The 288,358-nt window shown below is 42.0% G+C and overlaps 2 protein-coding genes and 1 non-coding gene across 4 annotated transcripts; 2 read left to right on the top strand and 1 right to left on the bottom strand.

Moving 5' to 3' along the window:
- The first annotated feature begins 58,231 nt into the window (after positions 1-58,231).
- LOC126298207 (nose resistant to fluoxetine protein 6-like) lies at positions 58,232-225,655 on the top strand. Its single transcript, XM_049989511.1, has 15 exons — positions 58,232-58,434; positions 115,494-115,563; positions 140,491-140,654; positions 144,179-144,354; positions 149,812-149,927; positions 153,297-153,464; positions 153,679-153,772; positions 161,818-161,949; positions 162,548-162,713; positions 168,204-168,283; positions 180,539-180,634; positions 196,764-196,893; positions 199,143-199,317; positions 208,052-208,194; positions 224,646-225,655. The coding sequence occupies exons 1-15, from the start codon at positions 58,243-58,245 to the stop codon at positions 224,769-224,771; spliced, it is 2,028 nt and encodes a 675-aa protein (XP_049845468.1). The 5' UTR covers positions 58,232-58,242; the 3' UTR covers positions 224,772-225,655.
- Trnas-cga (transfer RNA serine (anticodon CGA)) lies at positions 120,725-120,799 on the top strand. The gene has a single exon. It is a non-coding gene; the product is annotated as a tRNA-Ser (tRNA).
- A 23,773-nt stretch (positions 225,656-249,428) lies between the features above and the next one.
- On the bottom strand, positions 249,429-253,277 carry LOC126298515 (sulfiredoxin-1). 2 transcript variants are annotated; one of them, XM_049989870.1, is made up of 3 exons: positions 252,988-253,277; positions 251,804-251,964; positions 249,429-251,719 (listed from the first exon to the last, which is right to left on the bottom strand). In XM_049989870.1, the coding sequence occupies exons 1-3, from the start codon at positions 253,106-253,108 to the stop codon at positions 251,510-251,512; spliced, it is 492 nt and encodes a 163-aa protein (XP_049845827.1). In that variant the 5' UTR covers positions 253,109-253,277; the 3' UTR covers positions 249,429-251,509. The 2 variants fall into 2 exon arrangements, with proteins under 2 accessions (XP_049845827.1, XP_049845826.1); XM_049989869.1 differs by lacking the exon at positions 252,988-253,277 and adding an exon at positions 252,073-252,965.
- Positions 253,278-288,358: the final 35,081 nt, after the last annotated feature.

The raw sequence follows: 288,358 nt of genomic DNA, 5'->3' as shown, positions 1-288,358 counted from the left end.
ATAACCAGACGAATAATCGAGGAATCTCCATGCTGTTGTAAATAGGAAGGCTGAAATGACAAAAACGGTAGCGAAATACAGGAAAAGCTGCAGAGGATCACTACTACTACTGGGGTTTGTTGCTGACCCAAATGTAAAATAGAAAATCTTGTGGGGGAGGCTAACAAAAGACTGCGTTTTATTGGTAGGACACATATAAAATGTAACAGATCTACTAAGGAGACTGCCAACACCCCAGGGAAGCGTCCTGGGACCTCTACTGTTCCTGATCTATATAAATGACCTGGGTGACAATCTGAGCAGTTCTCTTAGACTGTTCGCAGATGATGCTGTAATTTACCGTCTAGTAAGGTCATCCGAAGACCAGTATCAGTTGCAAAGCGATTTAGAAAAGATTGCTGTATGGTGTGGCAGGTGGCAGTTGACGCTAAATAACGAAAAGTGTGAGATGATCCATATGAGTTCGAAAAGAAATCCGTTGGAATTCGATTACTCGATAAATAGTACAATTCTCAAGACTGTCAATTCAACTAAGTACCTGGGTGTTAAAATTACGAACAACTTCAGTTGGAAGGACCACATAGCTAATATTGTCGGGAAGGCGAGCCAAAGGTTTCGTTTCATTGGCAGGACACTTAGAAGATGCAACAAGTCCACTGAAGAGACAACTTACACTACACTCGTTCGTCCTCTGTTAGAATATTGCTGCGCGGTGTGGGATCCTTACCAGGCGGGATTGACGGAGGACATCGAAAGGGTGCAAAAAAAGGGCAGCTCGTTTTTTATTATCACGTTATAGGGGAGAGAGTGTGGCAGATATGATACACGAGTTGGGATGGAAGTCATTACAGCATAGACGTTTTTCGTCGCGGCGAGACCTTTTTACGAAATTTCAGTCACCAACTTTCTCTTCCGAATGCGAAAATATTTTGTTGAGCCAAACCTACATAGGTAGGAATGATCATCAAAATAAAATAAGAGAAATCAGAGCTCATACAGAAAGGTTTAGGTGTTCGTTTTTCCCGCTCGCTGTTCGGGAGTGGAATAGTAGAGAGATAGTATGATTGTGGTTCGATGAACCCTCTGCCAAGCACTTAAATGTGAATTGCAGAGTAGTCATGTAGATGTAGATGTACACTACGCTTGTCCGCTCTCTTTTAGAATACTGCTGCGCAGTGTGGGATCCTTACCAGATAGGACTGACGGAGTACATCGAAAAATTTCAAAGAAGGGCAGCACGTTTTGGATTATCTCGAAATATGGGAGAGACTGTCACCTAAATGATACAGAATTTGGGCTGGACATCATTAAAACAAAGGCATTTTTCATTGCGATGGAATTTTCTCACGAAATTCCAATCACCAACATTCTCCTCCGAATGCGAAAATATTTTGTTGACCCCGGCCTATATAGGGAGAAACGATTACCACGATAAAATAATGGAAATCAGAGATCGTACGGAAAGATATAGGTGTTCATTCTTTAAGCGAGCTATACGAGATTGGAATAATAGAGAATTGTGAAGGTGGTTCGATGAACCCTCTGCCAGGCACTTGCCGAGTATTCATGTAGATGTCGATGTAACATAATGAATATAATTAGTGGGGAGCCGTATTACTGATCAATTACACGTCTGGTTATAAATCAAGTTCCCGTGACTATTCGCCTGGAGCGGCTCAGAGTGAAACGAGAACAGGAAAGTAATTGTAGAATTACAGAAAACAGACTGGGGTTTGTTGGAAGAATCCCAAGGAAATGTCATTCATTCGCAAAATCCGTAGCTTTTAAAAGCATTCATTCAGCTGATTCTTAGGTATTTCTCATCAGAGTGAGGCTTTTAGGAGATAGGATTAATAGAGAAGATCCAAAGAAGAATCACATCAAATGAATTCGCAATTACGAATAGCGACTACCATCAGTTGTAGAATGAAATGACGACAGTGAAAATTTGTGCCAGACATGCATGCATGTCGAAAGGAACTTTCCGTCGTAATCAGAAAAACACAGGCACTACATTATCGTACCTAAGAAGAACGGTACATTTCATTATGGATTTGTTCATCAAGGCTTATAGTGGGAAAACTCCGAAAGAGGATGTTCCAGGAAGAACCAGAAAACGTTCTTCTCACTCGCATTTCGTAAATTAAATACGAGAAGGGGGTAAACGATGGTACCGGAAGTGCACTTTGCTACACACACTAACGCGGCTTGTGGAGTAGAGAAGTAGTTGTGACTGGAAAATAGCTACTCAGGTAAAGTCCTGTCCGCCCTCGTAGCTGAATGGTCAGTGTCATACCAAACGGCCCGGGGTCGATTTCCGGCTGGGACGAAGATTTTTCTCCTCTCAGGGACTGGATGTTGTGTTACCTTTATCATCATCATTTCATCCCGATCGACATGCAAGTCGCGGAAGTGGCGTTGACTCCAAAGACTTGCACAAGGCGCACGGTCTATCCGACGGGAAGCCCTAGGCACACGACATTTCCATTTTCCAGTTAAAGTCATGGCATAATCTGGTTATGCCTTCTATGTTCAGTTGGTAAACTAGTATGGAAGGTCCAGTTTTACGAATTATAAGGTACTGGGAAGGATATCCTCGGGTATCTTTCCTCTGTAGTCTCTGACTGAGAAGAAGCATAATATAATTCAATCTCTTCCTAATACGGGTACTCGCTTAGCAGTAGATAATACACTACTGGCCATTAAAATTGCTACACGAAGAAGAAATGCAGATGAAAAGCGGGTATTCATTGCACAAATATATTATACTAGAACTGACATGTGACTATATTTTCACTCAATCTGGGTGCATAGATCCTGAGAAATCAGTACCCAGAACAACCACCTCTGGCAGTAATAACGGCCTTGATACGCCCATGCCCCTTCAACACGATACCACTGTTCATCAACAGTAGTGACTGGCGTATTGTGACGAGCCAGTTGCTCGGCCACCATCGACCAGATGTTTTCAATTGGTGAGAGATCTGGAGAGTGTGCTGGCCAGGGCAGCAGTCTAACATTTACTGTATCCAGAAAGGACTGTACAAGACCTGCAACATGCGGTCGTGCATTATCCTGCTGAAATGTAGGGTTTCGCAGGGATCGAATGAAGGGTAGAGCCACGGGTCGCAACACATCTGAAATGTAACGTCCACTGTTCAAAGTGTCGTCAAAGCGAACACGAGGTGACCGAGACTTGTAATCAATGGCACACCATACCATAACGCCGCGTGATACGCCAGTATGGCGATGACGAATACACGCTTCCAATGTGCGTCACCACAATGTCGCCAAACACGGATGCGACCATCATGATACTGTAAACAGAACCTGGATTCGTCCGAAAAAATGACGTTTTGCCATTCGTGCAAACAGATTCGTCGTTGAGTACACCATCGCAGGCGCTCCTGGTTGCGATGCAGCGTCAAGGGTAACCTTAACCACGGTCCCCGAGCTGATAGTCCATGCTGCTGCAAATGTTGTCGGCCTGTTCGTGCAGATGGTTGTTGTCTAGCAAACGTCCCCATCTTATGACTAAGGGATGGAGACGTGGCTGCAAGATCCGTTACAGCCATGCGGATAAGATGTCTGTCATCTCGACTGCTAGTGATGCGAGGCCGTTGGGATCCAGCACGGCGTTCCGTATTACCCTCCTGAACCCACCGATTCCATATTCTGCTAACAGTCATTGGACCTCAACCAACGCGAGCAGCTATGTCGCGGTACGATAAACCGCAATTGCGAAAGACTACAATCCGACCTTTATCAAAGTCGGAAACGTGATGGTACGCATTTCTCCTCCTTACACGAGACATCTCAGCAACGTTTCACCAGGCAACGCCGGTCAGCTGCTGTTTGTGTATGAGAAGTCGGTTAGAAACTTTCCTCATGTCAGCACGTTGTAGGTGTCGCCTCCGGCGCCAACCTTGTGTGAATGCTCTGAAAAGCTAATCATTTGCATATTACAGCATCTTCTTCCTGTCGGTTAAATTTCGCGTCTGTAGCACGTCATCTTCGTGGTTTAGAAATTTTAACGGCCGGTAGTGTAATAAATAATCTACAAGCAAACTGGAAACCTTACATTACATTTAGAGATCAGACTCTCCAATACTGCAACACTCCAAACTACCTATGTGTGATTCACGACAGGTGTTTGACATGCAAAATCCATCTCCGGAATATGACCAGTAAAAGAAAAACTCACAGCAATAAACGAGAGGCCGGGACATGTGTCCGCATAGATGAATGGTGTGAACCGTGGCAAATGATAGGTGAGATTTAACACACATCAGCTACCGATTGAAGTAACTCATGAGGCGACAAGGTAACTTGTGCTAACCGCTATCGTCCCAGATCTAGTGAAGCAGGGAGTCCTCTCACAGCAGCCGGCCGGAGTGGCCGAGCGGTTCTAGGCGCTACAGTCTGGAACCGCGCGACCGCTACGGTCGCAGGTTCAAATCCTGCCTCGGGCATGGATGTGTGTGATGTCCTTAGGTTAGTTAGGTTTAAGTAGTTCTAAGTTCTAGGGGACTGATGACCTCAGAAGCTAAGTCCCATAGTGCTCAGAGCCATTTGAACCTCACGTAGCTGTGGATTACTGTGCAACTGCAGATTGTTTGCATGTTGGATAACACCCATACTACGTTTACTGTGGTCATAACACATCAGCTTGAGTCTGAGACAACTTATTACTATGTAAATACGTAGAATTACGACCAGTCACTTTTTTGAATAGTTATTATGCCATGAACCGGTTTTCAAAAAAAGTGACTGGTTGCAGTTTTACGTATTTACATTCATTTAACAGTCACGGGTTCTAAAGTATCCGTAATGGACAAGCTTAAACTTATTACTAATACTTGGGAAGAGCCGGCCGTTGGTGGCCGAGCGGTTCTAGGCGCTACAGTCTGGAACCGCGCGACCGCTACGGTCGCAGGTTCGAATCCTGCTTTGGGCATAGATGTATGTGATGTCCTTAGGTTTGTTGGGTTTAAGTAGTTCTAAGTTCTAGGGGACTGATGACATAAGATGTTAAGTCCCATAGTGCTCATAGCCATTTGAACCATTTGAACTTGGGTAGATGAAACTTCGAGTGCAAAATAACCGAGGTTGAGCTGATACAATGCTATTTTATTAATATTAATCCAAAAGGAATGATCATAGAAAACACGGCTGATACTGGATTGAGTTTAAAATAAAAAGGGTAACACTTGGATCACAACCAGCGAGATATTGCTGGAAAATACATCAGTTCACTCGATGTGACTGGCATTACATAAACCTCCACATGAATGCACGAAAAGTTGACAGTTTGAATTGTATAAAAAAAATTAAAAACAAGTTAAACATAACAGGGGGGGGGGGGGGGGGGGGAAATCAGAGACAAACCGAAATAAATGAGAATCGACAGACCGATAGGCTTTTATGAAACATGATTAAAACCTCGCGACTTCATTTTGATTACGCAACAGTGTTAATGACCAGCTGAGAAACTACACGGTGAAAGAAGAAGGCGCGAGGTTGCGTGATTGCGTGAGAGGTGCCCCTGTCTCTCGCACATCTCGGATCATCAACAACGTTAAGTTTCCCTGCTCGCCCTAACAACGCTATTAGAATGTTCACCACTATTCTTACCATTGGCTGCAGACTTACAAAACACTCGCGTCATATTAGCTGGAGCAGTGCTGATGTACACCACACCTACACGATCTATCAGCATATTGTACAGCAGAATAATTTTATTGTGCATACCTTTTTTTTACACTTCTACCAGGTGAACTCGGAACAGGGCAGTCTAGCTCTTGGCCTGTGTGCCAATCAGAATGTCAGCAAGACGCACCACCGATGTAACGGACATCATGGCATGAAGCTAGCATTGCCACACAATCTCCGAGCGAGGAAAGCAGAAACGCCAACGTTCAGTGTTACGTAACAACATAGTGTGAAATATTACTTGCAACTTCAGCGCCAGAATACCTGCAGAATATAATGTTACATATCCTTTACTACATAAATAATTGTATATATACAGAAAGTACAAATGGCTCTGAGCACTATCGGACTTAACATCTGAGGTCATCAGTCCCCTAGAACTTGGAACTACTTAAACCTAACTAAACTAAGGACATCACACACATCCATGCCCGAGGCAGGATTTGAACCTGCGACCGTAGCGGTCACGCGGTTCCAGACTGTAGCGCCTAGAACCGCTCGGCCACTCAGGCCCGCTGCTATGTTACAGAAAGTAACTATTCTAATGTTGTCAAGGTTTATATAATTTCATAAGGGCAGAAACATTATGTTAGCACATAAATGTTAATTATCTTGTTATGGCTGTCGTTATCAACGGTGTTTCAGTAAAAGTCTCTGGAATACTGTTGCTTTTTGACATCATTAGTATTTATTCATGAATTCTTGATACTTTCTTCAACACCACTTGTGCAACATTTCAACACAACACAAAGAACTTGACCGTTACATCGACAACAACTGAAACTATTATGCCCCGAAAAATTTCTGTAAGTATTACATATATAGCTTCCAGATACTCCTAGAAAAGGATGTTGTTCAAATGAATTGTATTTTATTATTATTATTATTATTATTATTATTTGGAAATAATTATTTATATAGAGATTTATGCACCTAATAATTAATAATGAATGTTGCAGGTTCTGACAATATAAAAACTATCAACTTCCTGTCTTTGTATAATCATTGACTGAATTATTGACAGTAAAATCAGAAAAATTGAAACAGAAATTTTGTTTGCATGAAAGCTCAAGAATAATAATATTAGTTTCACTGTGAAGTGGTTTTTGATCCATTTAAGTTAACATTTATAACAATTGATTTTCGTGGTTCAAGACTGATGTTGCTAATGGATAGATAAGGAAAAATTATATTATCACAAAAATAATGTTTTGGTGATGAGATATATGGAAAATTGTCCTCTGATGTGGAATATATAATTTAAGTATAAAAAGGCTGAAATTTATGCGGAATTGAACATTTCAATTGGAATATGAAAGGTCTGAGGAGGCAGGATACATTAGATGCCTCAGATATGTGTAGAAAGTCCCGAGCTCGTCGACCCAAAATAATTATTGAACTAATAAGTGAGACAAGGACCGACCGATGGAGGAGAGCAAATGCGTTCATACAGCCAGAGCCACCAGCACACTGGCCGACTCATGAACATCTACTGTTAGCTCTGTCGATTCCTGGTAGAAGACCAGGGCCTAGTATTCACGAAAACCAACATCAACAGCACTGAGGTGGTAGCCAAATCTCTGGGAGGGCGATTCCTTCTCATCCCCACACAGCAGCCTGCACAGCACGCAGCCATGGCTCCCTAACCTAAAGTGTGAAATCTCGCTGACAAGATGTAAGCATTTGTTTGTGGCACAAACTTAATTCTGGTCTCCGACTGCCACTCTGAAGACACCCTATAACTCTGTAAACTCAAGGCAAGAAATAAATATTATTGTAGATACTACTGTGTCACTAGCGCCTCTGAGCATAAACCGGACCGCTCAGCCACACTCCACGCCCAGCTCCCTGCTCACAATGGGACCCCAGCTCTCTGCGTCGCAACATAGGTGCCCCAGGGAAGTGTGGTAGGTCCGATGTTGTTTTCTATCTACACAAATGATCTTTTGGATAGGGTGGATAGCAATGTGCGGCTGTTTGCTGATGATGATGTGGTGTACGGCAAGGTGTCGTCGTTGAATGACTGTAGGAGGATACAAGAGGACTTGGAAAGGATTTGTGATTGGTGTAAGGAATAGCAGCTAACTCTAAATATAGATAAATGTAAGTTAACGCAGATGAATAGGAAAAAGAATCCCATAATATTTGAACACTCCATTAGTAGTGTAGCGCTTGACACAGTCACGTCGATTAAATATTTGGGCGTAACATTGCAGAGCGATATGAAGTGGGACAAGCATGTAATGGCAGTTGTGGCGAAGGCGGATAGTCGTCTTCAGTTCATTGGTAGAATTTTGGGAAGATGTGGTTCATCTGTAAAGGAGACCACTTATAAAACACTAATACGACCTATTCTTGAGTACTGCTCGAGCGTTTGGGATCCCTATCAGGTCGGATTGAGGGAGGACGTGGAAGCAATTCAGAGGCGGGTTGCTAGATTTGTTACTGGTAGGTTTGATCATCATCCGAGTGTTACGGAAATGCTTCAGGAACTCGGGTGGGAGTCTCTAGAGGAAAGGAGGCGTTCTTTTCGTGAATCGCTACTGAGTAAATTTAGAGAACCAGCATTTGAGGCTGATTGCAGTACAATTTTACTGCCGCCAACTTACATTTCGCGGAAAGGCCACAAAGACAAGGTAAGAGAGATTAGGGTTCGTACAGAGGCATATAGGCAGTCATTTTTCCCTCGTTCTGTTTGGGAGTGGAACAGGGAGAGAAGATGCTAGTTGTGGTACGAGGTACCCTCCGCCACGCACCGTATGGTGGATTGCGGAGTATGTATGTAGATGTAGATGTAGATGTAGAATTGGCTGCATAAGTCCGCGTAGAATGCCGTGGCCGGTCATTCGACCAATACTGGAATACGCGTGCCCTGTATGGGGTTAGGCGGCCAGATCGATGGCAGATCGCCACCAAAAAGTCCAAAACAGCGCTAAGACGGGCTCTCCACATCCCCACGCAGTTCCCCACGCAGACGTACACGAAGCTGCAGACATCGAAACACTAACAACACGTTTGCGTACCTTGGCAGATGCCTTCTATGCCACGGCGCGGAATTCGCAGAATGAACTAATTAACACCCTTGGGCAATATGACCAAGAAACAGGGAAAGAGAAAAGACCCAAATCGCTACTCTTACAGCAGCGGAGTAGACAAAAAAAATAAACTCTCACGAAGAAAAGCCAATAACAAAAGGAACAGCGCATCAAACACCAACCAAACAAGACGGAAACGCCCATGAGCGACAATACCCTTCATAATCATAACCTCTTGAGAAAGAGGATACAAAAGAGAGAGGAGATCCATGTACTGACGGCAGGGCACACGTTGAGACAGCGGAAATGGTGGTGGGGGGGGGGGGGGAGGGGAGGGGGGCTATGGGCGGGAGTTTTAGGGGGAATTCCAAGCTGGAGGGGAAGTGTCGTTCTCAACTGAAGCCTACACTCAAACTTTTTGTAAATATTAAGAAGGCCCCTCCACACCCATACTCGCATGGTGACCATGCAAAAAGATCTACTACCATCTCTGCTTTTGTTAGTATCTAAAAAGAATTCCGCCGAAAATGCAGCGGTTTATTTTTGGCTTGCTTGTTAGCCATTTGTAACTTTCAGAGAATCGTCGTGAGTGCGAATTTTGGGTAAAATCTACACATTTCTCTGGTTGTCATGTCCAAATTTGCTTCTTTTGCCAAAACACAGCGGAGCTTACACTGTCTCGTCTCACTAACGTGTTGTGCGGACGCAAATGCGAGAGAATTCTGAAACAGTGGTTTATTTAGTGTATTGAGGGGAGACGGAGGGCAAGTGGACTTCAAAAATCCGATTTTTAGATTTCAGTGTATTCCAATTGCATGGTCTTTCCTTCGTGAAACAGTTTTTGTTTTATATAAATACGACAATTTTTTGGTGAGATATGATGGTTTTCATGACGCTCTGTGCAATCTGGCATTTAAATGCCTCGCCTCCCATTTTGCACCATGCGCAGATAATTCACAGCTTTTAATTACATGAAATGAAATTAAACCCATATTTAGAGACCTTTGTAAAGACACCTTGTTGAAGAAATGTTCTTGTGGGAAAATCCAAAATTTAAATGAGTGTGTGAATTCTGTCATTTGGAACTGGTTACCGAAAACTGTATTTGTTCAGCTTGGTGGTTATGATGTTATTTTATGCTTCAGTGATGGTGTAATTAGAAAACTGGGTGTTTTTGAAATTATTGGGCATAAAGTCTAGTGGAAATACTGCAAAATTCTTGGTGCAAATAGATAAAGAGAGAATCAGCAAAGCAGATATTGCTAATTTTAAATTCACGCAAGAAGCCAGACAGAAAAGGAGAGGGGCCAAGAGAAGAAAAGATCAGTAAGATTCAGATGATACTCAGTATTGTGCAGGAAAATATTAGTGATAAGTAATTCTCATCAATAACTATACTAGAATTGCAATATTAAACTTTAAATGGATTTTTCTCAAAACCCATTATTTGATAAACTAATGGGGTTATAAACATGAAATTTAGTCAATTTGTACTGAAGATGGTGATAAGTTATTACAAGTAAATTGAGAACTACCAAACAATCAGAAACTGTTTTATAATAATTAATGGAAACAGTTAAATTTTACTCGTGAAAGAATAAAAAATTTTGTCTTCAAAAACATAAATGTTAATTTTACTTGTAAATTGAGGCATGTATGTTATATACATGCCGTAAAAATTTCATTGTTTTATCACTTATAATTCTTTTGAAAAGTGTGCCTATTCAAAGGGTAAAGTAGCATTGGCAGAATAGGGCTAAAAATTGCCTTCCGTCTCCCCTTAAGTGAGGAACTGAGGAAGCAAAGCCAGTAGTTCATGAAAAAAAACCTTCGCGGTACAAAAAAGTATAATGTCACAAATGATATTCGAACACCCATAGCATTTCCCGTTGTACCAGCTATCGATGACCCTTAAAAATTACATTCTTTCACCGAAAAAGTCTGTAGTTACTGGAATAACAGGGTAGATCATCAAGTTTTACATAATAAAGATGATAAAATACTCTCCTCTTTGTGTGCTGTCATTTGCCAAAATCTTGTTTCGATAGCTCAAACTATTTATGAAATATGAGGATCGTTGTGGATATTTCACTCTGGCTTTATCACTGGCGGGGCGCGATCGCAAATGAGTGTGCTAAATCAGATCAGTTTGCTCGAAATTGGTGACAGATACCTCTACCCAAGTCTAAAGGAAAATTCAGTATGTTAGCTAAATTTCATATTCAGCAACATATTATGTAAAATGCACCAAACGCAATATCATAGCTACCTCTACTTTACATTGCACACTTTTCCGAATTTCGCGCAGTGTCTTACTTTCACGTAAATATCACAATAACTATAAGGAAATGATGGAAACATCATCCATGAACATGACATATAAAGCTACAAGTAAATCAAAAATGATTTTTTTACCAAATAGTTTCCGTAAAATCTTTAAGAAAGATTGCAGCGTGAGCGCCGCGATTCTGTCATCGCTGAGCGGCCGAAAGGTGGAAAACCCTTATCGGCCTTCCCTTCCGAACAAACGAATGAACTCGCCTAGTGCTTTGGACGAAAGGTGGTCTACTGAGCATACCTGCATTTTTGTGCTTCCTATCCAATCTATGGCTCACCTCGTAAGCAAACTCGCTGAGTTTTAGTGCCCATCTCATTAACCTACTTGACAGGTCTTTCAGCCCCAACAGCAATTTTTATGATGCATGGTCTGTGACAATTTTAAACTCCCATACATATAACTAACAATGAAAGTATGTTATTCCATATATCATGGTCAACTTTAACTTTTCTGTAGTGCAATAATTACATTCCGCTTTGTTCAGTTGCCTTGATGCATACACTACTGGATATTTCCACCCATCGATACTCTGGCTCAAATTACAACGAACTGCCCCAGTGTTGGTGTCACAGGACAGAATGAATTCCTTCTCAAACACAGGAAAGATCAGTTCTGGAACAGAAACTAAAGCAGCCTTCGATGCTTCAAATGCTATTCGACATTCTGCTGATCACTGGAATTTCACACCCTTCCTCAACAGTCGATTGAAACGTTCTGTGAGCGCAAAATTCTTTGCAAATTTGGAATAATACATGCATGCATTCATGAATGGCTGTAGTATTTTCGTGGTTTGTGGTGCCTTAAAATTCCAGATTGTCTCTGCTAGGTGAGGATCGGTTTGAACATTTTTCCCACTACCCATAAGCCCAAGATAATTTACCTGCATTTGTACATAATGGCACATGTCTATGCTAAGTGTCAGACGTGCTGATGTAACCTGCTGAACATGTCTTCCAAGCATTTCACATGCTCTGGCATATCCTTTGAGCATACGATGATATTGTCCAAAAATACCATGCAAGGGTTCAGCTTTAAACCATGTAAGACCCCATCTAATAACCTCTGTAACACGGCTGACACGTTTTTGATCCTAAATGGCATAGTTTTATACTGGTAATGTCACCATTGGTTCATTAAAGTGGTCTTCGATCTATCTTCTGAGACTACTAGTAGCTGGTGATATCAGCTCCTAGACCTAGTGTTGTAAAGTACTCGAACTGTCCTAGGTTGTCTAATGCTTGTGTAATGTTCGGGATGGGATATGCATCCATCACGGTTTTCACAGTCAGATAGCGGTAGTCGCAACAGAATCTGTGCTTCTCAGTACCCTCTGGCGACACGATTACAACATTTACACCCAATGGCTATCACTGTACTCTGTTGTACATTCTGCTAACTGCTGACCCATGAACTCTTCCATTATGGTACTATGCGACGGGGCTTTCTACAAATTGGTGTTATTATTGTAGGTGTATGGTGCTTGGTAATAAGTGTTGCTGGCAAAAGACGCATCATATTAAATAATTCTGTAAGCCACAGTAGCAAAGCTTCCATTGCCTGCCAATCACTGCCTCAAAGTGACACACTTTTTCACATAATGCTGTGGGATCTACAATTTGCTCGTGGCGCTGTTCATTACATTACCTACCAGTATCTTCTCCATCTAAAACCTCTAATTTGGCAATCATTAAGCCCTTCGATAGGCTAACCATGTCCATGCTGAAGTTATCCAAGCTTACAGGAACCAAAAATGGACCATCAATATTACTTCTGCACTTGTGCACACGAAAAAATGCATTTTATATAATTCTTCATTTTCGCTCAGCATTTCAAGCACATAGAATGTTTCACATAGTAAGTCAGTATCAATGGAAACCCATATTAAAGTATTCATACCTGCTGGTATTTTATCATGCAAACCAATCTCTAGTGTACACCATGAGGGGTATCCCTTTTGACATTTCCTCACTCGCATCTAAATCCCTCAATGGAAACAAAGTCCAGGAATTGCTAAATGCCCATCATGGATATATGGTAACACTTCCACAAACTCATAAAAAGTCCTGTTGTTGATAAGATGTGAGAAGATCTCTGACAGCTCGCAGCGCTTTTGCCAGCTTTCAACTGCAAACCAGAAACGGCTGCATGCACAATAGCCGCCTATAGAGTTATGATGAGACATAACCATAGAGACGTTTACAAAATCGTGTTACTTTATTGGTTAAGGTAGGCGTGCGGAGTAAACTGCACCCAGCCCAGTGCAGTTGTCAGGGATCAACTTACACCAATTCAGCTATAGTTCCTATCCTAAAACTGAGCAACATCGTATCTAACAACTTTACATTATTACCACTCACTCCACGCAATTTATAACGTGGGGACACCAGTCTCCTCCCGCCTACGAGGACGTTACTGGCAACTGGCGCTCAACACCTGTGTCCACCAGAAGTTTATGTTCCTGATCTCTCACAAAGCCTTGTCAGGCAAGCAGCACTCTGTCTATGCATCTGCACTACTGGCCATTTAAATTGCTAATCCAAGAAGGAAGTATTCATTGGACAAATATATTATACTAGGACTGACATGTGATTACATTTTCAAGCTATTTGGGTGCATAGATCCTGAGAAATCAGTACCCATAACAACCACCTCTGGCCGTAATAACTGTCTTGATACGCCTGGGCATTGAGTCAAACAGAGCTTGGATGACGAGCTCAGGTACAGCTGCCCATGCGGCTTCAACACGATGCCACAGTTCATCAACAGTAGTGACTGGCGTATTGTGACGAGACAGTTGCTCGGCCACCATTGACCAGATGTTTTCAGTTGGTGAGAGATCTGGAGAATGTGCTGGCCAGGGCAGCAGCCGAACATTTTCGGTATCCACAAAGGCCCGTACAGGACCTGCAACATGCGGTCGTGCATTATCCTGCTGAAATGTAGGGTTTCGCAGGGATCGAATGAAGGGTAGACCCACGGGTCGTAACACATCTGAAATGTAACGTCCACTGTTCAAAGTGTCGTCAATGCGAACAAGAGGTGACCGAGACGTGTCACCAATGGCACTCCATACCATCACGCGGGTGATACGCCAGTATGGGGATGACGAATACACGCTTCCAATGTGCGTTCACCGCTATGTCGCCAAACACGGATGCGACCATCATGATGCTGTAAACAGAACCTGGACTCATCCAAAAAAATGACGTTTTGCCATTCGTGCATCCAGGTTCGTCGTCGAGTACACCATTGCAGGCGCTCCTGTCTGTGATGAAGCGTCAAGGGTAACCGCAGCCATCGTCTCCGAGCTGATAGTCCATGCTGCTGCAAACGTCGTCAAACTGTTCGTGCAGATGGTTGTTGTCTTGCAGTAGCATCCATCTGTTGACTCAGGGGTCGTGATGTGGCTGCACGATCCGTTACAGCCATGCGGATAGGATGCCTGTCATCTCGACTGCTAGTGATACGAGGCCGTTGGGATCCAGCACGGCGTTCTGTATTACCCTCCTGAACCCACCGATTCTATATTCTGCTAACAGCCCTTGGATCTCGACCAACGATAGCAGCAGTATCGCGATACGATAAATCACAATCGCGATAGGCTACAATCCGACCTTTATCAAAGTCGGAAACGTGATGGTACGCATTTCTCCTCCTTACACGAGGCATCACAACAACGTTCCACCAGTCAACGCCGGTCAACTGCTGTTTGTGTATGAGAAATCGGTTGGAAACTTTCCTCATGTCAACACGTTGTACGTGTCACCACCGGCGCCAACCTTGTGTGAGTGCTCTGAAAAGCTAATCATGTGCATATCACAGCATCTTCTTCCTGTCGGTTAAATTTCGCGTCTGTAGCACGTCACCTTCGTGGTGTAGCAATTTTAATGGCCAGTAGTGTATTTGTGCAGTATTACCTCGTATTGGGAATATCTTCCGATTGTTGAAGGATTCCCGTTGGCTGCTTCTGTAGACATTGTTTTCCACAAACCTACCCTCGGTGTCCAACGTGGCCACATTTGTAGCATTCAGACTGAAGACACTGCTTTCGTACGTGACCTTTATGCCAACATCTATAACACCTTACTTCAGAAAAAGAATGTTGGTCCGTATGTTTTCATGGAGCAATGGGTATTGCTTCTAATTGTTTCACGACCTAAAGATATGTTGAAATGCCTGTAAAACTTTCCGAGTCCAATATGATGCGTTAGCTGTTTTATGGTCGTCGATCAGAGACTGGTACAACTTGTTTCGTACCACGCAGATACTTCCTCAGGTGTATTTCTGCGTAATAACTTTTGATACGAAACTTTATAACAGATGTACTACTGACTTCCTAAGTTCAGAATTCCTAACACTAAAAATTTAAAATCATGGCAGGTAAATTAACAACAACGGATATGAGTCGTTATCATAAAATTGCTTACAATGTCTAATCTGCCGTTTATCTACATGGTTTATTTTGTGTTCCAAGGTGCAATGAGAAGCACTAACTGACGCAACCACTAACGGTAGTGAACTTTAATAAAGGCAGTTGTCAACGTTAACTTACTTTCGGATAGCTGCAGCCGTCGCCGAAATAAAAATATAACCAAAGTAATAGTGTTGGATGTCCAACAAGTGCTATAAGTAGACCCAAATAAAAGAACCATTAAAACAATAATGTAGGACTCGCATGTGGTAACATGAAATTGCCTAGACTGTTCAGCATTTGAATTTTCAAATGACATCGGTGAATACACCTGTCTCTACCGCTCCCATTTTGAAAACAGCCTTATATACACAGAAATGTTCCTAAAATTAAGGTCTATGTGAGGCAAAAATTTTTCACCATCCTAAATAACACGAAAGAAACAGGAACTAAGGAAGGCAGCTGTCAGAAAGTGATGCTTTACATGTGTGTGCGGAATGAACATTCATTCAACCTAGTAATAAGGCGGTCAGAATTAGCTTCCTAGATTAAAGGACGACTTAGTCCCCGTAGCTAACACGAGGAGACCAGGTAAGGCTAGGCGCAAATTGAGACGCGTATAACACGTGTGACGTGACACAACACTACAGCGCGACACGCACGTGACGCACGAGTCGCGCGGGTGCAGCGCATATTGCGACGCGTACACCATGCTTCGCACGCGCCGACTGGCAACGCTCTGCGCTAACAGAACCGAAGCGCGCAACCTGTTATCTTCCTCAGAAGATTTTACAGAAACTATTCACTGAAAAGATTTGATTTTTGCCTTACTTGTAGCGTTATATGTCAGTTTCTTCACGAAGTGCCCATCATCTCGCTAATGACCATTCTTATTGTGATGTACACATTTTAGTAGGACACTACGCAACACTCAACAAGTTTGCAACGAAAATTAGGGGTCGTTATGATTTTGCGTTTGGGGCGTATTACACCATATGTTGCTGCGTATGAAATTTAGCTAACATGTTGAATTTTTGTTTAAACTTGGGAGGAGGGCTCTATCTGCCTCCGATCTCGAGAAAATGGACCCCACGTAGCGTGCCCACTTCCGATCTTACGCCCGCGGGAATGAAACACTCGCAACGTCTTTCATATCTCCTAAGCCGCTCGAGACATCGAAACGAAAGTTTGGCGAATGATAGCACACAAGGAGGAGAGTGTGGTTGTCAATTGACTGGAATGCCATCTTGCATGCAGAACACGATTGTATGGACATCTGTTGACACTTTCTATGACTATATTGAGAATTAGACATAGAGTGGGGAAGTAGCGGTTTGTTGGACACCAGTGTATACACCAGCTCTGCTGTAACCATTGCACGGAGTTTTACAGTGGTATGACAACCAACCAGGAGTCAACTGGAACGAATATCTACCGCCAAACTGTTGCCAAAACAAGGTGCACCACCCAGTGGCACATAATGTAGCAAAGCACAACATGTGAGATCTCAATGACTGCCTCACAACCCATGTCATCTGGATCCTCCCCATCACCACCAGTCTAGCGGTTCTAGGCGCTCAGTCCGCAACCGCGCGACTGCTTCGGTCGCAGGTTCGAATCCTGCCTCGGGCGTGGATGTGTGTGAAGTCCTTAGGTTAGTTAGGTTTAAGTAGTTCTAAGCTCTAGGGGACTGATGACCACAGATGCTAAGTCCCATAGTGCTCAGAGCCATTTGAACCATCACCACCAGCTTTTCTGAGCTGTCAGGTGGGAACTATGATACAGCACGTCCATTGTTCCTATAACCTTGTTGGCCTAAACCTAAGGTATTCTCTGCTCCCCGCCCCCACCCAGTAATTAGTATGTGTGTGTGTGTGTGTGTGTGTGTGTGTGTGTGTGTGTGTGTGTGTGTACACCATCCACTGTTACCTATCCACCTGCACCTCTAGCTAGCGTACAGTCGCTTCACACTCTTCCACGAGCCGCAAGACACTTCCCCCTCCCCCAATTCCTTCCCTACCTCCCACCCACCACTCTGCATCCCTCACCCCACTCCATCCCACACCCACACCTCACTCCAGTACACTCACCATGGGCCAGGAAAGAGCTGGCTGTCGACTGAGGACAATGTAGGGAGACAGGTGTGTGTGTGTGTGTGTGTGTGTGTGTGTGTGTGTGTGTGCACGCATGTTTTTCCTACAAGCTTGAAAAAGGAAGTGCATTCCGAAAGCTAGCCAATCTCTGTAACTTCTGTTTGTGTACATATCGATGACTTACGGCTTCTGCATTTCTGTGAGTCGTCTCCTCTATTCATAATTTCATTTTAGTAATATTGCTTCAATATGATAACAGACAGTCTGATGGTACAAATGATACGAAAGTACCACAGTTTGTTCAAAAATACGTAAATAAGCATTGTTGCCCAAAGAACTAGCCATTTCCAAATTTCAGTAAAATCCCATATTATAACAAAGTTATTTCATTCACAAACAACACTTTAAAGTAACTGATAAACCATCTCCTTGCACAAAACCTATTAGAACATTACAATTTTAAATGACTGTTACAATATTTGTCAACACCAATGGCCATAATTTTCTTTTTAAGTTTAAAATGTATAATTTTAATCGACTACGTAATATGTGCTGGGAACTATATAAAAGACTAATACACTATTCAACCCATAAACCATGGACCATGCTATTGGTGAGGAGGCTTGCGTGCCTTAGCGATACAGACTGCCGTACTGTAGGTGCAACCACAATGGCGGGGTATCTGTTGATAAGCCAGAGAAAGGTGTGGTTCGTGAATAGGAGCAGCAGAATTTTCAGTAGTTGCAGGGAGAACAGTCTGGACAATCGACTGATCTGTCCTTCAGTGTCATCCAAAACGGCCTTGCTGTGCTGGTATTGTGAACAGTCGAAAGCAAGGGGGAACTACAGCTGCAATTTTTCCTGAGGACTTACAGCTCCACGATATTGTTAAATTATGATGGCATCTTCTTGGGTACAATATTCCAGAGGCCGGACGATGGCGACATCGGCAGAAAGAAAACTGGCCTTCTACGGATCGGAGCATGGATTGTCAGATCGTTTAATCAGGCAGGTGGGTTAGAAAATTTGAATGGGAAATGGATAGTTTTAAGTTAGATATAGAGGCAATCAGTGAAGTTCGGTGGTACGAAGAATAGGACTTCTGGTAAGGTGAATATAGAGTTATAAATACAAAATCAAATACGTGTAGTGCAGCAGTAGCTTTAATAATGAATGGGAAAATAGTAATCCGAGAAAGTTACCAAGAACAGCATAGTGAAAACATTATCGTACCCAAGGCAGACACATAGCTCACACCCACCACAATAGTACAAGTTAATATGCCAACTAGCTTCGCAGATGAAGAGATTGAAGAAATGTATGATGAGATAAAAGAAACTATATGGATAGTTAAGGGAGATGAAAATTTAATAGCGATGGGGGACTGGAATTCAATGGTAGGAAAGGGTAGAGAAGGAAAAATAGTAAATGAATATGGACTGTGGGAAAGCAATGGAAGAGAAAGCTGCTTTCTGGAATTTTGTAGAGCGCATAATTTAATCGTCACTAACACTTGGTTCAAGAATCATGATAGAAGTTCGTACACGTAGAAAAGATACGGAGACATCGGAAGGTTTCACATTGGTTATATAATAGTAAGACAGATTTCGGAACCAGATTTTAAATCTTAAGACATTTCTAGGCGCATATGTAGAGTCTGGCAATAATTTTTTGGTTATGAACTGTAAATTAAAACTTGAAATTGTAAAAGGGTAGGAAATTAACGGGACTTGACCTGGATAAGTTGAAAGACTCGGAGATTGTCGAGAGTTTCAAAGAGAACATTAGGCAACGATTTTTGAGAAATCAGGAAAAGAATAAAAGAAAAGACGAATGCGCAGCCGTGAGAGACGAAATAGTGAAGACAGCACATGATCAAATAGGTAAAAAAACAAAGCCTACTAGGATCCCTGGTTAACACAGTAGATATTGAATTTAACTGATGAAAGAAGAAAATATATAATGTCAGTAAATGAAGCAGGCAAAAGGAAAAACAAACGTCTAAAAAAAACCTTATCCGTAAGATGGTCCATGACTGAAACCGGTATAAAGAAAATTAAAGAGGCCTTCGGAGAAAAGGCAAGCAGCTGTATGAATATCAACAATATGGACGGTCTATACAAGGGATATGTACTTGTGGGCAATATTACAGAAATAGAAGAGTTCGTAGCTGAAGATGGGATAGGATATGTGAAATTGGGAGAAGAATTTGACAGATCACCTAAGTCGAAACAAGGCCCCAGGAGTAGATAACATTGCGCCAGAACTACTGATAGCCATGAGAGAGGCAGCCATAACGAAACTATTCCATCTGGTGTGCAAGATGTATGATTCCGGGAAAATACTCTCAGATTTCAAGATGAATAAAATTCCAATTCCAAAGAAAGCACTTGCTGACAGGTTCGAATATTATCGAACTATCAGTTTAATAAGTTATACTTGTAAACTACTAAGGCAGATTTTTTTACAGAAGAATTGAAAAGCTGGTAGAAGCCGACCACGAGGAAGATCTGTTTTGATTCCGAGGAAACGTAGGAGCACGCGAGGCAATACTGACCCTACGACTTCTCTTGGAGAGATAGGTTAAGGGAAGGCAAACCTATGTTTAAAGCTTTTGTAGATTTAAAGGAGGCTTTCAACAATGTTGATTGGAAAATTCGCTTTGAAATTCTGAAGTTAGTTGGGGTAAAACACAGGGAGTGAAAGGCTATGTACAACTTGTCCAGGAACGAGACTGCAGTTTTTAGAGTCGAGAGGCATGAAACGGAAGCAGCGGATGAGAAAGGAATGAGACATGGTAGTAGCTTATAACCGAGGTTATTCATTCTGTACATTGAGCAATCAGTAAAGAAATCCAAAGAAAAACTTGGAGTAGGAATTAAAGTCCAGGGAGAAGAAATAAAAAGTTTGAGGTTCGGTGATAACATTGTACTTATGTCAGAAACATAGAGACATCAAAGGACATGGAGGAGCGGCTGAATGGAATAGGCAGTGTCTTGGAAGGGGGCTATAATACGAACATCGAAAAACCAAAACAAGAATAATGAAATACATCTGTATCTACATTCATACCCCGCAAGCCACCCAACGGTGTGTGGCGGAGGGCACTTTACGTGCCCTTTTCTGTTCCAGTCGCGTATGGTTCGCGGGAAGAACGACTGTCTGAAAGCTCGAATCTCTCTAATTTTACTTTCGTGATCTCCACGGGAGGTATAAGTAGGGGGAAGCAGTATATTCGATACCTCATCTAGAAACGCACCCTCTCGAAACCTGGCGAGCAAGCTACACCGCGATGCAGAGTCTGCCACTTGAGTTTGCTAAACATCTCCGTAACGCTATCACGGTTACCAAATAACCCGTAAGGAAACGCGCCGCTCTTCTTTGGATCTTCTCTATCTCCTCCGTCAACCCGATCTGGTACGGATCCCACACTGATGAGCAATACTCAAGTATAGGTCGAACGAGTGTTTTGTAAGCCACCTCCTTTGTTGATGAACTACATTTTCTAAGGGCTCTCCAAATGAATCTCAACCTGGTACCCGCCTTACCAACAATTAATTTTATATGATCATTCCATTTCAAATCGTTCCGCACGCATACTCCCAGATATTTAACAGAAGAAACTGCTACCAGTGTTTGTTCCGCTATCATATAATCATACAAATATAGTAGAATTAAATCAGGTAACGCTGAGGGAATTAGATTAGGAAACGAGACATTGTAAGTAGGCTGTTTAGGTTTTTTTATTGGTAACGCCGCCGCCACATAGCGCTCTGTATAAAAATCACTGGCTGTGCCGTGTGCAGTCTGTGGCTGGTTTGCATTGTTGTCTGCCATTGTAGTGTTGGGCAGCGGCAGCTGGATGCTAACAGCGCGTAGCGTTGGCAGTTGGAGGTGAGCCGCCAGCAGTGGTGGACGTGGGGAGAGAGATGGCGGAGTTTTGTAATTTGTAAGACTGGATGTCATGAACTATCACATATATTATGACTATTAAGGTAAATACATTGTCTGTTCTGTATTAAAATCTTTCATTTGCTAACTATACCTATCAGTAGTTAGTGCCTTCAGTAGTTTGAATCTTTTATTTAGCTGGCAGCAGTGGCGCTCGCTGTATTGCAGTAGCTTGAGTATCGAAGATTTTTGTGAGGTAAGTGATTTGTGAAACGTATAAGTTAATGTTAATCAGGGCCATTCTTTCGTAGGGATTTTTGGAAGTCAGATTGCGTTGCGCTAAAAATATTGTGTGTCAGCTTAAGCACAGTTGTGTATAAATAGTTCTAAGGGGACGTTTCAACATTTACAGTTGTAGACGAGTTTTGTTATTAGGGCAGCAAAATAACTGATGGCGACCAAATAAAGAGGATATGAAGTGTAGACTGGTAATGGCGAGAAAAGTGTTCCTGAAGAAAAGAAACTTGTTAACATCGAATATAAATTTAAATGTTAGTAGTCTTCTCTGAAAGTATTTGTATGGAGTGTAGCCATGTATGAAAGTGAAACATGGATGATAAACAGTTTAGACAAGAAGAGAATAGATGATTTTGTAATGTGGGGCTACAGAAGAATGCTGAAGACTATGTGGGTAGATCACGGAAGTAGCGAGGAGGTGCTCAGTATGATTGGGAAGAAAAGAAATTCGTGGCACAACCTAACTAGAAGTGATCGGTTGGTAGGAGACATTCTGAGACGTCAGGGGCTCGCCACTTTAGTACTGGAGGAAGTGTGCGGGGCGGGGGAAGGGGGGGGGGGGGTAAAAATCGTAGAGGGGCGCCGAGAGATGAAGACAGTAAATAGATTCAGAAGGACACAGGTTGCGGCAGTTATTCGCAGTTGAAGAGGCTTGCACATGATAGAGTAGCATGGAGAACCGCATCAAACCATTCTTCGTACTGCAGACTACAATAATAACAATAATAATAATATTCTATTTCTGAACTAATTGTGTACCAAGACTGCATACCAATAAAAATTTTAATTTACAATATAAACTGTTGTACATAAATGTAGAATTATTTTGATTAAAAATCTTGTTTCCGATTATGTGAATAACATTACACACATTTTTTCCTGTCCAATTTCAAATGCGAGAGAGAAAAAATGCATGCAACGCGTTAACTATATAAAATAAACTAGCAGATAATGGCATGGACCACCGCTATCCGTGTAATCGTCTTGCAAACCAGCTCCACCTCTCGACCACGTCACGTCCGAACCAGACGCATTCAACATTTCTTTCCCACTTCAAAGTACTCCGTTTCGAAACGTCTATCACTTACCTCGTTTTTACGCAAAAGTTTCAGGCCACGCTTTAGCATCTAAACGAGATTAAATATAAAGAAAACACAGGAATTCTGAGCTGTACGAAAATCTGATACTGTGTCTGAAGTGTCAATCTACACTATGGCTATTAGAAACCGTTTCATTCCAGCTTTCGTTTCCTCCTGCTGACTTCGGTGAATCAGTTTGATTAATTACTGTTACAGATGATACAACTTTTTGAGCGGTAAGTGAATCAGTGATTATATTACGTTTCTAAAAGGATATTCGGTGTATGTACTCAGGAATTCGTGTGTATGTGTGCCTGTGTGTGGATGTAGGGCGCTCAACAGCGAAGTTTTTACTTTCTTTCAGTTGTTCGAGGTGTAGCTGTGCTTTCGTCGCCATCGCTAATAAAGACGTAAATGTTGCAACGAAACAGTAAAAATAAACAGCCGAGATGTCATAAAACCGATCTGCTTTCACGGCTTACGCAACAGTTCAGGTTTATTGCAGAGTATCTCTTTGTGTCAATTGACATCTTAGTTTAAAAGGAATGTCTCAGAATGAGAGCGAATATCGTTGAATTACTAGTAAAAATATAGAGCAAGCACACTATTATTCTCTATAACGTTTACAAAAGCTAAAAAAATGTTCAATTTTTGAAAGAGTTAAAAACGGCTGTTATTCGCAATGCTCATTCGGGTGTGCAGGAATAGCTTATAAAACGTGGAAGTTAGATTGTTTGTTAATATCGACGTTATAATATACATGGCAGTTAACTTTGTTATCCTTAACAGTAGAACAAACATACTCTTGCACTGAGGTAGTTAGTGTACCTTTTTTGCTCTTTGTGCAAAAGTAGTTCCGTGTGTCAATATTTCCCTTATACCATACACACTTATCTTCTTCTCTACGCACCGTTGATACTAAGGCGATATAAGATAAGCTATATATCGTAAGCGACATACGATACGCGACACGCACGAACAGATACATGGAATCTAAAGGGAGACTATAGAAAAGGTTCACAGCGCCGCAATTGGGCAACATATCGTAAGTGACATATCTCCTCCTGTGCCGCTTGCCGGTCTCTGCAGCGATTAGTAGCGTACGATATTTCGAGCTGTTAACATGACGGGAAGAAGAGAAGACTATTCTGTACTACATATCATTAATTTAGTGAAAGCTCATCAGTGCATCTGGAATTATTCCATTGCCGCATACAGTAAGACAGATGTGACGAGTGGAGGGAAATTTCATCATAAGTAAAAGACACAGGTAAGTGCATTATTTATTCATTTATTACATAAAAGATATGTAACTAAATTTTAATATTATTAACTAATACTGTAAATATTTTGAAACCCTCACGCGAAATAAGTAATTCAATTATATTTCAAAGTTTAATTATAATTCAGTTTGACAGAATTGTCATTTACAAAAATGTTGCTTCATATTAAATTTTCATTGACGTGAAAAGAAGTTAAAATTTAAGAAGTTAAAATTACTTTAAATTAACAAATGTTGCTCTATAATGAAGTATATCCAACTGCTTTATTTTCAATTTTCGTATCTTTTTAAATTTTAATTTGAACCGTTGACAGGTGTATAAAGAATTTGTTGTACTAAATTATAACTATACTATATAACTAAATTTAAGGTTTTAAACCGTAAATCGTTGCATAGGTCCCACTGTGTTTTCATATCTATAAATTTTTGTATTTTTTATTTTAATTTGAACCGTTTACAGGTGTATTAAGAATTTGTTGTACTAAAGTCCAAGAAAACGTATTATTTGACTAAGCATTTAGCTTTTCTGCAACCGCATTTAAAAGGAGGAAATACGTCCAGCAATCTTCGCGTTGAAGATACAGCAGTAGAGGAGTCCAATATTACCCAAAGCGATGAAAGCGACACATTTGTTCAAGAGGATATGCCTGACGAAGCTGCTTCTGTGCAATTACTTGAAAAACCCACTCGTAAAAGCTCAAGTGAAACACACAAAAGCCGGCCGCTGTGGCCGTGCGGTTCTAGGCGCTGCAGTCCGGAACCGCGGTACTGCTACGGTCGCAGGTTCGAATCCTGCCTCGGGCATGGATGTGTGTGATGTCATTAGGTTAGTTCGGTTTACGCAGTTCTAAGTTTTAGGGGACTGATGACTTAAGATGTTACGCCCCATAGTGCTCAGAGCCATTTGAACCATTTTTGTGGATGATGCTGGAGTGGTCGTCCTACGATGTATGATGTGTGTTCCATTGGAGACAGTTTTGGTAATCGAGCAGGCCAACGTAACCTGTCGACATTCTGTAGGGCATGTTGGGTTACAACATCTGTGTGTGAACAAGCGTTATCCTGTTGGAAAGCACCACCTGGAATGCCGTTCATGAATGGCAGCACAAGTCGAATCACCAGACTCACGAACAAATTTGCACTCAGGGTGTATGGGACAACCACGAGAGTGCTCCTGCTGTTATACGAAATCGCACCCGAGACTGTAACTTGTGTCTAGCACACAGAAAGGTTAGCTGCAGGCTCTCAACTGGCCTCCTAACCAACATACAGCCACCACTGGCACCGAGGCAGAACTAGTTTTCATCAGAAGACACAATAGGCCTCCACTCCACTCTCCAAAGAGTTCTCAGTTGACACCAATGAAGCCGCAATTGCCGGTGGTTTGAGGTCAGTGGAATACGCGCTATAGGGAATCTGTCTCTGAGCTGTCCTTGAAGTAACTGATTTGTAGTAGTTCGAAGTGTCACTGTGGTGCGAACTTCTGCTCAAATTCACTGCAGCGGAGTGTGCGCTGGTGTGAAACTTCATGGCATATTAAAACTGTGTGCCCGACCGAGACTCGAACTCGGGACCTTTGCCTTTCGCGGGCAAGTGCTCTACCATCTGAGCCACCGAAGCACGGCTCACGCCCGGTCCTCACAGCTTTACTTCTGCCAGTATCTCGTCTCCTACCTTCCAAACTTTACAGAAGCTCTCCTGCGAAAGCAGGAGAGTTTCTGTAAAGTTTGGAAGGTTGGAGACGAGATACGTGCTGCTCAGATTGCTGCTGCAGACGCAGTACTATGCGCCACAGCCGTGCACCGATCACGATGGTCATCTCTCTCAGTAGTTAGTGCCACGTGGCTGTCCTAAACATGATCTGGTGACAATATCTTCCAGTGACCACCGTTGTCAGCAGTATTGTACAGTGGCTACATTCCTGTCAAGTCGTTCTGCAATACCGTTAAAGGAAAATCCCAACTTCACATTGTCCTATCTCACGACTGCGTTCAAACACAGTGAGCTGTTGGTAATGGCGTCTTCGTCATCGTAACGGCATGCTTGTATAACATCAACTCACTACGTCCAATCTCTACAGTAACTAGCGCTCACGACCGTTACAGCACGTATTTAATTCAAAGCTGCTTGTTATCCTCATACTGGTGCTACAAGTATCATCACTCTTCCGCAACTGGCGCGTCTGAATAAAATAGACGTCCTCTTTTAGATGTACGAGTAGATACACGCCTTCCAACTTTCGTTTATCTTGCACTACTCCTCCTTTGTGTTTTTTTTCCGTCAGTGTATGTAGAAAACGGATTCAAAATCACATGCAAGCTGAATGGTTTGACAGACCAGAAACCTATTCCGACGATCGCTATCGATCACGAACTAACCATTCGACTTTTTCAGCATTTATTCTTATGTCATGCAGCGCCATGAACAGAGAGGAACTCTGCAAGGGTAGGGAAACCCTCACAAGAGTTAAAATACTTAAAGCTGAAGTGGAATGCACGCTCAGAGCCAGATTACTGCCTAGGCAGGCCTTCATTTCTAAGTTTTGAAGCTGAATCTTAGGAAAACGTTTGAAAGTGGAAGCAGCAAGAAGGGACAGCTTGCGGCTGCTCTCACGAGGGAACGGACGCAAGTTGCGAGCGCGAATGCGTTTGATTTCGGATTTGTAGGAACATATCTGAGGTGTAGATTACGAAAATATACAAAATTACTGCTATCGACAGTTACACGGTAAGTTACGAACATTTAATATTTCTCTCGCAACGGCTCCTACCGAACATGACATCCTGACTTTGGTATTTTTAATCACAGCAAAAATTTCTGAGGAAGTAAATTCAGAATTTGCAGTGTATGTTGTGGTCGACACTGGCCTTATCATAGGTCACGTGACGAAGTTGCTGAAGGGATATCTAGGTTGTTTCCATCTCTGATCAGGTTCCCCCACTCCCGCCAACAAAAGTTGTAGATGCATTTATATTTTTACATATATCAATTTCCATCGCTTCCCATGAACCATGGATCTAGCCGACGTGGTATGGCTTTCATGCATCAACGATATAAATGACCTTACCATAGGTTCAACGTCATTGGAATGATATCTGTGCAGAGGTCAGACAAATACTGTATGTGATTCCTGAAGAGGGGCAGCAACCTTTTCAATAGTTGTAAGGGCAATAGCCTGGATGATTGACTGATTTGGCCTTCTAACATTAGCGAACACGGGCATGCTATGCTAATATAGTACTGCAAATTCTTCAAAGCAAGGGGAAACTCAGCCGATATATTTTCCGAGGATATGCTGCTCTACTGTTTGACTTAATGATGATGGCATCGTCCTGAGGAAAAAATTATGAGATAAAATAGTACCGAATTCGGATCTCTGGGAGGGCACTACTCAGGAGCATGTTATCATAAGGCGAAACAAAACTAGGGTTCTGCAGGTTGGAGAGTGCAATGTTAAATCCCTTAATCAGGTAGGTAAGTCAAAGCATTTAGAAAGTAAAATGGATAGATTGAAGACAGATGTAACGGGAATTAGTCTAGTGTGGTTGTGGGAAGAACAAGCCATTTTGACAGCTCTGTACACGGTTATCAACACAAAATCAGGTAGGGATAATATTAAAACAGGCCTAATAATGAATAAGAAAATTGGAATGTGGGTAAGCTACTATGAACAGGATATTGAACGAATTGGGTGAGTTGAAACATGAGGTTTCTGTGAGTTTCGCAGCGAGTGCTGAGCAATGATTGACAAACATGGGCAGGGAATACAACGAAGACGAATGAGTATCCTTGAAAGCTGAAATAATGAATGCTGCAGAAGATCAAATAGGCAAAACGTCAGGCATCTATAGAAAGCCTTTAATAACGAATTGGATATTGAATTTAATTGGCGAAAGGAGTAAATATAAAAGTGCACCAAATAAAGCAGACAGAAGAGAATACAGGCGTCCAAAAATGAGAATGAAAGAACGTGCAAACAAGTAAATCAGGAATGGCTAGACTAGGAATGCGAGGTTGTAGAAGCATACATGGCTAAGCGAAAAATAGATGCAGAGTATAGCAAAATTAAGGAGACCTTTGCATAAAAGAGAATCACCTGCAAGCCTGTGAAGGGTTTAGATGCCAAGCCCGTACTAAACATCGAAGGGAAGGCAGACAAACTGAAAGAATGCATACAGGGTCTTTATAACGGAAACAAACTTCAAGACAGTGTTATAGAAGGAGAAGAGAAAGTAGATGAAGATGAGATGGGTGTTATGATGCTACGAGAAAATTGGACATAGTTCTAAAAGACATAAGTCGAAACACACTAATCAGCAAGAACTTTATGAACACTTAACTAATAGCCGTACGCCCACCTTTGGCACGGTTAACAGCGGCGACGTGGCATGGAAGCAATGAGGCCTTGGTAGGTCGTTAGAGGGAGCTGGCACCACGTCTGAACACACATGTCTACATCTACGTGATTACTCTGCTATCCACAATAAAGTGCCTGGCAGAGGGTTCAATGAACCACCTTCAAGCTGTCTCTCTACCGTTCCACCCTCGAACGGCTCGCGAGAAAAACGAGCACTTAAATTTTTCTGTACGAGCCCTGATTTCTCTTACTTTATCATGATGATCATTTCTCCCTATGTGTGTGGGGGGGGGGGGAGGGGGGGGGAGGGGGGTGCCAACAGAATGCTTCCGCAATCGGAGGGGAAAACTGGTGATTGAAATTTCATAAGAAGATCACGTCGCAACGAAAGACGCCTTTGATTGCCACTCCAATTCACGTGTCATGTCTGTGACACTATGTCCCCTATTTGGCTATAATACAAAACGAGCTGCCCTTCTTTGAACTTTCTCGATGTCATCCGCAGTCCCACCTGATGCGGATCCCACACCGCACAGCAATATTCCAGCCGTAGTTGCCGATGGCGTGGTGTTAACATTGGCACACGTATGGGTCGTCGGCTGTGGAGGCCCATCGTGAGGAGTATTCGGTGCGCTGCATGTTTAGACACTCTAGTACTCTGCCTGGCATTAAAGTCTGATGTTAGTTCCGCCACTATTCGCCACCTGTCCTGTTTTACCAGTCTGCCCAGCCTATGACGTCCGACATATGTAATGAGGGGCGGCCGCACAACCCCACGACGTCTGGACGTGGTTTCAGCTTGATTTCGCCACGTGTTGAAGACACTCACCACAGCACTCCTCGAACACCCGAAAAGTCGTGTAGTTTCCGAAATTATCTTGCCCAGCCTCCGGGCCATCACAAACTGCCGCCGGTCAAACGCAGATAAATCGCAAGCTTTTCCCACTCTGCACACGGACAGCACACTCACTGCTACTACATGCTCCGTGCATGTGTCTGTCTAGCAGTTATTCCTCGCCAGGCAAGGCTGCTATCGTCTGGGCGGGTTTATATCGATAGTGGGTCAGACGGCATAATGCTCTGACTGATCAGTTGATGTTTCCTCAGGATTACTGAGCGCCTTGGGAGAACCAAAGCTGTTCCACTACGAGTTAGCCTCAAATTTCAAGAAAAATTAATAATTTTAATTCCAAATAAGGCAGGTGCTTAGAGGTAGGAATAATCGCGATCCATCCATTTAATGTATCATGGTTGTAAGTTACTGAAACAAATTGTTTATATGAATGCGTGGTGACTGTTCTTTCGGACATATAACTGGTTCGCCTAGAAGAAAAATGGATCGGCCTTCTTCAGTGCGGATGTACAAGTACGTACGACTTCCAGCGGGAATCTCAGAGTAGCGAGCGTGGAGGAAATGGACAACGACTGCGGATAGGTTGCTCTCGGTGGGTGTGTGGGTGGGCCGTGACGCGTGCCGAGATTGTCCTCGCAGTTGCGATAACTCTCTGTCACGGATGGCGCAGTGGTTAACTCACCTACCTAGTAGGCAGGAGATCCCGTGTTCGAATCCCCGTGTGGTACACATTTCCACTCGTCGCCGCTGATTCCGCGTAATGTCTCGGTGCAGCTGACATCAGTAATCACTCTCCTTTCCTTTCTCTCCCTCCACCTTCAGTTTACATATAACAAATTGTTTACAGAAAATTGGAAAAGTGAGAGATGCTGACTTCGGGGAAGATCAGTTTGGATTCATGAGAAATGTAGGAACATGCCAGGCAGTACTGAACCTACAACTTACTATAGAAGATAGGTTAAAGAAAGGTAAACCTACGTTTGTAGTATTTGTAGGCTTAGAAACAAATTCTGACAGTGTTCACTGGAATACACTTTGTGAAGTCCTGAAGGTACGAGGGTAAAAATATAGGAAGAAAACGTTATTTACAGCTTGTAGAGAAACGAGACTGTAGTTATAAGCGTCGACATGTAAGGGATGAAGCGGTTGACAAGGGTGTGAGACAGGATTGCATCCTATCCCCGATGTTATTCAACCTTTACAGTAACCAAGCGCTAAAGAAAATAAGGAGAGATTTATAAAGAGAACAAAGTTCGAGGGCAAGAAATAAGATTCTGAAGCGTGCCAGTGACATTGCATATCTCTCAGAGACGACAAAGGACTTAGAAGAGCAGCCGAACGGAAAAGATGCTGTCTTGAAAACAAATTACAAGATGAATGTAAACAAAAGTAAGAAAATGGATAATGAAACGTAGTCAAATCAAATCAGGTGATGCTGACATAATTTGATTAGTAAAAGGAACGTAAAGGTAGTCGATGAAGTTAACTATTTGAGTAGCAAAACAACTGATGATTGGCGAAGTAGACAGAATATAAAACCTTAATGTGAGGTACGTAAAGTGTTATTGATACATGGCGATGAATGCAAACAATGTAGTGCTTCTCCATGTTGGTTTTGCAGTGGCTTCACAATGACACGTAGTCGAAATTAGCTAATCGAACGATTAAATAAAAATGGCATTGCAGCCTACTACGGACCGTGTTTATCTTTATTATACATATGGAGAACGTGGATCCCCACAAATACAAAGTTTGAAGAATATAAAATGGGTTAAAAGAGTATTTGTTTAACATCGAATATGAATTAAATATTAGGACGTTTTCTCTGAAGCCGGCCGCCGTGGTCTAGCGGTTCTAGGCGCGCAGTCCGGAACCGCGCGACTGCTGCGGTCGCAGGTTCGAATCCTGCCTCGGGCATGGATGTGTGTGATGTCCTTAGGTTAGTTAGGTTTAAGTAGTTCTAGGTTCTAGGGGACTGATGAGCACAGTAGTTAAGTCCCATAGTGCTCAGAGCCATTTGAACCATCTTCTCTGAAGGTACTTTCATGAAATGTAGCCTCGTACGGAAGTGAACTTGAACGATTAACCAATTTAGATAAGAAGAGAACACACACCTTGGAATGTGGAGTTGCAGAAGCATACTGAAGAGTGGATCAAATGCTTGCGGGAGGTGTCCTCAAGTGGATGGACTTCCGGCATGAACGGTAATATGCGGACCATGTAAAGGAGCATATGCTCGGGCAGATTTACCAGCTGTCAACAAAAAAATGAGACAAACCTGGTGAATTCACATCTAGAACCAGCAAACCACACGAAGCTGAGTAAGGAAAGACAGAACGGGGAAGGTACCCCCCCCCCCCTCCCTGCTAAGAAAACAAATAATAGAAAGACTTCCCGAACGCAGACGGAATCGAGTGAAAGAAGCAGCAGTTCCCTCATTTAGACGCTCCTTCAGTTACAGTTTGCACTGATTTCGTAGTGCCAAGTGCCAAGTGAAATACTAATAATTGTAAGTTCAAATGTGTGTGAAATCTTATGGGGCTTAACTGCCAAGGTCATCAGTCCCTAGGCTTACACTTTACTTAACCTAAATTATCCTAAAGACAACCACACACACCCCTGCCCGAGGGAGGACTCGAACCTCCGCCGGGACCACCCGCGTAGTCCGTGACTGCAGCGCCCAAGACCGCTCGGCTAATCCTGAGCGGCATAATTGTAAGTGCAGACTTCTATTTTATATTGTTTAAATTATAACATTCTCGAAGTTAAGAAAGCTTGTTGCTATTAAAGTGCTTAAATTAATTGCGTGACACTTTTCAAAGAAGGAGCATAGACCGTTGGCTCAGTATTACAGATGGCGAAATCTATATCGTTTAAGATCGCGGTCTTATGGCATACAATACTGATTCCTCTTATTTGTTTGCTTGCAAAGGTTAAAAATAACAAACGAATACTACAGAATTTGTCTGAACCAATTCTACGAAAAAATGTGAAAACAGACTCATATTGCAGAAGAATACATCATCTTACCTCATCAAAAAGCGCTTTCCTACAAAGGTGCTTTGAAAATGTCAGAACTATTTATTTTGACTTCTGAACTGTTAAATTATCATTCCTTGTCACCAAACTTGGTACTCCATGACTTATATATAGTCACACAAAAATTTAAATTAATGGCTCGCGTCCACTGAAGAAGTTGTGGCAGCCATAGATTGGTATTTTAGAGGCCTTTTCTCGCCTTATGGATGAAATCTACTTAGTGGAAAAACGTTGTGTTATTGACCTAAGGTTGAAAATTATATGTGCTATATTTAAAAAAAATTATCCAAGCACTCATTTTTCGTTAGTCTATCACACCATCCTCAAAAGCAGCATAAGTTTCACAGCCTTTTTTCGTTGATGATGATGTCAAGTTGTATTGCGAGTGATATAGGGGAATGCGGCGAGGTAATAGCAAAAATCTGCCGACATTTAGACTGTTAATTTCCCCACTATTCTCAAGACACTGTACGTAGCGTAGCTAACTAGGTTGCTTGCGCTCTGCAATTAAAGAGGCGTTGGAATGCCGCAAAATGTTAAAAAATCACAGTTTGAGTTCTAAGTCTATAAAAAAATTATAATTTTCTGCTTAAAAGTTGCAGAATTTGTGTAGAAATTCTAATTAGAAACAGTATTATTTCATTCCTTAAAGCGTTTATTAATGGTCCTGTCGACAGTTGCAGTAATAAATACTGCAACTACTGACAGAACCACTAATAAACTCTTTAAGGAATATTTAAATAAAGTTACTGTTTCCAGAATGAGATTTTCACTCTGCAGCGGAGTGTACGCTGATATGAAACTTTCCTGGGAGATTAAAACTGTGTGCCGGACTGAGACTCCTTTCTTTCAAGAGTGCTAGTCCTGCAAGATTCGCAGGAGAGCTTCTGTAAAGTTTGGAAAGTAGGAGACCAGGTAGTGGCGGAAGTAAAGCTGTGTGGACGGGGCGTGAGTCGTGCTTGGGTAGCTCAGTTGGTAGAGCACTTGCCCGTGAAAGGCAAAGGTCCTGAGTTCTAGTCTCGGTCCGGCACACAGTTTTAATCTGCCGGGAAAGTTTCAAAGTTGCTGTTCCGTGTCAGCGAAATGTTGGAAGTAAAGAACTTTGATTTCAGTTTTCAAAATTGAATCTGTAGTCAGGAAAGTTACCTGATCAGTGATGTATTCTTATTAAGACCTTCCCAGTTCCGAAAACATTAGATAGAGAAGGCTGTGGATTTCACTCTTATGTTGTAGAAACTTCAATCTATCAGTTGGTACCATTATCATAGCAACCGGCCGTTTTAAGTCTAGAGTTTCGTTTGCACCTCATTTAAAGTTTGTTATAGGTCTTCTTGCTACTTTTGGTGGTGAGTGACATAGTTTGGTTGGCTGGTTGTTTCATTTGGGGGAGGGGACCACATAGTGAGGTCACCGAGATTAGGGAAGGAAGTCGGCCGTGCTCTTTCAAAGAAACCATACCGACATCTGCCTGAAGCGATTTAAGGAAATTACGGAAAACCTAAATCAGGATGACTGGTCGCAGGTTTTAACTGTCGTCCTCCAGAATGCGAGTCCAGTCACATAGTTTCTATGATAACTAGGACTGCATATTTATTCCTAGAGTGTGAATTTTGTGGGAGTCTGTTAACAGACACATTCTGTGTGAATCTGTTAGAATTTCTTATCGCTCTCAGTATCGATATGTTTTGATAATAATTGACAGAGTTCCTTACTCCATAAAAATTTCGTCCCAGTGTTTGTTTACAGAAGCAATTAATCATACGAACTTCATCTGAACTGCTACTAAATTTTCTGAAAATAGTGTAATATGTTCATAATTTGGTTCTGAAATATAATGCATATTTTTCCTGGATCTGTTATTGTTTTAATATTATGTCAATTTCTAATATTTTCCATTGTTTTTGCAAACACTGATTTACTCATTAACTTGTAGAAATCTTTTTCAAAATTTCTCATTTCTGTATTAAAATCGACATGTCTTTTCAACCAATCTGATTGTTCAAATGATAAGATTGTACGAGTTTTCTTTCATTTTAATTCAAGATTTAAATATTGTTTAAGACTTCTATATATAAAACATATTTTTCTTTGCTTTTTAAAATTGTTAATAATTTATTTCATCCTGCAGGTACTGAAGGTAAAATTATTTGCATCTAAATATGCAATAAAATTTGATTGTTTTGTAGGCTTAAAATTTTTCATATTTTCTTATTTGATTCAGCCTATCTTTTAATACTTTGAGGATTCCATCTCAAATTTCTTTCTCAAGAAATAAAACCATATCATAATCACGTAATCAATATAATCAAATTTTTGTCATTTTTACCATAGGATCCCAAGGAAATCCAGGAACTTTAACATAACAAGATAGATCAACTTTATAAGATTTAGTCCATGTATCTCTAAAATTTTCGAAAACATTTACTATTTTGTATCTTCATCTAAATTTTTAAAACTGATTTTTTTTCTAATCACTTTTTGCTCTTTCATAATCATCATCAGAAATATTATCTTTATTAAGTCTTGAATAAAAATATTCTTTTTCGGTAATTTAGTTTCTTGAAATTTTTCTGTAGAATCCATATATTTTCTACGGATAAATTCCTTTTATAATTATTAAATCTCATTTTTAACCTTCAAAATCTTTTGCTGTTTCTCTAAATTTTTCTTTTGTTAGATTAAAAGATGATTTATCATTACTTGAAGTCATAAATTTAAATGTATCTAAAAATCTTGAAGTTAATCTGTATTCAACATGTTAACTAACAGAAACATATTTTTGTTCATTATTTGGAACTTAATCAATATCTTTATTATCAATTGCTAATTCTTTAATAAACAAATGAACATCGTTATTTGTTAAATTATGAATATAAACTGCAATAAATTTAAGATTTTGGTAATTAAGATCCCAATTTTTATGTGCAACTCCTTGATATTTTCCTATTAAATGACAATGATCTCTTACTTTCTTTTCTCCAATTTCAAATTCTTTTTCACAAAAATGACAAGTTTCAGAATTTTTCAATTAATTACATCTTTAGCCAATTTATTGGAACATTTCGTTTATATATTCTAGCAATTTCTCTTGAATCTTCTTTTAACATTTCAATGAATTTTTGTGCTGCATTTTTGCCAGTATAAGTAACAGGATTTTTATAATCAGCATTAGAATATTTAATGTAACAACAAAATGAAATTGGTAAATGTTTTTGTTATTTGTTAATATAAGATTTTTCAGGATTTGGTTGACTGATTTGAATATCCTTTAATAAACATTCGAAATCTGGATAAATTTCAAAAGGAAACCTTATTGAATGATTGTAATTTTTAAATTCAATTTTTTGATTTTTCGAAAGGCATATCTATTTTAACTTCTTTATGTTCTTTACAATCATTTTCATGACTGTCTAATTTTTTGTGAATCAAAATATCTTAAACATCTAATTCTTCATAAGATGTTCACAATGAACCTTTCTTGAGAATGGTGTTTGTTTAGCTTACAAACTTTTTATTGGGACCAGATCTCAGCCTATGGTGATCTAGCTAATATAATAGTCATTTCATCTGCAGAATAGAGTCCTGTCAGTGCAGAACAGTGGCAATGCGCCACTGCAGGTTACACGACTGCATATATCTCTTCCCTAAGAGAACGCAAGGCTGACCGCTCTAGTAACTCTTGGGCAGAGGTACTACTCAAAGGGAGATTAAACTGCCGCGCATCCTTATTTTAAAAAAGGAATGGTTTATTGTTAATTCTGTGTAGAATACCGTTCCCTCCCCGATATAACATCAGAATTATCGAGAAAGCCCCATTTATTCCGTTCTTGTTACTATTGTTAAAATTTGTGAGGTAGTTGTCTCTGGTTGGGAGGTTGGTTGTTTTCTGTGGCTATTTCACACAGCATTGCTTGTCTGTTAGTACTGAAAACTCTACACAAACGCCCCTGCTCTCTGTGGCTAAGTGAAGACCGTCTGCCACTGCTTTGTCTGTGGTGAGAAGTAATGCCTGAAATCTAATATTCTCGGCACACTTTTGACACTGTGGATCTCGGAATATTGAATTCCCTAACGACATACGAAATGGAACGTCCCATGTGACTAGCTCTGCTTTCAGTGACTGTTATTTCTCGTCGTGTAGCCATAACCAAGTCGGAAACATATTCACACGAATCATCTGCTCTGCCAGTGCACTGCCATTTTATACCTTGTGTACACAATAGTACCGCCATCTGTATATGTTGTAAATAACGTGTATTTAAGTGGTGTTTATGAAATGAGTGGAGCCTTGAGCTATTTCCTGATGGTTAAAAGAGCCAGACGCAAATGGAAATGCTACCTGACATTAAAATCAAAGTAATAGATTGGGTCGCCACCAACTCTAGCCACACGACAAACAAGAGTTTCGACTGAGCTGGAAAATTAATTAATTTAGTCATAAGAAAAAAACTCCTAAAGGAACGTTCATTGTAATGTTACTCATTGAAAATAGGATGCAATTATCAATATGATCCATGGATTGTTCATGACTCATATATAATAATAAAGTGAAAAGTGTGTGAACACTGTATAAGAGTAGCTTCCAGCAACATTCCTGAAAACAAGATCTATTCTAAAGAATTTGATTTAAATAAAAAGGGAAACTAATTATTGGACCTGAGCGCATGGAAACGCTATGGATGGTCTAACACAGAAACTACAAGGTGAATTGTGTAGGTAAAGGAGACGTAACACCGGTACACTGGATAAAACTTGAAACAAAATTATTTATTTCTTAACACATTGATATAAGACATCTTACAACTGCTGTTGCCTGGTAACTACGTACGATTGCTTGTGAAACGCTACACGATTCACAACATAGTCTCTTAATTTAGAATCGCTGTCGTAATTAGAGGGGGACGAGAAAGGTTTAATATTCGCAATCAGTCAAAGAATAGCAAGGGGGGCCCCAACACCAACATCCAACGAAGCCAGGAGGTTTGTTCCGCTGTGTTGAGAAATTATTAAATAAGAGGGTAAATTTGAATATCACGGTTGCATTTAAATTTGAACCTCGGATTGGAAAAACCGCCTCAACTAGAGCCACACATACACGCTTACGTGCTTAACATGAAATCACAAAATACAAATTCAATTGAATAATCCGGACACGACATATTTAATATTCCAAAATCAGATCAATAAGTAAACTCTAGGACAGAGGCAGCGGGCCACCATGAAGTTAGGCTCACAGTTAACTCGTGTGGCCACGTGGTTCGCGGAGACACAATTTCTGCCTACCGTGGCCAAATTTTAGCAACAATAAACGACGCAGCCACGAACAATTAACATTTTACAGAGGACACATTTGAATAGACAAGGCGTAATGGCAGAGGACCAACAAACTATAATATTAACCCACGTGGATTGTTTCCAACGGACATATAGCAATGAAACAAAGGAAATTCACAAAGAGGCAAAAATTATCAAGATTCGGAAAAGATTTGCATGTATACACATGCAGTCGCAGATACACAAACATTCACACTGAACCTCGGGCGCATTTCCTACGTGAGATCGCTTCAACATATGCAACACCTTTGTGCTACGTTTTTCTTACGGACCAAAGTCTGCATTAGGAATCAAACTGAATGTCTGCAAAAGCCTTGCATTCCTTTCAGTGAGAGTGAATTGCAAAATGCACCCCTCTCGCTATGAGACAAAGCGCCACGCGGTTAAATCAACTCACCCTTCTTCCAAGAGACCTCAGCTGCAGACACTTTGAGAGCTGGAAGCAGACTGCCCAACTCACACTAAAACCACAGTCTAATATATACAGTCGCGACACTCACTGCTGTGAAAGTTGTTACCATTTGACAGTTCAAGTGAAACTAGCGCCCCTAGCGGCCAGAAAGCTCTCCTTCCTCTGATGGCAGATGCGACGTAAAAACAAAGTTTGTTTTTAATTCGTTTTGTACGCAAAAAGAAGGTTGCATACATGGAAGAATCCTGGAGATACTAAAAGGTATCAGATAGATTATATACTGCTAAGACAGAGATTTAGGAACCAGGTTTTAAATTGTAGGACGTTTCCAGGGGCAGATGTGGACTCTGACCACAATCTATTGGTTATGAACTGTAGGTTAAAACTGAAGAAAATGCAAAAAGGTGGGAATTTAAGGAGATGGGACCTGTATAAACTGACTAAACCAGAGGTTGTACAGAGTTTCAAGGAGAGCGTAAGGGAACAAGTGACAGGAATGGGGGAAAGAAATACAGTAGAAGATGAATGGGAAGCTCTGAGGGATGAAGTAGTGAAGGCAGCAGAGGATCAAGTAGGTAAAACGACGAGGGCTAGTAGAAATCCGTGGGTAACAGAAGAAATATTGAATTTAATTAATGAAAGGAGAAAATACAAAAATGCAGTACATGAAGCAGGCAAAAAGGAATACAAACGTCTCAAAAATGAGATCAACAGGAAGTGCAAAATGGCTAAGCAGGGATGGCTAGAGAACAAATAAGGATGTAGAGGCTTATCTCACTAAGGGTAAGATAGATAAAGCCTACAGGAAAATTAAAGAGACCTTTGGAGAAAAGAGAGCCACTTGTATGAATATCAAGAACTCAGATGGAAACCCAGTTCTAAGCAAAGAGGGGAAAGCATTGGTGGAAGGCGTATATAGAGGGTCTATAAAAGGGCGATGTTCTTGAGGACAATGTTATGGAAATGGAAGAGGATGTAGATGGTGATGAAACGAGAGATACGATACTGCGTGAAGAGTTTGACAGAGCACTGAAAGACCAAAGTCGAAACAAGGCCCCAGAAGTAGACAACATTCCATTAGAACTACTGACGGCCTGGCGAGAGCCAGTCCTGACAAAACTCTACCACCTGGTGAGCAAGATGTACGAGACAGGAGAAATACCCTCAGACTTCAAGAAGAATATAATAATTACAATCCCAAAGAAAGCAGGTGTTGACGGAAGTGAAAATAACCGAACTATCAGTTTAATGAGTCACAGCTGCAAAATACTAACGCAGATTATTTACAGACAAATGGAAAAACTGGTAGAAGACGACCTCGGGGAAGATCAGTTTGGATTTCTTAGAAATGTTAGAACACGTGAGGCAATACTGACCTTAACGACTTATCTTAGAAGGAAGATTAAGGAAAGGCAAACCTCCGTTTCTAGCATTTGTGGACTTAGAGAAAGCTTTTGACAATGTTGACTGGAATACTCTCTTTTAAATTCTAAAGGTGGCAGGGGTAAAATACAGGGAGCGAAAGGCTATTTACAATTTGTACAGAAACCAGATGGCAGTTATAACAGTCGAGGGACATGAAAGGGAAGCAGTGGTTGGGAAAGGAGTGAGATAGGGTTTTAGCCTCTCCCCGATGTTATTCAATCTGTATATTGGGCAACCAGTAAAGGAAACAAAATAAAAATTCAGAGTAGGTATTAAAGTCCATGGAGAAGAAATAAAAACGTTGAGGTTCGCTGATGACATTGTAATTCTGTCAGAGACAGCAAAGGACTTGGAAGAGCAGTTGAACAGAATGGACAGTGTCTTGAAAGGAGGATATAAGATGAAAATCAACAAAATCAAAACAAGGAAAATGGAATGTAGTCGAATTAAGTTTGGTGATGCTGAGGGAATTAGAATAGGAAATGAGACACTTAAAGTAGTAAAGGAGTTTTGCTATTTGGGGAGCAAAATAACTGATGATGGTCGAAGTAGAGAGGATATAAAATGTAGACTGGCAATGGTAGGAAAAGCGTTTCTGAATTAGAGAAATTTGTTAACATCGAGTATAGATTTAAGTGTGAGGAAGTCGTTTCTGAAAGTATTTGTATGGAGTGTAGACATGTATGGAAGTGAAACATGGACAATAAATAGTTTGGACAAGAAGAGAATATAAGCTTTTGAAATGTGGTGCCCCTGAAGAATGTGGCTAGATCACGTAACTAATGAGGAGGTATTGAATAGGATTGGGGAGAAGAGAAGTTTGTGGCACAACTTGACTAGAAGAAGGGATCGGTTGGTAGGACATGTCCCGAAGCATCAAGGGATCGAAAATTTAGCATTGGAGAGCAGTGTGGAGGGTAAAAATCGTGGAGGGAGACCAAGAGATGACTACACTAAGCAGATTCAGAAGGATGTAGGTTGCAGTAGGTACTGGGAGATGAAGGAGGTTGAACAGGATAGATTATCATGGAGAGTTGCATCAAACCAGTCTCAGGACTGAAGACCACAACAACAACAACAACAACGCAATTTACAAAATAGTTAGTATATTTTTGTGTCACAAGTGTTAGGAGAACAGCGAGAGACAAAAATGATCGTGAAATATAAATAAGCACAAACTATTGAATGAAGTGACATAAGCTGCAAGATATTCTTGAAGAAATAATTAAGAAGTAGCATACAGTCGCACGTATTGCACTAAAAGTAAGAGAAAACGCACTGTATATCCCACATATGAAGTATATAGATGCTCTTCCTTGTGTAAAAATGAAGCGACATATCACTTTTCATTACGTTTTGTTTTGCAGGAAGCCTGTTTCCAAAAATACAACTTCCATCTTATTCTTTGTGGTTTCAGGTTTTCTCAATAAAAAGCATGACTGTTTAAAACATTATTATATCCCATTGATACATTTACCGAAAATAAAATTAAATGAATAAGTCAGTCCTAACACTTTAGCAACCCAAATGAGCCAGCTTCATCACTTTTTTATTTCTTCTCTTGCTCCTACAGAGTAAGTCTTGATTCCTGAATTTAATTATGTAAATGAGCCCCACTTTCACAAACAGTCTTATTAACAGCAGCTTGGTTTCAGCACAACTCCCAGGTGGAAAATTGGGGATGTCCATCAACATGTTCACAAAGAAATAACCACAATTACTTATGTGAGCATATTCATCAAAAGTAGAAGTCATCTTAGTCTCACAATGAGTTGAAAATTCTTTGACATCTTCTGTACAAATAAATAGGCTTCCAAAGTTGCCTTCATAACTTTTAAAATGACAATAAACTTTGTCATTTGCGTCTAAGTCTTGGCTACCATCTACAAGTACTGTCCTACATTTATAAGTTATAAATTGTAAGCAGTTTCTTTAATACATATCCAGACACGTATTTCATGATGTTTGCCTCTCCGAGGTTGGTTTGGACTTCCACATTTGGTAGTCTGACCACTGAACTCGTGTCACGGATGTCCAACAGCGGTGAAACAAGTAATTTGGGCGCTGCTTTCATATCCACTATTGTCTGAACCCAGTTGATCCCCTCACAATTAGAGGTAGCTACACTGTGTGTGTTCATTAATTTTCTTAAAGCACAATTATTGAATGCAGCACAAAACTGTCGTGATGATGGGTTGCTACAAAAACCAGCTTTATGCATTATCACTGATACAACGTTTTCCAGTGGTTATTGATTAATTTTGCGTGTTAATAAATATAACTTGGTTCCGTCCAAAACATCATCAACAAACATGTTCAAAACGCTTATGTTACCCAGAAGTCCTTTAACACATTTAATCGTAGATGAAAAATCTTTCCCATCAACATCTACAAATTTCCATGACTGTATCCATGGCTTCATTGTCTTTAATATTTCCAAATGTCTTGAGGCTCCTGTAATGCAGTTCCTTAAGGATACGGGCCCTTTAACACTATATGCATTAAATATGTCAAAAATATGGTTTATCTTTTGGCAAAAATTTGCTGTAGCAGTAGCAGATGATGATACGGTGCGGCAAGTGACAAGTTTCTCAATGCCTGTTGCTACTGTATGACTCAACACACGAACTGCAGTGCTTACCTTCATTTTTGAAAATGCTGACAGTTGGACAGCTCTTTTAGTGAGCTTGGGGGCCAACTTGTACTTCCTTCCACAATCACTTGAGTACAACTGACTAATGTCCTTCCATGAAGCAGTGCCAATCCATCCTTCATCTGTTGTGTGGATAATGTTATACCTGAATAAATTATTACGTATGCTTTTTATCAAGTGTGGCGTGTCATAAAAAAGTATATCTTATTCCCTTCGTGTACTAAGCATGGATTAACTGGTGTGATACCCAGTCTGTGCCTCCACTCCACAAAATTCGAGCCTTGGACAGTCACACATGTTTTTACAACCAAACCAATCTCTGTGAGTTTTTTGACAACTTCAAAAAATATGCGCGTCAGATGGGTGGCTCCTAGTGGTCCTTTGGAGAAATAATATACTAATGGCTGTTTAAAATTTGAGAATATGCCGTTAATCATTATAACTATTGCAGTACTGGCAACCACAGATGTACGTATGAAACCCATGTCTTCAAATCCAATAACACGATCCCTAGAGCTGTCATATATCGAATTTTCCATTAGTGACATCTCATCCATAGACAAATTAACAATTAAATCAGTTCCTGGTAACTGCTGCACTTTCTGCTTTAAAAGATGAACTATGTTATTATTTATACCACAATTTAATTGTATATCTTTCACATACCTTTGTAAGGTAGGTACTGATGGAAGCCTAAAACAGTGTGATAAAAAACTGTATGCCTGAGTAATATAATACAACAAATTAGGTGCAAATAATTTAGTTTCATCTTTCCATATCGCATCACGTTTTCCATTCAGTGGTATACTGATTTGGCTTATCAATAAATCGAGAGCATTTTTTTCAAGTACTTGGGAACAGCACTTTTCAAAATGAGCTTGTCCTTTTGTACTTGTGTCCTGAGACGTGGTTGCAGTTTATTCTTATGATGGGCACTTTCCTTGTAACGTAGTAATTTTGTACGATGTCTAATGATTTGCAAATTTTTACATTTCACACGCCAACACGCGAATAATTTCACGTAATCTAAGCATTTCATCTTCAAAAGATGTCTGTGTAGCAGATTCCGTTGTTAGTGATTTTATATATGTCTCTAGTGTAGGAACACTTGTGGTAGCTGTTTCTTCTGTGTCAGGAGACAGTTTTATTGGTTTTGCAGTAACAATTTCACGTTTGTGTGGCAACTTTCTCTTGATCGTCACTAGTTGTGGCTTATTTGGCACGTCTAATAACGTAGGAACTGCATTCCATACCATTGTCTTCTTTCCCGTGCTCATGAACTGGTTTGACTCGAAATGTAACGCACAAAACGTCACGTTATTGTGCAAATAAAGGACACGTTTTTGCATCAGGTCTTATCTTCTACTATTTATTAACCATTTATTGCTCCTAAAAAAGAAAAACAAATTCAGTAATTCAATACAGTATAGAAAAAAATCGCAAATGAAGAGCGCTCTAATGTTATGTTTCATACCTCTCAGGGTCCTTCTATTATTACTGCAACTGATTGCGCTACATACGCTGCCGATCGTAAAAACCATGTTACTGAATACCGTATTCAGCAGCGTAGCTTCTCCACCGCTTGGGGCGGCGTATAACAAAAAGCAAGAGTGTCGCGACTGTATATATTAGACTGTGCTAAAACTTCTCCCATATGACCTCGGGGCCAGGAGAGCCCAGAGATGAAGCTTCCGCCACCAACCTAACACCGGTAACTTCCACTTAAGCGGAACAAACCTCTTTGCCTACCTGAAAACTACAAGGGTTGGCCGTTCTGTAAGACTGCCGCTGTGCAGCAGACTAAACCACCGTACAGCAAAATGAAATACACCCACATTCATTCACTCACGCATGCCAGAGAGTTTTAGAATAGGGGAACAAGGGATAAACATTTAATGGAATCATAGCCGTGAGTTCGGATACATATGAAAACACGAAAGACTTGTAATGGCGTTATATAAGCATTTGCAAATCTGGAAAGAACCAATATAGCAACCATATGAAGCTTGCAAATCGTAGAGAGGAATAGGCTATGGCTTGACTGAATCATAGCTCAGTCTTCTCTGGTACGAAGTTTGGCAACGAAAACACCCGAAGTGTTCTGTAGGATGCAAAGTGCACTGGAAATCAAATAAAATGATAATGAAAGGGAACTATAGGATCCTTTCAATGTCCATATCGCTATCCCATAACATTTGACATTTCAGTGTATACTGCTTTGGATTAAGTTGTTCCAGATGGCATTAACACATAACTAATTAAGATGATGTATCGTTGGTGGTACAAAGTTGAGATAGTAGTTGCCTGAATGTATGTCAAGAAGAAAGGAATGTTGTCAAATTTTAGCTATTGTTTGCGTTCCACTTTACTCAAAATGTGTGACGATGTCCATTAATTAAAAATCATTTGAGTCTAGCCTTTAAACACTTATTCAGTCATTTGTGTGTAAAATAAATATATTCTGCAGAAAATTGCCATATCAGCTACGTTTGTACAAATCTTACTCAAGTAGCAGCCAAATGTTATTTTATATATTCCACACATGTAGGGACAGTTTTTGACATCATTGGAGGTATCAGCGACCCCAAAAAATGATAAAATGTTCAAATGTGTGTGAAATCTTATGGGACTTAACTGCTAAGGTCATCAGTCCCTAAGCTTACACCCTACTTAACCTAAATTATCCTAAGGACAAACACACACACACACACACACACCCATGCCGAGAGAGGACTCGAACCTCCACTGGGACCAGCCGCACAGTCCATGACTGCAGCGTCTCAAACCGCTCGGCTAATCCCGCGCGGCATCAGCGATCCAATCATAATCTTTGAAAATTATGACAATCTAGATCGCAAGGCATGTTTATTCAAATATGACCAGTTTCGAGCATCAGATGATAAATTTATATTGGGCCAACAGGAAGAAACTTCAAAATAGGGTTTAGAGAACATATTAATGTTAGTGAATGCAATCCTTACCATTTAGTGCTCATTTGAGACAATGCATGTGTTTTGTTAATGACATCACCAGAAAAGTGAGCAGTCTTCAGAAGGAAGAAAAAGGTAGAATATTAAGTACTAATTGTCTAAGCACAGTATTTAATACATATGTGAGTACATGCCACAGACTTATCTAGATATTATCTGTTGTTTGTCCTCTGCATCAGATGCCACTGGCGATGGATTCTGCACCCAAATACCAGTCTGGAAATTAAATATTTTACATGCACCTCATGGCGATAACAAAATGTCCTAACAAATATTTACAAGCTGCTGAGCTCCAAAGTTGCAAGATTTTCATATTTAAAGACTGAGTTGGTGTCTCAGCTTTCGCTTTACTTCCTTCAGTTTCAATGTTTGTCTCAGACATGAGGACACTAGCTCCAGTATCAATAACAGACATCACATTTCATCAGAATTTCTTTGAGTTTTCTTAGAAATCCTAAAACTAAATTAAACTCCGTCCGAACAGGTCTCGGAAGTCCCAATGGTACTTACCGACTGCTATGACTCCTCAGCCTATTGGCGTCACTGGATGCAGGTATAGAGTGACATGTGGTCAGCACATCACTCTCCCAACCGTTCCAGTGACATTTTGCTACGGCAGTCGTTGAAGGCTTCACGCATTGCCCCTTACCAGCCAAGTGCGTATTATTCAGCATCTCCCTATCTCTTGCTCTATGATTTATTTTACACTTGTTTTCCTTAGAACTTTCTTTACAGCGACTGCGTACCATAAAGGGTCCCTCTCTTCAGGAACTTTTCTACTGGGTACATATCTATCAAATGCATGATCAATTGTATATCATAGAGTGTCCCTCTTATCATGAACTTACTGTAAATTTAAATATTTCGAGTTCGATATTGAGATATGACACTACTAGAAATTAAGCAAGCTGGAACTTATGCCACTTACTAATATTCTACTCCCGTACACTACTTAATCATTCTATTTATGTGTCAACTACTATAGTTATTACCAAACTCCTATAAATATGGGAATGAGATTTTCACTGTGCAGCGGTGTGTGCACTGATATGAAACTTCCTGGCAGATTAAAACTGTGTGCCGGACCGAGACTCGAACTCGGGACCTTTGCCTTTCGCGGGCAAGTGCTCTATCATGACGAGATACTGGCAGAAGTAAAGCTGTGAGGGCTGGGCATGAGTCGTGCTTCGGTGGCTCAGTTGGTAGAGCACTTGCCAGTGAAAGGCAAAGATCCCGAGTTCGAGTATCGGTCTGGCACACAGTTTTAATCTGCCAGGAAGTTTCCTATAAAAATGATCTTCCTCGATAAATTGTTATTCAGATGACAGTTTTCCATATGTTGATTATCTCTATCTATACTACTATGTAAAGACAAATCTTAGCTTAACGTTGTTACCAAAATATCTATACATTCTTGATCGATTGAGTTCAAAAAATTTTACTTGTTACTCTAATAAACGTTCAGATGATTATGTGGTACATTTTCTTTTAATAAATGCTGTATAAGCACATATATACTGTATGCAACAGAAACGTCGCTAGCAAAACCGATTTACTTCAAATTTTTACACGATACCATAACATACATTTGGATGTGCATATGCTACATCCTATTCAACGTTGGTAAGAAAAATCATCAAAGCTTCATAACCAATTTATTTAAGATTTATAAAAAATATTCTAATAAAAATTCACACACAAATAAACTACATTTTTATGTATGTGGTATATAAATATCTATATGTTGTATGAATGGGAAACATTGTTATGAAAAATCTTGAAAAGTTCTTTATTGATTCATTTCAAATTCTTACATTATACTTTAGTAAACATTCAGATGATCAGACACTACACATTTTTAAATAAATATTGTGTATAAAATACACATATTACATAAAAAGCAAATGTTGTTTGCAAAAATTTCGAATCAGTTTTCATCTATTTACTTACAATTTTCACACTGCACTCAAATCAAATTTGGATAGCGATAGACTATATCTTTTTAAATACATATAGTATTTAAATATGTACACAGGACACAGTAGGCAAACGTTGTTGACAAAATTGCAGAAAAGTTTTTGGTCGATTTAGTCAAATTTTTGGGCAATACTTTTGTAAACATTCAGACGGGCATAGGCTACAAATTTCTTTCGACAGCACAAGTTTTCTGTTAACACAAATTGCGAGAAAAAAAATGATGTGCTGTGCTGCGAAAAGGTGTGGTTTAATTTTCTCTCTCACAGTGAATTTTTAATACTAAATTAGGGCATTTAAATCATTAGGTGAATTGATTCTCCTATTTACATTCTTTGTTCTAATATATAATTTTAAACAAAATTTGCATACACAACACTGCGCTCTTTCGTTTTATTCCTCGCAGTCGGTTTTAACACAATATAGGGAAGTTTTATTTGTGGCTTGTCAGCTTATGATTAGAATTCTACTATGGAATATGAATCGTCCAAAACTATGTAATTACACCCATTTGGAGATTAAAACCATGCAATATACTGTCGTCGAAGCTACTATTCTCACAGGTTCAACAGCTGGAGGGGTCCCTCTCATATCCTGTAAAACAATGATCCCAATCGATTTACCCATTCATTTTAAGTGGTTTCAGTTTCCAATCAAGGTTCCCTTTGCAACACTAATAAACAAAGCTCAAAGTCAAAAAGAGGGGGAAAGAGGAGGTAGACAGAAAAGGAGGAGGAAATGAACATAGAGAGAAGGAAGGAGGAGATAGATTGAGAGTGGGCGAGAAGGAGAACGACAGAGAGAGTGAGGAGGAGTCGATGGACAGAGAAAAGGGAAGGAGCAGGAGATGGAGAAAGAAAGGGGTGGAGGAGATGGACAGAGAGAAGGGGGAAGTCAGAGATTAGGACGTACAGTACATCCAGTTCCCATACATATTAGCAATTTCGAACCAATGCGATTCTCGCTAGTAATAATATATTTAGATTTGCCAGGACGCATTTTAAAGAAGAATAAATGATAATTGAAATTGATACTACAGTATTAATGGAGATATTTGAATCAACCAAGCAGCAGATTTTATGATATTTACAGCTCTCATTACATTATAAAGCTAGTATTACACTTTCCCGGTGATCTATTTCAGCTTTCCGAAAACTAATTAACTTAGAAGTTATCTATAATTAAAGTTAGCACCCATCCAAAATTATTTTTGGAGTTTGAGCTAATATGCAGGTCAGGTTCAGGGATTTGACTTTAGAATGATGTTTCTATAATTTTATGAACCAGAATCACTCTTCATTATTCAGTTAAGCTCTTAATTTTTAAAAAAACTGACGAAATTAACATACTTTGATAACATGACAACTGTACTCATAAATAAGTATTCCACAGTGGAGGCGTGCAGTGTGTTAATCAAATAACACTGAACTTTTATAATTTTCCAGCTAACCGTCTTTTAACCAAATTATTACTTCAACCAATAGGCCATCTACATTGTTAAATTCTCACTCTAGAGTTTCACAAAATGTCATTAAGCCATTTTATGAATGCCACTTCCAACCCATGCGAGCTAATAGCTGACTAATATCTCCATGATACTTAGCTACCAGCATACATACGGCCAAATCGCCATGACACATGTAGCAGCTTATATTATCTTTTATTAATTTATTTGAGTCATCAATGAATAAACTTAATTCTGGTTGTATTTTTGTGCCAACACAATGGACGATGATTTGTGTGGCATCAGGAAATCTAGTGTGTTAATCGACTGTGTGAACTGTAACCAATCTTGTGACATTCTGTAGATAATTTTCCACTGTCATATTGATTAATAGGATTTTAAAAGTGCCTGCCTGTGAACAACGTCTTATGTGAAATCTGAAATTGGTAATCCTATTGTCATTAGTGACAGTAAATGCGAAAACAAGACAGAGCTTAATTAAACGCTGTGTTGTGTATGTTACTGAAGAATTTATCATAAAACAAGTTTAGAGCAATTCGATGACTTCCTCCAATTAGACACAGATTACAATCAAGTAATCACAAGTAGGTAAGTTTCATAGTGCCTCTCTGTCTAGTTTAGTGAAAATACAAATCCTTCTAATTGTTTTAGATGCCTTTTGTACTCTGATAATCATTGCATATCCTCAAAGAGTTCAGGTCTGTTTGTTGCTATTAGATACAACATATTTCCAGCATGAATGGGTTTCTGCAGAATCTAGTGGTTCTCAGAGAACAAATTTAGTAACTCTTCACAGACCACCACATACAAAACTGTAATTTTTCCAATTGATTATTCGATGATTTAAGCCTTCTCCATGATGACGGTGTGACCTTACACTTTTGTGAACTTAGGTTATCTTTAAAGTTTTCGGTTACAACTGGAGATGAGCCTGATAGTCGATAGAAAGATCTGATTATAAGTTTATGCTCATCCTTGATACTGAGTCTTATCTAAACAATTGCGCAAAAAGTTTCAGTTTCTTTCTCGGTGGAGTTGAGTTGCTTGTCTACTGTGACAAATACACAAGCCCCAGCAAATACAATTAGGAAACTTCTCAATAGCGCAGATTAACCAAATAGCCAACAAAACTCAAACCAAAAAAGACAATGTGAAGTATACAGAAATAACATCTTCCCCCTCTCAATCACGCCCACCCCATCTCCATAGCAACCTACACCACCAACTACCATCTCTCGGTACCCATGCTATCCCCATCTCTTGTCCCCTCCCCATCCAAACCAATTATATCTGCTACACTGACAACTAGCCCTCACTGCCATGGTCAATAAGTTCAACCGTGAAATTATAGTGCAAGTGATTATAATGGAAAGAAATTCCAGCCCTCACCTAGAAATTTGTACAGTAGACTATATCCGTAATGAACAAGGCCTTATATCCCTATTCCACCTTTTCTCAGTATCATCAGCCACCAGTGACCATCTCATCGATAACCAAATATTCATTTATCTCCAGTGCCACACAGAAGAACAGCTTAGATCCCAACCCAAAACCATCTTATGCCTTCGTTGCCTACAGGATAATATCCATGACAAAAGTAATGTAGAAAGTTCCACACTTATCCACACCATAAGTCCCAGCATCTTCACAAGAACGGCCTAAATATCAAATTCCCCTTAGGTATAATACTTCCTCTTTCACAGCCCAAAATGGCTGTTCTCATACGACTGATGGATGGCCTGTCCACCCTAGCAACTGCATGTGCTTCAATCCTACAACTGAAGATATAATCCTTTTCTCAGCCATAGTCTTCCAAACCATATACCCTTCTGAACGTCTCCACACTGTCCACCGAATAGTTCTACCTATCCGATCTGTTACCTACCTCAGCATCATAGCTACCTACTCCCACAAATAGGCTCATAACGTCTATCGTTTTCAACTGTTTATCAGGTCTATTTTCATCCATTCTAACGTCCTCTCCTATGCCCTGCCCTCCCGTCTCCCTTCCCCCAAGCTTTGAAAATGGCATAACGTAACATCCTAGCATCCAATAGTCACTCCCTAAAGACCAAAAAAACCTTACTCTCTAATACCCTCATTAAGCAACATATCCACAATGTGATCCTAAATGAAACCTTTCTTCAACCCCCACCACGCAATCGACGTGTCTCACTATAATCCTCGACAAATTGTCAATGTCTAAACAGTGACCCATGTTGTAGTAGCCATTTGCTACCTTTAACATATCCCCATTTGCCTAGTTCAATCACCTAGCTGAACATATAATCCTTACCATCTCTTTTAACACTTTAACAATCACATGTGCCACTAAATTAATTCAATCCATTCATCCCAACTCATACATCTTCATCAATGTAAACCAGTACTTCTCCACCTATATTATTGCTGCCTCTCTAAATGTTGGTATCTAGTTCCATGCTAAATTCAACTGGTTACCTCAGTTCATTACCTTCACACCGCACCACACTCGTCCACAAAGAAATTTCACTCCTGATGTAATATTATCCAGTAACCTCCCTGGCAGCATGCATGAAGTTGTCTAAGATTCAATAGCAAGCGATGACGACCTTTTTCTGCTGTCAATCCAAATCTAAACCAAGGAACTATACCTAAATGAATCTAAGATTAATACTATGCTGACTAGAACGAGTTCTTAGATTGCATCCTCATCCATATTAGTAATTACCATGCTCCCCCTACAGTCCAAAAGATATTGCCACCACTGCTTCTGCAAATTTTCACCCTGACAACCTAAGTAAAGCCAGTGTCCTCGTCTCTTACGTCCAAGAGATATTCACCAGTCCTGACAATCGTCGTTTTGACCACACCATGGTCTTATACATATCACTGCATGGACTTGCTAATAGGATTACCATGCCGATTCTGGAAAAAAAACTGACCTTTGAGTATTGGGTTGCCTGCACGTCAAGGACAATAATGGCATCAGTGGCCACTGATACCATCACCTTTATCAATGATATCATCATCATCAAAATGTGAAACAACATACTTCTCCCTCTCTGCTCCCATCTCCCACCCCTCCCTACGCCTTGCCCCTTCACCCTCCACCACTGTACAATATTTTCGCTGCTATTAAAATGAATCAGCCAATTACAGTGTAATACTTTAGTGGGCGCTAAAATGGAACATCCAAATACAAATTGTCCCAGTACAGTCATCTTTTCTGTACTCAATATCTGACTGCCCTGGACTTTTTTGCGTTATGTTCAAAAGGCTGTATCCAAAAAATTGCGCAAAAGATTTAACTTCCAGTATTTCCACATGTAAAAAAGGTCAGCGCGCACGCACACGCACGCACACACACACACACACACACACACACACACACACACACACACACACACACACAGAGCCAAAAAACAAACGAACTGACGAAACAGGACTTCTATTTTTGTAATTCACTAGGAGAACTTCTGCTATGTTTACATTTAACACAACATGATCAAAGACGGTGCTGTAACAAGACATAGACGAAACGAAGCCAAAGATGATGGTTCAAAAAGACAGGTATGAAAATTCGATATCTCGAATATACAATTATTCCACCGGAATAAATTTACTTATCATAATAAGTAACTATTTCGAGTAAAAAAGACATGGAAGTTGCTTGGCGTAGTAAACAGGTGTAACTACAAATCTCTAATCACTGTGGAGGTGAATGACCTTCAAGGGGTGGTGGTGCTGGGCTGATAGTGATCAGGAAGACCTGCAGTTCACCACCCTAGATGTTGTTGCAGTGGTGTTGTGGGTAGATATCAGATGGTTGCCTGAAGTCCCACAACAAAAGCAACCATGTTGAATACTCTTTCTATCCCCTGTCAAAATGCAACAGTCGTGGTGGAGTTACACAATGGCTAATCTCTCCAAGACATAGGTCAGGCTTAGTCGGCAAAGTGTTCTTAGATCAGCTGGCAGCCATTTTTCACAGCCAGCATGAAGTGTCGCTCAGGACAGTGGGCAGAAATAAGAGTGGCGCAGTGCACTCAGCGCTTCAGTGATAGTGCTGACTTAGGGCCAGAAGCAGGGCAGCGCATGTATACCAGCGTAAGCAGTTGTGCCGCCTGGGGCGAATTCACTGCTCGGTGCAGGACACATTGGGGTTGAGATATCAAACTGTGGACCCCAGTGCAGATCTGTGGATTAGCTATTTTTTAAACTACTTTGGAGTGTATGATGAAGTGAATGGAAGTCTGTGTCGGTAGAGGTCTAGTACTCAGGAGTGGAGACATGGTGAAACTTGTTGATAAAGTGTATGTGATGTTTAGGGTTTCTGGACGTGGTCTAGAAATTTGACAGGGGTGGGCACCTAATAATGACATAAACAATACATGTAGAGGATAATGTAGGTGGACGAAAAATATTAAGCAGAAAAAAGTTTTGTCAAAGACTTGTAGCAGGTAATTAACTCATGGAGGAACAGAAATTCATGAAACGTGAACAAAGGTAGGGATTACATATGTAATTTTTAGGTGTGGAAGTTTTTAGGTGTGAAAGAAGATATTCTACAGCAGCACTGTTGACTTTACTAGTTGTAATATGGCCAGCAACTTCCATGTATTATTAATCTCCATCTTCCAGCTGTTAGTAGTTCAAGTCTACAGAGGGCTCGTTTTTGCGTTTTTGGATGCATAGTAATTGGTGATTTGATGTCTGCTTGCAGTAGACTTTAATGTAGTGTTTTGTTGAACTGGATGGAGTGAGCTGGAACTCAGGAAGACAGTGTTGGGAGGTGGTACGTCCTATTCTCTACATCTATACATTTTTATGTATCTCTACCAAGCCCATCTTATGAGTACACTCCTCATATAGCAGTCACTTTCCCCCTTCCCTGTGTCATTCACAAGTGGTACAGGGGAAGAAAAAATGTGTGCGAGGCTCTGTATGATCTCCAGTTTCTCTAATTTTCCTGTCGTGGTCATTTTGCGTGACGCATGTGGAAGCAAGTTATTACGTTGTCCGACTCTTCTTGGATCGTGGGCTACGGAAATTTTAATTGAAAACCTCATGGTGATGCACAAAGCCTCTCTTGTAGCGTCTGTCACTGGAGTTTCTAGAGCATCTCCGTATTATTATCACAATACTTAACGAACCCGTGTCTGCCCCCCTACCTGAGCAAATCCGCCATGCAGCGGACCCGGGCTCGAATCCCGGCTGGGTCAGATATTTTATCCACTTGGGGACTACGTGTTGTGTTGCTCTCGCCATGATTTCATCATCATCGAGATGCAAGTCGCCCAATGTGGCTTCAACTGAAAAGATGTGCAACTCGGCAGCCGAACTTCCGCAGGTGGGGACTTCCGGTGATGAGTACGATACAATCATTCATCAACTACCCCATCACAAAACGCTTTGCTTTAAGTTTGATTTTATCAATTCCTTGGATTAATCCAACCTGTTGATGGTTCCTGACTGACAAGTAGCACTCAAGAACCGTTTGAACGACTGTTTTGAAAGCCGCTTCTTGCGTGCATGAATTACATTTCCTTAAGACTCTTCCAATGAATTTCAGCCTTGCACCTGCCGTTGCTAGATTTAGTTTTATGTGATTATTCCACTTTAAGTGGCTCGTACAATTACTCTGAAGTTTTACGGTTAGTATTGTTTCCAATGATTTATCCCCAATAATGGAATTTAACTGCAAGGGATGTTTCTGCTTGTTTATGCAAATATAGAAAAACTAAACTCCGTCCGAACAGACCTCGGAAGACCGAACGGCATCGACCGACCGCCGTGTCATCGTCAGCTGATAGGTGTCAATGGATATGGAGGTGCATATGTTCAGCACACTGCTCTCCTGGCCGTGGTCAGTTTTCGTTACCGGAGCCCCTACTTCTCAATCAAATAGCTCCTCAATTGGCCTCACAAGGGCTGTGTGCACCCCGCTTGCCAACAGCGCTTGGAAGACCCAGATGGTCACGCATCCAATTGCTAGCCAAAACCGACACCACTTAAGTCGATGATCTGACAGGAATTAGTGTTACCACACCATCAAGGCAGTATACAAATACAGGAGTTTAAGAACAAGAAAAGGAAGCAGCTGAGCAGGGAATGAGATAGGGTGTCAGCGTATCCGTAACATTATTCAGTCTATACATATAACAAGTACGGAAAAAAGGAGAAATTGGGAATTAAAGTTCACAGAGAAGAAATGAAATTTTTGAGGTTTGCCAGTGACATTGTAATTCTGTCAGAAGAGGTTCTAAAATGAACATCGATAAAAATAAATTTAGAGTAATATAATGTATTAAATCAGGCAGTGCTGAAAGAATTAGAGTAAAAAATGTGCCGCAGGAAGTAGATGTGATTTCATATTTTGGCAGAAAAATAATTAAATTCAGACCAAAGTAAGGAGGATATAAAACATACAATAGCAATAGCAAAATAAGAGCGTTTGTAAGAGAAGAATATAAATTAAAGTGTTTACAAGACTTTCTAAACGTATTCTTGGCCTTTTGTGAAGGTGAAACTTGGGAGATAAACAGTAGAGGCAAGAGTGGATTAGAATTTTCTGAAATTTGGTGTTACAGGGGAATTCTGAATATTAGATAGATAGAACGAGTAGGTGATAAGGGGAGACTCGCCAGTGAAGAAGAGTTTTATGACCCAACTTGACTAAAGGAAAATAAAGGTTTTTAGAACACATCCTTAGGCATGAAGGGAACAGTTAATTTTCGAACAGAGAGAAATGAGTGTGTCGAAGGATGGGAGGGTGGTAAAAATTTTAGTGGGAGACCAAGACTTCATGATGTTAAGCAGGTTCAAATTGCTGGTTGTTACAATATTTACACAACGAGAAAGGAACTTGCGCAGAATAAAGTAAAGTACAGAGCTGCATCAAACCAGTCTTTGGCCTGTGAACATTCTACTACTACTATTACTACTGTACAGGATGTCCCATTTATCTTGAACTTCCCAAGTAACTTTTTTTTCTGAAGCAAAATTTTAGTGTCTCCGAGACATCAAGATGGGTGCAGATGAGGTGGCATGAGTATCGCAGCTGAATGATGCAGATGCTGTCGTGGAGGGTGCATGCAAAGTGTCATATGGGCAGAACCACTGAGGCAGGAGCTAATTGGCCAGCGGCTTGTCTCGGCAGTTCATGCAGTGACATCTACACCCTTGGTCCTGGTTCTCAGCTCATGCGATGCACTGGGTTCCACATGTTGAGTTATTCAGTTGTTTGTGCTGGTCGCCTCATATTTTTCTCTGTTCTCATATCTATGCGGTATTCGGACACTCTGCTCCCCCTTGTACGTTGACTCCCAGGTTGAGTCTCTTCCCTCTTCAGGGATCTTTCTCCTCAGATTCATTGTTGACCTACCATCGCCAAGTATTGTGCCATTTCTGCTGATGGCGATCGTTTCGCAGCATTTTCATGACTGTGCAGATACAAAAGTGGCGAAGAGGATGGGATTACACATGTAACCCTTTTTCCTTTTATTATTAGTTTGTGGCCACAATGGACTTGGCATTTCTGCAGTGCTGGCAGGAGCAGTTGCGGCTCCAGAAACAACAATAATAACTGACTTGCTCAGACAGAATGTGGAATTGATCTGCAGTCACACTACCCCGGAGTCGAACCAGACGGCGCCTGCAGAGAAGTCTTCTCCTCCATCATCCCCAATGTCGTTCGCTGGCTTCAGCGAGTTTATGGAAAGGTATGAGAATTACCTGTGCTGGTTCTTGATGCACTGCCAGGTAAGGCATATCACTGATCCAGTGGATAAGGATGCCTTGTTATCTTCCAGCAGTACAGGATTCTATGAAATCGTACAGAATTTGAAGCCCCAACTCGAGCCTCTTTCACGAATAGCATTAACCGTCCCTGTGCTGACCGACTAAGGGCAACAGACATAGGACTCCATCTCACACTCTGATATCCAGCACCTGTACAACACAATGCATGCACGTTTGCATGCTTGCATTCAACATTCTGGCGATTACACTGGTTATTAATGTACCAGCATTTCACATTTGCAATGACGTATCTCGCATGTACATTAACCTGTATTCTGCAGTGTTAATCACTTAAATGTTTTATAAAGCCTGTACTACTACAAATGTTAATGTGTCCTGTCACTTCGGATTCCTGAGACGAGCTGTTGCCGACCGATCGATAATGCTTCCCTGTTAATTAATTATTTCACTGTCTACATCATTATTTCCCTATGCACAATTACCAAATTACCACTTTGAATGTCTGTTAATTCATTACACAGTGGTGCTGATAAGCTATGCTCGTCGTCACTATTATTTCTCAGTTTACTTTGGAGCCTAGTGTTATCTTTTGCACACGCCATTATTGTCACAATATTTCACACGATAACACAGAAAAGTACAATTTGAAGAGCAAAATAAGAAAACACATTAACATAGCACTGAAAATAATATCTAGTTAATCGCAAGTGCAGCTGCGAAATACTTGGTGCAAATCTACATGCATGCCACAACTGTTTTACTGTACAACAGTGAAAAACTACAACTACAAAGGAAATTCTCTCTATAATTACACACTAGCAATAAACAATAGCTACACTAATTACACAAACTACAAGAAAAAATCAGAAGATTCCAGTGAGGTATCCTGGCAGGGTCGCCATATGAAATGTACCCTTAGAAAAATTTATGAATTACTGTGCTGATAAACCTCTTACATTATTTGATTTTCAAACAGCTGAGCAGAACTGAACGTACTCAGACATTTCTCTCTTTACCTATTCTGATCAACACTAAACTGACACACAATATTTTTAGCGCAATGCAACCTGACTTTCAATAATCCCTACAAAAGAATGGCCCTGACTAACATTAACCTACACCTTTCCCAAATCACTTACCTCACAAAAATCTTCGTTACTCGAACTACTGCAATACAGCGAGTGCCACTACTGCCAGCTAAATAAAAGTGTCAAACTACTGCAGACACTAACTACTGATAGGCATAGTTAGCAAATGAAAGATTTTGATAGAGAACGAACAATGTATTTACCTTAATAGTGTTCAAAAGTCATAATATATATATATATATATATAGCAGTTCATGACATCCAGTCTTACAAATTTACTGTCTCTGATGGACACACGTCCAGACCATCCACTCTCAAAATTCCGCCATCTCTCTCCCCACATCCACCACTACTGGCGGCTCACCTCTAACTGCGCAACGCTACGCGCTGTTAACAGCCAACTACCCTACACTACAATGGCGAATATTACTCCAACAATGCAAACCAACCACAGCATTCACACAGCACAGTCAGTGATTTTCATATCGAGCGCTACATGGCGTTACCAACATAAAAACCTAAACAGCCTACTTAGAATGTGTATTTCCAAAATTTTATTATTCTACATTAATTATTTTTTGGCGTTGCGATTTTTTTCCTTCAGTGTATTGGACAGTTTTGAAATGAAGCTCTCGTAGGGGACCGTGCGCTGGGTACGAGTACTGGATTCCAGCGAGCCTTCGGATTTCGGTGGCGCTGATGATGGGAGTGCGGTGCATTTGGGCCTCTGACGAGGAGCGGCTGCCGGCTCGGGGAGTGGGGCAGGTCGCGATGACGCAAGGCGGCTGTGGCTACGGCGGGCAGGTGGTGACTTTCCCGGCAGTCGGCGCCGAGATGTCCGGCGCGTTACTGCTGTTGCTGCTGGCTGCGCCCGCGCTGGCCACGCCGCCGCCCTCACACCTAGAGTGGCTGCTGGACCTCTACAACCCGCTGCGCTGGCGCGCGCCGCCCGCAGACATTCAGGTGCGGCCTCCAAACTCTGTGCCGTCCTACACACCCAGACTTGGCCTCGGTTGCTAATAGTTGTTGCTGTTGCTAATAGCTGCAAGTCTACTGACAGAAGCATTAGAGTCTTCACATTTGCCTCTTTCTGGTCTGGAACCGCGCCACCGCTCCGGTCGCAGGTTAGAATCCTGCCTCGGGCTTGGATGTGTGTGATGTCCTTAGCTTAGTTAGGTTTAAGTAGACTAAGTTCTAGGGGACTGATGACATCAGATGTTAAGTCCCATAGTGCTCAGAGCCATTTGAACCACCCCTCTTTGTGACTCCTAACTCGAAAGTATGCAGGGCGGAAAAAAATACAGACTTTAAGACATATAATTTCTTCATTTGTGTGGCATTTGTCCATTGTTGCTTCACAATTCTTGAGGTATTTTTGTTCTGTCGTTGCAACTACAAAAAAGCGTGATATTTTTCGACCAGACACGTTTCGCTTTATTGAGGTAAAGCATCATCAGTGGTCTGTAATTAAGTTATTTACATTTTGATTTGCTTTAAGATCGAGAAACTGTTCGTTAACAATACATTAGTATATACTTACGGTGATTTTCACTTGCTTTCTCGCTTACATCCGGAAATGCCGCACATCAACGATGTAGTAGCAGACGGCATTTCCGGATGTAAGCGCGAAATCGAGCGAAAATTACCGTAAGTACAAAGCAACATATTGTTAACAAACTGTTTTTCGATCTTAAAGCAAATCAAAATGTAAATAGCTTAAGACCACTGATGATGCTTTACCTCAATAAAGCGAAACGCGTCTGGTGAACTGGAACGACAGAACAAAAATACCCTCAAGAATTTAAGACATTTTATGTAGCTCGTAAATATTTGAAGGAAATCACGTTTAAGAATCACGAAGGGCTGCTGATAAAATAAACTAATTCGCCTCCAGTTTCGATCAGCCGCGTGGGGTAGCCTCGCGGTCTATGGCGCCTTGTCACGGTCCGTGCGGGTCCCCCCGTCGGAGATTCGAGTACTCCCTCGGGCATGGGTGTGTGTGTTGTCCATAGCATAAGTTAGTTACAGTTAGAAAATAATGTTCAAATGTGTGTGAAATCTTATGGGACTTAACTGCTAAGGTCATCAGTCAATAAGCTTACACACCACTTAAGCTAAATTATCCTATGGACAAACATACACATCTATGCACGAGGGAGGACTCGAACCTCCGCCGGGACCAGCCGTACAGTCATGACTGCAGCGCCTCAGACCGCTCGGCTAATCCCGCGCGGCAGTTAAAGTTAGATTAAGTAGTGTGTAGGCTTAGGGACTGATGACCTAAGTAGTCTGGCTCCATAACACCTTACCTCAAATTTCCAATTTCCAGTTTCGATCATCCGATAAGCTAACACACAATCATGTACATGGTTCAAAAACCATGTAAAAATGGCTCTGAGCACTATGGGACTTAACATCTGTGGTCATCAGTCCCCTAGACATAGAACTACTTAAATCTAACTAACCTAAGGACATCACACACATCCATGCCCGAGGCAGGATTCGAACCTGCGACCGTAGCAGTCGCACGGTTCCGGACTGCGCGCCTAGAACCGCGAGACCACCGCGGCCGGCCATGTACATCAAGCTGCATGGTATCGTTCTTACTGTAGTGTCACATAATAAAAAAAAACACCTACCGCGTCTATGAAACTGCCGTCAATAGTAAAATGCATTAATATTGTACAATTATTTTAGTACAGCATTTTCCTATTGACTGCTGTTTCAGTGACTCAGCGTGAGGTTTTGTTTACTTTTTTGACTCCAAGTAAGAGCGACGCCATACAGGCTGCTGTAAATAATTTGATTTTACCTGATGAACGGTAGATCGAAACTGGTAGCGAATTAAAGCTTATCAGCTGCTCATTGTTATCCTTAAATATGACATCCGTCAGAGCTACGCCTTTTCGCTAGTTATTTACTGATTTATTATTAGTCTAAGTTTTTTTGACTGATACCAAAAATTTTAAGCTTACCATACGACCAACATTTTTTTACACCTAGAACGACCGCAAATCGATCCCCTACATGGAGCAGACTAATTTACTTTTCCTCAGTTTTTTACTTTTCCGTTTGCGCTTAATTCTTATTAATTATACAGAAAACCTGAAATGTTATGTAAAACAACAGTTTAATGTGAAGAAAACTCTATGGTGTCCTGCTTTCAAGATTCTATAAACTAATCTCCATTTCATTAGTTTACATTATTTAAGTAGGTCACTGATTTTATTTGAATAAACTACTCATTATAGCTTCAGTGCTTCTTATAAGAAACCAAAGTCTTTCGATATGTAACAACAGATTGTGGTAAAAAGGCTTAGAAAGTCCTTTCGTTAATAACTTTCGTTTTCATTGTGTTGTACACAGTTTATAGACAAATGTCAAATATCACGCCAATTAGCCACAGTTACACTTTTTGTTACGTTTGGGCATGATGTCGACTTCTCCATTAGCGGAAAGTGAAATGAAGCGTTTTAGAGACGGAGCAGAAGCTCGAATTAAACAAGCATGGAGAAACAAAACAGTTGGACCTTAAGAGGAGCATCCTGGCATTCGTCTCGAGTGAAGTGGGGAAACTACTGAATAAGTAAATCACATTGGTCGAAAAGAATATTATGGATTAACGTACCGTCGACAATGAAGTTAATAGAGGCGAAGTTGAAGCTTTGAGTAGGCCATACGTTTAAACGCTATCGGTCAGATCACTCCCCCGAAATACTCACATTCTTAGTAACTTAGCTATTCTGTAGTGTCTGCATTGATAGGCTATACATTAATATCACATCTCCTTACCTAAATAGCTTTAAAGTGACTTGAGTCACCAATGGGTTGCAATCTTCCTATGTTTTGACAGGTGTATCTCTGGCAATTACGCGAGTACAGCAGAAATAATTTCTAATGTGTACATGTTAAACAGCAAACGGTGTTAACAGGGAAGTGGGCGATGCAGCACTAAAACCGTGAGTTCATTGTCTCAGAGAAAATTCGATGCAGTTCACTTTCCTCTTATGCTGTAAGCTTGACATTCATGATCAAGTTGCAGAGAAGCACTGTGCTTCCCAAGAGGTGTCTGTAGCTTCTATGGTATTACACGGCGAACCTTCCTATGGAAGCCCTTTTACAAGACCTTAGCTCTTATTTCTTTTGCACACTTTTCACCTACACAGGAATTAACACAACGGCTACGTGTTTCTGCTGCTGCTATTGCTACTACTCCTACCACCACCACTGCTACTACTACTACTACTACTACTACTACTACTCTGATATAAATCAACTGATTAAACGTTGTACTTAAATGTGTGGTTTGGCTTAAAAGTAACCAAGGTGTTAAATTTCGCATCCTACCTTTAAAATTTTTCTGTGGGTCTAGGCGTGATTCATGTAATGAACAAAAGACTTATCACTAAATGTCTTCTACATGGATGAACGGTCGACTGTTATATATAAAGTTAAGTCACTGACACTTATTCACTGTTTACAACTTGATATAACATAACTTTGCGGTTAAAAAGAGAAAAGTATGTTTCGTTGTTTGTTTTGTGGCTCAAATGGCTCTGAGCACTATGGGACTTAACATCTATGGTCATCAGTCCCCTATAACTTAGAACTACTTAAACCTAACTAACCTAAGGACAACACACAACACCCAGCCATCACGAGGCAGAGAAAATCCCTGACCCCGCCGGTAATCGAACCCGGGAACTCGGGCGCGGGAAGCGAGAACGCTACCGCACGACCACGAGATGCAGGCGTTTGTTTTGTCTTTGCATTCCTAGGACCAAATAGGATATGAATCAATAAAAGGTAATTCCGGGAGGTTATAGTTGAATCGAATAGTTTTAATCCTACAATATTAGAACGAATGTTTAATTCTTGAAGTAAATACCTGAATACTGCCATGAGCCGTCGTCTCTATTGATTCGTTTATTTAATGGATTAATACAGGTACATTTATATTATGCAAATTAAGTAACTTCCGTGATAAAGGATGTTTCATATGGTACCATATAAAAGAGTTTCCTACCTTTCCATTTTCAGACTGAAGGTAGCAAGAGTAACTGCTTACACCTTATCACGATCTAGCAGGTTGTATTTTCAGTATCAAAACGTTCAAAGGGACCAAACTGCTGAGGCCATTGGTCCCTAGACTTAAACACTACTTTTTATGTTAGCAGAAGAGCCAACACCGTGTTACGAGTGGAGGCCGAAATGCACGCGTTTTAGCTCACGCAGGCTGGCGTGAGGGGGGAAGAACTATACTGACGTGAGGTCTGGAACATGACAAGGAATGAGAATTCAGAAAGCGGACGTAATTAGTTTGATACCTAACTTTAATCCATTAATGATGAATGTCGCTCTTGACGGTACATGATTCACAATATTATCTGTTCAGAATACATTCTCGAAGGTATTAATTATACTAACCGAATATGGCGCCTTGTTAGGTTGTAGAAAATGACGTAGCTGAAGGCTATGCTAAACTGACGTCTCTGCAAATAAGAGCGTATGTAGACAGTGAACCATCGCTAGCAAAGTCGGCTGTACAACTGGGGCGAGTGCTAGGGAGTCTCTCTAGACTAGACCTGCCGTGTGGCGGCGCTCGGTCTGCAATCACTCACAGTGGCGACAAGCGGGTCCGACGTATACTAACGGACCGCAGCCGATTTAAAGGCTACCACCTAGCAAGTGTGGTGTCTGGCGGTGACACCACACTCCTTAAACTTACTTATGCTAAGAATAACACACACACAGCTATCCCCGAGGCAGGACTCGAAACTCGGGCGGGAGGGGCCACGGAATCCGTGACATGGGGCCACGCAATCCGTGACATGGCGCCCCTAACCGCTCGGCCACTCCGCGCAGTTGTTCATTATCATAGCATCATAGATGTTTATGGGATTGCAAGTCTAAATTCCATGTTAAACACTTGAATCTGAAGTTTTATAAGTAGAAAGTTTCGCAATACAGTATCTTCCTTCCTCGCAAGAGTTCGTGATTCAGAATTCTATGAATTCCTCTGAATCTTCCTCCGAATCTAATCGATGGACATTTCTATAGCTCACATGTTTGAATAAAAATGCCTTTAGCCACAATTTTTCGTGTTTTATTAATACACGATGCATTTCCGGTCCTGTGGATCCATCTGCGGATGAAAATCGTCTAATACATAACCTACTTTTGCTCTTCAGTGAGGGGAAAGGTACTTCGCTGCTATGAGAAAGTTAGATGTTAGGTTTCGTATTTCATGAATCGAGTGTGGAACTAGAAGAGAAACAACGGAAAAAAAGAAAACACACAGGGAAAAGCTTACCGCAATCGAGTCACGAAATACGAAATCAAAAACCTACATTTCTAATAACAGGAATATGCATTTCACCTCACTCAAGAGCAAATACAAATGATATTCTAGACGATTTTCACCTGAAGGTGGACCAACAGGGTCAGAAATGCATCCTGTAATTTAATGAAACACGAAACAATTGTGACTGAAGGTGTTTTTGTTCAAACATCCTGTGTATCGAATACAATCACGTCCACAACTGCAAAATACAGATAAAATTAGATTTGAACAGCTGTTGTTTATGCTTAATGTTTCCTTTCAATTAAATATGATGGGAATCCCGTAATATTCCGGTACAGGTCGTTGATGCATTTTTTACGAAATCTCTATCCCACCAGTGAATAGAAGCTCGCCGTTTGCCTTACACGTATCTGAACCTGTTTGACAGCTCCATTGCATAGCCCAGTGCACTGCTACACCCAAGAATTTTCACAACACGACTGACTTCGATTTTCAGCCATTAATATACTGTCTGATAAAATAACGTGAAGCATCCGAAAGTGGTGCAGGAAACAAAATGAAACTTCACAGGGTGATTCACTTTTCTTGTCGGGCAGTGAATATAGTAATACTCTCCTGCTTTCATCTACAAAATTACATGTTTATGCTCGCTGTACAGAGAAGCGAGGTAATTAAGTGGTTAAGGCACTTTGTTCATGTTCGGAAAGCGCATGGTTCAACTTTCCATTCCGTCATCCGTATTTAGAGTTTTCTTCGTTTTCCTAAATCACTTTACGCTAATGGTGGAATGAGAAAGATATGGAGACTATATACTACACTGATTATGTGTGACAAGAAAAAAGTGTGTTCAGAACCTGGGTTCCAACCCGGATTTTGGAGTAATGCAGACAGTGCACTATAACAAAGTACGCTGTCCACGAAAGACAGGATCCTGTCCGAAGTACAGATTTAGCATCTCACACTTACTGAATAACGGAATGTTTGTGTTAACAAGACCCTGGACAAATTTCTTCGCCCTCCTCCTTTCCCTTTTCGGATGTCCTGCCGCGTACGCTAAATGCGAACCACATGTCCTCCACGCGTACGTACGACTGCAGATCAGGAAGTCACTCAGTCTGCTGTAAAAAGTTTTTATAGCGTATTGCATCTAATTTATAATGAGTGACGATGCGCTAACGTAACAGCTGGTGAAGTGGAGCCTGGGGTCTTTTCTCTCGCAGCGTCCCACTGAGCGGCAGGTCTGAAAAACCGGACAGCGGCCTCTGTTGCATAACTGGCGGTCACTTGCCTGCCGGTAGCGCAACCGTGAAGGAAAGGGTAGTAAACATCGCCACCGACTGAGGTGATGTAGGACGGATTCTTGATAAAACAAAAGTCCGCTATTCGCGTTCAGGTAGATCTGCCGGGCGTGGTGGTGAAGGCAAAGGGGAACGTGTAAATGGCGAATCACCATAGGTCAGCTTACCTGCGCAGGCTACCTGAGCGAATACACGTTGCTGTTCCATGCTACCGTAAGGTCTTGCCGCACAAGCAAACCGGTGCGTGTTCACGCCGTGGACTGTTCACTAAATAGCACTACAAACGTAAATAAATGGCCGTGTAGGGTCAGTAAATCGAAAACGCTGCACTAAGAAATCTACATTTATTAAGCGACTATCCCGGAAAACGGAACCCGATTGCAGTTACAGGTTGCCTATATTTTGGCTACAAGGAGCAACAAAAATTTGATTGTCAATACTTCGTGTAAATATTGACCAAATTTATACATTTAAAATGCTGTCATAGTGTACTCATTAAGAAGTATAATCTAATGTTAAAGGTTGAACACACAAATACAACTAATGAAGTTATGTGTGTATATGTCCTGAGGAAGCGTTACTCGAGACATGCAAATTAGCCAGATTACATTTATCCATTATTTAAGGAAGAGTATTGCCGACTTCCAATAAACTTTACGCGTAACTTCAAACCGTTACCAAACTTTTCTTCGCTGATACACCCTCCCTCCCCAATCCCCCCCCCCCCATGAAATGATGAAAAGAAAAAAGTTTATCGCTTACGACATTTTCACTGTTCATGCAGTAAAACTTTAGCATCAGGCTTGATCTATTAATTTATTGCTTCATTACTACTAATTCTCGTCGCAACACTTTTTGCAAGCAGTACCCGTATACGACCTTGAATGTACACTACTGGCCATTAAAATTACTACACCACGAAGATCACGTGCTACAGACGCAGAAATTTAACCGACAGGAAGAAGATGCTGTGGTATGCAACTGATTAGATTTTCAAAGCATTCACACAAGGTTGGCGCCGGTGGCGACACCTACAATGTGCTGACATGAGGAAAGTTTCCAACCGACTTCTCATACACAAACAGCACTTGACTGGTGTTGCCTGGTGAAACGTTGTTGTGATGCCTCGTGTAAGGAGAAGAAATGCGTACCATCACGTTTCCGACTTTGATAAAGGTCGGATTGTAGCATATCGCGATTGCGGTTTATCGTATAGCGACATTGCTGTTCGCGTTGGTCGAGATCCAATGGCTGTTAGCAGAATATGGAATCGGTGGGTTCAGGAGGGTAATACGGAACGCCGTGCTGGATCCCAACGGCCTCGTATCACTAGCAGTCGAGATGACAGGCATCTTATCTGCATGGCTGTAACGGATCGTGCAGGCACGTCTCGATCCCTGAGTCAACAGATGGGGACGTTTGCAAGGCAACAACCATCTGCACTAACAGTTAGACGACGTTTGCAGCAGCATGGACTATCAGCTCGGAGACCGTAGATGCGGTTACCCTTGACGCTACATCACAGACAGGAGCGGCTGCGATGGTGTTCTCAACGACGAACCTGGGTGCACGAATGGCAAAACGTAATTTTTTCGGATGAGTCCAGATTCTCTTTACAGCATTATGATGGTCGCATCCGTGTTTGGCGACATCGCGGTCAACGCACATTGGAAGCGTGCATTCGTCATCGCCATACTGGCGTATCGCCCGGCTTGATGGTATGGACTGCCTCGCTCACCTCCTGTTCGCACTGACGGCACTCTGAACAGTGGACGTTACATTTCAGATGTGTTACGACCCGTGGCTCTATCCTTCATTCGATCCCTGCGAAAGCCTACATGTCAGCAGGATAATGTTGCAGGTCCTGTACGGGCCTTTCTGACTACAGAAAATGTTCGACTGCTGCCCTGGCCAGCACATTCTCCAGATCTCTCACCAACTGAAAACGTCTGGTCAATGGTGGCCGAGCAAGTGGCTCATCACAATCCGCCAGTCACTACTCTTGATGAACTGTGGTATCGTGTTGAAGCTGCATGGGCAACTGTACCTGTACACACTATCCAAGCTCTATTTAACTCAATGCCGAGATGTATCAAGGCCGTTATTACGGCCAGAGGTGGTTGTTCTGGGTACTGATTTCTCATGATCTATGAACTCAAATTGTGTGAAAATGTAATCACATGTTAGTTCTAGTGTAATATATTTGTCCAATGAATACCCGTTTATCATCTGCATTTCTTCTTGGTGTAGCAATTTTAATGGCCACTAGTGTACATTTAAAATTACATCACTGAACGCACGTAATTCAGGAGATATGACGTCATTAACACTGAGATGCTTGGCAAACTTGTTTTGCTTAAGATGGAACGCAAATTACGAAGATTAAGTCGTCCAGCGTTTCATAATGAGAGCACCTAGTGACTTCAACAGCCGGCCGCTGTGGCCGAGCCGTTCTAGGCGCTTTGTCCAAAAGCGCGCTGCTGCTACGGCCGCAGGTTCGAATCCTGCCTCGGGCATGGATATGTGTGTTGTCCTTAGGTTAGTTAGGTTTAAGTAGTTCTAAGTCTAGGGGACTGATGACCTCAGATGTTAAGTCCCATAGTGCTTAGAGCCATTTGAACCATTTATTTGACTTCGACAAATTTCACACATAATTTCGAAAATTTGCTAAACTTTTTCTCACTTACATGCTTCACGTCAAATACACAACACAATAACTAATTTTTAAACTGACCAGACGTTAAAGCTGTTTCATAAATCAGCGTTCGATTCTTGGAAGAATCCGGGCTTTACTGATTTATTGCTAATCTGTTGCTATCAGCTTGCCAGTAGTACGACAGTCTAGAAAGTGATTACAACTGCGAGATGAATCAAGCGGCATATTCAGTGTTAATAGAAAAACTGAAAGAAATACAACGTGTTGCCAACAAACGCAGCAGTTTCTAAATAATCGATATGAGAAGCAGAGTAATGTTACGATCCAGTCTTCCAGCTGTAAGAAACTTTAAAGATGAGGTTCTTCAGTTTATTCTTGTATGACCAATAATTTATTCAAAATTAGCACCTAATTTCTCTCTCTCTCTCTCTCTCTCTCTCTCTCTCTCTCTCTCTCACACACACTCTCAGTCTCAGTCTCTCTCTCTCTCTCTCTCTCTCTCTCTCTCTCTAACAAAGACACACATACACACACCAGCCTGGACGCGTATGAAAATCTTGTATGAAATTATAATGAAATGAATACCCCTATCTGCTTACAGGCGTTGATATAAGTCAACGGGATCTCCTGCTTACATGGCACGCGCTCTATCCATCTTTTTTTTTTTTGTTTAATCTCATTTTGTTCGCTTTCGTTCGTTGCATCTGCTCGGGGCGAACGTCGTATGACACCGGTTCATGTTCGTCGTTGATCGGTTAACTCAGTTTTAAATATATAAAATCTTGTGTGCGGCGTGCTCTGCAATTTTTAAGCATTTCTTAAAAGATATCATGGTGTACACCATGAGCAGCATTTAAAATCATTTAACTGCGTTAGGACGTTCAAACTGCACGGTTGGCCGCGGCGCATGATAGGAATTAGTATGCGCATGTCGGTTTGGTTTAGCGACGAAGCCCACTTTCGTTTGGATGGGTTCGTAAATAAGCGAAATTGGAGCATCTGGGGGGCTGAGGATTCGCATTTCGCAATCGACAAGTGTCTTCACCCTCAACTGGTGACTGTGTGGTGTGCAATATCCAGTCACGAAATAATCAGTGCGATATCCCTTGTGGGCACAGTGACAACCGTATGGTTCGTGAAGGTTTTGGAAGACGATTTTATCCCCATTATCCAAAGTGACCCTGACTTCGACAAGATGTGGTTCATGGGAGACGGAGCTCGACCCCATCGAAGCAGGAGAGCGCTTGATGTCCTGGAGGAGTCTTTGGGAATCGTATTCTGGCTCTGGAGTACCCAAAAGCCACTGGCATGGGCCTGGATTAACCGGCGTATTCTCCGGATCTAAACACACGCGACTCCTTTTTGTGGGGCTATATTAAAGACAAGGTGTACAGCAATAACCCCAAAACCACTGCTGAGCTGCAAACAGCCATTCAGGAAGTCATCGACGGCATCGATGTTCCGACACTTCAGTGGGTCATTCAGAATTTCGCTGTTTGTCAGCACCACATCATCGCCAATGATGGCACGCATATCGAGCATGGCATAACCTAAATCCGAGTATCTGTAGGGACGTTTAAATGTTGAATAAAGTGTTTGCACGCCGTATTTTGTAACTAATTTCCTTTTTTTATTATGGTTCAATAATTGTCACCCTGTATGGTGGTTAAACGTCTCTTCGACCGCGACGTCATTAGAAACGGAACTAAAGTTTGAAGCGGTCGAGGACGAGAAAGGAAATACGTCGTATCCTTTTCAAACGGAACCATTCCGGCATTCGCCATAAGAGATTTAGGGAAACCGCACAATACCTAAATATGGATCACTGGACGATGAACGGAACCCGTCTAATTTCGAACGCGAGTCAGATTTCTTAGCCACTGCTTGAGCTCGCTAGGTTTGTGTGTGACAGATTAGTGAGTGTAATTTTAGTGAATTCTCCAACTTTTCAAATTTTATACCACCTCCTCGTTTAAAGAACACTGAAAACCAAATCAAATCTGTCTGATGCCAGATGAATGTGTGCAGGAAATTTTTGCTTATTAAGAGTAATAATTATTTACTATTTAGTATGTAGAATTGATTTTTTTCGCCTGTATTTCGTACATGTGCACAAGTGAGTCTAGAGGTATTGATGGTTAGCCGGCATTTCTCTTTCAGAAGTTGCTTTTTTTATATGGCAGCTGTCTGCCTCGGACGAGGCATCAAATTGATAATGGACGTAATTTTCTCTGATACGGTACCTCTAGATTTCTCTCCAGTTACTACTTCACGGCCAATGTTCACAAGCAACCATTTCACAAGAACATTACATTAATAGTGTCATTCGCAATTAGTTCAAGCCAGCACTTTTGAAATCCGAGATACTGATATATTTTCCGAAATTGTTGATTCCATCCATTTATTTCTTCGACACGTGTCATGTTCCAAGCTCCTTCTACGTGAGGATCTTCAATATTAGCCCTTCTACTCTCATTGAAAATGTTTCTGGGACCTAACTGAGGAATAATCCGTTTGTGCTCCTGAAATAATAAGGAAGAGAGGCAGGACTCGGCGTGATATCCTGTACTTAGCTCATATGTGCTCACAACATAACATTGAGGCAAACAGTCTATTTGGCTTTGCACACTAATACAGGGCATTGTTTGTATGAAGAAAGAATAATAGTATTTTCTAGAATCCGTCAGCAGGATACAAGGAAGTTCTACTCCAGAGAAGATACCAGTAATTATGATTTGCTCCTAGCAGCAGAAAATCTATTCGTGCAGATTTAGGTGGAATATAAAGCACCTCCGACCACGATTCCTTTGTTTTTGAGCATTTCGTCAAAGTTACCAGGACTCGGGGAAAGGATCATTAGTGGTTTTGCTTAGGAAAGCACGAGGAACTTCTCTTCATGTAAAATCCTAAAGGTAAAGGGCTAGTTGACATGAAGATTGGTTTGAACAGCAGAATAATAAAAGGCGGTGTCCTTATGGAGGTAGTGTCCCCTTGTATGTCACTGAGTTCCATGGTCAGTGTTGGGCTTTGGGAATACTTCCAGCCCTAGCTTCGCTTTCTTTCGAAGCCCGTAGTGGTGGTTAGCCGATGCCTTTTTTACGACCTGTTACTGAAGTATCAATTGACTATCCGCATTCTGTGGATAAAGATAAACTTGTGGGGTGCAATGTTTAGATAATAGTTAAGTGTCAAATAAAAGAAAGGAGAGGGTGAAACCAGGTACCGGCACGAAGGCTGCGTCCTTCGGTAACCACGCCGAACGAAGTGGTGCAGTAAATAAGGCGCTAGACTCGTATTAGAGAGAAGTAGTGTTCGAACCCGATTCCACCCATGCACATAACGGTTTTCTGTGATTTCTTTACAACACTTAAGGGAAGGTCGGCACGGTTCCTTCAAAAAGCCCACGGCCGATTTCCTGTCCCATCTTTGTGCAATCGAAACTCGATTCGTGCCTTCCGGCGTCACAGCTGGACGTTACACCTTAATCTTGTTTCCTTCCTTCCTTACTTCCTCCGAATAGCAGAATGGGCTGCAAAGCTTAGCGTCACATTTTGACGGATTGCAACGAAGTTCTACACATTTTCAAATGACACCGTCTTCACAAACTCCGTACTCCTTCACCAATATTTTACAAATAATATGGAGGGTATTTCGTCCTTTACGATTGTAATAAAAGCTATAATTGGACGAAACGTATTTCGGTTTATTTCAAAGCATCTTCAATGGTCACTGTAACAATTGTGGTTTTCTTTACAAATCTGTTTAACGATATCATGAAGAATTCTCATCTTTTAAATTACTTTTAATGCTCACTTTTTCTGGCTGATACTTTATTTCCTTCTATTCTTATACACACAATCGTTCTATATTTTACACACTGCACTTAACTGACACACAATATGTTTCCGTTTTCACGAAGCACACGAAGAATGTGGTTTTATAAAAAAAAATGAAAATATATTTTATGTCAGTGAAATGCAGTGTGCAAAGAAATGAACCACTGTCTGTAGAAGAATGCGCGGAAATGTTGCAGGAGTCAAAAAACGTGAGTAATAAACGTAATTTGAACTATGAGAACTGTCCATAATCTCGCTAAACTGTGTTGCTACAGTGGCCACTAATGATTTAAAATAAAGACTTCTTACAGTCACGAGTGATGAACTATCTCTTATATTACTTGCAAAGCTGCATCTGCGGAAGAAAGATCACGAAGATAAAAAGACAGAATGTACCAAAACTTTATTTATCAACATCTGGGAATGTAATGAGATCACCCATTACCAACAGCCAGAAGTAAAATTGTAGAATTACATACAGATAACTTGGGCAAACTAAATTCAGTACTTTACCACTGCGTCACCTCACTTGGTAAGTATTTCTTGACTGTAGTATACAGAAATATAACTCGATTTATCCACGTATTAATGGTGTACGTACATTCCACAATTCTTATAACGGTATAAAAAAACTAAAGTTAAATGAAGTCATATTGTATGTAAGAGCGCACGCCGCTAGGTTCATTTAAGATCTTGACATCCAAAAAATATTTGTTGACGAAAAATCATAACCCTCAGAAAATGAAGTTTCACTTTCTTTCACTTTGTGATATACTGTGCGAGATGTTTGGAACGTGAAGCCCAAATTACACAAAGTCCTAATGAACTAAGTCCTAACGCAGGACACTGGTGAACAATGTAATGCCTATTAACAGTACATCATGAATCCTTATCGCTCTTTTGTTCCAATGCTTGTTCTTCTTTCAGCTCAAATGTTCGCACTCTGTATCTCTGGACAGAGCGCGACCGCAATAGCGCAAGGCAACGGCCTCTGTTATGAAAGTTAGTTTAACCGGTATATCTAGCCTGAAATAAGTGTGGCGGGTCTACATTTAACGCAGAGCCCCTCGTTAGCGATCCTAACACAATTTAAGCGAGTATGAAAATTGCCAAGCAGCCTCATTTCTCGAGGAAACAAGTGCCTAAAACGAACGAGACGCCAATCGAATGCACTCACTGGATTTACGACTGTTGGTCTGATACATCGCCCAGTCTCACTGTGGGCCTTAGGCGTTTACAACATCCACAATGGAAAGTGATGGAATGGTTCCCAATATACACCTGACAAACGCTACAGCAAAAACAAAAACCAGATGAGACGGCGCAATACGTAAGACTGTGTGGGAATAGCGGGATTCGAATCCCCTTCCAGCCAGCCTTATTTAGTTTTTCGCGAGTTACTTCGAATCTCAGGAAAACACACAGTACAAAAGGTATTCTACCCGTAGCAGACGAACTTCAATACTTTCCTTCTTGTTATAAAATTAAATAGCTGTGCATCTACAGTAATGGTACCGAACAAGGCGACGCTGCATTCGCCAATCCAGAGGACGTCAGTCAAATCCCCGTTAGATCATCCAGAAGCTGGTTCTCCGTGGTTTTCATAAATTACTTAAGGCAAATGCCGGAATAATCCTTTTGCATAGTACACAGTCGATTTCCTTCTCCTTTCATCCCCCAATCGCAGTTTGTGCTCCATCTCTAATGACCTCGTCTTCGGCAGGATATTAAAACCTCCTCATTTTCTCTCCTGTTTCGTACAGGAATCCAGTCCGTGAACAGAAATGATGGTAATGATATTTTCAGGACGAGTAATGTCTGATAGGTGTACACGGAAGGTAAAAATAGCAAGGAAGAAGATTATGGTTAAGGTCCCATCGACGACGAGGTCATAAGAGACGGAGAACATCTACATCAGTACTTCACAGGCCACCTGACGGAGTGTGGTGGAGGGTACTTCTGGTACCACTACATGATTTCCTCCCCCCCCCCCCCCCTTTTCCTGTGCCACTCGCGAGCGGCGCGTATGAAGAATGATTGTCGATAAGCCTTTGTATTAACTCGAATTTCTCGACGTGAACATTTCGCGAGATGTATGTGGGAGGAAATAGTATTTTTGGAAATTTGTGGTAAGTTCCTTTGAGACCAAACTGCTGAGGTCATCGGTCCCTAGGCTTACACTCTACTTAATCTAACGTAAGCTAACTTACGCTAAGGACAACACACAAACCATACCCGATGGAGGACTCGAACCTCCGACGGGGGCAGCAGCGTGAACCGTGACAAGGCACCTGAGACCGCGCGACTATCCCGCGCGGCAGGAAGTAGTATGTTGTCTGAATCTTCTCGGAAAGTACTCTCTCGAAATTTCAATATCAAACATGATGCACAACGCCTCTCTTGAAACATCTGCGACTGTAGTTTGTTGAACATCCCTTTAACGCTCTCGCGATGACTAAACGATTCCGTGACGAAATGCGTGACTCCTCGTTCGATCTTCTCCATCTCGTCTATCCGTCCTACCTGGGAAGTGTTATAATGTCTTCCTTTGCACGCTGTGTGATTCTTCAGTTGATGCAGGAGCGAGGAGCAGATGCCGTTCAAGAACAGAGAATTCAGATATTAATTTGTACTACATCTAATACCAAATAGTAACAACAACCCATACCCTTGTTGCTGAAGTAGCAGCGTCAGTTGCTTAAAGTAGATATCAATGTAGAAATATATACAGATGCAAATGATTTATAAATCTGTCTCTCTTCAATACAACGACTATTCAGAAGACGTCGAACCACTATGAAAGTCTGTAAACGTTATCCTACTGGCAAACACACAAAATCGGCCAGTGCATGAATGTTCGAACTTAACTACAAAATGGTTAAAATGGCTATGAGCACTATGGGACTTAACTGCTGAGGTCATCAATCCCCTAGGACTTAGAACTACTTAAACCTAACTAACCTAAGGACATCACACACATCCATGCCCGAGGCAGGATTCGAACCTGCGACCGTAGCGGTCGCGCGGTTCCACACTGTAGCACCTAGAACTAGCCACTTCGGCCGGCGGACTTAACCACAGCCACCGCTGGAGCTCCGGAGAGAAGATGCTTGCATCTCATTGGGAACGGCGTAATCGAGCGTGGCGGCGCCCTAGTGCCTCGGTGGTAGTTGTAGGAAACGCGGAGGCGTAACTGGAGGCGAGTGTATTTGAAAGTCCTGCCTACCGAGCAGCCGATACCAAAGTAAGGTTGGTTCATTTGGGGGGACGGGACCAAACAGCGAGTCATAGGTTCCACCAGTTTAGGAAAGGACGGTGAATGAAGGCCCTTCCAAAGGACCATCCAGGCATTTGCCTGAAGTGATTTAAGGAAAACCTAAATCAGGATGGCCGGACGCGGGTTTGACTCGTCGTCCTCCCGAATGCGAGTCCAGTGTGCTAGCCATTGCGCCATCTCGCTCTGTGTGGAGTAGGGGCCCCAGATCGGTGAAAACTACTCAAGAATCGGTCGAACTAGTGCCTTGTACTAGTGCCTTTCGTAGTGCGAGTTCGAATTTGGGAAGAACGGGGAATAAAACGCACCGATTCAGAGGAACAATTCCGATATTTTCCTTACGAGACTTGGGTAAACAATAGGAAACCTAAATCTGTATGGCTGGACGGATATCTGAATCGCCGTATTTCCGAATGCGAAACAAATGTAACTGTTGTAGTGCTGCGCCACTGCAGTCGGTCATGACCAACGAAGAGGTGCTGAAGAGATGGTGAACGAAAGGAAAAAAAAAGAGAGAAATCGAATTATACAGGTCTTGAGAGAGCATGAAGAAATTTTGAAAAATAATTTTAGAACCATAGGTGGAGGGAAGAGAAGGTAAGGTGGTGGTGGTCTTAATGGGTATAAATACGACCTCAAGAATGAAGTGATAGATTACAAGAAGTGGAGACGACAAGAACCTTCTCTCAAAGTAGAAAACAGATGGCGATTTATCCAATACTAAGATGTGGGAGCTTTACTTATAAATTTAAAGACATGAGTTGGAAAATAACTCAGGCAAGTGTCTGTGCTTCACCTCTCGAACGGTATACGTACCAGTATCAAGCGGTATAATCTTCGTGTAAGCGGTGTAATTTTCCTCGCAACATCTAGAGAATATTTCTAATATGTTCGTAAGTATAATTTTGCAAGGTGATGTGGAGAGTATGGGTGAGGAGGAATCTAGTTTCTTGCACAGTGTGCAGTCGCTGTGAAGCGGCGAGCGGCCGGCTACACGCAGACACTGCCTGCTCTATTTAACACGGCTACAATTCTCGCTTTCACCCAAACCACTAATTTCACTTTGTGCAGAAATGATTATAAGAGGGAGAACGATGAATTCCGCGGTAACAAGAACTCTGCAAATGAACATTAAGCGTCTTAGTTAATAATTAACAGTGGTCGTACCGGCCTCTTGTAGGTATTGTGACTTATGGGTAAAACATTTCTATTCCTATACATCACATCATTTATTTTGTTTAACTTCAACATACTGCGACGCGTTTAGAGCATGTGTTCCTGAGTATATAGCCGATGATGGATGCATGAAGATTTTTACCATCAGATGTTATGTAGCACTTGTCACTTAACATTCCTTCGGCATACCAAACTTATTCTTTCTGCACTCCAGCCTCATTTAGACCTCATTTCTTGCTGGAACCACAATCTTATATTGTTGAATTATATTGGTACATCACAAAAATATTTACACTTAGCATCTTTCTCGGGGCTATTAGGAATTTCACTGCAGAATTCGGTTCCTTTGCTTTGTAGAAGCACACATTCACTAACAGTGTTACTGTAATGTGGCGGACGTGCAATTCAGTAGTGGAACAAGGCTTCAGTTCTGAATATGATCACAGTTCCTTCGTTATTTCGAGTGCTACTTTCACTTTAGACTATCCACGTCCACAGTTACTCTCCCCCCCCCCCCCCCCCCCCCAAAAAAATGGTAACAACCACAATAAAAAAAACGGAGAGTAATTCAAGCTGTTACGTGATCCTAGTATAAAATGTTTTAATGCAATAATATTAATTTGTTAAATCCCTGCTTAATACGCCGCCGAAGAATAAGATCACCATCACCAGTGGCTGAAGAGTTTAGAAACAGACATACGTAAAAGTGAAGGGAGTCGTGACCCCCGTGAACCTCTCCTTGAATCCATGCCTGATGCAGTTTGCTCGCGAAAGGCAAAGGTCCCGAGTTCGAGTCTCGGTCGGGCACACAGTTTTAATCTGCCAGGAAGTTTCAAGGTAATAATAGTTGAGCTGTCATTTGTATTTCTCTGGCACAACTTGCAATTATTGTTTTAATTTTTGGCATAAGGCTATTGAAGTATTCTGAGCTTACAAATTAAGTTATTTCAATAAGAACAATATTTCATTCATTGTATTACGAATGAATATTTCCATTTATCTTGTACGGAATTGTTATTTTGTCTTCAGTTTTCAAACTGTGGCCTCTGTCTTTCATATATTTTGCAACTGCTGGCCTGCTGAACGATACCTGAACAGAAGTATGCGAACGTCTCTATGTTATGCGTAATTGACGACTAGAAGTCACGAGGGGCTGACCCACCAGCATAAAGGTAGGCGGGGAGTATTATGTTGCCAATTGAGAGACAGTAACAGCAGAATCGGTCAGTCAGGAGAGGTCAGTGACTTCGAACGTGAAGTAGTGATAGGATGTCACCTAAGTAACAAATCCAACAGGGACATCTCCAACCTGCTAAAGCTGACCAAGTCTAATGTTGTCGATGTGACTGAAGTGGAAACGGAAAGAAACAATCACAGATAAACCAAGACCAAGCAAACCTCATGTTCTGACGAATAGGCTCCGTCGATCATTGCGGAGAGTGGTTCTAAGAAATCTCATTAAATCAGTGGCAGGAATTACTCATGAATTTCAAAGTACTACAAGCAATCCAGGTAGCACAATGACTGTGCGTAGGTAGGTAAATAATTGGGTACAATGGTCAAGCAGCTCCTCAAAGCCCACACATTTCTGTAGTCAGTGCTAACCAGTGCTTGAGTCGATGTAAATAGTTTGGACACTGACAGTCATTAATCACGCTATATCCTGTGACAATCCGATGGAAGTGTTTGGGTTTGCTGGATGCCTGGAAAACCTTACCTGCCATCATGTTTAATACCAACAGTGAACTACAGAAGAGAGGATGTTACTGTATATTTTCCGTAGGAGTTTAAGAAAAGGCTAAATGTGCAAGGATATGAACATAAGTTGCTGCGCTGTGTAATGAGTACAGTAGAGAGACAATTCCGAGATGAAAATCGATTGTATCAGCGTGATGGTGCACCCTGTTGAAGACGCATCTGTGAGGCAATGGTTTGTGAACAATAACATTCATGAAATGTACTGGCCTGCCCAGAGTTCCAATATGAACCCAGTGGAACACCTTTTGGATAAGTTAGAACGTCAGTTTCACTTCAGACCCCAGTGTCCAATATAACTACCTTCTCTGGGTCCATTCTTTATGGATAATGGGTTGCCATTCCTCCACAGAGATCCAGGCACTTCATTGAGAGGGTCCCCAGCAGGGCTCAAGCTGTCGTAAAGGAGAATGGTGGACACACCCCGTATTAATGTCCATTAAAAGGTGTTCAGATACTTTTGTCTCGTTCCAGCTCTTGATGGAGAATCGGCTGTCATTCCTCCACAGAGATTCAGACACTTCATTGAGAGGGTCCCCAGCGGGGCTCAAGTCGTTAAGAAAGGAAAATGGTGGACACACCCCATATTAGCTTCCACTAATAGATGTCCGAATACTTTTGATATTACAGTGTATTTCTCCAGTCTGTCCATGTGGCCGTTAAACCGAGTCTTGATGTGTATGGTAGTCTGGCCCATATAAAATTATAGATACCAGATGCGTCCAGATTTGTACCAGTGGAGGTCATATTGTGGACGAGCCTTCTACATAGGTTGTTAGAGGAGTGTAAAGCTGATTCTTATGTTTGTGTTTGTGAATAGCCTATCTAATGTATTAAATATTACACCAAGATATGGCTGTATTACACATTTAGGTGCTACAGCACTGGCAGAAGGGTTAAGTACCTTTTGTTCATTGTTTATTTCTTGTTGTGAGACTGTTTTAATCAAAGAATGGTCATGTTTCTTCTAACATGCTTTCCAGCTGGATCAATAGAGAGCTTATTCTAACTTCCTCTTTCAGATAGCACAGTGCACCATATGTGTGAAAAAATTTGAAAATTTTACTGAGGTCTGAATTTTATGACTTCGATTTATGGATCGGATAGTTAGGCGCCAGTTACTCAACACGGAGACTTTGGGAGAGGAAGGGGAAAGGAAGAACAGCCTAAAACTATGTTCACGCTTGCTAAACCGCAACATGCTTACACAGGGAGCAGTTCCCTTGTATGCAGCTGGAAAAGCAGGAGTGAGACACGAGCATACGATTTACTTCTGGGCCGTGAGGTTGTTTCGAAGTTTAGTAGTGCTAAAGTGACCATGAAAGAGGCTCAAGTGGGAAGTCTAGGCAACCGATAGACCTACTGCTGACTGGGGAGGGAAACAGTTCCTTCAACTATTTGCGAAGGTTCTCTTCTGAGACAAACAGAATAGCTTCGTGTCTGTGAAAACAATAAGTGCAGCAACACATTGAGACGAACCAAGACAAAGTTGGGAAGACATCTGCGTCATCATGATACCATTTGACGTCCACCTCCTGTAGACTATTGCGTGCATTACGATCTTCTGTTACGTGCACCCATGTTGCTTCTGAACATTTTTCAATGTCAGCTGTTATATGCCATTACGTTTTAGCGACGACCTTTTCTCGTCTGTTAAAGTCTTACTAAATAACTACCTTGCACCATCTACCGTTCATTTGCCGATCTACATGTTGAGCGCGATTTGTTTTTAATTTTCGGTCATGAGCACGTACTCTACTCCAGAATATCTCCTGACCGGCTTGTTTTATTTTCATGTCCCTCTTACTAACTTCCATCATTCATTTCTCCATTTGCAACCATATACCTAATATGTACATGTGGCGTATGTAATAGCAATTACACCACTATATGGATAATCACATCTTAGTGTCTGATACGCTCTTTTAAAACACGTTCATTGTATAATAAAAGTCTCTTTTGCATTCTAAAGAAAGCAAGTTTTGTGAAACGGGAGCAACTATAATGACACACTGGTTAGACTGACGCGTGTTCGGAACGTTCGGCGATTTATATTTCCGTTCGCTCATCTTACCCTACATTATCCGTGGTTTCCCTAAACTACTGCAGGCGAATTCTTGGCTATTTCCTTCAACAACATCACGGCTGATTTACTTCACCATCCGTAGCCAACTAATCTAGTGCCCCGTCTCTTATGACCCCTTTGTAGAAGGGACGTCAGACCATGACCTGTCTTTTTGTAAGGCTGACACGCACAGTGATTTATGATAGCACTAAATAACGTTACTCACTGTGAGGTCGTAAATGACGACGGCACAAGCCTTGGCAGTTAGTTTATGGCTCCGGCATGGATGTGTCCTGACTGCGGTACGGTACTAACCGCAGCACTCCATCTGCATTTCCCGTTAGGTGCGCATGTCCTACGGCGGTTCTTAAAGACTGCGTTCCGCTAACGTTCTTAATAATCATATATCCATGAGAGGTGACAACACTGCGCTCATTTCACTTCGAAAATACCGGTGTTGTCGTATTTAGATGTTAACCTAGTGTTTTCACTCACCACCATTTCACCCACCAAGAAAGTGAAAATGATCGCTGTAGCACGACAGTTGTCAAAGTTATACAAGGGCACGCATCCTACAGTATGATTCAGCTGTCACTACAGATGTCGTTTTATGCAACTCGCAATGCTGTATCTGGCCTCCAAAAGCCGTGGGAAGTTTTCACATTGGTGCAGCCATTACTTATAATATTTCATCTTTGCTTTTTCATCATTGTCCTGAATAATGTTATTTGCAGTTATCCTTATATGTCCTAGTATTTGTTCAGCTAAGCTGTTCACCTACAATCTTTCCGTGACCGTTTAAAGTATCTTAATTGGATGGTAATATTGAACAATCAATGACAAAAATGAAGTGTGAAGGAAATGTTCGTGACCATATTCTTTTGCGATTTTATTTTTGTTGATGTTACTGATTTAATTTTGCAATGTAAGTGTGTATCTTGATATTAAACTCATGACGAAAATTTATTATTTAACAATCTCAAATCCCTATTTTACATATGCACTGAATGTTTGACGTGCAAGTTTCTTTCACGACTCTGGTGAATCTGGTGAAGCCGGCCGCGGTGGCCGTGCGGTTCTAGGCGCTGCAGTCCGGAACCGCGGGACTGCTACGGTTGCAGGTTCGAATCCTGCCTCGGGCATGGATGTGTGTGATGTCCTTAGGTTAGTTAGGTTTAAGTAGTTCTAAGTTCTAGGGGACTGATGACCTAAGATGTTAAGTCCCATAGTGCTCAGAGCCATTTTGAATCTGGTGAATTATTCTTAGATGCTACGTAATTTGCATTCCAGTTGGTATGTCGATCCAAGGAAATGTATCCAAATGTGATAATATCAGTTTTAAATTAAATATTTGTCTTACTCCGCTTTTGTAACTACTAGACTCTCCTGGCCCTGTAAAACTGGACCGCCCCATCAGCCTGACTCTAAAATTCCGTATAACAACACTGCAGAAGACAGTAGTCGGTTTTAGTTCCCCTCTTTAGTACTACGATATTAGCAGCAGAAAGTACTAAAGTTCAATTTGAAGAAATGAGATTGGTACCGATATCTCTGTAAGCAACATACGTATTAAAAGATACTATCGCTTAGCGAGGACTTTTACACAATTTATTTGCGTGGAAACAGAATTACGAAATCTTAACATCGTAACCACCATGTATTGTGGTCAAATGTGTACAACAGACGCTCAGGAGAAAGTGAATTAGAAATGCATACTGTGTTGGAAACTAGGCGCTCTTCCACACATTGCGAATGGACCTCACTTTGCGTAACTGAATGCGTTGCCGCCGGCCGCGGTGGTCTCGCGGTTCTAGGCGCGCAGTCCGGAACCGTGCGACTGCTACGGTCGCAGGTTCGAATCCTGCCTCGGGCATGGATGTGTGTGATGTCCTTAGGTTAGTTAGGTTTAAGTAGTTCTAAGTTCTAGGGGACTAATGACCACAGCAGTTGAGTCCCATAGTGCTCAGAGCCATTTGAACCATTTTTGAATCCGTTGCCGGTTGGTTGGTTGGTTGGTTGGTTGGGGGGAGGGGGACAAACAGCGAAGTCATTGGTCCCATCGGATTAGGGAAGGATGGGAAAGGAAGTCGGTCGTGCCCTTTCAAAGGAACCATCCCGGCATTTGTCTGAAGTGATTTAGGAAATCACACAAAACCTAAATCAGGATGGTCGGATGCGGGTTTGAACCGTCGTCATCATGAATGCGAGTCCAATGTGCTAACCACTGCGCCACCTCACTCGGTGAATGGGTTGTCGTCAAACCTTGTGCCGCTCGTCGTCGTAACGTAAGACGTTAAGCGCAACATCAGCGATATTTGAATGTGGCTAGTTCGTGGACTTACGACGCATAAAATATTTCATTTCCAATGTCATGTTTCCTTCTTTTTTCCACGTGTCACCACGTCAGGGTCTGTAGTGAGTACCTTGTTCGGGGAAAATCGCCGCTTTGTGTGTTAAGTGCCTTGGACAACGTCGCCCACCGCCGATTGTAAGAGTGAGTAGAAGTACAATAGTGCATCAGATTATTGACCAGCTCAGTGAAGAACAACAATAAACTGAACAGCCAAGCCACCCAGAAATACCCCTGTTTGTGGGGAACAGATTCCAACAGCCCACACTTTTAACTTTGCTCATCGCACGTTACCGGGCATGGGGATAAGAACTGATGCAGGAAACAGCCAATTGAGTCCCAAAAAATGGGAAAGAGTCGCCTCGACTAACAAGTCGTGGTGCACGTTTGAACACGTCGATGACACAGTAGATTTATTTCGAAAACTGCTGTTTGCTAACAGGACATAATTACGCGAGTTGAGGAAAATTACATTGCACCACCCCATCGCTTCTTATGTGTTTCAGAATTACAGAATGAATCTTTCACTCTGCAGCGGAGTGTCAATTGTTATGAAACTTTCGGGCAAATTGAAACTTGTCCGCACAGTTTTTGCGAAATTTGAAAAGTAGAAGACAGATAGTGGAGGATATAAAGCCACGAGGGAGACGTGAGTCATACTTTGATAGCTCAGTCGCTAAGAACGTTGCCCGCGGAAGTTAAGATCCCAGGTTAGAGTAGCGGTGCGGCACACAGTTTTAATCTTCTGCATGAGACTTTTCTGAGTCAACGGCCTTGTCGAAGTGGTAACTCCGGTTCCCGTCAGATCACCGAAGTTAAGTGCTGTCGGGCTGGGCTAGCACTTGGAAGGGTGACCATCCGTTCAGCCGAGCGCTATTGGAGAGCGGGGTGAACTCAGCGCTTGTGAGGCAAACTGAAGAGCTACTTGATTGAGAAGTAGCGGCTCCGGTTTCGTAAGCTGACAAACGGCCGGGAGAGCGGTGGGATGACGACATGCCCCTCCATATTCGCATGCAGTGACGCCAGTGGGGTGAGGATGACACGGCGGCCGGTCGGTACTGTTGGGCCGTCCAAGGCCTGTTCGGCCGGAGTATGAGACTTGTTTGAGGAACATTTCATGGAAGTGCGGGTGCTTGCGTGGCCTCTACGTCTCCGAACTTCAATTCTACAGAGCACTTCTTTCATATCATCAGGCGAAATATATGCGACTTAGAGCCTGCTACAATCGATCTCCGGGAGCTGTGGACGGCATTTGCGCGGACATACATCAGAACGGATGCTCAACACATCCGGCATCTCACTGGGAACGTGCCACGACGCGTCAACACTTGATGGTGCGCTACAAGCTACTTTGTAGTAGCCTCTCATTCAACTCCATATGACAGTAAATTTTGCTGTATGATGTTTGACAAGCAGGCTGCCGTCGTGTGAATCTTGCTGGAACACAAAGTTTCACTTGAGCTGTTTATATACCGGACTATTGATTAAGAGAGACAAAAAAGAAAATAACTGAAATTTAGCTCTACGAAACCACACAACTGCGTCAGCCCATGTTTCTACCTTTTCGAAACGAAATTTCTGTTTATCAGGTCGACAACTTTGCTTCCGCAGGTTTTTTTTCTTTGGGGGTGGGGGGGACTTTATTGTGAAAAACTTACTACAAATTTACGATTCAAAGTGTTGGCCATCGTTGGCCACTGCTTTATCGCACTGGGCAGCATACGAACCACACGACGGAAGAACTGGTTGTTTTCTGAGGAGATCCATGAATCGATCCAGTTTTTCACTTTTTCATATGAGCGGTTCAAAAAAAAAAAGGCTCTGAGCAGTATGGGACTTAGCAGCTTAGGTCATCAGTCCCCTAGGACTTAGAACTACTTAAACCTAACTAACCTAAGGATATCACACACATCCATGCCCGAGGCAGAACATATGAGCTGAAGTACTAGTCAACCAGGCCGTGTCCCAATGATCGAAAAAGGTAGCAGTCAGAGGGAACAATGTCTGGAGCTAGGACTTCCATTTCAACGTTTTCGAGTATGTTTTGACAGGTCTAGAGACATGGTGTAGAGCATTGTCATGCTGCAAAATCACCTTTTCATGCCTATCGCTGTATTGCGGCCCTTTTCTCTTCTACATCTACATCGATACTCCGCAAGCCACGAACGGTGATTGGTGGATGGTACCTTTAGTCATTTCCCTTCCTGTTCCAAAGTAGAGAGAGTAAAAAATGGGTATCTATAACCCTCCGCATGAGTCCTAATTTCTCGTATCCTATCTTCGCTTCCCTTACGTATGTTGGCGGCAGTAGAATCGTTCGGTACTCAGTTCAAATGCCAGTTCTCTAAATTTTCGCCGGCCGCGGTGGTCTCGCGGTTAAGGCGCTCAGTCCGGAACCGCGTGACTGCTACGGTCGCAGGTTCGAATCCTGCCTCGGGCATGGATGTGTGTGATGTCCGTAGGTTAGTTAGGTTTAAGTAGTTCTAAGTTCTAGGGGACTGATGACCACAGATGTTAAGTCCCATAGTGCTCAGAGCCATTTTTCTAAATTTTCTCATTAGTGTACTTCGAAAAGATAGTCGCCTTCCCTGCAGGGATTCCCATTTGAGTTACCGATGCAACTGCGTAACATTTACGAGTTGTTCGAACCTACCGGTAACAAATCCAGCAACCCGCCTCTGGACTGCTTCAATGTATTCCTTCAATCCGGCCTTGTCCCGATGTCCCTATATGCAGTCTCCTTTACAGGTGAACCACTCTTTCCTAAAATTCTCCCAATAAACCAAAGTCGACCATTCGTCTTCCCTACCACAATTCTCACACGCTCGTGCGGTTCCATTTCACGTTGCAACGTAACAAGAAGATATTTAAGCGACTTGACTGTATACAGCAGGACACTAGTAATACTGTATCCGAACATTACAGGTTGTTCTTCCTACTCACCCGCATGTACTTACATTTTTCCTCGTTTAGAGCTATCTGCCATTCATCACACCAATTAGAATTTTTTTCTAAATTGTCCTGTATCTCTCAGTGCTCGGCTCAAACACATCAACTGCTCTTGACAACACTCTCCTGTGACTGTACCCTTCGGTTTCAGTAGATTCAAAAACCTTCTTTCTTGTACCGCCATGCCGGTCCTCGACGTCAGAACCACCGTTCTTGAAGCTTTGAAGCCATCCTCTGGATTTTCTGTCACTATCAGGTCTTACGTAGCATTTTATGAGCCTCAGCCGCCGATTTCTTCATGTTAAAGCAAACAATCAAAACTTCCCGCAAATCGGGAGAACTAGCCTCGTAAGTTGATATAGTCAATCGAGAATAACTCTATGATGTAATCACAAATCGAATAATATTTTCATGGCGTTACGTTTACAAATGCCTAAGATTACTGTATGGCACTTACGACCTACCGCCTGCACCGACACACGCCTTTACTGCCATCTATTGCGAAACGGCGGAAGCGAAGTTTTAGACCTAATATACACCGAAGAATCAAAGAAAGTGGTACACCTGCCTAATATCGTGTAAGGCCCCCACGAGCACGACAATGTGCCGCAAATGACATGTAATGGACTCGGCTAATGTCTGAACGAGTGCTGGAGGGTACTGACACCATGAATCCTGCAGGGCTGTCCATACGAGGGGGTGGAGATCTCTTCTGAAAATCATGTTGCAAGGCAGGCCAGATATGCTCAATAATGTTCATGTCCGGGGAGTTTGGTAGCCAGCAGAAGTGTTTAAACTCAGAAGAGTGTTCCTAGAGCCACTCTGTAGCAATTGTGGACGTTTCGTGTGTCGCATTGTGCAGCTGGAATTGCCCAAGTACCTCGGAATCCATAATGGACATGAATGGATGCAGGCGATCAGACAGGATGCTTACGTACGTCTCACCTAGCAGAGTCGTATAAGAGGTCCCATATCACTCCAGCTGCGCATATCCCACACCATTATAGAGCCTCCACCAGCTTGAACAGTCCCCTGCTGACATGCAGCGTTCATGGATTCATGAGGTTGCCTCCATACCCGTACACATCCATCCGCTCGATACAATCTGAAGCGAGACTAGTCCGACTAAGCAACATGTTTACAGTCATCTACAGTCCAATGTCGGTGTTGACAGGCACAAGTGAGTTGTAAAGCTTTGTGTCATCAAGTCATCAAGGGTACACGAGATGGACTTCGGCTCCAGAAGCCCATATCGATGAAGTTTTCAAAAATGGCTCTGAGCACTATGAGACGCGACATCTGAGGTCATCAGTCCCCTAGAACGTAGAACTATTTAAACCAACCTAAGGACATCACACACATCCATGCCCATGGCAGGATTAGAACCTGCGACCGGAAAGGTTGCGCGGGTCCAGACTGAAGCGCCTAGAACCGCTCTGTCGATAATGTTGATGGCCCAGCATTGAAATCTGCAGCAGTTTGCGGAAGGGTTGCACTTCTGTCACGTTGAATGATTCTTTTCAGTCATCGTTGGTCCCGTTCTTGCACAATCCTATTCCGGCCGCAGCGATGGCGGAGATTCGATATTTTACCGGATACCTGATATTCACGGTACACTCGTGAAATGATCGTACGGGATAATCCCCACTTCATCGCTACCTCGGAGATGCTGCGTCCCATCGATCGTGCGCCGACTCTAACACCACGTTCACACTCACTTAAATCTTGATATCCTGCTATTGTAGCAGCAGTAACCGATCTAACAACTGCGCCAGACAGTTGTCTTATACAGGCGTTACCGATCGCAGCGTCGTATTGTGCCTGTTTACGTATCTCTGTATTTGAATACGCATGCCTATACCAGTTTCTTTGGTGCTTGGTTGTATTAGCTGCTGCATCGCCATAACGAAAGATTCCAGGTTCTTTAGTATTACACGTTAATAAACTTGTGTCTTAACTTGAGAAACGGTTGTCGAGAAATAACGGACGTGCTGATGTACGAAATACATATCTAAGAATAAACGTGTACTCGTGCTTCAATAACGTGTTCCATTGGTAACGTCAGGAGGCGAATGCGGAAACTAAAAGTGTGTAAGGCAGCTTTATGAAGTCTCAGAAACTGAGAGAGCTAAGGAAAGTGAAACTTGACAGGACGGCAGCGAGTTTCGCACTCGACCATATCTCGGTCAGGCGTACTGGTGGCACGTTTGCCAGACTCACCTGCGCCGAATTACGTAAAGAGTTACCTCAGTACTATGCCGTTCTTCGACATTCCGGCTCCGCTATTAATAAGTGGTTCGCCTCGTTTCTACAACTTCCTCTGCTCTCTGCAAACGTTTTCCGCGAGAGCCGCGTGTAGAACCAGCTACAGATAGTGTACATTTCATTCGTTATATGACTCAGCTGTTTGCTGAAAGTCAAGTAGTATTTCACATCTGTTCTTGCTCTCGCAATATTGTCACGGCCTTTATCTAAGTGACTGAGGAGAGGAAACAGTTCTAAAGACTGACCCAACTAACTTACATTAGATTTCCGTGTGTGTGAAAAATGTGTGTGAAATCTTTTGGGATTTAACTGCTGAGGTCATCAGTTCCTAAGCTTACACACTACTTAACCTAAATTATCCTAAGGACAAACACACACACCCATGCCCGAGGGAGGATTCGAACCTCCGCCAGGACAAGCCGCACAGCCCGTGGCTGCAGCGCCCAGACCGCTCGGCTAATCCCGCGCGGCTAGATTTCCGTAATTCCCCTAAATCTTTCATAGTGAAACTACAGTGATTTCTATAATACATGATGTATCAGAATCGTCCGATTTGGCACGTCTATATTTCTGAAACTAATAAACATATACAATCAATTTATATTTTGATGAATGGGAAACTAATAAAGTGTTTTTTCATACCTTTTCATAGGTGTTCAATATGCTCCCCCTTGAGATGCACGGCATGTGTCAGTGCGTATTCAAATTGTTCCCAGACCACAGCGAGCAAGTCTTGAGTTTCAGATTCCACAGCTGCTGTTATGCGATGTCTCAGTTCATTCATTGCTATTGGTAACAGAGGCACACGAACAGTCTTTTATAAACCCCGAACCCCTACAAGAAATAATAACATACAGTCAGGTCCGGTGACCTTGGAGATCAGTAATGTATGGCTGAATCACGTGGTCCACTGCGACCGATCCATCATTCAGCAACTCTTTGATTTAAAAATTCTCGCACTTCCAGATACCAGTGTGGCGATGCCCCATCCTGTTGGTAGATGAAGCAGTTCGAATCAGTCTCCAATTACGGGCCAAAAAAAGTTCTCAAACATATCGAGATATGTGCTTCCTGTAACAGTGTCTTCGGCAAAGAAAAATGGGTCATACACCTTTTCCTGTGAAACTCCACAAAACCCATTAAATTTTGGAGAGTCCATCTCATGTTGTACGACTTCATATGGTTGTTCCGTACCCCATATTCTCACATTATGACGGTTCACCTTTCCACTTAAATGGAATGCTGCCTCGTCACTAAACACTAAGCGTGAAAGAAAACTGTCATCCTCCGCCATGCCAAGAACGAAATTACAGAACTCCACACGTTCTTGTTCGTCACCTTCACGAACAGCTTGCAGTAGCCGAATTTTGTATGGTTTCATGTGTAAACGTCGACGCAACGCACGTCAGATAGGCATCGGGGGCATGTTGAGCTGTCGAGCTGCACACCGAACGGATTTCTGCGGACTCCTTGTGAAACTATGGCGGATACGTTCGATGTCTGTGTCGGACACTCGTGGACGGCCCGGAGATTTGCCTTTACATAAACAATCTGTTTCTCGGAATTTTTCATGCCATTGTCTAATGCTCTGTGCTGTAGGAGGATCCATACCGTACCTAATACGAAAGTCACGCTGAACTGTTATTATTGCCCCACTGCGCAGAACGTAGAACACAAAACGCTTCTGTTGTCCCGACACCATTTTTACAAGAACTGAAGTGGGCGCTCACTGCTGCTACCTAGCGGGAACCATATAAAACTCGACAGTTTGCTCTTTCTAACAGCACGTTGTTCAAGCACATATCTCAAATAATGTAATAGTTACGATTTTTCTAAAAATCGGATGAATCTTTTTGAAGCGTCCTGTACTAATACGAAACTGCAGGAGATCCGTACCGTCAGAAACATCACAGTGGAATGCCGAGTACGCGTCATCATAATTATGACCTGGGGGATTTCTTTCTGCATCCTTGTCGGTATGAGTTGCTAATTCGTCGCTAGAGCCTTCGACTTCTACGTGGCGTAAAACCCCAACAAAAACAGCGGACTTTTGTTCTTAGGGTTGTCGTGTCCTGGCATAGGTGGGAGAGGGAGAAAAGGGGTTACTGGTCAGTCTGCGCCCCCAAGCGGTACAGAGTAGAAGGCAGGAGGACAATTCGCAGTGAAGGCGTTTTATTGTTTTCTTCTATATGAGCCAACACTGGTACAGGCATTTACTAGAAATGCAAATGGTGAGACTTGGTAGGGAACTCGTTGCGGAGACTCTTGGACAAACATGGTGTTGAAATAGTTGTTTATTTCAGACAGGACTAACTAATACACTGGAGGCTAGTTGTAGGGTTAGAAAAAGCATGAATAACACTGTTACAAAAGAAACCACTGCAGAAGTCCCAGGAGTGGATGCTAACCAGAGTAGCAAACACTAGCAGCATCTAAAGGCAACAACTTAGTTGCAAAACAAAACATACTGAATATGACACTGTTCACTGAGGCACTCCAAGTGAGACAGCAGACTTACGCGGAGCTGGACCGAGGCTGGAGTCGACGGACGCGTATTCGGCGCTCAGATCGTCTGACTGAGAACTCCGCCAAAATGCGGAATCTAGGGATTTTAAAGAGTCGTGTGGTGGCACTGTTTTTCTCACTTAAAGCCACCCAACCAGTACCGTGGGTCTCTTGCAGGTGCCTGCCAATCACGGTTTAGTTATCCTGCTCCTAACGCGGGGATGTTAATGCAGTTGCACTAAGTCCGTATTTGGTATCAACATTGTTCAGCTGAAAGCTAAACGTAACTGCTCTGTCAAATAAGGCTTACAACATTATTGTTATACGTCATTTAGCCCCGCCCCTCGGGCTTCCCGGAGTAGGGACTGCTAAGTTAACAGTTTTTGGCGTTTTCCCTCTCTTTCTAACACTTATGAGCCTACTGATGCAGTTCTCAGGGCTGGTAACAAGCTGGCTTTATACGCTAGTACATGCCTGTTGGTTACAAAGTTCTACGGTGGCAACCTACCACAGCGTCTAGACGACATATGAAGCTACATATTAATTCCTTGAAGAGTAACTAACGCCCTGGGACCGCGTCTGGGGGCGTCTGCATTTTCGCAAGGCTCTCCCCTTCCGTTTTACTTCATGTAACAATGTCTCTCCTAGTTTCGTCTGCGCCCAGCATCGTCTCTGCTTCCACTCCTTGGAGAGCCTGTCCTCCTTTCTCACAGCTTCAAGATAACACTACAGTAGCAAGGAATGATCAATAAATTACAGGCTTCCGTGACTCAGTCGGTAAAAACAGAACCGTCATAGGATCACTTCGTTGTCCGTCTGCCTCTATGTCCATCTGTTAAGCCTCCTCTGTTTTTTTTTTTCCAGTAACGGGTACACGTATCAAGTTGAAATTTATGTCACATACTAAAGTCTATGATCTATTGGTGGTGTAAGACATTTAAGCTTCTACCCTTGCAGTCACAAGATACCGCCATTTATGTCACATATTTTGATGCTTGCCACTTTCGATATCGATAACAGGCAGAGTCGTCGTAATCCTCGATTCCTGGGGTGGATGAACTATCCAGTATACATAATTAGTTTGTACCGAACCCTCGGTGAGTGAGTCACACTCGCACTTACCCCTGTTTTTCTTTTATGGTAACGGAGAGTGCAGAAAATACAACTGCTCCTTCTCTAATGGGCTCGTTGTCGACGGGCTGAAGACCATTCGCAGTTTCTGCGCTGAAAGAAGATTCCTGACGTTTGCTAACCAGTTTCTCGCGAGATGTAAACCGTCTTTCTTCCAGTGTATGCCAGTTAAGAGTGTTTCAACATTTCTGTTACATTCCGTCGCCATTCAGACAAGCCTGTAACCATTCTCTTCTGTTAATCATACCTGATACGTATCCTGTAAATTTGAGCAGGTATGAGCCATATAAGTGTTTTGATTACAGTCTCTTTTGTAGAGAAAATGTAGTTTCCCAGGATCCTGTTAATGAATTGAAGCCTGTCATTTGCTTTACCTACAATTGACCGTATGTGGTCGTTCCACTTTCATACTGTATTTCTACCCATTGTTTCTGACTAGTTGTCAGTAATTAACAATGTAATAAAGTAGTATCACTTATAAGGTGCACAAATTTGCGTTTCTCTGCATTAAGAGCTAGATTTCAGTCTTTACACTAGGCTAATATCTTCTCGAGATCTGGCTCGATACTGCTGCAATTTTGCACCACATTACATTTTCCCCCAGACAGTTACTTCAACTTCGAAAAGCCTGAGATTTCAAATAATAGTGTTGCTAAGTTATTAATGTGTAAGATGAATAGCAACGACCCTGTTTCACGACCTTCAGGAACACCTAACGTTATTTCAGTGCCAGTAGAAGACATTCCATGCAAGAACAGGTGCTGTATCCTGCCTGTCGGAAATTTCAAACAATTCGCAATACTGGTTAGATATCCCATAGAAACGTATTTTCTTTAAACGGCCTCCGTATAGTGTTGAATCGAAATCTTTTCGAATCTCTGGGATCACCAAACCAGATTGGTTCTCTCTATTCGTGGCACTGAGGATGGTGAGCGCACATCAGTGCTGATATCCACGAATAAGATTATTTTGTTTCAGGTTGTTCATAACCTCTGATATCTGAATATATACTAGTATTCTGTTTCAAGTAAATGCAAAGGCCTTGCCGCAGTGGATACACCGGTTCCCGTGAGATCACCGAAGTTAAGCCCTGTCGGGCGTGGCCGGCACTTGGATGGGTGACCATCCAGGCCGCTATGCGCTGTTGCCATTATTCGGGGCGCACTCAGCCTCGTGTAGCCAACTGAGGAGCTACTCGACCGAATAGTAGCGGCTCCGGTCAAAGCAAACCATCATAACGACGGGGAGAGCGGTGTGCTGACCACACGCCCCTCCTATCCGCAACCTCAATGAGGATGACACGGTCGGATGGTCCCGATAGACCGTTTGTGGCCTGAAGACGGAGTGCTTTTTGTTACAAGTAAAAGTGAGTGATATAGAACGGTAGTTCTGTGGATGAGGTACTCTTACTTTTTCACAGATGGGTGTCAACATTGCTCTTTGACAATAACTGGGAACTCATCTCTTCTCGAGGGATCTACAGCAAAATTTGCTCAAGACCCGATATAATTCACTCGCTAACTCTGTGTATAACTGGACAGGAACTGATAGATCTCTGATGCCTTACTCAGTTATAAGAGGCGATGAAAAGGTTTCCATTTTAGGGCGTGCTGCAGCGTGTGTGCAACGTAGTGCGACTACAATGCAGGTATATAAACACCGGCTTACAGGCAAGGTTAGTGCGGCATTAGTGTCGTTCCGAAGAGCGTGCAGTAAATGCGGAAAAGTGAAATACAGCGACGTTATTACCAAATGCGTCCAAACAGGAACAACGTGCTTTTATTCTTTCTTGGCTTCCGAAAGACAAACACAGGAAGAGATTTATCGGAGAATGAAGGATGTGCATAGGGCAGCCTGTCTGTCGAAAACTCTCGTCCCAAGAAATTGACGAGCCAGCAATCAGCTGGAAAGGTGATGCTCATCCTGTTGTTTCATTGCTGGGGCCCACTGCGTATTGATTTCAAGAAATTTCCTGTCTCTTCTCTGTGAAACAGTACTGCGCTACGCTCGAAAAATTACGGTGTGCAGTTACGGCGAAACTTACGGTAAAACTGCGAACAGGGATGCTGCTGCTTCATGACAACGCACATTCCCATATCGTAAATGTCATAACGCAGAGGTACGACAACTCAAATGGAGACACTCGTGCACCCACCTTGGACTCCTGATCTCACTCCATGCGATTATCGCGCCTTCGGTCTCTTAAAAAAGGCGTTGAAGTTGTGGGGTCCTGCCCACTAGTCTCGTATAGGGTACCTAAAGGATGCTGCGTTCACGGAATACTATACAACAATTCAAGCAAATCACATCAATATTTTTTATTACAAATAAGAAGACTGACAATACTGAACTTTCAATTTACAACGGTGTCGCAAGCGATGGACGACATGCAAACAGTCAAAATCCTTTAAAAGTCTCTTCAGGTTTGCTGCCGGATCCTAAAATCAACTCGACTCGATGTTTCGGCGATCGAACTGGTCACCATCTTCAGGAAAATACTGCTTTTTCTGATGAGTCCCGCTGAGAACTGACGCCAGGCTGCAAATCGACGTCCTATATAGGCCACCGTTCAGTACACGGCACATGCGCTGCCCATCACGGTTGCTACCCTCCAAGACAGGGAGGTGGCGCCGCCCTTAGTGGAACACTGCTGGCAACAATGTATCGCACTCAGGGCCGCACCGAAGAACGTTCAATTTTAAAATTTAACATTAAGAGTGTGTTCCGTCCACCTTCTAAGATTAGGGCACTACCAGGGGTGTACAAAATTCCGTGTCAATGTGGGAAATCTTACATTGGCCGTTCGATTCGCACAGTGCATGACAGGTGTGTGGAACGTCTGCATCTACATCTACATCTACATGACTACTCTGCAATTCACATTTAAGTGCTTGGTAGAGGGTTCATCGAACCACAATCATACTATCTCTCTACCATTCCACTCCCGAACATCGCGCGGGAAAAACGAACACCTAAACCTTTCTGTTCGAGCTCTGATTTCTCTTATTTTATTTTGATGATCATTCCTACTTATGTAGGTTGAACTCAACAAAATATTTTCACATTCGGATAGGAAAGTTGGTGACTAAAATTTCATAAACAGAGCTCGACGCGACGAAAAACGTCTTTGCTTTAATGACTTCCATCCCAACTCGTGTATCATATCTGCCACACTCTCTCCCCTATAACGCGATAATACAAAACGAGCTGCCCTTTTTTGCACCCTTTCGATGTCCTCCGTCAATCCCACCTGGTAAGGATCCTACAGCGCGCAGCAATATTCTAACAGAGGACGAACGAGTGTAGTGTAAGCTGTCTCTTTAGTGGACTTGTTGCATCTTCTAAGTGTCCTACAATATTGTCTATGCGGTCTCTCCAACTGAAGTTGTTCGTAATTTTTACACCCAGGTACTTAGTTGAATTGACAGCCTTGAGAATTGTACTATTTATAAAGTAATCGAATTCCAACGGATTTCTTTTGGAACTCGTGTGGATCACCTCACACTTTTCGTTATTTAGCGTCAACTGCCACCTGCCACACCATACAGCAATCTTTTGTAAATCGCTTTGCAACTGATACTGGTCTTCGGATGACCTTACTAGACGGTAAATTACAGCATCATCTGCGAACAACCTAAGAGAACTGCTCAGATTGTCACCCAGGTAATTTATATAGACCAGGAACAGCAGAGGTCCCAGGACATCGCCGTCATACGAGTCTACAACAGCAGGAAAAATCGACAGTAATGAGAACACTGCTTAAATGAGGGACACAGTATGTAATTTGATGAAACTGTGGTAGTTGCCAACATTTCCTGTTTTCGGAACAGTGTCTATAAAGAGGAGGATAATTTAATCAACAGAGACAATGGGTTTCCTCTTAGCACGATGTGGAATCCTGTATTGTAAGCCTACGTAATCACAGTCAAAATCCTTTACTGTAGACAGGGTCCACGTAAGCAGTTGATATGGATCACACGTCACTGCTGTCGTAGTGATCTCCTAATCCAGTCCGAATACTGCCTGGATGAGGCTGGCAGTTTCGACGCTTATATTCTCTTCGGCTAGAGGGCGCTCCTGTCGTTGCGCGGTCCTTGTCAGCGGGCTATTGGCTGGTGTCGTCTCACCACCTTCTTTGCTCTTGCGATCTTCGTCTTCGTGCCGGCGCTTATCGATACGCCGGATCGGAAGGGTCAACGATTCTTGTCGGACGAGAATATGCAGCAGGCAGTTTCGAATTTCTTCACGCAACAGGTCTCTGTGTTTTACCAAGTGGATATCTTCAACCTGGTGCATCGGTGGGATGGTTGTGTCAATGCTCGTTGCCATTTTGCGTGATTGGAATACCAATTCTGGACAGTGCGGCCTTCGAACTGAATCCTTTTGAACTGCAGTTCAGCATCACTAGTACTGATTACAGTGTTGCTCACCTTAGCTGTGATAGGGCTATTTAGTTTTTGAAAACATACCTTAATTTTCTTTTGTGAGGAACATTTCAGCCTTTTTTGCTATTTTTTTGTTTCGCTTTCTATTTCGTCCACACGTATCTCGACACTGATTTTTGCGCCACTAAAACCCTGTTTTCCGATTTCTACTAATAAGTGTATCCGACAATACACTGGAGAATAAATGAATATATAGTCTCTTCGTGAGATTATATTTTCTTTTTCCTGTTTTCTCTTATTATTTGTTCATTACTGTGCAATTCGTAAGAATTTATGCAGGAATCAGACACAGACATAAGTCTAACATTTAACAGCTTGCCAAAACCAGACAGCCGTCTTTCCACACACTAATCCGTAAGTCTAAGGAAACAAATCAAAAGAGCTTATCGATGCGACATTCACTAAAGGCCGCAAGTTCTGAGGTCCATTGTTCGCAGTGACCTCGTTAAGTCTGCGAGCTAGTCCTTTGCCTTTGGGCACATATATGCACCCCAAATACAATATCATCCCAACAGCAACAAGACTAAACTTCTTTAAAAAGGTACATCATTATATGAAAAAGTGATTGATTTTTGCTAGTCAGCTGATCATTGAGGAGGCTAACAACATCAAAAAAACGTACGCTTAGCGACTGTATTCTTGTCTCAAAGCCTTACCCTTGTTACTGTATCAGTCGAGAAGATGGAATGGAAGAAATTTTATAAGTATCTGTCTTGTTGGGTGGTCAAAACGGCGTTGACTTCGTTATATAATCTGAAATACAGAAACATGAAAGTTTCCTTAAATATTTTATTCAATAAAAAATGTAATTCCGAGAAATTTGTTCCTATTTGTGTCCATATCAATCTTAAAATCAAAAAGTGTCAATATCCAAGTGCAGCAATTATCAAATGTGCAAAAACAATTATAGCTGATGAAGGTAGGCGTTGCTATAAGGAAAACGACCGGTTAAATATTTTGGCTTTCAAGGCTTATCTTGGTGCCAGTAATCTGTTAAGCGCTTCTAGTTTTAACGATCAAATGATAATTTTAAATTTTACAATCTGTGAATGCGGTCAGCTAATCATTCAATTAAATGACCGTAAGATAAAAAATCTTAGTAGTATGTATCCTCACTCGAAATGTTCGTCCATAAAACCCTTCGATAATGTCTTCCCGTTTGCCAAAAGTATAGAAAATTTAACTGATGTTCAGTTTAATGTTCAGCAAACTGCTCTGTTAGAGAGAGGTCTTAAATGAAGGGCTTATTTGAATAGTAGTACAAGTCCATTTTTGTTCATTCTGAGATACAGAGTCCTACAGTTAAATGAGTGTTGAAAAATCTGCAGTTGAGATACCAGAAATATTCAGGTATGTATATTTATTTGCTATACTGTTAACGAGCCTTTTCCAAACCAGATACGTTAGAATTCTCATAAACTGCCACGTACGGCAAGTTTGTTTGCAGCAAAATGAATTCAGCTATAATTATTTGTTTGTAATAGCCTAAGGAAGTGCAGTATTTGCCGTGAAAAGGTCAAACAGAACGATCTTGGAAAACATTTTTGTGCAATCTGTATGGCAGTACTTGAGGACCAACACTGAATTTTTATGTACGCGTGCCGTAAACCATTTGGAAATCTATGTCCCGATGGGATTGAGGAAGATCGGCTCATGCGAGTCCTGTCTAAGAAACAGTGACTAAAACGGCCTCCTGGCGCGTAAAAAATTTAAAAGACAGACCGTACAGAAAGAGAATGATAACTGAACAGGAATGAGATTGTAAACAGTTGATATGTAATCAATGAATCTTGAAAGCTACCAAAGACAGTGCCTGCAACAGGAAGACGCGCCTTTCTTAACCTCCAGGTGTGGAAGTAACTTCAGAAGTGCCCCAGAAGAGCGTTATGTGACCGTTACGGTTCACCACAGACCTATAAATGATTTGGTGAATAACATAAAAGCTCCGTGAGACTATTCGCTGACGATGATGGTGTGTATAGGTAAGCACCTACGCCACAAAATTGTAGCTGTAAGCAGCGAGACGAACAGAGGGTCGAAGTTGGCGCTGGGACTGGCAGTTGATCCTCAACATAATTACTCTGTGTTTAAAAAAGTGTCACGGATTCCTTCATGAGGAGTATTGGTCACAACTAGAAGAAAAGCTCCTATAATGGTATGACCGGAAACTTACACATGTTGATGTTAGGAAGAACTCCGCTGGCAGCTGGAAAATTGTTGTTTATTAAAACAGAACCGATGTCGCGGCTTAAAGATGCATCATAGGTCTCTCTTTGTCGTTCGTGCGGACCGCTTTTGCCTTGCCCTGCACCGAGCTGCCCTGTTGTCACACTGATGCGGGCAAATTTTAAGGAATGGAGCACATCTTCTTTACCTTCCGGTCGCCATAATATTGGCGATATTCTCTGAGTAGTAAATTTGGACTAGGAGCGATGTTTATGCCTATGACTTTTTAAAGTCGATGTCCCTGATGATGCGACTTTAAGGCTCGAAACTGATTGTGTATTGGGTTGGGTTGTTTGGGGGGAAGAGACCAAACTGCGAGGTCATCGGTCTCATCGGATTAGGGAAGGACGGGGAAGGAAGCCAACCGTGCCCTTTCAAAGGAACCATCCCGGCATTTGCCTGGGGCGATTTAGGGAAATCACGGAAAACCTAAATCAGGATGGCCGGACGCGGGATTGAACCGTCGTCCTCCCGAATGCGAGTCCAGTGTGGTAACCACTGCGCCACCTCGCTCGGTGATTGTGTTTTAATAAACAACAATTTTAGCAGCTGTCAACAGAGATCGCTGGTAATTCATCTCGCAGAAATCTGTTATACACGGCACCTGTTAATTCTTTTGGCTAACTGTATGGCCATTTGAGTCTGTCATCGACGATTCCTGACCGTACTAAAGCGATGTGATACCTCGCCTCCACGAGTGTTCGAGGATTTGCATCTTCCCACACCGTCGTATTGTAGTAATTTCCTGTATTATCTCTTCCGAACAGTAAGACAGCCTACAACAAATAATACTACACAGCAATATTCACAAGTAAAACTCTGCATATTTCAACGGGTGTTCTTTTCCGAACATATAATTATAGGCTTTTCTTCTACTTTTGACCAACACTACCTCCTGCAGGAATATCTGACATTTTTTACACACAATGTATACACTTTACTGCTAAACTGAAATATTGGTAATAAATCGCAGAAAACAGTAACAAACATAAAATATAAAGGAGTATTCGCCCGGAACGACTTAAAACAGACTCGACAACATAAAACTTTTTGCAGGAAAATCAGATGCAAGGTTGAGATTCATTCGAAAGATCGTAAGGAAATATGACACATCCTGAAAGAAGTGGCTCTCAGAATCATTGTTTGACCAACACTTGAGTTTTGCCCGTCACTCTGGAAGCCTTACCAAGTACAATTCATAGAGGAAATTGAGAAGATATAGAAAAGAGCGGCGCGTTCCAGCACTGGTTCGCTTAGTAATCGCGGAGCGTTACAGAGATGTTCATAAAACTACAGTGTCAGGTGCTAAAAGAGAGGCGTTGTGCGTCGCGGAAAGCCGTACTGCTGAAATTCTAAGAGCGTACGTTGACAGAAATGTCAATCAACACATTTCTTCCACCCATACGCAGGGGACGGACAAAATTCTACATCTACGTCCATACTCCGCAAGCCACCTGACGGTGTGTGGCGGAGGGTACCATGAGTGCCCTATCGGTTCTCCCTTCTATTCCAGTCTCGTATTGTTCATGGAAAGAAGGACTGTTGGTATGCCTCTGTGTGGACTCTAATCTCTCTGATTTTATCCTCAAGTCTTCCACTGGAGTTTATCTATCATTTCCGTAACGCTTTTGCGATTACTAAATTATCCTGTAACGAAGCGCGCTGCTCTCCGTTGAATCTTCTCTATGTCTTCTATCAACCATATCTGGTACGGATCCCACATCGGTGAGCAGTGTTCAAGCAGTGGGCGAACAAGTGTACTATAACCTACTTCCCTTGTTTTCTGATTGCATTTCCTTAGGATTCTTCCAATGAGTCTCAGTCTGACATCTGCCTTATCGACGATCAACTTTATATGGTCATTCCATTTTAAATCACTCCTAATGCCTACTCCCAGATAATTTATGGAATTAACTGCTACCAGTTTCTGACCTGCTATATTGTAGCTAAATGATAAGGGATCTTTCTTTCTATGTATTCGCAGCGCATTACACTTTTCTACATTGAGATTCAATTGCCATTCGCTGCATCATGCGTCAATTCGTTGCAGATTCTCCTGCATTTCAGTACAATTTTCCATTGTTACAACCTCTCGATATGCTACAGCATCATCCGCAAAAAGCCTCAGTGAACTTCTAATGATATCCACAAGGTCATTTATGTATATTGTGAATAGCAACGGTCCTACGACACTCCCCTGCGGCACACCTGAAATCACTCTTACTTCGGAAGACTTCTCTCCATTGAGAATGACATGCTGCGTTCTGCTATTTAGGAACTTCAATCCAATCACACAATTGGTCTGATAGTCCACAAAATATGGGATAGTCCATAAATATGGGAAAACAAAAAGCACACAACACATTACCGTGCCTAATACGGCGTAGAAAACCCACTGCCATTCAAAATAGCTTCCAGTCGTCTTGGAATGGACATATACAGGTCCCGCATGGTTTTTAAGGGAATCTTATACCATTATTCCTGCAAAATAGTGACAAGTTTAGGTACTGATGATGGAAGCGGATAGTGATCACGCATCCTTACCTCCAAAATAAACCACAAAGGCTCAATGATATTGAGATCTGGTCACTGTGGTGGCCAGGGGAGATGCGGTAATTTATACTTGTGCTCACAAAACCAGTTCTGGACGATGCGAGCTGTCTGTACAGGGTCCTTGACGTCTTGCAACACAGCATCAGGATTAGGAAACAGACATTGGACCATAGGATGAATACGATCAGCCAAAATCGTCACATAACCCTTGGCAGCCCTGCACTTCCCAGTTTATGGAGCTCCCTTCATGTTGTTTTGCTGCTGACGGTGTTCGGGTGGACTACATTCAGTTCTGCACTGACTTTTGTAGCAGCCATCATCTTATTTTTCATCATAGTCCTCTTGAATGGAAACCGCGCGACCGCTACGGTCGCAGGTTCGAATCCTGCCGCGGGCATGGATGTGTGTGATGTCCTTAGGTTAGTTTGGTTTAAGTAGTTCTAAGTTCTAGGGAACTGATGACCTTAGATGTTATGTCCCATAGTGCTCAGAGTCTTTGAATCATTTTGAACCTCTTCAATGACAATCCATCATGATCACACACTTTCGTCCGCGTGTGTGTGGTATAAGTCTTGAAACACCAAACACTTCGGCTACTTTGGTTACGGCATCTCGCACCATACGTACACCAACGAATTGCCCACGTTGGAATTTACTTAGCTCCGACATAATGCATTTGCAACTACGCAGAATGATGTTCTGACCACTAGTGACACACACAACGCAGAGAGGACGACGTACAAGTGCGCTTCCTGGTCAGATACAACAGCGCAGCCTGCAGGATAGGCTGGCATCTGCACTTATGTTCAGAGATGTATTTCTCGCGGTGTTTCGTATTTTTGTCCAACTCCTGGTTCAAATGGTTCAAATGGCTGTGAGCACTATGGGACTTAACATCTGAGGTCATCAGTCCCCTAGAACTTAGAACTACTTACACCTAACCAACCTAAGGATATCACACGCATTCATGCCCTGGGCAGGATTCGAACTTGCGACCCTAGTGGTCGCGCGGTACTAGACCGAAGCGCCTAGAACCGCTCGGTCACGGAGGCCGGTTCCAAATCCTGTATATCTCGCAAAATAGCCACGATGGGAAAATCAGAACAATTCGAGCCCATGCGGAAGCTTACCAAGATCCGTTCTTACCACGCACCATTCATCAATTGAACACCAAAAGGATAGAGGGGCAGGGGTGTTAATTATAGAGGAAATACCCTCCTTCACAAACCGTAAGATGGCTGCTGGAGAAAAAATGTAGATGCAACTTCCCGCGAGACTTAAATGTATGTAGGGTGAGTCTCGAACCCGAAACCTTGCCTTTGGCGCGCAGTTCTCATACCGACTGTGTATCCAGGCATAACTCCTTTCTTTCAAGAATGCAAGTTCAGCTATATATTTTGACATCTCTTCACAACACTTGTCCCCGGATGAAGTCACATTCTTTATTACAGTTTGATTTTAATTTTTTCTCCTTACTCAGAGGATTTATTCGTGAAATATATTTTTCTTTGAAAATGTACATTTTCTATTAATATGACTCTGTAGTATTCATTCATTTATAAGTAAACAAAACTGGGCAGTTGAGTTTTTTTCGTTTCTGCCTGACGGGCAGTGTATGCTAGAAGTTTCTCTTATTTAAAAAGTGACAGCGAAGAAATCAATGTTAAAAGAGAAACAGAAGCCCGCTAATTTTCTCAGGACAACATACTGACGTAGCTTACAAAACATAATGAAGCTTTACTTGTGGGTCGAAATTTAAAGCCGGCCTCTGTTCTAGGCGCTTCAGTCCGGAACCACGCAGCTGCTACGGTGGCAGGTTCGAATCTTGCCTCGGGGATTGATGTGTGTGATGATGTCCTTAGGTTACTTAGGTTTAAGTAGTTCTAAGTCTAGGGGACTGATGACCTCAGATGTTAAGTCCCATAGTGCTTCGAGCCATTTGATTCGAAATTTAAAAGGAGGAATTACATACTCCTAAATACTATTTATCAGAGTGAAAGACAAAGGTTAAATGGCGGGGCTGGTGGAAGACGGGAGTTATGATGTCCAGATAAAGACACGCATCAAATAGAAAAGAGCACCAAAAACACGGAAATAACATTAAATCGACGAAAATTTATTTTATTTCATATGTATATCTGCTTCGGAAGCCGAATTTTTGTAGTAAAATTTGTGCGACTGGTGTACTTGATCTGTTTTGTAACCAGCAACTCTTGTCCCTTCGCAACGGAAAAATGTAACTTGAGAAAACTCTAATAATATTCGCTTGAAAGAAACAAACGAAGGAAAAAAACTGTAAGAAACTAGTGAGAGACAGAGTGGGTGGTTTCACTCTGGTACGGAGCGGCGTACGGATGACAGAAAAGAAAGTTGGAATCCGCTAACAAGGTCGTGTAAGGAAAAGCTGCCTTGCCGACGATGAGAAAGTAACAATGCGGTCTGTTACATGCTGGTACGTAAGCGCAGCTAAGTGCATGGAGTCAGTATTGACGCCATTAAAGAGGTGGAGCCAAAAGCAACAACATACAAGACAACTGGCGCTTGATAATTTTCATAATGTTCTCCAGACGCAAGGGAACACAATTTTTACTACCTGTTTATCGTCGGCAGTGTGACGTTTAGTGCTAACATTTTCTCTCATATTTTCCTCTCTTTCTATTTCTTTTTCGTTTCTCTCCTGTCTATTCTCCATCTCTTCTCTATCAAAACAATCAAAGATGAATCTGAAAGACGTATATTCCACAAAACAAGAAAAAAGACGTATAAGCACGCTCAGTCCACAGGCTGCTGTTAGTCTTATCGTCACAGAATAGGAACGTAGTCTGTTCACGATTCACATCGACTCACTTGTTTAAGCCACGACACTGGCCAATACTGATGTGACAAAAGTCGAGGGATAAATCCCAATATCCTGTTGGACCACTTTTTTCCCGGCGTAGTGCAGCAACTCGACTTGACATGGACTCAACAAGTGGCTGGAAGTCGCTTGCGTAAATACCGAACAATGCTGCCGCTGTAGCCATTAATAATTGCGAAAGTGTTGACGATGCAGGATTTTGTTCAGGGACTGAAATCTCGATTATTCCCCCTTAAATGTACGATAGGATTCATTTCGGGCGAATTTGGTGGCCAAATCATGCACTGTGAATCGTCCAGAATGTACTTCAAACCGGTCACGAACGACTGTGGCCTGATGACATGGTGTATTATCATCCACAAAAATTTCACCGAAGTTTGGGAACAGGAAGTCCATGGCTGCAAATGGTCCCCAAGTAGCCGCACATAACAATTTCCAGTCAATTACCGGTTCAGTCGGACCAGAGAGCCCCGTCCTTTCCACGTAAACGCAGCTAACACCATTGCGGAGCCACCACCAGGTTGCACAGTGCTTTGTTGACACTAGAGTCCATGGCTTCGTGAGGTTTGCCCCACATTCGAACCCTACTATCAGCTCTTACCACTGAAATCGGGGCTTATCTGACCAGGCCATGGCTTTAAGTCCTCCATGGTCCAACCGATATTTTCACGAGCCCAGGAGGTGCGCTCCAGGCGATGTCGTGCTGTTGGCAAAGGCACTCTAATCGGTCGTCTGTTGCCGAGCCCATTAATGCTAAATTTCGTTGCGCTGTCCTAAACGCGTACCTTCGTCGTACGTCCTACATGGGTATCTGCAGTTATTTCACTTAGCACTGACAACTCTACGGTATGCCGCTGCTCTCGCTGGTTAAGTGAAGGCCGTCGGCCACTGCGTTGTCCGTAGTGAGAGGTAATTCCTGTAATTTGATGTTCTCGAGACACTGATGACACTGTGGATTTCGGAATATTTAATTCCCTAACAACTTACGAAGTGGAATGTCCCAGGCGTCTAGCTCCAACTACCATACCGCGTTCAAAGTCTGCTAATTCCCATTTTGCGGTCGAAATCACATCGGAAACTTTTTCACATGAATCACCTGAGTACAAATAGCACCTTCGCTAATGCACTGTTCTTTTAGACCTCGTGTACACGATACTACCGCCATTAGTATAGGTGCATATCGCTATCGCACGACTTTTGTCGCCTCAGTGTACATCAGAAGATAGAATTAAATGGAATCTATTTCCTTTATATCATTTAATACATCCGAAAGAGAACGATGGGGTGGAGATCTCTTCTGAGCAGCACGTTGCAAGGCATCCCAGATACGCTCAATAATGTTCATGCCTGGGGAGTCTGGTGGTCAGCGGAAGTGTTTCAACTCAGAAGAGTGTTCCTGGAGCCACTCTGTATCAGTTCTGGACGTGTGGTATGACGCATTGTTCTGCTGGAATCGCCCAAGTCTGTCGGAATGCACAATGGACAAGAATGGAGGCAAGCGGTCAGAAACGATGCTTTCGTACGTGTCATTTGTCAGAGTCGTATCTAGACGTATAAGGGGTCCCATACCACTCCAACTGCACACGCCCCACACTATTACAGAGCCTCCACCAGCTTGAACAGTCCCCTACTGTCATGCAGGGTCCGTGAGTTCATGAGTTTGTCTCCATACCCGTACACGTCCATCCGCTCGATACAATTTGAAACGAGACTCGTCGGACCAGGCAACATGTTTCCAGTCATCAACAGTCCATTGTCGGTGCTGACAGGCCAAGAAAGGCGTAAACCTTTGTATCGTGCAATCATAAAGGGTATACGAGCGGGCCTTCGGCTCCGAAAGCTCATGTCGATGATGTTTCGTTGAATGACTCGCACGCTGACACATGTTGATGGCCCAGCATTGAAATCTGCATCAGTTTGGAGAAGGGTTGGACTTCTGTCACGTTGAACGATTCTCTTCAGTCGTCGTTGGTCCCGTTCTTGCAGGATCTTTTTCCGGCCGCAGCGCTGTCGGAGATTTGATGTTTTAGCAGATTCCTGAAATTCGCGGTACACTCGTGAAATGATCGTACGGAAAATCCCCACTTCATCGCTACCTCGGAGATGCTGTGTCCCATCGCTCGTGCGCCGACTATAACACCACGTTCACACTCACTTAAATCTTGATAACCTGCCATTTTAGCAGTAGTAACTGATGTAACTACTGCGGCATACACTTGCTGTCTCATATAGGCGTTGCCGACCGCAGCGCCGTACTCTGCCTCTTAACATATCTCTGTATTTGAACACGCATGCTTATACCAGTTTCTTTGGCGCTTCAGTATGTAACTGAAATGCTAATAAGAACAATTTCAAATCAATTTATCAACGACGTTTCAGTTCTATCATGTACTACACAATTCTTTCCTGTCTGCAGTATGTAGTGTTCAAAACGATACATGCAGATTCTCAACTTGTGTCGGGAAACAGATCTGTTATAATGCACCAATGAATACACTGCTTTACAGAAAATTCAAAGCAACCATAAGGGAGGAGGAAGCTAAATCAAACTTCAAGGGTTGAGAAGGTATGAGTTGTTATTTCAGTGATTGCAAAATCGAGTTCAATTTGCAAAGAACTTGAAAGTATGAGCCCGCTTATAAGTATGACGATGCACCCCCTCTGACCTGGATACGTCAAGTGATTCTGTTGGGAAGGGTTCATTAAGCTGCTGTATCCTCTTCTGAAGCAAGCTGACCCAAAATTGTTGTAACTGGTCCTACATATCCTTGATACTGCCACTTGCACATAGCTTACTCCAAGCTGGTCCCACACTTTTTAAAGGGGACAGGTCTGAGGCTCTTTTGGCCACCGTCTTATCTCAGCATCACGCAACAATTCATAGGGACACGTGTCATGTGTGGAAGAGCATTGTCCTGTTGTAAATGATACCACAATACTGTCATATCAGAGGTGACTCATCAGGATGCAACATGTCCGTGACGAACTGCTCTGGCGTCAGAGATCCCTAAATCACTACAACCTTAGACCTGAGGTCATACCTGATGGCTCCTCAAACTTTGATGTCAGGAGAAACATACACTACTGGCCATTAAAATTGCTACACCACGAAGATGACGTGCTACAGACGCGAAATTTAACCGACTGGAAGAAAATGCTGTGATATGCAAATGATTAGCTTTTCAGAGAATTCACACAAGGTTGGAGCCGTTGGCGACACCCACAACGTGCTGACATGAGGAAAGTTTCCAACCGGTTTCTCATACACAAACAGCAGTTGACCGGCGTTGCCTGGTGAAACGTTGTTGTGATGCCTCGTGTAAGGAGGAGAAATGCGTATCATCACGTTTCCGACTTTGATAAAGGTCGGATTGTAGCCTATTGCGATTGCGGTTTATCGTATCGCGACACTGCTGCTCGCGTTGGACGAGATCCAATGACTGTTAGCAAAATATGGAATCGGTGGGTTCATGAGGGTAATACGGAATGCCGTGCTGGATCCCAACGGCCACGTATCACTAGCAGTCGAGATGACAGGCATCTTATTCGCATGGCTGTAACGGATCGTGCAGCCACCTCTCGATCCTTGAGTCAACAGATGGGGACGTTTGCAAGACAACAACCGTCTGCACGAACAGTTCGACAACGTTTGCAGCAGCATGGACTATCAGCTCGGAGACCATGGCTACGGTTACCCTTGACGTTGCATTACAGACAGGAGCGCCTGCGGTGGTGTACTCAACGACGAACCTGGGTGCACGAACGGCAAAACGTCATTTTTTCGGATGAATCCAGGTTCTGTTTACAGCATCATGATAGTCGCATCCGTGTTTGGCGACATCGCAGTGAACGCACATTGGAAGCGTGTATCCGTCATCGCCATACTGGCGTATCACCCTGCGTGATGGTATGGGGTGCCATTGTTTACACGTCTCGGTCACCTCTTCGTATTGACGGCACTTTGAACAGTGGACGTTACATTTTAGATGTGTTTCGACGCGTGGCTCTAGGCTTCATTCGATTCCTGCGAAACCCTACATTTCAGCACGACCGCATCTTGCAGGTCCTGTACGGGCCTTTCTGGATACAGAAATGTTCGACAGCTGCCCTGGCCAGCACATTCTCCAGATCTCTCACCAATTGAAAACGTCTGGTCAATTGTAGTTGAGCAACTGGCTCGTCACAATACGCCAGTTAGTACTCTTGATGAAGTGTGGTATCGTGTTCAAGCTGCATGCCGGCCTCTGGTAGCCGAGCGGTTCTAGGCGCCTCAGTCTGGAATCGCGCGACCGCTCCGGTCGCAGGTTCGAATCCTGTCTCTGGCATGGATGTGTGTAATGTCCTTAGGTTAGTTTGGTTTAAGTAGTTCTAAGTTTTAGGGGACTGATGACCTCAGATGTTAAGTCCCATAGTGCTGAGAGCCATTTGAACCATTTTTGAAGCTGCATGGTCAGCTGTACCTGTACACGCCATCCAAGCTCTGTTTGACTCAATGCCCATGCGTAACAAGGCCGTTGGTGGTTGTTCTGAGTACTGATATCTCAGGATCTATGCGCCCAGTGTAATCACATGTCAGTTCTAGTATAATATATTTGTCCAATGAATACCCGTTTCTTATCTGTATTTCTTCTTGGTGTAGAAATTTTAATAGCCAGTAGTGTAGATGTGTCTCTCCAGAATGGTTTATCTACCCATGTCGCCACGATACTCACCAGTGATGGTCATCCGTAATTTTGTAGAATCGCGATTCATGACTGAACACAATGCGAACCGTGCGACTGCTGCGGTCGCAGGTTCGAATCCTACCTCGGGCATGGATGTGTGTGATGTCCTTAGGTTAGTTAGGTTTAATTAGTTCTAAGTTCTAGGGGACTGATGACCACAGCAGTTGAATCCCATAGTGCTCAGAGCCATTTGAACCATTTTGAACACAATGCGACTCCATCAGCTGTCAGTACTTCCCGGTTCTGGCACACTCTAAGCGCAACCATCTATGCTGTAGCGTTAACAGCAGCCTACATATGTAGCAGTAATTTCCTAGTCTGGCTGCTGTTAATCTCTCCCCAATTGTGCACAACAACAAAGAAAGTTGCAAAGGGTCCATTATTGTTTTCGGATGGCAGGTGCAAATGTGAAGGAATTCTGATGTGCTTAGTGCACAGTACATATATTCTCCCTTGTGATGGTCAAACGTGGTCAGTCGGAACCTTGACGATGATTACGCCTGCCCTCACTTTACTTTGCAGCCCAACATCGGGTCACTGTCATATCTGAATACCTAGCAAATCTTAATATTCAGTTACTTGAACAGGTGGCCAAGTGGAGACTCACAAGGAGGCGTCTTTCAAACTCTGTCAGGTGCTAATAACATTATCCCTTACAAGTATATGGCATCTCCGTGTTTTTCACAGTAATCGCTCAACATGTGATACAGTCACACTCGGTAAGGACAGGCCTCCTTGGGATTGATATAGTGTAGTCTAAGCAATCTGCTGCTTTTCCTGCTGACCTGGCGTCTTCTGATGGTGATTTTGGTCCTGACAGGATGCATTGGTATCAGTAGTGGGTGCCTTCCAAGGGCTGATCATCAGATGCTGTACGTACAGCTCATGCCCTCATGAAATCCTGCCATAACGAGGTCACCCAAAGATGAACCTGATGTCTCACGTGTGAGAAGCCGACGTTGTCAAACTGCCGCCCCTTTTAATAGAAGAAACAAGCAGCCTGACGGGTACAGTGGAATGCCGCTGTCCACATGAAGCAGGCAGTTGGAGTGGTCTCGTGGGAGGGTGAAGGGCAAGATACAAGGCCCGACTTTGCACTGGATGGAGACGCTGAGTACTGGTCGGAGCAGCGTTGCCCCACACAACAGCAGCATACTGCACCACCAGATAGATCTTCACCAGGCATGTGATAACACCACAGTACGAAAGAACTCTTGATGCATGGAGGCGCCCCAATGCCTTGTGGGGTTGCTAGGTGAAACGGTGATCCAGGGTAACCCTCAGTTACTTGCCCATCTTGCACCATGAGTTGGGGCCTCCTATGATGATGAGAGATGGCGAGACAGGATGCACCACTCGTCAGACGAATACGAGCGCCTTACTCTTGGTCACTTTGAATTGGAGCCACCAGTTTGCCGACTAAGCACCAAGAGCCTGGCAGGCGAACTGCACGTGGCGGCAAAACATCCCTGCATTGATCCTCTGGGAAAACTGTGCGGTAACGTGCAAGTAGATAGCCAGCTAGACGCGCACCACCCTGGGTATGTCAGCATGTACAAGGGGTACAGCAGGGGGCCAAGCAACAGTCACTGTGGCAAACCTGCACATAGCAATCGCACTATAGACACCCCACCATCCGTACGAACATGGAATATTCTCCCAGTGAAGTAGAAGGAGAACGGGTGACCGTGTGATGTCGAGACCCCGGGCACAAATAGTCAGTACATGAGACAATCATGCCACACAGCCGAATACCCTGGACGCGTGCAAGTGCACTCCCCTAAGGTACTCATGACACTCCAGGACTCTCATGGCCTTTTTTTACCAGCCACAGCAACTAATGGGACGTTGAATGGCCCTTCTAGAAACCGAACTGCTCATGTGGGATGCGGCCCTGAACAGTGACGTGATGTAGAAGCCACCCAGTTTGCCTAACGGCTTTTCTTCCATCCTACAAGCCTGTCCGGTCTTTTTCTTCCTTCGTGTGTTTTTTCATCGCCTTCCAAACAACACATGCTCTGACTTCCGAGCCTCACTGATTTCGGTCGAAACTGCCTGTGGTAGCAGTTCTGTGTGTTAGAGTTGTGTGAATGTGGGTGTGCTTCTTTGCCAAAGAAGGCTTTAGTCGAAAGCTGTAATGTATAATAGTCTCTCCATTGTGCCTGTCGGCAACTTAACTGGTCACCTTTACGGTGAGTAACAATTTATCTTTCTCCTAATAATGATGATATTCCAACCTTGAGTCTCCAGAGTTTAACGTCTCGTCGGCAGCGAAGTCATTAGAGGCGGAGCACAAGCTCGAATTACGAAAGGATGAGGAAGGAAATCGACCGTACCATTCTCAAAGGAGCCATCCCGGCATTTGCTTGGAGCGATTTAGGGAAATCATGGTAAAACTGAATGTGGATGACTGGATGGTGATTTGAGCCGTCTATCTTCTGAACGCGAGTCCAATATGCTAACCACTGTGCCAACTCGTTCGGTCAAGGCAGCAGTAACAAAAGTCAACCTAACATGAAGTATACTACACACTTGGATATACAAACGATTAGCACTTACTTTTGTGGCTTATTGACCTGGTACAAACCATAACGTTGTGCTGTATGTTTTAAATTCTGCTACTGACAGTATCTCCATATTTCAATGGTTGGTTGTAGCATGGACGTATATGGTAGCTTTGTCTTTATGGGACTCTGATTGGTCAGAACCAAGGAACAGAGACTCCTCTGAAGCTTGACGATGAGTGATCGTGAAGTTCGTGGGCAGAACAGAAGTGTGTTCATTTCTCGGGGTAGTTATTATAGATCCAGTGATATCAAACTTTAATTGCATTCCCATCAATGAGTTGGGTTTCTTTCAGGCATATCCAGGAGTGGTTGTAAGCCAGGTGTCACTGTCACCGTTCGTAGCCTGAGTACAAGTGTGCTTACTGCTCATGTTGCTTAATTTTAATGCTTTATTGTTTAACAGTAAATACACTTCAGTAAGTTTGCGGCTTGCGTTCCAATCAGAATGTTGCATGGAGCAGTCATTTATCCGAAGATATTACATCATGCATTCATTTGGAAGTGTGTAGCAGAAGGAAATGACGTGTAGCAGTAGACCTGAAAAGCATTGCTGGATTGATACATCTCATCTATCATTCATAACAGATTTAAATTCATCACAATCTGAGGTCTATCCCTATCAATTAATAAATATTTAACGCTTGTAATAAGTAACGTCAGTGACTGGGATCATTAAGCCTTCTCCTTTTATATTAAGACCATTTCTCTTCTGGTGGCAGTTTTGCATGTGAAATGTTCTGTAGTTTAGTTGAGTCCACATAATGAGCCAGGGTTGGCAGAGAGTCCCAGGGTAGTGACCCATTGTCCTGTACCCAACTCCCCCCCCCCCCCTCCCACCCTCCCACACCCTGAGAATTTCGGCTCACTTCTCAGAGGAAGATGCGAGGAGGATCAGTCGAAGTGTCCGTGCGCGCCAGGTTCACTGTCACAACCAAAGCACTATTTGCCCCGGGCATCTAGGAGTCTCACTCCGGCATTGAGATTCAGGTCACAATTCAAGTAAGTCGTATAAGCACCTTGAGAAGCACCTGCACTAGCACACAATCTTGGTTTTTAGAAGCTGTACCATACTATCAAAACACATTTGGAAAGAACTTTGTTTCCCATCAACAAATCGCATTGCTGGAATGCTGTGAAGGTAGAAGTCCACCATACACACTGATCTCTGCGTTCTGTGACATGTAACACAGCTGCATTGTGTTCAGGAATTCTTTTCTGTCTTTGCAAGGCGTTAGGCCGACTCTATGGCGCTGTTTTACGCGGAGTGAACACCCTCTTGTCTAAAAAGTTGTGAGAGGGTTGGTTAATCTTAAAAAAGTAGCAGAGAAGGGCAAGTCAGAACACCAGTTATCGAGAAATTCGAACTGAAGATCAGAGCGTAAAAAAACTTGTATAGGGTCTGCATAAGTAGGAGTTAGGTGATTGGTTAACATTGTAAAACATTTATTTCGTGGGGAGTTAGTTATTTTTTTAATAATAATATCAGTTCCCAGCATTTTGCAGAGCATTTCTCATTGACATATGAGGAATGTGATGACTTGTGGAGAGGAGACAGAAGTCTGTTTCAGTAGGAAGCAATTGGTCTGTGGATTCTGGAGAGAATAGTTCGCTTTGGGAGTCTGAAGAGAAGACGTCATCTAGAGAGCTTGAGGAAGGCACTAACTGTATAATTCGCCTGCAGATGTGGAGAAGGGATGTGCCTACAATTAGCAGCGGATGTGTTGCAGACTGCAGCAACCGTAGTGCTGGGAATTTTCCACACTACTGAATACAGAATATCATGAGAAACTGCAGCTTAGGTGCGCACGGTATGAGACTATCCAAACATTTCTAGGCACTTTATTAGGATCAAGTAGATTTCACGTATTTTATGCTTTTCCCAGGTCATTTATGACTCGATCAGTGATGTTAGCTGCATGTTTTAATTTTTTTTATTCTTCTGGCGGACGAGGCAACCACTGAGGATTGTTTTCCCATAACTCAGTTGTAAGATCTTAGTTTGGCCCCTTTTACTTAAACTATCCAGTCTTTTCTAGGTCGTTTAAGTGTCAGATTAGAAATATTCCATGTTAATAATTGGTAATTTTCGATTTCTCTACATTTTTCAAGACTGAATAGATCCAACGATTATTTTGTGTTCGTGTTTATGTCAGTAGGGAACTTTATAATAAATAAGTGTAAATGTAGGCCATTGTTTCATTCCATTGTTAGATGATCACGTTGTTTATTATCTTTTGTGAGGTGCAACACCAATGACTCATGTTTGCTAGTGCCACCTCCATCCCATGAATTATTTGTCACATTACAGTTTTATTAAAGCATATGGGTCCATTGAGATCAATCTGAATATCGGCTAGTTCAACCGATGCGGATCACTCTAACTTCCACAGGGGTATGTCAAAAGCTCAGTTGACCCTTGAATGTTGCATCAAGCACTGCAAATGTGGAATAAATTCCTGCAATCCCTTAAAATTTACGCACTCATTACTATAAAGTAGGCCCGTACATTCCCGTAATAGTTTTACAGAGCCAAATCATTAACAGAACCATGCCTGTGTGTGATCTTCTGTGAGATGGACTCAAGTTTGGAAGACCCAAGGTGAGCTATCATAACTCTGGTGACCTGTGCCTGAGGTGTATATGTCCACTTCCTGCAACTCTCACATGAACTGTTAGGTTCTTAAAACCAGCCACACTCTCAAGTCTGCATTTAACCGGAGATACTGCAAGCATTTTAGCTGAACCATATAAAATGTAGGTGTAACGCCATCTACATATTGTACACAAGAAAATATTGTTCTGCCTGTTTCTCATTCAGAAACAGTATTTGGACGTTGTTTGCGAAATGGAAGTCTTATGCCTCAAGACCAACACATTTCGGAATTCGGCAGTGCTAGTATTGTGGCCAATCAGATCTGAGGTTTTTCGTTCCAAAATACTGCTCCTCACGTTGGTCAAGATCCTACACTGTCATTGGGGCATGATACTGGGATCGAGGGCTTGAGAATGCCAAGCGAGATATCAACGGTCCTACTCGACTAGCGCCTGAGAGGATAGACATTGTTCACTTGGGTATGCAGGAACGCAAAGCCGCGTCACGTGTTATAAGTCAAGAGTTTTTTTACCTCAAGAAAAGTATCTACAACGACAGTACAACGATATCTGGAGCCCCATGGACTCTCAGCTTGGCGACCATTTTTACGGCTTCCTTTGATACGGAAAAAAAGAGATGCGCGACGGCAGTAGTGCATCCAACGACAACACGGAACACAGAAGTGGTACCACGTCGTCTTGGTGCCGTGGTTCTATGTACAATATCATGATGTATGTACACGTGTGTCGAGGCTCTGAGGACAACACACTACAGATGGCATTTGTCATAGTCATAGTGGCCCAGCACTTTCCGTGATGGTATGAGGTGCCATTGGATACATAAGATCACCTTTGGTTTGCATAGGTAATTTGATCAGCAGCAATTACGCTTCAAATGTGTTAAGGCTAGCTGATGTGCCTTATCTTCTAGATCTCGTGGCGTTATCTTCCAACGCATAACGTAGACTCCATGTCGGCGGTGCTGCTCTGACCCACTTGATAGATTGTTGCTCTGGTCAGCATGTTCTCCAGACCTTTCACCCACTGAATACATCTCATCGTGGGTTGGCAAGAGACTGACACGCCAACACTCATCAGCCACTACGATTCGTGATCTGTGGCAGTGAGTTGCAGCAGCGTGGAATCACGTGCGCGTATCTCATCCTTGTCCAGTTCAACTCGCTGACCGGCCAGGTTAGAGCCATTGTTGCTGCCAGATGAGGCAGCTCATTGTGATAAGTATCGCAATATTTTTACGACCAAATCACCAACACATTAAGTCATGTGTTCTAATTACTGTGCTGTCCGCCCCGGTAGCTGGATGGTCAGCGCGACAGAATGTCAATCCTAAGGGCCCGGGTTCGATTCCCGGCTGGGTGGGAGATTTTCTCGGCTCAGGGACTGGGTGCTGTGTTGTCCTACTCATCATCATTTCATCCCCATCGCTGCGTCAAATCGAAAGACTTGCACCCGGTGTACGGTCTACCCGACGGGAGGCACTAGTCACACGACACATTACTGTGCTGTACACATAAAATAAGTAAAATTTAGCTAGTTTGCTGTCCCTTCTGGAGCTACAATTTTATGACCAGCAGTGCACTACCACGTAAACAACTTAAAAAGCGCCACTCACCTAATTTCGAGCAAATGGATTCTGTATGTCTCCCTCCACTACCAAGTATTCCGAAATGAGAATCTCTCCTATCAGGGATTGTTTTAAAAAGGACCGAGATCTATTATGACCCAGTTCTCGAATATCTCACCTCAACCATCCAGGCAAGAAATTAGAATTAAAAACAAGACTTGTCAAGTCTAAATAAAAGACTTGTCAAGTCTAGATGCGTATTAATCACTACCAACAAAACAAGTGAACTAACTATTAACGGAACTGCAGCCCAAGGTCATACGGAGAAATACTGTTACATTTACTTGTAAATAGTAGATTTCACGTATCAGTCGTCCTTTTTAAATTTTATTAGCAGATCTAGATTTCAGCTAGAAACTAGTCATTCTCAATGCACTATCATTTATGATCAATGCATATAATGCCTGTTGGTCGGGCTTCATCCACAGTTCATTGAATACTCAATGAACTGTGGATGAAGCCCGACCAACAGGCATTACATGCATTGACCAAAAATGATAGTGCATTGAGAATGGCTAGTTTCTAGCTCAAATCTAGATCTGCCAACAAAATTTAGAAAGGACGACTGAAAGCTGATATCTATTACTTACAAGTCAATATAACAGTCGCTGTGTGCAACAGCCTTCTGAATGGAAGGTAACCTGATACTGTTATATGTTTTCATATGTTCTCTGATTTTGTGATCTCAGCATCTGTGCAGGCTTGCGCGTATCTTACAAGTTTGTAATTAGTGTGTCATCAGGGATTGAAAAAAATATTCTAGGTAATAGGGAAGTATAGTACAGCACTTGAATATTCAACACTGAAAACTCAATGAAGGAAAAAGTTAACGAGTGTTTCTTTTTGCAGGGAGACTGCGGCGACAATCTACGCCAGCTGATCGAGGAGTTGCGCAATGGCTCTCTGTGGGCTTCGAGCAGTGAGTACTTATTTTTTAACAGTATTTAATTATATATATGTAGAAGACACAAAAAATAATTTTATACGAAGATTTTATCTTATAGTCTGTGGTACTGGCATACTAAATTTGCTTTCGCCCAAAAGGGCAGTACTCTTATTGATGACCAGCTAGTACCACCGTGAACATACACAGAGTTCGTTTAGCAATATTCCGACCTCTGCTATCGAAATCTATTCAAATTTAACGACAAGAAGTTATCTGTGTGAATAGCAACAACTGGAGCCATTGTTGCACAAATTCTGAATCGTAAGTCGCGACCAACTTTGTTTTTCCTAAAGAAGTAAAATTTAGAGAACAGAAAATTACTGCTCCTCTGGAAGTACGACGGGCGTTCAATAAGCAATGCAACACATTTTTTTCTGAAAGCAGGTTCACTTGATTCAGGATTACAATACGCCATGTTATTCCCCATTTTTTTCACTACAAAACCCTAATTTTCAACATAACCGCCGTTCAGAGTGACGGCCTTACTCCTCCTTACTGGGAGGGCCTGTATGCCTGCAAGCATATCCGCAAAGATAATCCTTCGTTGCTCTAGATGGTTGCCTGTTAGTCGACGAGGAATCCGGCGGGAACACACTTTTAGAACCCAAACTGGTGAATGAGTGTGTCAGCACGACCAACAGAGTCGCTCAGTTCTGCAGCGACGCATTTGATTGCAAACCTTCGATCACCTCGGGTGAGAGTGTCCGCACGCTGAAACATTGCAGGAGTCACAGCTGTGTGCGGCCAGCCGGCACGTGGAAGATCGAACAGGTTTGCACGACCTTGGTCCGATAGTGATAGACGCCTCATTCAACGACTCACCGTGCTTTTGTTCACTTTCACAGAGTTTTATTCCTACCGTTCCCAGCCATGTAATTGAAACATAAATCAGTTGGAATCCTCAGGGTACCATCACGCTGACAGTATTTTTTTTCGCCCTCAACTCAAGGTATAGTGCCTTCGTTCCTAAGATAATATCGTTAATTTCCGAAACCTCGTTGAACATTTTTTCATTCATCGAACATAAGATTCGTTACTAAATGATTACTTCACCGCTAGTCTCCCATCATACAATAGCTGTGAACAATGTGACTCCAGCTTACTGCTGTTTCCTAGCAGTCTATCAGCCATCATAAATGATAGTACACCGATTACCACTTATCACAGAAACAAAGATAACTAGAGAGAGCACAGAATACTTTACGTGAAATTTTACTGTGTTGCTGTTGCGTCATAGCAGTTCTACGCGTAGATAGCACATAGGGTCCAGTAGCATTACAATCCTCTTGCGTCATTTGAACATTGTAGACAACTGCATATTTGCGAAAAGTACGGAAGTAGTTTCCGTCGGATAAACGTAAAAATAAATCCAGATGCAAACTGAGTCGACAAAAAGTTAAGGAATCTGGATATTTAAAATGGTGGTACTAATAGCGGAACAGATTTCGTCTCCACGACTTCTCCCTCAGCATCGACTGTAAATTAAACCCTACCTGAATGAGATTTTCACTCTGCAGCTGAGTGTGCGCTGATATGAAACTTCCTGGCAGATTAAAACTGTGTGCCGGACTGAGACTCGAACTCGGGACCTTTGCCTTTCGCGGGCAAGTGCTCTATTTTTTATGTAATCTCATTTTGTTCGTTATTGTTCGTTTCAATTGTTCGTGGCGGACGTCACCTGACGCCCATTGAAGTTCGTTATTGATCCATTCACTCAGTTTTTTTATTACAGAGGGCAGTTAACCCTCTGACCGAACACGCTGACGTCACCTGACGCCCATTGAAGTTCGTTATTGATCCATTTCACTCAGTTTTTTTATTACAGAGGGCAGCTAACCCTCTGACCGAACACGCTGAGCTACCGTGCCGGCCTAACTGAGCTACCCAAGTACGACTCACACCCCGTCCTCACAGCTTTACTTCTGCCAGTACCTCGTCTCCAACCTTCCAGACTTAACAGAAGCTCTGCTCTGCTCCTGGTTCGCAGGAGAGCTACTGTAAAGTTTTGAAGGTAGGAGACGAGTTACTGGCAGAAGTAAAGCTGTGATGACGGGGCGTGAGTCGTGCTTGGATAGCTCAGTTGGTAGAGCACTTGCCCGCCAAAGGCAAAGGTCCCGAGTTCGGGTCTCGATCCGGCACACACTTTTAATCTGCCAGAAAGTTTCAAACCCTACCTGCTGATCACCAAACAGAAAATCCACAATACACTTAAGATAACAGCTTTCTCACCATGGTAATTGCCCCCTCCATTATTATCCTCAGCTACTAAGCTTTGATCCAGTGCATCCTCTCTTATGATAATGCCGTCTTATCAGATTCATAAGATTCTCATCCCTCTTCTTCCACAGTGGACATCTCTGTATATCCCACACATTCAGATCACATGACTCCAACAACCTTACTGTTTACCTTTAATTTGCAACCCTTACATGCTTTCGAGCCAATACCAATACATTCCTTCGACCATTAGTAAACAACAGGGTGTATTAACAAACCTTTATGCCGTTCGAAACGGGAAATACTGGGCCTGCTGATACCACCCTATCGCTTTGATCAGTATTCTCACAAAAATGATGGACATGGCCCGCCCATCACAATCCAGTTGCATAATTTACGCGCCATAGCAAGAATTTTAATTATTATAATGACCTCACAACCACTGGCTTCGCTAACTCACAACCGAGATGTCACCTTTAAATCTATCCTGGACCTTGGGCTACGCTACGGATCAGTATGCTACCACAGCTAAGACTTCGAATTCACTCTAGTTGGCTCATAACACACAGACCGAGGTGGCCAAGTGCTAAGGCACTGGACTCGTATTCGTTAGGACGGAGATTCATATCCTCGTCTGGCCATCCAGATTTAGGTTTTGCCATGATTTCCCTTAACTACTTGAGGCAAATGCACAGTCCACTTCCTTCCCAAAGTGTCCCTTTCCGAGCATGTGATCCGTCCCTAATGACGTCGTATTGGCTGGACATTTAACCCCAATGTTCCTCCCATTCGCTAACTCACAATCAAACTATTACCTTCCAATTTAATATAAACCTCGGGCTGCGCAATGGACCCGTCTGTCACCACATTGTGCCTTCCAGAAGATAGTACAGAAACAAAATAAATTGTCAGCGTTCTGTTCTATTTTTGCACAAGTCTGACGTCATACGCCACAATATCATTAGCTCACTGGTCAAATCCGACGTCCAGTATCTCTAGGCTCAAGCCATGTCCGTTATCACCATTTCCTTGGGTTTTTGTCCCACACTGGCGTAGGGTCGGCATGGCTATTAACGGATGTGGTGTGGTTAATGAAGGCGGTGGCTTCCTGTCGCCACCCCGTTTCCCCCTGGACAGAATATGTGTAACCCCCCAACTACAATGATCAGCCAGAACATTATGACCACCTACCTAATAGCCGGTCTGTCCACCTTTGGCACGGACAACACAGGCGACGCGTCGCGGCATGTAAGCAGTGAAGCCTTGTTGGGTCGCTGGAGGGAGTTGGCACCACATCTGGTCACACAAGTCACCTAATTCCCGGAAGTATTGGTGGCGGGGGAGATGAGCTCTGACGCCACGTTCAATCACTTCCCAGATGTGTTTCATCAGGTTCAGATCTGGTGAAATGGGGGGGCCAGCACATCAATTGGAACTCGCCACCGTGTTGCTCGAACCACTCAATCACACACTTGGCCTTGTGACATGGTGCATTATCGTCTTGAAAAATGCCACTGCTGTCGGGAAACATGCACTGGCTAGTGCACGATACTTCTTTGCCTTCATGGTGCCTTTCACCAGCTCCACTGGACCCATTAATGCCCATGTGAATGTTCCACAGAGCATAATGAACCATCCTCCACCTTGTCTCTGTTCCGCACTACAGGTGTGAATGGGTTCTTCCTCTGGAAGAAGACGGATTCGCGCCCTCTCATCGGTATGATAAAGAAGGTATCACGATTCATCAGACCATGCAACGCTCTGCCACCGCACAAATTTCCAGTGCCGATGGTCACGTGCGCATTTCAGTCATAGTTGACATCGTGGTGTTAATGTTGGCACATGCAGGGGTCGTCGGTTGCGGACGCCTATCTTTAGCAGTTTTCGGTGCATTGTGTGTTCAGTCACACTTGTACTTTGCCCAGCCTTAAAGTCTAATGTTAGTTCCGCCACGGATCGACACCTGTCCTCTTTTACCTGTCTGTGCAGCCTACGAGGTCCGACATCTGTAATGAGGGCAAGCTACCCACCCTACGACATCTGGACGTGGTTTCACCTTGGTTTCGTTACGTGTTGCAGACACTCACCACAGCTCTCCTGGAACACCCAAAAAGTCGTACAGTTTCCGATATGTTCCTGCCGAGCCCCCGGGCCTTCACAATCTGCCCTCTATCAAACTAAGGAAGGTCTTACGCCTTCCCCCACTCTACACACGGAGAGCACGCTCAGTAATACTACATGCACCGTACGTGTTCAAAATGGTTCAAATGGCTCTAAGCACTATGGGACTTAACATCTGAGGTCGTCAGTCCCCTAGACTTAGAACTACGTAAACCTAACTAACCTAAGGACATCACACACATCCATGCCCAAAGAAGGATTCGAACCTGCGACCGTAGCAACAGCGCGGTTCCCGACTGAAGCGCCTAGAACCGCTCGGTCACAGTGGCCCGCGCACCGTGCGTGTGTCTGATTACCAGTCATCCATCACCAAGTGACGCTATCACCTGGACGGGTTTGTACCAACAGTAGGTCAGTGGTCATAATGTTCTGGCTGACCAGTGTATATGTTATTCGTGTGAATGTGAGCGAAAGTTTTCTGATATTTGCGAATCATGTAACTGAGGCGGGACTTGGGTACCAGCCCGATATCCACCTAGTGGTATGTGGAAAACCGCCTAAAAACTGCATCTAGACTGGCCGGCATACCGACCCTCGTCGTTAATCCGCCACCCATGTTCGATCCGTACGTTCGAGTCCTCCATCGGGTATGGGTGTGTGTGTTGTTCTTAGCATAAGTTGAAACTTCCTGGCAGATTAAAACTGTGTGCCGGACCGAGACTCGAAGCGAGCTTCTGTAAAGTTTGGAAGGTAGGAGACGAGGTACTGGCAGATGTAGAGCTGTGGGCACGGGGCGTGCTTGGATAGCTCAGTCGGTAGAGCACTTGCCCGCGAAAGGCAAAGGTCCCGAGTTCGAGTCTCGGTCCGGCACACAGTTTTAATCTGCCAGGAAGTTTCATATCAGCGCACACTCCGCTGTAGAGTGAAAATTTCATTCTTAGCATAGTTTACGTAGTAAGTCTAGCGATCGATTAACTCAGCTGTTTGGTCCCTTAGGAATTCACACTCATTTGAACATTTTGTGATTCGATCCGGAGCCGGCGCACCTCTCTGTCCCCGAAGTAGCGTTTAAACACGGTTGACTATCCAGGCGAATTTTTTAAGCCACACACAAATGTAGAAAAATAGGAAAGTAAGCAAAATCAGACTTGAAAACGTTCTGAGAAAAGCACCCAAGATTACCGTTGGACAATTATAACACCATTTTCTTAGGTTTTCATGGTTACTTGTTAACTTATTGCCTGTTGGCTTTTCTCTCGGTATCTTCGGTCGACGTTTGTTTAACGGCTTTCCTGACCTTTCACCATCATGAGTGGTTGGCATTGTCAAAGGAAAACACACCACACGCCACCAGCGATGGAGCACTAACCGTTCACAGCGCAAGGCAGTCGTGCAGGCGAAGCGTCAGAAAACTCGTTAAGCAGATGTCCATTAAAGATACAGAGACAAAAGCCAACAGACAATACCTTAATTATAACACAGTCCTAACTATGGTTCCAGCAGTTCTCTTTATAACGGTGTTGCTACGCTGAATAGGTATGTATTGCGACAAGCACAGCAACTCTATTTCACATAAAGAATTTGAGTTTGTTGCCGCCATTGATCGCTTTATGTAGCAGCCAATTCCCAAGTGCTTGGGGAGCCGCCGCCGATTCTATTTGGTCACGTGCGCGCGCATTCACGTGTCTGGTCTGGTGTGTCAGGCGGGCGCGGTGAAAGTCGCGTCTCCCAGCGCCACGGTCTGGCTTTCCGGCCCAGAGGCACGTTCTGCGGCCACCGCAATCCCGCATTCCAGCGCTGCCTCAGCAATACTCGTTTCCTAAAGGGTCCACAGAGGTGGTGCAGCCGGGAGACACTGTGTGACCGTCCCAATGTACCGAGTGATCAAAAAATCAGTATAAATTTCAAAACTGAATAAATCACGGAATAATGTAGCTAGAGAGGTACAAATTGACACACATGCTAGGAATGACAAGAAGTTTTACTAAAACCAAAAAAATTTAAAAGTTAAAAAAATGTCCCGACAGATGGCGCTTCATCTGATCAGAATAGCAATAATTAGCACAAAAAAGTAAGACAAAGCAAAGATGATATTCTTTACAAGAAATGCTCAATATGTCCACCATCATTCCTCAACAATAGCTGTAGTCGAGGAATAATGTTGTGAACAGCACTGTAAAGCATGTCCGGAGTTATGGTGAGGCACTGGCGTCGGATGTTGTCTTTCAGCATCCCTAAAGATGTCGGTCGATCACGATACACTTGCGTCTTCAGGTAACCCCGAAGCCAATAATCGCACGGACTGAGCTCTGGGGACCTGGGAGGCCAAGTATGACGAAAGCACACGATCATCGCCAAACGACGCGTGCAAGAGATCTTTCACGTGTCTAGCAATATGGGGTGGAGCGACATCCTGCATAAACATCGTACGTTCCAGCAGGTGTTTATCAGCCAGGCTGGGGATGATGAGATTCTGTAACATAACGGCGTGCCTCTCACCCGTCACGGTAGCAGTTACAAAACCAGAATCACGCATTTTCCTCGAAGAAAAAAGGCCCGATAACGGTAGATGTGGTAAACCCAACTCATACCGTGACTTTCTCGTCGTGCAATGGAGTTTCCACGACAGTTCTATGATTTTCAGTAGCCCAAATTCTGCAGCTGTGAGCGTTGACAGATCCTCGGAGCGTGAAATGAGCTTCGTCGGTCCACAACACGTTATTTTTCACCAGAAACAAAGAGGCAATCAATGGAGTGTTGTTGTTGTTGTTGTTGTCTTCAGTCCTGAGACTGGTTTGATGCAGCTCTCCATGCTACTCTATCCTGTGCAAGCTGCTTCATCTCCCAGTACCTACTGCAACCTACATCCTTCTGAATCTGCTTAGTGTACTGATCTCTCGGTCTCCCTCTACGATTTTTACCCTCCACGCTGCCCTCCAATGCTAAATTTGTGATCCCTTGATGCCTCAAAACATGTCCTACCAACCGATCCCTTCTTCTAGTCAAGTTGTGCCACAAACTTCTCTTCTCCCCAATCCTATTCAATACCTCCTCATTAGTTACGTGATCTATCCACCTTATCTTCAGTATTCTTCTGTAGCACCACATTTCGAAAGCTTCTATTCTCTTCTTGTCCAAACTATTTATCGTCCATGTTACACTTCCATACATGGCTACACTCCATACAAATACTTTCAGAAACGACATCCTGATACATAAATCTATATTCGATGTTAACAAATTTCTCTTCTTCAGAAACGCTTTCCTTGCCATTGCCAGTCTACATTTTATATCCTCTCTACTTCGACCATCATCAGTTATTTTACTTCCTAAATAGCAAAACTCCTTTACTACTTTAAGTGTCTCATTTCCTAATCTAATTACCTCAGCATCACCCGATTTAATTTGACTACATTCCATTATCCTCGTTTTGCTTTTGTTAATGTTCATCTTATATCCTCCTTTCAAGACACTGTCCATTCCGTTCAACTGCTCTTCCAAGTCCTTTGCCGTCTCTGACAGAATTACAATGTCATCGGCGAACCTCAAAGTTTTTACTTCGTCTCCATGAATTTTAATACCTACTCCAAATTTTTCTTTTGTTTCCTTTACTGCTTGCTCAATATACAGATTGAATAACATTGGGGAGAGGCTACAACCCTGTCTCACTCCTTTCCCAACCACTGCTTCCCTTTCCCTTTCATGCCCCTCGACTCTTATTACTGCCATCTGGTTTCTGTACAAATTATAAATAGCCTTTCGCTCCCTGTATTTTACCCCTGCCACCTTTAGAATTTGAAAAAGAGTATTCCAGTCAACATTGTCAAAAGCTTTCTCTAAGTCTACAAATGCTAGAAACGTAGGTTTGCCTTTTCTTAATCTTTCTTCTAAGATAAGTCGTAAGGTCAGTATTGTCAGTATCAATGGAGTGGCATCATGCAAATTCAAACAAGAAAAAAAAATTCAAAACCACACCTTCTGCTGGAAAAGTTATGGCTACGGTGTTTTTCGTTTCTGAAGGACTCTTGCTTGTGGACATCATGTCAAGTGGAACCACCATAAATTCTGATGCATATGAGACGACACTGAAGAAACTTCAAGCTCGACTGAGTCGTGCTCGACCACATCGGCAAAAGCAGGATATTTTGCTGTTGCACGACAATGCACGGCCACATGTCAGTCAAAAAACCAAGGAAGCGATCACAAAACTCGGATGGACAACACTGAAATACCCGCCTTACAGTCCTGACCTGGCCCCATGTGAATATTGGGAAACTGAAAGACTGTCTTCGCGGAACAAGGTTTGAAGATGATGACTCCCTTGTATACGCTGCCAAACAGTGGCTCCAACAGGTTAGTCCAGAATTTTACCGTGCGGGTATACAGCCGCTGGTTCCGAGATGGCGTAAGGCAGTTGAGAGGGATGGAAATTATGTGGAGAAATGAAAATATTGTTCCTAAAGGATGTATATACACACTGTAAGACTTTCAAACATGTAGAATAAAAGATGGATTTAAAAAGATGGGTGTGCATTTCTTTTGGAGTGACCCTCATAGATGAACCCATTAGCGTAAGGAGCGAGGGAAAAAATACTGCTTAGTTATGCGTCCTAATCTCTCTTGTACCGTAATGATCCATACACGAAATACACGAGGTACGCAATATACCTGTCGTTCGCCGTATCTACTACAATAGATTATAAACAAGGGAGCAATACTATATAATTGTTCGTACTAGACTCTTGCGAAATATTTCCGTTTGAACGCGCTCGACCTTCCCATAATCCTTCCAAAAAATTAGTCTTTCACTCATCTCCCCTAATATTTATTTCAGGTGTTCATTTCTTAATATGACACCTAAGTTCTTAAACGATGTGATTGGCTCCAGAAGCTTTGCTCTAAGCCTGTTATCGAAGAGTAGTGTGTTCTTCCTCGTAGTTGTGCGTATTGTCTTAAATATCTCCGCAATGAAAGAGAGTAGTCATTTATAACACCAAGTGGAAATTATGTCACATTCTTACAGAATTTCCTTGCGATCGTCTAACGATGATAATTCATGTGGGCAACAACATCATCATTGAATAATCTAGGAGCACTGCTGAGCCCATCTCATAACTCATTTACGTATATGAGGAACATTAGGGGAGCTATTATGATTCCTTGGCGCTCATTCGACTTTACCTGTCGTTTCATTTTGAACATGCGCCGTCCAGTAATGGATACTGTGCTGTATCAGTCAAAATTTCAGCGACCTGCATCGTGTTTGTGTTAATAATCTGCATATGTATGGTCGTATTTGGTTGTTAGTGAAGTCTGGAAAATGTTGAACGCATTTCGGAACTATATGAAGGTGCACTTTCATCCACGGTTTGCAAGGCTTCGTGTATGAATAATACAATCGAGTGTTTTTCCTTTACCCGCGCTGATTTTTTGAAAGACTCTTCTTTTCCTTCAGAAACGTCAAAGCACTAGAGCTCGGAAATTCTCTAGGAACTAGCAACGGGCGCACGTGAGCGATGTTAGTCTGTAGACCACTGCATCCATTCTAACCAGCATTCGTGTCCACTCACGCGGTACCACTCGTTGCGAAGGTGATCGTCAACAAAAATGAGTCACAAAAGGGGCTCATTTCGCAGTATATTCACTGTATAAATATAACTGGAATTCCGACGTTGCCTGGTGTGTAGTCTTAATTGATTTTCAACATCGAAGTTACTTATGCAGCTACCTCTCACTTGTGAGTATGTAAAGCATTCAAACACCGGTCTGGTAGTACTCTCGTGGGGTAGTGCATTTTTAAATGCTGTATTTAATATTTCAGTAATCAAAACAGTCTCCTGTTAGCAACAATCCATGTTCCATACCGCGAATTAAACGTCTTTCCTGCCGATGCCTGCTCGATAGTATGGGTTTAAACGCCACCTACGTGTTTTTGGGAATCATCCTGAGATAATATCGTTCTACTATAGCAATAAACACGATTCTCGTTGACGTCTGGTTCGTTTGGATAGTGAGCCTCTCTACTGTAACTACGTTGATTGGAATTCACCCACCATGGCAGTCTGGCAACATCGTAGTCGACATTCCTCACGGGTATCACTGAAACATGGAACTCAGCAGTTTCCATGGAGCTTCCTGGCAGATTAAAACTGTGTGTTCGACCGAGACTCGAACTCGGGACCTTTGCCTTTCGCGGGCAAGTGCTCTACCATCTGAGCTACCGAAGCACGACTCACGGCCGGTACTCACAGCTTTACTTCTGCCAGTATCTCGTCTCCTACCTTCCAAACTTTACAGAAGCTCTCCCGCGAACCTTGCAGAACTAGCACTCCTTCGGTAGCTCAGATGGTAGAGCACTTGCCCGCGAAAGGCAAAGGTCCCGAGTTCGAGTCTCGGTCGGGCACACAGTTTTAATGTGCCAGGAAGTTTCATATCAGCACACACTCCACTGCAGAGTGAAAATCTCATTCTGGAGTTTCCATGGAGGTTATTCTAAATGGTGCCACGAGTCCGCACATAATTCACCCCCGCAACAGAAGGACATGGACATTCACAGAAGCCGAGCCGTATAAGGAGCTGCAGTCATGGACTGTACGGCTGATCCCGGCGGAGGTTCGAGTCCTCCCTCGGGCATGGGTGTGTGAACATTCACAGACTTAGTCATTTGAGAAACAGAGTCCCTCTTGGCAGTTGATCTTTCCTGTTTGTGACTCGCATAAATTTCGTCCTTAACCTAAGACAGCACTGAAAACGTAGGCAGGCTGTCTCTCCTCTTCAGTAATGCACATTACGTTACACTCGTCACCAGCTTCACGCTCTACACATTATAAACAGGTAGGGCCGATTCAAGGCCCAGGCGACGCAAGCCGGCCCGTCTGAGCGACATGTTGAGAGGGGCGTCAAAGACGCCACAACTGTAAGATTTCTATACAGGATGGATCACAATTACACTAATGTTCAAAAAAACAGAACACCTTGAACGAATAGAAAAAGGACGTTCATATTGACAGGACATTTACATTAGTATGTTCTGCAGTAATGATTAGCATTTCAGTCGCCTCGGTACAGCACGTGTCCTGTTGCCTAGTGGACAGAGTGTCCACCATGAGCCCTGATAACTTGTCCCATGCGTGATGGCATCGGCGAGTATGAGGCGATAACAGCGCCCTGTGGTATAGCCATCCATGCTGCCTTCATCTGTAATGGTTGGAATTGGCTCGCAGCGCTGCACCCAACATTTTCAATTGGCGACAAGTCTGGTGATCTGGTGGTCCAGGACAAAACGATGACATCCAGTGACACGTGTTCGTGCAGCAACATGTGGTCGTGCATTGTCTTCCTGATAATGCTATCTGGGGTGTTGTGCAGAAAATTCTACGGGTCGTAGAATGTCATTCATGTAGGTGGCACAGGTCATACTGCCCTGGACATGCATAATATGTGATTTGTTGTTACCCCAATAGCACCCCAATTTGTAATGCATTGAGTTGGGGCTGTATGTCTGGTGCCCTGTCTACGGCGAGCCAAAATGCTGTCAACATTTTCAAACAAACAGAACCTGGATTCGTCCGAAAACACTATCAGATGTAATTCCTGACCCCAGTGACGTCGTTCCATACACCATTCCCGTCTATCATGTTTCTGCACATTCATCAAAGGTAGGCGGAGAAGTGGACAACGTTCACGTAACGCATGCTGTAATAAACCGCGACGGACTGTCACCGCTGATAGTGTACGATTGTTACACTGTTGCGCCAGAACCGAAGAGGATGCAGCGCTGTCCTGCAATGCCATTCTGCACAAACCCATTGCACTGCCGAAACACTTCGTCCAACATGAGCAGCAATTTAGTAGTGAAAACTGACACGGGTGAAAGTGTGCGCGGAAAGAGTGAGGAGGGAGGGGGCATCAGATGATAAGTCCCTTCTGGGAAGAAACTCAAAACGCCCTACGAAAAAACTCAAACCGGCCTTACATGCAGCGGAAGGCTATAACAATGTGACTAAAAACATTGCGAATAGTTCTGTTTTGGGAGCAGGCCTCAGAGAGGATGAAAGTTGATTTTAGATTAAGGTGTATGCTTGTCTCGACGGATAGTGAGAGTTTTAACGTAGGTTAGAAATGCCATTTGTATTTCTGCAGCCCTCGTTCATAACGGAAGTACTTTTTTTCCCTATTTTCTCCACCTTGCCCCTGAGTTCCATATTACTTACTTCCCAAATTCAGGTTGGAATTTTATAACGTGTTCACTTCTTGGTCGAAATACTGTTTAACGTGCTTTCCGAAATTTCAAGGATGTATTGACAGTATCTGAAGACAATAGTAATCATGGCCATTTCAGCAGCACATAGCTCTCATCCTAACTTTGTTTCAACCACGGTAACCATAGATCACTCCTGTCGTCCCCTCACGTTCTCGTGCAGGTTCCTAGCGTATTTGAATGACTCGTGAGATCAGTTTACTTTCTTAATAGGTAAGGGATGGTAGCCTATGAGAACTGAAAAAGGAATAAAGAATAGCGTTTAATGTCCTGTCGACGACGAGGTCATTAGAGACATAAAAAGCCCGGACTGAGGAAGAAGATTGGCTGTGTTCTTTCCAAAGGAACCATCCCAGCATTTGTCTTAAGCTATTTAGGAAAACGACAGAACGAACAACTTCCTTATTTTCCGCTTCTGGATAATGCAACTGTTCTACCTATTATTATATTCGTAAGATATACTGTAGTTATGTGTATTACTTCAGTGGTCTTCGTCATAAGTCTTCTCATCCTATCGCCTATAGGGAATAAACCTTGGCGTGCACCATTTTAAGCGAACAGTACTTCACTTGTCTTAAAGTGAGCGATTCTGCGCTTATGATCCCTGGGTTGTGTTGAGACGTCCATATCCGCAGGCAATGGCGGCGTACTCCATTGTGTGCTACGCTAATACCTACTAAGTAGTTAGTGGCGGTCCGTCGTGTGTTGAGTACTACTTATAAGGGAAGTACCCTAATTCGAACGGTTCACACCGACTAAAGGGATTTTAAAATACGGAGATACCACTGTCCGTTCTGCTACGCATCAAGTCGAGTTATCCACAAACTCTGCTTTTGTGTACAATCAATGTTTGAAAACTAATCGAAAGGCTACAGAAGCTGAAGAAACAATACCGTCCAACAGACCATTATGAACGGCACAGCAACTAACTCTTAAATGAAGTTATTATTTGGCGAAAAACTAGACATCTACTTGAAACAAAATATGTTAATACACGCAGAACTTATAGAGTCATATTTTCAAAGCTATAAGTTGCTGTGTTGTCTTACGTCCTTCCCTAATTCGTCAACGAAATACAAATGTGGCTTTTCAGTGAAGTGGCTCAAACACAGCATATGAGAACAGTATGTAGACTTGCCAAAGTCGAAATGTGAAAACAGTACATCTTTTCGGTACATCCTCCTGCAACAGACCAATATCTAAAGGTACACAAATCACATGTTGCCTTTATTAAGTGTGCATATTGTTCCATTGCATTATGCAAAGTTTTTATTTCTTCTCCCTGGATTTTAATACCTACTCCGAATTTTTCTTTTGTTTCCTTTACTGCTTGCTCAATATACAGATTGAGTAACATCGGGGAGAGGCTACAGCCCTGTCTCACTCCATTCCCAACCATTACTTCCCTTTCATGCCCCTCGACTCTTATAACTGCCATATGGTTTCTGTACAAATTGTAAGTAGCCTTTCGCTCCCTGTATTTTACCCCTGCCACCTTTAGAATTTGAAAGAGAGTATTCCAGTCAACATTGTCAAAAGCTTTCTCTAAGTCTACAAATGCTAGAAACGTAGGTTTGCCTTGCCTTAATCTAGAAATACAAAACCAATTTGAATTCTCTTGTCAACAGCACTCAACACTTTGTGTGAGCAAAGAGTTAGTTGTGTTTCACAAGAACGATGTTTTCTAAATCCCTGTTGACCGTGTGTTCAGTCTTTGGACATGGATCTTTCGTCGAGCAAGCGGTTGAATATGATTTTTAAGTATGGATCTATTGCATCAGTATACTCTGAAAGGAACCTAACTGGTATACAATCTGGAAGGGAAGTCTTGCATTTATTAAGTGATTTAAGTTGCTTCATTACTCCGAGGATATCTACCACTAATTTACTCATGTTGGCAGCTGTTCTTGATTCGAGTTCTGAAATACTTACTTAATATTCTTTGTTGAAAGAATTTCGGAAAGATGTGTTTAGTAAGTCTGCTTTGGCAGCTCTGTCATCGATAGTATTTCCATTGCTATTGCGCAGAGAAGGCGCTGATTGTGTTTTGCCGCTTTACATACGACGAGAGTTTCTTTGGACTTTCAGCAAGGTTTCTAGACAAAGTTTCGTTGTGGAAACTATTATAAGCATCTCGCATTCTACTCCACGACAAATTTCGAGCTTTTGTGAAAGATCGCCTGTCTTGGAGAATTTGCGTCGGTTTAAAGTGGTATGTTTATTTCGTTGTTTCTGGAAGTGTTCTGACCCGTGTTGTGTACCAAAGGGGATCAGCTCTGTCGTTTGTTAATTTATTTGGTATAAAGCAGACAAAAATTCACTTGACTCCTTCTTGAGAGACAATCTCCACTCCTTCCAGAGTAAAAGTATAAGTGTAGACCAGATGTGGCTTGAATTCGGAGAAATGCTATCGATAGTCTCTCAGGAAGGCGTCAAGTGAATTTTTATCTGCTTGTTTGGATAGATATATTTGTCGTTTAGTTTTGGAGGATTTGGGGGTTGCAGTATTTAGTCTAACTACGACAACACTGTGTTCACTAATCCTTGTACCCGCTTTGATGCTCGTTATTAGCTCAGGATTACTTGTTGATGAGAAGTCTTTCTGCCATTCCCTCACGTCTGTACGGAACCTATATTACACACAACCGACATACAACGGACTGGCACATACAGGGTCCACGGGACAAAAAATGCAGATGGTAGCCAGCCCTGCAGAATCCGCTGCTGTATTTGACCACTAACGACACCTGTGCAGGGTTCTCAAGACCTAGTGTCAGTCGAGGTTAGAACAGTGTCCTGTGTTGTTGTGAGTGCATTATGCCGGAGCTAAGTGAGGTCGAACGCAGACAGATTGTTGGGCCTCGTGTGGTGGGTACTTTTGTAACCAAGGGAACCGAAGTGTTTGGTCTTTCAAGACTCATAGCGCATACATGGAAAGTGGGAAAACATCATCCGCTAAGTCACAACACGAGCGAATGTGTGTCTTGATTGATTCATTGAAGAGGATTGTGAGGAGAAACAACAGGTCGACAGCTGCTAAAATCACTGCAGAAGTGGATCTCGCACTCGCGAATCCTCTCAGCACCGTAGCAATGCGAAGGGAGTTGCACACGTAATAAACTGCAGGGCCAGCTGGCACTCCAAAAGCACTCGTCAGCGGTTCAAATACGTAAATATGAAATGTTGTTGTTGTTGTTGTTGTCTTCAGTCCTGAGACTGGTTTGATGCAGCTCTCCAGGCTACTCTATCCTGTGCAAGCTTCTTCATCTCCCAGTACCTACTGCAACCTACATCCTTCTGAATCTGCTTAGTGTATTGATCTCTTGGTCTCCCTCTACGATTTTTACCTTCCGCGCTGCCCTCCAATGCTAAATTTGTGATCCCTTGATGCCTCAAAACATGTCCTACCAACCGATCCCTTCTTCTAGTCAAGTTGTGCCACAAACTTCTCTTCTCCCCAATCCTATTCAATACCTCCTCATTAGTTACGTGATCTATCCACCTTATTTTCAGCATTCTTCTGTAGCACCACATTTCGAAAGCTTCTATTCTCTTCTTGTCCAAACTAGTTATCGTCCATGTTTCACTTCCATACATGGCTACACTCCATACAAATACTTTCAGAAAAGACTTCCTCACACTTAAATCTATATTCGATGTTAACAAATTTCTCTTCTTCAGAAACGCTTTCCTTGCCATTGGCAGTCTACATTTAATATCCTCTCTACTTCGACCATCATCAGTTATTTTACTTCCTAAATAGCAAAACTCTTTTACTACTTTAAGTGTCTCATTTCCTAATCTAATTCCCTCAGCATCACCCGATTTAATTTGACTATATTCCATTATCCTCGTTCTGCTTTTGTTTATGTTCATCTTATATCCTCTTTTCAAGAAATGTAGGAAGAGGAAATAGGAGGAAAGGCAAAGGGTGGGCGGTAAATCGTGACGGCTAGCTGCACAGACCATTACGGTACTGCAATGGCGAAAGTTGAAACTTTGTGCCGGACGGGGACTCGGACAGGGTCTCGAGTTCGGATTCACCGCTTCCCATTAACGGCTTCCTTAACCGCTTCGGCCATCCGGACACGGTCCCTGACCGGCTCAAATTTTTAACTTATCGCTTTCTGCAATGCAGTGTCCCTCGCCCATTAAACTCACTACTCGCAGATCGTGATTCCCGTAAGAGTTCGAACGATATTAGTGCATTCACACTGAAACAACGTCGAGGATTCGTTATCCTCCTTTTCAGAAATGTGTCTATATCTGAGTGGTGTCTGTTCTGTAGGACATATCCGACAGAACAGACACCACTCAAATGTATAATGATACAAACGTCAGCAACAGAAAACGTGATGCCAAAGACGGAGCAATGGAAGAAAATCATTTGGTCGAATGTGTCTTGTTTCACACTGTTTCCAACGCCTGATTGGGTTTACGTCCCAAGGGTGAAACATGACGGGGGTTCGGTGATGATTTGAGCAGCCATATCGTTATGTTCAGTGTACCCGTGGATACCCTGCAAGGGCGCATTGCTGCCAAGGATTATGTGGCCGTTTTCGCTGATCATGTCAATCCACGGTCCAATATGTCTATTTCTCAATGGTGATTTTGTGTTCCAAGACAACAGGATCCCTGTTTACATAGCTCTGATTGACCAGGACCGGTTTTGTGAGCACGAGGATGAAATGTCGCATCTCTCCTGGCCACCACATTCACCAGATCTCAATATTATTTCATTTTGGTTGTCTACTTTGGAGAGAAGATGATGATGATTATGTTTGGTTTATGGGGCGCGCAACTGCGCGGTTATCAGCGCCCGTGCAAATTCACAATCTCCACTCAGTCCGATTTCGCCATTTTCATGAATGATGATAAACAAAGTAAGAGCCTACGGAATATCAGACCAGCTGCGTGGCTGAATTGAAGAGTTTTAGCAAACAGAACACAGCATGTTGTTATCAATGGAGAGACGTCTACAGACGTTAAAGTAACCTCTGGTGTGCCACAGGGGAGTGTTATGGGACCATTTCTTTTCACAGTATATATAAATGACCTAGTAGATAGTGTCGGAAGTTCCATGCGGCTTTTCGCGGATGATGCTGTAGTATACAGAGAAGTTGCAGCATTAGAAAATTGTAGCGAAATGCAGGATGATCTGTAGCGGATAGGCACTTGGTGCAGGGCGTGGCAACTGACCCTTAACACAGACAAATGTAATGTATTGCGAATACATAGAAAGAAGGCTCCTTTATTGTATGATTACATGATAGCGGAACAAACACTGGTAGCAGTTACTTCTGTAAAATATCTGGGAGTATGCGTACGGAACGATTTGCAGTGGAATGATCATATAAAATTAATTGTTGGTAAGGTGGGTGCCAGGTTGAGATTCATTGGGACAGTCCTTAGAAAATGTATTCTATCAACAAAGGAGGTGGCTTACAAAATACTCGTTCGATCTATACTTGAGTATTGCTCATCAGTGTGGGATCCGTACCAGGTCGGGTTGACGGAGGAGATAGGAAGATCCAAAGAAGAGAGGCTCGTTTCGTCACAGGGTTACTTGGTAAGCGTGATAGCGTTACGGAGATGTTTAGCAAACAAAAAATGGCTCTGAGCACTATGGGACTTAACTTCTGAGGTCATCAGTCCCCTAGAACTTAGACCTACTTAAACCTAACTAACCTAAAGACATCACACACATCCATGCCCGAGGCAGGATTCGTACCTGCGACCGTAGCAGTCGCGCGCTTCCGGACTGATGCGCCTAGAGCCGCTCGGCCACCGTGGCCGGCCCAGGGAGGGGATCGAAACGTCGAGCAATGAAGAAATTTGAAGAGCAATATGACGCGGCCTGGCGACTCGGAAGATTATATCATCAATGTCAATGGTGACGAAGGCTTGCAGACTTAAATAATTTGTTTCTAAGTCGTTCTACTTTGGAAAGCCTCTTTTCTGGTGAAATATTTGAGCGGTGCGAAATCAAGACTGCTAGAAATTTTTGTTAGAACTTTCATAGCCAAAAGAAGAGTGGGAAATGGACAAATGGGAAACCAGATGAACCAGCCTATTGTGTAGTTTTGCAAAGAAAGGTTCAATTGCTTGAAAGTAATCAAGGTAAGCAAGAAAGATTTAATTAGCTGTTTGACGGATAGTTTTAATCCTAGTTTTCATAGCCAAACCAAGAATGGAAATGGACAAATGGGATATCCAACTGACCAGTAAGAGGCCTAAATTTGAAGAAAAGAATTAATTACTTCAAAGTAATCGGGGAAATTAAGAGAAACTTAGAGATTTAAAGGAAAAATTGAAATATTTCGCGGACAACATTTGGTAACTACGTATAGAAGGGAGAACCGATAGAGGTACTCAAGGTACCCTCCGCCACACACCGGCAGGTGGTTTGTGGAGTATGGATGTATATGTAGATGTAAATGGAATGTCAAAAAGTTCACCTCTTTAAGGCCTGGCTACTTTGCGCATAAAAAGATACATTGATGTAGAAATTGCGTAACCAATGATATGCCTTTTTGAACGTCAGATCAGTCGTGCCGTTTCCGCATTACCACTGCACTGTTTTCCGCGTCCTCCCGACACGCTTTGTGTACTCCACCCCCCACTATTAGTGCTGCCATCTGCCGTCTGTTAGTGGCTATTTCAAGTTAATGTTGTACATAGGCAATGGCAGAGGTCACATTAATGTAACTGCACCGTGTACGAGAGGGGCTCAAGAAGAAAGTTGCACGTTATTATGGCAGGCCAAATAACTCGAATGCTGCACAACGCTCCAATCTGAGATAGATACAGGGCATTACTTTTCAGCATAATCAGCAAGTTTCTGTAAGCAACGGTCGGAACTCTCTACCAATGATTCAGTTCATCGATGATAGAACTTGTCACGGAGCCATTCGAGAACAGCTGTGTGAACGTCCTCATCTCTTTCTGTCTGGATCTATTCTGAGATTATCGAAAAGATGGAAATCGCATGGCGCAACATGTGGACTGTATGAAGGATCAGATCACCAATTTCTGTGCCGTCTTGGTATGATTGTTGGCACCATTTCACGACAGCTGGACGCGGTATTATCTTTGGACCATATACCGCCTGAATTTCACATGAATTTATGAGAAATTTAGATGTTTTTAAAACAAGAATTGTATTGATCTGTACGTCAGTTTTGGAGTATGTGTGCAGTTGCCGCGCCATTTTAATTGCACAGTGTGATGCACCTGTATCAGTGCCGCAGCAGAGCTGTCTCTGCAGGAATCTCGGAACATGTACTCCGTTCTGACAATGCGTCATTGTTGTTGTGCTATGGTGTTGGCGTGGGACGAGATGTGCAACTTACTTTCTGAAGTACCTACGTATGTTTATGTGTTCTCCGACAGTTTAGTCGACGGCGGGAGTGGCCGACCGGTTCTAGGCGCTATAGTTTGGAACCGCGCGACCGCTACGATCGCAGGTTCGAACCCTGCGTCGGGCATGGGTGTGTGTGATGTCCATAGGTTAGTTAGGTTTAAGTAGTTCTAAGTTCTAGGGGACTGATGACCTTAGCAGTTAAGTCCCACAGTGCTCAGAGCCATTTGAACCATTTGAACAGTTTAGTCCCCACAACGTCGCCATGATGTAAAGTTTTATTGTCTTTCTCGAAGAGCCGTTAAGTTGTTAACAAGAAAGTATTTACCATTTTCTGTTTGTTTCTTCTATTTTACCTTATGAATTAATATTTTGTGTGTATTTGCGTGACAGGTATTAATATGTTTAGTGCCGAGGAGTACAGAAAAATGTATACTTCACTTTAGGTAGAGTTTTACAGCGGCGAAAGCGTCTTGTGCATGGTTACCGTAGACCTTGGGGCCATCAAAGAGAAAATCTGGCAGCTCGCAAGCTGTGAATTTAACAAGTTTTCACAAATAAGGTAAAGAATTGTTACAGATGCATCTCTCTGACACATGTACAGATACCTAGTAAAGGTCCCAGGTCTTTAGAAAACATAGAGCAACGTCTACAGTCAACATAAAAGAAAACAGAGAAAACAATACATAGCGACGTTTAGAAGAAACGCTCACGTGCTGGACATGTCAGATGCCTCTACTGAGCGATATACAGTTGTTTCATACAACTCGCTTGTTACTGACACTGTATCCGTATTAAATGTTACTTACATGGCGCATTACGACGTGTATTCTGCAATACTGTTAGAAAGAAGAGACTGCAGAAGGAGTGATGAGAAGTCTGTATCGTCGGGCGAGAGAACAAGGAGAGAGCACCCAAGAGAAAAAGTGCCGGAGAATCGGAAACCGCAACAAGGAAGCAGTGTGACGGGTACCCAGGCGTCGCATCGCTGCTCTCGGTGACTGTCTTTCCCGAGGCCTGTCTTCATGTATCCCTCCTCTGTGGCCGAGCGATGTCGGCAGTATTAGCACACTGCACTCGCATTCAGGAGGAAGGCGAGTCAGGCTTATATATATCCGCTCATTCTTTTGAGAAAAGGACATGGATGCTTTCCCATCCGAATCTGAACTCTTACCGTTAAGTATCCACCTTATAGCTTAGCACCTCGAAATTGTTGTTATAAATCAGAGTGCATCAACTTGCTGTTACATTTAAGTGTAGTGATAGATGTAGGTATGCAAGGAATTAGTGGCAAGTTAACAATCACATTACGGTATGGCGTACAACTTCGCTAAGTGTGCAGCAGAATATGAAGAGACATGTAGGGTGTCCCAGGAACAATGGAATTATTCAGGGGTATGACAGGAACGATCGCTCGAATCCAGAAAGTCCAGTACACATGGCCTCTAAAATGCATGCGTTAAGAGGTATGATGACCGCATCTTCATCTTCGATATTGTGAAACAATTCTCTTCTACTGCAAGCTGTTTGATATTCATATTTTCAAAGGTTGTAGTACCGAACAAAATAAAAAAAGAATCCTGTGAACATGAGCTAAAATTCCATATCTTAAGGGCTTTGGGCACTTGTTATCATCGCCACTGTGACACGTATCTCTTCTACTGAACAAATGCTTCACCAGACAATTTTTTCTTTCAAATGGCTCTGAGCACTATGGGACTTAACATCTGAGGTCATCAGTACCCTAGAACTTAGAACTACTGAAACCTAACCAACCTAAGGACATCACACACATCCATGACCGAGGCAGGATTCGAACCTGCGACCGCTGCGGTCACACGGCTCCAGACTGTAGCGCCTAGAACCGCTCGGCCAGTCCAGCCGGCAATTCCCTCCCCCCCCCCCCCCCTTGTTACGGTCCATACTACCTCCTCTCAAGATATGAAATGCAAAGAGCCTGCAGTAGAAGAGTGGTTGGTTTGTGGGATTAAAGGGACCAGACGGTCATCGGTCTGTAGTAGAAGAGAATTGTTTCACATGATCGGAAATCAAGGTGTCCTCATAGCTCTCAGGTTACGCATTTTAGAGCCGATGTTGCGAGACTTTGTTACTTCGAACGATAATTCCTGACGTATCTCTGAATATTGAACATGACTTCTGGGACACTCTGAGTAAGAGGAAGTAAATTGGTTGACACTGTGAATTAAGGAGGTCCGCCCATAAACTACAGCGTTTTTACACGCGTTTGCTTAAACATGTGGTGGAGAGTGGAAGAATAAATTAAAGGATTCCCTCTTGAGACACTACGCATTCACAGATCTCTGTAATCTGTTCCAGAAACGGGAGAAGCTTCCAGAAATAACGAAGACTCAAAAATCTTCTAACGAGGAAAGTATATGAACTAGAACGGTTAAAACCGAATAAAGATGTGTTTTGAAAACACGGAGATGAGTCTGTTCTATCACCCACCGAAGTAATTTATGTGCTAAACTCTGCATTTATGTACAATCAATGTTTGAAAGTAAACGAATCTAAGAGTTACAGACGCGCAAATTACTGAATAAACAATCCCATCTAGCAGAGAGCTATAATCACCAGTTTCCGAAGAATCATAAATGACGTATTATTTGTCAAAAAGCTAAACACTGGCTTGAAAGAAGCACACCGGACCAAAATTTAGTCACCCCCAGGAGACATCATACAAATACCGTCTAAAACCGCCTATTGTACTCATAACGGCCTCAGCTCAGCGAGAAAGACAGTTCACAAGTTTCTTCAGTTAGGCCATATCCAGATGAAGCCACTCATTGAGGATTACTTCCCACAGATATAAATGCTAGGCTTATACTCACTATTCCAAACAGGCCCAGACAGGATTAAGATCAGATGATGTAACAGGCCAGTTGAAGTCTGATGACCTCAGATGTTAAGTCCCATAGTGCTCAGAACCATTTGAACCCCTCCCTGGATAGTCTTCCATGTTCCACTGGTGTCCTTGGATGGCTGAATACTTATAAAAGGCTATTTTCCTGCCCTTTTTCGAATAATTGTAGTTACTGTGAAAAATCTTTCTGTTGCTATTAGTCGACTGTCGTCATTGGGTAAATATTGAAAGAAGATAGTGACAGAGAGGAGGAATTCAAAATATTATTGTTGTTGTGCCGCTCGGTTGTGTCCTGGTAGTTGCTGACGTTCCTCGCTCACCGTGGCTGGATGTTCACTTCCGCGATAGCAGGTAGCCACAAAGAATAAAAGCTTAACTACCAACACTTGAAATTGTATTCATTCTTCGATATTTCGACTGCTTCATGGACTTTCTCTGACTAGCACGAGTATGTTCTTACAATGTGTAATGTTACTGTAAGATTGTTTATTCTTAGTGCTCCTTTATCGCTGATTTTACCTTTCTTCTTAAAAGTCTGTAGCGTTCGTGCTCTTTAACGCGTTCTTTATCTGTCCCACCAGTTTCGGAGATAAACAGGGCGTTAAAGAAAAGTATGCATTTTTGAGCCCATATTCACTGCGCATTTTGTTCTTGTTTTAGTCTGTACTAGCATCTCTCTAAATATTGAGACTTTAATTTTAACATTCTGTATACTTTGCCACAAGTAAGCGTCACTTCATATGCTCCTGCAGTGTGGAGGCGGTCAGGCACCACCGTCGTAAGCTGGAAGAAGTTTTTTTGTATCTTGTGTTGGCTGAAAAACGTAGTCCTTAGACCATTCTTCCGAAGGACTCTGCCTACGCAGTCGGTTACGCTAGACGCAAGGTTAACCTTAGATAATACACAGGAGTCTCATTCTGAAGCCGGCCGTTGTGGCCGAGCGGTTCTAGACGCTGCTACTACGGTCACAGGTTCGAATCCTGCCCCGGGCATGGTTCTGTGTGATGTCCTAAGGTTAGTTAGGTTTTAGTAGTTCTAAGTCTAGGGAACTGGTGACCTCAGATGTTAAGTCCCATAGTGCTTAGAGCCATTTGAACCATTTAAATCATTCTGAAACTTCGTGGCAGATGGAAACTGTATGCCGGACTAGAAATAAAGTGAGAATCAGGACTTGCCCGCAAAAGCCAAAGGTTCCATTCGAGTCTCGGGCCGGCACAGGAAGTTTCAAAGCAGCTCACACTCCGCTGTAGAGTGAAAGGTCATTCTGGATACTCGTTCTTCTTCGCTTCGTTTGAAGGCGTTATTAATGGAAACGTCATCGTAGCTACTGGCCACCAGTGTCTCCCTATGGAAGTCTAGCTCTTATTGCAAGCTCTTACTTTCACTGGTGGGAAGTGCACTCGAAGACAGTGTGTTCAGACTGAAGAGCATTTTAGAATGAGATTTTCACTCTGCAGCGGAGCGTGCGCCGATATGAAATTTGCTGGCAGATTAAAACTGTGTGCCGGACCGAGACTGGAACTTGGGACCTTTGCATTTCGCGGGCAACTGCTCTACCAACTGAGCTACCCAAGCACGACTCACGCCTCGTCGTCACAGCTTTACTTCTGCCAGTACCTCATCTCCTACCTTCCAAACTTTACAGAAGCTCTCCTGCGAACCTTGCATAACTAGTACTCCTGAAAGAAAGATATTGCGGAGACATGGCTTAGTCACAGCCTGGGGGATGTTTCCAGAATGAGATTTTCACTCTGCAGCGGAGTGTGCGCTGATATTTGGAAGGTAGGAGACGAGGTACTGGCAAAAGTAAAGTTGCCCGCGAAAGGCAAAGGTCCCGAGTTCGAGTCTCGGTCCGGCACACAGTTTTAATCGGCCAGGAAGTTTGATATGAAGAGCATTTTGCTTCTGGGCTGACGTGATGGTGATGGTGGTGGGGTGGGGTGGTGGCTGTGTTGGTGGAGAAACTAAATTGTCCGTTGAAGCACGGAAGTCAATGTTTAATGAGAGGAGCAGCCTATAAGCCTCGGGACGTGATGACAGCGACCGCGTGTTTTGCAGTGGTGGACGCGAGCGGTCGCTACTCGTCGCAGTTCCTATTCGGCAACGACCTGTGGCTGGGCTCGCAGACGCTGTGCGACGAGACCGCCCCCAGCGCGCCGTGGCCAGTCACCTTCTACGTGGCGCGCCTCCGTCTACGTCTCTCCCCCGCGCTGACGCCACAGGTAAGCAACTTTTCAGTCACGCGACCGCTCCTTATGTCATTAACTACTCTGAGGACTTCCAGCTCCATACCTACCACAACGTGCGCTAACTTTCAGTCGTCATTTTTGAGTGCTCGTATTAAGCTCTCCCCCCTCTCACCGAAGTCATCATGGACCCTTTCTCGTTCAAAGCTAGATAAATGCCTCCTGAGTTTTCCTTCCGTTACGGTCTTCAGCTAAACGCACAAGTTTTCTGCTGGCACTGAAAAGTTCTTTTTGTCCGTCGACGCACACTTGGCGATGAACGGCGCACGAGACAAATTACACCCGCCTTGAGTAGAAGGGCAATAGGAATTTAGGGCAAAGAATGCACTGCAGCCGTATGCAAGACGGGTACGGTCTGCTTGCGGAACACTACCGTTGTACCCGCTTGTGGAGGTCGGACGAGGTCGACCGGAACCTTAACGATAAGTATGCCTGCCCTCAAGTTTGCATGCAGGTAACAGTAGGTCAACGTCACATCGGAATGCCCCACAAATACTGATACTGCCCGATTCGACCAGCTGGCTAAATGGAGACCCAGAATGAGGCTGATTAAAAAAAAAAAAAAAGGTTCAAATGCCTCTGAGCACTATGGGACTTAACATCTATGGTCATCAGTCCCCTAGAACTTAGAACTACTTAAACCTAACTAACCTAAGGACATCACACAACACCCAGTCATCGCGAGGCAGAGAAAATCCCTGACCCCGCCGGGAATCGGAGCCGGGAAGAGGCTGATTTCAAATTGTCAGATACTGATAACGCTGTCTCATATGAGTACACTGCATCTCAGTGTCATTCACAGTGATCAGTCAACATCTGACCCTGTCCACGTCTCTTATAACCCCAATAGGGCATGGTAACAACTCTGACCACGAGCAACACTTACGCTCTATACTGGCCGTTCAACCTGTCACAGAGAATTACAACTCTAATTATTTGCGTATCCGACGATGGCATGTACGTGCACCAAGTTACAACGACATTCAATCATGTATTTTGGGTGCTTCAATCTTTTTGTCAGGCTATGTACCAGGTGATCAAAAAGTAAGTATAAATTTGAAAACTTAATAAACCACGGAATGCCGGCCGCGGTGGCCGAGCGGTTCTAGGCCCTTCAGTCCGAAACCGCGTGACTGCTACGGTCGCAGGTTCGAATCCTGCCTCAGGCATGGATGTGTGTGATGTCCTTAGGTTAGTTAGGTTAAAGTAGTTCTGAGTTCTAGGGGACTGATGACCTCAGATTTTACGTCCCATAGTGCTCAGAGCCATTTTTTTTATTACATTTTCACGCAGTTTGGGTGCAGAGATCCTGAGTAAGTGATAACTGGTGCATAGATCCTGAGTAAGTGATAACTTCATGGCCGGTCGGAGTGGCCGAGCGGTTCTAGGCGACCGCTGCGGGCGCAGGTTCGAATCCTGCCTCGGGCATGGATGTGTGTGATGTCCTTAGGTTAGTTAGGTTTGAGTAGTTCTAAGTTCTAGGGGACTGATGACCTCAGATGTTAAGTTCCATAGTGCTCAGAGCCATTTGAACCAAACCATGGAATAATGTAGATAGGTAGGTAAAAATTGACACACATCCTTGGAATGACATCGGGTTTTATTAGAACCAAAGAAAAAAAGTTCACAAAATGTCCGACAGATGGCGCTGGACAGCAAAACGTCAGTGACTGCGCATGACAATCGTGTATAGAAGGAGCTGTAATGAGAGAGATAATCAGGTGCGCCAGCAGTCGCAGCATGTTAACGTTTCCTGAAAAGGCGCTTTAAGTGAAGCTGTATTATCAGAATGGGGAATGTGCTAGTTCAGAGTTACGATCCTATCGCCATAGGAAGGGGATTCGAACGGGTAAAGGTCTGTTGACAAATGCAGCTGTGGCGAGAATGATTTCGAAGTTCTAAGCCACGGGTTGTTTAGACGATAGACCCCGTAGTGGCCGACCGAGCACAAGACGTAATGCTGCTGAGACAGTTCAGGAAGAAATGGAGACTGTATTAGGTTCGTCTATGGTTCAAATGGCTCTGAGCACTATGGGACTTAACATCGGTGGTCATCAGTCCCCTAGAACTTAGAACTACTTAAACATAACTAACCTAAGGACATCACACACATCCATGCCCGAGGCAGGATTCGAACCTGCGACAGTAGGGGTCACGCGGTTCCAGACTGAAGCGCCTAGAACCGCACGGCCGCACCGGCGGGCGGTTCGTCTATGCACGGGGAAGTCAGTGCTCGTGCAGTCGCACGTCGCACCTGCATTCCATACACTACCGTTGGTTGGCACTTAGGCGTACCCTCCGATGCTATCCGTACAAAATCCATCAGCATCATGAACTGTTACCTGGCGATTTCGTGAAGCGGAGGGCATTTGCGGTGTGGGCGTTTCAAAAGATGGCGGAAGATGACGATTGGTTGAGTAACGTGTTGTGGACGGACGAAGCTCAATTCACGCTCCGAGGGTCTGTCATCGCCCACAGTTGCAGAATTTGGGCTACCGAAAATCCTAGAACTGTCGTGGAAACTCCATTGCACGACGAGAAAGTCACGGTATGGGTTGGATTTACCACATCTACCGTTATCGCGCCTTTTATCGTCGAAGAAATGCGTGATTCTGGTTTTGTAACTGCTACCGTGACGGGTGAGAGGTACACCGATACGTTACAGAATCGCATCATCCCCAGGCTGGCTGATAAACACCTGCTGGAACGTACGATGTTTATGCAGGATGGTGCTCCATCCCATATTGCGAGACGCGTGAAAGATCTCTTGCGCGCGTGGTTTGGTGGTGATCGTGTGCTCAGCCGCCACTTTCGTCATGCTTGGCCTCCCAGGTCCCTAGACCTCAGTCCGTGCGATTATTGGCTTTGCGATTACCTGAAGTCGCAAGTGTGTCGTGATCGACCGACATCTCTAGGGATGCTGAAAGACAACATCCGACGCCAATGCCTCACCATAACTCCGGACATGCTTTACAGTGCTGTCAAACATTATTTCTCGACCACAGCTATTGTTGAGGAATGATGGTGGACATATTGAGTATTTCCTGTAAAGAACATCATCTTTGCTTTTTCTTACTTTGTTATGCTAATTATTGCTATTCTGATCAGATGAAGCTCCATCTGTCGGACATTTTTTGAACTTTTGTATTTTCTTGGTTCTAATAAAACCCCATGTCATTCCAAGCATGTGTGTCAATTTGTACCTCTCTATCTACTTTATTCCGTGATATATTCCGTTTTCAAGTTTATACTGACTTTTTGATCACCAGGTATATTGTAACCAGTAATAACACTACCGAGCAAATTACCGCTACAGCTCTTTATTTATCTCATTAAGAGTTAATTATTGAGTTCTGTCACGTAGAAAGTCGAGCATCCAGTATCAAATGCGGTCCGATAATCGGTAAGCTCGTATTTTGTTAACTAAATGACAGTGGGTAACTGCCCGAGTGTAAAGGTGCTGTGTGGTATCGTGTCTGAGGCGAGTGTGGCGTGCGCAGACTCGCACCGTGCTGCTGGGCGTCTGCGTGCCGGCGTCCTGCGGGCCTCAGCAGGTGTCGCGGCTGCTGGAGGCGGCGGGGGCGGCGGGGGCGGGCCGAGAGCTGAGCGTGGTGCGCGTGCGCCCCGTGCCCGGCGGCTACCGCGTGCTCGCCGACCCCAGGCTGCACATCATCTGGTAAGCTTCACTTGAGCACAATGAGATTTTCACTCTGCAGCGGAGTGTGCGCTGATATGGAACTTCATGGCAGATTAAAACTGTGTGCCGGACCGAGACTCGAACTCGGGACCTTTGCCTTTCGCGGGCAAGTGCTCTACCAGCTGAGCTACCCAAGCACGACTCACGACCCGTCCTCACAGCCTTAATTCTGCCTCGTCTCCTACCTCCCAAACTTCGCAGAAGTTCTTCTGCGAACCTTGCAGAACTAGCATTCCTGAAAGAAAGGATATTGCGGATACATGGCTTAGCCACAGCCTGGGGCAGAGCTTCCCAACGTGTGGTCTACGGACCCCTTAGGGGTCCGCCTGCTCTTTCTACGGGGTCCGCGGCCACCTTTCACCAAATCGTGTAAAATAATGAGTAAAATTATTGAATAAAAATGTGAAAATCAAATTCATCACTATTTTTTTCCTTTGAAAAACATGTGTATAGCACTCGAAAGTTGGCAATAACATTCGATCTTTGGCAATGATATTTGACAGTCGGCAACACAAACGAAAACATTGGTGCAGCTCCCGCTGTCAGAGGTTCGAGTCCTCCCTCTGGCATGTGTGTGTGTGTGTGTGTGTGTGTGTGTGTGTGTGTGTGTGTGTGTGTGTGTGAGAGAGAGAGAGAGAGAGAGAGAGAGAGAGAGAGAGAGAGAGGAGAGAGACTAGGGACTGATGACCTCAGCTGTTAAGTCCCATAGACTTTACACACATTTGAACATTTTTCTTCGGATTTCACGAAAAAACCACACACACACACACACACACACACACACACACACACACACACACACACACGAGACTGTTACGAAATATGCATGCTCCTTACACAACAGTTGCCAAACAGTGGAAGTGAACAGACCACAGGCAGCAGCTTGTCAACAGCGAGCAGTTTAAACGTGACGTCGATTGCTCTTGGAGGAAGGCAGCTCCAACGTGTGAAATGTTAATCAGGTTATAGTGTGTTGCACAAAGGGAGTAAATCTACTAGTAAATGTCTGGATACAGTGGGAATTCAAATTGGATCGTCAATTTCAAGTTGTTTTCATTCATCTCTAAACCAAAGACTACTGATACTAGGGGACGGGGGGGGGGGGGGGGGGGAGGAATGCACTTGCATTAAGAAGCTTTCAGTTCCCATGGGTTTCGCTCTGAAATTTAAAGTTACTATACTCTTGACTGACTAAGGGTCCGCCATGGATTTTCGACTGAAGAAGAGGTCCGCCAGCTGAAAAGGTTGGGAGGCCCTGGCCTGGGGGATGAATCCAGAATGAGATTTTCACTCTGCAGCGGAGCGTGCGCTGATATGAAACTTCCTGGCAGATTAAAACTGTGTGCCGGACCGAGACTCGAACTCGGGACCTTTGCCTTTCGCCAGAAGAGCTTCTGCGTAGTCTGGAAGGTAGGAGACCAAGTACTGGCAGAATTAAAGCTGTGAGGACGGGTCGTGAGTCGTGCTTGGGTAGCTCAGTTGATAGAGCACTTGCCCGCGAAAGGCAAAGGTCCCGAGTTCGAGTCTCGGTCGGGCACACAGTTTTAATCTGCCAGGAAGTTTCATCACTTAAGCAGTTTCTCTACTCCCAAAGTTGATTCAATGCTCTCTTACGGAATATGAATCTAAGTTTAAGTGCCATACCGTCCAGCACGCGAGTAGACGTTCAGCACATCGCAAATACGTGAAACCGCTTTAAATATCGAGCTCATAGGAATGCCGTCATACCTTACTTGGGAAGAAATTGCTGACTGCTACTTTCGGTACTACGACGTCATCTAAGGATATTTGGCTTATGGATATAGTACAGGCGCTTTCCCTACAGCACATACGGAAGGCTCGTCTACTCTTTGAATATACACCTTCGCTGAGAGAAGAATGGTATGGCACTGTTGTCTGGGCCATAGCAAGCGATTCATCGAACAATCCATCAGAAAAGGTTTTCTTGTGCCACACACTGTGGCCCCTTGCGACGAAGTATGACGTGTCTTAAGTGTATCCACTAAATGCAGCTGACTGTATTGGGCGTGTGGTGTAATGTTTGTGTTTTTTGATGAAGAGAGCAGGGGAGACATTGAAACACAGTACCGGTACATGTCGGGTGGTTATAATTAAAGTGCAGCTACTTACGGCGGCCCAGTGTGGGCTGTAGTTATCGTATGGCAGCGAAATTCGGTAGATATGCTAATGCATTAATGAGGAACCAATTCACAAAGGAGGGAAAAAAGTTCATGTTTTGGCCACCAGGTGCAAATCTAGAGCTGTATAGCATCTCGTCGCCCTTTTCAGTGCTCATATTCAACAAATTGTGTCAGCGATGGTTAATAATAAAACCAACTTTATGCCTTTCTCACTTGTTTGGCATTTTCCGCCCACGTCCCGTTTCTAATCCATTGCATATGGAATCATTTCTATACGTCTTTCTTAAATTCTCAACGCCAGATTTGCATCTGGTGGCCAAAATCGGAACTAATTTTTTTTCTAGGGAAAATTATTTCCCTAAGTTTCGCTGCCATACGATAATTACAGCCCACACCGGGCCTCTGTGAGTAGCTGCACTTTAATTATAACCTCATGGTCCTTTACTCCTTTTGAGTAGCAGCAAGGAGGCCGTCTGGGGATCTTACTGATGAATCTACATCAACAGTGTCACATGCACTCACTTCATGAACTCTGTGAAAACGTTTGAAATTTAATCAAGGATACTGGCGCCAAGTCTTGTGGTCGAAAATTTCACGCCACCACCTCACCTTCCCTTGCCGGACAAATGTCGACAGTGAAAATTTCATCCACCTCAGGTTTCGAACTGACTTACCTTCGAGTCGAAAGCTACAGCACAGGCGTGCGCCAGCGATCTTGGAATGGAGACAGGTAGCACATCCATGAAATTATCGTATTAAGAAAAGCTTTTGTATACCTTCTAGCTTTAAGTGCGTGATTTGATCTTTCAATTACGTTTTCTTATGCAGAATGGCATTACTGATCCTTTGTTCACAACTCGTAATCTAATGGTTAACGTTACTGCCTCGGGATCACGGGGTCCCAGATTCGATTCCTGGGCAAAGTGAGGATTTTTTCTGCTCGGGGACTGGGAGTTTGTGTTGTCCTCATCATTTCATCATCATTCAGAAAAATAGCGAGACTGGGCAGTGCAAAGATTGGGAATTTGTAAGGGTGCTGATAACCAAGCCGTTGAGCGCTCCACAAACCAAAATCATCATCATTTATGACTCTTGAGGTGCAACTTCAAGTGCAGGAGGTTTTTAGTTAACTGCTTAGTTTCAGATTGTTCTTTCAGAACATCTTATTTTAGCAGTTTCTGCTTATTCACACTCAGTATGTTTGCTAGATAGCACCTTCTAGCCCACTTACGGGCCATGACGTGCGACAACCAGCAGAGATTCTCACTGAATGAAGAGGTGGCAGAACGATGTTAAATTAAACTTTTGATTGAAAATTGCCTGACCTGATGACAACCTTTTATATCTTCGCTAGCAGCGACATAGTAGTGGAAACATTTGACTCCTGTCATTCCGTGATGCTGATATGGAGTTCATACAAAACGACACACTGCTGAACATTAAAATTACGACACCAAGATTATTTTTTTTTTGTAGTAACAAGGCTTTAACACGGCTGGACATCGGGTCGAGCTGAGCTTGGAAGACAGATATGGGTATGTCATTCTATGCTGCTTCTCTCTATGGCTGAGTTAGTCGTAGTGGCAGATGCGTGTTAGCGTGACAGTCTCTCAGCAACGCACGAACAGATATTTTCAGTGGGTGATATATCTTGAGAGGGTGCTGCCAGTGCAGCAATAGAACACTGCCTGCATTAATGTACGTTATGACAGCCCGGCCAACATGCAGTCTTGCGTTATCTTGTTGGAAGATAACGTCAGAGACGCGTTGTAGATAGGTCACGACCACCTGACTGAACACGTCAGAAATACAACAGGTGCCGTTGAGCTACGCGAAACAGAGATGAAAGTGTTGTGTACCCAATGGCACCTCATACCGTCACCCCAGGTACTGGGCCCGTATAATGGTGATGGATGAAATCTGGCGACGTTCGTTCTCCGCGAAGCACCCACACATTCGTACATCTTGTCACTGCGCGCAGAACTGAGACTCGTCTGTAAAGACGGCATGGCGCCACGGTTTGAATACAGGAGCTTCCGACGTGTTTACACGGTTCGTTGCCACATGCACGGAAGGACCAATCTCCTCTTCTGTGGCAGTAAACGTCACAAAGTTACTTTCGCAAAACGTTAAGTTCTGTAATGTTATTTAATGACAGCTTGTCACGGTGTATACTCAGAGTTTCCTTTCTGCATCAACATCTGTTCTCAGAAAGCCATCTTCTGGAATGTGGCGATGGGTACTTTGCGTACCACTGTTACTTCTCCCTTTTGTTATTCCAGCCGTTCCAGCCACGAATGGGAAGAGTGATTACTGGTAAGCCTCCGAGTGAGCTCTACTATGATCCTATGACTCTGAGCACTATGGGACTTAACTTCTGAGGTCATCAGTCCCCTAGAACTTAGAACTACTTAAACCTAACTAACCTAAGGGCATCACACACATCCATGCCCGAGGCAGGATTCGAACCTGCGACCGTAGCGGTTGCGCAGCTCCAGACTGTAGCGCCTAGAACCGCTCGGCCACACCAGCCGGCAATGAGCTTTACTTTCTCCAATTTTACCTCCCTGGTCTTTTACGAGATGTACAGTGGTTGTACAAAAATATGGAATCACCTCGAGAAATGAATGCACTGAACATAAACTCAGATGCTACCCAAACCGGCAGGTTGTATTGTTGTATTTGACCACGAACGGCACCTGTGCAAAGTTCTCAATATTTAGTAAATGTGAGCTGTCGTTGTGACAATCTTCTGTGTAGCTGTGAGTGCATTACGCCTAAGATAAATGATTCCGAACATTGACAAATTGCCGGTGCTCGTAAACTAAGTGCTTCCGTAGCTTATGTTTGTTGTTGATCGATTAACTCAGTTTTTTTATTACAGAGGACAGCTATCCCTCTGACCGAACACGCTGAGCTACCGTGCCGGCTGACCACTCAGCTACCGGGGGCAGACAGTTAATTATTGAAAGGTTATATATGAGCCACAATTTTTTTATTGGGAAGTTAGTCACGTTATTATTGCGAGGTTACGGAATAATAAGCTGTTGCGAGGTTACACTGAATGTGAATGTTATACATATAACTATTTTTACTGCTGGGAGGTTACAAGGTCATTTATATATATTGTGAAAAGTAATGATGTTGTAACATGCCAAGCTACTTGTACGTCTGAAGATTGTCTCCGTTGAGAATGACGATGTTTGCTTGTTTCTGTATTTTATAATCAAAAGCGGAGGTTTTTCAAATAGTGTTTGCGTGACTGGTTTGTGACGGTGCCTTGGTGTGTCCGCAGGGGCGTGGCTGCGGTGCTGTTGGTGCTGATGGCTGCGGGGACGGTGTACGACCTGGTGCTGCGCTGGCGCCGCCCGCCGGCTGACAAGGCGGCCGCATCCGCCGCCGCACCTGCCGGTAACTAAACTCACGCTTCTCACCTCACACTTTCCCTTCCCTGTGACACAACAAACTCAAGCAAGTAAATGGTGCAAACCACACAGATCTTTCCTGTCGTCATTCAATGTGCCTTTTTTCTGCGTAGTTCCTCACCAGTTACAAAATCAGTTCGTTATTTTGTCGAAATCAGACATTACCAAAAACGTGTCTATAATGAGAACTATAAGGATTATACTTGAATACAACAATCATGCCCAAGTAAGGTATAAGCAATTTATTTACATTTGCCCATTACCCGTTGTGGATTTTTAGTACTCCAACATCAGTTTGGTCTTACAAGCTCTCATGCTTTGGCCTCGCTTTGTAATCGTTAATTCTCTGATACCCTAAGAGAAACAAAACATTTTTGTTTAAAATACAGTAAAAATATAGGAAACATTTGTCATTTAAGAAAACATACGGAAAATCGTGTTACAGTCGACATAATTTTTAATAATTTTTAAAAGTGATAAAATGTGGTGAAAATTTGCGTGGTGTATGTTCCTGAGCTACGCCTTCGTCGAATATTTCTCTTTTACTTTTTTTTTAATTTCACTGTATTAAATGTGTCCTACATATGTGTTGAACAATTCATTCATAACTTTAATTCATGAGTTAGTCAGGACACGGAGACAAGTGACCTTAATACACTCCTGGAAAACGAAAAAAAAACACATTGACACCGGTGTGTCAGACCCACCATACTTGCTCCGGACACTGCCAGAGGGCTTTACAAGCAATGATCACACGCACGGCACAGCGGACACACCAGGAACCGCGGTGTTGGCCGTCGAATGGCGCTAGCTGCGCAGCATTTGTGCATCGCCGCCGTCAGTGTCAGCCAGTTCGCCGTGGCATACGGAGCTCCATCGCAGTCTTTAACACTGGTAGCATGCCGCGACAGCGTGGACGTGAAACGTATGTGCAGTTGACGGACTTTGAGCGAGGGCGTATAGTGAGCATGCGGGAGGCCGGGTGGACGTACCGCCGAATTGCTCAACACGTGGGGCGTGAGGTCTCCACAGTACATCGATGTTGTCGCCAGTGGTCGGCGGAAGGTGCACGTGCCCGTCGACCTGGGACCGGACCGCAGCGACGCACGGATGCACGCCAAGACCGTAGCATCCTACGCAGTGCCGTAGGGGACCGCACCGCCACTTCCCAGCAAATTAGGGACACTGTTGCTCCTGGGGTATCGGCGAGGACCATTCGCAACCGTCTCCATGAAGCTGGGCTACGGTCCCGCACACCGTTAGGCCGTCTTCCGCTCACGCCCCAACATCGTGCAGCCCGCCTCCAGTGGTGTCGCGACAGGCGTGAATGGAGGGACGAATGGAGACGTGTCGTCTTCAGCGATGAGAGTGGCTTCAGCCTTGGTGCCAATGATGGTCGTATGCGTGTTTGGCGCCGTGCAGGTGAGCGCCACTATCAGGACTGCATATGACCGAGGCACACAGGGCCAACACCCGGCATCATGATGTGGGGAGCGATCTCCTACACTGGCCCTACACATCTGGTGATCATCGAGGGGACACTGAATAGTGCACGGTACATCCAAACCGTCATCGAACGCATCGTTCTACCATTCCTAGACCGGCAAGGGAACTTGCTGTTCCAACAGGACAATGCACGTCCGCATGTATCCCGTGCCACCCAACGTGCTCTAGAAGGTGAAGTCAACTACCCTGGCCGGCAAGATCTCCGGATCTGTCCCCCAATTAGCATGTTTGGGACTGGATGAAGCGTCGTCTCACGCGGTCTGCACGTCCAGCACGAACGCTGGTCCAACTGAGGCGCCAGGTGGAAATGGCATGGCAAGCCGTTCCACAGGACTACATCCAGCATCTCTACGATCGTCTCCATGGGAGAATAGAAGCCTGCATTGCTGCGAAAGGTGGATATACACTGTACTAGTGCCGACATTGTGCATGCTCTGTCGCCTGTGTCTATGTGCCTGTGGTTCTGTCGGTGTGATCATGTGATGTATCTGACCCCAGAAATGTGTCAATAAAGTTTCCCCTTCCTGGGACAATGAATTCACGGTATTCTTATTTCAATTTTCAGGAGAGTATTTTCAAAAAGTTTTTAAAAAACTTTTTATCACAAAATCTTGTAACAGTCAAGATCACACATAAAAATGTATTAAATGATGGCTAGTTTCGGCTGTTCATACGACCATCTTCAGATCGATTATAAAGTCAAGCGTAGTAAAAGCTTGTAAAATGAGGCTAGGATACAATGGCTGCACATCACAGTGCATTCCCATTCAAGAGTCTATCTAAGTAAAATAAGATGAAGCAATAAGCATTCAAGTTCAAAATAGTTCGAACGGCTCTGAGCACTACGGAACTTAACTTCTGAGGTCATCAGTCCCTATAACTTAGAAATACTTAAACCTAACTAACCTAAGGACATCACACACATCCATGCCCGAGGCAGGATTCGAGCCTGCGACCGTAGCGGTCGCGCGGTTCCAGACTGTAGCGCCTAGAACCGAACGGCCGCTCCAGCCGGCAAGCATTCAAGTCCATCCGTAAAATGTCAGTCGTTAGTACACAACATTTTGCATGCAACATCGTTACACAAGTAACTTGTCAACTATAAAAATACTACGTAGAGGGATGCAAGTAGTTCTAGTAATAAGTGACCCATTCAGAGTTGTAGTTTGCCTAAGATTTTGAATGTGTCAGTTACTAATAGGCCTACCTGCATACATGTACATACAGTTTTTATGATTGACAATTTACTTAATCGACGACGTATGTAAAATGTTGCAAAGGATGGTCTTGAATACTTATCGCTTTATCTCACTACTATAGCCAAAATTTTATTGAGAGACTCTTGTATGAGAATGCACTGAGATGTGCAGACGTTGGGTCCCAGCCTCGTTTAGCCAGCTGACACTACGCTTGATTTTACAATTGATCTGAAGATGGGTGTATGAGCAACCGAAACTAGTCATCGTGTACTGTAGTTTTGTTTGCGATCTCGAGTATTAAAAGATTTTGTGAAAAGAATTCTTGGAAATCAGTAATAATTGTCTTAATAAGTATTATTTAGAGAACAGAATTTGCTGAGCCTTGAAATTAATGAGTTATTTCCATTGAGAATCAATGTACATTCTCCAAGCAGTTGTCACACTGTCTACATGCTATACCTTCTATTAGCTTAGACACGACTGGTAACAATTTTTGTGAACATATGTTACTGTATTTGGTAATTTCAGATTCATTGCTAAGGAGAAATTACATTCTATAAAAATATAAAATAAAGCACACATATCGACATCGTTAATGAATCTGTTTGTACTCCATGGCTAGCTTTTTAATGTTTATCTTTGCCTTTCAGGGAAATGTTCAATGCTGCTTCTCGCATTTTCGGCACGCATAAACGGGCAAAAAATCTTGAAATGTGAAGGATCAGACGAAGCTCTGGGATGTGTCCACGGGATGCGTTTCCTAAGCTTGGCTTGGGTCATCATGGTACATACTTACCTGCAGGTTTTCTCTATTGCAGGTTAGTAAACAGTTATTTATCAATTTTTAAATATACAAGATGAATTAAAAGTGCCAAGTGGAAGTTTTAACACACCTAGTTTTACTTGTTGGACAGATTAATGCTTCGATTGTGAATTCAGGTACAAACGACTTGACTTCAGTTTATTGGAAAACAACGGTATATTGAACTCTTTCGTCTACTGATTGTTAAACACTGGCTCTTCATATTTCAGAAAACAAGACGCTACGGAGTGTCACTGAGAGAAGCATCATGTACCAAACTATTAGCAACGCAACATTTTCCGTGGATACGTTTTTCTTCATCAGGTAAGGACATTGTAAACTCAAAATGATGTTTCGAAAGTTGTGCCAAACCTAGACAAAAATTTAAACCTTATTTGTAACCGTGTACTACACTTACGCACGTCAATGAAATAATTTTAATTCTTATTTTAATGGAATCACGAAGCAGAATAGGTTGTTGTAGTCTGCAGTTCGATAAGTGATTTTACGTCGCTGTCCACGCTAGTCTATCCTGTATAAGTTTATTCATCTCATTCTACAACTGTTACCCGCCACACTTTCGTCGGCTTCCTATTGCACTATTCCTTGGTGTTTGAGGATGAGTTCTGTTGACCTATCACTTCTTGTAGTCAAGTTGTGCCAGTAAAGCTCTCTTGTTCCCGACACGATTCACTACTTATTAAATGATTTCTCGATGTACCCATTAAATCTTCAACATTCTTCAGTAGCAGAATTATCAGGACCCCCTATTTTCTTCTTGTATGCAATGTTTATCTTCCACGTTTCACTTCCACGTGAGGCTACACTCCAGGCGAACAATTTAAGAAAAGGCTTCCTGACATCTGAATTTATATCCTGTGTCATCAAAATTTTCTATTTCAGATTTTATCATCTCATTCGTAAGTTAACTCCCCAACTTAGACTACATTCCTGTGGTTTACTTATGTTCATCATATAGCTTGTTTCAAGACGTTATCCATTCTATTCAATTCATTTTTTACCTCCTTTGCCGTCTCTGACGGAATTGCAATGCCATCTACAAACTTGAAAGGTTTTCTTCTTCCCCCTGAACTTCGGCTCTTTTTCAAAATTCCTCTTTACGTGTCTTTATTGCTTGCTCTAACAAAGATTGAAAAATCTGAGGGATAGGCTACAACTATTTCTCACTCCTCAACTTCTATCTCCATTACCTGTACTCGACTCTTAGAACTGCTCTCTGGCTTCTGTACAAACCCTAGATAAAGATTTGGTCCCAATATTTTATCCCTGATAACTTCAGAATTTCGTTCAAGATAATTCGGATGATTAGTATTGCCTCAATGGTTCCTAGATCTCTCCAGAAACCAAATATAACGATGTAAACATTCCAAAGTTAGCGATGGTATGGCTGGGATATACGTTCGTACATATCATCGGTGGAATTGCGATGCAAACAGCACGCGGACGTCCTAGTTTTGCTTTTGCATACTTTTCCCAATTATAAATGGACTCACACGGAAACCACTACACTCTCTTCAACAAAACCGCACCAAATACTTATTTCGAAGACGGTTTAAGTAGTAGTGGTGACACTGCATGTTAACAGAAAGAGTTTTGCTGTTGTATCAGGCTGAAGTCTGGTTTCATTGATCTCTCCACGCTACTCCATCTTGTTGATGTATTTTCATACATGAAAGAAATCTTAAATAACAATTTATCTGATAAAACGTGCACGGAAATTACCTATGTGTCACAGTTACGATAATGACATGCATTTGACGGTCAACCGTCTCTCGTTGTCTGCTGCGCTTCGTAGCTGTGGCCCTGACGCTTGTGATAGGTCTAACGTAATTCAGCTGAGCCAGCCGCGTACCTGAGCTGACCCCTCAAGGCCTCCGGACTTCCTCTTTTTATTGGAGACTTTCTCCCAGGTAATTGCTTGGCCCGCTGCTATCGAATTCCACGTGCCTGCCCTCTTTAGGGGCTTCTCACTTCCTGAAGGCAAGGTCCCCCTCCCTTTCAGCGGAGTACACACACGATCTGTATCCCTTTGGTTTCACCACTCTCTTGTTACGGGATTACTACAGCTGTTGCCGCAACCCGGGTCTCGTGATGCCACAGTTCTTTCTCGTTTTTATTAGTTTCTGTTTAACCGAGGGACGTGCCGCAGTGGTTGCGTGGCACCACAGTCTGGTGCAAGTCTCTCAATTAGACGTCACTTCGGCGACTTGGGTGTCCTTAAAACCAACGGCACCCAGTTTTCCCCAGACGGTCACCCATCCAAGTATTAGCCGAGCCCAACGTTGCTTATCTTCGGTGATTAGGAGGGAACCGGTGTTACCGGTGGCAGTGCAGTGGTTAAGAGCCGTCCGTAATCACCCAGTCGGCATTCCAATTTCTGTTTCATCCGACTCCTTTCTAACACTCAAAGATAAGGATGCTCATCGTATTCCTCTCCACCGTTCTTCGGGAGATTCTCATTGCACTATCGTCACTGGCTATAATGCGTGGCTCAGGACAATGCATCTTTTTCTATTGTCAGATGATGCAAGTGTCACTCTGAAAGACGGGTGATATGTTGTAAATGATTTAGCAAATAGGGCAGTGGACAATATTAGCTCTTGATGCCGCCCGCTGTGGCCGAGCAGTTCTAGGCGCTTCAGTCCGGAACCGCACTGCTGCTCCGGTCGCAGGTTCGAATCCTGCCTCGGGCATGGCTGTGTGTGATGTCCTTAGGTTAGTTAGGTTTAAGTAGATCTAACTTCTAGGGGACTGATGAGCTCAGATGTTGAGTCCCATAGTGCTCAGAGCCATTTGAACCATTTTTAGCTCGTGACTTACAGAAAACAGATTGACTATTAACTGCGAAAAACACCGTGCATTCACTTCCTGACATTAAACTCCTGTGCAACCGAAGTTTTATTGTTGAGACTATCGTGGCCATTTGTTGACGATTTCCCTGTTGACTTCTGCCTCACAACGTTTTTTTTTTTTTTAACACAACGCCAACCACACTTGCTAGTGAAACGCCAGGAAAGCGTTAAATGAACGTCGACCGAAGATTCCGAGGCAGAAACCTACAGGCAATATGAAATTTTATTGACACCAGGTAATCAAATAACCTGTGAGGCCAAACGTTTTAAATTATTCGTTCTGAAGATGGAGGGAAACATTCTTGCACGTATCATATTCAGGTTCTTGTGCAGAAACTAAGAGCTGCTATCTTTACTCTGACACTGAAACGAATATGGTCGCGTGCTCTGCATACTTCAGTTCTGTTATATCGTATGGCGTAACTCTATGCATTCAAAATGAATATTCTTATCCCAGAAAAAGACAGTATGAACTATGTGCAATGTGAATTCGTGTTGTTAATGCAGGGCGTTGTTCAAACGTCTGGGACTTTAACGTTGTTATCCCTGAACATATCCTTCCTCGTAGTTAATAGCACTCGCTAAAAATGAAGTGACAACTTCACTCAGTGAACTCTGAAAAGTCCGCCCCCGGCAGCTCAGTGGTGCCTCGGTAGCGCAGTAGGTAGCGCGTAAGTCTCATAATTTTGCCGGCACGGTAGCTCAGGGTGTTCGGTCATAAAGTTAGCTGCCCTCTGTAATAAAAAAACTGAGTCAACGGCTCAACACTGAACTTGAACGGGTGTCATGGGACATCCGCAACGAACAAAATCGAACAAAATGAGACCAATTTAAAAAAAAAAAGAAGTGGTCAGCCCGGCAGAGTGTCGATCCTAAGGGCCCGGGTTCGATTCCCAGCTGGGTCGTAGATTTTCTCCGCTCAGGCACTGGGTGTTGTGTTGCCCTAATATTTAATTTCGTTTTGTTTATTAATATCTCACTTGATTTTGTATTAGTTATACGTTTTTCTAATGCTGCACAAAAAAAAGATATCAAATGGATGTAAACAAATAGAGCCCGTCTCCACGTGGCGGGACACGGGCAACGGTGTGAGTGTGGACGGGAGCCGGGGTGGTGTTACTTTGTCACACCGGACCCCGGACCCAGTCACAGCGGCCAAGTGGCAACATACGACCCTCCATAAGAAATTAGACGGTGGGTCGTAAAAAATAAGCAGCTAGTGAAAAAAGTGTCCTAATCATCACCATTCCACCCCCATCGACGCGCAAGTCGCCGAAGTGGCGTCAAATTGAAAGACTTGCGCCTGGCGAACGGTCTACCGGACGGGAGGCCTTAGTCACACGATATTTACAACACCGAAAAAAAAAGACTTAGATAACATTTCTTTAACCACTGTACAGAAAATTGTGCCTATTCATTATCAACAGGACTCTACCATTCTACGAAAACTGAAAGATTAGAAGTGATAACCCCAGAGTTTGAAATGCAAGTTGAAAAGTTCGTTGTGGCACACCCCGTTTGTTATGTACAGGTTCCCTTGCACTGTAATGCGTTATTTATTGCATTCACGTCGGGCCTTTTGGTCCTGTAGTAAAGTCCATGCCTGGAAACCGCGAGGTCGCGGGCTCGAATCTCGATCTAACCACGGAAATTTTTTAGGCTGCTTTCAATTTAATTTCACCTCTCAGAGATGTGAAGATTAACCGGGAACGACAAGTGGCTCGGATTCCACGTTAATCGGCAGGTCCTGTTCCCCTGGGAAATCGAGCGGGTTGGTGCAGTGGTTAGCACACTGGACTCGCATTCGGGAGGACTACGATTCAAATCCGCGTCCAGCTATCCAGACTGAGGTTTTCTATGATTTACCTAAATTTCCTTTGAAACAGCACGGCAGATTTCCTTTCTCATCCTTGAATCGGTCCAAGCTTGTGTCCCGTCTCTACTGACATCGATACGTTCGACCCGACTCTTCCGTTTTCCGTTTTCCCGGTAAGATTATTGGTGTAATTTAGGGACTTGCGAGTCATTGAAGAGGCATCCAATTGAAATACTTATATCAGACTGTTGAGCTAAAAGAAATTATTATTATTGTATGCACTATTGTAAATATTTTTTGTGTTTTTGTTCATTTTTTATATTCTTCTTTTCTGCTTTTTAAATTTTCTTAACATTTATGTGTGAATTATGTATTGATTCGTTACGTGATCAATTAGATTTGGGTTGCATGGGTCGCATGGTCTTATGGAACCTGCTGAGTAAGTTTAACGATGTGTTACAAATGTTCTTACTGGATCTTCACGGACCTACGAGGCAGGAATCTATTCTTCAGTCTTAAATACACGTTGAAAGAAAACTCCGGGTATTATGCAAGTAAAATGAAATTTATTTTCGAAGGATGCAAGTAGAGATTCATCATCATTTCTTTGGTTTTGTTTGATATGGATCTTATTACACTCATAAAAAAATGAGTTACAAATCGTTGCTGTGATAGACAGAGAGAGAGAGAGAGAGAGAGAGAGAGAGATGGTGGGGGGTGGGAGGGGGAGGGGGGTAGGTCATGGCGCCATCCCTTTCGCCAATGGAATAATTCGGCCCCACGTGTGACTGCAATGCCATCAGATTTTATACTGGCCGTCAGCGTGACGCCAGATCGCACGACGGGTAAGACACACGATATCAGTACATTTTATTGTGGCCAAATCGTGGATGCCCGATGGATGCGATGTCAGAGATCGGCCAGTTACTGGGTTTTCTATAAGCCATGGTGATGAGATTGTACAATGTGCACCTCAATTCGGGAAAAACAACTGCCACCAATCAACTGCTGTGAGGAACATTGTCTAGAAGACAGGGCTTGCCACATCCTAGTGAGATTTTTATCGTTGTATAAACGTGGCACAACGGTGTCAGCCACCGCTAACTCATTCCTGTATAACTCTGTCCAGTAAGCAGCGATAACGTCCACAACCTCTCTACAGCTGCTGGATACAGAAGCTACCAGCCCATTGGTGCTGCTCTGCTCACTCCACGTCACTGAATACAGAGATTAACACGGGTGCAGGAACACTGCCATTGGCCGATTGAAGCTTGCAAAGAGGTCACCTACCCTGATGAATCGGGTGCACCTTGATACACTCCGACTGCAAGGTATGAGGAAGCACAAAACCAGAAGACAAAAATCTCGGAATCTTGTGTTTGGAATACACTGCTGGTCACTGTAATTTCAGCATCAAGGAGATAGCATGCAACAGGCGTGAAGTTGGCACAAAGTGTACTACATATCTGAATATGCAAGTAGTTAGCATATCAACTCAGTCGCACCGAATAGGCAGGAGTAACGCCATCTACAAATGATTCAAATGGCTCTGAGCACTATGCGACTAAACTTCTCAGGTCATCAGTCGCCTAGAACTTAGAACTAATTAAACCTAACTAACCTAAGGACATCACACACATCCATGCCCGAGGCAGGATTCGAATCTGCGACCGTAGCAGTCACGCGGTTCCGGACTGCGCGCCTAGAACCGCTAGACCACCGCGGCCGGCCGCCATCTACATTCTGCACATAAAGAAAGATAATGCTGCAGTTTTCTCACTCAGAAATCACATTCAACTGCTGATTTTTTGTTAGAAGATCGTGTTATGTCTGTTGTAAGACGAAGAAATGTCTAGCAGTCCGTGTCGGAATTCAACAGTAACAGGATCATGACCTATGGAGACTGCCGTTTACCGTTCCGTGACACTGCTGCTAGCGTTAGTCAGGATCCCACGACAGTCATGTGAACAAAACAATAGATTTGAGAGGGCCATATTCGATGTAACGCAGGATCTCAGCGAGCCTGTGGGACTAGCGCCCGAGAGGACAGACATATTGTTCGCTTGGCCGTGAAGTATTGTACAGCCAAGTCAAGCACTTTGAGTCAAGACATGGGGTTGTCCACAGCATGACAAGTACCCACAATGACTTTGCGACAATGTATGGAGCACCAAAGACTGTCGGCACACGTACCATTGTTGCTGCTTCCATTGACACGACAGCAGAGAAAGGGGCGCTGACAGAGGTACGCCCAACGACAACTCTGAACACATGAGAGGCACAACGTCCTGTTCTCAGACGAATTACGGCTCTGTGTGCAGTATCACAATGAGCGTATCTCTGTTCCTAGGTCCCCAGGAGAACTAACGTTGTCAGATTTCGTTTGTCATCGCCATACGTGCCCACCACCTAGAATGACAGTACAGGTGTCATTAGATACTCGGCATGATCACTTCTGGTTCGCAGAGCCAGTAGTTTGGACAGCAGGCGTTACATTTCTGCGTATTAATGTCGGTGGCAGTGTTCTAGAACGTCAGACTTCTTGTTGGCCGAGCTGTTCTTGCTCGTCTCGGTACAAAGTATTTTCGACCGTTTTCCTGGCCAACACGTTCTCCTTATCTCTAACCCACTGAAAACATCTGGTCATGGGCTACCGAGAGACTGGCATACCAGTCATTACTCTGGCAAAGATTTGAAGTGTCACTGAATGACGTAACCGTATCTGTCATCTAACCTCTGTTCGACACGTTCCACAACTCGACTAAGGCCGTTGTTCCTGAGAGAGGTGACAGGTCTGTGTAATATATTTTTCACTTTGTTTATACCAAAACTACCAAAGAATTTAATCATATATTCTTCTCAATAACTGACCTTTCGTTATTTGCTATTCTTCATGGTCCTGAAATTTTAAATTTTGGCAGCTGGGTGACACTGTAGCGAGAAGTGTGCGGTACAGCCAAAAACCGAAATCAAGCTGATTATTGTGCCAGTGTGTGTTGAACTTCGAACAGATTGCCATGACCTCTCTTGTTTTGAGAGATGGTGAATTATCGCGTGGAGATGTTTCATTGAGTGTCTAATCACGACAAGACTAATCCGTAAAATAACATAGAACACAGTGGGCTGTAATGTGAATCTTATGTTAATATATGGGGGATTTACATGCACGAACGTACGTCCTTCCCACTTAACCAGTGAAGTATCTCGATGTTTTGATACTGGACTTATTTTAAAGCTGCACTGATTGAAGTCTTGCTTGATTGTCTTGAACTACTGTTGTCTCCTCACCAAAGCCACGAACTTCTCCGCTTCCCACCTTCTGCAAAAAGGAGCTACTGGTCTATCTCTAACGACTTCAAAAAACCTGTTCAGCGCACTCCTGAAACATGATCACTGTCTCTCCACCACTATTCATATTTCCATCAGGAAAAGAAAGAACATTCCATCAGCACACGGTAAGTTTGAGGCTGTTCACTCCTGAAAACCACCCACTAGGCAATCCATTTTCAAAGGTTCCTATCACTTTCTAATGACGTCATTAAATTTGGTTAAACCTCAGTTACGACTACAACTGCGGGTGCACTTTATATCGGAATAAATGCAATGAAAAATGTTTGTAGAAACAGTTATTTAACTCCAATTACAACAACAAAAATTTAATAGTTTCTTTTCTTTTTCAGTGGTCTGCTGGTAACTTTCTTATTCCTCAGGTCAGCCGCTTCCAAAGACAATGAAACCAAGACAAGGGCTCCAGCCACTATAAAATCAGGAGTGCTGCAATTTTTCAAGCTCGTGTTCTATCGTTTCATTAGGTAAGTGAGAGCTACACCAATAATAGGTTAAAAAATTTCCACTGTTTTCCACTGCTTTTACTTTGTCTTGAAACAGACTTCTCTGAATTTTAATAACCGTGCACGCACAATAGCACACGTTTCAAAAGCAAATCGCAATCTGACACCCTAATCACCATTCAAATGCGAAAGAGCCTTCACATGTGCTGAATAAAGATCGTGGGAGTCAAAAAACGGAAACCAAAACAGTATTTGTAGAATCGACATTGAAGTGTTTACGTGATCAACGAGAAATGATATTGACAAAAAGGTTCATTGTGTGTGTTCATTAGTGTCCGGCATGATATTTTACGTGGCAACAAAGGCACAGAGATGAACACGTGGAGATTTCTTTTCCAGGTGACGGAAGTTGGTTCCTCCTCTCAGTCCTCAGAATTCTTTATGAAAAAACTACTTCAATTCTGATGCTACTTCCACTGTCATTGACTTAAAACGATTTATTTCTACCTTGAGGCGCAATATTCTAGTCCTGCTTCCTTCTGTTAATGTATTTCAATGATTTTTTATTTTGTTTCGTACTAGACTTTACAATTAATACACTTTTTCTTTATTGTGGCAGGTTAACTCCGGTGTACCTTTATGTGTTAGGCTTGGTAGAACTGAGTATGAAGTGGCTGAATAACAAGTCAGTATTTGAGCCCAACGTGTTCGACCACATAAATTGTGAAAACTTCTGGTGGCGTAACGCTCTTTATATAAACAGCTTATTCCCCAGGAAAGAAATGGTAAGTACTACCCGTGTAACTTTCCTTAATGTATCTCAGCCGCAGCTAATTTTTTGTCTCCATTATGGCCAACGAGGGACAATGTCCAAATTTCAAATTCAACTTGTTTGCTATTTTTTAAATCTACGTCTTTTCACCGCGTTTCGTTTTCCTTTCCTCAGACCACCTGGTCCCTGTTTTCTTCGCACTTATATCTTAGAATCCTTCAAATTTTAACATTTTCTTCCTTCTTACTGTTGCTTCTTCTTTTTCGTATTACGTATTTTTAAATCCTGTTTAATCTCTCAAATCTCTCTTGTTAATTTATTGTACGAAGATCTACTCTAAGACTTGTTTTGTTAGCCTAGTGACGTTCATTATTTAATAGTGGCACAATTACTTTTCAAAACTTCTTTATTCGTATACAGGGCGAGTCACTAACTATTGTCACCTGGAATAACCCCGAAAGTATGATAGCAGCTGGAAAGTTTGTGGGACAAATGTTGGATTGGACGCGGAGGAAATGTGTCGCCGGCTCGTTCGCCAGACTTGATGCGTATGGATTTTTTTCTTGAATGTGAGAGAGCATATTGTCAGTGCATGTGCTTCGATACGTGCCGAAATGATAAAGAATACCACTCAATCCATGATAAGAAGACGGCAGCACTACATTGATACCAATGGCCATCACTTCATACACCTTCTCTAAACGGACGTTCATGCCATCTTTTTGACCTTCGTTGACCGTCAAAGACCTTACTGTTACGCATCATTGGATTTGTCTCTATAATCACTATCAGAAAATAAGTATCAAACTGTAGCATCCCATTAAAAAAAAAGTTTACCTTCATATCTCTGACGCGACTCCACCTAGCAACAAAAAACAAGCGTCATAATACGGCCCCCGTTGTCCCATGCAACTTTTGTCCCACAAGCGTTTCGGTTTCTATCATACTTTCGGAGTTATTGTTGGTGGTAATAGTTAGTGACTCACCATGTATAGTTTCGTAATGTCGCTTAAGTGTTGGATTCGCAAAGATAGGCCATTTCTAGCGCCACTGCTAATTTTATCGTGCTGTGAACTTCCTCTGTGCCGTTTTCTTCTCACACTGTTATTTTGAATCACATACGTAACATTCCTTATCAGCATTGCAGTACTGATAACCCCGTGAAGAAACGTTGTCAGACCAGTCTATGAGGCTATCATTATCGTCACAGCAAACAGTCGTAGCGAGTAGGTTGGTCTTCCAATCATCTGAGAGTCCGGTGGTTACCGTACAGACAGATGCAAGAGGTACATAGTTTGCCGCAATTGTGACAGATGGTTCCAGGTTCGTCTCAGTATTCCGTTTTCTACACTGCCTCTCATCAGTTGCTATTTTTTGCCTGTTTCCTCCAAAAAGAAGTTTCTCGCGATGGACTTGTGATCTGCAGATGTACGGTTAAGGGCTGATATCTCCCAGTTGTTAACATAAATACACTCCTGGAAATGGAAAAAAGAACACATTGACACCGGTGTGTCAGACCCACCATACTTGCTCCGGACACTGCGAGAGGGCTGGACAAGCAATGATCACACGCACGGCACAGCGGACACATTAGGAACCGCGGTGTTGGCCGTCGAATGGCGCTGGCTGCGCAGCATTTGTGCACCGCCGCCGTCAGTGTCAGCCAGTTTGCCGTGGCATACGGAGCTCCATCGCAGTCTTTAACACTGGTAGCATGCCGCGACAGCGTGGACGTGAACCGTATGTGCAGTTGACGGACTTTGAGCGAGGGTGTATAGTGGGCATGCGGGAGGCCGGGTGGACGTACCGCCGAATTGCTCAACACGTGGGGCGTGAGGTCTCCACAGTACATCGATGTTGTCGCCAGTGGTCGGCCCCAACATCGTGCAGCCCGCCTCCAGTGGTGTCGCGACAGGCGTGAATGGAGGGACGAATGGAGACGTGTCGTCTTCAGCGATGAGAGTCGCTTCTGCCTTGGTGCCAATGATGGTCGTATGCGTGTTTGGCGCCGTGCAGGTGAGCGCCACAATCAGGACTGCACACGACCGAGGCACACAGGGCCAACACCCGGCATCATGGTGTGGGCTGCGATCTCCTACACTGGCCGTACACCTCTGGTGATCGTCGAGGGGACACTGAATAGTGCACGGTACATCCAAACCGTCATCGAACGCATCGTTCTACCATTCCTAGACCGGCAAGGGAACTTGCTGTTCCAACAGGACAATGCACGTCCGCATGTATCCCGTGCCACCCACCGTGCTCTAGAAGGTGTAAGTCAACTACCCTGGCCAGCAAGATCTCCGGATCTGTCCCCCATTGAGCATGTTTGGGACTGGATGAAGCGTCGTCTCACGCGGTCTGCACGTCCAGCACGAACGCTGGTCCAACTGAGGCGCCAGGTGGAAATGGCATGGCAAGCCGTTCCACAGGACTACATCCAGCATCTCTACGATCGTTTCCATGGGAGAATAGAAGCCTGCATTGCTGCGAAAGGTGGATATACACTGTACTAGTGCCGACATTGTGCATGCTCTGTCGCCTGTGTCTATTTGCCTGTGGTTCTGTCAGTGTGATCATGTGATGTATCTGACCCCAGGAATGTGTCAATAAAGTTTCCCCTTCCTGGGACAATGAATTCACGGTGTTCTTATTTCAATTTCCAGGAGTGTATGACGCCTCTCCAGTTAGCCTTAATTGCATCCTTAAATCGTTTCCTCTGACCTCCCACACAGCCTTTGCTCACCGGTAGCTCAGAGTAACACACTTGTTTGGGAATGCGATTACTGAGCATGCAGACTACATTATATTCGTAACTGGCATCTTAAAACCATCGCTCGTGTACTGATTGTATATTTGTGCGTCTGTCTTGCATGTTACATGCAGAATCCCTTCAGGAATCGCTAGTTATATTGTTCCAGTATATAAGATGCCATCTGTAACATGTCCAGGATTCAGATCCACAAAGCAGTGTGGGAATTACAACTGAAATGTATACGAGGATCTTTGTTGCAACATTAAGGTCATGGTTTTCACACACTCGGGATCATAATCTGGGAAAGGGTGCTCCAGCACTGAATTCCTGAATCATTATATGCACTTGATGAGGATATGGAGCCAAGAGTCTGTCTTTCGATGGTGACACTGGTATTTCCCATTTCTCCCGACATGGAGGTAGGTGAAGAATCTGTGTTTTAGTTATATTCAATATGAGACCAATCTTTATGCATGCTGTGGAGAAGGGATTCAGGATTAATCCTAGTTGTTCATCGGAGTAAGTTACAACTGCGTTATCATCAGCGTACTGTAACTCAGCTGCAGAAAGTCTTAGGACCCTTGCTTATAGACGGCTCAATTTAAAGTTTCCCATACATCCTGTAAGTTAATTGTACTCCTGCAGGAATATCATCTACAATTGACTGAATAGCAGCAACAACATGGTAGGAAAACAGTATAGGAACACTCATACATCTTTGCTGAATAACGGCACTGATAAGGAATGGCTCACCAAAAAAGTCATTGCCACTGACAGATCCTATCCTCTCCGTTTAGAGCAATTACAAGGTGGCAATAAATTTCTGTGGAAAACCACACAGAACTGTAATGTTCCATAAAGATTCACAGTTTATTGATTCTAATCCCTTAATGAGTTCAATAAAGGTCGCGTAAAGAGGTATATTTTGTTCATTGCATTTCTTATGAACTGGACGATGATCTTGAGAGTACAGACATCGGTAGTGACCATATCGACATGAAATATCTGTAACAGTTATTACATATTAAATAATGTCGTAGGGATTTCCGGATGATGTTAGGCTTCAGATGCAGGGGTTAGACGAAAATATGGAAACACCACGAGAAATGCATCCTTGAACAAAACTGCAGGTGTTGGCCAAACCTACAGGTTGCGCTGTTGTATTTGACCACCACCTTCGCAATGTCCTCACTACACCGGAAGCGTCAGTCGTCGTCAGAATAGTGATCTGTGTAGTTGTGAGTGCATTATATCAGCGCTCAGTAAATTAGAACGTGGACAAATTATTTCTACTCGGATGGTGGGTGCTTTCGTAAACAAGGTAACCGAAGCCTTTGGTGTTCGATGAGGCACGGTATCGAACATCCATACCGCATAGAAGAGAAAGCGGAGAAAAACATCACGCGCTAACTCACAACGTGGACGAAAGTGTGTGTCGAGTAGCAGTAACATTGAAGAGGACCATAAAGAAAAATAAGAGGACGACAGCTGCAAAAGTCACTGCAGAATTGAATGTCGTATTCGCGAACCCAGTCAACACCAAAACAACACGAAGGGAGCGCCACAAGCAAGGAACTGCAGGGTGAGCTGGAATTCCAAAATCACACATCAGTGGTGAAAAGCCCGACACAGAAAAACGTGGTGCCGAAGCCACAAATCCTGCACTGCGAAGCAGTGGAAGAAAGTCATTTGGTTGGATGACTTCTTTTTCACAATGTTTCGCAACTTATGGCAAAGTGCATTACCCAAGAGCGAAACATGGCGGAGGCTGGGTGATGTTTTGAGCGGTGTTATCGTGGTATGCCATGGACCCCATGACAACTCTGCAAGGTTGCCTTACTCCCAAGGATTATCCATCCCAAAGCGCAGTATTTCTTCTCCAATGGTGACAGGCCTCTTGTTCACAACCAGTTCGGTTTTGTGAGCACGAGGGTGAATTGTCGCATCTGTCCTGGCCAAAAGTCACCAGATCAGGATCCTATACAGTCTTTGTGGCCTACTTTGGAGAGAACGATGCGTGGTCGCTATTCATCTCCATAGTGGTTATCTGGACTAGTCACTATTTTGAAGAAAAATGATTTAAGATTCCCTTAAAAACCGCACAGGACCTTCATTTATCCATTCCGAGACTACTGGAAGTTGTTCTGAGTGCCAACGGGTTTCCAACACCGTATCATGCATGGTAATGTGTTGTGTTTTTGGTATTTCCATATTTTTGTCTACCCCCTGTATACATGCTTGTTGATTGTCAAAAACTAAGAAGGTGTCCTTCGTGTTCGTAATGGTTTCATTTTATTTTTTTACACAAATTGTTATTTGTGAATATGTACTAATACTGACAATCCTTCATCATACTAACGCTGAGCTAAAACTATCTGTGAATATATGGTTTGTAGAGCCACTTGCAAATTTCCCAGTAATTTGGAACATAGACTAACGTAATAAATTTTAGGAAAAATCCATCAAAATATTTCATACACTTATATGTTAGAAGTTAAAAATCGAATTATCTCATGTTCATTTACTTAACAGAGTTAGCTTTCATGTGCTGCGTCTAACACCTAATAACAAAGCTACCTCTTAACATGAAATTAATTTACCCTGGTTAATCTGTAGGTATGCCATGTTTCCTATCAGTTCAAAAGAAAATTAAATTATCCATAGAGGCATTTCAAATTAAAAGTATTTAGTTAACACACTCCTAATTTGAGAATCAGATTATCAAATGCTTTGTTCTCATTATTTCAGTGTATGCTGTGGAGCTGGTACATGGCAAATGACACACAGTTTTATGTACTTGGAATTTTATTACTTCTCATATCTACCAGGTAAGTTCAGAAAGACAGGTACTGTTTTAAGCATAAACGCATCCGCATTAGTGTGTGTGTGTGTGTGTGTGTGTGTGTGTGTGTGTGTGTGTGTGTGTGTGTCACAACTTCTTGTTCAGTCGTTCTATTGGCCCTAACATCCCTCTCATGTAAAAAGCGTCCGAATGTGTGGTGTCTGCTCCTTAGGACTTGTCCCAAAGAACAGACACCACTTAATCGTATAACTGTTTCACCTAGATGGGCAATGGATCCACCTTCTTCAGTGTGGATGCACAAGTACGACCGACCTCCTACGGAAATCTCAGAGTAGCGAGCATGGAGGAAATGGACAGGGACTGGAGATAGATGGCGATCAGTGGGAATGTGTGTTGTCATACGGCGTGCCAAGGTAGTCCGTGCAGTTGCAATAACATCGTGTCCCGGATGGCGGAGTGGTTAACGCATCTGTCTAGTCAGCAAGAGATCCCGGGTTCGAATCCCGATCTGTTACACATTTTCACTCGTCACCGCTGACTCCGCATAATATCCTGATGCAGCTGACATCAGTAATCCCTTCCCTTTTCTCCCCGTCCAACTTCAATTCACATGAAAAGTTATAATTGTTGCCGTACTGTCTTAATTATTTAACACGTTTTCCGTAGCCTATGGCATCAATCCCCCATGAACCATAGACCTTGCCGTCGGTGAGGTGGCATGCGTGCCTCAGCGATATAGATAGCCGTACCGTAGGTGCAACCGCAACGGACAGGTATCTGTTGATAGGCCAGACAAACTTGTGGTTCCTGAAGAGGGGAAGCAGCGTTTTCAGTAACTGCAGAGGCAACAGTCTGGATGATTGACTGATCGGGTCTTGTAACATCAACCAAAACGGCGCTGGTGTTCTGCTACTGCGGACAACTGAAAGTAAGTGGAAACAACAGCCGTAATTTTCCCCGAGGGCACGCAGCTCTACTGTAACGTTAAACGATGGTTCAAATGGCTCTGAGCACTATGTGACTTAACTTCTGAGGTCATCAATCCCCATAGAATTTAGAACTACTTAAACCTAACTAACCTAAGGACATCACACACATCCATGCCCGAGGCAGGATTCGAACCTGCGACCGTAGCGGTCGCGCGGTTCCAGACTGCAGCACCTAGAACCGCTCGGCCATCCTGGCCGGCGGTTAAACGATGATGACGTCCTCTTGGATAAAATATTCCGGAGGTAAAACAGTCCCCCATTGGTCTCTCCTGGCAGGTACTACTCAGGAGGATGTCGTCATCAGGAGAAAAAGAACTAGCGCGCTACGGATCGGAGCATTGAATGTTAGATCCTTTAATCGGGCAAGTAGATTAGAAAATTGAAAAGGAAAATGGATAGACTGATGTTAGATGTAATGGGAATCAGTGAAGTCGGTGCCAGGAGGAACAGGACTTCTGAACAGGTGAATACAAGTTTGTAGGGTAATGCAGGAGTGGGTTTAAAAAAAATAGGAATGTGGGTAATATGCTATCAACAGCTAAGTAAACGCATTACCGTAGCCGCGATAGACACGAATCCCACGCCTACCACAGCCTTACAAGTTTATATGCCGACTAGCTCCGCAGATGATGAAGAGATTGAAGAAATTTACGACGAGATAAAAGAAATTATTCAGATAGTTACAGCAGACGAAAATTTAATTGTGATGGGGGACTGGAATTCGATTACAGGAAACGGTAGAGAAGGAAAAATAGAGAGGGATGAAATGAAAGGGGAAGCCGCCCGGTAGAATTTTGCATAGAGCATAATTTAATCATCGCTAACCCTTGGTTTAAGAATCATAAACGAGGGCAGTATTGTGGAAGAGACGTGGAGACATCGGAAGGTTTCATATTGATTATTTAATGGCAAGACAGAGATTTAGGAACCATATTTTAAATTTTAAGGTATTTCTAGGGGAAGATGTGGACTCGGACCACAATTTATTGGTTATGATCTGTAGATCAAAACTGAAAAAATTGGTAAAAGGTAGGAAAATATGGAGATGGGACCTGGATAAGTTAAAAGAAAAATGTTGTTGAGAGTTTCAGAGGAAGGATTAAGCAACGGTTGACTAGGACAGGTCAAAGGAATATAGTAAAAGACGAGTGGGTAGCCTTGAGAGATGAAATAGTGAAAGCAGCAGAGGACAATATAGATAAAAAGACAAGGCCTAATAGAAATCCTTGGTTTGCACAAGAGATACTGAATTTAACTGATGAAAGGAGAAAATACAAAAATGCAGCAAATGAAGCAGGCTAAAAGGAATACAGACGTTTAGGAAACGACACTGACAAGAAGTGCAAAATGGCTAAGCAGGAATGGCTAGAAGACAAATGTAAGGATTTAGAACCATTTTTCACTAGGGGAGTGGTAGATACCGCCTATATAAAAAGTAAAGAGGCCTTTGGAGAAAAGAGAAGCAGAAGAGGCCTTTGGAGAAAAGAGGAGCAGTTGTATGTATAAAGAGGTCAGATGGAAAACTAGTTCTAAACAAAGAAGGAAAAGCTGAAAGGTGGAAGGGATATGTAGAGGGTCTATACATGCGAGATGAACTTGAAGGCAATATTATAGAAAAGAAGGTGGTCGCAGACGAAGATGAGATAGGAGACATGATATTACGATAAGAATGTTGACAGAGATTTGAAAGATATATGTCGAAACAAGGGGCCAGAAGTATACAATAGTCTTTGGCGAGACAACAATGACAAAACTCTTCCATCTAGTGTGCAAGATGTGTGAGACAGGCGATATACCGTCAGAACTCAAGAAGAATGTACCAATTCCAATTTTAAAAAAACTATTTTTGACAGTCGCGAAAATTACCGAACTATCAGTTTAATAAGTCATTGTTGCAAAATACTAACACGAATTCTGTACAGTATCCTATCTAAGGGTAGATTAGTTTAGAGTTCAGAGAAAGTTAGAATAGAGGAGGCAATGCTGACGCTAGGGCCTTATCTTAGAATATAGGTTAAGGAAAGGCAAACGTACGGTTATAGCATTTGTAGACTTTGAGAAAGCTTTTGACAATCTTGACTGTGATAAGGTCTTTGAAATTCTGAAGGTAGCAGGACTAAAACACAGAGACCAAAATGCTATCTACAACTTTTACAGACGGCAGTTATAGGTGTCGAGGAGCGTAAACGGCACCAGTGGCTGCTATTTCTTTGCAACTTCTGAATCAGGAAATAACTTATATTTACAGTCTTGACTTGAATAGCTGTGGTGATGTTTAATTCCCTGATGTACAGATGTAACTTCGGAGGAAGTAAATAAATCTTCTTCTTGTGAATATTTTTTCCCAAAAAATCTAGAAACTGATGGCTTTGCAATCTTCTTTTTGAGACATAACTTACGCTTTTTTTTAACATTCCGAATGCACAATTCCCTTCGTATTTCACTTTAATATCGGTCCTGCATACTTTACATTCAGCGATGAAATCATCTCGGTTTTTTTTTATTTATTTATTTTTTTTTAATACAAGCTCAAAACAGAGGATTGTTCAAACAAGTTTCGTCAAAGCTTGTATGATACTTCTTGACTTTTCCCTTTTTCGGCGGTGTCTGCGTTGGGCTTTCGGAACCCGACATAATGGTTTACTAAGAATATAACAGCAGTAATACTTACACGTAAATGCTTACAATACAAAATGCGACCACGCGTTTAGAGGCGCCATGTCACTGACTGCGCGGAGGTTCGAGTCATCCCTCGGGCATGAGTGTGTGTGTTGTTCTTAGCGTAAGTTAGTTTAAGTAGTGTGTAAGTCTAGGGACCGATACTCTCAGCAGCTTGGTCCCTTAAGAATTCACACACATTTGAACATTTGAATACAAAATGCGTTCAGCTCCAGCCACCTCTGGTCAGCAATTAATTACACGATCAAGGCCGAGGGAGAATGCAGGACCACTATCGATTCAGAACTGTCAACCGAGAAACTCGCGTACGCCTCTCGTACCAAACAGCGGTGTAAATTTTATACGGAAGGGTGAACGTTGACGGCAATGGGAGTGATGTGACGGTGACGTGCAGTGTTCCGAATGATTCCGAAATGTCCTGAGGGAACTTCGGGACCAGCCACCAAGACAAAGTGAGTGAACTGTAGCTATTTTTTTTTGGCGCGGCCGACGGATACGCGATGAAAAAAATTTGGGAGATTTTAGCTGCATTCCTGGGGCCGAGATATTTTAAAAAATAATCACCTTTATTCGGGAGAATCCCGGAAATGCGGAAGGTTGGTAACAGTAGCAGTATACAGTGTCGCTCCAAACTACTGCACTCGGAGTTTGTCCGGTATACTATTCAAGTATTTAGAAAATGGTTCAAATGACTCTAAGCACTATGGGACTTAACATATAAGGTAATCATTCCCCTACACTTAGAACTACTTAAACCTAACTAACCTAAGGACATCACACACATCCGTGCCCGAGGCACAATTCGAACCTGCTCCCGTAGCAGCAGCGCGGTTCCAGACTGAAGCGCCTAGAACCGTTCGGCCACAAAAGCCGGCTAAGTATTTAGACTACCAGGATGTAGTGACCGCAGCACTATCTAATATATATGTGGCCATCACAGTGAGACTGGTTAAAGCGAGACAATCGGAGCCGACGCAAGGGCGGACGCACTCCCGTTTCAGGCTGCAACATACGACGTGAATCATCGATACAGACATGTACACACACGTGGCATTGTTCCAGCAATAAGTTATCAGTATGCACAAAGCTGTACAGTCCGCTACAGCAATGCAGGCAAGAGTGTGGTTATCCCTTGCTGTTGTTACCGTAACTGGCTGACACCTGCTCGTCACTCCGTATGTCATCCTTCAAGTCATGGATTCCACTTCTGCATCACTGTGGTAGCGGTATATCCATTACGAACCAAAAGTCAACATACACTAAACGTGTTTCCCAGAGGCCACTTATCCTGCTCCTTTTGAAGCCAGATACTTGCTGATATTGGCACTTTGATGTCGAAGAGGCATACTGAAACTTGATTTTTTACGTTTCCAGTGAGCGATCTTTGTATAACACAGATATTTCCAGTCATAAAAGGGTGGCTGATGCTGTATTTACGAATATGCCATACCTCCGCAGTCTTAACTCTTACACTGAGTTCCAATCTACAGATCCTCCGAACTTAGATTAACTTAGGCCATCCTTTCTGGGTATTTCAACTTTCACAAACATTAGGGAAGAAAGAAAAGTTTGTGCTGTATTAAAGTTTCTTATCTTGAACACTGAGAAAGTATTTTATGTTTTTAATAAGATTAAATTAGATATTCTGATAGATCCCCTGACCCATATTGTGTGTGAAATCTTATGGGACTTAACTGCTAAGGTCATCAGTCCCTAAGCTTACACACTACTTAACCTATATTATCGTAAGGACAGACATACACACCCATGCCCGAGGGAGGACTCGAACCTCCGCCGGGACCAGCTGCACAGTCCATGACTACAGCGCCCTAGACCGCTCGGCTAATCCCGCGCGGCCCCAGACCCATAGGGGATGGGATGTGGAACATGTCACAAAAATAAAAATACATAAAATACTCCGTAGTGGAGGCACGCCCGCGTGTGGGTGGCGCTCGACGCGGAGATAAGCAGGTTAGAATCCTGGTGGTCGGAAATTGTCACTATCAGTATTTCTCCAGCAAAGGGAGGAGAGGTGGTGAAATAAGTTCCTGACCACCAATCTCTGTGCCAATTTCCTGGATTAAATTCCAAACCACTCTGCAGTCTCCCATGAAGTGAGGGCATGCAATACTGTTATTAGTGATCCGTCTTTCGAATGGAGAAGCTAAGCTCAGCGGCCCCGGTGGTGCTATTTGAGAGAAGTAGGCTATGTGCCGGCACATGGTTTCACCCTTCCTCTTCCCTTCATCCATAACAGCACATACAAAAAAAAATTGTTCAAATGGCTCTGAGTACTATGGGACTGAACTTCTGAGGTCATCAGTCCCCTAAACTTAGAACTACTTAAACCTAACTAACCTAAGGACACCACACACATCCATGCCCGAGGCAGGATTCGAACCTGCGACCGTAGCACCAGCGCGGTTCCCGACTGAAACGCCTACAACCGCTCGGTTACAACGGCCGGCCAACACATACCCAACACTACCTTGTACAAGCACTCATACCAGCCACCCATACGACACTGATACACATTTTACACTTCATAATAGGTCGAAAGAAGACACTGACAAACCTCCTCGACTAGGACCTTGCCTTGAAAGGCGATGCAGCATTCCTGCATCTGCTCTCCTACGCTCATTCCCTGAGTATGGGACTACTTTGATGTACAAAAGAACTGATATACTGATGTCTCTTCCGCATGTCCTAAGAGAAATAGTTCTCAATGATGTGGAAAAAATCAGAAACTTTGCACATCTATTCCACTTACACTTTAAAAAGCTTACCATGAATATTTAAAAGTATACGTACTGGAGTGCATATGATGATTCAGAGGATTGTCAAGAGCAGAAACTCTGCGTGGCTTACATAGACAAACCGCATTACTGCACTGAGGTTAGATATTACATAACATTTACTTAATGTGAGATAGTTAATAATACGTACAACAGTTCGTTCCGTTAATAATTTCACGGATTGAGTAGGATGAGATAACTACTGATAAATCCATTGAAATAATAACTCTTCGAAAATAGGGATTACATATTTAAAAAAAAAAACGCGCAGTTTAAGCTGACGTATGATGATGAACTAGAATATAAATTAAATGGTGTGCCACATAAATACCAAAATCCTAATGACGACATTTTTTGCAAATTAAAACGTGTACGTAAAAATGTCCCCCCCCCCCCCTCCATGAGCCATGGACCTTGCCGTTGGTGGGGAGGCTTGCGTGCCTCAGCGATACAGATAGCCGTACCGTAGGTGCAACCACAACGGAGGGGTATCTGTTGAGAGGCCAGACAAACGTGTGGTTCCTGAAGAGGGGCAGCAGCCTTTTCAGTAGTTGCAGGGGCAACAGTCTGGATGATTGACTGATCTGGCCTTGTAACAATAACCAAAACAGCCTTGCTGTGCTGGTACTGCGAACGGCTGAAAGCAAGGGGAAACTACAGTCGTAATTTTTACCGAGGGCATGCAGCTTTACTGTATGATTAAATGATGATGGCATCCTCTTGGGTAAAATATTCCGGAGGTAAAATAGTCCCCCATTCGGATCTCTGGGCGGGGACTACTCAAGAGGATGTCATTATCAGGAGAAAGAAAACTGGCGTTCTACGGGTCGGAGCGTGGAATGTCAGATCCCTTAATCGGGCAGGTAGGTTAGAAAATTTAAAAAGGGAAATGGATAGGTTAAAGTTAGATACAGTGGGAATTGGTGTAGTTCGGTGGCAGGAGGAACAAGACTTCTGGTCAGGTGACTACAGGGTTATAAACACAAAATCAAATAGGGGTAATGCAGGAGTAGGTTTAATAATGAATAGGAAAATAGGAATGCGGGTAAGCTACTACAAACAACATAGTGAACGCATTATTGTGGCCAAGATAGATACGAAGCCCACACCTACTACAGTAGTACAAGTTTATATGCCAACTAGCTCTGCAGATGACGAAGAAATTGAAGAAATGTATGATCAAATAAAAGAAATTATTCAGATAGTGAAGGGTGACGAAAATTTAATAGTCATGGATGACTGGAATGCGGTAGTAGGAAAAGGGAGAGAAGGAAACGTAGTAGGTGAATATGGACTGGGGCAAAGAAATGAAAGAGGAAGCCGCCTGGTAGAATTTTGCACAGAGCACAACTTAATCATAGGTAACACTTGGCTCAAGAATCATAAAAGAAGGCTGTATACATGGAAGAAGCCTGGAGATACTGACAGGTTTCAGATAGATTATATAATGGTACGACAGAGATTCAGGAATCAGGTTTTAAATTGTAAGACATTTCCAGGGGCAGATGTGGACTCTGACCACAATCTATTGGTTATGACCTGTAGATTAAAACTGAAGAAACTGCAAAAATGTGGGAAATTAAGGAGATGGGACCTGGATAAACTGAAAGAGCCAGAGGTTGTACAGAGTTTCAGGGAGAGCATAAGGGGACAATTGACAGGAATAGGGGAGAGAAATACAGTAGAAGAAGAATGGGTAGCTCTGAGGGATGAAGTAGTGAAGGCAGCAGAGGATAAAGTAGGTAACAAGACAAGGGCTGCTAGAAATCCTTGGGTTACAGAAGAAATATTGAATTTAATTGATGAAAGGAGAAAATATAAAAATGCAGTAAATGAAGCAGGCAAAAAGGAATACAAACGTCTCAAAAATGAGATCGACAGGAAGTGCAAAATGGCTAAGCATGGATGGCTAGAGGACAAATGTAAAGATGTAGAGGCTTATCTCACTAGGGGTAAGATAGATACTGCCTACAGGAAAATTAAAGAGACCTTTGGAGAAAAGAGTACCACTTGTATGAATATTAAGAGCTCAGATGGAAACCCAGTTCTAACTAAAGAAGGGAAAGCAGAAATGTGGAAGAAGTATATAGAGGGTCTATACAAGGGCGATGTACTTGAGGACAATATTATGGAAATGGAAGAGGATGTAGATGAAGATGAAATGGGAGATACGATTCTGCGTGAAGAGTTTGACAGAGCACTGAAAGACCTGAGTCGAAACAAGGCCCCGGGAGTAGACAACATTCCATTAGAACTACTGATGGCCTTGGGAGAGCCAGTCCTGACAAAACTCTACCATCTGGTGAGCAAGATGTATGAGACAGGCGAAATACCCTCAGACTTCAAGAAGAATATAATAATTCCAATCCCAAAGAAAGCAGGTGTTGACAGATGTTAAAATTACCGAACTATCAGTTTAATAAGTCAAAGCTGCAAAATACTAACGCGAGTTCTTTACAGACGAATGGAAAAACTAGTAGAAGCCGACCTCGGGGAAGATCAGTTTGGATTCCGTAGAAATGTTGGAACACGTGAGGCAATACTGACCCTACGACTTATCTTAGAAGCTAGATTAAGGAAGGGCAAACCTACGTTTCTAGCATTTGTAGACTTAGAGAAAGCTTTTGACATTGTTGACTGGAATACTCTCTTTCAAATTCTGAAGGTGGCAGGGGTAAAATACAGGGAGCGAAAGGCTATTTACAATTTGTACAGAAACCAGATGGCAGTTATAAGAGTCGAGGGACATGAAAGGGAAGCAGTGGTTGGGAAGGGAGTGAGACAGGGCTGTAGTCTATCCCCGATGTTATTCAATTTGTATATTGAGCAAGCAGTGTAGGAAACAGAAGAAAAATTCGGAGTAGGTATTAAGTCAATGGAGAAGAAATAAAAAGTTTGAGGTTCGCCGATGACATCGTAATTCTGTCAGAGACAACAAAGGACTTGGAAGAGCAGTTGAATGGAACGGACAGTGTCTTGAGAGGAGTATATGAGATGAACATCAACAAAAGCAAAACGAGGATACTGGAATGTAGTCGAATTAAGTCGGGTGATGCTGAGGAAATAAGATTAGGAAATGAGACACTTAAGGTAGTAAAGGAGTTTTGCTATTTGGGGAGCAAAATAACTGATGATGGTCGAAGTAGAGAGGATATAAAATGTAGACTGGCAATGGCAAGGAAAGCGTTTCTGAAGAAGAGAAATTTGTTAACATCGAGTATAGATTTAAGTGTCAGGAAGTCATTTCTGAAAGTATTTGTATGGAGTGTAGCCATGTATGGAAGTGAAACATGGACGATAAATAGTTTAGACAAGAAGAGAATAGAAGCTTTCGAAATGTGGTGCTACAGAAGAATGCTCAAGATTAGATGGGTAGATCACATAACTAATGAGGAAGTATTGAATCGGATTGGGGAGAAGAGAAGTTTGTGGTACAACTTGACCAGAAGAAGGGATCGGTTGGTAGGACATGTTCTGAGGCATCAAGGGATCACCAATTTAGTATTGGAGGGCAGCGTGGAGGGTAAAAATCGTAGAGGGAGACCAAGAGATGACTACACTAAGCAGATCCAGAAGGATGTAGGTTGCAGTAGGTACTGGGAGATGAAGAAGCTTGCACAGGATAGAGTAGCATGGAGAGCTGCATCAAACCATTTTCAGGACTGAAGACCACAACAACAACAACAACAACGTAAAAATGTTACAAATATTTATTCCATTGTACACTATGTGATCAAAAGTAGCCGGACACCCCCAAAAACATACGTTTTTCATGTTAGGTGCATTGTACTGCCACCTACTGCCATGTACTCCATATCAGCGACCTCAGTAGTCATTAGACATCGTGAGAGAGCAGAAGAGCGCTTGGCGGAACTCACGGACTTCGAACGTGGTCCGGTGATTGGGTGTCAGTTGTGTTATACGTCTGTACGCGAAATTTCCACACTCCTAAACTTCACTATGTCCACTGTTTCCGATCTGATAGTCAAGTGGAAACGTGAAGAGCGACGCGTACAGCACAAAAGCGTACAGACCGACCTCGCCTGTTGACTGACAGAGGGCGCTGACATTTGAACAAGGTCGTAATGTGTTATAGGCAGACATATATCCAGACCATCACACTGAAATTCCAGAGTGCATCAGGATCCACTGCAAGTACTATGACAGTAAGGCGGGAGGTGAGAAAACTTGACTTTCATGGTCGAGCGGCTCCTCATAAGCCACATATCACGCCGGCAAATGCCAAACGACGCCTCGCTTGGTGTAAGAAGCGTAAAAATTGGACGACTAAACAGTGGAAAAACGTTGTGTGGAGTGACGAATCACCGTACACAATGTGGCGATCAGATGGCACGGTGTGGGTATGGCGAATGCCCGGCGAACGTCATCTGCCAAGGTGTGTAGTGCCAACAGTAAAATTCGGAGGCGGTGGTGTTATGGTGTGGTCGTGTTTTTCATGGAAGGTGCTTGCACCCCTTGTTGTTTTGCGTGGCAGTATCACACCACAGGCCAACATTGATGTTTTAAGCACCTTCTTGCTTCTCACTGTTGAAGACCAATTCGAGGATGGCAACTGCATCTTTCAACACGATCGAGCACCTGTTCATAATGCACGGCCTGTGGCAGAGTCGTTACACGTCAATAACATCACTGTTATGGACTGGCCTGAACAGAGTCCTGATCTGAATCCTATAGAACGCCTTTCACATCTACATCTACATTCATACTCCGCAGCCACCCAACGGTGTGTGGCGGAGGGCACTTTACGTGCCACTGTCATTACTTCCCTTTTCTGTTCCAGTCTCGTATGGTTCGCGGGAAGAACGACTGTCTGAAAGCCTCCGTGCGCGCTCGAATCTCTCTAATTTTACATTCGTGATCTCCTCGGGAGGTATAAGTAGGTGGAAGCAATATATTTGATACCTCATCCAGAAACGCACCCTCTCGAAACCTGGCGAGCAAGCTACACCGCGATGCAGAGCGCCTTTCTTGCAGAGTTTGCTACTTGAGTTTGTTAAACATCCCCGTAACGCTATCACGGTTACCAAATAACTCTGTGACGAAACGCGCCGCTCTTCTTTGGATCTTCTCTATCTCCTCCGTCAACCCGATCTCGTACGGACCCCACACTGATGAGCAATACTCAAGTATAGGTCGAACGAGTGTTTTGTAAGCCACCTCCTTTGTTGATGGACTACATTTTCTAAAGACTCTCCCAATGAATCTCAACCTGGTACCCGCCTTACCAACAATTAATTTTATATGATCATTCCACTTCAAATCGTTCCGCACGTATACTCCCAGATATTTTACAGAAGTAACTGCTACCAGTGTTTGTTCCGCTATCATATAATCATACAATAAAGGATCATTCTTTGGGATGTTTTGGAACGCCGACTTCGTGACAGGCCTCACCGACCGACATCGATACCTCTCCTCAGTGCAGTACTCTATGAAGAATGAACTGCCATTCCCTAAGAAACCTTCTAGCACCTGATAGAACGTATGCCAGCGAGAGTATAAGCTGTCATCAAGGCTTATGGTGGGCCAACACCATATTGAATTCCAGCATTACCGATGGAGGCAGCCACGAACTTGTAAGTCATTTTCAGCCAGGTGTCCGGATACTTTTGACCACATAGTGTACATGTATTTATTGAATCCAAGAAAATTAATATAGAATAGACCAAGCGCTGAATTTTGTATGTAGCAGAAATTCGAAACTCTTGTCCTTGTTTACAAATACTTGCATTAGAAGAATATAATTTGAAATAATGTAGTGAAGCAGTGTGCTTGAATTAAGAATTTTTGTTTCAGGTTCTTCAGAACTGCGTGCGTAGCTTGGGCTGCCCTGCTGCTGTGTTCTTGGTCGACCACTGCGTTTATCTCGGTGCAGTACGAGTACAAAGCCAGGTATTTTCAGAGCCCACTTGCCTGTCTTCCACACGTTAAAAAGATTATAGATGTTGCTCATGTTTACTTACTTCACAAATCTTTTTATGTGACTAACATGAGTGATGACTTGAGAAGCGACGGCTTCTTGTATTCTGTAATAACAATTATTGGTTAAAGTGAGAAGAAAGGGTGAAACATGAAATGTATGTGTGCTCTCTTATATAAGATTGATTTGTGCAAGCCGCATCGTGATCCAACCTATGGATCACGAGATACTTTATTTCGATTTTGATTAAGCACTGCAATCACAATTTGCTATACTGTGTTTCAGTTTTCATTAAGCACTACAATCAGAATTCGCTGTAGCGCGTCACAGTCGATGTAGCCCAGTCAACGAAGACCAAAAAAGGTCTATAGGGGAAAATTTTGTGTAGTCACAAATATTTACACAGTGTAGCGGGAGTGTTATGAAGAACGGACTAAAAACTCCCGACCTACGGAGTTTGACCGTGGGGAGGGGGCATTTAAAGATTTTTTTAAAGTTTTTCTTGAATAACTCGGAAACCGCTGCTTCTAGAGAAATTATTTTCCAGTACAGTGTTAAACTACATTAACTTTCCTACAAAAAGGTAATACTCATTTTTTCTCTAGGACCATTATAAGATTTTTAAAAATAGTGTTTTAATGACATAAAGCCGACCGGAGTGGCCGTGCGGTTCTAGGCGCTACAGTGTGGAACCTAGCGACCATTACTGTCGCAGGTTCGAATCCTGCCTCGGGCATGGATGTGTGTGATGTCCTTAGGTTAGTTAGGTTTAATTAGTTCTAAGTTATAGGCGACTGATGACCTCAGAAGTTAAGTCGCATAGTGCTCAGAGCCATTTGAACCAATGACATAAATGGTTCAAATGGCTCTGAGCACTATGGGACTTAACATCTATGGTCATCAGTCCCCTAGAACTTAGAACTACTTAAACCTAAGTAACCTAAGGACATCACACAATACCCAGCCATCACAAGACAGAGAAAATCCCTGACCCCGCCGGGAATCGAACCCGGGCGTGGGAAGCGAGAACGCTACTGCACGACCACGAGATGCGGGCCAATGCCATAAAATTGATGTTTATTGTTAAATGAAGTGGATTAAGAACAAATATTAAATTATGAACCACATCTAAGTGCAGTATAACTGTATTAAGGGATAAACTGTGTTCTGGACTGTGACAGGCTGAAGGGAGAACGGGAGTGGGTGGTCACGGAGAGGATAGACGCGTGAGGTAAGGCAGGTCGCCATATTGCGGTCATTAACTTCCCTCCTCTGTAGATCTGAAGAGCGAGCAAGCGAGTCCTCAATTTCATTACTCCGCTAAAGGGTGTGGCGCGTTAATCCGGACAAATGAAACGTTTTTAAAATCTAATTTAGTAAAACAAGGTACAAATGAGAATGAAAATCTTTTTACATATAAGTAGTGGTATCTTTCAAGAGTAACATTACTCGATGTAACCTCCGTCAGCCGCAATGGCCGCCTCCAATCTTGTCCTGAAGCGATAGCGCATACCCTTTATAACAGTGCTGTCCATATTCACGAACCCTGCTTCGATAGCGGTGCGTACAGATGCGACATTAGGGTGGCTCATCTTATTGATAACTCTTTCGACTACACTCCAAACACAGTAGCCGAGGGGATTCAAATACGGGCTGCCAGAAATCCTTTGACCAGAACATGTCAACGTTATCCGAGAACCAGTTTTGGCTCGAATGAGGTCTTCCTCTACCATATGACGCGTTGTCCGCTGCTGACATCCAATACTGACGCCAGTTTCCTCGGCGATTGTCCCGAGTTCTCCGAAATCAGCGCCTGAGCCTTTTCGATGACTGCCCCAGTTCGTGACATGCGTTTCCTCGAATGAGGTTTTGTCGCCAAGTTAGCAGAACCTTCCCCAGACTTCTCCGAAGCTTTGTACTTGCCCACAATATCGTAAACATTTGATCTCGGTTGCCTGAAGGATCGAACTATGAGGGTTGCCCATAAAGTAGTGAACCGCATTTTTTTCTTCAACAATTCTTCATTGAACATAATGAGAATAACACACGAAAGAATGGTGTTTTATCTAGGCACCATGTTCTTCCACGTAATCTCCATCCCGTTCTATAGCCCTCCTCCAGCGCGAAACAAGAGTGTGTATGTCCTGAAGGTACCAATCCTTGTCCTGGTGGCGGAGCCAGTGTTCACTGTGTGTACTTCCTTTGCTGACTGACAGATGAAGCGGCAACTGCAAGGTCGTAATGCGTCCGTCCTCGCGAATAACAACAGCTCACTTCATGTCAGGTGTGATAGCCGTGGATGGTCTCCCCGACTGCTGCAAACCGTGGAGCTTAGACAAACCACCTTATGATGACCTCACCCTCCGTGCCCAGCAACTAACTATACTTTTGTCGATAGCAGATGTTCCATAGACTTTGCACAAGTGTTTGTGAGTATCAGCCACAGTTTCTTTCTCTGGAGTGAAAAATTCAATGACGGTGCGTTGCTTGTAACGCAGTTCACCTACAGACGCCATTTTGAAACTGTCCTGCAGCTACGCTATCTGTCGGAAGTGGCGGAAACTTGGCGCGCTCACTCAAGAGACTTCAAATAGTACATACGTAACATTTCGCATTCGTAGCATTGTTTTTGGCTGAGAAACAAAAATGTATTTTAGTGGGCTAACGCCCAGGACGAAGACTTCCGATAACTGCGGCTCTTCAGTTGTAGTCCGCACTTGTCCGTAACATCTCGGCCATTTTGAGGTTCTGATTGTTTACTAGCTGTCTATGGCTTTCAAGAACACTAATCGCGACCTCCGACGGAACTGCGATATGGATGGAAATTCAAATTGAAATTTGTTCAGATTTAAACGCCGCATCCTGCACCAAGTGTAGATGTAAGAAACCGAAATTTGGTTGCAATAATCACTCATCTGTATTTTGAAACTTAAAAACAATATTTTATTCAAAACAATCTACATTGCTATTTATACATTCTTCCACCTCTCCGGCAGGCTATGTATGTCAAGCCGAAAAAACAGTTCTTCTTTTGAAGCGAACATTTTCGTACATTTTCATACGAATTGAATTGTTGTTCAGCGAGAGCGTGTCCCAGTGATGCAAATAGATAATAATCGAACGGAGCCAAGTCTGGAGAATACGCCGCATCTCCTAGCATTTCCCAACTGAACACCTCGATCGCTTCCCTGACCCCTTTTTGCTGTGTGTGATGGGGCGCTATCCTGCAGCAATATGACTTTGTGTTGCGTTTTTCCGTATTCCGGTCGTTTTTCACTTAATGTACGACATAAATCTATCATTTGCTGTTGGTAGCGACCAGTGCTCATAATAAAAGTCACCCTTATGATCCCACCAAACACAGAGCATTGTCTTCTTTCCAAAGAGATTTGGTCATGCAGTGAATGTCGATGGTGTGCCTGGTTTCACGCATGATTTATGACGCTTAGAATATTCAGATTAAATATCAGTTTTTCATCACCTGTCACTATTCGGCGAAGATACGACTTTCTTTTGTATCCGGCGAGCAGCATTTCACAAGTGGTTTTTCGATTTGCTTGCTGTCTTTCTTCAGTTCATGCGAAACCCATTTTCCCAGTTTCTGCACCTTTCCCGTTGCTTCCAACCGTACAGAAACGGCTTTCTGTGTTACATTCAATAGTTCCGCGAGTTCCTGTTGAGTTTGACTATTATCTTCACCCAATAAGGCCTGCAATCCGTTGTCTCCTAACTTTCTCGGTGGTTTCCCGCGCTCGAAGTATCTCACGTCAAAATCACCACTTTTCAATTTTTTGAACCATTCGGAACACTTTGTTTTCCCAAGAGCATATTTGCCGAAAGCGTCGACAAGTATTCGATGCGATTCTGCAGCAGTTTTCTTCAAATGATAACAGTAAACCAATGCTGACCGCAAATCGTAGTTCTTAGGCACAAAACTCGACATGTTTACGTGCTTGAAACACATGCCGATGTATGGAACTTGTGTTGCTGTGTGTTGACAATCTTCGTCAGCTGTTGCAGGAAGCAGATGTCACTGCAGACGCGGTCTCACGGACCCTTCACTGACGGCTTGCACCATGTATAGGGAAATTCCGGTTTCATACTTACACCTTGCTTGTCACAGCATGTAACTACAGGGTCTTTCAGAAACGTATACTGTCCATTCTCCAACACGCCTTCTGAATCACTGTCAACGCAGTGCGCAGACATTCCAGGGGGTTGTTTATTTTCCACCAAGTGTGCTAACACTCATCGAATACAGATACGAGTTCCTACTAATGCTAATGCAAGAAAAGCATATGCACAGATTCTACGTAGATCTCTGCACACTGTCATACGCCGCTAGATGAGAAACTGATGCTTAGCTATCCTGTACGACAGTTGTATCGTTCTTTCGGGAAAGGCGCCTTCCACCGCTACGAGTATTGTTCACTTTTCAGTTTACAGACAATCTATACCTCCCCAGCATTTCCTGCCTAGTTCTCTTATGTAAGTAGACAAAATAATTTTACTGAGCTCGTGTTTATATAGTGAAGCTATGTTCAGTTTTTAAGTGAGCTTTTATGTAAAATATGTCCCTATAAACAGTGGCTGAGAACTGCTTAATTTACGTGTTGTTGTTGGTGACCTATGTTGTGTTGGTGGGAAAGAAATTGGATTGATAAACGTGGTAGCTTACTGGTGTCTGTAATTGACTGTAAAGCCATGTAACCGTGTCGTAGACACTTAGCGGTGAGTTAATGAATGACCAGAAAGATACTGAACTTCTCTCACCATTGTTCTACATCTACATGATTACTTTGCAGTTCACAATTAAGTGACTGGCAGAGTGTTCATCAAACCACCTCCAAGCTATTTCTCTACACTCATGAACAGCGCACAGGAAAAACGAACAATTGTCCATCTTTCCGTGCGAGCTTTGATTTCCCTAATTTCATTATGATCATTTCTTCCTGTGTCGGTGGGCGGGAACAAAATATTTTAGCACTTGGTGGAGAAAGTTGGTGATTGAAATTTCATGAGAAAATCCTGCTGCAACTAATTGCTTTATTGATTACCACTCCAAATCGCGTATAATATCTGTGGGAGTCGCCCCCCTATTTTGTGTTAATACGGAACGAGCTGCCCTTCTTTGAACTTTTTCGATGTCATCGGTCAATCCTATATCATGCGTATCCCACAACACTCACCAGTACTCTAGAATAGCACGGACAAGCGTAGTGAAGGCAGCCTCTTTAGTAGACCTGTTGTATTTTCGAAGTGTTCTGCCAGTAAATCGTACTCTTTGGTTCGCTTTCCCCACAACATTACCCATGTGATCGTTCTAATTTAAGTTATTCGCAATTGCAATCCCCAAGTATTTAGTTGAATTTACAGCATTTAGATTTATGTGACTTACCGTGTAACCAAAATTCCGTGGATTCATTTTCACACTCATGTGGATGACTTGACGCTTTTCATTACTTAGAGTCAATTGCCATTTTTTGCGCCATACAGATACCTTATCTTAATCATTTTGCAGTTAATTTTGGTCATCTGACGGTAAATGACAGCATCATCTGCAAGCCCAAGGTCTAGGTCTACTCACGTCCTGTGTTTGCCCTGCACCCTTTTAGACTAACGCCCTTCCTGTATATCCCCGAAACCTCTCTTACCTAAAAAAAAAAAAAAACGCCCAGTTCCCTCCACACAGCCCCCGCTCCCATGTACCGCTTCCTTTGTATAGTGGACATCTGACCTATTAAGCGGAACCCAAAAACTCACCATCCTATGGCGTAAGTCGCGGAATCTGCAGCCTTTACTGTCGCAGAAGTGCCTGAGCCTCGGATTCAGACCTTTCATTCGACTGTAGACCAAAGGATTACAGTCAGTCTTGTCAACGATACTATAGATGGTGATTCCGCCTTCATCTTCTAAGCAAAGCTGGCTGTATTCACCACTTCAGCTAGCTGCCCGAAACTGGAGACAGGCTTTTCTGATACAAAGCGGCACACATCGTTAGTAATGACATGAGCCATCACCCTGCAGTAGGCTGCACCCTTTCGTGGCATCTGGAAGCATCAGCTCGCACATCTGGAATGACTCCTCCTTGTATGCACACATAGTGCACACTTGATTCCTTCTCCTCTTTGGCAGCCATATCCCTAGTAAGGGCCCCATTACGTGCCTAACATTGGAGCTCCCCTCTACCAGTAATCAGAATCTCTATGAATACCCAGATCTTGCAGGCTGAGAGGGTTCTTCTGGAACAGGGCGTGTGACTGCGTCTGGCTCAAGATCTTTGTCAGCCACAAATAGCGCCAACCTGTTTGTCAGACGGAGGTCTTTTCAAAAAATGTGTGTGAAATCTTATGGGACTTAACTGCTAAGGTCATCAGTCCCTAAGCTTACACACTATTTAACCTAAATTATCCTAAGGACAAACACACACACCCATGCCCGAGGGAGGACTCGAACCTCCGCCGGGACCAGCCGGGAGGCCCTTTGATCGCCTCAAACTTCAAACTGCGTGACCGCCAGGAGCTGTGAGTGAATCGTCACCAACTCAGCTCGCATCTGCAAGTTCCTATCCATACTAAATACACTCTAGACAGTTAATGAAACGTAGAACCGTGCCTGATAAATTCACACACACACACGAAATTTACGAGTTAAATCTAAAGAGCACAGAAGAAATTTAAAATAAGCCGCTACTTAACGGAAGCTGTTCAACAAATAAACAAAAACCTGTACGATACGAGGATCCATACAAGCGGCGGTAATTTTCACTACACTGATATTGAAACGAAAGATTGTGTCTAATAAGCACACAAAAAACAATAAATTTAAAAATTTAACTATATAGTAACTACACAGATAGTTGAAAATAAGTCGCTTCTGTTTGATGCTCATAAAAATAACTCAAAAACGAAAGGTGTACTCTCCTGAAGTGCTACAGGAACGCAAGGAGCTGCGTCACTGACGGTCTAACCGACAATGAATTGTTCTAAACAAAACAAACAACAGAAGCTCGTACGATGCGAGGGTCGATACGAGCATTGGTACTTTACACTACGAAAGACTGCACCTAGTAACCATTCAAACACACAAGAAATTTAACAATTTGAAAATTACACTAGTAACCACACAAATAACTGAAAATAATTCGCACTCCTTCGAAACTCGTAAAAATAAATCACAAACGAATGCTGTACTCGCCTCGTCTGCTGCAGGAACGCAAGGAGCTCCTCACTAACTGTCTAACTGACACCGAACTGCTCTACACAAAATATTGTGTTACTGGCAGGAATTGTTGGCACTTGTAAAGTGGGCTGCACTGAGTGGAGCCACTTGCCACTCATCCGCAGTATATCTTGCAAGATGGGTATCAATATGTCTGATAGACTAGGACTGATCATGATCAAATCTAACTTACCAGACAGTACTGACAGAAGAGAGAGACAGAGAGAATATCCAATGAAGAGTAGCGCGTTTCGTCACGGGATCATTTAGTCGGCGCGAGAGAGTTACGGAGATGCTCAACAAACTCCACTGGCAGAGGCTATCAGAGTCGTTGTATATCACAGAGAGGTTTACTATTGAAATTTCGAGAGAGTACTTTCCACGAAGAGTAGGAAAACGTGTTACTTCCTCCCATGTACGTCTCGCGAAATGATCACAATGAGAAAATTCGAGGAATTAGAGCTAATACAGAGGCTTACCGACAGTTATTGTTCCCACGTACCTCTTGCGAATGGAACAGGGAAGAGAGGGACCAGTCAATGGTATCAGAAGCACCTTCGCCCGCCCTGTTGACCGTGCGATCTAACGCACGGCTTTCGGGATTGGGAAGGAGCACCTGGTCCCCAGCACGAATCCGCCCGGCAGACTTGTGGCAAGATCCGGTGAGCCGGCCAGTCTGTGGATGGTTTTTAGGCGGTTTTCCATCTGCCTCGGCGAATGCGGGCTGGTTCCTCTTATTCCACCTCAGCTACACTATGTCGGTTATTGCTGTGCAAGCAAGTTCTCCACATACGCGTACACCACCATTAATCTACCACGCAAACATAGGGGTTACACTCTCCTGGTGTGAGAGGTTCCCTTGGAGGGAGGGTGGGGGGGGGGGGAGGGCTGAACCGCACAATAACCCTGAAAGAGTGGTTCAGTGTGGGGCGGAGAAGTGAAATGGACTGCGGTAGTCGTCGTGAGGTTAAGAACCACCGCGGCTGCAACGGGAACGAAGCCTCTCCGTCGTTTCTAGGCCCCCGGTTACCATACAATATAATACAATCAGATATAGCCTCCACTGCACACAGTCAAATGGGATATTGATGAAGTTGTAGATGTAATCTGCTGTAATGCCTTACTTGATTTATGTTGAAGTATTTGAAGTTCCATAAAAACATAGATGATCTAGTTCTGTTACAGAGGGAGCAAATTTAAGCCCTGGGTCTCTTACGATGTTAGGAGAACTGGGGCTAGGATAGTACAGTTGTTACCCTTCATGCTGTATTGAAGCAGTTGAGAATGGAGACAATGAAATCAAAATTGTCGGATACATTTTACCAGCGTGTTTCACTTGGGACAGGCTCTTCAATGTGGTAGACAGTTTAGTGGAAAAGAAACAGGTCCGGTTGTCTGCACGTTCCGTCGCCCGTAGTTCATAAGACAAGCTGCGGAAAGGTGGATATAACTTTGTGAAACACCCTGTAGTCGCATTTTGTGACGTAGTGGTGTAGAAACATTGGGGACGCGCCTGGTCGCTCTTAGTCTACAGACCTACAAATGAGGGAAATAGATGAATACAATCCGGCACCCTTCCACGCGTCTATCCTCCCACTCACTCCCTCCCTCCCTCTCCCCCCCCCTTTCCCTGCCCTCTCCACCCTATACAACACCACAACTCAATTTGTCCCTTATACGGTTCTACTGCATACACTTGAGTACCACTTCATTTAATAATAAACATTAAGTTTATACCACTGAAACACTATGTTTAATAATCTTTGATTTTTCCATCCCCTGCAACTTGGAAGCTTTTAGTCCTAGAGAAAAACTGAATAGGACCCTTTTTGTAGGAAAGCTAATGTAGCTTAAGATCTTCGCTAGAAGCCGCATTTCTCGAGTTATTAAAGAAAAACATTAAAAAGTGACATTTAAACGACCCCTCCCTCCCCCACACTCATACTCTTCCGCCCAGAATTTTTAATATGTTGTACATGTCCCCACTTCCTATCATTGTAAAAAAAAATTGCGACTACACGAATTTTTTCTCCTAATTTTCCTTCGTTGACTGGTCTAAAGACAGCCATTGTCGAGTGACGGTCAACTGAACACTCGAGAACGTGAAAGTCATCATGGCGGGGCTTCGGAGCATGGCGTCGGAAAATTTCTGCGGCGCTGGCGTAAGGATACGACGAGATAGAAAAATGATTCAAATGGCTCTAAGCGCTATGGGACTTAACTTCTGAGGTCATCAGTCCCCTATAACTTAGAACTACTTAAACCTGACTAACCTAAGGACATCACACACATCCATGCCCGAGGCAGGATTCGAACCTGCGACCGTAGCGGTCTCGTGGTTCCAGAATGTAGCGCCTAGAACCGCTCGGCCATTTCGGTCGGCGACGAGATAGAACTAAAACTTAGATGCAGTTTGTAGGGCAGACGCCCCATAGCAACAATCAGGTGGACCCATCCCAAGACCTGAAGACAGGGAAAATAAAAATAGTCCATCTGAAGAGCCAGCATGAGGGTAAAATTATTTGAACTGGCATTCAAAAAGAATCTCCACTGGAGGAAACAATGTAGGACTCTATGTTGTTAGAAGCGAAATTAGTAAAATGGATGGTCTGACATCACAGAAGTTGTAAATAGTGGATGACATACCAAATGCTGCAATGCAATAAGCCATCATTTTTCTCAGTAGGAAGTACGTAAAACTTTGTATGCCCACAGTTCTAAGAGATGGCAGCTGCAAATGGTCTTCAAGTTCCCAAACATAACCATTTGCAATCAGAGGATCCAGTCCATTCCATGTAAACACAGCCCACACCATTAAGGAGACACCACGAGCTTGCACAGTACCTTGTTGACAACTTCGGGCCATGGCTTTGTGGGGTCCTCGCCACACACGAAACCTACCATCAGCTCTTACCAACTGAAATCGGGACCCTTCTGACCAGGCCACGGTTTTCCAATCGTCTAGGATCCAAGCGATACGGTCACGAGACCAGGAGAAGCGCTGCAAGCGGAATCGTGCTGTTAACAAAGGTAATCGCGTCGATCGTGTGCTGGCATAGCCCATTACCGCCAAATTTCGCCCCGCTATGCTAACGGATACGTTCGTCGGACGTCCCAGATTGATTTCTGCGGTTATTTCACGCTGTGTTGCTTGTCTGTTAGCACTGACAACTTAACGCTCGTTAAGTGAAGGCCGCCGGCCACTGTGTTATATGCAGTGAGAGGTAGTGCCAGAAATTTGGTATTCTCGGCACATTCCTGACAATGTGTATCTTGAAATATTGGCCGCGCGGGATTAGCCGAGCGGTCAAAGGCGATGCAGTCATGGACTGTGCGGCTGATCCCAGCGGAGGTTCGAGTCCTCCCTCGGGCATGGGTGTGTGTGTTTGTCCTTAGGATAATTTACTTTAAGTAGTGTGTAAGCTTAGGGACTGATGACTTTAGCAGTTAAGTCCCATATGATTTCACACACATTTGAACATTTTTTAAATATTGAATTTCCTAACGATTTCCGAAAGAGACTGTCCCAAGTTTCTACCCTCAACTACCATTCCGCGTTCAAGAGGTCCATTAATTTCCGTTGTGCGGCCATAATCACGTCGGAAACTTTATCACATGAATCATGTGAGTGCAAATGACAGCCCCGCCACTGCACTGCCCTTTATACCTTGTGTACACGCTACTCCCGCCATGACTTTTATCACCACAGTGTAAAACGACTCCAATCTCTATTAAATGGTCTCGTGCACTTTCTACTTGCAAATCTCCAATGAAGTCATCTATGGAGGTTCGCCCCAAAATATTATAGGGTTCAAGTGTTAAGAAACGATTGCATATTTCCTAAAGAGAATGTCTAAGAAGTACAGAACAAGATAAAACTTAATCTCAAGAATTTCTTTCAAGAAAATGATTTAAAAGTCTGTTTTATGTAGGTTTTTTACAAGGTCGCAACTGGAACTTTTTTATGGCTGCTTATAAGTCACCGTTCGTCTTCCAAAATATTAAAAATAGTCCCAGGTCTTAGTAAGACATCCCAGACATACTTTATATCAGTACTCCCTCCGTAGCCGAGATCGCTGACGCACGCCTCTACAGTGGCTGTTAACCCCGAGGCAACCGAGTCGAATCATATAGTATTTGACCGGCAAGAGATGCGCGAGGTGGTGATGTATAGTTCCTGACCACCAGAATTTGCATCAGTGACCTAGGTTAAATTCCAAACGTCTCCGCAGTGTTGCATCAGTCGGATGGGGATGTTGATCACGGCAGTCCCCCATTCGAGAAGAGTAGGCTAGGAGAGTAAATAAAAAAGCAAGGAAAAATGTTTGTTTCCTAAACAGCTCAGCTTCCTTCTCAACATAGTCTCGTTTGAGAGATATACACTTGGTCCAGCGATCCTACAGATTGTTCACCCTTTCGGAAAAATAGGTTCCGTCAAACGCTGTAAAATAATCGTTGACTGCGACTATCGCTTCCTCATTTGATGAAAATATGTTCCCAGATAGCTAAGTTCCAGGTTAGGAAACAGAAGGAAGCCACTGGGGCTAAGTCTGGTGAAAAGGGTGTTTGAGGAACCAATTTAAAGCCCAGTTCATGGACTTTCACCAATTTTATCGCTGATATGTGGGGTGGTGCATTGTCCTGACGAATAATCACGTTTTTAAGTGCCAACCTCGATCTTTTTCCAGCCTATTCAGATTTCAAACGATCCAGCAATGAAACATAATATGGTCAAGTTATGGTTCTGTCTTTTTTCCAAGTAATCTACGAGGATTATTCCTTGCAAATCACAACAAACAGTGGCCATCACCTTACCAGCTGAGGAAACGGTCTTTGCATTCTATAGTGCACTTTCAGCAGCTTTTGTCCTTTTTTCTGACTGCCGTTTTGACTCCGGTGTGTAATGATGGATCCAGGTTTCATCAACAGTCACATATCGGCGCAGAAGGCCTTGCAGATTACGACTAAACAATGCAAAACACTGTGTTGAAATGTTCTCCCAAGTGTGCTTCCAGCTGACTGTGAGCAATCGCGTAACACACCTCGCACACAGCTTCTTCATAGTCTGTTCTCCGTGCAGGATATTATGCACTCGCTCAGCTGAGATGTCTACAGTCTCAGCAAACTCACAAATTTTAATTCAGTGCTCTTACCTTACCATATCATGGATTTTATCAATGTTTTCCTTGGTGCTTGTCCGACCACGTTACAATTCATGAATACAAAAGTAAATGGTCTTTAGTGATGGCACAGATTCTGTGTGAACTTCATCCAGACTCTTTTGATTTGTGCAGCACTCCAACCTTTCTCCATTTTAAATCACAGTCAACACACTGACCAATTAAGATGACTGCCAACAATGAAGTGTATGCTGTACGTTATTGAAATATTTTGTATTATCCTTGGAATAATCAAGCTTACCAACCATGAAGGCGCAACAAAATGTTCCATTCTTTCATGAAAACTTACCAGACCTATCAAACCAACCTTAATTGTTTCTTTAAAAAAATACATAAAAATAAAAACTTAGAAATGTTCAGAAGTAATAAATCATATACACAAATTAATTTGTGATGTAAAATTAAAATGACCCAGACCACATCATTACAGTCAACAGTGCAAAATGATCCATGGTACATGAACGTAACTAAATAAATTCTGCTGAGTGTTTGTGGCTACAATGGGCAGGTGTTGTCTCATGGTTTATTTTTATGATGATGAAAGAAGGGAGAGGGTGAAATCTGACACTGGCACATAGCATACTCCTCTTTAATAGCATACTGTTGAGATCAGCATCCCCATCTGACAGACAAATTGGCATCAATGGTGTTGTATGCCCTCACTCCATGTGACACTGCAGAGACATTTGGATTTAACTCTGGACACTACTGATAACGTGCAATTCATCTCCTAAGACTTCCTAGACATGTCAGTACTGCCTCCATATCCAAGGTCGCTAGCACACACCTCTACAGTGGGGTTCAACTTGGAGATATCTGGTTCAAATCATGGTCAGTATTTGGCTGGCAAGGTGTGAGAGAAGGTGTTGATATAAAGTTACTGATTACCATACTTTGCAGCTTTGTCCTGTGTCAAATTCCAAAAGTATCCACAGTGTCATGTGGAGTGAGTCCATATGACAATATTGATTGTGACTTCTCCATCAGATGGGGACGATGAACTTGGTGGTCCTGTCTGTTTACATACCCATTACAGCCACATAAGCTTAGCAGATACCCTTATGGTACAAGTCTAACACACCATGAGAAAAGCAGCCATCGTACATGTAGGAAGAAAACGCTTTCGAATTAGATGGCTGAAACTTGCATTATGGTCTCTCAGGCAATTCCACATGATTCTACCCTTCCTCTCTCGGTTAGCAGTTTCCAACCTTTATGAAATCAATACCATTACACTACATCAAATATCAGTGAATGACCCCAATCAATTTTGGGATACCACCAAACTATTAATGCTCCTACTTTTAAATTGGCAGCTGATTAACAATACTTAATTAAATGTAAAATAAATAAAACTCAAGTTCTATTTAGATTTTTTGCTTAAGTAAAAAATGATGAGTTGATGAGACTGTTGATACTGCCGATTCCAAATGCTTCTTTTTTTTTTTATATCTAGTCTGTTTGTTGTCAGCTAATGCACATCGCAAGTCACACACAATGTTCATCCAGCTCTACATGAGTCTTTGGATTGCTACCATAATTGAAAGCTGAAGGTTTACTTTAACACCTGTAGATTGTGGCAAAGAGTATCACTATTCTTACAAGTTCTTCCAATAGTAAAAGCTACTAGCCATTGGTCATTCATCAAATTAATACAGTTATTTTTTTACAAAATCCATTTTTAATTTATTGTATTTGTCAAGTTCAAGAAATTGTAATTTTGCTTGACATTTACCATCCTAAAATATTGCTTTACTAACCAAAAATGATCTTAGATACCAGTCATGTACTTGTCAATTTTCCAGTCAGGAAAATAGTTTCTGTTAGAATCTATTAGGGGGTAGAGTTGTAGCCTTCCTTAGTACACTTTTCAGATTTTCACCTGTAGCCAGCCAGCCCTGTAATGGAAGTTTAATGTATTTTCTTACCCGATGTTTATATGATGACATTTAATTTTTATTTGCTGCAGTTTTTTTTGTAAAATTTCAAAAAATGCTTTAGGAAATTAAGGTTTCCCAAGGGTTAAAACATGTTCTAAGGTACAATGTGGCCATGTACCTAGGAGCATATATTTGAGTGAAGTTTCAGCCATCGAAATCAAGAAAACCTTGTCAATACATATTTAATAGTCTATCTGTATCTTTATACTCTTCTACACACCAGTAATCAGTAAATAAAATCAAACTAAGTGGAAATATTATCAAAACTAGTTAAGAGTTAAATACATTTTGAAATACATACTATTGGAAACTAACACAAATTTTCATTTTCAAGACAGGTAAAATTGTTTAGGTATTAAAGAAACTCAGTTCATTCACAAGTATCATATGTTTCATGGTAAAATACCTCCTGTTTCATGCCACAAGATGTTGTTTGTCCAGCATAATAGGGCTTAACTGTCCACAGGTTACATAAAAAGTTCTAAAAATATACAACATTTTACTCATCATAAAATTCTGTACCAGTACATGAAGAATTAAAATATATACCAAATAACTTTAATATTTTATATAGAACTTATATGTGTAGAACATGAACTACAACTGCTGCACAAAATACACCTCATTTGCAACAACAACAAAAACTTTAAAAAATGGTGGAAACTGCTTACAGCGACCTCTAGTGTGCATTCCATTGTGCAATTCTAAAATCAGTCAGTAGACTAAAGTAAGGACCAAAAAACATTATGTGTTCCTTGGTGCACTATCCTCTAGGTACAACACTCTCCCCTTCTAATGGCAAATGGCGACAATCCTGGACGTATAGCAAATATAAACACAAGTCTAAAAATAGCCTTTAGTAAATCGAATAAGTTTTCAAAAGAAGCTCCATTGTTATGACACTGAAAGTTTACAGTCAGTGTTTATTACCAGTTTTGACTTATATCAGTGACAAATTGATTTTTTACATGAAAACCATTCATAAACTAGGGGTTGGTATGTAAACAGTTGAGAAATGTGTGTTGAAAATTGTTATTAGATTTGGGAAAACAGATTAAAAGGTTAGAGAACAGACTTGTGTGGGTGATTTAATTATGAATGTAATGAAGTAATGTGGAGATGGGTTATACTTCTAGCTGGACAGATGGGTGACAATGTCCAAAGGAAGTTCTTTACTGGATTTCAAGAAATGAGAAAAGGCTGAGAATACAACCTAATGGATGATGGATAATACATCAATCAAGTTATAAAATACACAAGAGTGAGAATGGATGTGTATTTCTGATTTTAGTGTTCCAACGTAGTGTGACAGTAATTAGTCAGAACTTTATGTCCCTTAAACTTGATTCCTCATACCCTCTTATTGAGCTGTATGCTTGTTTTCTTAAACTACTCTGTTAAAATAATTTTAAATACACTGTAAGGAACAGAATCAGCCATTTCTGGGAGCCTGTTATAAAAGCTGAGGCCAAGATATTTGTGTCTGTTAAGAACCTTAGCTAGCCTACTGTTGGGTAAATCAATTTACCATCAAGTTTTTGTGTTTTGTCAGTGTATTGACAGCCTAAGGTTAAAAGTGCTTAAATAGTCTTTAACACTGAGGAGTCAACTATACATATAGAGGCTACAGACCACCATAATAATACGCTCTTTGAAATGATCTTTACATATCTCTTATGAGTCTGTTAATATAACAAATGATATAATTTTTTTCTGTGCCTGGTTAGTAACATTTATATTTCTGTTATGTTTTCCCCCAGCATTCAAGAGCCATTTGCTCTGTTTGATCAACTTTATGACAAACCATGGACAAGGATTGGCCCATATCTAGTTGGAATGGCAACAGGATGGATTCTACTCAAAACAAAATGTGTCATCAGGATACCTTTGGTATGTAGGAGACAAAAATATTCATTTACCTTTATTTCTGTAACATATTCAGAAATAGCTCAATTTGCACTACTTTGGTAACATATTCAGAAACATCTGAATTTACACCCTATAAGCAACATTCAAAAATGCAAATTGTTAATGATTTAAAATCTGCATAATAAGCATATGATCTATTTTATTCATAGGGAATTACCATACATCAACAGATTTTCCCAGAATTGGATAATAAGTAAAGTAAAATGTAATCTACATTTAAATTAACAACTCCATGGATGGCAAAAGGTATTATGAATATATCTTCAGAAATAGTTAGCCTCTCTTCATCACCTAAGCAAAGGACTTGTACACATGAAGAGTAAGATTCAAATCCGCATCCAGACATCCTTATGGAGGTCTCACATAATTTCAGATGCAGGTGAATGCCCAGATTATTGTTCTACAATGTCATGACTGGTTCCCTTACTCATCTGAGCTAACACTCCACCTTTGATGGATTCAAAGTTGATGACATGTCATTGAGTGAGCTTCCTTGGCTCCATTGACAGTTTGTTACACTTAAATGTCACAACAGTCTTTTTTATATCTACAGTGAAAATTTTCCTGTAAATAATGCCTTGTAAACAAAATGTTACAAAGCATGTTTCCATTGGAATTCAGGTACAATCCTGCAGTTTCAAATTCACATGACAGAAGAAAATAATCATAATCATTTGACATCATCATCATTTTCAAATGGCTGGCTTTGTCTCACTGCTGTCTTAAATTTTGAAAGTATGAACCTGTACTACAATACAAAAACAGCCCTAATACTCTGAAAGCTTTTCTTACTTTTGGACTCAGTAAAGCAAGTAAGGGAAAACTGAAGTCTGGAGCTCTTCTTGTTCAGGGTGACAACAGCTTCAGCACAAGGTCATTGGAGGTGCCTGGCAGAAATAGCCTGAGAAGCAGATAATATAAACTAAGACAACATTTTGCACCACATACACTGCTGGTATTACAATTGCAACACTGTGAAATGGTCATCCTAAAAGGGTCAAATTGGTGTGAAGTATAAGGGGCAGTCAAATGAAACTGAGACACAAGGAAAAAATGAAATACACCGTTTATTATTCCAAAAGTAATTGTCATAACTAATAATGCATATATTCCATTGTGAGACAAGACAGTCAGTGCCTTAATGGAAAAATGTTTGTGATTGCCAGTGGAACCGTAATTGTACCCACGTGTGCACACCTTCAGCTGAAGCAAATCAACAGCCATGAATGTCTTTCTCTAGGACTTCAAAAATATAGAAATCACATGGAGAGAGATCAGCACTTGCTGGGGGATGTGTAATTACTTCTCAGCAAAACTTCTGTATCATAGTGGAAGCAACCTTGGCAACTTGTGAGTTGCCTGACAGGTCATCAATCACAATAAATGAGCCTTTAGATTTCCTCATAAACTGTAAATATGATTTTGCTGTAGAAATAGAGTACTCTTCAGTTCAAAAGGGCAAAATTCTAAGATGCTGAAAAATAATGTATTGGACTACCAGTGACTTAGTCATCTTTGCACCTTAATTGTATGTGGTATCTTGGTAAAGACCACACCTGTAACAAACATTAAGAAAAAATTGGAACTTATTTTGTTTTATGAAATACTCAGTAACTGGGTCAGATATATTTACAGTCAGAATATGACACAAAGTGACTCTGTACCATTTTTTTCCACAAAAACAATGCACTCAGTGTAATGCGATATTATGAATGGAATGCACACTTCTGCTTGTATGCAAAATCAATACAATATTATATGAATGTATAATATTCAGGGAAATTGACCATCATTAGTGCAAAACATCAATGTTCCAAAAGTTTAAGGATTATTTTCTTTTTGCTCCTGGCTTCTACAGCTAACAGATATCATAGATTTACAATATATTTTATTCAAAATCACAAATCCAACAAATTTGTTTATTGTTCACTTTTCAGTAAAGTTTCTCATGTTTTCCAATATCTATTAGTATTTAAATTCTTTCAGATCTGAAATACTCTTTATTTTTCATAAATTAGTAATACCATTTCCTCTCTTGGCAGTGAGTGCTGTCTGTGAAAGATTTGGTTTATCAAAATAAAATAAAAAAATAAAAAATGCATAGCTTGTCTGAGCCTTATGCTGTCACAATCCAGCACATATTCCAGTTTACACAAGGAAGTTAAATTCATAGCTACGCTACATATAACTGAATCTTTTTCACTTTTCAGGTGTGTGTTTTCATGGGATGGGTTGCATCACTGCTTTGCCTTATCAGTTTAGTGTATGGGCTTCCCCTATCCAAGCTGGAAGTCTATGCATCAGCTTCTTATGTATCTCTTGGACACACTGCCTGGTGCCTAGCTCTTGCATGGATCACAATAGCCTGTTGTGCTGGCTATGGAGGTAAGCTGGACACTGAATGTTTTAAACATATTTGCTAGTCATAAAGGAAATTTTTACCAGAGAATATGATAGATTATATGATAGACATAGCCATCTATATAATTGCCTAAGACATGACATGGGCCAATAGTTGTAACAGAGCCTTTCTGTGAAAAGGGAATACTTCCCTTTCTGTATGTATTCTCTTATATATTCTACAACAAAATTTTCTGAATAATTCAATGCATATCCTTAAAAATGTTTGGCAATTATTGGTAGAATTATGCAGAGCCTAAGCACACTTGTAAGCAATTGGTAGCATGCAGCATATGCTTTCACCCTGATAACACAAGTGACACAATATGTCATAGACTTTGCAAGCAACTGCCACCCATGACTCATGCAACTTGGTCAGAGCTGAATCTAAGGCATGCACATCTCATTTAGATATATTCCAAATTATGTGCTCAGCAGGACTGAGGCATAATGAATTGTAGTGTCACGCTACCATCTTCTTGTCTGTGGAGCATTCCTCAAAACATTCTGACGGAATTCAGCGGTATCAGGGTGATGTATTGTCTTCCTGAAGTTGCAAGTTCTCAAAAGTGTATTGCACACAAACAAATGGATGCACATGATCTGACAGTAGATTCTTGCATTGTTTGCCGATGTGACTGATGGCTGATGTGTTACGGTACATTTAATTCCACATAAATACTGTCCCCCCTCCCCCCCCCCCCCCAAGTTACTCATCTACCTGAATGATGTCCTGCAGGATAGTGGGATGGACTATCTCCTGTGGTTTTTATGCACGCATGTCCCAGAGTGGTGGTACACTTGTAGAGTGATTGTTTGTGTGTTCCACATAGCAGATGTGGTTCCAGATTGTATTACTTCTCCCTGGTATTATTTTCCAACATTCAGCTGGCTTGTCATTGCTGCACAGTGAACCATCTATCTTCTGTTGCAGTTTGTGATAGAGATAGCAATCCCTATCATCAACATGTTGTCCACAGTCATTGACTGTGCCTCAGAAGGTTTTCCCCAAATTGAGGTACAATACTTACAGTACATGGCTGACACAATGGCATGTGAAATGCCCAATGCTTTAATGAACTTAGAAATAGAACATTCCATGTCTAGAGCACTTATGACCCAATCCACTCATACTGTATGTCTTGCCCAGTCTCCATTCATCTGTCATGTTCATGGCCACCTCCAAGTCTGAAGAAATCTCTATGATGTGACATGACAAACTACTCCATTTGGCATAGTAACAACAGTGCAGCTATCTATAATTCACTTAGGACATTACTGAACTTAAATGCCTCTGTCCTGTTATTCAACAGATGAATAAATAAATTCTGGTCCAGGTTTACAAAAAAGGCAACACTGCCAATATTTAAACTGTAGTCAAATGTTTAATTTCACATACTCACACACAGTGATCAGTTTTCATCTGATATTGTCAATACATTCTCAGAAAATAAGGTCAGTTACTTATATAGACTCTATGGATCTGATCTATTTACATGTGTGACACTATTAACAACAGTTCTTTCAAACGAAATTACATAACTAGCTGCAACTTGAATGCTTAACAAAGACTCAATTTCACAGTAACTTAGCAGCAACTGTTCAGAGAACATGACTCAAGACAAGCATACTATTGACAGAATTATACTGTGGGTTAACACTGATTGACTCAGGTGCTATCCATGGCGTTCATTTGGAGACTCATGTAGGAATGTTTTTACAAAATGTTAAAATACAAATCAATTTGATACTTAATAATGACATGAAAGATAAGGACTGTAGGTGACACATGCATTCACTTGGCAATGATTTTTTTTTGCCAATTATTACTTGCATATTCTTTAAATGGCATTAAATTTGGGTTCTACTTTTATAGGTAGATTTCCAGGTATACACATTTATCCCACATTTTCTAATAAAGCCCAATCAGATCAATCTAGGAACCAAAATTCATGCTTTACATATTTCTTTAATTAACACATTTTTCCAGTAATAGTAAACATTTTTAGAAAAAGAAAATTTAGGGCTACAATTGTAATGTTGGATTTTTGAAAGGGTTGCTTTGTACTATTTGGACAATCTATGTTTCATATGATAACATCCACTTTGAGTGGAAATATTGCCTAAACTACCAAATTTTGAAAGAAGACATAATTTTTCTTTTATAGAAGAAGAATGGAATTTGAAACAGAAGTATGCAATCCTGGGAAAAAGAAAAAGAGAGAGAGAGAGAGAACCATTTATTAGTGGAGTCAGATTTTTAAATTCACCTAGTTTTGCCGACTTTTTTGAATAGTTTCTTAAATAAAATATTCCTGTACAGAATATTTATCTCTTGGCCATTAATCAATACAAACTGTCCTCTGAACAATAATAATTTGAAGGATACTGTTTGTAAAAGAATCTGGTCATTTTGTGTAAATACCCTATACAGGGCAGTTACGAAAACAAAAGAAAAAGAAATAGTTTTCTTGTTAGGTGAGACATAAGAGCAAGTGGAGCTATTTTGTTTTGTTTCATTTCAAGTTTCTGCTCATTACGTGTACACTGCAGGTCATTAAAATTAAATCTGTACATGATTAGGGGTTCATATGGTGCACAATTTAGTACAAAAAGCTACTAATTATGGCAGAGACAACAACCCTAACCTGGCTGGACATAGATTTGAAGTGATTTTGGATGAAAGACATAGGTACATCATTCCATGCTGCTTTAGCTCTGTGCTAAGGCTCATCAATCACAATGGCTGGTAGTAATAGTGTGCTAGTCTCTTGACAACTCAAGATCAGGTGTTTCCAGAAGGAGACAGGTCTGAAGAACATATTGGCCACAACAACAATAGAGCACATTCTATATTATGGTAGGACATGACAACACTTGGAGCATGCAATCTTGCATTATTTTACTGAAAGATTGTCACGGAGACCTCAAAAATGATTACAGCCACTGACATGAAAATTCATAAATGTAACACCCACTCTCCAAACACAATCTAGATGAACTGGAACTGATTGTGACATTGATGCTTGGTGCACCACTATTGGTGCACCTCTTTGGTGCCGTGCTAAGGGAAGCTACAACACTGGTCACTGTTTACTCAGTCTCTATGTAGAGAGCTGGTATTGTAGTTGTGATTGATATTTTGCAGTAACAACATAATAAAAAGTATCTGTTAAACTGAAAAATGAATGGAGCTTGGTTTCTGAATAGCCACTGAAGTGCAAAGGAAAGCATTGGAAGAACCTGTTGACATTTATATATTATTAATAATGTCAAATAATGTGAGTGTTACATAAAATCTGACTTCTGCATATCTTCAGTGCTGTAACTTGATTACTTTAAATAAGCATTGTGAACTGATTTTCCATATGATGATGCTTGGCTACAGTACCCAAAGTAATTTTGTATGTTCCTCACCGTGTTTCAGATTTACATGTTTTGTTACAAGTTTGTTGCAACTTCTTAAATGAAACTATGTTTAAGACTTTTTGACCTTTCCACATCTATGGGGACCATTTCACTTACAATCTGTGGAAGGGACGCCAGCAAATCACTTTATTGCTAATACCAGGAAATTTTCATTCTTTCAAAATTAAAAATGTAGAAAAAATTATCTTATCATGAGCTTAAAGGAGTATATTTATGTAATTATGAGTGTTGTTAGTTGTCAATAATCAAGGAGAACCTGGAAGACCCTGAGAAGTTGTTAAGTCACCTAATCAGAAAGGTTCTTCTTGCAAGACACATATTGGCTCATTCTATGCCAAGTGTGAATGTTTTGTCTTTATTGAAGATCTCTAGATCAAGTGTGAGTAAAGTTTAGTCTCTTGTTACTGCCTATCAATGTTGATGAGAAGAGAGAGAAAGGGAAGGAAAGTCAGGCTCCAGCTGCCACTTGTGACACATCAGGATGGTAGCAAGTTACATAGCTAACTTTTTTGTATGCCTTTAGAGTTCAGTTCTCAAGTTACCAGTAGTAAGATGGATAAGGTGTATGCATGCTGTGTGCAAATGCTGGAGGAGTTAGTAACAGTTCATGAACAGTTGAAAATGGTATCGGCCATGATCAGCCATCTGCAGGCTCCTGCCTTGGGGTGTAGTGTTGATGAAGAATCTGGAATGTTGCATGAGACACCTCAGGTATCATTTTTTTACCCATGGGCTCTGCTAATGAGAAACCTTAAGTGTACCTGATAGGAGAGATTTGCCTCCACCATAGGGTGAGTAGTGGGTTTTAATACGTTCATGTCACTTGAGGTGAAGAGTCAATGTGGAGACTGACCATCTGGCCTTGCCAGTTGACCCAGTGAGTGGACAGGTGGTCACTCCTTCAGCAGGGTCAGAACAGGCACACAGGGGAGGGGTTTACTAGTTACCAGGATGTCCAATGTTAGGCATGTTATGGAACTCCTAGGAAAATAGCATCCAGAGCTGAAAAGAAATCCAATTTGCACTCAGTATGTCTGCTGGGTGGAGGGCGGCTCATTTGAGACGTGAGAGAGGCCCTGCCTGCAGTTACCAAGTACACAGGATGTGATCATCTGCAGGTTGTGGTTGTGGCTCATGTCAGCACCGATAATGCCAATCACTTAGGTTCTAAGGCCTTGCTCAATACATACAGGTGCTCACAATCTGTAGTATCATACCAAGATTTGATCAGGGACCTTTTCTGACCTTTTTCTTGGAGTTGGGTGAAGAGTTTCAACCAGAGGCTCCATTGATTCCGTTATGGTCTTGGCTGCAGATTCCTGGACCTGCATTATGAAGTGGAGAACTGTAGAATTCCCTTTGACAGTTCAGAAGTGCACTACACGCAGGAAGCAGGTACTTGGGTGCTGTCATGCACATGGGAGTTTTTTAGGCTAGGCAATAGTTGGAGGTCCTCTTATGAATGCTCACCAAGTGATATGTAGAGAGCAAAATCAGATTGTATACAAAGTAAAGGCATATCAGCTGTCAAAATATTAACAGTAAATTGCTGAAGCATTCATAGCAAAGTTCCTGAATAACTGCCCTCCAGGAAAGTTACTGCACTCAAATTATTCTCAGAACCAAGAGCTAGATGAAACTTGAAATAGAAAGAGCTTACATATCCAACAAGGCATGGTATATATATATTGGGAACACAGGTTCACTGCAGTTGACAAAAAATTGTCTTTACTGAGACTGAAATTGAGTATGTGAATTTATTTTGATATAAGTAACCAGCCTAGATGAACTCAGGTTAATCATCAGATGCTTTTACTGACCACCTGATTCTGCTGTAATAGTTGTCATTCAAATGAAGCCTACATTCAGTAGTGCAGAAATACCCCAATCATGCAATATTAGTTTGGGCTGATTTTAACCAGCCGAGTATAGACTTGTACATCTATGGATTCATTGCAGGTGCTATTAATGGACAGTCTTGTGAAGTAGGCCTGAACACAGTTTCCAAAAACTGTCTTCAGCAGTTAGTTTGACAACCCACACAAAATGGAAATATTTTAAACCTTGTAGCTACAAAGAGACCTGATCTTATTGATAGTTTCAGTACAGAAATAGGAATTAGTGATCATAATGTCATCACAGTGATGATGCTTACTAAATTTAATAAATTCATCAAAAAGCCTTGTAGAGTACTTATGCTGGGAAGAGTAGTAAGCAGCTGTTAACATCCTACTTAGACACTGAGTGGAAACAATTTAGTTCCACTACAGAGGCTATAGAGGAATTATGGTCAAGTTTAAACTGATTGTAAATCACACTCTGGAGAAGTATGTGCTGATCAAGTGGACTAAGGACAGGAAAGATACATTGCAGTTCAATAACAAAATTCAGAAATTCCCAGGAAGCAGAAGCTGTTGCACTCTCAGTTCAAAAATGAAAGTGGAAATGTCGATAGGTAAAAGTTAGTAGGAATTCATGCCTCTGTAAAAAGATCAATCCAAAAAGTATACAACAACTTCTGCCATCATACGTTAGCAAAAGATCTTGCTGAGTACCTGAGAAAATTTTGGTCCTATGTAAAATCACAGAGCAGATCAAAGTTTGCTATCCAGTCACTCATCAACTAGCCTGGTGCGGCTATATGAAACAGCAAAATGAAAATTGAAGTTTTAAATTTCACATTTAAAAAAATTATTCATCCAGGAGGATTGTACAGATATACCATCACACAGACTCTGATACTGAGGAAACAGAAATAACTATCCCTGGCACTGAGAAGAAACTGAAACAGTTGAAAACAAGTAAGTCTCCAGATCTGGACAGAATACCAGTTTGGTTGTACAGAGAGTACTCTGTGGCATTGACCCCTTACTTAGCTTGCATTTATAGTGAATCTCTCACCCAGTGCAAAGTCTGAAGTGACTTTAAAAGTGCAGGTGACTTCTGTAAATAAGAAGAGTAAAAGAGCAAATCCACAAAATTACAGGCTCATGTCATTAACATCAGTATGTTGCAGAATTTGTGAACATAAACATATCTCAAATACAATAAATTTTCTTGAGACAGAAAATTTTCTGTCTACTGAGATCAGCATGGATTTAGAAATCATCATCCTTGCACAACTCAACTTCGGCTTTTCTTGCACAATATCCTGCAAACCATGGATGAGGAGTAGCATGCAGATTCAATATTCCTAGATTTCTGGAAAGTGTCTGATGTGGTGTCTCTATGCAGACTTTTAATGAACATCTGAGCACATGGAATACATTCCAAGATATTTGAATGTTTCAAAGACTTTTTACATAACAGAACCCTTTATATTGTCTTCAATAGCAAGTGTTCATCAGAGCCAAGCATACCATCACCAGTGCCCCAGGGAATTGTGGTAAGACTACTCTTATTCTCTACATTCATAAATGATCTGATGAATGGGGTGAGCAGCAATCTGTGACTATTTGTTGATGATGCTGTAGTATGTGGGAAAGTATCATCATTAGATGACTTTAAAAGGATACAGGTCAACTTAGACAGAATTTCTATTTTGTGTGATGAACAGTAGCTTGTTCTAAATGCAGAAAAATGTTAGTTAACGCAGGTGAGTAATTTCGTGTCTGTGGCCAAGGTGTCCAACATGTGACAAATGAAATGCACAAGTAGCAGTAACAATTGTTTGTGTGTTACTAAGAAATGGAACTCAGTACAAAGTTTCTGGGATGAGTGTCCACACGACTTGATTATAAATTGAAAAGTCAATACTTTATGTTGCCTGGAGGGTACTCACAGATATAATGTCCATGAAAGCCATAGTCAGTGGTGGGCTGATTGGGTGGTAGTGGACAATTAGCAATAAGGTCCAACACGGCCCTGAGTTTGTAGATGGTTTGGACAGGTTATTTCATGTAGAAAAGTTGTGCCTGTGCCACATAATGGTGAGGCTGGCACCCCCTAATACCATGGAGGCTGTGTGAGGCTTGCTTAAAAATGGCCTGTTAAGTTGTGTTGATGTCTGCTGTGTACATGTGGACTCCTGGGGTATTGCTACTAACACCAGGGCTGCATTTACCCACAGCACATGCCTGCAAGAGTGGTGGCTGCCTGGTGAGATTGGAGCCCACCATGTACAATACATGGGAAAAAACAATCCTGTAATGCTGCTTGACACCGTCACCTAGATTAAATATTTAAACATAATGTTGCAAAGTCGTATCAAATGGACTGAGCACATAAGGTTGGTAATAGGGATGACAAATTGTCAACTTCAGTTTATTGGGAGAGTTTTAGAAAAGAGCACCTCATCTACAAAGAGTCCACATATAAAACACTTGTGTTAACCATTCTTGAGTACTGCTCAAGTGTTTGGGATCTCACCAGGATGGGTTAAACAAAGACATTGAAGCAACTCAGAGGTGTACTGCTAGATTTGTTAATGGTAGATTTGACCAATATGTGAATATTAAGGAGATGCATCATGAACTCAAATGGGAATACCTCGAGGGAATACTACATTGTTTTTGTGAAACACTGCTGGTAAAGTTTATAAAACATTCATTTCACCTGACTGCAGATCAAATCTGCTGCCACCAATGTACATTTTGAATAAGGACTGCGAATATAGGAGAAATTAGGTAAGAGAAATTAGAGCTCATTTACAGCCATATAGATAGTTTTTTTTTTTTTCATTGCTACATTTTTGAGTGAAACATAAAAAGGAAATGACTAATAGTTACATGGTACCTCCTGCCTTACACCATATGGTGGCCTGTGGAGTATGTATGTAGATGTAGATGTAGATGAAGGCATCAGCATCCATCTAATGGATGAATCATCATCAACTGCATCACTTACCCTCACTGCTTTTGGTACTGGGATTTAAACCAGGAGACTTGTTCAATGCTTGTTGACAAGAAACCAGGTCTTTTACTCTAGCTGGTCCAATGCTGATGGTGGAGATATTTTACAGTATTGAAATTTTAACCAGCTACCACCAGCTAAAGCATCACCACACTAGCTTGTGTAATTGTTTAGGACTGGAAACTTTTTCCCCTTAAAGTTATATGCCCTTTTAAATTCTTATTTTAAACATTATTCTTCCTTTAAAATAGCCAACAAATCAGATGGTATCTATAAAGTTTATCACAATATCAATACTAAAATTTTTTTTGACATACATTTGTATTACAGTTATGTTTCAGAGTATGATTTTTCTTCCTAAAAATATAATACATTATACTGTACAAACATTATCTTTGTTGTAGTTGCAGTAATCATACATCAAATGTTTAAACCACAGGTGCTGTGAATTCACTCCTGTCATTTCGTGCACTGTATCCACTGAGCAGATTGACGTATTGTGCATACCTGGTGCATCCACTGATAATGTTCCTGACAAGCTTCCAGATGGATGGTCCTTTGCATATTCATAATGGCCTTGTGGTAAGTAGAAGAGGGGCATTGTGTAAAAAGGAACTGATTATGTTTTGTTAATAATTTATCTTGATTTCAATGTAGCTGCATGGTGAAACATTACTGTATATGCTGAAGCACCAAAGAAACTGGTATACATATGTGTGTTCAAATACAGAGATATGTAAACAAGCAGAATATGGTACTGTGGTCATTAACCTATATATAAGACAACAAGTGTCTGTTGCAGTTATTAGATCAGTTATTGCTGCTACAATAGCAGGTTACCAAGATTTAAGTGAGTTTGAATGTGGTGATATAGTCGGTGCATGAGTGATGAGACTCAGCATCTCCAAGGTTGCAATGAAGTGGGGATTTTCCAGTGCAACCCTTTCACGAGTGTATCATGAATATCAGGAATCTGATAAAAAATCAAATTTCCAACATTACTGTGGCTGGAAAAAGATCCTGCAAGAAAGGGACCAACGTTGACTGAAGAGAATCGTTCAATGTGACAGAAGTGCAGCCTTTCTGCAGATTGCTGCAGATTTCAATGCTAGGCCATCAACAGGTGTCAGTGTGTGAATCATTCAACAAAATATCATCAATACGGGCTTTTGGAGCCAAAGGCCTACTTGAGTACCCTTGCTTTATGCCTCGCCTGGGCCACTTGACACTGAAATTGGACTGTGGTGACTGGAAACATGTTACCTAGTTGGACGAGTCTCATTTCAAATTGTATTGAGTAGATGGATGTGTATGGGTATGGAGACAACCTTATGAATCCATGGACCCTGAATGTCATCAGGGGACTATTCAAGTTGGTGGAGGCTCTGTTATGGCATGGGATGTGTGCAATTGGAGCAATATGGGACCCCTGATATGTCTAGATACAACTCTGATAAGTGACATGTATGTAAGCATTCTGTCTGATCACCTGCATCCATTCATGTTTGTTGTGCAGTCTGATAAACTTGGGCAATTCCAGTAGGACAATGTGACAACCTACACATCCAGAATTGCTACACAATGAATGGCTCCAGGAATACTCTTCTGAGTTTAAATGCTTCCACTAGCCACCAAACTCCCCAGACATGAACATTATTGAGTATCCAGAATTGAGTATATCTGGGATTCTTTGGCTCTTCAGTGTAGAAAAACACACTTATTTGCCACATGCAACCTAGGCTAGTTACTGGAAATCTATATCACAGAAGTAAATAATTAATGAAACAAGTGGCAAATAAGTGTATTTTTCCCACAGTTCATTAAATTACATTTCATTTGCTTATTTTATTTGGTAACTTACACAGTGTAGTCAGTACAAACACAAAAAAGAATTTTCTATCCAGGAGCATGTAAAATTATTTATCAAATTCAAGAATTTACCTACCTTGTTTTGCTCCTATAGAGAAAACAAACCCTACTTTACAAAATATACTGACATTACAATATAGGAACATGCACTATCATTGCCACTGTTAGTATTTGTTCATTTTAAATAGGTCATAAGGGAAGGTGTTCTCAACAAATAATATTTAGGACTTCACAGAGCTTTACTAAGCACGGTCCTATTGGAAGTGGAATGTCTTTGTCTTCTTTTGACATCAGAAATGTCTTACCCAGCCTGTTACAGCAGTACTTACTGTTTAACATGGACTTTGAACTGCAGTATGGCTTGGTAATTTTATATCAACAAATCTTTACCATTGATGCAAGCCATGATAAGCGGCAAGAAAAATTTCTAGGATTGACTGAGGACCCAACATCAGAATGTGTTATATACTGCTAGCTATGCAAGAAATTGTAATAGGAATCACACAGTTTTAGACAGATAACTGATTACTTAAGACAAAATCAAAGTGTGTGATATTCTGCAATCAAACACAGTTTATGTCGTTTTATTGTTGTCTGCATTTGTTAGCAGATTATCACAATTTACTTTTTGTACTAAGCATAGTGCAATGCTAAAATCCTATTTTTGAAAGCAGATAGGTTCAAATACTAGTACACCTACTTAAAATTAGGTTTTTTACGTAAATCATTATTGATGGATGTTAAAAGCTTATTTCCCATTAAGGTAAGGGGGTGAGTTGGGAGGTAAAGCTTTTCACAGAGAACTCAATCACTTGCAATATATATGTTTTATGAACATATAGTTCCTGAGATGGTGGAAAGCCAGCACTGTTAGTCCCACCAGAGTACTACGGATGTTTTAGTGACCACTCTTCAGAATACCATGAATTTTAACAAAAGTGTTATTTCAGCAAAAAGAATCAAACTTAAGCTCTGCTCACACACTTACATTCAGTTCCAGCACCATACCATATCATAATATACCATACAATACAATATCAAAGCATGTTTTGTTGTTTTTAGGGTGTAACCTTATGTTCCCAATTTTAGTTAGTCAAACAATAGAAAATCTGGAATGGAATAACAACAATATGAATTACGATAGATTGCTACTCATTGCATGGAGGATGAATTGAGCTACAGACAAACACATTTAAAAGTATATTTTTGGATATTATTCGCCAGTCTTTGATAAGGTGAAGAAACACTCAGACACACCTTGATACATACACAACTCTCTCTCTCTCTCTCTCTCTCTCTCTCTCTCTCTCTCTCTCTCTCACACACACACACACACACACACACACACACACACACACACACACACAGCTGTTGTTGTTTCTAGTTACTGCGGCAATGTGTGAGAGTTGTGAGATTTTCTGTGTGTGTGTGTGTGTGTGTGTGTGTGTGTGTGTGTGTGTGTGTGTGTGTGTGTGTGTGTGTGTTTTGCTTCTTCTTGTGATGAAGGATAGCTGAATAACATGCAATAGTCTACTTTTAAATGTGGTAAGTAGCAATCCATCCTAATTTGTGTTGTTATTCAAAACTAAGGAGTGTTCGATATGTTGATGGTATGAACACATTGCTGTATGTGGCAAGAGCTAAGCAACCAGTTGTAAATGTGATAAAACTGTGCACAATGTATTAAAATCACATTAATCTCCACAAACTTATTTCGAAAATCCTGGGAATAATATAGTATGGAGCTTTACCTGCCAATCACCTGTTGATGAGGAAAAAGTACAATTTATGGAAGTCATCAAATGAATCCACTGTTCCAAAGCTAAAATATTTATCAGCCTACCTAACTATTTATCTACCACCATCATCTAATAATTTTCTGATTGTACATCTTGTGAACAGCAGAATCTGGAGCAAACACAAATTGCAACTAATATATCTGCAAAGATAAAAGTTAGTTACAGATAAGCAACAGACACTGAGCATACCCATATTTATTTTGACTATATACAATTCGGGAAAAAGTTTCAAATTATAAAATTTTTTGTGATAAAAACAACCAGTTAAAAATTTGTAGAATCTGGGTAAAATCCAAACACAATACCACATTAGCCCTGCCTGATGCAGCTGATTGATCTTCCAAGAGAGTAACAGGATTTTGAGGTCTGCCAGTCGCAAATCAAAAGTCCTCCATCCACTGTAGGCTCCCCTACTTGATGTAAGGAAAAGGTAAAAGACAAAGAAACAACTCAATGACAAAACTGTCAAAGCTAAAGAGCTCCTTGAAAGGATTCAAAGTCCATACCGGTGTGGAGTAACAAACTTTCAGCACAGCTCTGTGTTTTTATACACAAGAGACATTTTGTGATGAATGAAGCCATTGTGTTATGAGGTTATGAGGTTATGAGGCTGCAGCATTTTCTGCCAGGATGTCTCATTGTAGTAGGACCAACAATGAAGTTATCATCTTTGTAATTAGCATATGGGACTTCACGCATCTGTAACATTGCACATTCTATTACTTTTTTACTTGTTTCCTTTTTTAACAATCAAATAACCTCTTCATAGAGACCATTTCTCCTTTTAGGGAATTTTAACATTAACGTTAACATTGACATTAACAGAGTGCTATATTATTTCACTTTCACTTACCTCATCTGTTAAGCTGTTGACAGTCATAGGCTGCTGGAGGAATTATGTTTCCTGAATACTGATGATAACATGCACTTCAGTGCTAAAGCAAAATCATTCTTAATCATTGTCCTTGTGCACTGTTCCCTTGCCCACTCAGATTCAGGTTAGCAGGAAGCAGGTTAGTGGTTGATGACTTTATCAGGTTACCAGTATCAAAGCCTTCTGGTCTCCAAGAATAAACACATGACAAATAAACTAAGAAAGAAAGAAGAGATTGTGGCAAATGTTCATCAGTTGTTAAACTGGTTCCAAAGTGGAATGGTAACACACCAGTGTAAATTCCAGTAAATGTGCAAGATCAACAGTAACTGTTACAACTGTAGAATGCGTGTCTGCAAACTGCATCCAGAAACATCACCTGAAACATAAGAAACTTTATTTGCATCCAGTATGGGTTTAGAAGATATCATTCTTCCCTCAACAACCTGAACTTGCTAGAGATTTTCTACATAGACTGTGCTTTTCAATTTTATGAAGCTCTGTGATGCTATTTGGAATCATGAAATCATCAGACAGCTTCAAAGAATATGTTTCCAGTAATGTCTTCTATCTCCATATAATCCTCCCTTCCATTTAAATTCTTGATATAACTGTCAAACCTATTACACTGTCATTTCAAGTGTCATTACGTTCACATCAGCTTTTAAAGTAATGTTCTGTACAGAATATTCTGCTCTTTGTAGGTGCCTTCATCTGTCCATCTTAGCTCATGATTTATGAACTAAAGAGGGTTAGATATATCACTGGCTTTGGATTTCCTTTTAAAAAAGTTATGTATGTGAACAGTTATAATTCTCATCATGTTTTTAACATACCTGAACTTTGTGTTTTAACTTTATCAGGATACAGAATTAGCTACATCCCAGACTACATTTTTAAATCAATGTTTTTCTCAATATGTTAAGGGGTCTTTGAAGTCCACACAATTACATGAGGCAATGCAATAAAGTGCTGTGAGAATGTGCACAGTTCTATCTTCATTCATCATTAGTTACAACAATGTGAACCCTGCAACCCAGTCTACAGGGGCAGCTCAGATGGATGGTATTGTCGTACGACAATTATTGGAAAAAGCACTGACGCTGGCTGTCTCCATGTCTGTATGTTCCTCCAGGTATTTTGCCTGAAAAACAACTCCTCCACTGTAGTTACCAAATAGATTTATTGAGGTGGCAGCTGCCTATGAAGAGAAACATGCTGTGTATACCACTAAGTATATTCTGAAACAAACTCTTCAAAAGCATACATTGTGAACATCCCTTTACAGCAATAGTTTATGTAATATTACAACAGAGTTCTTCTTCAGTGTCAAAATTCGGAGCCTCCATTCACCACAGCTTTATAAACTAAAGTGGGTTTTTGAAAACATAGAGCTCAGTAATAAGAAAAGAATCCACTCATCATGGTGTAGTATATGTTCACATTACACAATAAAAAGGTTATATTGTTTACAGTACTTCAGCTACTTAATAAAATTTAGAGTGCAAAACTGAGTGAGTAGGTTTTTCTTATGTCCGCCATCTAGAATGATGAAAACTCTCCTAAGTTCAGACATAACATGGTTTCTGAGGCAGAGTACAGACTAGCACAGTGATGGTGTCCTTATGCCATGATGACTTTTGCCCAATGTGGGTTGCAGCTTTCATCTTGTGGAGTGGACAGCCATCAGGACATTCTCCTTAACTTGCTGGTGGCTGCTTTCACTCCGAGAAAAATATGACACAGCCAACCAACTGTACCACTCATGGGCATCCCAACTGGGTATCTGCTATGGCTTTATAATTTTTTAACATTCAGGGATCTTTTGCTGAGTGAAAAGTATCATCTTAATCTGCAAAACAAAGGTGCAGGAATTTATTAAAAATGTGGCTTGCTCAGCTGTGAGCTTGAAAAGAAATCATAGAGACCTCATTTTGGCTGGAGTCATAACTTTACATTGATGCAAAACCACACATCCCTATGAATTTTTATAATATACACCATATAAAAATATTCATACTGAGGGCTTAAAATGAAAGGTAGTTAATCTAAACAGTTTTTACAATATTTAGTCAAAACATTAATTACAGACTAATTTGATCAAACTGAAGGATATATCTATATGGGCATGGAGAATGCTTACTGTATTTTAAATACACATTACTTTTGAATTATAGATCTCTAATGACATTCTCTAGCTGTCACAAATTCATCTATAAAACACCAGCACCAACAAAAATATTTGTTTAATTTGGAAGAAACTTTGAAAAACATGCTTTCTCAGTATGTACTATGCATTGACAACATTGTATTTACTGCACAAGCTTTGTTCAGTGGTGCTAAAATGAGTACGTAACAGGCTGTGAGGTGACCTCTATGCTCTTTGCATGGACAATGGACAGATTCACAGTGTTTATTAAAATATGAGCTGACAACATGTTGACACATGAAACAATGATATAAATAGAAGGGGAATTTGGAAACTGGCCACAGAGCATGGGTCACAGCACTTGCTGCACTTTGTATCCCTTCACCAGTGGCATACAGGTAGTCAGTATGGAGTGTGATGGCCTGATGGCAATACAGGATGCTGACAGGTCTCCATTCTGCATGGACTTGTAGTAACACATTACTGGACAAGCGTTGTATCGAGGTAGCAGTGATCCATGATAGCAGTGATAGGAGTGAAATCCCCTCTTCTACAGTGCACCTAGTATGTTCTTTTTAATTCATATCCAGAGAGCAAGATGACCATCCTAAACAAGTGATGTCTTCATATTTCAGGCACTCGTCCATCAGGACAACTCAGTATAGTTTAGCATTATCATGTATCAGAGGGAATCCAGGTACATATGCACCACAAAACAGCGTATATACCCTTGGAGGATATGAGTCGTATAGAATGTTGCTATCACAGTACCCTTAAGACACAAATGTTTAGATGTACATGCACCTAACCTGATGCCTTCCCAGATAAGAGGATTGGCACCACCATATTGGTGCCATTCCACAATATTAGTGTGGTTTGTGACATGTTGCAGGGGCTTATCAGATGAACAGCCAGAGAGAATCATCCTCCAGCTTAAGTACAAGATGTCTATGGATAGAACATACCTTAAGGTTCTTAAGTCCACTCAAGATAGAACGATACTATATTTGCTGAGCCAGATAGTGCAGGGGAATCCAACTGGCAGGTCATTAAGCATACACAACAGACTGTCAGAGCTGATAATCCTCTGGCTGATGGGAAATGTGTGACCCAAAAGATACCAAAAATATTTTCTCCTTTCTGAAATTATCTCCTTGTTCATTAAATGATGCTATTTACAACATTCAGTTCCCAGTCTTCCTCATGATTACTGAAGCCTGTTTCTGGTCTATCAATAATCAAGTCATGCAAAATGCCATTCATATGCATTTACCATCCTGCTTCTCTGTAACACAAATTCTGTATTCTGAATGCCTGCGTTCATGATACCTGTGATGTTCAACTCTTGGATCACATTTCACCATCATATCCACAGCAATTCTGGCTACGTGCAGACGAACACAGAGATTTCTGTATCTTCTGTCTTCTCTACCATCATATCAATGAACACAGTCCTCCAACTCTCCCCTCAACCTTAACACTTTTGTCTGAACAACATGGCAAAAAAAAAGTTCTCATCAGAGCAAAATCCTTTCTGTACCACTCCATCATTCAGCCACCTTCTCCAAGTCCTTGTCAGTGGCAGGAACCTGACTTGGGGACAACCTCCCACATTACATTAACCTGACTCTGGGACAACTTCCCACATTACATTAGAAAACTAAATAACAACTCCAGCTTCAGAAGACAGACAATGTCATATCTATTAAAACAATAATGGTGATTACCATTGTCTTTTTACACTCCCATAACCCTTGTACATCCTTCTTTCCAACCTGATCTTGCTCATTTCCCAGTATTCCTAGCCGATGCAGTCTCCTTAAATTTACTTTCCCAGAACTCTCTATAACAGAAAAAAAATCTGCTCTGTCCACTTAAAAATTCTTCTTATATCAATTATTGTCATTATTATTATTATTATTATTATTATTATGACTACTATTATCACTATTAGTGTCAGTAGCTGCAGCAGTACAAGTAATGCCAGTATTAACATTGTTAGTTTATAATCAGTATAATTTACTCACACCACTACTTCAGACACTCAAACCATCTTAATACTAGTTGTCATACTAAAATTGTTATTTCTAAGGTAACAGGAAGTAATCTCATGCCAAGATATGATCTTCAAAAGTATTACCACAAATAAGACTGAGTCAAAGAATTTTTGACTAAATAAACCCAGTATGCTAGACTCGATGCTGAATGTTCAAGAGAATGAAAGTAACTTCTGATGTGCTTCAAGGAAATGTAACAGGATTACTTACATTAGCAGTACCAGTGCACCTAAATGATTTATCAGATACGATTAGCAATATTAGATTATTTGTGGATAATGCTATTGTCTACAGAAAAGAGTTATCACAGGATAAGGCAAGAAAATTCAGAATTACATGGACAATTTGGTGTAATGAATGTAAGATCTTGAAATCTAGGTAAACACATCATAATGTTGATGGCAAATGGAAATAACCCAGTAGCATCAGACTGCAAAATTAGTGGTAAACTTTTGGAGCTTGTTGCATTGTTTAAATATTACAGGGTAATACTACAAAGAAATAAATGTGACAAACATTTAATACCAGTAGTATCATAGATGAATGGTAAACACACATTAATGGAGTGGGTTCTTGGGAAGTGCAATGTGTGTGTAAAGGAAATGGCATAAAGCACTGATACAACCATTTTTGAAGTACTGCACCAGCATTTGGAGTCCTTATGAAGTAGGTATCACAGCAGTCATCACACAAATCCACAGATATGCTGTAAAGATCATAACAGGTAGGTTAAATCAATACAAAAGTCTAATAAAAATGCTCAGGGAACCAAAAAAATTAAAATATTTTCATGGAAAGTGATCTCATTGACAAAATTTAGAAAACCAGTGTTCCAGGGAGACTGTGTAACAATTCTTCTACCTCCATTGTACATCTCATATGATGATCATGAGAAAAAGATAACACAAAGTAGGTTGTGCACCAAGGCATATAGACAGTGATTTTTCCTTCACTCCATACACAAATGGAATAAGACAGAAAAATTGCAAATATTTGTATCAAGTATTATCCACCATGAATTGCACAGTGACTTTCAGATTATAAATATAGATGTAAATGTAAACCTTCAACAGGTATGTGAAGTATGTAAATTTTCTATGTTACCCTACCATAGTGTCACCTGCGCAGTATTACCCTGATGAAATATTATTTCATGTATGCTAAAAATAAGTAACTTATAAAAAAGGTGTATGCTATTGACAGCACTGGCAAATGCCTGCAGATATCCACTTATATATCAAGATCATGGATATTTATTCTGTCAGAATAAGTCAAGTGAATTTAAACAGTGCATTATTTGAAATCTATCTATCATATAAATTCCACAGGTACTATACCTGTCGAAGTACAATGCCACTAACCAGTTGTTATTCGGAAGCTGTTGTTGTGGACATTAGTCTGATGACTGGTTTGATGAAGCTCTTTGTGCTAATTTATCCTGATCAAGCCTCTTTATAACTACTGCATTCTGCATTTACTTGCCCACAGTAGTCAACTCTCTATCACTCTCTGCCATTTTTATCCTCCTCCCTCCCCTGCATTACCCAATCGATGATCCCTTGATACCTCAGAATGTGTCCTAGAAGCTAATCCCTTCTTTTACTTAAGTTTTACCATAAATTTATTTTCTCTCCAATGTTCCTTTCACACTATGGACAGCCTCTGGTTCTCCCTGCTTATCAAGGTTCCATATGTTTAATTTCCTACATTTCTTCAGTTTTAATTTGCAGTTAGGCCAGATAGTGTGCTATTTTAACTGGTCATTGCAACTGAGTCACATTCTATACTAATGGACCCCATCAGGAGTATTACCCTGGCTGTTTTGTGGTATTTTCTGAAGTTGTGAATGTATCCTCAAGATTCTCATGTCAAAAGAATTTGCTGTTTCTCATGTGCATCATGCAGAGAAGCAAGTTAAGATCGTATAGAACCTCTTCGCCCATAAAGGTATCACAAAGAAATGTTATTCCACTGAGTACCTCAGCATGTAAGAAGTGAGTCTGCAGATGAAGCAGTTAAGAATGCATTATCAGATGTAGTGTAACACAGTGTGCCTTTTCCCACCATAGTTTTACTTTGCAGTAGAGCAAGGGTGGCCAAGAATTAAGCTTGTGAGCCATGCTTGGGCTTGCATCCCATAGTGCTCAGCTTGACTGCACAATGCACCTACTGCCACGTGACACTGTCTGAGCTAGAGGAGGGGAAGATAGGGAAACTGTGAATGCACTGAATTTGAAAAGCATTTCAGTCACTCTGCATGTGACTAAGTTTCAAATTTTATATCTCTCAACAAAATAGATCACAAACAAAACAAAGTTTCAGTATTATTTAATTATTTTTGACATGCTGAAGATGTAACGTAATTTTTAACTGGTAGAAACTGTCAATATATGTTATTGACTGAAATTGCAAATGGTCTCAGAAATGACTCAGAAACTGATGTAAGACTGTAAATGTCATCAAAATGTTTAGAAAACTATCCTTGTAATTTTTCAGTGCCACACTTAATTCTTAAAACCTCACATTTTCTTTGATGCCAGTGAGTTTAGGGAAATGGACTGTGTTTTTTTGTCAGAGTTTGTTCCTTCTGAAAGACAATTTTCTTTTCAAATGCGTCCCCATCAAATTAAGAACAAGTTCTTCTTACCTTGCAATGTCTTTCTGTGGGCAGTGAACAGTCAAGACCATTAAAATTAAAGCTCTACAATCCATTCCAGATGTTCTATTTTCATTCCTGCTCTCCTTTTTACATGATAAATTCAATGATAGTGAGTTTTAAATTTAAAAAATCTTTCCAGGCATGCTCTTTGCCTTAACAAATATTCTTTTCAGTAATATATAAAGTCTTCGCACCCTTTGTTCAATTACATCAAAACTGTTGCAATGTCATTTTATACCAAATTTGTGGTACCTGTGGACTGTGTGACTGCAAAATATACAGGGTAAGTCACTAACTATTGCCACCTAGAATAACTCCAAAATTATGATAGTAGCTAAAAGGTTTGTGGGACAAATGTTGCATGGAGCAACGGGGGCAATAATATGATACTGGTTTTTTGTTGCTAGATGGGGTCATGTTGGAGATATGGAGGTCAACTTTGTTTCTTTAAATGGGATGCTATAGTTTGGTACTTATTTTCTGATAGCGGCTATTGAGACGAATCCAATGATGTGTAACAGTAAGTCTTTGAAGGTCAATGAAGGTCAGAAAGATGGCATGAACGTCCATTTACAGAAGGTGTTTGAAGTGATGACCATTGGTATCAATGCAGTGCTGCAATCTTCTTATCATTGATTGAGTGGTATTCCTTATCACTTTGGCACTTATCAAAGCACATGCTCTGATGATTCTCAGTCGTATATCATGCAAATAGTAAATATTCACCGAATACAGTGTATCCATCTAACGTTCCATTGACATGTAAACACCATTCGATGGTTTTGCAATACAACAAAAATAGGAATGGTAAGACTAGACTTATTTTCTGAGAGATATCCTCGACATACTCACTCTACATGTTGTACATTTAAATATGTGTATGATAAATTGAGAACAACTGGATCTTTAATGCATCAGAAACATATCCGTCAAAGGAAAGTTACTAACAAGGCAACAGAAATTGGTACTCTTGCCACTGTCATTTGAGCTCCTTCTGTTAGTTTGCATCATATCGCAAGGGTATCTGCCATAAGCCAGAGTAATGTTGTTCATGTTCCGCATCACCACAAATATCATCCTTACCATATCAGTCTCCACCAAGAATTGACTGGTACAGATTGTATTCATCACATTGAATTCTGTCAATGGGCTCAGCTTCAGATTCAGAGAGATAACACATTTATTAATTTGATTTTATTTATGGATGAGGCTACACTTATGAAGCATGGAAATGTTAATTTGCATAACATGCATTATTGGACAACTGAAAACTCATGTTGGTTGCAGCAAGTTTCATACCAAAAACCGTGCTCGGTGAATGTAAGATGTGGGATTCTAGAGGACGGAATTATAGGACCCTATTTCATCGATGGAAATCTTAATGGTAGGAAGTACACCACATTCCTGTGAGATACAATAGGTCTGTTATTGGAAGAAATACCTTTAAGAACAAGGAACAGAATGTGGTGTCAACACAATGGGTGTCCGGATTTTTTGCTGATGGCTAGAAATGAGTTGCAGAGACAATTCCCAAATTGTTGGATTGGATGCGGAGGAGACGTGTCGTCATCAGCTTGTTTGCAAGCCTTGACACCTCTGGATTTTTTCTTGTGGGGATTCGTAAAAGGCATTGTTTATAAAGATGTTCCAACTATACCTGAAGATAAGTGAGAGAGAGCTGTCAGAACATATGCTTCGATAAGTGCCGAAGCGATAAGGAACACCACTCAATCCATGATAAGAAGATTGCAGCACTGCATTGATACCAATGAGCATCACTTCCAACACCTTCTGTAAATGGACATTCATGCCACATTTGTGACCTTCGTTGACCTTACTGTTACACATCTTTGGATTTGTCTTGATAGCCACTATCAGAAAATAAGTACTAAACTATAGCATCCATTTACGAAACAAAGTTGACCTTCATATCTCTGAAGTGACCCCACCTAGCAACAAAAAACCAATGTCATATTATGGCCCCCTTTGTCCCATGCAACTTTTGTCCCACAGACTTTTCAGCTACTATCATACTTTCGGAGTTATTCTTGGTGGCAAAAGTTAGTGACTCACCCTGTATACTGAGAATTTTCATCCCCCTCTTCTGTAATTCTCATTCATATTAAAGGATGTGATAATAGATTGCTACACTGCCTCAAACAGCCACAGGACCTGTGAATATCCTTTAGACCATGAACAAATAGGGATGCATAAACAGTAGTGGCACAACAATTACACTGAAGTGAGCAATTCCCTTTAAGGCAGTGTCCTCCTCTGCAACAATAGTATATGCCAGTGTACAATACTTGAAACATTCAGGTTTCTGAATACTTCATTAAACAGAATCTGTTTTGTATTGTGACAATAGGATAAAATTTACTCCAGGGGCTGATTTTTGTCCTGCTTTATCAGCCAATGAGATTATCTCTTTACTTTAACAGTTAGGTATTTTAGTAGTTTCTTTATGTAATCAGCGAGTCACATTTCATGACAAAATGTTTTAGCTCCTGTCCCAAGTTTGTATTTTAAACCAAAAACCATGTTAAAGTATCAATTTTTATGTGATCCACTATAAATATGTTAATGTGCCTGAGAGAAAGAAGACTAATTTTAACAAAAAAATTCTTACCCATATTTGTGTTTTAGATACATTAATCATATTTGTCTCAAAATGGTTTAATCAGAGTCCCAACAACTACTATGTTGAGCATTATCATCATCATCATCATCCAAACTGTCAATAGTGATTTACTACTCAAAAGCTTTGTTGAATTGTAACAATTCCCCATCCTCCATTAACTTGCTATCAAAGGATAATAAACTTTGATGAAACAGCAGTAACTGTTGCTACAGACCTATCTGTTGTATACTATACAGACTAACCATCTCAGTAGATAAATCAAAATGCCTGTCAGTCTTGCAAAATATTGCTAGAGTTATCTTATGGCTAATGTGAATTATATGAACATATTACTATAACACAAGAAAGTTGCTATAAGAAACTACATTATAATAGAAACTAATATTTTTATCTGAGACTCAGGTGTGCCTCTTAAGGGTTGTCAGGCACATTTCTCTCATTTTCTCTAGTTTTTGAATAGATATTTGCAATTTGTAGATGGAATGAGCCCAAAAAAATACTTCACATTTGTTTTGTGCAATTCCCTTAGTGAGCAGAAAATTGTAGTTTGCTTCTCATTACTAACAAAGGTTTTAAAAATGATATATATATATATATATATATATATATATATATATATATATATATATATATATATATATATATCACATTGTCTGCTGCTCTCATGCAACCAATATATATATATGTCTGCTGCTCTCATGCAACAGTATTATTATCCCCTCCCCCCCCCCCCCACACAATATATATATATATATATATATATATATATATATATATATATATATATATATATATATATATTAAAAACAAAGATTCCAAGACTTACCAAGCGGGAAAGCGCCGGCACACAGGCACATGAACAAAACACACAAACACACACACACAGAATTACGAGCTTTCGCAACTGGCAGTTGCTTCGTCAGGAAAGAGGGAGGGAGAGGGAAAAATGAAAGGATGTGGGTTTTAAGGGAGAGGGTAAGGTATTTAAATATGTCTGCTTGTGTCTGTGTATGTGCGGATGGATATGTGTGTGTGTGTGTGCGCGAGTGTACACCTGTCCTTTTTTTCCCCTAAGGGAAGTCTTTCCGCTCCCGGGATTGGAATGACTCCTTACCCTCTCCCTTAAAACCCACATCCTTTCATTTTTCCCTCTCCCTCCCTCTTTCCTGACGAAGCAACTGCCAGTTGCGAAAGCTCGTAATTCTGTGTGTGTGTTTGTGTGTTTTGTTCATGTGCCTGTCTGCCGGCGCTTTCCCGCTTGGTAAGTCTTGGAATCTTTGTTTTTAATATATTTTTCCCATGTGGAAGTTTCTTTCTGTTATATATATTGTGTGGGGGGGGGGGGGGGGAGGAGGAGGGGATAATAATACTGTTGCATGAGAGCAGCAGACAATGTGATGTGGGCTGGTACATAAGAAATGACAAGTTGGGCAAAGAAGACATGGCAAATACATGTTACCCAATGTTTTGGTGTCTATTGTTGTCATCAACAGACTGACAGCAAGCCTTCCATTCATAGTACTAACACTGTCCAGTGATGTGTCACTTTAAATATATACTTGTAGACTGGCCAGGTATTTCAGTTACCATATCCTCATTTTCCCCATATCAAGTCTCACTATGCTGTTTGTCTGCTACTGCTTGTAGCAAGTGCAACTCAGCTGCTGCTAGTGAACATGTTATTCTTCATGTTTTACTGTCACTGTTAGTATGGCTAACTAAACTGAATATCAAACCAGATTAATTTTACCACTTTTCAACTCTCATTTGGTATTGCATGAAACATGTGATGTGCAGTATCTTTTTGAGCTGAAGTCAACTATACATTGCAAACTTGAAATTTCAAATATTTAACAAAATAATCACAAAAAAGTACTGAAGTACTATTTCAAACACCATGTCACACCTGTGATTTGACTACAATTATATCTCTGTAAAAAAACAGTTATAACATATCTTTTAAGATGAGATGTTGATGGGGATACAAAACTTCAGGTAAATATAAATCTGGTGGGTTTAACTTGAGAAGCATATCTGTACAAATTAAAGTGGACTTTCAGTGAAGTTGATTCATCTCTGACACATTGTTCTCATTTATATTATGTAATATTTTTTCCAGTTGCTATATACATTACATGAATTCAATAATATTTCCAGTTATTACTTTTTTTACACAGAAAGTCATTCTAATTGATAATCACTTGCCTTAATCATTTCTCTCATATGTCTAAAATACTTTGTTTTCTGATAAAAGAATCATTTAAATGAGTACAAATATTACAGTACAATTAATCTAAATGAGATACCTTTTTTTTTAATGTATTCTGGTGATCCACATTGTGAATATACATCACAGGTTATGGAACATATTAGTTTTACAAATTTGTTGTGGTATTACATAAACAGTTCTAATGTGTTACATATTAAAGTATCTACAGCTTAGGTTCTATTACACAAAAATAAATTTAGCATTTAAATAAACATTACAGAAAAAATAAATATCTCAGAAAATATATTACAAAAAAATAAGTGTTTACTGTCATAAGTAGAAAGGATCACAGTGATAAATCTATATTCATCAAAATAACTTCATGAACAGCTACTACACAAATTATCATCACTAACTGTCTTGATAATGAACTTGAGTAGGCTACATTTCATAGAAGCCTTATTGTTTTCCAACATTTGTACTATTGCCATAAAATTAGAGTTATACATTTAGATATATAATGCTATTTCTCAGTTATCAGGTAAACTTGTAGAGTACCTGCATTTCTTCCTATTTCAGTGTGATGAAACACACACACACACACACACACACACACACACACACACACACACACACACACACACACAAATAGTAAAAATCAATATTGACAGCTAAGATATGTGTCAGTTGTCTAGTTTATTACATCACTAGAAGCCTAATTATGATTATTTCTGCTTATTTTTGCAATTGTCTTAATGCAGTATTTAATGTTGCAGGTTGTTTTGTATCTTGGAAATGTAGTGGCAGCATTCCTCCTAGCATTTGTCATATCTCTAATGTTAGAATCTCCAATTGTCAATATTCTAAAATTAGGAATGCAAACAAGAAAAAGGGACAGCTGAAAGACAGCATAAATATGTTGATAAATTCTTCTCGGTTATCAGCTGAGTGGTGGTGTCGTCTTGTCACAACATTTCAATGAGTTTCATACCCATCATCTTCTGGTGAGAAGACTTCAGCAGTGGAATACACCAAGAAAGACTGCAATCGCATATAGCATAAATATGTCGTTTTCAACAATATTCCATGGTTTTATTGTTGTGGAATGATCAGTTGAAAATGAATATTTTCATTTTGTTATGAGTGTAACATGTTCCATTTAAAGGCACATATTTTAAGTTATTTATATTATGCATTTATATGAGTTTTTCAACATGTTTAAATCAAAGGTGAAACAAAGCTGAAAACTTTTTATACACTATTCTAGCATTCCTGACACCATATGCTGTTAAATGTGCATATTTGGAAAACATACTGTTGGAACCAGTGACATATTGAGAGTTCCATTTGCAAAGAGGTGAAAGATACTTGTATTGTGTCACAATTAATTGCAGAATACTGGATATTTTCATCTCTGATGTTTAAAAGGTGGTTGTGCTCCTTAAAGACATCACAATAAAAAAGACTGCAGATTTGGATGGCAGCATCAGCAGTGTGCAAAAATTTATTGTCTTAAGTTAGAATGCAGTTTCTGCCAGTGACATGTATAAAGGGTAGATGCGTATCAGTTGAAGTCAGAAAGTATTTTTGCCTCTGTAGGCAATATAAATGTATGACTACATCAATATCATATGTAATCTGCTTATGTTGCAGTGGGCTCATTATATATATTTTTTAATGGATACGAAATTATGCATCTATCTTTTGTAAATATTAATGAATCTGCTGTCAAAAAAATAAAATGAGAAATAAACTTATGTTCTAATAAGAAAGGGTAGATAAATATCTCATCACTTGGTATTCATCAATTACCTTAACTGTTGTGCAGGGTTAAAAATGTCCTCATAGTAACAGATGTCAACTTACATGTGTAAAAACATCAGTGAACCTTTTGCACTTATTTTCTTTTTAAATTAAATTAACCACATTGAATCAGTCTCACAGAGAATAGGCTCTGGGATGTGGGAAAAGTCAAATATATATTTGATTTCATGTAAAGTACACCTCTATAGCCAACTGATCAGTGCAGCTAACTGCCTTATGTGGAACCCTGGTTCGATTCCCAGTACTGCCGAGGATTATTTTTGTGTGTGAGGGGGGGGGGGGGGGGGGGAGGGGGGGGAGAAGTGGTACAGGGTTCACATGCCCTTGTGAGGCCAACTGAGGAGCTACTCGATTGATTAGTAACAGCTCTAAGGTCAAGAAACCTGGCAATGACTGGGAGAGGGGTGCGCTGACCACATGCCCCTCCATACTGCAACTGATGATGCCACTGGCAGTGTATGACACAGCAGTCAGACACAATTGGCTCATCTGTGGCTAGAACACAAACACGCTTTCTCCTTATTTAATTGAAAAGCAATACAATGACATTACTTCACATTACAAAAGACTATTAAATTACACTGCTAATTCTTATTATAATATAATCTAGAAGAGTAAATTTAACAGTTTTTGTTAAGATACTCCTCAGAAAAGTAAAATGAGTTTTCCAATGGGAAGTTCCGTACTTCAGTCATAACTCGTCACTTTGTCTACATGGCATTTAATGTACTGTGCCAGCTTGTTGGAAACATCTGATCCATACATGTGTCTCCTTTTCCTATTAATGTTAACTTCTTGAAGTCTTTAGAATTTGGTTTTGGTGCTAGAGATATTTTTTACAAAGCAGGAATATTTGTAATTTTTGTACATGCTTGTTTAATTCCTGTGTGCTAACATGCACAGTTATTATTAAGTCACAATTAAACAGCTATAGAACAAGTAATAGTTCACTAATCCTGAATGAGATGGCTCAGTTAGAGCAACCAAACTTGATGGTTGAAAAATAATACCATATGATTCATGAGTCCTTACAACGCCATTATCAGCACACCAATTCATAGTTCATATAACAATCCAGAATCCAATGCAGCAGAGAGATAAGTGGAGTGAGGATGCACAATAGCAAGTCACTCAACCACATATTTCATGTTCAGATCTCCAATCACGTTTTGCAGTGGGCCACAGAAGGATGTTGTACCTTTTGAATCATTAAACCATGGGACACTAACAGCTGCCTGCTGACTGTTAGATAATGTTATCACACTGATGTGGGTGGTTCTTGGGTGTGGGCAGAGGCAGCCTGACTTGCCACACAGCAATGTGATATGGACTGGATTTATGTGGACCATATTGTAGGTTGCCTCCAAGGAACAGAATTTAGAATCTGCAAATGTGTACCTCTAATGCAATGTAAGCTATGCACAATATCTAAAACACCCACACATCTTCTGTATCACCCATCTTCAAAGTATCATGTAAACTGAAGTGCTTATAGTGAAAACTGAGAAACAGGTTAAACTTGTGATAACTGAATTAATATTAGGCAAACACTGAACAATAGTATAGTTGTTAATCTAAATGATAGAGGTCAAAGTAGACAATATGTGTTTGGTCATTACAATCCAGCCAGTTAAGGGGATGGTAACCTTTTTTTTATGAACTAATTTGAATTTATTACCGTCAGCTGCAGTATTGTAATTGAAGTAACAGTGGTTTTTTTTTTTTTTTTTTTTTTTTTTTTTTTTTTTTTTTTTTTTTTTTTTAATAATCTAGCATCTGACCAGCTGAGCTATGACTTCTCCACATCTTTACAGTCCTTATGGGTGAATTTTATCCCTCCACAGGTGGGTAGTGACCTAAGAGGAAAATGGCTACAATGGTGTTATCATTATCAAGTTTTTGTGATTTGCTCATTACCCATAGTTTAATATTTATTCCATATTTTTCCACATTCTGTGTGTAAATGCACAAGAATATTTGTGCTCTTATTGCTTACCATACTAGATTTCTTTAGCATCCAATAGTGATTCAGATTCCCCCACCCAGCCAGGAAATCTGCAAATTCTCTGCAAGATCACTTATTCCTCTTCTTCTGAATGGCCACCCAACAAAAAAAAATCTGTCAAAACACTATGCTTACTGCCAGAGCCAACCCTAATATACAATAAAACACACACATGCATTGCGGATAACACTACTGATTGCCTGACAGTCTTCTCCTTGCACACAGTTTGTTGTTATTTTTTTTATAACGCCAGTCTAGTCTTGCGTTATATCCACATTCATATAGCCAAATCCAGAATGTGATAATCATCTACATGGATCTGATGCTATATTCCAGGCACTTGATCCATTAGAATATGCATTTTAATGCTGGGCAACTTCGCTTAATATGACATAGCAATAGGTTTTTTATATATCCTCAAAATGGTTTCCAGCACTACCCTGCTAAATTGTTTGCTGATATGCATATTGCTCCTATGTATCTAGCACCTACATTAACAACTTATGGTTTTTGCAGCAAAGTTTGATTACTCCCTCCATATTAATAAAGATATCCTGTATTTCTGTTGCATATCCATTTTTTTCCTTTTTTGATATTTTATATATTTTTCCATATTTTCTATATTTTTTTCCATATTCTGTGTGTAAATGCACAAGAATATTTGTGCTCTTAATGCTTTCCTTACAAGATTTCTTTAGCATTTAACAGTGATTTGGATTCCACCACCAAGTCTTCAAGCTCACTTGTTCATCTTTATCCGAATGTCAATGCAGGGGGAGGGGGGGGGGGGGGGGGGAATCTCACCAACACACAATGTTAACTGCCAAAGCCAACCCTTACATACATTAAAACACACATGGATTAGAGTGGGCACAGAATGCTAACTTTAGTTATCTTAAATACAGCTTCTTGTTTACTCATTCTTACAAAATATGCCTCCATTGCCAGCTACCGACAATGACATCCCCTTGTACTTTCTCATATTTTGAAAACACCAAATATTATCCAACTTCAGCTGTCTAAGTTTTGTAGAGTGGCTATTGTTCATAAGCAAATAGCATTTCAAAATAATAAGGGGGCATATATGCCTTAGAAGACTGTAGTTTCAATGGAACATTTTTTGCTGGAGGGAACTAGTGCCAAAGAGCAACACATTACTAAAAAAAAGGGGGCTCACAGGTGTATTGTAGATGATCTCTTGGTGGAATTACATATTAGGCATCTGATTCCATTGCCCTGCTGGAATACATGCTATTCTTCATAAGCAAGTTGCATTTGAAAATCAGGAAGTGGTGTATATGCTGTAGAAAGCTGTGCTGACTGTATACCATGAAGAATATCCTACTGTATTATGTAAAAACTATCAGTACCAAGAAAAGATTATAAACTATGCTCTGTCTGTCTATAGTTTTAATTCGGTAGCTATAACCTAGGAGGAGATTGTTAACACTGACAATATAGGTCTTAAACACAAGTGCTATATTTGTGCTAGTGATATAACACACATCAAAATTCTATATAGATATATAAAAAACCTAAATTGCACATTAAGGGCGGCAGATTCAAAAGGCTCAACACACTTCTGCGGTCCACTGCAAAACTTGATTGTGGCCTGAACATCAAAGATGTGGTTGAGTGACAGGCTATTACATGTACCCGCTACATGTGTATTTTGGCAATAGCATCATCAAGGCTTAATAGAATCTATACCACAATGGGAATTGATGCAGAAAGTTATATCATCCCTATCAGCTTTTCCAACCACCACACTGTAATCACTGAAGTAAAAGCTCTACCTCATCCAAAACTAAATGGTAGTTGGCAGAAGGCATAATGTTGCATGGCTGTACTGACCTCCAAATCTTTGAACACAACACACTCACTGGCCACTGTCACTGTTCTCCTTTCCCATGTGCATCTTTTCAGAGGTGCATTCAGCTGTGACCTAATTTTATGGGTGACAATGGTCGACCTCATCAAACTGTCCAAATGGAAGAGCTCTTGGAAAGAGAGGATACTCAGTGAATGGACTGTCCTGTCTGTTCTCCCAACTTAAATCCCATCGAGCACATGCATGATGCATTGATGCACTGGGGAGACATACTGCAGCACATCCACATGCACTAACAGCCATCCAATATCGTCAAGTGCACTGGTGAAGAAATACAATGTTCAACCTCAAGTACTCTTTACCAACCTTGTTGCCAGTGTGGGAACATGTTGCAGGGCATGGAGTGGAGTCCATAGTGATCACACACCCTATTAACATTCATTTCCCATCGTTAGTAATGTCCAGGGGATCATCACGAAGTGCAGTCACTTCAGTACAATTATTTTATTTGAATGAAAGTGTCATTTCTGTTCATCTGACTGTATCTTTCTTTAAGTTAACTTCTGTACTATACTGTGCTGTACTGTACTATACCATAACAGTTCTTTCTATGTATGATCCAACTTTCATCAGGCTATGTTATTTGCCAGTGACACATCATGCAAAAGCTTTCTTTCGTCCTTAAGATTTGCACACCGGTGTATCTTATGGTTATCACTGTTTCCATTGATTTATTGGCAATAGTATAATTGAACAGTAATGTTTCTTTATGCCGAATTATGCAAAATGTGTGATATGTTGTATTTATGATTAGGGTCAACTCATAGTCTCAAATGTAAGTTGATCCTCTGTAACTTCACTACAGATTTTTGACACAGCAACTTTTCAATATACAACAGCATCAGCCACAAATAGCCTCATGGAACTATCCATGTCATCCACTAGATCATTTACACAAACTAGTCAACGTTGGAAGAATCCTCAGAAAATTTAATCCATGCACACATGAGGCAAAACCCTCATTCGACCAATACTTCGATATTGTTCGTCTTTGGGGAGTCATACCAGAGGAGATACAATTAATCCAGCAAAGAGCAGCATGTTTCTTTACAGGTTCAATTAGTGTGCACAAAAGAATCACAGAGCTGCTAAGCCAACTACAATTTACAGCTCTGAGGATGTATCTTCCTACAAGAGTCAACCAATATATTGCTTCTTCCTACATTCGAGGGGGGAGGAAGGAGGGGGGGGGGGGCAGAAGGGGGGGAGGGGAGGGGGAGACACAAAAATATGGAAACAACAAATTACCATACCCAATTTGGTATAGGAAATCAGATGGTATTCAAAACAGTTTCCAGTCATTTCAGAACAGGCAAATACAGGTTCTGCATAGTTTTCAAGGAATTTTTCCTGCAAAATAGTGACAAGTTCATGTAGCGATGGTGGAGATAAATAGCAATCATGCACCCTGCTCTCCAGAGTAGACCTTAAAGTCTCAATAACATTGAGATCTGATGACTGTGGTGGACAGGCCAGATGTGATGATTCAACCTCGTGCTCACAAAACCAGTTCCTGGACGATGCAAGCTGTGTGCACAGAGGCCCTGCCACCTTTGAACACAGCATCACCACTGGCGAAGAACATCTGACCAAAATGCTTAAATAATCATTGACAGTCATGCGACCTTGAAATGTAACCATGTGACCCTTGGACTATCATAATACGGCTGCCCAAAACATCACTGAACCACCATCATGTTTCAATTTTCAGACATAAACTCAGCCAGAAGTTGGAAACAGCATAAAACAAGACTCATCTAACCAAACAACTTTCTTCTATTGCTCCAAAGTCTAGTTTTTGTGGCATGTTTTTCTGTTACAGACATTTGAATCAGTAATGAGTGGTTTTGGAAATCCAGCTTGCCCTGCAATTGTCCACTTAGGGAGATCCTTTGTATCATTTTGGTGCTGACAGGGTTCACATGTGTGATATTTAACTCTGTAGTGACTTTTGCAGCTGTTGTTCTCTTATTTTTTGTCACAATTCTCTTCAATGGCTATCTGTCACAACAACTCAACATGTTGTGATGTAGTCGGTGCTGATGATCCTTTGGTCATGATTCACAAGTTATAGGTTTTGTTGACTTGGAGAGTATGTAATTAATTATTTCAGGTTTTGAAAGTATCCTGGCAAGGTGTGATAAGTCCCACATGGCAAAGAGTATGGACCACACATCCCCAACATAGATTAGCTGTGTTGTTGCAGCATTGGTCACATGTAGCTGGGCACTGGACAGATTGACCCTGGGTGGAGTGACCATCAGGGGTCCCTGCACTGAGCTGTGGTCAGTACATAATGACAGTAAGACAGGCAGCACAGCGGGTGGCTACACACAGATGGTTGCAACGAAAGCTACGCAAACTCAAATAAATCAGGGTAATGAAGCAACAAAGTATCATGAATTCTCAGAAATGACAAGACTGAAAACAGAAGTAAAATGTGACATTGATGAACAGTTTACAAAATATATGTTGCAATTAGAGCAGCAGGTGAAGACACAACTGAAAAAGATATTTGTCAAAGTGGTTTCTGATATTGTTGAGATGTGCAACAATTGTGACGAATGCCACAAAGAATCAGTATCACAAATTTCAAAAAGTTTGAAAGGGAATGAGACTGGTTATCACACCTCCATGGCAGCAATAGAATTACACAAACACAGTATGAACCTAAAATTAATGACGAGTTAACTAGCTTATGTAATAATGTAAGTTTGCAGCAGAATAAGTGTTGTGGTTGGCAGGAGAGCCAACCATATGGTTAAAGGAGGCCGATATGCACGCGTAGCTGCTGGAATACTTAACTTTAATCCATTCATGGAGAACATCGCTCTTTATGGTACATGATTCTCAATATCAATAGTATGGATACTGGCGCCTTGCTAGGTCGTAGCAAATAATGTAGCTGAAGGCTATGCTAACTATCGCCTCGGCAAATGAGAGCGTAATTTGTCAGTGAACCATCACTAGCAAAGTTGGCTGTACAACTGGGTGAGTGCTAGGAAGTTTCTCTAGACTAGACCTGCTGTGTGGCAGCGCTCGGTCTGCAATCACTGATAGTGGCGACACGCGGGTCCCATGTATACTACAGGACCGAGGCCGATTTAAAGGCTACCACCTAGCAAGTGTGGTGTCTGGCGGTGACACCACAATAATAATTTTAAGGGGCATGTTACAGACATGACTCAGGGCCTGGCTACAGAGCGAACAGGGACTGAATTGTTTAAAGAGAACAGGTTGTGCATAATCAGACAGCGGTTGTGCAACTGGTTAAAAATGAACAAGCAATCTTAAAGTTGTCAAGAAGGAGAGTGCAAGCCTCATCTGATACTTCAGCAGACACAGCATTCATTTGCTGTAGGAAATCCAATTACTTTGATCCACGCGGAAATGTGCACCCAAAATTGAATTCCTGGATGTGTTAACTATATTCTGGTCTGAGCAGATGTCCTAAGTTATGAGGGGACGCAGTTCAATGGGCTAATGAGATGTCCAGTATTTTTACTGATCTATCAGGGTTTAAGGACATATTATTAGAAGAGTACTTATCTGAGGAAATTCAAAGGGAGTTGTTAGTGGATTTCCAGAGTGGTAGCAAATATCAAGCAGATCATGGGATCATGACGGAATTTCTGTGGAAGTGAATTAAATATCTTAACTCAGGTGTGGCTATTAAATTGTCCACCATGGGCATAGAATGAATATTCTTTGGGAATTAGTAGCTGTGCCTACGGATAATTACAGGCATTATGTGAGGTTCCTGGAATGAGTGGAAGACTTGCATGATATAGAAAACAGCCAGCAAAATGTGCCACCACAGAGGGGAGGCCAGTACGGCTTATGCATGGCAGTAAGCACTCATGTAATGTGCAGCTGGCCTGCAAGGATGCAGTACTGGCAGGTAATTCAGCACCAAAACACAGGTCTACAACCCTGTAAGCTGACACCTACTGCAACAGTGTCCAACAGTGGATTGTCAGTTAGGGTTTATTATTCCATATTCTCTCAGATTCAGTTGATGCAGTTTTCTTGTGTTCTGCACCAAGACAATTTTTAGATTTATAATAATATTTAATCTCAACATGAGAGGATATTGGAAATGTTACATACAGACCTCTGGACATGGATGGGCGGAGCAAGCTGTGTTTCACAATATCTCTGTTTGTGGAATTCATGAGTTTGCCTACAAAGGAAATATTTTAGATCTAGAGACAGCTAGGGAAATGAGTTATGAGAGGTCATTCAAAGGAGCAAGATTGTGCACTGTTTAAGACCCTGGACTTGCAGGGCGCACTTCAAATCTCCATCCAGACATCCTGATTTATGTTTTTCATGATTAGTACTTTATGTTCCTAGATTTGCTTTCAGAAATAAATAATATGAATAATAATTTAGCAAGTTATAATAAAACTAAATTCCAAATACAATTTTTACCAGTTTGTAACTACAAAGACAGCTTTGTCAGTGCATAATGAAAGGTCCTGGCTGGTACTTGTTGTATTCAAGTTTTGTTACTAGGGGAGAGTCTTCAGTTTGTAGCAGTCGACAGTCACATTCTTTCCCATGCAGGTATCTTCATTTAGCAAGCTATATTTTACATCTTAAAACCCACACCCTTAGTCTATTATGGGCCTTATAACAAGAAATAATAAATGAGGTAGAAAATTATAATTTTTTAGGTTTGTATATTGATTACAACTTAAAGTGGAAAAACATATAGTAGATCTGCCATAACGTTTACATTTGTCATAAAAGTTATTATCAAACGTATTTTCATTAACTGGTGTCTTGTGGATGCCAATTGCCTTGCCACAGTGGTAACACCAGTTCCTGTCAGGTCACCGAAGTTAAGTGCTGTCAGGTTTGACTAGCATGTGGATGGGTGACCGTCCATGTCTGCCAAGTACTGTTGGCAGGTGGGATGCACTCAGCCCTTGTGAGGCCAATTGAGGAGCTAGTTGATTGAGAGGTAGTGGCACCAGTCACGAAAACTGACAACAGATGGGAGAGTGATGTGTTGACCTCATGCATCTCGATATATAGTAACACCTAAGGGCCAAGGATGACACAGTGGCTGTCAGTACTGTTGGGCCTTCAAGGCCTGTTTGGGATGTGTGTGTCCTTTTTTTCATTTAGGTAAAAAGTATTCATTGCACCAAATAAAGTAATTACAATTACATTTGGCATTTACCCAAGTATGTCTTGCAGGCATTTCTTTAAGCGGCTGGTAGTAATAACCGCAGCCTCTCAGTTTATTTATTCACTTATGAAATGAGTTTGACGGTAACAGAGATATTCACAAGTAGAAAACTACAAGAAAAGCTGATCTCCAATAGCATTTAATGTATCTACAGGGTGTTTCAAAAATGACCGGTATATTTGAAACGGCAATAAAAACTAAACAAGCAGCGATAGAAATACACCGTTTGTTGCAATATGCTTGGGACAACAGTACATTTTCAGGCGGCCAAACTTTCGAAATTACAGTAGTTACAATTTGAAACAACAGATGGCGCTGCAAGTGATTTGAAAGATATAGAAGACAACGCAGTCTGTGGGTGCGCCATTCTGTACGTCGTCTTTCTGCTGTAAGCGTGTGCTGTTCACAACGTGCAAGTGTGCTGCATACAACATGGTTTATTCCGTAGGACAGAGGATTTTTCTGGTGTTGGAATTCCACTGCCTAGAACACAGTGTTGTTGCAACAAGACAAAGTTTTCAAAGGAGGTTTAATGTAACCAAAGGACCGAAAAGTGATACAATAAAGGATCTGTTTGAAAAATTTCAACGGACTGGGAACGTGATGGATGAACGTGCTGGAAAGGAAGGGCGACCGTGTACAGCAACCACAGAGGGCAACGCGCAGCTAGTGCAGCAGGTGATCCAACAGCGGCCTCGGGTTTCCGATCGCCGTGTTGCAGCTGCGGTCCAAATGACGCCAACGTCCATGTATCGTCTCATGCGCCAGAGTTTACACCTCTATCCATACAAAATTAAAACGCGGCAACCCCTCAGCACCGCTACCATTGCTGCACGAGAGACATTCGCTAACGATATAGTGCACAGGATTGATGATGGCGATATGCATGTGGGCCGCATTTGGTTTACTGACGAAGCTTATTTTTACCTGGACGGCTTCGTCAATCAACAGAACTGGCGCATATGGGGAACCAAAAAGCCCCATGTTGCAGTCCCATTGTCCCTGCATCCTCAAAAAGTACTGGTCTGGGCCGCCATTTCTTCCAAAGGAATCATTGGCCCATTTTTCAGATCCGAAACGATTACTGCATCACGCTATCTGGACATTCTTCATAAATTTGTGGCGGTACAAACTGCCTTAGACGACACTGCGAACACCTCATGGTTTATGCAAGATGGTGCCTGGCCACATCGCACGGCCGACGTCTTTAATTTCCTGAATGAATATTTCGATGATCGTGTGATTGCTTTGGGCTATCCGAAACATACAGGAGGTGGCGTGGATTGGCCTCCCTATTCGCCAGACATGAACCCCTGTGACTTCTTTCTGTGGGGACACTTGAAAGACCAGGTGTACCGCCAGAATCCAGAAACAATTGAACAGCTGAAGCAGTACATCTCATCTGCATGTGAAGCCATTCCGTCAGACGCGTTGACAAAGGTTTCAGGTAATTTCATTCAGAGACTACGCCATATTATTGCTACGCATGGTGGATATGTGGAAAATATCGTACTATAGAGTTTCCCAGACCGCAGCGCCATCTGTTGTTGACAACTGTAACTACTGTAATTTCGAAAGTTTGTCTGCCTGAAAATGTACTGTTGTCCCAAGCATATTGCAACAAACAGTGTATTTCTATCGCTGCTCGTTTAGTTTGTATTGCCGTTTCAAATATACCGGTCATTTTTGAAACACCCTGTAATTTTCGCATGGAAAGAACTGAAATATGGGGTTATAAAACTATTTGATAATGTATGCATGGAAATAAAATGTCTGACTGACAGCAGAAGTATTTTGAAATTAAGATTAGTGATGTTTCTCTACAACAACTCCTTCCACATCATAAAAGAATTCTTAAACAGAAATAATTAGTCACTTTTACAGAGAAGTATTGTAAATGACTACAGTGCAGCCATATAAATATATAAATTATTTTATATGTATATATCCCCCCCCCCTTTCCTCCAATCAGAGCCCAAACATATACTGGCCTTAAAATGAAACAGCCAGTCACAGTCCAGTATTTTACCAGCCATTGAAGTGAAACAGCTCTATCAGTAAGTAGCCACCATTTTGGCCATGTTCAAAAGTATTGGAAAAACCTATATTATTTATCAAAAGTAAATAAACACCTAAAATTCTGCCTCATTGGTAATTTTAATATCACACACACATGCACATGCATGGATGCACACGTAAGGATTGACTGAAAAGTAATGCCTCCACCTTCGTAACTCTCCAACAGTTGGCAGCATTGGTATGCGGCAGGTATTGGCTCATTCTGTAGCCTCTTCTCTACAGCTCCAGTTGGAGGGAAGCCTTAGCATTAAACGGTTGTGTTGTTATAGTGTAAAGTATGGAACCCTGTGCAGACGGTCGGTCAGTGCGATTTAAGCAATGTGCAGTCATTGAATTATTGACAATAGAAGGTGTCAGCCCAAAGGAGATTCATCAGAGAATGAAAGCAGTTTATGGTGAATGTGTTGATGTGAGTACTGTGCATCATTAGGTGAGTAAGTTTGAAGATATTGAGGCAAGAACATCTGACCTGCATGGCAAACAAAGTGTTGGACATCCTCTTACTGCAGCCACAGAGTTTCACAAGCAAAATGTTGATAGATTGATTCAGGACGATTGTTGTATCACTCAGAGAGAAACTGCAAGCACAATCGGCATTTCACAAGAATGTGTAGGTCTCATTATTGCTTTGCTTGGCTATCAGAAGATCTGTGCACAATGGGTATCCTGGATGCTGACTGCTGAAATGGAAGTGCACAGACTTGAAATTTGCCAGGAACTCCTCTCATGTTATGAGAATGAAGGTGACACCTTTCTCCATTCAATTGTGACAGGAGACGAAACGTGGGTACACCATTACGACCTGCAGACAAAACGTTGGTCTATGGAATATCGACACAAAGACTCACTCCAGAAAAAGAAATTCAAGATGCAGTCCTCAGCTGGAAAAATTATGGCCACAGTGCTCTGGGATGCAGATGGTGTTATCCATGTTGATTTTCTTGACCGTGGAACAATAATAAATTCAGAGCGTTAGATCGCAATGCTGTGAACTCTCAAATGACGGCTAACAAGGGACCGAAAGGAAAAGGGAAATGTTTTTCTGCAGCATGACAATGCCAAACCACACACTTTACGTACCACCACAGCAGAACTTCAGAAACTGAATCTCACCACTGTAAGGCATCCTCCATACAGTCCACATTTAGCACCGTCCCATCTGTTCCTGATAATGAAAGACAATCTGCAGGGACATCATTATGCTTCTGATGAAGATGTTGAGAGAACTGTGAGACTGTGGTTGCAGAAATTGAGTGCTGACTTCTTCCATGACGGCTTCAGAAAACTTGTTCATTGTTGGAAGAAATGTATCCAACTGGCTGGTAATTATGTGGAAAAGTGCATATTGGTAATTAAAGATCACATTCTAAGGATTATTTCTGCATTTGATTTATTAAAATATTCCAATCCAAACCCAATCAATGAAGGTATTATGCACCCATCTCCACTGCTTGCAGATTTGAGAGCAGCTGGTGACTGAATGAATAAGCCCAAACAAGAAAAAGCAGCTGGGAATGCCTTTCTAACTCAGAATTAAATAGCACACATTTGTGAAGGCCTTTTTAACTCAGCAGCAGCTGGAGTGAGTTGATGCACTGGGGCTGAGACTGGCACCCACAGACAAGCCAGCACCCTACTATTAAAATCATGTTTTATCATTTTCATTATAGATTTGTGTTTGGGATGTATAAATACCACAAGAGTTGAGATTTTATGTTCTTGCAGGCAATAGCTGAGGAGTTATTAGAATTTTATCAGAAACTGACAAATTAAAGCTACAAACCCCAAGGGTGTAATTGTACATTGTATTCTCTGGATTTGTGTCATCATGCAGTTTTTGAGTGATAGTAAAACTGCAATGAATCTACCTTGCTCTATTTTCTAGTCACAAGAATTTTTAATTCTGTGCTAATAAACTTTCAATTTAAATTACACTTTAAATAATTTTGCACAGAACATTTTCATATGCATACCATCATAAAAACTGTGTGCCATTTTCAACATTTACAATCATACATCTTGGGTGTTTTAATAGCAGCACATTAATTACCATAATCAGCAACTGTGCAAAGTCATACTACTTATGTTTTGGATTTAGATTATGCTATAAACCTATTGGAATTGCATTACAACATATTTGTCATGCAGCTCTTCTCTCTCTCTCTCTCTCTCTCTCTCTCTCTCTCTCTCTCTCTCTCTCTCCCTCCCTCCCCCCACCTCCTGCTCCATGTTAAGTTTTGGTTGAAAAACTGAAACAGTGTAATATGATAAGTGGGAAAAGCAGTGATAGGTGACACATCAAATAGGTATTCTGAACTCAAATAGTATTCAAACACCACAAGCTGATGGTGTATGTGGCACAATCTGATTTCAAGAAATCAAAAATTGTGTGTATTATTTATCAACATCTGGCCCCCAGTGGGTAGTAACAACTGGATTTTAAAACTGTATTTTACACCAAAAGCTGACAGTATATGTGTCATAATCTGACAGTGGGGTGTCAGCCAATGCATCTCCATCATTTTCTATTTGCTTACAGATAAGCATCAAATTGCCCCAATTTATATTTAGATTTTTTTCAACAGCTGCCTTCCAGAAATGCCTCCTTGTCAAGAAAATATTGCTCTCAACTCATAAACGCTGCTCATATTTCAACACAATATGTGTATAGAACTTTTGCAAATGAATACCTTTTAAATGTATGAGTTTTAAACTGTGTAAATTGGTTAGACACACAATGTTGAGATACAATATAACCCTTTATGATGCTTGGACTGAATTACGTATCAGTTTATCATCATTTAATACCTCATTCAAGTGCTAAATGCTACAATGATCCTGATACAGCTATGTGAGCAGTAACATGTGTGTGTTAACCTCATAAGCATCACAAACAGAAGTTTGAAAGTACGCACTGTGGGAATGATTTAAGTAATCTGACAACTGCTTGACATTGTTCCTCAGAGACACTGAATAGGTGACTCACACTACACAATACATGCTCAGGTTTTAGTGACACACACACACACACACACACACACAAAGTGATGTTACATGAAAATACACAATGTAAGTAGCACATGAGAAAGCCATACGACACACAGATAGGAACAACATACGTGTCAAGTTGCCTGCATGACCTCAAAAAGTTGGCAATCATAGGCTGAATTACTCTGATGAATGGTTAATACCTATCAAGTCATGTGACAAAGTTATGGCTTCTGTTCAGTGAAGCACTGAAATATAATCCATACAATATTAGTGGTTGTGGTTATAGTCAAGTCCATTAAATGTCCATACACAATGCTGGAAATGAAATGAGCACATAAGATTCAAGGAGGGAACAAGATGCAAGAACTGACACGATTCTACTGCCTGCAACATTTATGAGCATATACAAGATGTTACATGTTTTCCTTTCTTGTATAGCAACAACAGTACGTCATCTCCAAACAGCGTAATCATAAAGTTATTTAAAGCGTAACATAAAACTGCTTTGATTCTTCTATATAAGCACACACTGCAGGTAATATAACTGGTCCAGGGCAACAACTGTTCACAGGTGGCAAAAAAACAGCTTTTGTTGATAACCAAACAGTGGATCACATGTCACCAGTGCTTCATGGCATGCTCACATGCCAAGCAGTCTTTAATTTCACATTGCGGTCAACCAAAAAGGTTTTCCAGTAGTTATTTTTATAAAGTCAGTCAATGTATTTGTAAACCATATTGCAAATAACTAGATGATTTGTTCTGCAGCTTAGGGGTGGTAATGCAAAAGCTTCTGGCAAACACATTTGAGTTGGTTGAGCAAAATATGGCGCACTTGGTGTTTGTGTCCCCTACTTCTCGAATATGCAAATCCTGACTTGTATGAGGAAGCACAAGTTCATTTATGTCAAGTTACCAAATTGTGATATGTTTGAAGATTGCATCAATGTGCATGCACAGACATTAACACTTGCTAAGTGGACAGACAGATATTAAAAGCAGAGCTACTACTCACAGCAAGTTATTGGTGTCCTCTGTTTGTGTGTCATTGGGAGACTTTGTGTGCATATCAGTAATACTACTACCAATAAAACAATTTCTTCCCACTTGTCTCTCAGTTTTTACCAACAGTCTGCAGGAGCTGAAGCGGCCACTTAAGGTAAATGTCTTTCTCAACAACCACTCTCATAGACCAACTTATATATACATATTGAAAACACAGGAGATTTCCAAAAGTGATTGCAAACAAAAGAACTGTCATAAATGTTGATCCAAGGAATGCTCATTATTGCTTCGAGTGGTCAATTATAGCTTGTCCGTATCCAGAAAATGACAACATGAGCCACATCTCTAAATATCTTCCTTATTCAGATGCATTAAACATTCTGAAGATTTCATTTCCTACTGAACTGAAGTATATGTAAATATTAGAAAAACTATGACACTGGAGCTGTTATGTTTACAGTATACAGAGCTCTGAGCACAAGCAGATGATTATGAAGGGAGGGGGTGGGCAGAAGTAGTAGTATCACAGTTATTCAAAAATCATTATAGAATTATTTATTCAAATTATTCTATTCATACAGTAACCACTTTAGAAAATGGCAAACATGTTATAGCCTATAATACTCAGTGCTCATTTTTCTCATATTATCATGTATTTTGGATTTTTGTTGGTGTCCTACAGCTCTGGTTTCCCGATTTCATTCCATTGTTGTTTGAAGTTCCAACTGCGACACTTCTACATCTACCTTTATGATGAGACTTTCCTTACAGCATCATAATTTGTGTTGTCTTCACTACAATGGCCATCTTTTGATAAATGTACATCTTCTGCAGTGACAGTATATTTGTGGCACTCATGTTGACAATAGACTGGTTCAACAACATTCACCTTACTATTAATGAAGTGCCATTGGAATTCGTGAGAGTGATGAAATAATTAGTTGCTATAAAGTTAGCTTACTGGTAAATAAAGTTAATAACTGCTACAACAAGCAAGCAACTATCATTCAAAATTATGTAAAGCTTATATTGTTAGGGAACTACAATAACTGTAAAGTGAAATTCATATTTGTATGCAACAAAAAAGTGTTTCTTTCCTATGAATTAGTAATTAATGCAATAATGTGAGAGGTATTCAGAATGTGTGATTTAGAACCAAACTAATTTTCACATTTGGATGAACTAGCACTTTTTTCTCTTACTTCACACTGAAATCATTATGCTGGCAAATTCCTGCTTCACTGACAGGTAGTTTAACGTTTTGTTAATGCGAAGTATGAATAATCTATTCTGCAGTGCAATAAAATCTCCTGACAAATTAAAAGTGAATGCCAAACAAACTCAAATACCAGACCCTTGTTTTTTGTAGGAAATGGTCGTACTGTATACTATAAAACTCTTACTTTTTCTTCCAAGGGTTCTGGTCCAGTAAAAACAGGAAGACCAATCTGTAATTTCCCATTTACGACATGAACAGTAGAGACAGAGCACAAGCTGAAATTGTGCAAGAAAATTGATCAAGTACTGTCCATGTCATCCTGGCGTTCACCTTAAGTTACCGAACCATGACGACATTAAATGAGGATGGCCAGATGTGGTTTGAGTTCCATTCCTCACGAACGCAAGTCCATTGGTTAACCATTGCACCACCTCTGGTACAGTAATGCACGCAAAGTTTTGACAGAGGGAAGAAGGTACTGTCACATTGAAGCTTACAGACCAATCAAGAGTCCTGTGTGGACAGTTCAGTTACTAAGAGGGTACAAGTTCTTGTCTTGGCCAGACACGCATTTTATTTTTGTCTGTCAGAAAGTTTGCAGTCACAATACCCTTTGAGAAACCTACTGCAAGCTTACAACTCATAACCCTTTCATACTTCAGTGCTGTCATTTCATTTTTAAGATTTATATTAAGCATAAAGAACCCATATATATCACTTGTTCATTCAACATTATAATTATTTTTTAACATGAATATAATACATATTTTAACACCTCTGCTATGGAGGTCCTGTTTGACAAGTAATACTGCATGATGTATATTATACAATTTATTGTACTATGTTTTACTGTCAATAAGAAGAAACATGCCTGACAACTATTAAATCCCCATGAAATTAAATGACACAGTTTTTGGATTGGCATCTTAAGTGTCATTAAGGAACAGGAGTTGAATGATGAAAAACAGAAAGAAAAATCTATAAAAATAGTTCTGGGTTAGTGGTTTCTTAACAGTCAACACAGAGAAAGAGAACCCTGTAAATATATTGGATACACCCAAAACCTAGCTCGCTCTTTTGTCACATGACATCCTAAAAGTCATGGATTGAGGCAATCAGATGGATGCAGTACTTTTTGATTTTCTTATAGCATTTGGCTCAGTACCACATATACACTTATTATGGAAAGTACAATTGTGTTGGTTATCAAGTGAAATTAACAGGTCCAGAAATAACATCAGTCACACCTCAGAGAAGTCTGTTGGAACCACTGTTGTTCACAATACTAATGGCCTGGCAGACAATATTAACAGTAATCCCAGGCCTTTAGTGGACTATACAGTTATCTGTAATGAAGTGCTGTGCAAATATCCAACCAAGTGTTGAGAAGATTTAAAAAAGTGGTGCAAAGATTGACAAATTGCTTTAAATGTTCATAAATGTAAAGTTTTGCTCTTCACAAAATACAGAAACTTAGTATCCTATGACTGTACTAAGACACAACTGGAATCTGTAAACTCACATAAAGACTTGGGTGTAGAAATCTGTAGGGATATAAAATGGAATGATCACATAGACCCTGTTGTAGGCAAAGCAGGTGGCAGATTTTGGTTCATTGGTAGGATACTGGAAAAATGCAGTAAGTCTGCAAAAGAAATTGTTTACAAAACACTTGTGGGACGCATAATAGAATATAAGTGTGAGGACCCATACTAGATAGCACTAACAGGTGACACTGACCATATACCAAGAAGAACATCATGAATGACCACAACATGTTTGTCTGGCCAATCAGAGAGCATCACGCGGATGCTGAAAAACCTGAACTGTCACACTAAAGATAGATGCCAAATATCCAGTGAGAGTCTACTTACAAAGTTTCAAGAACCAATAACAAGTGGGTGCTAGAAATACACTACAGCCATATATGTATCACTCCCGCACAAGCCTCAAAGAAATATTAGATTAATGACAATGTGCATTGTCACTTAAGAAGTCATTCCTTCCACCCTCCATACACAAATAGAACAAGGAGAACCTTAAAACATGGTACAATGGGAAGTACCCTCTGCCATACAATTCATACTGGTTTGCAAAGTATAGATTTATGAAAAGGACAGGAAATGATTTTGTGTGTAAGTAAAACACAATGTTGAGATAGTAATGGAAGGAATGATGCAGCAAGGAGCAAAGTCTGAACATAATTGAAGCATCTTTCAAGATGGTAGAAAACGTATAGACAGCCTTGCTGTTTGCATGACAGAACTGCTTCAGGTGAGTTTGCGTCTGGATTTATGCCCACTAATGAGAAATGAGAAAGTACTGTCTGTAGCATGGAGCAGATATACCTGTAGTTGAGCTCCAACTGCATTCCACAGCTCTCAGTCCATACGGCAAGGGAATCCATAGTCGGGGGCAAGGGGGTCCACACTAGCACTCGGGGGCAAGGAGGTCCACTCTAGCACTTAGGGAAAGTATAAAATATAGTTTAGTCGGGTGTTTTTCTTTCAAGAAAATGATTTAAGAGTTTGTAGAGCTTGTAGGCTTAGAGAAAGCTTTTGGCAATGTTGACTGGAATACTCTCTTTGAAACTCTCAGAGTAGCAGGGTTAAAATTCAGGTAGCGAAAGGTTATTTGCAGCTTTTACTGTTATAAGAATCGAGGTGCATGAAAGGGAGGCAGTGGTTGAGAAGGGAGTAAGACAGGTTTGTAGCCTACCCCCAATGTTATTCAATCCATACATTAAAAAAGCAGTATAGGAAACCAAAGACAAATTTGGAGCAGAAATTAAAATTCACAGAGAATAAATAAGAACTTTGAGGTTTGCCAATGACATTGTAATTCTGTCACAGATAGCAAAAAGGCAGTCTGAATGGAATGGGCAGTCAATGTCTTGAAAGGAAGATAAGATGAACATATACAGAAGCAAAAAGATGATAATGGAATGTAGTTGAATTAAATCAGCTGATGCTGAGGGACTCAGATTAGAAAATCAGACACTTAAAGCAGTAGATGAGTTTTGCTATTTGGGCAGCAAAACAACTGTTTTTCTTTTTTTTTTAAGATGATGAGAAATTTGTTAATGTCGAGTATAGATTTAAGGGTCAGGAAGTATCTGAAAGTTTTTGTATGGAGTGTAGCCATGTATGGAAGTGAAACATGGACAATAAACAGTTTAGACAAAAAGAGAAGAGAAGCTGTTGAAATGTGGTGCTAATGATTTTTATGGGTAGATCACATGGTACTGAGCAGATTGGGAAGAAAAGAAATTTGTGGCACAACCTGACTAGAAGAAAAGAAAGGATTGGTTGGTAGGAGACATTCTGAGACATCAACAAGGGAAATGAGGGGGGGGAGTAAAATTCACAGAGGGAGATCAAGAGATGAATACAATAAGTAGATTCAGAAGGATATAGGTTGCAGTAGTTGCTTGAAGATGAAGAGATTTATACAGGATAGAGTATCATGGACAGCAGCATGAAACACATAAACAAACACTATCAGTGTTTATTATTATTTAATAGTGAAACTCTGTTCAGTAGCTTCATCAGTTAGTTTGTATTTATGCTTATTCAATTACTTATGATTCTACACTATTATATTCTTAATGTGACAAAGGCAGATAACATGCATCATTTAGTGTGTTGCCACATTTCTTGTACATTAATAGTCCAATTAGAGAGAAATAGTATCGGCTTTCCTGCTGTATCATTTTACTTAGGGACCTACCTTAATTATAACACACAAAGTGTTCTGCATTAGGACTCTTCGCTCATCATTGATTGATGCAATGATTCTTCTGGTCAGATATTCTGCTGATATTGCAGTATTTCTGCCACTCAGTGGTCATGTACACAAACAGCAGTGAACCATGTACACAGATTAGAAAAAAATATTATGAACAGCTACATAATATACCTTAGAATCACCTTCAGCAACCACAACAGGTACCATTCAGTTTCATTTAATCTGCAACAACTGTCCTAATTATGAGGCACAAGCTAAAGTACCAGACCCTTAACTGTTTCACAGTACATACTGTAATGACTCTTTAAAATGCAAACAAGCAGAGTGACAGGGCCAGTGAAAGTGTTATTTCAGTTTCATCTGTGAAGTGCAAGGCATCTACACCTATACTCTGCAAATCAACCTGAGATGCATGGCAGAGGGTACGTCCCATTGTACCAGTTATTGGGGTTCCTTCCCATTCCATTCACATTTGGAGCACAAGAAGAATGATTGTTTGAATGTGTCTGTGATTGCAGTAATTATTCTGATCTTATCCCCACAGTCCCTATGTGATCAATACGTAGGTGGTAGTAGTATATTCCTAGTAATCATTTAACACTAGTTCATGAAACTTCGTTAATAGACTTTCTCAGGATGTATCTTCAAGAGTCTTCTAGTCCAGTTCCTTCAGGATCTCGGTGGCTCTTTCCCATGGATAAAAAAAACCTGTGACCATTCATGCTGCCCTTCTCTGTATACATTCACTATCCCCTGTTAGTCCTATTTGGTAAAGGTCTCCCACATTTCAGCAATATTCGGGAACTGATTACACGAGTAATTTGTAAGCAGTCTTCTTTGTAGACTGATTGCACTTCTTCAGTATTCTACCAATAAACTGATGCCTACCACCTGCTTTACTCACAACTGAGTCTATGTGATCATTCATTCCACATCCCTACAAAGTGTTACACCCAGGTATTTGTACAAGCTGGCAGATCCCAGCAGTGACTCATTGATATTATAGTCTTAGGATACTACATTTTTTTCATTTTGTGAAGTGCAAAATTTTACATTTCTGAACGTTTAGACCAAGTAGCAAATCTCTGCACTACGTAGAAATCTTATCAAGACCTGACTGAATATTTATGCAGCTTCTTTCAGATAGTGCTTCATTAAAGATAACTGCTTCATCCACAAAAAGCCTGATTATAATATTAATATTGTCTGTAAGGTCATTAATATACAATATGAACAGAAAGGGTCGCAACACACTTCCCTGGGGCACACCCAAAGTTACTTCTACATATAACGATGACTCTCCATCCAAGATAACATGCTGTGTCCTCCCTACCAAAAGGTCCTCAATCCAGTCACAAATTTCACATGATATCCCAAATGATCGCACTTTTGACAGTAAGCGTATGGGTGGTATTGAGTCAAATGCTTTTTGGAAATCAGTAAGTACTGCATCTACCTGACTGCCTTGATCCAAATCTTTCAGTATTTCATGTGAGAAAAGTGTGAGTTGGGTTTCACATGATCAAGGATTGGCATTGAGGAGGTACTATGCAATGCAATGAAATATATGTAATAGTGTCAACTTAGATGTAGCAAACTTTAGAAAAACATGAATATCTATTACATCAGTCTAAAAAAAGTAGCTGTCACCTTCCCTCAGTAGCACAATAGACAACTACACTCATTAGGGTAATTACACTGCAAATTGTTCTTACACACAGGTATTTAAATGGCAGGAACCATTCTTGGAACTGTTTGTATTAAGTATGGAAACAGCTACTACTCCCATGAATATAAATTATACAATGAAATTCAACCACCATTCCTGTACTATGACTCTAAAAAATAAAATTAAATTAAAAAAGGGTGGATTTTACAATTTCTTAAGTGTGTCTATTATACATTAAAATAATTCTAGCTTTTTACTAAAGGACACAGCTGTTAAAAGTTCAGAGTGTGATTTTTGACAGCCTGACATAAAATAATATTTCTCAGGATTTACTAAGCCCCTCATGTCAAAGGGGTACGGGGAAATTTGCATGTAAATGAAGATGGGGATCTGTCTTTCCTCTGTTTACTATGTTAAAGATTTACATTGTAGCCGTCAACTAATAGCCTGAAGCCATTCAAATTTATATTTTAATTCTCCATCCTGCACACAAAACAGACTAATCAAGTGGAATAGATAAATGGAAACAACAGCTGCTAGTAATACAAGGTGTGAAATTTTGATGAACCCTGGTAACAAGTCATTCCTTATTGCCTGATACTCATTGTGTCAACATAATATCACACAATGGCTCTCAAGAAATGACTCTAGAATAAGGAAAAAGACTCAAACCAGACTATACTGACATAATACAAAATGTAATGTACACCACTTTGTAACTCCTCAACAAATCACAGTTTGGATTTCAAAAGAATTATTCTACTGAGGATGCATTACATGTTTACTCACCAAATTTAATACGAATTAAATAATACAATAGTGTCAGCTTGTAGTTTCTATGAAATTTCTAAGGCATCTGACTGTGTGAATCATCATATTCTCCTAGATAAATTGTAGTTTTATGAGACTGATGGTATAGCCAACCAGTGGATAAAGTCGTATCTAACCAAATGAATGCAAAAAGTTGTACTTAGTAATTCAGTCAGTGTAGTCAGGGGACATTACTCTCTTTGGAGGGAAGCCCCATATGGGGTTCCCAAGGCTAGTGGGGGAGATAAATCCGTAAGTTGACATGTTTTCATTCAGTAATGTCATATGTAATAATATTCTGGAGTAACTCATCTTGAAAGCAAGTCTTTATTGCTCAAAAACGTGCTGAGAGTCTACTGTCATCGTGCAGACATCTATTTAAAGAGTTGGACATTCTGACTACTGCTTCACAGTATATTTATCCCCTATGAAGTTGGTTGTAAATAATCCACTGAAGTTCAACAGTAACAGTGATGTACATTATTACAATAGCAGAAGAAAAACTGACATTTATTGCTCCACATTAAGGTCGTCTTTAGCACAAAAAGGGGTGTGCAATGCTGCATCATTAAAAGTTTTGGGAACTTATCCAGGGATACAAAATGTCTGACAGATAGGAAAGTAAAATTTGAAAACAAACTAGAAAAGTTTCTGCTTGACAACTTCTTCTGTTCTGTAGAATAATTTCTATTACCGTAATATGTAGAAGTTGATTGGTAGGAATTACTAATTCACATCTGTAGATTTGTAAAATTATATATTTTCAGCATGTAACCATATTTAAAAATTAAGCTGTGATGTCTGCGTAAAATGAGGCATTCCACATTAGTATAATTTACCATGCAAATAATCCATGGAACATGAACGTAACTAATTAAATTTTGTGAGATTGACATTACAGTGAGAAATGGTTCCCGTGAGTAACTTAGTCTGAAAGTGCACTGGTGAACTTTTATGAAAACAGAGTTCAATATTTCACCTGCTTTAAGCTCTCTTTTTTTTTTCTTCTACTTCTTCCTTCTATCCCTTTCATTATCCATCCCACACTTTTATTTGATGAGGTGAAATTAAGAAAGATTTTGGAAGACAATATTTCATACAAAAATGAAACTACCAAAATAATATTGCATAAACTTAATATATTCACAAAATTTTACAGTTCACATGTTTAAAAACAGTACAGATAAACAATATCAAAAATAAAATCACCAGACACATAGTGAAATAAGATCTTTTTCTTTATAATGCCATGCCATATGTCAACTTTAATAATTACTTAGTGTTAAAAGTTCAGCCTTACTACACATAACATCAAGCATAAATATGGTAATGAATAAGTACAATTCTCCAATGTCAGAAATCTGACCATAAATGCATTAGATCTGCAGTTTTGAATTGGTAATATTCTTGGAATCATGAAAAGATAAATAATAATGATGAAACCCCAATGACAGTGAACTAACACTCTTACATATTGGAATTTGAAACAATTAGAAATAAATATATAATTATGAGGGAACAATTGACTCATTCCAGTTCCACCATCTTTCTTGATGGCTATCACTACTGAACTTAATGTCAAGTGTTTTTCTATATTCTCCATCAATGTTGAATTGGGTCCACATCTCTATGCACAAGCATACAATTATAGATTACAGAATCCAAACATATTAATCAGAGATAGTAGCTTTGATTTGCTGCAATATTTTGGAGTTGTTATGGCAGCGGGGGTGTTAATTGCAGTGCTAGTTGTACACAGTGAACCAATTATTAAATATCAACTGCAGTATGTCTGACAAAAAATGAAGACTAAAACTGTATTGTATAGTTGAAACTTATGTTTAAGATAAATCAGATCAATACAGCCAGTTACAATGTAGCTTGTATCTGACAAAGTTATCAATTATGCCAAAATTATGGAAAAAATATATGTATATTTACACACCCCCATATACGATCACTAGAGAAAATAGATTTCAACGAGATATGTAATGCCTTAAAAACAGTTTAAAAAATATAAATAAAGGTCAGTTAGGTATGAGCAGGCAATACACAAGAAATGAAAAAATGGTACTCAGTACATACGCATTCTCTCACAGCAACACAGTTTCCAAATAAATTAAGTGTTTCATACATAGCTTTCAGTAGTTACTATTTGACAGTGATAATACAGTACTTGGAAAAAAGTTTGTGGATTACAAAACATTTGATGCAACTAGACAACCAAGATTTTGAAAATGTTACACAGGTTGTCAATTTTAACTAACTTAAGCAGTTATTCCAATCATTGAACATTTTCTCTTGCAGAGGCAAATAGAAAATACAAGTTTCAAATATCTCAATAAGTGTATAAAAATACATAATTCCTGATGAAACATCTCATTTCCTACTAAAATATAACTTTAAAACTCAAATTTGATGAGTAAAAAGACTATTGTCCTTTGGGACATTCATTTCACTCTAGTACTGGAGAGCACTAAAAGTTGGTTTTTCACAATTGCAGGCCATGTCCCACTACTTCGCTTATGAGAAGGCAACAGCAATATGAAATCTGTCAATAAGAAATTCTAAAAACAAACTGCATGCTCTCATGTTTTCACTATAACAGAACCAACAGTCTTCACGTAATGTATCTTTCTTTAAGATGATGACAAGATCTAGTGAAAAATTAATATCAAACCCCAAAGGATGTTTCTCAAACAAACAGAGAAACTAAACACACTCCTATCTAAAAAGTCACAGACTCTGTAAATCTATCAATACTATTCCTGGTTTGGATTTATTTACTTAGTTGTACAACAGTAATAAAATTTTATATAAAATTTAATAGAGTTACTTGCACCGGATCAAAATAGATGAACACATTTGTTTTATTTTGTTACAGCATCAGTGACCCACAAAATATATTTGGAGTGTTGCAGTTATGTTTTCCATAAAATTTGAAGCTGTTCCCACTGATTAACATACGCCCCTATATTTCACAACATGAAAATTATGGTTAAGTCATACTGGCAGGGATTTATATTCTCTATAGACAACACAATCAAATGCTGCTCTAGCCAACAAACTAAAGTATCACAATACATTTTTACTATTAAAGCTTTGCAACCTTCAAATATGTTCCCCAAACTCAAATATGATCATATTAATCATCATGGACAAACCATAAACTTTGCCAACCTTATGGCTAAGTCTGTCAGTCATTGCAGTGCAGGAGTTGACCCACCAAGATAACATGCCAGTTCAGATACACTACTGGTAATCAATTTAGCCTTTATGGTGGGTCGCTTCAGTCTTGAATGTGCTGCGAACCGATGGCAACCTCCAAATGAGTAGTAGTAGTCTCCACCCATGCTTCCCTTCACCCAGAGAACATCTATTGGTGGTACTTCATGGCATCTTTTTGGATCCTGAAAAAAAAAAATAAGTTCTTGAATTGCACAGAATATACTCTCACAAATGTTTAAAAAGCACTACCGTTACTTCCCACTTGCCTCCAGAGTCGCCATAATACTAGATACTTTTGCTTCATCAACTTCTAATGGAAAAGGTCGTATGAGCACACACATTGGAACATCGTACACTTCCTTTATTGAACGAGTGTGGATTGTATCATTATTCAATTCGTGTGTTTTATCCATATCTGCTGCTTCACCTAAGAATAAAAGTTTCCTGTTACTACAAAAATAAAATTTTTCCTCTAAATTATTCTACCAGGTGAACCATAACAGCGTGTTACATCATAACAAATACGGAGTACTACCTGTTGCTACACTGCGACGACCTGTTTTCAAAACAAACTCTTTTAAAAACCAACACCGTAGCGACATTTAAAGATTTACCACCGTTAGCTTAAACACTTCACAGTCGGCTGTGCAATAACTTCGGAATTATAGTATAACTGCACGATATTCACACTAACAGAACTGAGTGGCTTTTCCTCTGAGTCAACAATACGCCTTACGTCTTCCTGAACGATTGATGCTGTCATGTGCACATTACACAACTTCCTGCGAGAAATTCTCGAACCAAGGGTAAAATGTTTTCGCATACCAAATGAAATATATCAATAAATGTGCAGTTTCTTCTCATAAAATGTAATAATAAAAAATATGGAGCTAAACAATGTATCTTAGAAAATTGTTTTAATCGTCGTACAATTTAATCTTCAGTTTTACAATGAAAATAAAAAAATAATAGTTTTTCTACAACGAGAGGGACAAGAAAAATAATACATTTAAATTCTGGCGATAATTTTGTATTACCGAGATAACGTTACTCTTTTCCTAAGACATGGAAAGCGAAGTCGCTGCTTAGCGGTTGCGACTGTGTAGTTATAGTCTGTGTATGACGTGTGGGCATGGCGCCAAAATTTGCAAACGATGTTCGCACACGCTTAATGTTCCGCACGATATTTATTTTGAATGCAAATCCTAAATACACTTAGGCTAAACGTAAGACTTGCACGCCCGAGGTCTAAGGTAAACTTCAATAATTCTGTTTTTTCTTCGTCGTGCGCGCCAATATAAGATAAACATAAAACTTCTGAAACCGGAATTCAAAACCACAAAACGGTCAAATGACTTTACGATACGGAAACATTCTTCAACAATGTTGTACTGATGTTAATGGAAACACTTATTCAATTTAGGATACACAATGAACACTTTATACCAACCGTCGAACCAATCTGAAAAGCTATTGCAGTCTTCTTTGAACGGATCATAACGCATTTTGCTAAGTGGTTCTTCAAACATCCAAGGCCTTTTACGTGAAGTCATTTCTGCTGCAACAGTCATACACGAGCGCACTTTGTAAGTACGGATCACTGCGAGCTTACGCGCTTCGCTCAGCACACTTTCCACTGCAGCGTCTAACTAGTAACTACAACTGGTACAGCAGTCTTAGTGGTGGTTTCTCGCAGGCAGCCGAGCATCAACGGAAACGCACGAGTCTTACCGGCGTCCCCAGAGCTGTGCTAGGCGTTTCGCACTTCCCGTATCAGCATTGATTAGTTCACAGCTACAAAGAAGACCATCCACAATGCCTCTTCCTGATTTGAAAGAGATTGTAATTAAAACTTAAATCGATGAAAAGATTATGTTAAATTTTTAATGCGAATAAATATTACTACATCGACAGAAAACTTCAAACTTTAATTTACAGTCTGTTACGTAGATTTCTCTCTGTCGTAAGAATGAAACTTAATAACCAGCCAAACAAGTTTTAGTAAACCTGAGAAACAGCGGACAATTTTTGAAAATTAGGTCTACTTCTACATCATACTCCACAAACCACCTAACGGCGTATGGCGAAGGGTACTTCTGGCACCATTCCACTTGCGAATGGTGCGTAGGAGGAGTGATTGTCTGAAACCCTGTGTATTAGTTCTGATTTCTCGAATTTTCTTGTCGTGATCATTTCGCAAGATGTATGCGGGGGAAATACCTTGTCCGACTCTTGTCGGAAAGCACTCTCTCGAAATTTCGATAGTACATTTCTCCGTGATGGACTAAATGATACTGTGACGAAACGAGCCACTCTTCGTTGGATCTTATCTCTTTCCTCTATCAGTTCTACCCACTAAGGATCCCAGGTTGATGAAATATACTCAAGAATGTCGAGCAAACGCCTTGTAAGCTACTTCCTATGAGTTAACATTGAATCTCAGGTTGGCCTATGCGGTTCCTGCTATATACTGATGAGCCCAAATATTATGACCACTGCTCACCGTGAGGTTGAATGCCTCCTGCTGGTGTTGGGCGCACGTAACGCAGTATGGAAAGAATGTAAGCGGAAGAGAGAAGTCATTATAGCGAATATACGGGCCGCAAATGCGGAAATCCACTGATATAAGCGGTTTTGACTAAGAGCACATGGTTGTGGCGCCGCGGCTGGAAACGAGAATCTCTGAAACGACGAAGCTGGTCGCCAGTTGTCGTACTACTGTCATAAGGAACTATGAAAAGTGTTTGAAGGATAGTGAAATAACGAGAAGGCTATATGGTTTTGCACGAGCGATCTGTGGCAGATCAGTGCAGAGTACAATTAAGAGCGACGTGTTGAGTCCTATGTGTAAGGAAGTCTAGAACCCATCACAAATCTGCTGCGGTACTCGGTAAGCTTGTATTTTTTTCATTGCTTCATTTACAATTTCATGAGTTCGTTTATGTGTGAGTCATGGAAGATAAAGTCATATGGCATTCGCATGCAATTTTCTTAGCATATCATACGAAATAGCCGGCCGTGTGACGGAGCGGTTCTAGGCGCTTCAGTCCGAAACCGCGCTGCTGCTACGGTCGCAGGTTCGAATCCGTGAGTGTGATATCCTTATGTTAGTTAGGTTTAAGTAGTTCTAAGTCTAGGGGCTGATAACCTCAGATGTTAAGTCCCATAGTTCTCAGAGCCATTTGAACCATTTGAGCCATACGAAATATACACTCCTGGAAATGAAAAAAAGAACACATTGACACCGGTGTGTCAGTCCCACCATACTTGCTCCGGACACTGCGAGAGGGCTGTACAAGCAATGATCACACGCACGGCACAGCGGACACACCAGGAACAGCGGTGTTGGCCGTCGAATGGCGCTAGCTACGCAGCATTTGTACACCGCCGCCGTCAGTGTCAGTCAGTTTGCCGTGGCATACGGAGCTCCATCGCAGTCTTTAACACTGGTAGCATGCCGCGACAGCGTGGACGTGAACCGTATGTGCAGTTGACGGACTTTGAGCGAGGGCGTATAGTGGGCATGCGGGAGGCCGGGTGGACGTACCGCCGAATTGCTCAACACGTGGGGCGTGAGGTCTCCACAGTACATCGATGTTGTCGCCAGTGGTCGGCGGAAGGTGCACGTGCCCGTCGACCTGGGACCGGACCGCAGCGACGCACGGATGCACGCCAAGACCGTAGGATCCTACGCAGTGACATAGGGGACCGCACCGCCACTTCCCAGCAAATTAGGGACACTGTTGCTCCTGGGGTATCGGCGAGGACCATTCGCAACCGTCTCCATGAAGCTGGGCTACGGTCCCGCACACCGTTAGGCCGTCTTCCGCTCACGCCCCAACATCGTGCAGCCCGCCTCCAGTGGTGTCGCGACAGGCGTGAATGGAGGGACGAATGGAGACGTGTCGTCTTCAGCGATGAGAGTCGCTTCTGCCTTGGTGCCAATGATGGTCGTATGCGTGTTTGGCGCCGTGCAGGTGAGCGCCACAATCAGGACTGCATACGACCATGGCACACAGGGCCAACACCCGGCATCATGGTGTGGGGAGCGATCTCCTACACTGGCCGTACACCTCTGGTGATCGTCGAGGGGACACTGAATAGTGCACGGTACATCCAAACCGTCATCGAACCCATCGTTCTACCATTCCTAGACCGGCAAGGGAACTTGCTGTTCCAACAGGACAATGCACGTCCGCATGTATCCCGTGCCACCCAACGTGCTCTAGAAGGTGTATGTCAACTACCCTGGCCAGCAAGATCTCCGGATCTGTCCCCCATTGAGCATGTTTGGGACTGGATGAAGCGTCGTCTTACGCGGTCTGCACGTCCAGCACGAACGCTGGTCCAACTGAGGCGCCAGGTGGAAATGGCATGGCAAGCCGTTCCACAGGACTACATCCAGCATCTCTACGATCGTCTCCATGGGAGAATAGCAGCCTGCATTGCTGCGAAAGGTGGATATACACTGTACTAGTGCCGACATTGTGCATTCTCTGTTGCCTGTGTCTATGTGCCTGTGGTTCTGTCAGTGTGATCATGTGATGTATCTGACCCCAGGAATGTGTCAATAAAGTTTCCCCTTCCTGGGACAATGTATTCACGGTGTTCTTATTTCAATTTCCAGGAGTGTATTTAGTTATTGGTCCACTTAAAGGTTGCTGTACATTAGTACAATGAGTTAACAGACAAGTCAATTTCTGATGAAACTGAAATGATGATAATGTGTTTCAAATTATGATGGCATCACATTGCCGGCCGGAGTGGCCGTGCGGTTCTAGGCGCTAGTTTGGAACCGCGAGACCGCTACGGTCGCAGGTTCGAATCCTGCCTCGGGCATGGATGTGTGTGATGTCCTTAGGTTAGTTAGGTTTAAGTAGTTCTAAGTTCTAGGGGACTGATGACCTCAGAAGTTGAGTCCCATAGTGCTCAGAGCCATTTTGACATCACATTTTTCTTTTCTTTTTCTTTCTTTTTTTTGCAATACACTTTGTTAACTAAACCAGATATTGACATGTAGACAGATAATAAAAAAAGACTATACATTCTGTACAGCACATTAGCAACTAACCATACCATGCTGTGTGGTGTATAAGCCTACAGGAAAATAAGATAAGAATGAAAAACTATACGCATTTTATGGTAGAGTAGCTGTATATCTGAATACATATACAGAGTGTTAAAAAAAAAGTGTCGAATATTTTTGAGAGGTGGTAGTACTCATCGAAAGAAGAGTAATAAGTCTAGTCAACATGGATCCGGAAATACATACTTTCTGCGATGAACACGTGTTTACAGGAGGCGTTCAACGTGGCGTCCATTCATGATAATGCACGTCTCTGCCCTCCACCGTACGGAATTACGCATCTCTTGAAGTATACTCGGCTGTTGTTGTACCCGCTGGCACGCACTGAACACACGGCCGTGTAATGTCCGTACATCGTTGATTGGCGTGGCGTTGACCAATCCCTTCAAGTGTCCACAAAACCAAGAGTCTAGGGCAAAGATCGGCAACAGGCGGACCGCGGTCCGCATACTGACCGCGGAAGGTCGAACCTCGGACCGTCAAATATTCTTAAATACAGTCCGACGTCCAACTAAGTATCCCGGCGCCTCGTTCGCACTAGGCTAGTAATTAAGTCGAGTACTGAGTAAATTAGTAACTAAACGTGTCTGGAAAACAAAAATTTAGTCGAGTAGACTAGCTAATCATATAGTCGAGTCGATAAATTTCATTCTATTTTTCTCGTCGAGTAGCGCCTCCCACCACGCGTCGTCACTGCTCACTCATTCATTTGTTCAAGAAGTCCGAACCTGTCGTTTTAGTCAAAGAGAGCGCAATGGGCGGTCGGTCTTTACTTCGTTTCGTCAATCGCTTGCAGACCGCAGAGCAATTATTCATTTGTTTTACAATTTATCGTGTGAAAAACATTTCGTACATACATACCTACATTAATAATAGGTCCCAAAAAGTGAAAAGTGGACACTGAAAATAGGCGATTTTTCACTGAGTGGACTGAACAATATTGTTTTACGCTGCCTGATAGGCCTCAAGCGGTTCCGGTTTGCTTAACATGTAATAAAACTGTCGCTGTTATCAAAAGTGGCAATTTAAAGCGACACTATGAAACAACTTATCAGCAATTCCACAAAAACTTTCCTCTTGGCAGTGAGGCTCGTAAAGAAAAACTACAGGTAATATAATTCTATAAGATAATGTATAAATGTGATATGTATAACTGTTTTGTAAACTTATCACGATAAAATTTAAATTTAAATTACAGGAATATCTCACTTCTTACGAATAAAGCACGAAATTGCTGGTTCGCTGCATGAGTGAGCAAGAAAAATCGGCAGAAGCAGCGTTACGTGTGTGCTGGACACTTAGTAAACACCAAAAACCATTTTCAGAGTCTGAAATACTGAAAGAATGTATGTTGGAAGTAGCCTCGGCACTTTTTGAAGAAAGAAGGATGTTGTCGCTGCAATTCAAAATATTCCAATGTCGGCAAGAAGTAATATAAGAAGAACGGAAATTTCAGCTACTGATATTAAAAGCACTCTGTTTGAACTTTTGGAAAAGGCACCAGCTACGCCATTGCACCTGACGAATCATGTGACATTGTTGATGATGAACAAATATATATTTTCGTGAGATTTTTCGACATTGAAAATAAGATATTCAGGGTAGAATTTCTCGCAATATTGCCTTTGAAAGGTAGCACTCGAGGAGAAGATTTATTCAAAGCTATTGAGGAATTTATTAATAATTCCAATATTTGTTATGATAAAATAGTGTCGCTTTCAAATGACGGCGCCCCGGAGATGATTGACATAGTAAAAGGTGTAGTAAAGAAAATCAGGGATCAGAATCCAGGTCTAAAGTCGTATCAGTGTATAATTCATCAGACTGCCCTTTGTGGAAAACTCAGTGCTACACTGAAAGAAGTAATGGACAGCTTGGTGCAGTTGATTAATTTTATGAGATCTCATTCTTCTCTTCAACACCGAAAGTTCAAGAAGTTTCTTTCAGAATGTGATGCAGCGTATTCTGACTTATTGCAATACAACAATGTTCGTTGGTTAAGTAAGCTGTTGAACGTTTCTGGCTAATAAAGGTGAAAGTAACCTCCTCCATGAAAAACTTGGATACGCAGGGAGCAAAGAAGCACTTAGAGTTCATAACACACGAGCGCAATTGCTAGCTGTGGCTTTTCTGAAGAATATTCTGAAATATTTAAATGCGCTCAACGTAGAGTTTCAAGGCAGTGGGCAATTAATATGTGATCTGATACAAAGCGTGTCTGCTTTTCGTCGTAAGCTGGATATTTTTGAAAAAGATATTGCAAGGCACGAATTTATTCATTTGCCAACAGTTGGCTCTGAGCACTATGGGACTTAACATCTATGGTCATCAGTCCCTAGAACTTAGAACCACTTAAACCTAACTAACCTAAGGGCATCACACAACACCCAGTCATCACGAGGCAGAGAAAATCCCTGACCCCACCAGGAATCGAACCCGGGCGCGGGAAGCGAGAACGCTACCGCACGACCACGAGCTGCGGACTTCCCAAGAGTTCTTGAGTATAAAAAAGAGAACTCTGAAGAAGACATTGCAGTGTTTGTGAGATTTGTGACTGATCTAAGGGACGAATTTGCTACAAGATTTCAAGACTTTGCATAAATTGGAATTCCTAAAATTTCGTTATGGAGTTGATGCATCGGCAGAATGGACTGATGTGTGTGTGAAATCTTATGGGACTTAACTGCTAAGGTCATCAGTCCCTAAGCTTACACACTACTTAACCTAAATTATCCTAAGGACAAACACACACACTCATGCCCGAGGGAGGACTCGAACCTCCGCCGGGACCAGCCACACAATCCATGACTGCAGCGCCTAAGACCCCTCGGCTAATCCCGCGCGGAGAAGGGACTGATGTGACTGCTAACTTGTTCAGCGTTTGAAAGTTTTCACTTCAAGCGGACATAATCGACTTGCAAGAAGATATTTCTTTGCAGATGTATAAAACTGTAGCCACTGAAGAATTTTGGGGTAAACATGTTTCAGAAAAATATGAAAATTGTGAGAAAGTAGCTATCAATCTAGCTACTATGTTTGGCTTGACATATATATGCGAATCGTCGTTCTCGAAAATGAATCTTTCGAATACGTATCGGTCAAGGTTGACGGACGCCCACCTCGAAGACGTACTTCGCATTTGCTCGTACACGGAACTTTTAAAAAACTGGCTCAAGACCGTCGATGTAATTTCTCACATGGAATATATTACAATATTAACTGAGAACTACTTGGTTTACCCTTTTTTTGGAAACTAACTCGACTTGAAAACAAAACAAAAAACAGTACCTTTTAATTATTAGTTTTTTTTCTGGACTTCCATAAAAAATTTTACACCGAATCCGGACCCCACTGAAAGCTTCTTGCCGAACCCTGGTCTAGAGCATTGAGGTCTGGGGAAAGAGCAGGACAAGGTGTGCCCAGTGTCGTCGTCCCCCCCCCCCCCCCCCCTCCTCATCGTGACCAATCCAACGGTCCTGAAATGTCTGCATCATATGTTGCCGCACATTGTGACGAAAGTGTGCTGGTGTGCCATAATGCATAAGTCACATTTGTATTCGTTGCTGCATTGGACACCTTCCAGCAAGGTAGGCAATACGTAAATGAGAAAGTCCAGATAATGTGCCGCAGTTAACCGCTGTGGTAGCACTGTAAGTAGGCTGTTTAGGTTTTTATGTTGGTAACGCCACGTAGCGCTCTATATGAAAATCACTGACTATACTGTGTGCAGTATGTGGCTGGTTTGCATCGTTGGAATTTGCTATTGAAGTATTGGGCGGTTGGCTGTTAACAGCGCGTAGCGTTGCGCAGTTGGAGACGAGCCGCCAGCAGTGGTGGATGTGGGGGGAGAGATGACGGAGTTTTGAGAGCGGATGATCTGGACTGTGTCCATCAGAGACAGTAAATTTGTAAGACTGGATGTCATGAACTTACTCAAACTACTGCAATACAGCGTGCGCCAATACTGCCAGCTGAATAAAAGATTCTAACTACTGATGGCACTAACTACTGATAGGCATAGTTAGCAAATGAAAGATTTTGATACAGAACAAACAGTGTATTTACCTAAAGTCATTATATATATATATAATGACTTTTGAACACTTTCCCGCATTCGCAGGAGAGCTTCTGTAAAGTTTGGAAGGTAGGAGACGAGGTACTGGCAGAAGTAAAGCTGTGAGTACCGGGCGTGAGTCGTGCTTCGGTAGCTCAGATGGTAGAGCACTTGCCCGCGAAAGGCAGAGGTCCCGAGTTCGAGTCTCGGTCGGACACACAGTTTTAATCTGCCAGGAAGTTTCATATCAGCGCACACTCCGCTGCAGAGTGAAAATCTCATTCTGGAAACATCCCCTAGGCTGTGGCTAAGCCATGTCTCCGCTATATCCTTTCTTTCAGGAGTGCTAGTTCTGCAACTTTCGCAGGAGAGCTTCTGTAAAGTTTGGAAGGTAGGAGACGAGGTACTGGCAGAAGTAAAGCTGTGAGTACCGGGCGTGAGTCGTGCTTCGGTAGCTAAGCTGGTAAGCCGGCACGGTAGCTCAGCGTGTTCGGTCAGAGGGTTACGCGCCCTCTGTAATAAAAAAAAACTGAGTCAATCGATAAACAACGAACATAAATGGATGTCTTACGACGTCCGCCCCCAGCATATATATATATATATATATATATATATATATATATATATATATATAAAAGATGGTAGAGCACTTGCCCGCGAAAGGCAAAGGTCCCGAGTTCGAGTCTCGGTCGGGCACACAGTTTTAATCTGCCAGGAAGTTTCACACTGTTTGTTCTCTATCAAAATCTTTCATTTGCTAACTGTGCCTATTAGTAGTTAGTGCCTTCAGTAGTTAGAATCTTTTATTCAGCTGCCAGTATTGGCGCACGCTGTATTGCAGTAGTTTGCGTAACGAAGATTTTTGTGAGGTAAGTGATTCATGAAAGGTATAGGTTATTGTTAGTCAGGGTCATTCTTTTGTGAGGTAAGTGATTCCTGAAAGGTATAGGTTATTGTTAGTCAGGGCAATTCTTTTGTAGGGATTTTTGAAAGTCAGAGTGCGGTGCGCTAAAGAATATTGTGTGTCAGTTTAAGCACAGTCATTTATAATTTTTCTAAGGGGACGTTTCAGCACGTATGGCCCTATTAATCTATCTCAAAGTACGCATGCCCATACGGTGATTGATAACCGGTGTTGATGCCCTCTTTCCTAAATTCCTTGCTGTCCATACATGGTGGTTATGGAAATTTATAACACCGCCTCTTGTGAACCCTGCCTCCTCGGTAGATAAAACTTTGGATGTGGAGCTGCGGCTCACTTCTGCAACAGCAATTGACAGAACCGCCGTCTGCCAAGATGATCCTGTGACCTTAGGGCCTGAAAGCGCTGTAGATGATATGTGTACAGCAATCTTTCGTGAAGTACTACCCAGATTAGACAGTGACGCACGCCTTCTGCTGCTGCTAATCGTCGCACACTGGTCCCAGGGGTTTCTTCCACCGTACGTAGCACGTGCTATTCAATGTCAGGCGTGCGGAGTATGTGGGGCCTTCCACTGTTCAGTCTTCCGAGGTGCAAGAGTGAGTGTCCCTCGGACGCTGGAAAAATCTGCCGAACAGTTCACCACAGGGCACTATGCGCTGGCTCGGCAGGCTACGTCCATTTGTTAATCCATAGCAGAATATCGTATGCGCCACTTCACTCGTCGAGTAATAGGCTCCCATTGCTAACAAGTGTTGGAGTAGTGAAAATGTATTTGTAATACACCATTTGTACATACAAACAGCGCAATAACAGTAAACACGTAAGTGAATCCTCGTTTGGAAGAAAGTAAAACATAATGATACGTACCCAGGGTTGACAGTACTGTACAGTAAGACACACAACCACGACGAAAACTAACATAGCCTGCAACACGACTCGAGCCACACAACTGACTGCAGACCACCTAATGGTAGGAGGAGTACTGTAATACATCAAATACCCTGCCGACACATTTGACGGAGCGTCAATGCAACCGCCCTCAGCTAATATCCGCAACCAAGCGTCGCACAGCCCTTCCTACAAGCACGTATTTACTTCGGAAAGTATGCGTTTCCGGATCTATGTTTATTAGGCTTATTTATCTTGTTTCAGCGAGTTCTGCTACCTCTCAAAGTATTCAACACTTTTATTTTGAACACCTTGTATCTATATATTGGTAAAAGATTCCGAATTACTTCCCCATTCGGAACTGCGCAATGGGACATTCAAGGCGAGATGATAATGAGAAACAGACTGCATAACCGACGCAAGGGTACCGTAACATTCTACAAGTCAGAGCATGGAATGTCAGAAGTCTGGATGAGATAGAGAAGCTAGAAATTCTGGAAAGGGTAATACATAAGTTCAGTATAGGTATAGAGAATGTCAGTGAAGTGGAAAGATTAGGATTTCTGGTGGGATGAATATTGGGTCTGATATCAACAGCAGCAAAAACTGGTGCAACGAGATTAGAATTCATCATGAATAAATAGGTTGAACAGGGAGTGAGTTACTGTGATCAGTTCAGTGACACAACTATTCTCATCAGAATCGACAGCAAACAAGCACTGACAACAATAGTTCAGGTACATGCCGACGTCACAAGATTAAGACGTGCAGATAGTAGTGGAGAGCTGCTTAAATTGTACCACTTTTAGTCTTAGTTGCTATAGCCTAAGCAGTAAATTACAAAATTATTTAAAAACTGCAATCCTCAAGTGTAGGCTGTTGTTCTGGGTATCTGATTATAAAAAAAAAATGGAAATTATAAGATGAATAGACACTACTCCTTACTGTCTAAACATCTGCAGCTGGTAAGGATTAGGACTCTCCTAATTTCAACCAGTGTCCACCTAGATAGCTGAGTGATAGTTTGCCTTCGGGCCGGCCGCGGTGGCCGAGTGGTTTTAGGCGCTGCAGTCCGGAACCGCGCGACTGCTACGGTCGCAGGTTCGAATCCTGCCTCGGGCATGGATGTGTGTGATATCCTTAGGTTAGTTAGGTTTAAGTAGTTCTAAGTTCTAGAGGACTGAAGACCTCAGATGTCAAGCCCCGTAGTGCCCAGAGCCATTTCTTTTTTTTTTTTTCTCTGCCTTCGGCTGCGGCATGGACGTCTGTTTACGTCCCTACCGTGGAAGTTCGGGCGCTCGCGGTTGTTTAGCCATTCAGCGTACTCGGACGTTTCGAAGACTCGATACAGAATGGCAGATGTATATCGAAAGTCGACTCTCAAATTATCTTTTCGAATGAATATGCGAGACCGAAAACCTATGGAATTGAAAGCTTCCTACGAGACGAAGTTAAACTTGACTACAACGAACTTATTGGAACACACCTCTTCATAGTGAGCAGTGTCATCTACGTCAAACTGATTAACGATGCAGTGCGTGACAGAATCACTTGAGATACTAAACATGGACTCAAATTTCTTCACTCTGGTGGACATGTTGGGGAAGTAACTATTGATCACGCAGGACTGGGCTGACGAAGCATACGTATTTTCGAAATTCCCTTCGAGGTTCCGTCTGAACTGGTGATTGACGCCTTACGCCCATATGGAAGAGTGCTCAGCCACGTAGAAGAAAAATGGTCCAACTTCACGACCTACCCCGTTCTCAATGGGTGCGTCAAATCAGAATAGAACTGACACAACATGTACCCTCACACTTGTTCATCGGCGGATTCAGGGCAATAGTCATCTACGATGGGCAACCCAAAACATGCTCTGGATGCGGGAAAGAGGGCCAAGTCCGTTCCGAATGTATACAGAGGAGGATCGTGCAAGTTCCAATTGGCGAACCCGTGCCTCCGTCCACGCTGAAGCCGCTGACACTAACGCATGCGGACGCGTTTCGAACAGATCCCAACTCCAACGTCCTGACAGTTTGCGGCAACCGACTGCAGCAGAGACCACCACCTGTGACGAAACGACGCACACTTCTGCCGCTCCGGCGCCGACGACGCCGTTAACCGACCGGAAAGCATCGGCAGGAAGTATGGAAATTGATTCTACCTTTGTGCCGACAGCTGCTTTCGTCCCTGAGCACCGGGAGTCACTTCTGCACTCGGACACGGAGGCGCACACGCGCAAACAACGATCGACGAAGCGCCACAACAAAGGACGGCTAGCTCCGTCGGACACCTGCTTAATACATTCCACGTCAGACGGAGTTGCGTGTAACGACGATACAGTGAATCCGGATGCGCAACGGGAGTTTCTACCTGCCACACAGCAGTATGAAGCGAATCACACGAGGCAGGGGTTGAATACAGACACACCGGACGGAGAGATGCCGGTAGGAGTCCCTCCACCCACAGCGGCAACACCTGCGCCTTCAGTCAGCCCAGCCGGAGAAACACGAAGAGATATGGACCTCCAGCACAGGAACTTGCCTGATAAATCCGATACTGACTGTGAGGTAACGGGCGAGTTGCGGCGCCCTGGAAATATTCTAAGTTCAGAGTTGGCGACCACCGCTCGGGCAGCGCGGCAGGGCCGAGCTCGTTAGCAAACACGTGGTGGCAAACGTTAGCCGGACGAGAGGGGTAGCCCCAGGGCATGGGCCAGCCGCGTGGCTGGGAATTCCGCTGTGACGAGGCCGCTGCTTTGTGACAATGAAGGAGACACGCCGGGAGTGCCAAAGATGGCGGATTTTGTGAAACGCTAATGGCAGGCATTTCACAGTTCGTATAGAAATTAATAGTAGCCAGATGAATCATGATACCTCAAAAAGAAACATGTACATTACTATTATTTGCACGACGATACTGATGGTGTAATCAGATTTTCAATGTATTTATTAGTTTAAAGTTTAGTATCTGAGGACAAGTTATGCAAGTAACACCCAGCCACATATTTCCAAGATATAAACGCTTCATCCGATTTTGTGGATCGCCGTGTCTTTAGAAAGCTATTAGTGTAAACCTAAATTGGTATGAATTACAGGCATGTAACTTAAATAGTACATGAATTATTGGAGGTCAAAGTGGCCGATTACTATCGGTCGCGTCAGGCCGTAAGTACTACACAGTTACACGAAAAAACGGTAGCGGCATGCTTATAAATTTATGTATTCATCTATGTCTTTGTTTATATCCGATATGTACTATTCATGAAGAAATTGGTTAAATATTTACTGTGTTTTAGAAAGCACAGAGACATTAGGCTTCTGGCCTACGTTCTGTTGTTATTCCTTTGATATATGTTTATTTAATTTGTTTAGGTATTTAATAATGTGCGTTAGAGCGTGTTTATGGTCCAGCCGTAGGAATATTTATTTAATTTCAAGTATTTAAATGTAAAGACAGTATTTCGTACGGCTGGCCGATGTGGCCGAGCGGTTCTAGGCGCTTCAGTCTGGAACCGCACGACCACTACGATCGCAGTTTCGAATCCTGCCTCGGGCATGGATGTGTGTGATGTCCTTAGGTTAGTTACGTTTAAGTAGTATTAAGTTCTAGAGGACTGATGACCTCAGATGTTAAGTCTCATAGTGCTCAGAGCCATTTGAACCATTTACACACTCACTATATTGACGGGCCTGCCTTGGCCCGAGGTAGCGAAGTTTAAGCTGTTTTGAGCTGTTCCTCCTGAAGTCCTCTCGGTTTGAAATGGTTTTTCTTCGCGTGTTGGTCTGTCCTCTGGTTTCTGTGGATGCAGAAGCTTATCTGCCGGCTGATTCCGGCGGCTTCTTGTTCTTCTTCTTCTTACTGCTTCCTGGCTGCGCGAATTCTATTTTCTTCAGGCGAGAGTAGTCCACTGGCGGCGTCTGTGTCCGGATATACTTGACTGCTTCCTCAGTCATGCATTTCCAGTCCTCGTCCGTGAAGATCGGGTGCTTGTTTATGAGCTCCAGATCTCCACGCCTGACGATTTCCCTCCCGTGCAGCTTCTGGTTTAAGGGTTCGCACCCCCAGAGGAAATCATAAGGTTTGTGAGGAAGGGGAGGTATGTTATCTACCGTGAAAGGGTAAGGATGATCATGATGGGGGTAGCTACCGTCTCGCAGGGAATCGGCGATCTTGGTGAGCACCTCCATCACTCAGTTCTTGTTGGGGAGGGGGAGGCACTCAAACGGCTCGTCTTCTTCTTCTCCCTCGGTCTCCATCGGCACTTTCTGTGTCGTCTGCGTTTCCGCAGAGACAGGAGTGACGACTGCTTTCGAAGGCGCCGTCACCTTGTTGTCGGTGGTCTTCCCCGACTGTTGAACCATTTAGTATTTCGTATGTACTTAAAAATGTTTGTGAGTATACGTGCGCTTGGATACATGGAGGGACCTCTCTAGACAATCACAACGCTCGTTAATGGTTAGACTGTATGGAATTGGAGGAGGAGGATCGTTTCGAGAGAGGACACGGTGGTGGTTCGGAACAGTGTGGCTCGAGGGGCAGTCGCCCAGGACACGGGAAGTGCTGGACGCGACGGCGCGATGGATGCGCACTCGTGGAGAGACTCTGAGAGCGTGGAGCGGTTTGCGCGTAGTCGCGGCAGATACAAATATTTCGTAGTGCTGACTTGTGCACTTGTGAGATTTCCGTGGCTTCTACAGTGAAGACGTAGTGTGCGTTTAGAAGTGAATATCTCGCGAGCTATGTTGTTGTTCATAACTAATTACGCGCAGTAGGAATCTATTATTTCCCTGTTATTCAACTTATATTTTATTTAATTGCGGGACCATCGACACCAATTAATGTTTTGCAGAAATCTACCGCATTCTAAAAAATACCTCTACTATCGTACTCATCATTTAAAGTCGTTAAGATAGTACCTGCAGATTTTATTTAATTGCAATCTTTCATTTATAAATCGCAACTGCAGATTGATAGGAACCTTCGACCATTCGATTCATGTGTGTATTCTTATCGTATACTATAGAATCAGCAGTATTTGGCCTGTAATGTGGCAACTGCGTATTCCAGCCCCTGGACTAGGAAAACTGCCAAAAAGTTTAATATTGCAACTCTGAGTCGGAGGGTACGTAGTTGAGGGCCACCTCATTTCATTCATTTCCTTTTTTGAAAGCCCGCATGATCCACAGACCGACGACGCAGCCGCAATGGCGAGCGCGGCGTCCACCGGATGTTAACCACGCAGAAGACGCAGACTGTCGCACAGATAACATGTCACCGAGCAACAGCATACAAGTTGACATAAGCGTTCATGTGTGTTTTACGCACTGAAGAATAGCGGCAGGCGTATCGAACAGCCTCTATTAATATTAATACAATTAGAATGCCGGTCAAATTGCAATTATTACGAGACACGCTACATGCGTCAGACGCCGACATCGTCCTTCTGCAGGAAGTATGTGTCGAGAGCTTCCCCGATCTCTGTGAGTACGATACATACATAACACCCACTACAGACGGCGGCAGTGGAACAGAAATTCTACGTAAAGGCATAGTAGCCGAGGACGTGGTGTACCTGCCGTCAGAGCGAGGACTGGCGCTCACAGTGCTAGGAATACGGATCGTTAACATTTACGCACCGTCGGGGTCCGACAGACAGCACGATCGATCCCGATTTTATGCAGAGGAGATTGCATCACTATTCTTAGGCCGGTATGAACATGTCTTATTAGGAGGCGACTTCAACTGCGTGCTCCAATAAAGGATCAACACCCACGTTATAATTCATGCCCGGAGCTGGGGCAACTGATACAGGACATGGATCTCATCGATACATGCAAGACGACACATGGCGACAGGCGCGGATATACCTATGTCACAAGTAACTGCAAGTCGCCTCGATAGAATATACGTAACTCGTCTCGAATCTGCTATTCTCGACGCGGAATTGTGGCTCGTCGTCTTTTCAAATGGTTCAAATGGCTCTAAGCACTATGGGACATAACATCTGAGGCCATCAGTCCCCTAGACTTAGAACTACTTAAACCATGCCCTAGACAGGATTCGAACCTGCGACCGTAGGAGCAGCGCGGTGCCGGACTGAAGCGCCTAGAAGCGCTCGGCCACTCGCCTTTTCAGATCACATAGCGTACTTATGCACGGTCTCCCTAAGTCGTCAACGAGAGTGGAGGAGTCGCAGTGTTTGGAAAATGAATACAGCACAGCTCAGGGAACCTGGGTGCAAACGCGTAATCGAAAACACTTGGCGCCGGCCGCGGTGGTCTAGCGGTTCTAGGCGCGCAGTCTGGAACCGCGCGACTGCTACGGTCGAGGGTTCGAATCCTGCCTCAGGCATGGATGTGTGTGATGTCCTTAGGTTAGTTAGGTTTAAGTAGTTCTGAGTTCTAGGGGACTGATGATCACAGATGTTAAGTCCCATAGTGCTCAGAGCCATTTGAACCATTTTTTTGAAAACACTTGGCACATATGTGAACGACGCCTCCCGACATACCCGACGACGTTGCAATAGTGGCTGGGATGCGTTAAGCCTGCATTGCGCCGAGCATGCTGAAGAGAGCAGATGAGGTTGAGGTGCCACATGACGGAATTTTATTTCACGATCTCCGCGAAATTTCTGCAAAAGCGCCTTCCGAGGATCCGGGTGCAGGCCCAATCAATTTCGATAAAGCGACGCCGTCTGGAGAGTGTCGCAGTCCGCTCAAGAGCCTTTGACCGAGTTCGTGGAAAATCACCGTGGGTGTACCACGTTAGGCCGGCCGGTGTGGCTGTGCGGTTCTAGGCGCTTCAGTCTGGAACCGCGTGACCGCTACGGTCGCAGGTTCGAATCCTGCCTCGGGCATGGATTTGTGTGATTTCCTTAGGTTAGTTAGGTTTAAGTAGTTCTAAGTTCTAGGGGACTGATGACCACATATGTTAAGTCCCATAGTGCTCATAGCCATTTGAACCATTTTGTATCACGTTATCAGAGAAAAACAACGTAGCCGCAGAACCTTAATACAGGCGGCCGTACTGACGGTTGGTCGCCGTACGACAAAGCAAAAGACCTTGCCAACGCCTTCGTGGACCAGTATGGTCATTTCTATGAAGAAGTGGAACACGATCAGGCAGCCTTTCATGTGGTTCCACGAACGCTATCCGCGTGCCTCGACGAGACGGCCGACCGAGAGTTAACAGGGGAAGTCACAGCTGATGACGTAACGGAAGCGCTTGATAAGGGAGCGTCGCACAAATTACCGAGGCCCGACGGGTTTCCGTTAGAGTTTTGTCGTGCATTTAAAGATCTCATGACTCCGCGAAGGACTGCCATGTACCGGGAATTGATGTCTCCCAATGTGCCTCTTCCACCCTCCTTCGTGGAAGGAATGATCTTCCCTATCCACAAACCATCCGGCGTCACGGGGATACACGCCTACCGGCCACTGACCCTCCTAAATTGCGACTACAGGATCTACACCAAGACACTTACAGCACGCTTTAAACACGTACTATGCCAAGTGATATCACTCGACCAAACCCAACTAGGAGGGGATAACAATATACAAAAGGCACTCAGCGACTACCGCGATGTTATCGCACTGGAGACAATATGTCGTCTCCGGAGTGTACTGGAATCGACAGACTTCGATCACGCCTTTGACAGGGTGAGCCACGCCTATCTCATGGAAGTGATGACGCACATGAAGTTTCCAGAAAGTTTTGTCACCGTCGTTATCAGACTGCTCCACGGTGCCTCGTCCAGAGTGCTCATCAATGGATGCACGGTGGGGCCCACGCTCGGTCAGACAAGGGTGCCCGCTGTCGACGGTACTGTATGCCATCGTGTCGAGCCGCTGCCCTGCGGGCTCCGGAATCGGCTCCAGGGAATGACGATCAGGCACAACAAGTTGATATGCTGACCATACACGGATGACCTAGCGTTTTTAACACGGCTGAGCGACGAGGCAAAAGCGGCCTTGCATTGGATTAATTTGTATGTTATGGCTACGGGAAGTCGTATGAACATGGCGAAGCCGGGAGCGATGAACATCGGGAGAGAATTCCTGAAGGGAAGTGTAGCACCATTACAGCCGATAAACAAGATGAAATGTGTTCAAATAAATTGTTCAAATGGCTCTGAGCACTATGTGACTTAACAGCTGTGGTCATCAGTCCCCTAGAACTTAGAACTACTTAAACCTAACTAACCTAAGGACATGACACACATCCAGGTCCGAGGCAGGATTCGAACCTGCGACCGTAGAGGTCGCTCGGTTCCAGACTGAAGCGCCTAGAACCGCTCGGCCACTCCGGCCGGCATGAAATGTATGGGAATTATCTTCACAACAGTCGTTCGACGCACGGCTGCACTGAACTCTAGACATCTTCTGCAAACAATTCGTGCGAGTGTCCGAAGTCACAGGTTAAGAGCTCTGGACATGATACAACGGGTCACCTTTGCTGACACTTATCTAACTTCTCGCATCTTCCACCTGACACAAGTTTTTACTATGCTGGTGGTATTGGCGCGCCGAATCCTGGCGGCATTAGGATATTTTGTGAGCATAGGTCTGCTTTTTAAGGTCGGATACGAAACCCTCACCCTTCCTGGTAGTCGTGGAGGTCTTGGATTAACCCACGTCCGCGGCCAATGAGTGGCTATTTACGTAAGCACGATGATAAAGATGTGGACACGACACCGGACAAGTCTGACGGGCACCTTGATAGACGAAATAGCTTCATCTTCTCGTCAGGCACCGGTAGCGGTGGCTCACATCTCACCATCGCTTGTCAGCTTGCGAAAATTTTTGTGGAGCGCAGTTATGTACATATGGAACTACCGACTACCAGGACGGCAACGGCACGTGATATATATCGCATCTTGACTCGACGACGGCCGGATAACGCCGTAGAGCGCCGACAACCAACAGTGACATGGTCAGTGGTATATTCTACATTGCACCACCCACACTTGATATGGGGACGCGCGCACTGTGGTATCAAGTGGTAAAAGAGAAATACGTGACTCGTTCCAGGTTGCATACAATTCATATTACGGATGAGCCACTGTGTCCGCAGTGCAATGTTATAGACACAGAGGAACATCGCCTGATATGCGGGCCTTCGGCGGACATGTGGTGTTTGGTCCAAAAAACAATTGCCTTCCTCCTTCGGGTGGTGCCGCAAGCAATGAAACCATGGATACTACTTCTGCCAGATATGACATATTATCCCTGAACGAAGACAAACGCAGTGACTTGGATTCGGGGTCTGTCTGTGCTTTACCTTTTCCGGGAGGGCAGTAAGAATGTACTCGACTTTACGGCTTTGCTACAAGAACATCACTCACGTATTATGAGACATCTGAGATATCGAACATATTACGCAAATTTTTTAGGGAGTACCTTGCTTGATCACCCACCCAGTTGGGGTGTCCCTGGTAGGAGAATGTAGTTATTGCCTATAAGTATTCAGAACAAGAAAGAACCAGGACAATGGAGAGGATCCACCAGCATACGTGAAGACGTACCCGGCACCAAAACGAGGTACAACGGGGTTAGCGAGGAACAAGCCCAAGAAGAGGGACGTGGTCCGTTATTGTTTTGTACTGATAGACGCAGTTTATGTTTGCTATTGTTACACCATTATGTAAAAAAGTCCACTTATTTACGTTTTCAAGAAATATTTTATTTTATACAGGACATCGTCTTATAAAAAAACTGATAGGAGCAGTTTATGTCCACTTACTTATTTGCATTTTCCAGAAATATTTTATTTTATACATGACATCGTCTTACATATATAAAAAACTGATAAAAATGTGGTTAGCGCGGCAGATTGCCATGCAAGGGGCTCGGGTTCGATTCGCAGCTGGGTCGGAGATTTTTCTCCGCTCAGGCACTGGGTACTGTGCTGTCTTCATCATCGACACGCAAATCGCCGAAGTGGCGTCAACTAAAAAGACTTGCACCAGGCGACAGGTCTACCCGACGGTAGGCTCTAGCCACACGACACTTCATTTGAATCAGTGGGTGTGTAAATTGTACCATCTTCGTAAACTACGTCCCTCAGCTTAAGGATATGTTCTAGCCTAAATTTAAGGAATTGTTCCACATTTTAGATCTTACATCAGTATTTGCAAGCGCTGTAATATAACGTTTTTCCTTCTTTCCCACACCTACACACTTGCATGAATCCCCGTTTTGCATTTAATGCATTAAGTCATTTCTTCCTTTCGATTTTCCCTGCACAACTCGCAGTACCATTCCTCTGTTTTACGAGTGAGTTTCTGTGATGACTTCCCCATGAAGTCTCCAAATCATTTCCTTTTCACAGGTGGTGCTGTAGTTCCGAATTTCATATCGTCTGTTTCGGATAACTTATTTTTTTTCGCATAGACTACCAGTCAGTTCACTGTCTCCTTGGCTGTGTCTTTAAATTTTGGTTGGAACTTTCATCATTTCCGTCGGATTAGGCGATATTTCTTGGATGGGCACCTTCAACTCAATTTTTGCCTCACATGACTCCTTCTGCATTGAAATCATGCGGCAAACTATTTCGTTCTGCAAAATCGAACGCAAGTTTTCTTACGTCCGACACGCTTAAACCGAACGTCATCTCTTCAAACGTAATAATATGATATTCCAATTCGTTTTCAACTCAGTTAGAAAACACTTTACTGCGCCCAGTAACTTTTATATTGCAGTTTGCATTTTTATTTATAGTTTCAGAATACTACAGTTTGGCTTAGTGCATTTTATATGTGTGCCCATCCATTTCATTCATGATCCCCATTTAGATATATGGTACCGTTACAGCTAATGCAATTAATCTGTTCTCTGCTTTCCATAACGTCTTTCTGTTGCCGTACTGTAATACTAAATAATTATTTAGTTAATAATTAGGATAAAGAATACATTAAAAATTCCCCACATCATTTAGAAACATTATGTTCCACTATTCGAGCAAGTTTCGTAAACTGTACCAGTACAATGTAGGAAACTTTAGGCAGTTTAATATCGGGAACGTCGCCATTTCTTCTTTTTCAATTTCCTACAACGAACTACATCGAATACAGAGTCATGACTGTCTGAAAACTAAGGTTATTTCATGTATGTTCACCGATAAATAAAACATTATGTTACCACTTAGCTTGCAATAGTAATACTCTTCGCCGCATACATTAAAAGTTAGATGAAAACTACAGCAAAATCGACGCTGTATTCAGACGATCTGTTCCTCAACACACACAAGTAACAGCTCACTAAATGTGGGATTTAGAAGAAGTACGGATTTTATAGTAGTGGTACAAATTAGGAGCCAGCACAATATAGCCAGGATACTAAACATGCAATTCAGTATGTAAATGGAGATGAGTATCTAATAATCATAGATGACTGTAACGCTGCAATAGGGGAAGGAATAGAAGAGAAGTTACTGGAGACTATGGGCTTGGTAAGAGGAAGTAGAGAGAAGAAAGACTGATTGTATTCAACTAGTAGTAGCTAATACACTGTTCAAAAACCTCACAACAGGAGGAGGCTTACTTGGAAAGTAATAGAGATACTGGAAGATCCCAGCTTGTCATGCAGAGATTCCAAAATCAGACACTTGACTGTAAGATGTACCCAGGAGAAGATATACAGGTTCAGATCACAATTTAGAAATATTGAAGAGCAGAATAAAGTTTAAGAGAATCGTCTCGAAGAGTTAGTATGAAAAGAAGAGGGATATTGAGGTACTGACGAATGATGAGGAGCTCTTTTAACTTCTAGAAACCTATAGATACTGCGATAGTGAATACCCCATTACGCAGCTCAGTTGAAGAGGAATAGACACCTCTCAAAATGGCAGTCACAGAAGTTTAACAGGCAAATATAGCTACAAGGAAGGTAAATGTGAAGAAATCCAGAGTAAGAGGAGAAACACTTCAATTGATCGACAAAAGAAGAAAGTGCAAAACTGTTCAGGGAAAGAGGAATACAGCAATATAAGTCACTCAGGAATGAAATGAATAGTACATGCAGAGAAATCAATGTGAAATTACTGCAGAAAAAATGCGAAGAAATAGAGAAAGAAATTGTCATCGAAAAGAGTGGTTCAGATTATAGAAAAGTGAAAACAACCTTAAGTGGAATTAGGAACAATGGCGTCAACACTAAGAGTGCAAAAGAAATGCCATTGTTAACCGCAGAGGAGAGCAACTAGGTGTAAAGAGTACACTGGTGACCTCTACAATGTGGAGGAACTGTCTGGAGATGTGATAGAAGAAGATATGGGAGTCGATATGGAAGGCATAGAGAATCTAATATTAGAATCAGAATTTGAAAGAGCTTGAGAATTATTATGATCAAATAAGGTGGAAGGCATAGGCGACATTCCTTGGGAATTTCTAAAATCGTTGGAGGAAGTGGGAACCAAACTGCTATTCAAGTTGGTATACAGTGTCTAGGAGTCGCGAGACTTTAGGAAAAATACAAGCACACGATATCGAAGAGAGTAGGGCAGATAAGTGCGAGAACTACCGCACAATCAGCTTAAGAGTTTATGCATTCAAATTACCAACAGGAAAAATCTACAGAGGAACGGAAAAGACAAACTGAGGATTTGTTAGATGGCGATCAGTTTGGCTTTAGGAAAGTTAAAGGTTCCAGGGAGGAAGTCCTGACATTGCAGCAGATAATGGACCTTGCCGTTGGTGGGGAGGCTTGCGTGCCTCAGCGATACAGATGGCCGTACCGTAGGTGCAACCACAACGGAGGGGTATCTGTTGAGAGGCCAGACAAACGTGTGGTTCCTGAAGAGGGGCAGCATCCTTTTCAGTAGTTGCAGGGGCAACAGTCTGGATGATTGACTGATCTGGCCTTGCAACATTAACCAAAACGGCCTTGCTGTGCTGGTACTGCGAACGGCTGAAAGCAAGGGGAAACTACAGCTGTAATTTTTCCCGAGGGCATGCAGCTTTACTGTATGATTAAATGATGATGGCATCCTCTTGGGTAAAATATTCCGGAGGTAAAATAGTCCCCCATTCGGATCTCCGGGCGGGGACTACTCAGGAGGATGTCGTTATCAGGAGAAAGAAAACTGGCGTTCTACGGATCGGAGCGTGGAATGTCAGATCCCTTAATCGGGCAGGTAGGTTAGAAAATTTAAAAAGGGAAATGGATAGGTTAAAGTTAGATATAGTGGGAATTAGTGAAGTTCGGTGGCAGGAGGAACAAGACTTCTGGTCAGGTGACTACAGGGTTATAAACACAAAATCAAATAGGGGTAATGCAGGAGTAGGTTTAATAATGAATAGGAAAATAGGAATGCGGGTAAGCTACTACAAACAGCATAGTGAACGCATTATTGTGGCCAAGATAGATACTAAGCCCACACCTACTACAGTAGTACAAGTTTATATGCCAACTAGCTCTGCAGATGATGAAGAAATTGAAGAAATGTACGATGAAATAAAAGAAATTATTCAGATAGTGAAGGGAGACGAAAATTTAATAGTAATGGGTGACTGGAATTCGAGTGTAGGAAAAGGGAGAGAAGGAAACATAGTAGGTGAATATGGATTGGGGCTAAGAAATGAAAGAGGAAGCCGCCTAGTAGAATTTTGCACAGAGCACAACTTAATCATAGCTAACACTTGGTTTAAGAATCATGAAAGAAGGTTGTATACGTGGAAGAACCCTGGAGATACTAAAAGGTATCAGATAGATTATATAATGGTAAGACAGAGATTTAGGAACCAGGTTTTAAGTTGTAAGACATTTCCAGGAGCAGATGTGGACTCTGACCACAATCTATTGGTTATGACCTGTAGATTAAAACTGAAGAAACTGCAAAAATGTGGGAAATTAAGGAGATGGGACCTGGATAAACTGAAAGAACCAGAGGTTGTACAGAGTTTCAGAGAGAGCATAAGGGAACAATTGACAGGAATAGGGGAAAGAAATACAGTAGAAGAAGAATGGGTAGCTCTGAGGGATGTAGTAGTGAAGGCAGCAGAGGATAAAGTAGGTACAAAGACGAGGGCTGCTAGAAATCCTTGGGTAACAGAAGAAATATTGAATTTAATTGATGAAAGGAGAAAATATAAAAATGCAGTAAATGAAGCAGGCAAAAAGGAATACAAACGTCTCAAAAATGAGATCGACAGGAAGTGCCAAATGGCTAAACAGAGATGGCTAGAGGACAAATGTAAGGATATAGAAGCTTATCTCACTAGGGGTAAGATAGATACTGCCTACAGGAAAATTAAAGAGACCCTTGGAGAGAAGAGAACCACGTGTATGAATATCAAGAGCTCAGATGGCAGCCCAGTTCTAAGCAAAGAAGGGAAGGCAGAAAGGTGGAAGGAGTATATAGAAGGTTTATACAAGGGCGATGTACTTGAGGACAATATTATGGAAATAGAAGAGGATGTAGATGAAGACGAAATGGGAGATACGATACTGCGTGAAGAGTTTGACAGAGCACTGAAAGACCTGAGTCGAAACAAGGCCCCCGGAGTAGACAACATTCCATTAGAACTACTGACGGCCTTGGGAGAGCCAGTCATGACAAAACTCTACCAGCTGGTGAGCAAGATGTATGAGACAGGCGAAATACCCTCAGACTTCAAGAAGAATATAATAATTCCAATCCCAAAGAAAGCAGGTGTTGACAGATGTTAAAATTACCGAACTATCAGTTTAATAAGTCAAAGCTGCAAAATACTAACGCGAGTTCTTTACAGACGAATGGAAAAACTGGTAGATGCAGACCTCGGGGAAGATCAGTTTGGATTCCGTCGAAATGTTGGAACACGTGAGGCAATACTGACCTTACGACTTATCTTAGAAGAAAGATTAAGAAAAGGCAAACCTACGTTTCTAGCATTTGTAGACTTAGAGAAAGCTTTTGACAATGTTGACTGGAATACTCTTTTTCAAATTCTAAAGGTGGCAGGGGTAAAATACAGGGAGCGAAAGGCTATTTATAATTTGTACAGAAACCAGATGGCAGTAATAAGAGTCGAGGGGCATGAAAGGGAAGCAGTGGTTGGGAAAGGAGTGAGACAGGGTTGTAGCCTCTCCCCGATGTTATTCAATCTGTATATTGAGCAAGCAGTAAAGGAAACAAAAGAAAAATTTGGAGTAGGTATTAAAATTCATGGAGACGAAGTAAAAACTTTGAGGTTCGCCGATGACATTGTAATTCTGTCAGAGACGGCAAAGGACTTGGAAGAGCAGTTGAACGGAATGGACAGTGTCTTGAAAGGAGGATATAAGATGAACATTAACAAAAGCAAAACGAGGATAATGGAATGTAGTCAAATTAAATCGGGTGATGCTGAGGGAATTAGATTAGGAAATGCGACACTTAAAGTAGTAAAGGAGTTTTGCTATTTAGGAAGTAAAATAACTGATGATGGTCGAAGTAGAGAGGATATAAAATGTAGACTGGCAATGGCAAGGAAAGCGTTTCTGAAGAAGAGAAATTTGTTAACATCGAATATAGATTTATGTATCAGGAAGTCGTTTCTGAAAGTATTTGTTTGGAGTGTAGCCATGTATGAAAGTGAAACATGGACGATAACTAGTTTGGACAAGAAGAGAATAGAAGCTTTCGAAATGTGGTGCTACAGAAGAATACTGAAGATAAGGTGGATAGATCACGTAACTAATGAGGAGGTATTGAATAGGATTGGGGAGAAGAGAAGTTTGTGGCACAACTTGACTAGAAGAAGGGATCGGTTTGTAGGACATGTTTTGAGGCATCAAGGGTTCACAAATTTAGCATTGGAGGGCAGCGTGGAGGGTAAAAATCGTAGAGGGAGACCGAGAGATGAGTACACTAAGCAGATTCAGAAGGATGTAGGTTGCAGTAGGTACTGGGAGATGAAGCAGCTTGCACAGGATAGAGTAGCATGGAGAGCTGCATCAAACCAGTCTCAGGACTGAAGACAACAACAACAATGGAAGCAAGACTGGAAGATAAATCAAGATACTTTCATAGGGTTTGCCGACCTAGGAAAAGTGTTCGCCAATGTGAAAAGATGCAAGCTGTCGAAATTCTGAGGTAAATATATGTAAGCTATAGGGAAAGACTGATATTTTACATCGTGTACAAGAATCAAGAGGAGAGAAAACAAGAATGGAAGGTCAAGAACGAAGTTCTCGGATTGGAAAGGTTATAAGACAGGGGTATAGTCTTCTGGCTCTACTTTTTGGGCTATACATCGAAGAAGCAACTATGGAAACAAAAGAAAGATTCTGGAGTGGGATTAAAATTCAGTGTAAAAGGTTATCAGTAGTAAAACATTATACAGAACAGTCTTGATCGCATTAAACACTTTTATTCATAAGCGATGACCGGTTTCTATCCGATGTGGATCACTTTTGGACAATACTCCATCTTCGGGCCATACTCCAATGATGATATGTGGAGACGATGGCACTGAGCAATCGACATCAATGAGTGGTATCCACAGTTCCTGCTGCGAGCCATTGTCTCTACATGTCGTCACTGGAGTATGGTCCGAAGATAATCCACATCGGGTCGAAACTGGGCACTACTTATGAATATAAGTGTTTTATGCGATCAAGACTGTTCTATACAATATTTTATCACTGTTCATTGTGATCGCCATTATGCCCAATATGTTTACAAAGATGATCTATTAAAGGATATGTATAGTAAGATTCGTTGGTTGGTTGGTCGATTTGGGGGAAGGGACCAAGTAGCGAGCTCATCGATCCCACCGGATCAGGGAAGGATGGGGAAGGAAGTCGGCCGTACCCTTTCAAAGGAGCCATCCAGGCATTTGCCTGAATAGATTTAGGGAAATCACGGAAACCCTAAATCAGAATGGCCGGGCGCGGGTTTGAACCGTCGTCCTGCCGAAAGCAAGCCTAGTGTACTAACCATTGCGCCACCTAGCTCGGTAAAGATTCGTTAATGGATTTGCTATCCTTAGTGAAAATGAGGAAGAACTGCAGGACTTGTTGAATGGAATGAAGCATGTAATGAGCACACACGATGAGCTGAGAGTAAACCGATGAAAGATGATAGTAATTATGAATAGCAGAGATGTGATTAGCGATAAACTTAGCACTAAAATTGGGGACCACGAAAGTGAAAGAATTATTCTATTTTGGAGTCAACACATGACAGACGAAGCCAGAAGGATATGAGAAGCAGAGTAGCACAAACACAGAGGGCATACCTGGACAAAAGAAGTATACTAGAATCAAACACTGGTCTTAATTTGAGGACGAAATATCTGAGAATGTACGTTTAAGCAGAGCATTTTACGGAAATCATGAACTGAGGAGAAACCGGAAAAGAGGGGAATCGAAGCGTTTGAGATCTAGTGCTGAAGAAGGACGTTGAAAATTAAGCGGACTGATAACAAAAGAAAGGCAGAGGTCCTCTGCAGAATCGGCGAGCAAAGGAGCATGTCGAAAAAATTGACAAGAAGAGGAGACAGACTTGTGCTAAGACATCAATAGTAATCATGAATAGCAGAGATGTGATTAGCGATAAACTTTGCACTAAAATTGGGGACCACGGAAGTATGAGGGAGTTTGAGGGAGCTGTATAGGATAAAAACTGTACGGAAAGACAGAGATCGGAATATATCCAACAAATAACTGAGGATACTAGAATGAAATTTTCACTCTACAGCGGAGTGTGCGCTGATATGAAACTTCCTGGCAGATTAAAACTGTGTGCCGGACCGAGACTCGAACTCGGGACATTTGCATTTCGCGGGCAAGTGCTCTACTAACTTTTTTTTTTAACAAAGAACACCTATAACATTAGCAAAAGTTGCAGGTAAGGAGGAAACAAATAATAACCTGTTGTGTATTAAAATAAAAGACGACGATCTTCATAAAATAACACAATATCCTTTGAAAACGTAAAACATAAAAGGTAGCTATATTTCCGCAAAGGCCTTTTTTCCGTTTTTAACATTAATGAGTATACAGTCTCACCATCAGCAGCAACCCAAATTTTTTTATGTTTTTTTTTGGGGGGGGGGGGGGAGCACAGGAGAAGAAAAACAAATAGGCTGCAGATAGAGAGCTATGCGTGAAAAGGATAAACATGTGTAAGGAAAAAATTTAAAAGAGGAGGAGAAAAGAGAAGTGAAATAAAATAGGAATACTTTCCGCGCCATGCTCCACTTTGGCGCGCCATCACAACAAAATGCATTCTATCATTGACTATTAAAGGGGAACGTGGGATCGTCCAGTCTTGGCTGGCACGGTTCGTTGAGATTCCAGCTTTGAGGCGGGTTGGTGGAAATACTCTGCAAATATTTCGTGAAAGTGACCCGATAGTGTCGATGTCGGCGAAGGGTGTGGTGATGCACTTGGAGGCGTGTCCAAAGTCCGCCGGATCGACGATGTCGTCCCGGAAGAGGTAATTGACAGCCATGCCACTGATCCATGTGATGTCGTGCCACTTAGCCGATGGAAAGTAGGTCGTGTCGGAATATATCATCATGGTAGGAGAAATGTGATGTGGTGGTACTCGGAGGTAGAAAGCCACAATCTTCTGTACGAGGGTCCAGAGAGCTGCTGCTGGCCCACACTCAAAACGATGTAAATCTGTATCTTCGACTTTGCACTTGAGGCACAGGGGTGAGTCCACCAGAGCGATGCGGTGCAGTTTCTGTCTTGTAGTATACTTGCCGTTGACGAGAAGGTATCACATAGAGGTGGTGTCGGTGGTGTGATATGGTTGGTGGATCGTTTTCCAAACTGTAAGCCATGAAATCTGGGGGTGACGTGTTTCGACGGGGTTGCGGGGTGGAGACTTTCGGAGAAGGCAATAGATGTCACGGGTGGTCGTCTTCCTGGTCCTGGGGAGCTCGGTGCATATGTAGCTGTACTCCAAAAAGAAACGGCCGATATGTGACATCGGATGTTGGATGTGTGCCAGAGACGTCGGTGGGCGTCTCGAAACAGGTGGGAGCTCGGTGGTCAACATTCCAGTAAAACTAGCATTTTGGCTTTTCCACAACCGGAGCATAGTGGTGGTGTAAAGTGCCGTAGTCCTGGCTCTCACATGAACCAGATCGAGGCCACTGTCCCGCTTCGGTAAGATGAGAGCTTCATACTGGCCTTTGAAGATGTGTCCAGAACTGTAATCTGGCCGCCATTGTCGCAGTGATGGGCAGAATCTGCGCTATATGGGGTATCCGGGCTGCCAGATGGGTATTGACGAATGTAACTCTCTGGCACATATTCAGCGGGCGTAGTATGTGATTTTTTATGTTGGCCCCGATGCGTTGCAGTAGCGCCCGAAAACTGATCGCCGAGGTGCGGCGAATGTCTCGCGTGTACACTAATCCGAGACAACGAAGGGTGTCCACCAGTTGAAATGGGACTACGCCGTCTGCGGAAAGGCTGCTGCCGATCTTCATGGCGCATGATTTTGCCACGTTCATAGCGCTCCCTGCCCCTGCACTGTAACGGGTAATCCACTGCATCGCAACTTGTACGTCGGCCGCTGAACGTACGACGAGGGCCAAGTCGTCCGCGTAAGCTCGGCAGCGGAACATATGATCCCGGAGTGGAATACCTGTCAAACGTCGCCGTAATCCGCAGATGAGTGGTTCCATCGCAATGGCATAACGCACCGTCGACAAAGGGCAACCCTGCCGTACTGAGCGTTCAATCCGTATAGGTTCTGTAAGTCTGCCGTTGACGAGAAGACTGACTGAGCTACTCTAGCACGACTACCGCCCCGTCCTCAGAGCTTTAATTCCGCCAGTACCTCGTCTCCTATCTTACAAAATTCACAGAAGCTCTCCTGCAAAAGGTCCCGAGTTCGAGTCTCGGTGCGGAACACAGTTTTAATCTGCCAGGAAGTTTCAGTAACTGAGGATTTTTGTACAGGGCAAGTGCTACTCTCAGAGAAGAATTAGTGGCTGGACACATCAAACCAATCAGAACACTGACGAAAAAAAAAACTTCCTGAGATTCACGTGTGTTTTCTGAGCACGTAGTTCCAGCTGTGCTTTTTACACTGACGGAAAAAAATCCCAACAACAAGCAAGAGTTTTGCGTAAGGCAACGAAGACGCCATTATTAACAACTCACTTAGTTTGGTCGAGGTCGTGTAATAGGGCTACGAGAAGTTGGTTGTTACTTCTGCGATACTGCAGAAAAACTTAACAGGAAATGATTGCTAGCTGGGGTGGTCACGGGAAGCTGAGGTTGCAGTAAGTCCGGGCTCCGGACGACCATGTGGCGCTGCCAAGATAGAAGACTGACGTGTTCGGCATATGGCTGTGGCGTGACATACTGCGTGTGAGGAGCAATTCGAGCAGCATTTGGCACCACAGTTACAAATCGGTTACTGCAAGGACAGCTGCGATACCCTTCACGCTTCAGTCCGGAACCACGCGGTTGCTACGGTCGCAGGTTCGAATCCTGCCTCGGGCATGGATGTATGTGCTGTCCTTAGGTTAGTTAAGTTTAAGTAGTTCTAAGTCTAGGGGACTGATGACCTCAGATGTTAAGTCCTGTAGTGCTTAGAGCCACTTGAACCATGTGATACCCTACAGCGTGCATTTGCGATACCTTACAGCGTGCATTCCACTGACTGCAAACCACTGCCGTTTGCAACTTCAGTGGTGTCAAATGAGAACTTAATGGAGGGTGGAATGGAGGTCTACTGTGTTTTCTGATGAATGCTGATTCTGCCAAGGCCTCAGTGATAGCCGTGTGTTGGTTAGAAGAAAGCCAGGCGAGCGCCTGCAACCAACCTGTGTGTGTGTGTGTGTGTGTGTGTGTGTGTGTGTGTGTGTGTGTGTGTGTGTGTCTGTCAGAAACAATAGATCTACGACTGGTGTTATGGTCTGCACTCTCGTGACACCATGCAACCTGAATGCAAATTTGTGCATCAATCTGGTGATTAGACCTATTGTACTGCCATTCATGAGTAGTATTCAGATGGTTCAAATGGCTCTGAGCACTATGGGACTTAACTTTTGAGGTCATCAGTCCCCTAGAACTTAGAACTACTTAAACCTAACTAACCTAAGGACATCACACACATCCATGCCCGAGGCAGGTTTCGAGTCTGCGCCTGGAGCGGTCGCGCAGTTTCAGACTGAAGCCCTAGAATCGCTCGGCTACAGCAGCCAACATGAGTACCATGCCATGGGGTGTTTTCCAACTGGATAAGGTTCGGCAACATCTGTTGCAGACCAAGGTGCTCTACAGACTGTCGACATGTTTCCTTGGTCTGCTCGATCACCACATCTGTTTCCAATCGAACACGTGTGGAATATCATCGGACAAAAGTTCCAGCTCATCCACCACCAGCATTAACCGTCCCCGTATCGACCGACCAAGTGCAACAGGCATGCAACAGCATCCCGCAAACTTACATTCGTACACCTGTACGACACAATGCTTGTACGTTTTCATATCTGCGTTCAACATTCTGGTCGATACATCGGTTGTTAATGTACCAGCATTTCACATTTGCAATGGTTTTTCTCGAGTTTGCATTAACCTGTGATCTTGCAAAGTTATTTACTTAAATATGTTACCTAGACAAACGCATTCCAGAAATTTCTTTACTCTACATTAATCATTTCTTGGTCTTGGGATTTTTCATGTCGTGTGTTACATAGATGGACTAATTCCTTGTCACATAATAGCTGATTTTAAGTGACGATAACTGACTTTATAAACGGTGTAAACTCCATAATATACAAACGAGGAAGAGGCAATTCACGCAGCTTGAGCTCGTTGAGCTTACATTTTCTATGGTCCTCCTCAAACACTGAGGTGACAAAAGTCACGGGATAGCGAATGCACTTATACAGATGGCGACGGTATCGCGTTCACAAGGTATAAAAGGGCGATGGATTGGCGGAGCTGTCATGTGTACCTAAGTAATTCACGTGAAAAGGTTTCCGACGTGATTATGGCTGTACGATGGGAATTAAAAAACTTTGAAAGCGGACGGTAGTTGGAGCTAGACGCATGGGACATTCAGCTTCGTAAATCGTTAGGGAATTCAATATTCCGAGGTCCACAGTGTGAAGAGTGTGCCGACAATACCAAATTTCTGTCACGACGTCTCACCACAGATAACATAGTGGCCGACGGCCTTCACTTAACGACCGAGAGGAGCAGCAATCGTGTTGAGTTAGCGCTAGTAGACAAGAAACACTGTGTAAAGTAACCGCAGAAATCCGCGTGGGACGCACGACGAACGTATCCGTTAGGACAGTGATGCGAAATTTGGCGTTATGGGCTGTGGCAGCAGACGACCGACGCGAATATCTTTGATAACAGCACGACATCGCCTGCAGCTGCTCCCGTGACCATATCGGTAGGACCCTATAAGGTTGGAAAACCGTGGCCTCGTCGGATGAGTCCCGATTTCAGGTGATAAGAGGTGATGGTAGGGTTCCAGTATGGAGCAGACCACACGAAGCCATGGACGCTTGTTGTCATCAATGCACTGTGCAAGCTGGTGGTATCTCCATAATGGTGTGGGCTCTGTTTACATGGAATGAATTGGGTCAAGCCGCGCGGGATTAGCCGAGCGGTCTCAGGCGGTGCAGTCATGGACTGTGCGGCTGGTTCCGGCGGAGGTTCGAGTCCTCCCTCGGGCATGGGTGTGTGTGTTTGTCCTTGGGATAATTTAGGTTAAGTAGCTTTAAGCTTAGGAACTGATGTCCTTCGCAGTTAAGTCCCACAGGATTTCACACACATTTGAACATTTTTTATCTGTTAAAATGTCTGGTTGATGGCAAGTTTACAAAGTTAACATACCATATAATAACAATAATAACAATATCGGGAAATAAATTAACGACCCATTAATGATGTAGGCTACACAGTTGCGATTTGGTTAGAATAATGTTTATTCAGGAAGGTTCAAATGGTTCAAATGGCTCTGAGCACTATGGGACCTAACATCTGAGGTCATCAGTCCCCTAGAACTTAGAACTACTTAAACTTAACTAACCCAAACACATCACACACTACCTGCGACCGTAGCGTTCGCGCGCTTCCAGACTGAAGCGCCTTGAGCCGCTCGGCCATACCGGCCGGCTATTCAGAAAGCAAGCTAATAGCGAAAGCGTTCGTATTTAGAATTACTATTACACTCGAGCACATATCCCTTTAACACTGCTCGATCATTCACAATCTCATCGCGAAATACAATTTTTATACTCCACCTTGTAAACTATGCGAAAATTTAGAGTTCACACCAGGCGCACGGCTGCTCACCGCTCAGAGACTAAGTCCCTCGATACCACACGACGCGAAATTTTCTTAACTCTTTATCACTTCCTAGCTCCCTAAAGACCAAGCACCCACTTTCGCATTTGCATCCGAACTGAACCCCCTGATGTCTCCAGCCGAACTGTCAGTTTTCGCGTCTCCACCCGAACTGTCCCCTTTGGTGCCTCGACCAGAACTGCCCTCTGCCCGTCTCCGATCGCGTTTTCCGCGCGCCGAACATCTTCGCTCAACTGACTAGCACAGTTCCATTTCCTGAAGCCGTCCATCTGATTGGCTACAGCTTATTCTCCATTACTTTACATTTTAACATATTTAAATAATCAAAGTTTTACCGCTTTCACGTAACGATGATATCCATTACATAATAAACGTTAAATTGTTGTACGTGAAACCAAATCAATTTCCTTCTTAACTTTGAATGTCACGGCCAGTAGCCTTGCACCGATGTGCTTTCTGATAAATAAATAAAGAACAAAAGTAACTATTATGCACTAAACTTTACAACAAATGTTCTATTACCTAATGACTCAATACGGTGTTATGCTGTCATCGTTCAATGGGTTTTGTGTGGAGGAAATGATGATCTGATGCTTAACTGTAAATACTGATAATTTGAATTCACTATACCTTTTAAACAAATGTACAGAGTTGATATTTACAACGTTTGTCATTTTAATGATGAGCTTATATATGAAATGTCGATCGTTAAGATCGACCAGCCGGCCCCTGTGACCGAGCGGTTCTAGGCGCTTCAGTCCGGAATCGCGCGACTGCTACGGTCGCAAGTTCGAGTCTTACCTTGGGCATGGATGTGTGTGATGTTCTTAGGTTAGTTAGGTTTAAATAGTTCTAAGTTGTAAGGGACGAATGACCTCAGATGTTAAGTCCCATAGTGCTCAGAGCCATTTGAACCATTTGAAGATCGAGCAAAGCGTTCAGATTTTAGCATTCAGGTCTTTGTTACAAAACATGTTAATTTCACTTTAACAGTAAATCCTAAACTATTATAGATACGATCAATATTCAAGTTTTATTGGGATGACCATGAAAATTTATGATGGATGGTAGATGAAAATAACTGTGGCCTGATTCCCTGCATTACTACAGAACTAAATAGTTTTCATAAATGTTTCCCTACATGGCCGACCTTATGTCCGCCTTATTTAACACTGCTACGTCTCCTCGACCACAAACGGATTCTACAAGGTTTCCCTATGACGCAGGTTCTCGTCTGTCTTACTCTCAGACTACAGCGCTTAGGCCTCAATAGACAATAGATGCCTGTGAGTTTCACCATCTCGTGGTGAATCTGCGCCCTTTGTGGCACGCGGTCCTGGACGATAGGGTTCGTTTCACAATTCCTGTAAGCCGACTCTTTCAGCCATATATTTAAATGAGAGGGCAATGCTCGTTAACTCACACAGTGGGAAAGTCTGTAAAAATTCAGCTTCCTGCACATCGATCTGACAACAAGGTGCGGGAGTAGCATCGAACTCAGAATTAGGACAAACAGGAAGGCGAGAAAGGGCGTCAGCATTTGGATGCTTCGACGTAGACCAGTACAATATTTCGTACTGATACTGTGACAATAACAAAGCCCATCGTTGCAGCTTCTGAGCCATGCGTGGTGAAACAGGGTTGGGCAGATGAAACAAAGACTGAAGTGGCTTATAGTCCTTCATTAAGTAAACTTCCGACCAAAGAGATGATGGTGAAACTTTGTTACGCCATTGATAATATAGAGCGCTTCCTACTCGATTTGGGAATAGCTACAGTTAGTCTTGGTCAATAACTTGGAAGCGAAAGCAATCGGCCTGTCCTGCGAACTAAATCTGTGCGAGAGCACAGCTCTGATTCCTTACGAAGAAGCGTCCACTGTCAAAACCACAGGTTTAATGGGATCAAAATGAACAAGACGGTTGTCACTCAACAAGGCATTTTTAAGTTTCTGGTGTTCATCCTGAGACTCTTTGCTCCTAACAAAAGGCACATTCTTTCAGCGCAAACGGTGCAACCGAGCCGCGATCTGGGCTGCGTTGGGTATAATCCGGATATAGTATGTCATCTTCCCGAGAACTTACTCCAAAACCGTCACATTCCACGGAGCGGGGAGGTCTCAGATGGCCAGCAAATGTGAATGAAGGGTATGAACACCTTGGCTATTAACAACATGGCCTAAGTACTGAATTTCAGTCTGAAGAAAGGCACATTTGTCAAGGCGGCACTACACACTTGCAGCTGAAAGCGCTTGAAAAAGCTTACGAAGGCTACTGATATGTTCCTCCGGTGTACACACTTACACAACTATATCGTCCAAGTAATTTGAACAGAATGGAAGTTTTGCAGTAAGCTGTTCTAAGTAGCGTAGGAATAGGGCAGGCGCGGAAGACCTGCCAAAGCGCAAAAATTTGAACAACCCTAAATGTGGGTTGACCACAAACACTTTCTGAGACTTCTCATCTAGCGGAATTTGGAAATAAGCATCGAGTAAGTCAATTTTTGAAGAATAGCAGCCTGCGCCAAACCTGCCTGCACCAGATCTGTCCATTAATTCCTCAGGGCGGGGGAAAGTATAAGTATCATTTTTTTGTGGATTAACGGTGG

Source organism: Schistocerca gregaria, chromosome X, assembly GCF_023897955.1.
Source record: "Schistocerca gregaria isolate iqSchGreg1 chromosome X, iqSchGreg1.2, whole genome shotgun sequence".
NCBI lineage: Eukaryota > Metazoa > Arthropoda > Insecta > Orthoptera > Acrididae > Schistocerca > Schistocerca gregaria.
Note: the sequence above shows the minus strand (reverse complement) of the source record. Positions and strands in the feature narration are given on the sequence as shown.

Coding starts and splice junctions, on each gene's coding strand:
- LOC126298207 (XM_049989511.1), top strand. CDS start 58,243: ATGACGCAAGGCGGCTGTGGCTACGGCGGGCAGGTGGTGACTTTCCCG. Junction 162,714..168,203: donor TATTCCCCAGGAAAGAAATG/GTAAGTACTACC, acceptor TCATTATTTCAG/TGTATGCTGTGGAGCTGGTA. Junction 180,635..196,763: donor CAGTACGAGTACAAAGCCAG/GTATTTTCAGAG, acceptor GTTTTCCCCCAG/CATTCAAGAGCCATTTGCTC.
- LOC126298515 (XM_049989870.1), bottom strand. CDS start 253,108: ATGACTGTTGCAGCAGAAATGACTTCACGTAAAAGGCCTTGGATGTTT. Junction 251,965..252,987: donor CTTTTCAGATTGGTTCGACG/GTTGGTATAAAG, acceptor TTTTATTCTTAG/GTGAAGCAGCAGATATGGAT. Junction 251,720..251,803: donor GTATTATGGCGACTCTGGAG/GCAAGTGGGAAG, acceptor TTTTTTTTTCAG/GATCCAAAAAGATGCCATGA.